The sequence below is a fragment of the Halichoeres trimaculatus genome, unplaced genomic scaffold (genome assembly GCF_033239565.1).
Source record: "Halichoeres trimaculatus isolate MK-OKI-2021-1 unplaced genomic scaffold, fHalTri1.1 fHalTri1_scaffold_2, whole genome shotgun sequence".
In the NCBI taxonomy this organism is placed as follows: domain Eukaryota; kingdom Metazoa; phylum Chordata; class Actinopteri; order Labriformes; family Labridae; genus Halichoeres; species Halichoeres trimaculatus.
The window spans coordinates 38,578,358-38,861,689 of NW_027437180.1; the positions used below are offsets into that span (position 1 = coordinate 38,578,358).

At 44.9% G+C, this 283,332-nt stretch overlaps 14 protein-coding genes and 1 pseudogene across 20 annotated transcripts in view; 5 read left to right on the forward strand and 10 right to left on the reverse strand.

The window, feature by feature from the left end:
* Window positions 1-306: 306 nt before the first annotated feature.
* Window positions 307-34,660, reverse strand: meis1a (Meis homeobox 1 a). 2 transcript variants are annotated; one of them, XM_074696331.1, is made up of 15 exons: window positions 34,584-34,660; window positions 30,686-30,746; window positions 29,312-29,693; window positions 25,519-25,775; window positions 24,127-24,268; window positions 23,899-23,949; window positions 23,704-23,754; window positions 23,475-23,621; window positions 23,286-23,397; window positions 15,746-15,891; window positions 8,417-8,493; window positions 4,299-4,357; window positions 1,955-2,047; window positions 1,772-1,885; window positions 307-905 (listed from the first exon to the last, which is right to left on the reverse strand). In XM_074696331.1, the coding sequence occupies exons 3-14, from the start codon at window positions 29,321-29,323 to the stop codon at window positions 1,827-1,829; spliced, it is 1,206 nt and encodes a 401-aa protein (XP_074552432.1). In that variant the 5' UTR covers window positions 29,324-29,693; window positions 30,686-30,746; window positions 34,584-34,660; the 3' UTR covers window positions 307-905; window positions 1,772-1,826. The 2 variants fall into 2 exon arrangements, with proteins under 2 accessions (XP_074552432.1, XP_074552439.1); XM_074696338.1 differs by having other exon boundaries at window positions 307-941; window positions 1,955-2,044; window positions 34,584-34,659.
* Window positions 34,119-50,823, forward strand: spred2a (sprouty related EVH1 domain containing 2a). Its single transcript, XM_074696311.1, has 6 exons — window positions 34,119-34,570; window positions 44,929-45,103; window positions 45,199-45,367; window positions 46,336-46,400; window positions 48,270-48,425; window positions 48,556-50,823. Exons 1-6 carry the CDS (start codon window positions 34,545-34,547, stop codon window positions 49,246-49,248), a joined length of 1,284 nt encoding a protein of 427 aa, XP_074552412.1. The 5' UTR covers window positions 34,119-34,544; the 3' UTR covers window positions 49,249-50,823.
* Window positions 50,824-57,577: 6,754 nt separating this feature from the next.
* actr2a (actin related protein 2a) lies at window positions 57,578-64,921 on the reverse strand. The gene is made up of 10 exons (XM_074696357.1): window positions 64,793-64,921; window positions 63,264-63,405; window positions 61,106-61,216; window positions 60,763-60,978; window positions 60,613-60,685; window positions 60,405-60,541; window positions 60,174-60,323; window positions 59,951-60,096; window positions 59,747-59,879; window positions 57,578-59,240 (listed from the first exon to the last, which is right to left on the reverse strand). The coding sequence occupies exons 2-10, from the start codon at window positions 63,309-63,311 to the stop codon at window positions 59,070-59,072; spliced, it is 1,185 nt and encodes a 394-aa protein (XP_074552458.1). The 5' UTR covers window positions 63,312-63,405; window positions 64,793-64,921; the 3' UTR covers window positions 57,578-59,069.
* rab1aa (RAB1A, member RAS oncogene family a) lies at window positions 64,871-74,035 on the forward strand. Its single transcript, XM_074696448.1, has 6 exons — window positions 64,871-65,010; window positions 67,858-67,930; window positions 68,080-68,175; window positions 68,290-68,385; window positions 70,619-70,750; window positions 72,605-74,035. Exons 1-6 carry the CDS (start codon window positions 64,997-64,999, stop codon window positions 72,800-72,802), a joined length of 609 nt encoding a protein of 202 aa, XP_074552549.1. The 5' UTR covers window positions 64,871-64,996; the 3' UTR covers window positions 72,803-74,035.
* A 5,061-nt stretch (window positions 74,036-79,096) lies between these two features.
* On the forward strand, window positions 79,097-85,214 carry LOC141809418 (SERTA domain-containing protein 2-like). Its single transcript, XM_074696423.1, has 2 exons — window positions 79,097-79,393; window positions 82,426-85,214. Exons 1-2 carry the CDS (start codon window positions 79,389-79,391, stop codon window positions 83,351-83,353), a joined length of 933 nt encoding a protein of 310 aa, XP_074552524.1. The 5' UTR covers window positions 79,097-79,388; the 3' UTR covers window positions 83,354-85,214.
* A 153-nt stretch (window positions 85,215-85,367) lies between these two features.
* Window positions 85,368-100,108, reverse strand: aftpha (aftiphilin a). 4 transcript variants are annotated; one of them, XM_074696078.1, is made up of 10 exons: window positions 99,934-100,108; window positions 92,867-94,645; window positions 90,808-90,983; window positions 90,576-90,705; window positions 90,315-90,371; window positions 89,296-89,418; window positions 89,134-89,194; window positions 87,990-88,073; window positions 86,908-87,031; window positions 85,368-86,712 (listed from the first exon to the last, which is right to left on the reverse strand). In XM_074696078.1, exons 2-10 carry the CDS (start codon window positions 94,607-94,609, stop codon window positions 86,571-86,573), a joined length of 2,640 nt encoding a protein of 879 aa, XP_074552179.1. In that variant the 5' UTR covers window positions 94,610-94,645; window positions 99,934-100,108; the 3' UTR covers window positions 85,368-86,570. The 4 variants fall into 4 exon arrangements, with proteins under 4 accessions (XP_074552179.1, XP_074552170.1, XP_074552196.1 ...); XM_074696069.1 differs by having other exon boundaries at window positions 89,134-89,197; XM_074696095.1 differs by lacking the exon at window positions 87,990-88,073.
* A 3,370-nt stretch (window positions 100,109-103,478) lies between these two features.
* Window positions 103,479-107,671, reverse strand: LOC141809440 (galectin-related protein-like). The gene is made up of 6 exons (XM_074696461.1): window positions 107,608-107,671; window positions 106,531-106,686; window positions 105,635-105,718; window positions 104,414-104,502; window positions 104,139-104,322; window positions 103,479-103,982 (listed from the first exon to the last, which is right to left on the reverse strand). Exons 2-6 carry the CDS (start codon window positions 106,573-106,575, stop codon window positions 103,839-103,841), a joined length of 546 nt encoding a protein of 181 aa, XP_074552562.1. The 5' UTR covers window positions 106,576-106,686; window positions 107,608-107,671; the 3' UTR covers window positions 103,479-103,838.
* Window positions 107,672-109,332: 1,661 nt separating this feature from the next.
* On the reverse strand, window positions 109,333-116,446 carry LOC141809299 (equilibrative nucleoside transporter 2-like). 2 transcript variants are annotated; one of them, XM_074696286.1, is made up of 13 exons: window positions 115,153-115,319; window positions 114,991-115,060; window positions 114,484-114,565; window positions 114,175-114,326; window positions 113,233-113,372; window positions 113,014-113,148; window positions 112,794-112,891; window positions 112,200-112,263; window positions 111,494-111,603; window positions 111,224-111,332; window positions 111,024-111,109; window positions 110,756-110,952; window positions 109,333-110,636 (listed from the first exon to the last, which is right to left on the reverse strand). In XM_074696286.1, the coding sequence occupies exons 2-13, from the start codon at window positions 115,026-115,028 to the stop codon at window positions 110,525-110,527; spliced, it is 1,323 nt and encodes a 440-aa protein (XP_074552387.1). In that variant the 5' UTR covers window positions 115,029-115,060; window positions 115,153-115,319; the 3' UTR covers window positions 109,333-110,524. The 2 variants fall into 2 exon arrangements, with proteins under 2 accessions (XP_074552387.1, XP_074552378.1); XM_074696277.1 differs by lacking the exon at window positions 115,153-115,319 and adding an exon at window positions 116,350-116,446 and having other exon boundaries at window positions 109,334-110,636.
* A 3,160-nt stretch (window positions 116,447-119,606) lies between these two features.
* Window positions 119,607-130,708, forward strand: LOC141809321 (E3 ubiquitin-protein ligase pellino homolog 1-like). Its single transcript, XM_074696303.1, has 7 exons — window positions 119,607-119,805; window positions 123,907-124,038; window positions 126,302-126,431; window positions 126,969-127,070; window positions 127,276-127,473; window positions 127,550-127,738; window positions 128,983-130,708. Exons 2-7 carry the CDS (start codon window positions 123,953-123,955, stop codon window positions 129,559-129,561), a joined length of 1,284 nt encoding a protein of 427 aa, XP_074552404.1. The 5' UTR covers window positions 119,607-119,805; window positions 123,907-123,952; the 3' UTR covers window positions 129,562-130,708.
* Window positions 130,709-131,270: 562 nt separating this feature from the next.
* Window positions 131,271-147,443, forward strand: vps54 (VPS54 subunit of GARP complex). The gene is made up of 23 exons (XM_074696056.1): window positions 131,271-131,425; window positions 135,574-135,757; window positions 135,832-136,073; window positions 136,901-136,985; window positions 137,104-137,138; window positions 137,260-137,391; window positions 137,548-137,933; window positions 139,265-139,391; window positions 140,714-140,821; window positions 140,939-140,994; window positions 141,678-141,774; window positions 142,255-142,583; window positions 142,662-142,791; window positions 143,120-143,301; window positions 143,445-143,557; window positions 143,639-143,702; window positions 143,780-143,885; window positions 143,989-144,076; window positions 144,682-144,803; window positions 144,947-145,027; window positions 145,110-145,217; window positions 145,298-145,392; window positions 146,224-147,443. Exons 2-23 carry the CDS (start codon window positions 135,604-135,606, stop codon window positions 146,327-146,329), a joined length of 2,946 nt encoding a protein of 981 aa, XP_074552157.1. The 5' UTR covers window positions 131,271-131,425; window positions 135,574-135,603; the 3' UTR covers window positions 146,330-147,443.
* Window positions 147,444-149,231: 1,788 nt separating this feature from the next.
* On the reverse strand, window positions 149,232-161,770 carry LOC141809262 (UTP--glucose-1-phosphate uridylyltransferase-like). The gene is made up of 10 exons (XM_074696205.1): window positions 161,567-161,770; window positions 156,910-157,028; window positions 156,319-156,426; window positions 153,851-154,036; window positions 153,626-153,759; window positions 151,403-151,700; window positions 151,121-151,318; window positions 150,707-150,949; window positions 149,596-149,700; window positions 149,232-149,516 (listed from the first exon to the last, which is right to left on the reverse strand). The coding sequence occupies exons 2-10, from the start codon at window positions 157,009-157,011 to the stop codon at window positions 149,409-149,411; spliced, it is 1,482 nt and encodes a 493-aa protein (XP_074552306.1). The 5' UTR covers window positions 157,012-157,028; window positions 161,567-161,770; the 3' UTR covers window positions 149,232-149,408.
* A 1,348-nt stretch (window positions 161,771-163,118) lies between these two features.
* On the reverse strand, window positions 163,119-177,545 carry LOC141809385 (malate dehydrogenase, cytoplasmic-like). Of its 2 annotated transcripts, none has more exons than XM_074696379.1 (9): window positions 177,049-177,545; window positions 170,164-170,262; window positions 168,800-168,896; window positions 165,830-166,005; window positions 165,463-165,585; window positions 165,171-165,347; window positions 164,975-165,088; window positions 163,896-163,985; window positions 163,119-163,583 (listed from the first exon to the last, which is right to left on the reverse strand). In XM_074696379.1, the coding sequence occupies exons 1-9, from the start codon at window positions 177,100-177,102 to the stop codon at window positions 163,461-163,463; spliced, it is 1,053 nt and encodes a 350-aa protein (XP_074552480.1). In that variant the 5' UTR covers window positions 177,103-177,545; the 3' UTR covers window positions 163,119-163,460. The 2 variants fall into 2 exon arrangements, with proteins under 2 accessions (XP_074552480.1, XP_074552488.1); XM_074696387.1 differs by lacking the exon at window positions 177,049-177,545 and adding an exon at window positions 171,348-171,504.
* A 27,885-nt stretch (window positions 177,546-205,430) lies between these two features.
* Window positions 205,431-212,340, reverse strand: LOC141800552 (homeobox protein OTX1 B-like; annotated as a pseudogene).
* Window positions 212,341-269,054: 56,714 nt separating this feature from the next.
* Window positions 269,055-276,931, reverse strand: LOC141808721 (uncharacterized). The gene is made up of 11 exons (XM_074695408.1): window positions 276,753-276,931; window positions 276,576-276,656; window positions 276,406-276,436; window positions 273,773-274,377; window positions 273,288-273,654; window positions 273,129-273,170; window positions 271,800-271,900; window positions 271,596-271,657; window positions 271,315-271,484; window positions 271,076-271,231; window positions 269,055-269,559 (listed from the first exon to the last, which is right to left on the reverse strand). The coding sequence occupies exons 2-11, from the start codon at window positions 276,642-276,644 to the stop codon at window positions 269,183-269,185; spliced, it is 1,980 nt and encodes a 659-aa protein (XP_074551509.1). The 5' UTR covers window positions 276,645-276,656; window positions 276,753-276,931; the 3' UTR covers window positions 269,055-269,182.
* A 4,981-nt stretch (window positions 276,932-281,912) lies between these two features.
* b3gnt2a (UDP-GlcNAc:betaGal beta-1,3-N-acetylglucosaminyltransferase 2a) overlaps window positions 281,913-283,332 on the reverse strand; it is an 8,409-nt gene continuing 6,989 nt past the window's right edge. Inside the window, exon 2 of the mRNA XM_074683763.1 lies at window positions 281,913-283,332. This exon is cut by the window's right edge and continues 1,265 nt beyond it. The gene's annotated coding sequence lies outside the window, so the exon portion shown is untranslated.

Genomic DNA, 283,332 nt, shown 5'->3' on the forward strand with positions numbered 1-283,332 from the left:
AAAGGCGCGATGACAAAATAAACTCGAGACACTGAGAAAGAAACGTGTTTGTTTCTGAAATCATGGAAGAGAAAATGTTATCAGGAAGAGCTGAAAGAGGAACGAGCTGTGTGAACACGATGATACAGGACCAAGAGTTAGAGCAAAAACCACCTCAGGTTCTCCTGGTGGACTCACCGAACGCTGGTGTTTTTCCACCTCTGCATTTGTTTAACACGGTTTTTAAGCATCGTCGCAGAAAACGTTTCATCCTTTCAACCTAACCTGACATTAAAGAACAACAAGATTTAATCCCTGATGGTTTAGAGAGAGCTGTGCTTTCACCAGGGCTCCACTTGGAAGACTCCTTCACCTCCTACACCTCTATCATCTCCTGCAGCTCCTGCAGAGTTTGTCTCTGCAGCTTTAATTGAAGGAGCCCAAACCCCGTGTGTGAAACATGAAGCAGTCGTGAATAAAGGAGGAAAGTTCTCCTGGTTTTTATTTGAGGACTCAGAGGTTTTAGGGTCTGGGGGGTGTCAGAGGTCAGAGGTCAGTGAAAAAGACAAACACACACAGTGTGAAGAGACAAAGTCCTGTTCTTTAGAAACAGTCTGTTATCGTCCAAAGGCTGCAGCGGAGCGTCTCTAAGACTCGCCTCTCGCCCTCTGAGAGTCGGCCGTCTCTGACGTCCCGTTAAAAAAGTCTCCAGAGATCAGAGCTTCACCTGCCAGAGGAGAGGAATGTCCCCTGGAGGCTTCCGTAGTCCAGAGAGACCAAATCCAGAGGAGCTGTTTCCACCTGATCCAGGTTTCCTCAGTTTCTGTCCCTCCATCGGTGTTCCTGTGCTTCAGACGGTGACTGAAGGTCACAGAGCGGAGACACCGACGGTCAGCTGAGTCCACAACCAGGAGACGTCTGCTGTCCTGAGACAGGAAACACAGGACGACACAGAGACAGGTCTGTGAGGAGAGACGAAGAGAAGGAAATCAGCATCCACCACGTCTGGACGGACATTAAAATACGGATCAAAACCTCTGAGGGGAAAAATCAGACTGACTCACACACCAGCAGAGTTAACAAGGCCCAAACTGAAAATGTGAAACCACACCTGGATGTGAAGGTCTTTCTACTCAGACCCCTACCCTCTGCAGAAAGGTACCAAGATCTGCTAATGTGCTCTAAAACTGAGAAAGCTTCACTCAGACCCAAACATGTTTCTGATTCTGAACACACCGTCACACCGACAGCTGACAGGTTTTTATTTTCTGGGATCAAATGTTGAATAAAGAGAGTAAATCATTTCTTCTTCAGACACATTTCAGTAACCCCCCCCCCAACTCCCCGTGCTGCGTTCACTGACCCTCCTGCCTGATAATGCAAACTGCTGACGGAGGAATTGGACGGGGTGTGATCGAATGAAGGGATGAGCGCTCTGTGTCTCTGTCTAATGATCGGTGGTTAGAGCAGCGAGCAGGGGATCTCAGGGGATTAATCCAGCTTTAAACCTGATCCTGGAAGTGCCTTTAATTAGAGAGGAGGAGCAGGAGGAGCAGGAGGAGCAGGAGGAGCAGGAGGAGCAGGAGGAGACATGTTTGTTCAGGAAACAAGTCTCAGAGCTCTCTGTGTGGTTTCCTCCTCCTGACAGTTTTCAGCTCAGTCTGCTCCTCCTCAGCATCATATTCACCTTCATCCACATGTTTCAGAAACCTGCCCCCTAGAGGAGCTGGAGGACTCTGATTCTGTAAGTTAGTGTGAACTGGCCCTTTAAGGCTGTCATTCTGGTACTCACTGAGGGGTCCTGGGACTCTGGCGGCTCCTCGGTCTGCAGGGCGGCGCTGGTGGGTCTACATGTAGTGCCACGGTCCCTCCACACCCATCCCCATCCCCACGCCACCTAGAGGCCCTGCAAGACCAGCACGGGTCAGAGACCAGTCCACATTCAGAGGGTGTGTGTGTGTGTGTGTGTGTTTACCAGGTGGTCTGATTCCCATGTGTGTCTGTCCGTCCATGACGAAGCCTCCCATTGGCTGACCGTCTGGGCCGTACGGTCCCGCCTGGCTCACTGCTGACATGAGGGGACATTACTCTCATTAATTACCCGCCGCCCGCTGTCCCACAGTGATGACATCACACTGTGAGCCGGCATTGGACCGGTCCGACAGCTGCCGTCTATCACACGAGTATTTCTGTTTGAGTTTAATCAGGATTCCGGAATTTTTACTCTGACCACATTCCAGATTTATGATTTCATCACAAATCCAGAACTCTGACTTTAATCCCAGTTTCCTGTTTGTCGTATTCCACCATGACTCTGGAATGATGAGCTCTGTAACAAATCTAAAAGTCAGACTTCCTTCATGATTTCTGGATTCTGACGTTCATCAGGATTCTAGAACTGAAACACTTATCCTGGTTTTGGAATTCTGCCTTTTGTTATAATCTGGAATTGGGAACTTTGACTGTCGTCATGATTCTGGAATTAAAGCTTCCATTGTATTTCCAAAATGTTGAAGTTCATGAAGATTCTAGATCTTAGATTTTCATCATGATTCTGGAATACTTGCTTTAATCACAAATCTAGAATTTTTCTTTTCGGCCCTGTCTGACTTTAAACACAACTCCAAAATTCTTACTTTTTAATCCAGACTTTCATCATGGCTCCAGAATCCTGACTTCAATTAAAATTCCCTATATTCCTGATTTTACCATGATTCAGGAGTTATGACTTCCTGAACAATTCTAAAAGTCTGACTTTCATCTTAATTCCAGAATTCTGACTTTGTTCGAGATTCTGGAATTGGAACATTAATTATGATTGTGGAATTAATGACTTTATACTCTGCTTCTGGAATTCTGCCTTCCTTTATAAATCTGGAAATCTGACTTTGCCCCTGATTCCAGAAAATCAAGACTCTTTTAATGATTATTGAATTGTGACTTAAATCACAAATCCAGAATCCTGACTTTAATCCAATCCAGTCCCCTGTAATTTTTTTTAGTTTCATAATGATTCTGGAATGATGACTTCTGGAACAACTCCAAAATTCTTCTAATCATGATTCCAGAACTTAGACGCTCATCATGACTCTGGTATCCTGACTGGTGTCTGGATTCTGGAATCTGACAGTCACCATTATTCTGGAATACTCGTTCTCATCACAAATCTGGAATTTGGACTTTCAGCTCAAACTTCTGACTTTAAACACTAATCAGGGGGGCTGCCTGGCCCCTGTTTTTCAGTGTACTGGCTGTGATCTGTTTCCCTGGTCCGTGGATAAAGCGAGCGTTGGTGATGGGAGAACTCCCATGATTCCTCTCTGCTTGTTTACCATCAGTTTATTTTTCCTCTCTCCTCTCAGAGCGTCTGATCTTTGGAGGGAGGAGAAGCGGAGGAGAAGCAGAGGAGGCGGCGGGTCATTAATCAGTGATGAGCCCACTTTAAATGAAACCTCCTCGTGGGGACTCCATCCTGATAAAGTTTCATCTCGGGGGGCGGGGGCAGTTTTTCAGTCCTCAGTTCCATTCCCAGGGTCCCGGTCTTTAACAGTTTCTCCTGCTGTCATTCAGCCTGGACCCGGCTTTGTGCTGAAGTCAGCACGGGGTTAATGCTAACAAAGCTCTGGGGCCAAAAGGCTAGCGCTGCTTTAGCCCGGCTTTAGCAGGGCTCCTATTTGTTTTAATCCCAGGTTAAAATGCTCAATGGAGTGGTCAGGCAAAGCGATTAGCGTCTTTGTCTGGAGCTAATCCTGCCGCGGTTCAGAGGCCATTCAATCCCCGCTTTAAGCCTCTGTGTTGGCTTTAACACGCCGAGGAGCCGAGAGAGCAAAGACGCTGCTGCTGCAGCTCCTTACTGCTCAGATTCAGCCTTTCATTCAGCCTCTTTACACACACACACACATTATTCACTCACACACTCTCACACACACCTTATCTATCTGGAGTATCTGAGTTTCACCCAGAAACACTTCACTTTCTTAAAGAAATAAAAAGTCAACTTTTACAGGAATAACTCTGCTCAGTCGTCTCCTGTGGACCTTAATACATGTGTGTCGGTGTCTGTGCCTGCCTCAACCCCCTCCTCTGCCTGGATGTTGATGTTTTGGTTGTACTGGGACATTTCTTGTCTTTAAAAAACTTGAAATCAGACTTTTTTCAGGTGAATGTGGCTCAGATCGAGTCTAAAAAGATGTTTTCGACTTTAAATCAGACAAAAAAACACGATAAGATTTCAGTTTTTGCAGTGTAACTTCTTGACTCTAAAGGATTAAAAACCGACCCGTGAGTAAGAGTAAAGTCTAGACCGGGTTCAGACTTGCCTGCTCTGTTGGACTGGTCGATCATGGGCTGAACGATCCGCCTCCTCGCGTTGATGAACCTGAAACAGAGAAGAAGAGCGAGGGATGAAGAGGAGGAGAAGGAGGAACACACAGACGGTGGAGTGGCCGTTTCCTCTGAGCTCAGGAAAGCAGAGCTCTGATTCCCTACAGGACCTGAACGCCTCGTCAAACCTCCTCTGTCTTGTTTTTCTGAGTGTGACGGAGGAAGACGCTGAGGGCTGTATCTGTGGTGACGCTTGGATCCTACAGGTGTCACCGCTTGTCCCTGGAGCGGGGTTAAACCACAGAAGAAGAAGGAGGAGAGCGCAGACCAGCGTAGACCACAGCCAGGCCTCAGACCCGGGTCTGTGCTGCCTTCAGGGGCCTCAGCAGCTCCTTGGTACACTCCGGAGCCATCATCCTGGTATGCATGACCTCTGACCCGGCACCTTCTGTGACCCCCACCCCCTCACTCCTCCTCTTCCTCCCTTTCCTCCCCCCTGTTCCCCTTAGCGGAGGGAGAGGAGCGATCTGGTCTTCCTCAGCCCAGAGCCCAGAGCCGCCTGTCGACCCCTCCTGACCCGCCCCAGAGTGAAAGCTCTGAGGTCCCCACTTGATTTATGTCCCCTACAACTACTCCCCCTCCTCACCCCACCTCCTCACCCCACCTCCTCCTCCCCCTGTGGGACGGGTCCATTTCAACTTGCTCAGGAAAGGAGGGGGCAACCCTGTTTCCTTTTCAGGAAAACAAAAGCTGCGGCCGTCTTTTCAAGAAGTTCAAAAAAGGAGGAGAAGGAGGAGAGGGGGGGGGGGGGGGGGGGGGGGGAGAGAGAGGGGGGGAGGACGGGTGAGATCCAGAGGACAGCAGGAGGAGGTCTGACTCTGATTCGTGTCACTGAAGCTCACATTCACACACTCACAGCTCTTCTTGGTGTTTATTCACTGTTTGTCCAAAGACACCTGTAAAACCATGCCAGGCCAGCAGGGGCGAGCGCAAACGACTGAAAGGGCTAATTTAAGAGCCGTGTGCTGAGTTACGGACAGTTATAGGCACAGGGTTTCCCTCCGAACAGTAAACATCTGATGCTGAGGGCGTCATTGTATCTTCAGATCCTCGTCAGCAAAGTACTCGCTGCTCTTCCTGTGGTCCACGCAACAAAACACAAATAACGGACAAAAAAAAAAAAAATCATAACAGTGAACTAAATTAACTAAATTAGTGATCAATAAGAAGCATCATTTTTAAACCAACTGATTTTTTTTTTTAATTATCAAAATGTGGTAATGGATGTAACTCCCCGACGTCACCGTCTGTTTCTGGAACAGGTTTTTAAAGCAGATCAGCTGTAGCGGCCATATTGGAAGTGAATATGTGGTGACGTATTGAAGTGTATATTGATGATATCCAGATATCGTTTTTTTTTGTAGTGCAGCCCTATGTGGTCTACACACAGAAAGTCACTTCCTGATTTTATTTTGAAAATCAGCCAAATTCCGAGTTTTATTTTGAAATTCTTTGAATGTTTTTCTTCCTAGTCATACCCTGGCTTAACTGTCAGAAGTGAACAAACTTCAAACTGTGTGGTTTCAGGGAGGTTAAAGTACTCTGGTCTCAGTCTGTTCAGGAAAACTTCTCAAAAAACTCAGTTTGTTGTTTTCAGCGCTGAATCCAAACACCTCAACGGCCTCTGACACCAACCACCTACACCACCACAATACTCACCACACACACACACACACACACACACTAACCCCACTGCTTGTAAAACGAAGCCCCGCCCACCCCGCGTGTCATTCTCAGGTCAGCCCCCCCCCTCCACAATGACTGTGTTTAAATAAACCAGTCCAGCTGTTTGCCATGAAAATGCCATTTACACCAACTGACACACACACACACACACACACACACACACACAGCTCATAAATCAGCTCACACAAAGTTTGACAAGAGGAGAAAAGTCTTGAAGTTGAATACAAAGAAAGTGGAGTCAAACAAGAAGGAGGAAGAGGAGGAGGTGGTGGAGGAGGAAGAGGAGCTGTACGGACGGGTCAGAACAGGGATAACGTAAATGCAGAAGAACCAGTCCACGTTGAGTCTCTAACGCGACTTCAAGAGTCTTGGATCCTAAATGGATCCTCAGATCAACACACAGTCGCTGTAGAGATGATTACGTGATGTGGGAACTTTTCTCAGTTGTTTCTTAAAAACAAACTAAACTCAGCGCAGTCAGTATCAAACCTGACACCAGAGCGAGCGCTAATAACCTATTTCTAAAAAATAAAAAAAGTGTCATTAGGCTTAACTTGTGAAGCACTTAGCAAGTGCTTGACAAGCAGAAAATCAATAAAATCAAAACAAAGTGACCCCACTTTATTTATTTTCCTTGTCTCCTCCTTTTCTCATTATCATTATTATAAAATTATTATCATTATTATTATTACAATTATGATTATTATCATCATTGTTATTATTATTATTATTATTATTATTATTATTATTATCGTTATATTATTATTATTATTTTCATTATTATTATTATAATTATTGTTATTATTTTCTATAAATATTCTTTAATTTATTTTGTTTTATATATATATATATATATATATATATATATATATATATATATATATATATATATATATATATATTTTTTTTTTTTTTTTTTTCTGCATATTTGTGTATTTTATTTCTTAACCTTCTCTATATTCTATTTTACAGAAGGTAATTCTGCATTATTTTCTTGTTAGCTGTTGCACCAACACACCAAGTCAAATTCCTTGTATGTGCAAATGTACTTGGCAATAAAACGGTTTCTGATTCTGATCTTGCTTAACGTGGTGTTGTGATTAGATTTCAGTTTTTTGCAGTGTGAAAGCTGAATTCCGCTTAAAAACCTAGGTTATATCACTGTATGCTAACTGCTAGCATATTAATGCAGTTCCCTATGTATGTAGGCTTTCATACTATTTTGGTCCATTAGAAGCTCCCAATGAACCAAAATGATATAAAACCTGAATCTGGAGGTACAACATGTTGAATGTATGGTGTTTGAATCTCTAGTGACAGATTAGCGTGTCAGTGTGCTCATGCGTAGCTCTGTTTTAACCTGATCCTCTAATAAAAGCACAAACACATAAAGCAGGAGGTTTAAACAGATGATTAAACTTATTTAAAAGAATGATCAACCTGAAGCAGAACAGAGTCAGAACTTTAAACTCCAAAGCAAGGCTTCTAGCTTAGGCTAGCTAATGTTAGCATATTCAAAAGTCAAAGATTTGAAGACACATAAAATTCACAGCCTTTATAAAAATGTTTACGTGGTGTTGTACCAGATTCCTGGACGGTTGTTGTATATCACTGACAGACTCAACCACAGCAAACACCTTATTTATTTAATCTCTGCCATCATAACATCGTCTGCTGTCATCGCTGATGTTTCTGTCAGTAACAGGAAGCACCCAGACATCCTCAGGCCAATCAGCGTAGAGCCCATTGTCTCCCTGCAGCTGGCTTTTATGTCAGCTCCTGTCTCTTTAAGGCACTTTGGACCGCAGCATTCCGGAACGTTCCTTTATACACAAAGTTAAAGACCTCAGAAACATTCCGGAACCCTCTCACCTCTCAAAGTCACCTTTTCCATTTAAAATGACGAATTATGAAACACAGCCGTAAGCTTTGGGCCAAGTGGAGAGATGAAGCTGATACAGAGATGTTTACAACTGCAGTTCCTCAAGTGTCCACTAGAGGCTGGCTGCAGAAGTACTAGAAAGCACATAGACAGCCATTCAAAAAGCCGATCTTTGCAGCAGAAATGTTTCCAGACCGGTTCAGAGCAGGATATCAGTCAGAGCAGGTGATTTCTCTGTAAGCACATCGAGCTCTGAGCGTGTGCTGAGTGTGTGTTTACCCCCCCCAGTCAAACCTGATGACGTCTGTAATTGTGTTTCAGTAAACACAACAAGGTCTCTACCTCACTCCACACCTCCACCCTCCAATTAACAGCCTCCTCCTGCCGCCACCTACGGGATTTCATCCTTACACATCATTAGCGTTAAGCGGCCTCCGGGGGGCGTACTTCCTGAACACAACAACAGCGCAGCGTTGCTGAACTCACCAGTTGTTGACCTGCAGGATGGTGAGGCCGGTGTCCTGAGCCAGCTGCTTCTTCTGCTCCTCTGACGGGTACGGGTGCTGCAGAGGGACACAAAACAGACGCTTTCACTACCACTAAGTGACATCACAGGGTTGTTTTTACTTCTTCGTGTCAGTGAAAGCTGCTAATTAGCTTCAAAGAAGGGGGTGGGGCCAGGATCATTAAGAGGAAATGAAATGGAGCGTAATTAATGGGAAGAAACGGCGAGCCAATTAGAGAGGGAAGCCAAGCGGAGAGACTCCTGTTAATTAGGCTAAGTGTGTTTCTGTGTGTGTGTGTGTTTCTGTGTGTGTGTGTGTGTGTGTGTGTGTGTGTGTGTGTGTGTGTGTGTGTGTGTGTGTGTGTGTGTGTGAGGGCCTCGTTCAGGCTTGTTTCTCAGTAGAGGATCAGAACACACCTGAGGCAGCACAACACACCCCTGGAGTTACACTGTGTGTGTATTTGTGTTTGTCTATCAGCAAACATGGGACGTACGCAGTGTGTGCTGACCCGGTTCTGTGTTTTTAAACTTGTGGGGACTTTGTACAGAATGTGGACACGGGCTGGGCCCCAGTTCTTCAAAGCCTTCAAGATACCTTGGTCTTAAGCCCCACTGACAGACCAAGGATGGACCACAGGAACCCTTTGGTTCTGGGGACTGTTTTAATAGGAACTAAAAGATTCTGGGCTCAAATGCTTAAATATCTTCCTGTCTTTAAACAGGAAAATGTGTAACAACAAACACGTGGACTGTTTCCTTTTATTATCTTCAATTTTTCCCCAACATTTAATTTTTGCACAAGCACCAGTAAAATTATTAGTTGCAAGTTGTTGTTTTCTAGAAAAATTCCTCGTCACATTTTTCTTTGTTTTTTTTTCTTTTTTCAAATGTTTTATTTTTTTATTATAAAAATATATATATATATATATATATATATATATATATATATATATATATATATATATATATATACACACACACACACACACACACACACACACACACACACACACACATATGTGTGTATGTCTGTGTGTGTTAGTATATATATATTAGTGCTGGGCAAGGTAACGCGATTATTTTTGCGTTAACTCGTCAATCTATTAACGCCGTTGAATATTTTATAACACATTAGTGCATGTTGCTCACATGCTTTTATTTTGTAAATGTCTGTTACTGACCGCGGTGGAACAGGAAGTGAAATTGGCGGAAAAACACGATGAGTAACCAAAACAAGCATGGAAAAGAGGGGCAACGCCACGGAACTTTAAGGCGCTCGCTGCTTAGTGTATCAGTCCACGTGCAGCGTTCCAAGTATAAAACAAACGCAGGTAGTCTGCCAGGACGAAGAGACACGATGAGAACTAGAGCCTTATTTAGCGGTGTTTTTGTGTGAAAGTAACGCGCTGAAAATTCTCTAAATAAAGCGAGAATGCAGACCGATATCAGAGTTTTTGGTGGGAGTCCGTTTATTTGTGTTTTTGGTCAAGTAAAATATGGCCCCGTCTGAGTGCAGAGGAAACCAGCAGAGGAGCAGGGAGGGGGTGTTTGGTGCGAGCGCTCTGGGCTTCTGCTGCACAAAATCACTGCTGTAGGGGTAATTTCTGCCCTAAACCTTGTGATAGGACCCAACTTGTTCCATCCCTGAGTATCACTTTAATGCCCTGACAGTGGCAATAAGCTTTAATTTTGTATTTACATTTTGTAAATTTAAATTGCACTAAATATGTGATTTAACTATTACTGTTTAACAAGTACTGATTTAGTGTTTGCATGACAGATGTTATGGCACTTTCACAATGCGATTAATTATGATTAATCAGGGGAATCATGCGATTAATTACAATTAAAAGTTTTAATCGTTGCCCAGCCCTAATATATATATATATATATATATATATATATATATATATATATATATATATATATATATATATATATATAGATAGATAGATATGCATTTGCATATGCAAATACATGTACAGTATGTTCACTGTACTAATCTGTATAAATGATCTGTACAATATACCTCTTTTTATAGCATTGAGTTATATTTATAGCAACCCAGTTACCCACCCAAACAGCCAGTAATTTGCATCTTTTTGCTGTTATCTGTAAATGACTGTAATTACTCTGTACCTTACAGAGATACTTGTTTTTCTGCTCGTTACTCTTCTGGTGAGAGGACAAACCTTGTTTCCTTACTCTGTACCTGTATCTGTGCAATCACCATTATGGTTGAAACTCGTCTCATCTGTAATACTGTACTGAAAACAGTTGTAGTTGAGTTTCCTGAATAAAAGCGTCTCCAGGAGATGATGTTTTATTTGGAGCACTGAGTGTTAAGACACAGACTGTTGGTCAGATATTCAAACTTTGACGTCACTTTTCTGAACTGTCATGCTCTGACATCAGGTTGTTTCTAATCAACCGGTGAAAACAAATCCTCTCTCTGAGCTGATTAGGTCAAGGCTGGAAATTCAAACAAACGTTGCGTCTAGCGTGTGAAGATGCTCCGCAGAGTTTAATGGGTCTGAACTTTAGCAGCGCCGCGTGTTACATCAGTGTGAAAATAGCTCCTGAAAGTGCTGCTATCTGGGTCAGGGACGGGCCGCGACGTGCCGCGGAGGATGGGCAGCAGCTGGTTCAGGTTGGCAGATGAAGAGGAAACCCTCTGCGGCTGTCAGCTGTCGCGGTCAGACCTTATTTATTGTGGGCAGCGCTGTGTAACATGGCTTAACTTTACATGAACTTTCTACTGCCGCCCACCCGACAGTTTATTCAGAGCTGATACCAGAGAAGGCCTGAAATCCATCAACATCTCTGACACGACAGCGTGAAGCTAGAGGGTACTCAAAGCAACCGTCCTCCTCTTTTAACATGAACATCACTGCGCTGCTTAATTCACTCATTTCCTCTAAATTTGGGTTTTTGGGTTTGGGTGTCCCCTCTGACCTGATAACAGGTCACTGGTCTGAACTGGGCCCAGTTCACCACATAGAGCGTCCTCCTCTGTCCTCCTGACACGGGACGAGACGGGCGAGGATGGAGCTGTGACAGCCTCGATGGAGACAAACGACTTCCTGCTTCAGCCAAGTTCTCATCATCACCGCCGTCCCAGCAGCGCCTCATCATCACCGCCGTCACAAACAGCGGGAGGAAAATTAAAAGTTTGAGTAAAGACACACGGCGCTGGGTTCAGGGCTGCTCGACCTCATGAGCTAATTTCAGAGTCTCTGATCCAGGCTTTAATCTGCCGGGAGGCTCCCAGTCCAGACCAACACAGACCTGATCTGGATCAGACATCAGTCCCATTACATCCAGATACACAGACACAAACTGAGACAGTATCACACACGCTTCGACTTTAAAGAGGGGGTACCCTGCACTCTCAGCTACAAGATCTTCACGCTGAAACGATGACATCATCACATCCTGACCACTTTACGACACATTAGAGGGACGGGCCTCAATCACCAAGGTCTGTCCATAGCTCTGGCCCCCAACAGGCTTTCAGAGGGCTGGCCAATCAGGGGGGGGGGGTTCTTAAAGAGACAGTAGCAAAAACAAAGTGTTGTGAAGTGAGAAAACAACTGGGATTTATCTGAGCTGTGAATTACGTGAGAGGCTACGGGGTCACCAGAGGGACAAAATGGTGACTAAAAACAGGAAATGACCCCCCCTTTAACCCTTTATCTCAGTATCATTCAGGACACGTGGTCTTTTTCTGTTATTTTGTCGTTAGAGTCAGAGATCATCATATCCAGAGAGCTCATCTTCTCTTCTCTCAGAAACATTTCTCTTTTTTCTCTTGCCCAAATAGTTGAAGAGTTACGGTAATGAGAACAGGCTGCATCAGTTATTTCCTGTGATTGGGAGGTTTTAGTGGCCGCTGTCTGACGTGGACTCTGTACCCGTCTCTGAGTGTTTGGCAGAAGGCGTCTGTGATCCATGGTCCAGGTCTGAGCCAGCAGAGCCCCCCACCCTGCAGTGAAAACATCATCCATTACCTCTGTGACAGGCCCCCCAAGGACCCCAGGGCCCGGCTCTCTGTGGGGGTCACCTTGTTTGACCTCTCACCCCGCATCACTCACACACACACACACACTCACACACATACTCACACACATACACACACACAGAAACGTCCAGCATGTGGTCTCATCCATCTTGGAGCGGCCTTTTGGTCCTGACAGCGTGAACGAGCGGCGCCCTGATGAAGCGAGGCGGCGACAGATGGAGGGAGAGAGCCCAGCTCCTGATGTTAGAAAGTTTCGGCCCAAATCTCAGAGCAGAGAAACGTTTCCTGCTGTTTTCAGTCCCAGTCCCAACATGGTCCCAAAACACCACGCCACACGTTGACCCTTTAAACCACCAGAGCTCAGAGCGCCCATTCTTCACGCCCTCTTCAGACGACCCCAGGTCCTCAAACTTTGGAGTCAGCAGGGCTCAAACCGGTCGAGCTTTTCCAGAAAATGTCTCCCAACATGACGCACTGGATCCTACCCGGCCTCAAACTGTGCTTCAGAAACAGATGAGTGACATCACAGAGGTACATCCACGTTGTCTGATGTGTCGTCAATCATTTTTTGTAACACACACCTGAGGATTCAGAACAGTCTGGTTCTGGTTGAATGATTTCAGTTCAGTCCAGGTTGGATCAGTCCAGTTAGGTCTGGTTTGGATCAGTCCAGTTAGGTACAAGTTGGATCAGTACAGTTTGGTACGGGTTGGATCAGTCCAGTTTGGTATGGTTTGGATCAGTACGGGTTGGTTCAGTACAGTTTGGTAAGGGTTGGATCAGTACTGTTCGGTACAGTTTGGATCAGTCCAGTTTGTCCAGTTTGGATCAGTACGGTTTGGTACTTGTTGGATCAGTATGGTTTGGTTAGGGTTGGATCAGCAGAGTTTGGTTCGGGTTGGATCAGCAGAGTTTGGTACTGGTTGGATCAGTAGAGTTTGGTACAGGTTGGATCAGTACAGTTTGGTACAGGTTGGATCAGTAAAGCCTGATCCTGTTTTTGTTTCCTCAGACCAACCGTGTCCTTGGTAGTCTGCGTGTTAGCTGGATGCAGATACCCTTGTCAGCTAATCGATAGCAGGTAGCAGTTCCTTCTGCTGCTGCTCTCCATGCAGACTGTTTCCAGACGCCTGATTGGTGGATTTACTCAGACCACAAACAGGAACCAGTAGAATCTGACATGATGGAGTTAAATTTACTCGGCTGAGTAAAAAAGTGCGGTGTGTGTCTCCTCCTCTGCTGGGAGGCGCCTCAACACGTGTTGGTGCCTGCGGGTCGCTGTGGCCTCGCCGTGGCCTCGCCGTCACCCACATCTGCAGCGCTGAGGCTGTAAACAGCTGCTGATGGATGGATGGAGGTGTCCCGCCGACCTCTGAACCCTGATGGATGGAGGGCAGGAAGGGGGGGCGGGGTCAGAGCAGCGGCTTCCTGCTAACTCATCTGTCCTGATCTGGATCAGGAGGCCCAGTCCTGTACAGAGCGGATCCTTAGTGTTGGCTTTGAAGTTCCCAGGTCTGTCCAGGGTTTACTGCAGATCCCGACACACACACACACACACACAGACACACACACACACACACACACACACACACACACACACACACACACACCCTCCACCTGATCATGTTCCAGGTTTGTTGGGGAGTCGAGAAGAAGCAAGGCTCCTTTAACTCCATAGCACCACAAATAAAAACTCTGTGTGTGTGTGTGTGTGTGTGTGTGTGTGTGTGTTTGTGTGTGTCTGTGTGTGTGTGTGTGTGTGTGTGTGTGTGTGTGTGTGTGTAAACAGCATGCCTGGGCTGTGGTTCTGAGGAAGCTGCAGGTTTTCAGGGTTCTCGTGTTTGACTTCAGTTGTTTCTCTGCATCATGTCAGGAGTTTTTTCTCTGCGTGTTCACGCTTTTTAAAGAGGAAGTGACATCACTGCGTTAAATTCCCTCCAAAGCAGGACCCCCCTCTTTCCTGTCCAAGTCCCACTCACCCTGTCCATCCTCTGGTCTTGAGACCACCTGCTCCCTTGGAGAGCTAGTCCTGGATTTAACTTTGAATCTGGATCCAGTTAAAAACAGACTCCAGGTCTAAACAGTTAATCCAGATCTTTGTAACACTGTTTCTGTATCAAACTCCTGTAGTTTGATTTCTCTGATCTCATTGATTGAGATATTGTTTTATTTCAGATGTTATTTCAGTGTGACTTTATTCAAATAATTTTTCTTTAATTATTTCTTTGTTTTGTTTTTTTAAACTTTATTTTTTATGAAGCATCCTTTTTTTTATTTAATCTGTCCTTGGCGTCCTTGTGTCGTGTTCAGGTCTTTGTTTCTTGTTTTGATCCGTTTCCTGCTCTGATGCATCATTTTTAGAGCTTCACAGTTTGTTGGTTTGTTTTAAATAAAGTTTTAATTTGAATAAAGTTTGATTGACGACTCGTTGTCAAACAGCCTCCATGTTGTTTTGTAGTTTTCTTACGCTGACTGCTCTGCTGCTCTTCACACGTCCTCAACCTTTGGCTGCTCGCCTCCTTCATGTGTCCTCCTCAGGTACCTGCCCCCCCCCCTCCTCCTCCCCTCCTCCCCCCCTCACTCCTCTCACCTCCCATCTGCTGCAGGACTCTCTGTCCTCCAGGTTCAGCTCAGAGTCCTGGCAGCGGCCTCCTCCCCTGCAGGGCAAGGATAGATTTAGCCTCTCCCAGTTTGGATGAGGCGGGGGAGGAGGGGGAGGAGCTGATGATGGAGGGGAGGGAGTCAGGTCTTAGCCAAACCCATGAGTCAGTCAGGACCGGGACTTTCAGGACTGGTTTCAGCTCTGAGCTCATAAAGATCTGGATCCTGTCCTCTGGTTCTGGTTCTTCCCCTCGTGGAGCGACCAGAGACGTCTCCTCTCTGTAATCCCTCAGAGCCTCCACGGTCACACACACGTGATCCTCTCCACAGATCACGCCGGGTTTAACCCGACCACGTGTGTGTGTCAGCAAACTAAGGAGCAGCTCCTGCCTCACTGCCTCATCCTCACAGAAAACACATCGACTAACGCGGGTTTAAAGAGGGGGTATGAGGGTTTTGTTGTGCTTAAAGAGGGGGTGTTGAACCTTTTCATATTTCACACACATGGAGTTAAAACATTAATAAAGGTACAGAGTGTCAGACTGTGGAGACACCATCACAGACGCCATCGGGGACGCCATCGGGGACGCCATCGGGGACGCCATCGGGGACGCCATCGGGGACGCCATCGGGGACGCCATCGGGGACGCCATCGGGGACGCCATCGGGGACGCCATCGGGGACTAACCGTGAGGTGCTGGAAGAGCCAGGCTCTCAGGATGTTCGTGGCCACTTTGGGGAAGATTCCTCTTTTCTTGTTGTGCAGTCGGTCTTTGTCGGGGTCGTCGTCGTCCCCCGTGCTGGGAGACGCCATGCCGTTATCCAGAAGGTCGCCTGGACAACAAACGAAGAAGAAACAGGTCAAACTTCCTGTGGCGGTCTGAGAGACACACTCACCAACATGTGGCCTGGATCGTAAGGAGGGGACTAAGGGTTTCTGCTGGATGTAGAAAGGTGAGTGTACGGTGGGCCTGAAGGGCCAAACACATCAAAAATAAAAACAACAGTGTTAATGAACCTGAACCAGGAAAAAAACCCTGAATGTTGAGGTTTTTTTCCTGTTGGTGAGTTTTCTTTTCTGATCTGTTTCCTGTTTTCTCTCTTAGTTTTCATGTTGTCTTGTTTTCTCCTTTAGTTGCTGAGTTTTCTCCTAAAGTTTTCCTGTTTTCTCCTCCTTGCATCATTTTTTGTTCATTTTGCGATTTCTCTTTTATTTTTTGCATTTCCGTCTGGTTTTGTTTCTGCTTAATTCATTTATTTTGTGGTAACTTTATTTGGTGTCATATTTTCTCTGGAAGTTATTTTCTTTACTCTTTTAAAGTTTGTTTTCCTCTTTGTGTCATGTTTTTTTTTTAAGCTGTGTTTTCTCTTTTCAATTCTTGTTTTCTTCTCTAATAGTTGTGTTTTCTCCTTAAATTGTCTTGTTTTCTCTTTTAACTGTTTATTTTCTCTTTTAACTGTTAATTTTCTCTTTTAATTGATGTGTTTTCTCTTTTAACTGTCGTGCTTTCTTTTTCAACTGTTTGTTTTCTATTTTAATTGTCGTGTTTTTTTTAACTGTCGTGTTTTCTCCTTTAATTGTCAAATTTCCTCTTTTAACTGTCGTGCTTTCTTTTTTAACTGTCGTGTTTTCTCTTTTATTTGTTGTGCTTTCTCCTTTAATTTTTGTGTGTTTTTTTGTTTTTTTAATTTTTGTGTTTTTTCTTTTAACTGTGTTTTTTAAAGTCGTGTTTTCCCCTTTAATTGTTGTGTTTTCTCTTTAACTGTCGTGTTTTCTCTTTAACTGTTGTGTTTTCTTTTTAACTGTTGTGTTTTTTCTTTTAACTGTTTTTTTTAAAGTCGGGTTTTCTCCTTTAATTGTCAAATTTCCTCTTTTAACTGTCGTGTTTTCTCTTTAACTGTTGTGTTTTCTCTTTTATTTGTTGTGCTTTCTCCTTTAATTTTTGTGTGTTTTTTTGTTTTTTTAAGTCGTGTTTTCTCCTGTAATTGTTGTGTTTTCTCTTTAACTGTTGTGTTTTCTTTTTATATTGTTGTGTTTTCTTTTTATATTGTTGTGTTTTCTCTGTTAAGTGTTGTGTTTTCTCTTTAACTGTTGTGTTTTCTTTTTATATTGTTGTGTTTTCTCTTGCTCTTGTATCATCTGTAGTTTTGCGATGTGGTGTGTTCTGATGTGTTGTTGTTGTTTGTCACCTCAGGGCTACCGTATATTTAGACCTGTATCTGTTGCTCAGACAGACACAGAGGTTAATGAGGGGGGGGGGGGGGGGGGGGTCAGATTTGAAGGGACCAGCTGATCGTTGTGGTCTGTCCTGGTTTTGGGGACCTCTCTCAGCTCCTGGCTCTCATGAGCAGGTTTCAGAAGTCCCCCTGAGTCCTCTCAGCTCCTTCCTGTCCCTCACAGACTCGGGTAGAGCCGGTCCCTCCCTCCAGCACACCTTTCTGCAGCTGATGAGTGGACTCAGACCTGTGACCCCTCAGTCAGGTCCAGCTGCCCCCCTTGTTGACCCCCTTGTTGACCCCGTCCCTGCAGACTGGGGCTCGTAGGGCGGCGTTGGAGCAGAAAGCTCCGACAGCTGCCGGCTCGGGGTTTTTACTGCTCCTCCTCTTTAACGAGCCTCATTTTCTCCTCAGTGTTTTTAACAGCGCCGGCCCAAGGTTAGGGCCGCGGCCCTCAGCCGCCTGCAGCAGGGGCTCCGGGCCCCACCGCCCCGCTCAGAATCTGAGGAGGACCGTGGCCTCACTGAGCCTGAGCAGTGTCAGGACTCTGCGGCGCAGCAGGGCCCGAAAAGGTGGAAACAATCATAAAAATGATGCGTAACTCCATAAACAAGCTCTCAGCCTCATTAGGCCGAACCACAAGCTCCCGAGGCCGCTCCAGACCCTCAGCCCGCTCCAGACCCTCAGCCCGCTACAGACCCTCAGCCCGCTACAGAGCCCCTTTCCTCCTCTTTCTCCTCTTTCTCCTCTTTCTCCTCTTTCTCCTCTTCCTCCTCAGACACCAGAGCAGGAGGTCCAGCACAACCTGCCAATGGTTTGTTATAACCCACCTTCAACTGGGAGGAGTAAGAGGAGTCATGGCTTCATTTGAAATTCCCAGCTCTAATATTATGTTTACACCAAGAAGGTGTTTTTGGGTTTTGTTATTCATTTATTTTTTTTTTACCCCTTTTAATCTTATTTTATTTATTTATTTATTTATTTATTTATTTATTTATTTATTTATTTATTTATTTATTTATTTATTTATTTTATTTTATTTTTTCATTAATTTATATCATCTCTTATTTATTATTATTATTTACTTATTTACTTATTATAATTTACATATTTATCATCAGTTGGCTTTTGTGTTTCCTTTTTAATTTTTTTTTTTGTCACATTTTTCTTTTTTTTTTTTTTTTAATTGTATATATGATAAATATATTTCATTTATTCTCTTTGTATTCATCATGTTCCCTTTTTTCTTTCTTTTTTTGGTCCTGTTTTGTGTTTTTGAGTTTTCTTTTTTATTGCTGTTTTTTATTTTAGATTTTGGTTTGTTTCTCTCTCTCTTTTTTTTTTAAATTCTTTTATTTCTTTGTTTTCTATTTTTAAAATGCCAAGCTTGTTTTTATGTTTTCTTTTTCACTTGTTGTGATTCTTTTTTATGTTTTGTTTCCTGTTATTGAGTTTTCTTTTTCCTTGTCATGTTTCATTCTGTGTTGTTTTGTTTCCATTTCATGTAAAACATAAACCCTCCAAAGTTAAACTGCTGGATGTAAATAAACCACGGTCAGAGCTGTGTTTGAGCGGTGAAACCAGGCGTCACGTCCTCTGTGATTTGAGGAATTCTTGTTTTTGAATATCAGGAGTCTGGATGAGGATCAGGGACAGAAAGTTTTTGAAAGTTTCTCCAGGATAAATTGCTCTAATGTGACTTTCTATAAGCCATTCTCACAGTTTTTTTTTTTCTGCCAATCAAAAGGAAACCTTAACAAGTCCACATCCTCAGGATAAATGTAGTGAAAGAAGATTAAAAATGTTTCAGCTTCTCATTAAATCACAGTTGATTCTCTGAGTTTTGTTCAGTTTAAACAAACATCAAAGTTTTTTTCACAGAATCACAGCTTCATTTGAAGCCTTCCTGCGTATGTTTCTGCTCCAACGACAGAGAAACAAACGAATGAAGAGTTTCAGGCGGCCTCCTGCCTCCTCCCGGCTCGGCTCTTTAAGAACGGTTTGTTCAGGTTTTTATTTTCCATGGTCTGTTGGACGAACGCTCGGCTCAGAGAGGGAGAGTCTTTATTTTCCACCACGGTCCATTTCCCCTCTCTGCCTCTCTGCTGGTCACGGTGGGCGGGGTTAGATAAATAAAAGCCAATGGGACGCCCTCGTAAAGATGACCTCACTGCTGAGCTCAGGCCTGGAATCAAACCATGAAAATGAACACCGCGTTTCCCGCTGAGAGATTTTAAAAACATATGAGTGTTTCTGAATTCACCGTGAGGCCCCGAGACATGGACAGGACGGGTCCACTCCTCTGCTGTTCCCTGTTTGAAGGGACTCCTCAGAGTCCGTTAGACCGCAGAGACCAGGCAACTCCATCCTCAGGGTCCCGACCGACCAACCAACCAACCACCGGACAGAAACAGGAAGAGACCAACCAAACTACAAACCCACTGACCAACAGACTTAACAGCAAAGAGACTGATGAAACAGAAACCAACCAACCCCCTGAGCAATTAGCCAAACAACAGACCGACTGACCAACCAACAGGTGGACCAACCGACAGACCCACCAACCAGCTGACCGGTCAGTGGACCATGGAATAATAAGAACTTAAAAAGAGAGCAAAAGAAGACAGCAAAGACTTAAAAAAATAGCTGGAAATCAAACGCTTCAGAGTTTTTGCTCATGATGGATCAAGGTTGGGTCTCTTTCCCTGTAAACAGAGGGCGAAACCTGTGAAACCAACCACAAAACTAATCAACCAAGAGACCAACCAAGAGACCAGAAAACCAAGAAACCACTCAACCAGACAATAAATAAACCAAGACCCTAAAAACAATCTTGAGACCAACCAAAAAAACATTCAACCAACTGTATGATCAACAAACCAAGAGACCACTTAACCCAACAAATGACCACAGAGGGACCAACTTCAACCTCGATCCATAGACCATTAAACCCAAGAACCAAGGAACCAAGGAACCAATCTGTCCAGAAACTGAAAAACTAAGAGTCCATTAAAACCAGCAACCAGCCAAGGAATCACTCTATCACAAATCTAACCAACCAAGGGTTTGATCAAGGGACCAACCAAAAGATCGACCAAAGGATTGTCCAAGGGACCAACCAAGGGACCAACCAAGGGACCAAACAAGGGACCAACCAAAAGATCGACCAAAGGATCGACCAAGGGACCAACCAAGAGACCAAACAAGGGACCAACCAAAAGATCGACCAAAGGATCGACCAAGGGACCAACAAATGACCACCCAAAAGATCGACCAAAGGATCGACCAAGGGACCAACAAATGACCACCCAAAAGATCGACCTAAGGATCGACCAAGGAACCAACCAAGTGACCTCTTAACCAGACAATAAACAAACCAAGACAACAAAAACAATCTTGAGACCAACCAAGTAACCATTTCACTAACTGAATGATCACCCAACCAAGAGACCACAAACCAATTCAACAAATGACCACCAGAGAGACCAACCAAAAAGCTGGTTAACCATCAAACCAACAATCTGGACCAACCAAGAGACCACTCAGGCTGATCAATGACCGTCTGACTTACAAAACTAACTTACTGACCAACAGATCAACTGAGAAACTGAGAGCCCTGATGTATTTCTCCAAATCACCCTGAGTCGAACAGGGCTCATTGACCAACCACAGCTCCCAGTAACACCATCCAAAGACCAGCAGCTCCACAAAGCTGCAGAAATGACTGAGTCATCTGGAGTTTTTATTCCACAGCGTCCTCATTAATCATCCAAACACAGAAACCTCCACTCGGCCAGGCTGATGTTTCTAAAACAGAAAACAGTCTTAAAGTGCCAACGTACCGAGAGCGCCAATGATCTGAGAGCGCCAACCTCCATCACATGATTAAGGCTGATGCATGTTTTAATTGGTCATGCCTGATTAACAGATCTCTGAGTAAATCTCCTTCAGTCACGGCGGGCGCTGAGTTTATAAAGGTCAGACTGTCAGGTGAAGCGGCGGCGGTCTCCCCACGGCGGTGTAAAACTGTAAATGTGGGCTGCAGATAGAGAAACCACAGGGACTGTTTCTGTTGGCGTGCTAACAGATGCAAGCTAACGGGACCAGCTGGACTGAGACCAGGACTGCACTGAGTGTTTGTGTGTGTATGTGTGTGTGTGTGTGTGTGTTATTAGAGCTCATAAAAGCAGTTTGTGTGTTTTACGTGTTTTGAATCAGATATTATTTTTCTTTAGCCAAAAACAGTCAGTGAAGAAGACAAACCTTTGTTTTGTGTCAGAAAAATATGAGGAGGTGCCAAAAATCTAAAAATATTTTATATTTCATCAACAAACCCCAAAATTTCATATAAATCCACATGTGTGGGATTTATGATTCCATAAACTTTTTACCCTAAGCTCTCATGTTATTTCAGAGGAGAAATAAAAGCCTTTAATTTAACCCAAAGCTTCGTTAGTGCTTGTGACAAACGTCTCGAGTTTCAGTTTGAGTTTCAGATCAGAGCAGCATCAGACAGATTTATTCACCTGTCAGAATAAATGAAATAAATGATTCATTGTTTTTTTAATTAATGCAGTAACATTTTTTTTAAATTCTAAAGCTGCTGAGATGATCACAGTGTTTAAAGAGGGGTATTGTGCTTTTTTCAAGTCTTTATGTTGTCCCTTTGGTGCCCCCGTATCACCTTGACATGACTCACAGCTCATACATAATCCTCTGTAGCCTTGGTGATTGAGGCCCTACCCCATGATGTGATGACATCATCATTCTTGCAGGTCTTATGAAGATCTGGTGCTGGGCCTCATATACCCCCTCTTTAAGTCTGAGGTTAGCTTTCTGCTTCAGTTGAAGGATGTGTATGCAGTTATAAATTACATCAATTGATGTTAACGAGTGCGTTAGTGTGAGTGCTGGTGTTATTCCTACTTCCCCTCAAGTGTGTGTGTGTGTGTGTGTGTGTGTGTGTGTGTGTGTGTTCAGAAACATAAAGCCTTCTTTCTTTCTTTCCAGCTGGACTCAAAGCTCAGGTCGTCTGTCAGCCTTCATCACGCTCTTTCACTGCCTCGGTTTTTTCCAACGTCTCCTTTTATTTTCAAACTCACTTCAGGTCAGACACATCGTGGAACCACTGCTGCTTTTCACAAACCGTCACATACACACACACACACACACACACACACACACACTCACACACACACACACACACACACACACACACACACACACACACACACACACACACACACACATCAGGCTCACCCACATTTAATCCAGTGTAGGGAAAAAAACACAAACCCTGAAACCAGCAGAAGAAATGAGCCCGGTGCGGTGTGCAGGGTGGCTAACACACTCTGTAAAACAGTCTGTTACACACCGTAACACACTTTGTAACACACACTGTAACACGCGGTAACACACACACTCTGTAACACACTCTATAACACCTGACGACTGGAGGAATGTTGCTTTGGTGATGCGAACGTGTGAAACTTGATTAATAATGTGTCAGGAGTTTGTAAAATAAATGTTGAGGCTTTTAATCTGTGTGAGCAGGAGTCAGAGAGACACTCAAAGTCCAACAATCAGGACCATGAAGTCCATCCTTCAGGAGGAAAACGTGATTACACAGGAGGAAAGGTGTTCCAGAATGTTTCTCAGAATGGCTTTGGTCATAAAGTAAAGATTCCGGAATGTTCCTCAGAATGGCTTTGGTCATAAAGAAAAGATTCCAGAATATTCCTCAGAATGGCTTTGGTCATAAAGAAAAGATTCCGGAATGTTCCTCAGAATGGCTTTGGTCAAAAAGAAAAGATTCCGGAACGTTCCTCAGAATGGCTTTGGTCATAAAGAAAAGATTCCGGAATGTTCCTCAGAGTGGCTATGGTCATTAAAAAAAAAGATTCCGGAACGATCCTGAGCCTGTTTTCGGAGTGATTATGACTTGTGTGGTTGTTGCTCCCGTTTTTCTGCGGGGATCAGGAAAAAGAGTTTTACGTGTTTAGGATCCTCACCTTGTTCGCTGCTGTTGTCTCCACTGTGAGACGTGTGTCCACCACTTGATGGTCCTGGCGTCCCCGCTGATCTTATCGATGCTGTGTCGTCGTGGTCTCTGCTCCATGAAATCTGCAGAGGAGACGCCAAAGACCTCGTCAGTGACGTGAACGATCCCTGCCCAGCTTTAGACCTGACCGTGGGCTGACCTGATCCATGTTGTTCCCCGACGACCTGATGAAGTCCTCACTGTCAGATTTATTTCCATCCCTGTCGTCGATGACCAGGTCGATGGGCATTTTCCCCTTTAGACAGCTGATGTAGCGATGGCAGAAGTTATCACAGAGCTCATGGACCTGGACACAAACACAGGACGTTAAAAAACCAACACATCCTGAGCGTCTGGAAGTCAGAGCGTGAAATCTGGACGGTCCTGACCTTCTCCAGCTCCAGGAGGTGAAAACGAAGCACTTGTATGGACTGAATCATCTACAGGACGACAAAAGGAGAGTCTCTCATTGGGACAGAAATCAGCATTTTATCGTCAACACGAACATTTTCATTTCTGTGATGATGATGATGATGATGATGATGATGATGATGATGATGATGATGATGATAATGCTAACTCACCAGATTGTCCAGCTCTGGGTTTGATGAGAACAAAGGTCGCTCTGATCGGATCTAGACACAAACACAAGAACACACAGGATCAAGATCACGTGGAAAAGCTCACCTGGGGATCTGACACTCTTTTTGGAGACCATGGACACTGTGGACGTGTTACCCACTGTAAACACCTGGAGTCACTGTTTTGGACAAAAGTCTCTGTTAAATTAAACCGAAGGAGTGCTCCCCTACCTGTTTGGAGAAGACAGCAATGTCTTCGTTGAAGGAGTCTGAGGAGCAGACGTCTCCTCCAGCCACGCCGCTCTCTCTCGGCGTGCAGGTCGCCAGTTCACATTTTTCAAAAATCAGTGCGAGCAGAGGGAACAAGGGATGTCTGCAGGAGAGGAGGAGAGGAGGAGGGGTTAGCTCAGACTTTTTAACGACCTTCTGCCTCAAAGTGGACTGAAACAGAAATGTTGATGTGGGGGTCAGATGGAAAACATGAATAACATATGTTAACATCTATCACTGGGATAAAGACTCAGTTTCCCATGAGCACTAGCACCTACTGTGGTAAAGACACGACTCTGACCAAGGCCTGACTTTGTTTTGGAAATGAGAGGAAATCAAATCTTTTTTTTTATTCTCCTATGCTTTGTTCAAGACAATTTTTCCCAGGATGCAAAGCGGTGAGCTGATGTATTAATGTATAGTTTGAAAAGTGTCGACGGTCAAACTTTAAAAAGTCAGTTTGTAGTTTAGGTTCAGAAGCTAAGCAGCCTTTAGCCTGTGTTTTAGCCTTTAGCCTGTGTTTTAGCCCTTAGCTTGTGTTTCAGCCTATAGCTCATGCTTTAGCTTTTATCTTTTAGCTTGTGTTTTAGCCTTTAGCTTGATTTCAGCCTTTAGCCTGTGTTTAAGCCTATAGCTTGTGTTTTAGCCTTTAGCTTTTGTCTTAGCCTTTAGCTTGATTTTAGCCTTTAGCCTGTGTTTTAGCCTATAGCTTGTGTTTTAGTTTTTAGCTTGTGTCTTAGCCTGTAGGGTTTGACGGATGGAGTCAGAAGCCAGAATTTAGCGGTGAGCTACATGTGTGAACGCGAGGTACCAATTTTTCATCCTGACTTCACCTGAACGTTTCCTGCTGGCTGTCTGGGGACATTCCAGGTCAAAGTCAGGTCAGCTGGTGTTTGAACGCGGCAGGTTTACCTGACGAGTCCAGGAAAATGTCTCATTTCAAGAAATTAGAAGACAAAAGATTAAAGCTAAACTTTTTTTAAGAGTTAAAATAACAATCAGAATAATGTTTTAATAAAAGGAACTAAACAAGTACGTTTGTCTCACCCCCCTGGAAGATTTCAGGTTTCTCAGAAAGTTACAAAGAGAGCAGAATGACACAGATGTTCCTACACCCCTTCAGGTGAAGTCCTGACCACTTCCTATTTTTTTATTTTCAGTGAATTCTGACTTTAAAGACTTTGATTTGAAAGTGAAGCTCTGTTTGTTTCGCTCTGTTTCCCCAAACTGAGCAGAGACTGATCCTCGCCAGCTGAAGCTGAGCGGTCTGTTTCTGTTTAACCTCCGTATGACATCATGGCGTTGGTTTGGGAACCCCTCCTCTGAGCTCTGACGGCGTCTAACTCCTCTCACCCATAAATATCATCTTTGTCCCTCTTCACGGCGTCCCCTGCGCCGGCGCCCATGCTGCTGCCCGTGTGGGTGGACTGGGCGTACTGGTGCGGTGGGTAAGGACCGCCTCCAGCAGCGGCGGCGGCAGCAGCCAGGTGTACGGCCTGTAGAGAGCGGGCAGCAGCAGCGTGGTGGTGGTGGTGGTGGTGGTGGTGGTGTGGGTCTCCGTACACGCCTCCACCAACGCCATCCAGCCCGTAGTGGGCCAGGTCTTCATACTGGAACAGAGACAAGAGACGTGACCTTTGACCTCCAGGGGGAGCTGAACTGTTTTCAGCCTCTTCAGGAGTTTAACGAGAGCGGGGAGGTCACAGTAAAAACACAACAGCCAATGAAAACACTTCACTGACGATACGCTGGGACAGAAACGAAGACGAGCTGACACGTTTCAGAAACAGAGACGGTTTGTTGGTTTCTGACAGATTCATAAACTTTTCATTTAAAAAAAAGTTTTAAAAAGTCAGAATAACTTTTTAAAAAGGTTTAAATCAAAAACTCAATGAGACCAGGACAGGAACTGAAACAACACAGGAGATCATAGAGATAAAAACGATAGAATGTACTGACATCAAGAACACTATGGAGTTTTTTCTTAAGCACTGTTATCTCATGAAAACGACTTGTTATTTCTTTATCTCGACATAACAAAGGTTGTTTTGTCATGGTAACAAAGTAATGTTTTTTTAAATCAACCGTTGTTAGCTCGGGATGAATTCTTTTTCTTTTTCTTTTTATCCCAACCATCAAAGATTCTTTTCTCATGACAACAAAGTCATTTTTCACTATCTCGATATAAAAAAGATATTTCTTCCAATAACTTATTATCTTGTTATCTCAACATAAGGAAGAGTGTTGTCCCCCAATAACAAATTATTTTTTTCTTCATCATGACTTCAGCCAAGCTAAGCTAACTGCTAACTTAACCTTTCAAATAAAAAGTGAAATGTCATTAAATGTTTATTAATTCACTGAACGATCTTTGTTATGTCGAGATAATGAACAAACATAATTTATTATCACATGAAAACATTTTTCGTTGCATCGAAATAACGAGATAAAACATTTTTGTCATCAAGTAAAAGTGCTTTTAAAAAAGAAACAAACATGGCCGTTATCGTCTTCTCTAAAAACAAGATCAGAGAAATGAAATAATTGAAAAGTGAGATTAAAATGTTAAAAGATAAAAGTTTTAAAATAAAGACGTGTCAGTTAACATTTCATGCCTTAAACAGAATAAATATGTAAGTATAGATATATAGTTTTATATTTATATAGCTTTTATCTTTTAATATTTCATCTTACTTTTAAGTATTTCAGTGTGTGTGTGTGTGTGTGTTGTTAATATAAATAGATATTTACAGCCTGAAAAAGAAAAACTCAAACCAGCGCAGAGTAAATCAGAAAGAAAAGTTCAGTTTTTTTTAAGGACATTTAAAGGAAAAACCTAAATAATCAAAAAGTCAAATGAATAAAAAGTTTCAGGTTAAAGGTGTCAGCAATCAAAAAGCTGCAGCTGTTTCTGTGGTCACGTCCACGTCAGTAATTATCACATCAGACGGAGAAACTCAGGGTGGATGTTTTTAGAAAACAGAGTTAGTGTTAAATGTTTGCTGAGCATCAGAGACAAGAGGAAAGTCAGAGCAAAGCAGAAACATTCAGGAAATAAAGGATTTACTCCTCTTCATTTTTAAAACCAAGTTATTTAAAACTTTTTCATTTACTTAGTTTGTATCACTTTTTTCCTGCTTTCATTTAGTAAAGAAATCCTGTAAAAGTCTCTGAGTTTTAATTTCCTCTGTGAAAATAAAAACATGTTCAGGTTTTTTCAGAGTTTAAAGGAATCCTGACCCCCTGTCAGAAAAACAACTGAGAGTTTCTCAAACTCCTGATTAAATCCTTACAGACAGCCGGACGTTGAGCTGCTTCAGGTTTTTCTCCACGTCTCAAACTAAACACTGAGAAACACTGAAATGTGTGACACACACACACACTTGAGGAGTGTGTGTCCTGTGTTGGTCAGCAGGACGAGGAGCCGTCCTCAGAGAGCAGCAGGGTAAAGAGTGTAAAGTTTGGACTAAACTCTGAATTCAGCTTCAGACGAAGGGAGTCAGGATTTTATTCCTCTTTCATTAAAATCAGGCAGCAGATGTTTTTACTAATTAGCTCCTCTCCATCCTTTCCTCCCCCACAGCTCTGAGCGAACACGGCACAACTCCTCAAACTTTTCACTGAGACATCAAACTTTTATCAGAGTCACAGAGTTTCTGATCAGAGCTTCACAATCTGACCCGGTGTGGTTTTAATCTGGATTACAGAGGATTTTAACTCCAGTCAAAACTTTTTTTTTTTTACTCAAACTTTACACCAGGAAGTTTTATTAATTATTTCTAAAACTTGAACATTTTAAAACTTTTTTTTAATTATTATTATTATAAAGGAGGGGATTAAATTCATTTTTTTATTTTATATGTTCAGGAATTAAATGTTATGTTGCTCTTTTTTTTTTTTTTTTAAATCAGGGAAATTTCACACAATTTATCAAAAACAGATAAACAAAAAAGAGCCACAGGGGCAAAACTTCTGAAGTCATTAAAATAAAAAAAAGAGTTTTTAACACTTTATTTTTATACATATTAAATGTTGTGTGTGTGTGTGTGTGTGTGTGTGTGTGTGTGTGTGGCTGCTCAGATTAAAACTTAAACATTTTTGCAGAGGAGAAAACGAATGCTTCACTTAAAAAAAATCATTTTTAAAAATTTATATATTTATATGTTTATTTATTAATGTTATCAGTGATAAACGGACTTGTTTGTATTAAAACGGTTTAAAGGAACATTTCGCTGTTTTTGTTCATTTGGTCATTTGTTCAAAAATAACGTTTAAAAGTAGAAAAGAAGTTTACACTGAAGTGTGTGTGAGTGTGTGTGGGTGTGTGTGTGTGTTCGACCTGCACACTCTCCCAACATGAGTTACAAACTGTTTCATTTATTAAACTCTTTTTTAAATTTTGTTTTTAAAAATCCTGTCTGAAGATTTTGATCAGAAACAAACTGAAGAAGAGTTTTTGTCCCCACACACACACACACATACACACACACTCTGAAGGTGTGTGACTAATGAAGTGTTTATGCGGGTTTATAAAGTGTGAAGTGTTTCTCACTGACTCAAACTTCTCTTAAATACTGAGGGAAATTTTCACGTTTTAAATAAATTGAAATATTTTTGTTTAAAAAAAAATATTTTTCATTTTTAAGTTTTTTTTTTTTTTCCTGAGGTGAAGTTTGTATTTTTCAGTCTGCTGCTGCTGGAAACACTCTGAGTTTAACTGGGACAGGATTCTTCACCTGTCGGACAGTTTCGGCCTCTTCGCTCTGATCGTGTTTGGCTCAGTGAAAAACAAAGTTTTCCGCGAACATTCTGGAGAAAAACAAAAACTCTCTCCCTGCTCTAAACGTTTCTCTGGAGGAAACGGGGTTTTTGAGCCGTGACGCGCGGGGAGATCATGGTCAGTTTGAAGATTAAAAAAAAAGCTTCTTGTGGTTTTGTCTGAGGGAACTTTGACTTTAATCCCGCTGAGATGATTCTGTAATTTCTGGTGTCAGTGGATTAAATCTGTCCGCTCCTGTCGCTGGAGGAAAAGTGTTTCTGCTGTTTTCTGTGTTAGACTAAGAGCTCGGTGCTCGGTGACTCCTGCTCTGATCAAACCTTTCTGTCTGAGCGCAGAGAGCTCATATCAAAGTTGATTTTTACGCACCCGTTGCGCCATCAGCCCCGCTTCTCCACCCGGACTCCAGGTGACTCCAGCCGGGCAGAAACACACATCCAACCCCCGGTACCGGGGCGCTAATCACTTAATCCCGTGTCCACCGCGTGTGTCCGAGTCCCGCTCCGCTGCGATCCGCCTCCAGCAGCTCCAGCCCGGGCAGACCCTGACCTGCTCCCGGCCTCCGAGATCCAAGCAGGGAACAAGCAGGCCCGATCCGATCCGGTTACATCCAGACCCGGGGTTACGGTGGACGCGGAGCCGCCCGCTGCGCTCTGAGCCGGGCCGTGCGGCGCTCCTTCTGCGCGGAGGTGCGTTCAAATCCCCATCGCAGCTCCGGCAGAGCGGCTTCCTCCTCCCTCAGCAGGCCGGCCTGGTGTGAGGGGAGAGGAGGAGGAGGAGGGGGGAGGAGGAGGAGGAGGAGGAGGAGGAGGAGAGGGGGTGAAGGAACAGTTTCTTCTCCCGCTTAAAGGAGCAGAGACGATGCGCGTCCCCGTGAGGCGCAGAGAGTGTGTGAGGAGGTGTTCTTTAATGTGTGTGTGTGTGTGTGTGTGTGTGTGTGTGTGTGTGTGTGTGTGTGTGTGTGTGTGTGTGTGTGTGTGTGTGTGTGTGTGTGTGTGTGTTATCCAGTCGTAAAGTGAGGAACAGGCTGACACACTCCTGACAGAGGAGCCGGTCCGGATCACCAGCTGAGTCCCTGACGCGTTCAGGGACCTGAGGGCTCCTGTTTACAACCCGCCAATTAGTCTGCGGTCACTTAATTAGCTGCAAATGTGTTAGTTAGTGCTGCGGAGGCCCGGGGAGGGGCGGGAGGAGGAGCAGGAGCAGCTGACAGAGAGGGAGGCCGGGCAGCTGTCAGCAACCTGTTTGTTTGTTTGTTTGTTTGTTTGTTTGTTTGTTTGTTTGTTTACTTCAGACACAGACATCTCCATTACTCCAGGTGAAGTCTCCCCCTGCTGGACATCAGAGGCAGCTCCTCTGGAGACACTGAGAGGAGCAACACCATAAACAAACAAACAAACAAACAAACAAACAAACAAACAAACAAATAAAGTATCTGAAACACCTTAAAGTCACACCTGACCAAATATGTTTTTTTTAACGACCCCTCTGACAGAGGAACAAGCATCAGGTGTTAGTTTCTGACCTCAGCTCAGAGTGATCCAGGCTGACGTGGTGAATTAAAAACATCTTTCATTTTTTAACTTTAATAACTTTAATAACTGTTTAACTCTGTTTCTCTGACTCTTGTTTGAGCTCTGAGTTTTCAGATGAAACTCAAACTGGTTCAGCAGTTGAACGGTTAGAGACATGAAATGTGTTTTTCTCTGAGTCAAAGTGATGAAGAAGTAAACTCAGTCTTACCGTCCACCTACAGCTGCTGGAGTCCTGGTAAATTGCGCCATCTAGTGTTTGTAGAGTGCAACTACAAACAGAGAAAGATAAACGTGTGATCAGAGGGTTTTAACAGAAACATAAAAAAATCACAGATTGAGTTTAACAGATTTCTCTGCACCGAATGAATGAATGAATGAATGAATGAATGAATGAATGAATGAATGAATGAAACTCCTGAAACACTTTCCAAGCTCAGAGTGAAATCTCAGGTTGAAGCTTAAGCTCGTTTAAGAGCTAAACCACCGAACAGACTGAAACAGAGGATCGCTGTATTTGACAACAGTTGGAAATCAGTGTTTAACAACATTAAACCTTTTAATTAATGTTTTCTTTAGTGCGTTTCAAAATAAAGTGCTGTCTCTGAGCCTTCCCAGTGTAACACATTTTTTCTCCTCCAGAGGAAATCTCTAAACCGACTCTAACTGCAGATAATGAGATTATTTGTTTGTTTATATCTTTGGTTTTTGAAAAAAGAGCGTTCCACTCAGACTGTACAGACTGTCTCTGTGACTGAATGGTTTGAGCTTTAAACCTCGTTTGTATTGTGTTTAATTTAACCAAGTCTGTTAACTTTACTTCATCTAATTGCAAAACTAGGGGATTGGTTGATTCAAAATTGTTCTTTTACCAAGAATTTGTTATTATCATTATTTTATTTTATTTTATTTTTTGTTTTAATTCAATTTTATTTTTTTATTTTATTTTTTTGTTTTAATTCAATTTTATTTTTTTATTTTATTTTTTTGTTTTAATTTAATTTTATTATTTAATTTAATTTTATTTTTTGTTTTAATTTTATTTTATTATTTTATTTTATTTTATTTTATTTTGTAATTTTATTTTAATTTTATTTCATTATTTTATATTTTTATTTTATTTTATTTTATTCCTTTTGTTTTATTTTTTATTTTATTTTATTTTATTTTGTATTATTTTTTATTTCATTATTTTGTGTTTTTATTTTTAATGTATGTATGTATGTATGTATGTATGTATGTATTATTATTATTATTATTATTTATAATAATAATAATAATAATAACAATAATAATAATAATAATAACAATAATAATAATAATAATAATAATAATAATAATAATAATAATAATAATAATAATAATAATTGTATTTATTTATTTTTGAAACAAAAAAACATATGTATCAGTGTACAGAGATTTCTGATTTTAGAAATCTTGAGCTAAAGATACAACTGAGATGGATCTGGACATTTTACCTGAGACATAATTTTTATGAGATTTCCATTTTAGTTTATTGTTGGTTATAACACTGTTTCAGTTTTAACTTTGTTTAATGTAATTTGACACCTGCCACTCGCTCAGTGATGTTTGCCCTTTGGTTTGTGACAACTGCCAGTTGCTTAATGACAACTTCTAATCACAAACAGGCACATGACAATCACACAGCCACATCCTCCAATGTTTTAATGACACCTGCCAATATTTTAGCAACACCTGTCAGTCGCTTGGTGACACCTTCCAATCTTTTGGCTACATCTTCAACTCACCCAGTGACACTCATAATCTCTCAGACACACCTGTCATTAGTTCAGGGACATTTGCCAATCGTTCAGCAACACCTGCCTGTTGCTGAGTGACACCTGCCAATCACTCAGTGACATGTATGACAAGAATCCTGCCTGAGCGTAAAGCAACAGAGGAGGAGGATTCTCAAACACAAACAGGTTTTTGATTGATCCTGTTCATGTCCAAAGCTTAAAAAAATCATAAAACCAGAATTTCCTGATTCCATCATTTGACATTTCCTTTGAACAGTTATAACTGAAATAAAGACTTAAAACTGTCACTGAACTTTAGTTTGTAAAAACAAAAAGTAAATTTAATGTAAAAACTGTTCTTTTCTGTTCATTTTAACTCTGCAGACTGAAGTGACCTGTCTCTAACCTCACAGACTGTTTTAAAAAACTCTGAAAACAACATGAAGCTGTGATGGTTTAATGACCGACACTTTTAAATCAGCAGACAGGAAGTTCATTTTCTGATCTGGACTATCAAAACAAAGTGAAAGGGGAAGAAATCACAGAACCAGATTTAAAAAAAGGTGCTACGCTAAATAAACACCAAACACTGCAGGCTATTGTAGCCTGACAGCTGCTGAGCAGATGTGAGCTGATGCTGTGCAGTTACTCTGCCACTAGGTGTCACCAAAACAAAGCATTTTATTACTGAGACACTGCTCAGCTGGTGCTGAACTCAACCAGAGCTCTGATCTGAACTGTCTCCAGCTGCAGCTGCTTTAAAGATTAAACTGATCACATTTAGGCTCGGTTTAGTCCTGGGACCAGGTTCAGGTCGGGTTTCTCACCTGAGGCTCTGAATGAAGCTACGTCCAAATTCTGCTTTCAGTTTCAGAGATTTACACTTCTCTTAAAACTCTCTGACCAGAGACATAAGTCCAGGATTCGTCCCTGAACCTGAAGGAAAAACTGAGAGAAGAGGTTGGACTTAACACAATGATTGACAGCCGTCTTGACCAATCAGGTTCCTGAAGTGCTCAAAGGAGGGTGCCCCCTTTCCTGGGGTCCAGTGGAGTCTCCAGTGTTTCTAGATAATGTATGTGTCTGGTTTTCCTTTTGCATGGTGCAGTCTGAGGCTGACTTCTGAGCTCATGCAGTGACTTCCACAACAGAGACTGTTTTTTTTTGTTTGTTTGTTTTGTTTTGTTTTGTTTTGTTTTGCTTTTGTCTTCGGCTTCTTTATTATTATTATTATTATCGTTATTATTATTATTATTATTATTATTATTATTATTATTATTATTATTATAGTTATTATAGTTATTATTATTATTATTATTATTATTATTATTATTATAATCGTTATTATTATTATTATTATTATTATTATTATTATTATAATCGTTATTATTATTATTATTATTATTATTATTATTATTATTATTATTATAATCGTTATTATTATAATTGTTATTATTATTATTATTATTATTATTATTATTATTATTATTATTATTATTATTATTATTATTATTATTATATCCGGCATTTAATTTATTTTTATCTGTTGAAACATTTTTCCCTTTTTTTTTTCTTTTTTCGTATTTTTTTTTTTAATTTGTAAAAAAACTAAAATAATTTAAAAAAAAGACCAAAAAAAAAGGAAATGTTGAGTGGAAACTTATAAAACGTCTTTCTGACTTTTTTAAAATCAGTCTTGATTATTTCCCAAACCACCACCTTCTGCTCTAACCTCACATTTTTTCACAGTGAACGGGTTCTTCGGGTTTTTGAACTATTGTTATGATACGGTATCAGCACGTGACTCTGCAGTCCTTCGGGTCTGACGTCACCCTCCTCCTCCTCCTCTTCCTCACTCCGCTCCGCTCTCTGCGCTCACTGAATCCAACATGGAGTAAGGAGGAGATGGGGCTCGTCCGGGGCCATCCTCACCGACACCAGCGCTCCCTTCTCGGTCACCGCGTTCCAGCCCGGTCCGGCCCGGGCGGAGGAGAAGGAGGCGGAGGAAGAGGAAGAAGAAGAGGAGGCGGAGGAGGTGGAAAAGGCGTGGGAGGAGGAGGTGGAGGAGGAGATCTGATGCTTCTTCTGATGCTTCTTGAGGAGTAAGGAGAGGGAGACGGTGAGGAAGAGGAGGAGGAGGTGAAGACATATAACGCACCGCTCGGAGAACCGAGCTGCGGAGCGGGAGAGAACCGGATCTGCCGCTCCTGCCGCTTCTGCCGCTGCCTCTGAAGGGCGCGGAAACATGAAGACACCGCGCCGTGCTGCCGCGGCGGGAGCTCGTTATAACCGGAGGTGAACGGGAGAAAGATGAGCGAGGACACGCGCCCAGACGAGTGAGTAGCTCACCTTTAATCACACCTGATCACAACAGCCCCTGGAGCTGCTCCGCTGATTGGCTGGGCGTTTGGCGCGCGGCTGCTCAGCGCTCCGCATTGATCACATGCGCGCAAACACACACACACACACGAACACACACACACACACACACTGGGGCTGCTATGTTGATATGTGAGGAGAGGGTGCAGGGCCCTCCTCTTCCTCCTCTTCCTCCTCTTCCTCCTCTTCCTCCTGGAGGAGAGGTTGGCTGAGGTCGGGCAGATTTCACAGGAAGGAGAAACGTGTGCAGCCTCCTGCAGATGTGATTCAGTCATAACAGAGGAGGAGGGGGGTGGGGGGGCAGACTGAGGGGTCTGCAGGACTACCATGACGCGTCCAGGCTCACCTCAGCATCTTCACACGCTCATCCCCCATAATAAAACCCACAGGACCCGGATCCTGCAGAGCAGCAGGTCCTGGTCCCTGTGATCTGGACTCTTCAGATGCAGGCCGGGGTGTGATGTGACTCATCATCAGGCAGCACACGTCTGCAGGCTCAGACCAGTTCAACCAAAGGGGGCTAGTTCTTCGTCTGTGGGCCCAGAGTCTCTGAATCAGCCTCTCGATGGGGCGGGACCGGATCGCTCTGATCCCTGAGGGTGAGGCCTGTTCACCGAAGCTGCGAGGTCTGACTCACGCCATCGTTAGCGTACCGTGCATCGAGGTGTTGGGGTCACTGAGCAATGCTCCACCTAGTGGGCAGAGTGGTTACTACACGCTGACTGGAGCTCTTCTTGCTTCTGTCGGTGTGTCGCTCTGCAGTACTCCTCCCAAACACACGGGGGCAGTGTGATCAGCTGGCTGCCTGTTCCTGAGCGCGTTTCGTCATTCTGAAGCTGACACATGTTGAAGCTTCTCGAACAGAAACAGGAGGAAGAACAGAGAGGAACAAACAGCCATGTGCAGAAACGTACAGACAGGAAACTCGACTTGGCTTAATGGACCAATCACAGGGCTTTAGGTCTGTCTGCTTTTGATTGGTTGTTACCTTTGGTAGGAGATGCATCAAGATCACACCAGCTGAGTGTTTAATCTGACAGGTATCAGGCAGCGCTGTTTTCATAGACGATGATGAAACGATTTTGGTGACGCCTTTTTTTCATGATGAGGCGTGACGAGCTGAACACGGCTCTGTGATGACCTAACATGACCAGACGTTTGTTTGTGTTGATGAGACTGGGTGGAAATGTTGGTGGGTGGTCTGTGAGACGTTCAGACCAGGTCTCCTTCTGTAAACTCTGAATCAAAGCGACCAGCTCTGAGCGTCACAGAGCTACAGGTGTTCAGGAGCAAAGTGTGACCATGCTAACTGGAGACTCTCAGCTGAACGATGGTGATGGTATCAACCAGTTTGATTAGTAATTCCAGGGATCAGGTATGGGGTTGACCAGCTTTTTATCGAGGTGTCAGTACCCGTGAAGGTTGATCCTCAGGCTGCTTCAGATTGACGCCACAACAAATGTGCGTCAGGTCAATATGAACGACCGAGGGAGAGTTAACAGTTAAACTGTTTTATTTGCTCTTCAGCTTAGTTAAAAAATACTGACACCCTGACAGCTGACGGTTTGATTTTGCACTTCTGTTATTTATTTATTTCTTTATGTAGCGGTAAACTCAGAGAGAGCTGTTTGTGTTTTGTTTTGGCCTTAAAGTGATCCTCCGAGATGGAACAAGTTGGGTCCTATCACAAGGTTTAGGGCAGAAATTACCCCTACAGCAGTGATTTTGTGCAGCAGAAGCCCAGAGCGCTCGCACCAAACACCCCCTCCCTGCTCCTCTGCAGGTTTCCTCTGCACTTAGACGGGGCCATATTTTACTTGACCAAAAACACAAACAAACGGACTCCCACCAAAAAAATCCGATACTGGTCTGCATTCACGCTTCATTTTCAGCACGTTACTTTCACTTGAAAAAACACCGCTAAATAAGGCTCTAGTTCTCATCGTGTCATGAAACGGCGCTACCTCCGCTGCAGAGCCACAGCTGGCTACGAGCAGTCCGGGTCGGTTCGTCTCGGTACGGTGCGCTTTTAGCGGCGTTTCCACAGACTCATCCCGGGATGGATCCCTAAAAACCGAGACGAGCCGTCCCACTTTTTTGGGACCCTTTCGTATGGGTGCCAGACTGAACCGATCCGCTCTCGGAAGGTGGAGCAACACACTGCAGACGGTTGATTAGTCAAAAAGAATCGTCACTTACCACGACAGTGGCTGCATTTCTCCTTGCGGCTCACAGACTTCTCTGAAACGAAGCTTGATTGCACTTTGTAACAGAGAGTTACATGAAAATCATAGAGAGGAAGAAATGCTGCATGTCTTCCATTCGTGCTCTTTGTTTACTGTGTCGCGTTTTCTTCTTTGTTGGATTTATTAGCGGGGTAAGCTGCTACGGCGTCGCGCTATTGTTTATCAGCTGCGGCTTCTGGCATCCGGCTTACACGCCGCCCACCACAAGAGGGCACAGTTTGCTGTGGAAACGCAAACGGGATCAGACTTAACTGTACCAAACCGTCCCAAACCGTACTGGACCAACCCGGACTACTTGGTGGAAACGCAGCTTTAGTGTATCAGTCTGTGCGCGGGGCGTTCCACATATAAACAAACACAGGTAGTCTGCCAGGACGAAGAGACACGATGAGAACTAGAGCCTTATTTAGCGGTGTTTTTGTGTGAAAGTAATGCGCTGAAAATTCTCTAAATAAAGCATGAATGCAGACCGATATCAGATTTTTTCAGTGGGAGTCCGTTTATTTGTGTTTTTGGTCAAGTAAAATATGTCCCCGTCTGAGTGCAGAGGAAACCGGCAGAGGAGCAGGGAGGGGGTGTTTGGTGCGAGCGCTCTGGGCTTCTGCTGCACAAAAACACTGCTGTAGGGGTAATTTCTGCCCTAAACCTTGTGATAGGACCCAACTTGTTCCATCCTGTAGTATCACTTTAATGTCAGCGTGAATGTCTTTGATCAAAATGATCTGTCACTGTGAATTTAAATTTTCAGTATCAGAAGTGCTCGTACTGGTATCAGTCTGAGAAAACTGGTCTCAAACATCCCTGGTCCATGCTGGGCTGTCAAACCTCAGACCTGTTGGCTCCTGGTCTGGCTCTGCTCGTTATGTCCGTTTGTTGTTGTAGCCATCTGCTTTGGACAGGCTTTGTTTTATTCTGAAAGGAACTGGATGTTGTTTTACTGCACGACTTCCTGTCCTGCTCGATCTGCTGTTAGTAAACTGGCTCGTGTAGTCTCCATGACAACAGCACGCCGGCTGATGAAGTTTAGTAGAGAGGAAAAATGAACAGAAAAACGAAAGAAAACTGAGCAGGAGAGAGATAGAGCAGGAGCTAAGGGCTAACACACAGGCTAACTGCTAACGCTGAGTTTTTAAGTCCCTTGATGTGTCTTAAAGCGACAGTAGCTGAAGTGTTGGGGGTGAATTTGTCTCATTTTGAGTTTTTTTGTCGTAACTTTCAGACAGAATCACTTCATCAGCTGCTGACGCTCAGATAACTGACCTGACCCCTCTGTACCCGCGTCCTGATGAGCGCTGACTCCTGATGAGCGCTGACACCTGAAGGAGCGCTCAGTGTGATTCCTTCCTTTAACAGGATGAATGAGTGAAAGCTGCAGTCTGAGGATGAGACCATGAGGACAGGGAGAGGTGTTGGAGGATGCAGCTTCACCTTAAAGCCAGGGTTCCTCTGAGGAAGACGAACACGTAAACACAAACTTACCTTCATCAGGAAGAGACCAGCTGAGTAATCCAACGAGAATCCACAGAGAAACACACACACACGCACACCAGGTAACCAGACACAGGTGAGACCAATAAGCTGCGAACAGAGAGGACAGGAAGTCAGTCGACAGCAGACACACAGGGAGCCAGAACTTCACAATAAAACAGGAAACACTCAAAGAAACTTAAAGAGGGGGGTCTCTGCTTTCCCACATTTTAAACATGGATCAAAAGTAGCACGACAACTTCCTGGAACGAGGGCTGGGCCTCAAACACCAAGGGCTGCCAATAGCTCCACCCCTGACAGGCTTCCAGAGGGCTGGCCAATCAGAGGGAAGGGGGTTTGTGGAGCAGGGAGCCTTAAAGAGACAGCAGCTAAAAGGGAATGTGAATAAGGCTTTACTGAAACACCAGTGGGAGAAAAATACAGATTTTAATAAGCTGTGAATTGAGGACAGATGCTACGGGTGCACCAGAGGGTCAAAATAAAGACTCAATAACAGAATACTCCTCTTTAAAGTCAGAATTTTACTTCTTTTCCTGGCTTGTCATTAATAGAGTGAAACAGTCCCCCAGCTGCACTCTGTACGCGCTGCACTTGAAGGGATCACAGGGCCCTCCGTCCCGGGTGGAGGAGAGCAGAGGCAGCAGGTAACCTGACAGAGGCCGGTGTTGTTCACACCCTGCAGGTGAACACATGAGTCAGAGGAGTGCGTAGATCCGGATCACAGGGAGAGGTTCAGCAGGAAGGGGGGCGCAGAGGTCTTCAGGACCCTGAGTCCCAGCCCTCAAGGTCACAGAGAAGAACCAGAGCTACTCCCAGCCTGACCTGCTGATGTGTGAAGCTTCTTCTCTTCTTTCAGGAACTGTTTGACTTTTTCTCATGCCTGAATACTCAAAGAGTTACGGTAATGAGCGCAGCGAGCACCAGTCATCACCTGTGGATCGACGCTGATTCCTGATTAGAACCGAAATCCTCTGGATGTCCCCGTACAGCTCATCTTCTTTTCTTTAGGTCACCTCTGTCTGGCCTCAGGATTTGAAGAGTTACGATAATCTGAAAAGCACCTGTCGAACAGAGCACTGCCCGTCTCTCTGAGGGGGGTTTAGAGCGTCAAGAAGGACACTAGAGCATCAGTCAGAGCATCAGTCAGTCGCTCAGAATGTCAGTCAGAGAGTCAGTCAGAGAGTCGGTCAGAGAGTCGGTCAGAGAGTCGGTCAGAAAGTCGGTAAGAGAGTCGGTCGGAGAGTCATCAGAGAGTCAGTCAGAGAGTCGGTCAGAGAGTCAGTCAGAGAGTCAGTCAGAGAGTCTGTCAGAGAGTCTGTCAGAAAGTCTGTCAGATAGTCGTCAGAGAGTTTGTCAGAGACTAGGTCATAGAGTTGGTAAGAGAGTTGGTCAGAGAGTTAGTCAGAGAGCCGGGCAGAAAGTTGGTTGGAGAGTCAGTCAGAGTGTCAGTGAGAGAGTCGTCAGAGAGTCTGTCAGAGAGTTTGTGAGAGAGTCGGTAAGTGAGTCTGTCAGAGAGTAGGTCAGAGAGTTGGTAAGAGAGTCATCAGAGAGTCATCAGAGAGTCATCAGAGAGTCGGGCAAGAGTCGGTCAGAGAGTTAGTCAGAGAGCCGGGCAGAAAGTTGGTTGGAGAGTCAGTCAGAGTGTCAGTGAGAGAGTCGTCAGAGAGTCTGTCAGAGAGTTTGTGAGAGAGTAGGTCAGAGAGACAATCCAGAGTGTCAGTCTGAGAGTCGGTTAGAGAGTCGGTCAGAGAATTGGTCAGAGAGTTGGTCAGAGAGACAGTCAGAAAGTTGGTCAGAGAGTCAGTTAGAGTGTCAGTGAGAGAGTCGTCAGAGAGTCAGTCAGATAGTTTGTGAGAGAGCAGGTCAGAGAGACAATCCAGAGTGTTGGTCTGAGAGTCGGTCAGAGAATCGGTCAGAGAGTCGGTCAGAGAGCCGGTCAGAGAGTCGGTAAGAGAGTCTGTCAGAGAGTTTGTCAGAGTGTCAGTCAGAGAGACTTTCAGAGAGTCGGTAAGAGAGTCAGTCAGAGAGTCGGTAAAAGAGTCGCTCAGAATGTCAGTCAGAGAGTAGGTCAGAGAGTTGGTAAGAGAGTCATCAGTGAGTCATCAGAGAGTCGGTCAAGAGTCGGTCAGAGAGTTAGTCAGAGAGCCGGGCAGAAAGTTGGTCAGAGAGTCAGTCAGAGTGTCAGTGAGAGAGTCGTCAGAGAGTCGTCAGAGAGACAGTCAGAGAGTCGGTAAGACAGTCGGTAAGAGAGTCGGTAAGTGAGTCTGTCAGAGAGTAGGTCAGAGAGTTGGTAAGAGAGTCATCAGAGAGTCATCAGAGAGTCATCAGAGAGTCGGGCAAGAGTCGGTCAGAGAGTTAGTCCGAGAGCCGGGCAGAAAGTTGGTTGGAGAGTCAGTCAGAGTGTCAGTGAGAGAGTCGTCAGAGAGTCTGTCAGAGAGTTTGTGAGAGAGTAGGTCAGAGAGACAATCCAGAGTGTCAGTCTGAGAGTCGGTTAGAGAGTCGGTCAGAGAATCGGTCAGAGAGTTGGTCAGAGAGACAGTCAGAAAGTTGGTCAGAGAGTCAGTTAGAGAGTCACTCAGAGAGACATTCAGAGAGTCAGTCAGAGAGTCAGTCAAAGAGTCAGTCAGAGAGTTAGTTAGAGTGTTGGTTAGAGAGTCGGTCAGAGAGTCAGTCAAAGAGTCAGTCAGAGAGACATTCAGAGAGTCAGTTAGAGAGTTAGTTAGAGTGTTGGTTAGAGAGTCGGTCAGAGAGTCAGTTAGAGAGTTAGTTAGAGTGTTGGTTAGAGAGTCGGTCAGAGAGTCGGTCAGAGAGTCGGTCAGAGAGTCGGTCAGAGAGTTGGTTGGAGAGTTGGTTAGAGTGTTGGTTAGAGAGTTGGTCAGAGAGTCAGTCAGGTCGTCCGGTGTCCTCTGTCCCATGGAGGAAGTGAATGGTTGAGCTTCAAACAGACCCAGGTTTAACCCCTGACTGGGGTCAAAGGTCAAAGCAGTGGAAGTGTAAGCCTGATTACTGTAAACTCTAAGTGCAGAGCCCCCTGTAGATACCGGACCTGGTCTCTGTGAGGCCCTGCAGAGTCTGGATCGGGGACTGGGCAGACTCACAAACAGAAGCTCAGACTGAACTCTGATAAACCACATCCACAGAGTCCAGACCTCTGCTGAGCCCTGCTCGCCGTGCTCTGTGGAGGACTCTGGGAGTCCGCCGTCCCGCGGCGCGGCGTGGCGGACTGATCAGCTCCTCTCTGGGAACGTTTCCTGTGGGGGAGTTTTCTATCGACCCGGTAAACCGATGCCCCCAAAACCAGCGACAGAGTCGATAACGCCAGAGGGAGGGGAGGGTGACATTGGGGTAAGGTCGCCGTGCTGTGGCCTCCCAGGGTACTTGGGCCCCCCCCCACACAGGAAGGCATTGATTGTTTTGTGAGCGCTTCCCTCCGTGCGGGTGAACGGGTGAATCCAAGCTCTAACCATCCTGACCGACCAATCACACGCTGAGGTCTGACATGTCTCTGTCGTGGCGGCTGACGGCGGCGTCTGACCCCCGGTGTGACTCCACTAATGGCCGATGGATTTCCATTCAGGTCGACTCGCCGCTTCTCGCGTTTCTCACACATCGAGCCAGGAAAAGAAAAAACTCCCAAACGTGAAAACAGCGTCCCCCGCTGGAGGTCGGCAGGTCAACTCTGCCGCTGCCGCTGCTGTGGCGAGAGAGAGAGAGAGAGGGAGAGAGACAAACACCATCTGTGCTGCTGATTCAGACCCAGCAACCACATCCTCTGCTGATGGTGATGTCATCAGAGTGTGTGAGATTGAAAACGTGTGTGTTCCTGTGGGAGAATTACATGCAGCTATCTGCTGTGTGTGTGTGTGTGTGTGTGTGTGTGTGTGTGTGTGTGTGTGTGCTCCCAGCAGCAGTTTCATTGGGTCTCTCTGAGGATGGGGCTGCCTGAGGTCAGGGGGTGGGACCGTGTGTTGAGCGTTTCCACAGCAGGAACCAAACAAACTCTTGGAGCTCGTCGTTCAGCTGCAGCCGTCCCTCCTCTGAGAAACGTTTGACCTCTGGAGCAGCTTTGCATCCTTCGGGACACACAGAGACACACAGACACACACAGAGACACACTGAGACATCAGATTCTGAAAAGTGTGGCAGGTCTTATGAGATAAATCACCAGACGTCATAAATATTTACCATTTCAGATCAGTCCTGGTTCCTGTTTGTGTTTCCTGTTGAAGAAGCGCCAGTGAACCTGAGACTGTTTCCAATAGGGTCAGAAACTTCTGGGTTACTCACCATGTAATACTGTACCGTACCATACTGTACCATACCGTACCATCAATACCATACTGTACGATATGAAACAATTAAAAAATATAGGATAGGATACAAAATGATAGAGTACAATGCAATACCGTACAATACAATACGGTACAATACTATACAGTACAATGCAAGACGATCCAATACGATACGGTACAATGCAATACGGTACAATATAATACGGTACACTATGATACGGTACAATACGATACGGTATAATGCAATATGGTGCAATATGATACAGTACGATACGATACGATACAATACGATACGGTACAATACGATACGGTACAATACGATACGGTACAATAAGATACAGTACAAAAAGATACGGTACAAAAAGATGCGGTACAATACGATACGGTACAATACGATACGGTACAATACGATGCGGTACAATAAGATACGGTACAATAAGATACGGTACAATAAGATACGGTACAATACGATATGGTACAATAAGATACGGTACAATGCAATACAGTACAATATGATATGGTACAATAAGATACGGTACAATGCAATACAGTTCAACACGATATGGTACAATACGATACGGTACAATACGATATGGTACCATAAGATACGGTACAATGCAATACAGTTCAACACGATATGGTACAATACGATACGGTACAATACGATACGGTACCATAAGATACGGTACAATGCAATACAGTACAATATGATACGGTACAATACGTTACAGTTCACCAGGGTACAGTACAGTATGATACGATATAGAACAATACAAAACACAACAAAAACATAAGAAAAGATACAATATGACATGTTACTAATTGATACTTAATGTAATCTCTAACCCCAACACAGTCGAGACAGATGTCTGTCTAACATGAATCTGGTTCTGTCCGAAGTTTCTGCCTGTTAAAGGGAAGTTTTTCCTCTCCATTGTAACTTGCTAAATGCTGCAAAGTCCTGTACTCATGGTGGATTAAGATAAGACAAGACTCCTTATCTTGTCTTGATGTTGGATTTCTGCTAATAAGATTTAGGTCTAGACCTGTAAATGTTTTTGTAAGGTGTCTTGAGATAATGTTTGTTATGATTTGGCGCTATATAAACAAAGATTGATTGATTGATTGATTGATTGATATCTGACTCACAGAGGAAGTACTAAGCTGGATGTTCAGACTGAGCATGTGCAGACTTTCGAACCTCTACAGGTTCATCTGTTGGAGAAATCCCTGAGTCTGTCTGTGAACTCATCAAACTCTCTGATCTGAAGACGGAACCAGATCTTCTCCAGATGGACACAAGATCAACACGAGATTTTGACGAGATCTTGATAAGATTATCACGTCTTCTTGATATCATCATGGGATCGTCACATCTTCACAATGTCTTGACATAGATCATCACATGTTCCTAACAAGATCTTCAAGAAATTTTAATGAGATGAGATTTCAAAAAGATCTCATTATTTTTTAAGGGTTAGTCAGGAGATTGTCATAACATCTTCATACAGTTTTCACAAGATCAACATGAAATCTCCTGAGACCTTCACCAGATCCTTCCTGAGGTTTTCCTGAGATCCTGACAAGATTGTCTTGAAATCAAAACAAAATCATCCTGAGCAATCATTTTTCTGAGCCCTCAATCATTTAAAGATACCACAGGGGCCCCAGAGGGACAAAATGAAGACTAAAAAAAGCACAGTACCCCCTCTTTAATTTAAAGGGACAGTGTCTGCTGAAGGATGGAGCCTCAGCAAGTCGTACTTTTCAAACAGGCCACAAATGTGTGATTGTGTGTGTCGCTGCACGCTGCTGGCAAACACAGTGATGACTCATTCCACACACACACACACACACACACACACACACACACACACACACACACACACACACACACACACACACACACACACACACCATCTGTTTGACAGGCAGGCTGAATCACTCGGTGGAGGGATGCAGTTTGCCTCTCAGGATGCGATGTGTGTGTGTGTGTGTGTGTGTGTGTGTGTTTTAAAAAAAACAGGAAGTAGCAGAGAAATTGGAAACAATGCAGAAAAGGTAAGATGGCGACAGTAAACAGGCATACGTCTGTGTTTAAATGAGACTGAGTTTTGTAGCGTCCACGTGTGAAGACGTCTTCTCTGATTCGGCGCTCTGGTTTACAGAGTGACCCTGTAAAGTGGAGTTAGCATCAGCTAACCGTAGCGTCACACGGTGATGTCAGCCCTCCATGGTGTCTCCTAAAGCCGTGTTTCCTGTGTTTCCTGTGTCCTCCTCCCGTTGCAGTGACAGCTACATTGTGCGCGTCAAAGCGGTGGTGATGACCAGAGACGACTCGAGCGGCGGCTGGTTGGCTCAAGACGGCTGCCTGAGCAGAGTGGGCGTGTGCCGGCTGCTGTCGGCCGAGCTGCTGGGGCGAAACACCTTCCTGATCCACGGGGAGCGCCTCAAAGACAGACAGGTGGGTCCAGCTCAGACCCAGACCGGGGTTCAGGAGGGTTTTCCTCCAGAAGTCACCTGAAACCCACCGTCTGGTTTCCTCTGGTTCTCTCTCAGGTCATTCTGGAGTGTTTCCTGAAAAAGGATCTAGTCTACACCAAGGCCACGCCCACTTTCCACCACTGGAAGGTGGATAACAGGAAGTGCGGTCTGACCTTCCAGAGTCCGGCTGATGCCAGAGCTTTCGATCGTGGGGTGAGGAAGGCTCTGGAGGACCTGACAGAAGGTACTAATACACCCAGGGAGGTACTGCAGCCAGCTGCCTGTGTCTGTTTGTTTGTTTGTTTGTTTAATCATTTAGCAAGAAATATGAAATCACAGGTCCCACATTTACAAACCCAACTTTTGGAATCATGGGGGAAATGTTGCTGAGTTTATGAGGAAATGTCGTGTTTTTTAAAAACGTCTAAGCCTGTTCAGACTAACAGGAACATTTGAAATGAGGAGTACCCACGCCCTCAGGGAGGAAACAGAAGACAGGAGAGTTAACCAATCAGAACACAGGATCCTTCTGACAGGAACCCACAGGAAAAGGAACTTCAGAGAACTGAACTCCTGAATAGATAGATTGTTTCTGTGTAGAATGTCAGTCTGAGCCTATAGAATGTTGCTATATAGAGTTTCCCTTTATAGGTTGTTACTTGATGAGTTTTTATCTATATAATGTTTCCCAATACAACGTCTGGTTTATAGAATGAAACTCTATGGAATGATTCTTTACAGAATATTGTTCATAAATTGTTGCTTTATGGAATTTTTTTATAGAATTTTATGGAATTATGTCGTAGAATGTTTCTTTATAGAATGTTTAGAATTTTACTTTATGGACTGTTTCTCTATAGAATGTTACGTCATATGTGTTACTTTATAGAATGTAACTTAATAGAAATACACCTTATAGATTAGTACTTTATAGAATTTAACTGAATGTTAGTTTTGTTTGTTTGTTGTTTACTCTGAGGACGGTTTGTTGTGTCTTTGTCCTGTGTAGTTTTTTATCCCCCCCTCTTTAAACCGTTTCTCTTGTTGCTCTGCGTGTTTCTTTGAGCCTATGTCATAGTTTAACATGTTCAGCATGTTGTATCATGTGACTCCATGTTCTCCGGTCATGGTGTTAGCGTGTCCTTTGGTCTGAGCTGTAGTCCTCGTTCTTCCTGCTCAGACTGAGTCAAACTGATGTTCTGTGCTCTCCAGGGTCGACCACGTCCTCGTCCACGCTGCAGAATGAGGCCGAGCTCGGCGATGACGACGTCTTCACGGTGAGAAACTTTTCCTTTGAGTAATGATCAGTGGGACCCTGTGGGACTCTGTGGTTCCTGTGTTGTGTCCTTTTCACAGCAGAGAAATCTTTGGAGTTTAAAGGAGAGACTCAGAGGTTTCAGAGGATCAGACTTTCATCCTGACTCTGATCTGTTCTCTTTAAAGTCCACATCACACTCTGCTCACTGAGAGGGCTCCAGCCATAGGTCAAGACAGGAGGTGTGTGTGTGTGTGTTGGGCCTTTGGGGGTGTTGGACAGGAAGTATGGACAGGGCCGGGGTTTTGGTATCCTGTGATGGTTTTTGACGCCCTGTTTAGGATTTGTAACCGACAATGGAGCCAAACACACACACACACACACACACACACACACACACACACACACACACACACACACACGCACACACACACACACAAAGTGACATCATCCAGGATCAGTGTTCGCTTGTCTTTGGCATCGCCCTCCAGGCGGGCACCAGCCCCCCCTGCTGGCCATAAGTAGAGAGCAGTATGGATTCTTTATGAGGAGGAGGTTAGCTTAGCTTGGCATAAAGACTGACATTAAGGGAAAGTATCCAGTCTGACTTTCCTAAGAGGATTCAAACCAGAAAAGCGGATCAGAGAAGTCTTCCAGACCCTGCTCTCCAGGTTTTCCGTCTTTTCATCTGCATCAAAGAAACAAAGGCCGGATCACTTCCTCAGGATGTCCCAAGCCGCGAAAAGAGTCCGGCCTGTCAGTGACCGGTCAGGGAGCCGCCTGTTTCCATGTTTCCATAGCTGGACTCTTTCAGAGGAAAGACCTGAGTGGACTGAAGAGATCAGGGCTGAACCACCCGGCCACATATCATTCCTGTCTGAGGTCTGGATCCTTTGGGGGGGGGGGGGGGGGGGGGGGGGGGGATATTCCGGAATGTTCCCCAGAACAGCTCTGAAGATGAGGAGAAGTATTCCGGAATGTTCCCCAAAACTGCTCTGAAGATGAGGAAAAGTATTCCGGAATGTTCCCCAGAGAAGCTCTGAAGATGAGGAGAAATATTCCAGAATGTTCCCCAGAACAGCTCTGAAGTTAAGGAGAAGTATTCCGGAATGATCCCAAGAACAGCTCTGGAGATGAGGAGAAGTATTCCGGAATGATCCCCAGAACAGCTCTGAAGATGAGGAGAAGTATTCCGGAATGATCCCCAGAACAGCTCTGAAGATGAGGAGAAGTATTCCGGATTGATCCCCAGAACAGGTCTGAAGATGAGGAGAAGTATTCTGGAATGATCCCCAGAACAGCTCTGAAGATGAGGAGAAGTATTCTGGAATGATCCCCAGAACAGCTCTGAAGATGAGGAGAAGTATTCTGGAATGATCCCCAGAACAGCTCTGAAGATGAGGAGAAGTATTCTGGAATGATCCCCAGAACAGCTCTGAAGATGAGGAGAAGTATTCCGGAATGATCCCCAGAACAGCTCTGAAGATGAGGAGAAGTATTCCGGAATGATCCCCAGAACAGCTCTGAAGATGAGGAGAAGTATTCTGGAATGATCCCCAGAACAGCTCTGAAGATGAGGAGAAGTATTCCGGAATGATCCCCAGAACAGCTCTGAAGATGGGTATCTGAAGTGTTGGAATATTGCACGGTACAAAAGTCCCATAGGGTAAGTTCCAGAGAACTTTTGTGCACTCATCCCTTCATGTTCATGTCTGTTTGTGATTTCTTGATGTGTCAGACGTTGTTTCTTTAGTTCCCTTCCTCTTTTTCTTTGCTGAAGTTTTTGAATTTGTCTGAAGAGGCTGTTGGAGTAAAGCTCGTTTGAACGCTGAGACGCTGATCACTGCTCAGATTGTTGGCTTCACTCAAACTGTCTCGTCTCCTCCTGCAGACGGCCACCGACAGCTCCTCCAACTCCTCCCAGAAGAGAGAGCCCACCACGCACTCGCTGGCTCCACCCCACTTCTGCGAGACACGACGGCACCACTGCATTCTGGGACACTTCTACGAGCACCACCGGCCCTCTGATCACTACTTCCTGGAACAGGTGAGTCAAAGATGGACCCAGGGGGGATCAGGACGGTCCAGAGTCAGACTGAACCAGGTTTACTGAGGGTCAGTGGACTCAGGACTCTGACGGACCCCCAAAGTCTCACGCCTCTCTGTCTCCTCTGCAGGCCGTGCACATGTTCCCTCGCCACGTCAGCTTCCAGCTGGAGGAGGAGGAGATCGTTCGGATCAACCCCCGGGAGAGGACCTGGCTCACCGGCTACGAGGACTACCGCCACGCCAACTCCACGCGGGACAAACTCAACCAGCCCGACAGCCTGGATGCCTATGTACACTTCACCAAGAGCGAGCCGCCCAAACACGACTACACGTACCCGTACCCGCTCAGCTGCGACGTGCAGCGAGTCTGCGACCGTAAAGCGGGCTGTCTGGAGCTGGGCGGTGGGCACCGGGCGGTGGTGACGGTGCAGCCTCGAGCTCTGCAGCCCAAGGGGAAGAGGCGGAAGGAGGACGGCGAGCGGTCGCGCTGCGTTTACTGTCAAGACATGTTCAATCATGAGGACAACGGGCGGGGCCGCTGCCAGGAAGCACCTGACCCCATCCAGACCTGCATCCGGCGCGTCAGCTTCATGTGGTGCGCCGACAGCCTGCTCTACCACTGCATGTCGGACCCTGAGGGCGACTACTCGGACCCGTGCTCCTGCGACACCAGCGACGAGCGCTTCTGCCTGCGCTGGACGGCGCTGGTGGGTCTGTCGCTGCTGGCGCCGTGCATGTGCTGCTATGCCCCCTTGAGGGCGTGCTACCGCTGCGGCGTGGCCTGCCACTGCTGTGGCGGGAAACACAAAGCTGTGGGGTGAGGAGCCACAGGCCCCGCCCACTTCATAGGAGACAACAGGGACTCATAGAAACGGAGCCGCTGTGATTTGTGTCGTTTCTTGTTGTTGTTTGTCTTGTTGACGATTTTTTAACAAGGTGACGTCTCGACGGACGGACGGACGGAGGTTCCTGTTGTTTTTTTATTTTTGGTGACGGGTTTGGATCCTCACGAAGATGAACGAAGGATATTCATTTCTATATAGAGCTCTATATAAATGAATATAAATCTATATATGAACAGGAACTTTATATTTTTACACTCATGTGTTTTGAAGTTGAATGTGTCTTTTTTGAACTTCCTGTCGGTCTGAATGTTTCATCATCGTCCTGCAGCCCAGGCTCGCCAACACTGTAAAATCAAACCCAGATGACTTCACCTTTCATTTCTAATGGGACTGACCAGAAGGCAGAGATCAACCTCATGTATGTGTGTGCTGGATGCAATTAGCCTAGCTTAGCACGATGACTGGAAGCAGAGGGAAACTGCTAGCCTGGTTTTGTTTTCACATTTAAAACTACTGAAGATGCTCATTGAGTCAGTTTAACATCAACAGAACGACAATAAACTTACAGTTTGTTGTTTTCAGGGTTGATGAGCTAGGCTAACATTAGCAAGGAAGCGCTAAGAGTTTCTTTAAAAAGCGTTATAAACTTTTTAATTCACAGATTTAAGTTTTTTCAGTGTGTGTGCACTTTAAAGGTCTCTACAGAACAACGCTCACAGTTTCCCTTTGTTTCCTGTGGTTATGCTAAGCTAGGCTAACTCACGCGCTACTTCTCAAACTGCAAAACTGAAAACTTATCAGTGTTTTTGTTTTATTTTCAGTTAAAAAAAAGTCTTTTTTAGGCTGAATCTGAGCCACATTCACCTGACGAGTCCAGAAAATGTCTGATTCCAGGTGATTAAAGACAAAACGAGCTCTAAATTTGTTTGTAACGTGCCAAAAAAATCTGCTAATGGGGAAGAGAAAAGTTACTAGCATGAAGATGAACTCAATTAGCAAATTTTTCTTGATCCATTGGCTGATTGACTCTTACTTGTTACAGCCTTTCAGAGCTCATTTAGTCTTTGAATAACTTTAAATCAGACGTGTTTCTGGACTGGTCCGGTGAACGTGGCTCATATCGAGTAGAATAAGACTCTTTGTACTAAAGATGAGACAAAAACACACAATAAGATTTCAGTTTCTTGCGGTGTATCAGCCCCCTCACAGCCGTTCCTGTGTCGTCTTGTGTTAGCGGTGAATATTTTGCAGTGCGTCGGTCGGTCGGTTGATCGCTCAGTTGATCGATGGCTCGGCTGATGGCTCTGTCGCTCAGTCGGTCGCTCAGTCAGTCAATCGCTCGGTCGCTCAGTCAGTCAATCGCTCAGTCGTTCAGTTGCTCAGTCGGTCAGTCGGTTGGTCGGTTGATCGCTCAGTTGGTCAGTCGGTCAATCGGTCAGTCGGTCGATTGCTCGGTCAGTCGCTCGGTCGGTCGCTCGGTTGGTCAATCGCTCAGTCGGTCAGTTGCTCAGTCGGTCAGTCGGTCGCTCGGTTGATGGCTCGGTCGGTCAGTCAGTCGGTCAGTCGGTCGATTGCTCGGTCGATTGCTCGGTCAGTCGCTCGGTCGGTCGCTCGGTTGGTCAATCGCTCAGTCGGTCAGTTGCTCAGTCGGTCAGTCGGTCGCTCGGTTGATGGCTCGCTCAGTCAGTCAATCGCTCAGTCGTTCAGTTGCTCAGTCGGTCAGTCGGTTGGTCGGTTGATCGCTCAGTTGGTCAGTCGGTCAATCGGTCAGTCGGTCGATTGCTCGGTCAGTCGCTCGGTCGGTCGCTCGGTTGGTCAATCGCTCAGTCGGTCAGTTGCTCAGTCGGTCAGTCGGTCGCTCGGTTGATGGCTCGGTCGGTCAGTCAGTCGGTCAGTCGGTCGATTGCTCGGTCGATTGCTTGGTCAGTCGCTCGGTCGGTCGCTTGGTTGGTCAATCGCTTAGTCGGTCAGTTGCTCGGTTGCTCGGTTCCAATAGAGGAACGTGATTGCTCTGAGAGCTGCTCTGAACTCCCCCCCCAACACAGAAAGCAGATAAACCAGTTTGAATAAACCAGTTTGGATGACCTGTCGGACTAGCCTGAGCCTGGTCTGGTTGGTCCAGGAACACGGGGGAGTTTGTGGGATGTAGCACGTGGAGCTGTGCAGATACCAAGGGAGGCTCCGGCAGGTTTGAACAGTTACTCTCCTACGTACTGGTCTGACTGGTTGATCTGCTCTGGTCCATGATTGGAGGTTTGGTTGACCTGAAGAAGACGAATCAGTACGAGGGGAATCAGAAAAAAAACTCAAGATACTAAAGATGTGTCCACGGTTTGAGTCCCTGATACCGGACTCTGTAAAGTTCTCAGTCAAAGGTCCGACTCCGCGCCTCTTTAGTCAAAGCGGAAACCACCAGACGTGATCGGTTTCTGTTTAAGTCAACACGTCAGCTCATACCCGCTCAGCTCCACACCAGATACACGAGCCCCCCCCCATCGACGCTTCAGTTTACAACAAATCAGGTCGAACGCGATGGACGACTGTCCATGGAAACCACCCAAAAACAGCCAGTGACTCTCAAAATAAAACAAACTGTGTCCAAACCAGACGGTTTTTACCTATAACAACAAACCTACGTAATGAGCAGAGCCAGAGTTGGAGCCAGACCAGAAACCAGACCAAGAGCCAGAGTTGGAGCCTGATCAGACTCAGACCAGACTCAGACTGGATTCAGACCAGATCAGGTGAAAGTCATCCGCCCCATCCCCCGTCCACTAAGACGCAGGAAGCTCTGTCACTAACGTCCCCTCGGTGTCGTCATGTTGCGACTGCAAGCTAGCTGTGGCTATTAGCTATTAGCCCACTCTGAAGTCTGCTCCAACAGCCTTTCTTCATGTAGCCCAACAGCTCCTACAGGAAGTGCAGCATTAGTTGTTAAACCTGGACGCAGAGTCTGTCTGTGGTTTGCTGAGCCATGTGAAAAGCCATAATACCACAACGTTAGCGCCACCTTGTTGAAACTGGGGACGTCTGGCTGTGAAAGAATCCAAGACTGATTTTATGTCGTTAGCGAGATCGGCGCCATCCGTGCTATTCGACATGAATTCTGTCAGAGGGTAAAATGTTTGAGCACGCAGTAACAGCAAACCACCAGCAGGGGCTGTTGGTGTTGCTGGGTCCTGTGTTTTCTGTCATAGCCCCGCTGCCATCCGCCGTACAGATTCCTGCGTTTACTTTTCCACCCGTGGCGAGGAACGAGAACATGAAGCAGCACGTCTGGCAGGCGTGGCGTCTGCGTCGTGGGCCAGTGCTGACTTCAGCTTTTTAGGAAAGTGCCTGAAGCCTCCTCTTCATCGTGTCCTGATGTAAATCTCTGAAAACGAGTGTGGAAACTGTAGAAAACGTACAGCGCGAAGGTTGAAGTCATTGGTTTGTCTTTTTTATATGATTCAGATTTTTACCTCTGTAAAAACAGAATATATATAAATATAAATATAATATAAATATAAATATTACTGTATATGTATCAGGTGTATGATGTACATTTTCAGTTCTATTTTTTTATTGTTTCTAATACGATGGATGTAAATCTCAAACTGAGATGAGAGACGACGTGTATAAAGACAAATACATCATCTGGAAACTGACGGGGAGACGTGTGTGTGTGTGTGTGTGTGTGTGTGTGTGTGTGTGTGTGTGTGTTTCTCAGATAATTTAACATGGAAGGCAGAAAACTTTGTTTTATGAATACAGCTTCAAATCTGTGGTGTTTTTAAGGCTCTTAAACAGAATTTCTTGTCTTTTGGACGGAGAATTATTCAAAGTGAGGCTGAATCTTTGGATTTCTCCAAGTTTAGAGATAAAAATACATGATATGTTTGAAAATACTAAAAAAACACAATCACTCAGAGTCTTTAACAGCATTTTGCTTAAACATTAAATTTAATTTAACCCTGGTTTACCATCACTACAGACACTGGCAGCTGCTAGTCAGTCAAGGAGGGGAAGCTCATTTTTTTCCGGCCTACATCATAAACTTGTTTATTCATTGTTATCAGCTGGAGCTGCTACGTGAGACTACGACAGGCTGTAAGTGTGAGTGACAGGGGGAGAAGCTCCACAGCTGTAGCTGTAGCTGCTTATTGGTGAAAAGAGAGAGAATCTTTAAACACAACGCTCGTCATTTTTAAGAAAAGTAAACTCACTGGGGATCGATGAATCCTCCAGATCAGTCCAGAACAACTCAGAAGATGCTCTGGTGGAGGGTTATACTTTAAGATCACTGACTGGCTCATTTCACTCATTTCAATCGAAAAGGGATTCAGCCTCAGACAGATCATCCAATCATCATGCAGAAGCCCAGCGTCCAGGCCAGCCCACTGCCTCATAGACCCCCAGAGACGCTGAGCGTCCGATGGGCGGGACAAAGCCCAGCGTTTATCCAATGACCATCCAGTTTCCACAGTGGAACAACCCACTCTACACTTCCCCGCTGAAGTCAGAAGACGCTCAGCGTCCGACTGAGTTAAAGCGCTGAGACGCTGCGGGGATGAATGAGAAGGAGGTGGAGCCAGTTACCTGTGATAGGAGCTGATTCTGAACAAAAGATGAAGGAATTCTAGCTCAGATTTTATCAATGAAATGTTCACACAGCAGAACATATCAACACTTTTTTAGGGACATTTTAGGGAAAGCTGAGCTTCCCTTGCAGACTTAGAGCAATCACCACTGATCTACAGATAGAAACACCATCACTGACGTCAGGTACATTTTACTCAATATAAAATACCTAATAAAAATACTTCATATCAAAATCTATAAATATAATATAAATATTATATATATATATATATATATATATATATATATATATATATATATATATATATATATATATATATGTATATATAATATAAAAAGTTACAGATTATTAAAAAAAGTTTTTTTTTCCAATAATAAATAATGATAAAAATATTTTACCCCTCAATCACTGACATCGGGTAACAATCACCTGAACACCTCGCTGATGAAAAACCATGGAAGCAGCAGGAGGACACGCCCACCTTTGATGACATCAGCGATCAGCCTGAAGCTGCTCAGAGACCAAGAACCACAAAATAACACAACAAAATGAAAATCAGGTTAAATCTTTTGTTCAGGTCAAAATCACCAGCAACCATGTTCTAAAAAAGTAAATTGGTGACAAATTTTGGGATGAAGAGGATTTTAAAATTTTGATTTTTTTTTTTTTCATGTAGGGACAGCGTTTTTGACTGAAAATTGATCGCTTGGTGCCACCCATAGACTGTGTATAGAGTGGACAGCGTGGCTCCATCATTTATCATTGTACGGTTTTGAAGCCAAAATACCTCCATCACAGGAGCAGCCATTGTAGCAGTTTGGAGCCAGAGTCTGTGCAGTAGAGACTGTGAGGGATTCTGGGAGAATCTGAGAGGAGCTGGGTGACAAAAATAATATTATTTTTTTCTTTCGAGAGTCTAATCACTCCCTGACTCTACCTCCCGACATATTTTACAATCCCTGAAAAAAAAAACATGAGAACGTCAGCTGTTAATCATCGTTTAACGTTACGTAAAGCCTCGTTTTTAACCTCGTATAACTAATGAAAACAAAACTTTCAGAATAAAGAGGACTAGGATACAAGACAGCCAAATGATATCTTCAAATCACCACAACAATCAGACGTGAGAAACATTTCTACCAGGTGTAATAATTTTTTAAAGTTTGACCACAGCCCATCTGGAATGACTGGGGAGATGGATTTTTTGTCTCATACTGCAGCCAGCCACCAGGGGGAGCAGTTTTCGTGGAGACCTCACTTTGAGCCAAGCAAGCGGACGTCCATTTTTTTTACAGTCTATGGCGCCACCTGCCTATCCCTCAGTGAGACCTGCCATTTCTCTGTGACACCTGCCAATCACTGTTACACCTACCCATCGTTGTGTGACACCTGCCAATGGCTCAGTGACGCACAATTAGCAGTGTCAGTAAAGAATGTGGCAGGTGTCACTGAGTGGTCAGTGGCACACCAAAAGCTGAAAAGCCGCTTTAGGATCACAGTGTCACTAACAAATATGCTGATCAAAAAACAAAGGCTTTTTCTTGTTTTAAATGTATTTTTGAATTTGACAAACTTGTGAAGTCAGGGCCTGTCCTTGTTCTTCCTTCGTTAGGAGATGGGGGATTAATGTGTTAATGTGGGGGCTGGTTCTGTGGATCAGGGGAATAACCCTTTAGAGCAGCGGTCTGCAACCTATAATTTCAAAAGAGCCATTTTTCCTCAGCTCACCTGGATTAAAGTCATTCAGGGGCCACAAAATCTACTTTATCTTCACATTAGGTCAAAAAAGTGTATAATCAGGTGAATAATTATCTAAATAAAAGAAGTTTTTGTGTTTATAAATTTGTACATGTGATTTATTAGGGGTTTTTTTTAAATAAATTTGCAAGTTTAAGAAAAAAAAGAAATTGGTAATGTCATAGATTTTATACATAAGCAAAATTCATGAAATTTCAATAAGTTGGAAATTAAAAAAAAAAAATGCAAAATGAAATTTAAAAAATGTGCAAAATTTCAATAAAAAAAATGCTGAAATGTCATAAATTTGAAAAATAAAAATCCCTAAATAATGCAATTTCAAAAATTTTCTTAATTTCCAAAAATTGTAAAAACTTTCTAAAATTAAAAAGAGGGATTAATGTAATAAATTCAAAAAGTTACTAAATCTTTTAAAAATGTGGAATTCTTTTTCTTAATTTGCAAAAATGTCAAAAATTGAAACAAAAAAAGTCCCAAAAAATAAAAATAAAAACTGCAAAAAAATTACAAAAAAATCAAAAGCTCCGTTACAAGAGGTAATGCATTTTTAGTCCAAATTCTATATTTTGATTTTACTTAGTGTCTGTGTGGTTATCATTAATACCCGAAGAAAAATATGAAAAGCCCTTTATTTTAATTATATCTTTAAAGCTACAAGGAGCTACTGCAAAGGAGTCAAAGAGCTGCATGAGGCTCCAGAGCCACAGGTTGAAGACCCTTTGCTCTTGAGGAAATGTTGGTCTGTGCTGCAGACGCTCAGTTAAAACCATCAGTTTGATAAAGTGAAAACAAACTGAGACTCTGAGACACTTCAACAACAAACAGAAACTCCTGAAGAGGGACGGGCGTCTGTAAATGAGCCTCTGATTTAAACAGGTTTATTCTCTCTGATACACATTTAAAGGCCATGACGCTGTGTGTGAGTGTGTGTGTGTGTGTGTGTGTGTGTCTGTGGCAGCCTACCCAGGTCGTTGGTCTGGGTCTGGTTCAGCGAGGCCCCAGAGAGTCTGCTGGCCGCGCTCTGTTGTGTTTTTAAGACTTTTCAGATTTCTCACGTTTCATCAGCTTTTCTGTTTTATCTTATTCACCTCGTCTGTTTTCTGATTGGTTGATGTTTATTTGTTTTCACTGTGTTTTGTTGTTACGTAGTTTTTTGGTTTTCATGAATTTCATGTTTTGTGTTTTCTGATTGTTTGTGTTTTGGCTCTGTTTGTCACGTCCTGTCGTTGTTTTACCCTTTGTTTCTTTTTATCGTTGTTTTAGCGATTCCTGGGCCTCCTCTCAGAGTTTTCATGTTTCGTTCTTCTGTTTTCAGATTTTAGATTTTGCCGTTTTCTGATTTTTCGGGTTGTCATGTTTCAGATTTTCACATTTTGCCATTTTTAAACTTTGTTCCTTTTCGTGTCGCGTTTTATTTTCCCATTTAGTAACCTTTTTTTTCTTTTTCACGTTTTGTTGACGTTTTTTTTTTAAAGTTGTGATTTGACGAGTTTTCAGGTTTGTCTGTTTTCTGATTGGTTGAGTTTTGTTGTTGCGTACCTGAGTTTTCTGGTTTTCATATAGTTTATGTGTGTTTTTTCTGATCAGTCGCTCTGTGAAAGCTGAGAGTCGTCGTGAATTCACTCTCGGCACAGACTCCGGCGGTTTGTTGTTTGTTTGCTCGGCGGCAAACTGTGGCCAACAGTTTTTAACATTATCTTACCGAGCAGCTCTGACTGGACTCTTTAAGGCGATCCAGATCATCAGGAGGACGGGTCATCTGGTTCTGGAGGTTCTGGTGGAGACGGGGATCAGTGAAACAAATCGTCACCATTTCCACTCATTTTGTTCCTGAACTCCTTTAAAACACGGACAGAGATGAACCGCTTCCCTCTAAATCTGGGCTCTGATCCGGTCTGGGTGAGGACCACGTTGGGTCTGTTTCAGACAGGAAGACACGGCGACAGCAGGCGTCTATAAATCACTTTGCTTTATTTAAACCAGCGCTCGCTCGCTCACTCGGCAGACACGTCGTAAACAAAACATCAGAAGAAGAAACAAAATAAAACCCCAAAAAGATCTGAGCTGGTACGTGATGCTGTTATCAGAAGAAATCATACACTCATGTTTATATTATACACCTATAATTATATTATTCACTGTTATTTATATCATACAGTCATATTAATGTTATATAAACCAGCCCAGTGCCTCCACAGACAGCCATGAACCGGGAGGAAAAGCCACAAATACCAGCTTCACGTGGTCTTCACCTCCTGACGTCTGCTTCTTCTTCATGGCACAAATCAAAGTCAACAAAAACCACCTCCTCATGATAAACCCAACAAAACAAAAACAGCACCTTCAGATCAGAGGAGACGCAGAGGAGGAGGCGAGGACACATCCAGGACTCCATCCACACCTCCTCTGCTCCTTCTGCAGACGTGGAATCGTTTCCTGCTAACACTTCAAACACATTTTTACATTTGGCCCCAAACACGTGACCCAGGATCAGCTGATTGGTTCGTCCAACACACTCAGACCGGACGTCACTGGAGGAATGATAGAGGGGAACGTTGGGACGTTCAGCCGTCACCAGAGGGCGAGCCGGAGCCTGGGCTGTGATATTAAAGCTCAGTCATGTTTCCAAAACAAAGACAGAAAACAGCAGGAAGTAAAGCAGGAAGTCAAACAGGAAGTAAAGCAGGAAATAAAACAGGAAGTAAAACAGAAAGTAAAACAGGAAGTAAAGCAGGAAATAAAACAGGAAGTAAAGCAGGAAGTCAAACAGGAAGTAAAGCAGGAAATAAAACAGGAAGTAAAACAGAAAGTCAAACAAGAAGAAAAGCAGGAAGGCGCGTCATGGTCACATGAGAGTAAAGAAAGCTCTGCCCAGGAGAACCGTGCTCACTGCTGCCCCCTGTGGCAATGATCAGCATTACAGCAGCTCTCTCCTCTCCTAAAATGAAATTGATGAAGCGCGGCTGTTTTTCTGGACACAAAACCCAGAATTTACCAACATGTGGATATGTAGAAAAAGAAACCAGCGGGGGGAACATAGGGGGGCGGAGCTATCATCATGGAGGCTAAGCTAAGCTAAATCGGCTCTTTCTTCATGTTTTAGCCCTAACAGGAAACTTCAGACCACGACCAGAGATACCAGAGATGAGGCCAGGCTAGCTGCTCCCCCTGCGTCCATGCTAAGCTAAGTGCTCTAAAATGAGAGTGGTGTGGTAAATCTGTGAACTGTTCCTTTAAACCTGGTTTCTGTGCTGATTATTAAGAAATCCAAATGTCCACAACTTCACATCCTTCATCCTTCTTTCCTTCCCTCCCTCCTTGCATCCTTGCATCCTTGCATCCTTTCCTCTTTGCTCCAGAACAGAAACAGAAAGCCCCCCCACCCACCCATGATCAGCTGACAGGTGGGCGGGGGGGCCGAGCTTTGGGAGGAAGAGTTTGTTTGTTTGTTTGTGTTTTATCTGACGGTGACTCCCAGCTTCTCCAGCATGCGCGTCCCCTTCTCCTGGTACTCGTCCCGCGTCATCCAGAAGTTGTCTTTGTCCTTCATGATGTCAGCCAGCACGGCGCCGCCCAGGAACACCATGTGTTTACGGCGAGGGGGGTCCTCTATCCTTATCTTGAATTTCTGCGGAGGAAAGGAGGAGCAGAGAGGAGCAGAGAGGAGGAGACGGGATCAGAAAGAAACCTCTCTGCTCCCTTAAAAACCAGACTGGAGTAGACCTGGAGCTGGGCTCCCTCTAGTGGTGAACACCCCTTCCTGTCACATTTTGATTTTTTTATTTTTCCTTTCTGGAAGAATAAAGTCACGTAACGACACATTTCATAAGACAAAGATTTAACCCATCCTCAGCTCCTGTTGTCTGTAAATATCTTGAAGTCAGACATTTTTTCAGGTGAACGCGGCTCAGATTAAGATTGTTTTTACCTGAATGAGACATAAACAGCTGCTAGATTTGATTTCTGCAGAGTGTGACCACCTTCACCTGACGAGAGGTGAGGAGGTGATCAAACTCCTCCTGGTTTGGGAACTAAAGCTCCCCCTGCTGTGAGTTTTCATACACACACACACACACACACACACACACACACACACACACACACACACACACACACACACACACACACACTCACCGACAGCTTGTCCACGTCTCCCTTCAGCACGCGCTCCAAGTACAGCTGCTTCAGCTCACGCTCCAGGCGTGACGGCAGGCCGGGGTACATGGTGGATCCTCCGGAGAGCACGATGTGTTTGTAGAACTCGGACCTGAAGGAGGAGCAGGAGGCGTCAGGGCCGTGCTTTAGTCTCTCAGAGACCGGCGCCTCCTGTGGACTCACCTGGTGTCGATGTCCGCCGCCTGGATGGTGTTGAAGAGCAGCTCGGCCACGCCCACGCCCTCCACGTTGATGAGGTGGGGCTGGAACAACGCCTCAGGGGCTTCGAACCGCTCGCCTCCGACCTTGATAACGCGTCCGTCCGGGAGCTGTGGACACACACTCTGAGGTTCAAACCCCTGAAACAGCTTTAGAGGAGCCACAGGTGACGGCGCTCGTGACCCACCGTGTACGACTCCACCAGCACCGTGGTCTCCAGCGCCAGCTTCTGCTCCTGCTCGATGTTGTAGCCCACGTAGCACAGCTTCTCCTTCATCATCCTCACCGTCTCGAAGTCGGCGGAGTGGTTGAAGGCGTAGCCTCGCAGTAGCAGCAGCTGTGGACAGACAGAGTCAGCGCTCGCCGCCGCCACCGTGGAGATAAAAAATTCATCAGCTCAAAAAGGAGGCGGGGTTACCTTGATGAGGTAACGAGTGATGTCTCTTCCTGCGATGTCCAGGCGTCGCGTCAGGTGAGGGAGGGAGAAACCTTCGTACACCGGACAGATGTGCGTGACGCCATCGCCTGAGTCCACCACCACGCCAGTCAGCAGGCCTGATGGGAAGGAGAGCCGTGATCAGAGTGGGGCGGCGCCGCATGACGCTGCATACCGTCAGGAAACAAACCTTGAGCGTAGAGCGTGAGGACGGCCTGGATGGCGATGTAGACTCCGCTGAACTGGTACGTCTCGAACATGACCTGGTGGAGGAACAGGAAGCGTCAGCCACCTTCAACGTGCACAGGAAGCAGAGCCTGACGCGGCCCGCGGCGCTCACCTCGATGATCTTCTCCCGGTTCTTGGTGGGGTTCATGGGCGGCTCGGTCAGGAGGATCTTACAGTCCTGGGATTTGATGCTGAGTTTCTCGGGGCCGAAGGTGTAGTCCCACAGGTGCTTCATGTCGTCCCAGTTCCTGACGATGCCGTTCTCCATGGGGTAGTTCACCTCCAGCATGGAGCGCAGCTCGCTGGCCTCATCGCCCACCATCAGGTCCTGCCAGAGGTCAAAGGTCGAGCGTTAGGCAGGCTGAGATACTGGATCAGTTTTCTCTTAAAGCATCGTCTCAGAGCTTGAAGCAGCGTCAGAGGAGCACGCTCAGACTCACAGCACAGAAACTCACCTTGATTTCGATGTTTCCCACTTTGGCCGTGGAGCGGATGATCGGCCGGCCGACCAGCGCCGGGAAAATGTGTTCTGGGAAGTTTGACCCTGCATAGCCGCACTTCACAAACTGAGGAGGAAACATGACAGAAGCAGCTTGAAATACAAAAAAAAACAAAAAAACAAAAAACGTTTTCTACACTAACAAACCAAAGATCCTCTGAGCCTCCGTTATCTGAATGTTCCTGGGTTAAAACAGAGCGACAGACGAATCTGTCGCCAGCTTTAGATCCAGCTCTGACAGAAGTTCATTTTATCCCAAGATAATCAGCATTCATTTTTTCTGAATCATCCATTCACAACAAAAAATATTTTTAGACATTTTACTGAAAACTTCTCATAATTCTGAGATAGTTCACTCTTCACTTTAGACAAAAAAAATATTTTCAAGAAAAAAATCTTCATTTTTTCCCCCAATAATAGTTTTGTCAATTCAGAAAAATATATTAATGAATTAATTTTGACACAATTTTATGGGCTGAGATATGTGCCACTAGAAATTATAAAATTGTAAAAATTTATCTCAAAAACCAAATAGTATTTTTTACATTCCTGAATTTGAGGAATATTAAGACAGAGGATTAGGTCCGTATTAAAGTAAAAAAGTATGAGATAAATCTTGTAAATGTACAAGAAAATGGTTGACTTTATGCTCATAAAAATTTACCAGCACAAAGTCATAAATTTACAACTTTAAGCTAGTAACAAACAAAGTCATCAGTGCACGGGCCTCATGTTTGTAAAGGCAGCTGTTGCCCCCTCCACAGCCTAGCTATAGAGTAAAACAACAAGTTTATTCTCATCAATTTATTACTTTTCATAAGTTTAATTTTTCTTTGATAGTTTTCTACTTTATTTTCTACTTTATTTTCCTAATATATATATATATATATATATATATATATATATATATATATATATATATATATATATATATATATATATATATATATATAAAAATATAATTATATATACATATATATATATATATATATATATATATATATATATATATATATATATATATATATATATATATATATATCAGCAAATTAATTTATTTTGTAAACAGTAAAGTCAATTTCAGAGCATGTTTTTAAATCCAGTTAATAATAAATAATAATGCATGTCATTTTGTTTACAGTGTTGCAAACCTCAGCACATAGCTTGTTAATCCTTTCCACAGTATTCTGAGAGAATTGTCTCATTAACAGAAATAACAACAGCTTCTAAAAGATAAAAAAAAAAATCCTGGTGAAGAAAAACAGAGCTAACTTAATTGGATGCTCAGTGCTCCTCACATGTTCCCATACATGCAGCATCTTACCGCAGTTTAATTCACAGAGATTCGTTTTTTAGATTAGTTTTCACGTTAACTTAGTTAATTTCTCTCCGTGTTGAATTAACTTCCTCTACTCTCTTATTTTAAACATCTGCAGCAGAAACTAGTTTCCATACATGGAAGAACTCAGCGGCTTCCGCATCAACGCTCCGCGCATGCTCACTTCACTTCCCTGCTTCAGATGGATTCATTAAACCATTTAAACCGGCTCTGATAATAAAAAGTGAAAACAAAATAAAAGATTTCTCACATTTCTGTGGATGACTGGTGACAAACGGCATTACTGTAAATATTAAAGAGGTTATTACCTCATAAAGAGGGCGGGGCATTGATGAAACGCATATTTAAAACACTGAATGGTGACTTCAAATCACCAAAAACTGCAGATTTTCATTTTATTTAACTTCTCTCCTTATTATCTTATTTTAAATACATAATACGAACAAACAGCTGACATAATGAAGCTATTATGACCAATGAGCTGTACCCACAGGTGCGGAAGTCAGTTTACCTGGACTGAAACGTTAAAACTGACTGACACGGAGTCGTGGAGCTGCTCACGGTCTGTGTATTCACCTCCACAGACAGCAGACTGATGAGGTTGTGTGTGTTTTAACAGTTTAGCATCTCCACAGCAGATGAATGAGCTGAATCCAGCTGACAGACACATTCCTAACTCAACCCACCCAGACGGGAAACCGTTAGCATGTTAGCTTTCAAACTGCACCACCGGAAACGGCTCAGAGACAGATTAAAGAGATCTTCTCCAACTTACCCCTGTTCCGTTATCACAAACCACCACTTTCCTCCCCTGACTATCCATGTTCGAGCCCTGAAGTCAGCAGAAACCTCCCTCTGCCTGCTCACCAGCTAGCGAACACACCGGAAGAAGGAGGGACGCACATCAGGAGCGAATCCTTCAAAATAAAATACCAACAAATGAGTGACTCTTTTAAAGGAGCACAGCAACAAAGAAACAACATAACAAACAGCAACTTTCCTGAGGCTGTGTATCAAAGTCCGTCATTTGGATGGCAACAGTGTATGAGGCTTCTAAAGTGCTTAAACAGACTGAAGCTGAAGTGAATCTGTACAATAACAGAAATCCAGCTCCTGGACAGTGGTCGCCCATTAAGCAGCAACAACTAGTATATCGTAAAATATGAGGTCTCTCCAAAACTGCAGTTCTGCGAGTGTCCACTTGAGGCTGGCTGCAGAAACCCTCGAGACCACCTTCGCTCCCACTCAAATACGTTGACCTTTGCAAAAGTATTGAGATCATACATGTTGTCCATTCATGGCTGACTTCACTGTCAGGCCAGCACAGTGTAGCTGGCAGCGAGGATGCTTAAGGCCAACCTTAACTCCGCCTCTTCACTCAAACTTGAAATTACGTTGAGTCATGTTTTTTCAAAGAGGTTTCCCTTACAAAACTCTCAGACTCTGACAAACAGATGGGGGACTACGTCTCTGTACCATGCAGACTATGAGGCTGAAGGAGAAATGAGTAATTCAGGCTAAAAAATTTTTTTGAAGCAGAATATATATATATATATATATATATACATATATATATATATATTATGTTTCAGCTTTATGAATAGGTGTGTATGTGGTTTCTGCAGCCATTCTCTGGTGGACGTTCGAGTTAGTGTATTGTATATTTTTAGATGGAACATAAAAGGGTTAAGTGCATGCATTTTATTTATTTGATCTCCATGATACATATTATTTGTAAATTGTGGTCATATCTCTATGTTGTTATTACTATTATTATTATTTATATTATTATTATTATTATTATTAATAATAATAATATTAATATTAATAATAATAATAATGATAATGATAATAATAATAATAATAATCATCATCATCATCTTCTTCATCATAATAATGCACTTTTAATAAATTTATTTTTCGTATTCTTTTTTTTATTTTCAAACTTGAATTGGCAACCGAAAGTCAGACCAACACTTCAAGAGACTCCAGAAGTGTGTCCATCCTCCTTAAATATGTTTAAAACAAACAGGTAGCAGATAAGATAAAGTAATCCTTCATTCGTCCCATAACAGTGACATTGACAGAATAACAGCAGTAAGGTAGATGCTGCAGACATCTTTATTTCTTACCATAAGAATATATAAAATAGAACAATATGTAGAGGACTATTTAACAACACGATCTTCAGGTTGATGAGTTAAAAACAGTTATTTGATGAATTTATCCCATCTTTTATAACATAAATTATGTTGTTTTTGTTCAAATGCAGCGTAAACGCCCATTCCCTAAAGACTACAGTACCCATGATTCCTGTGCTCTGGTATTTCCGGGTAGGTATTGCTGACAGCCATATTTGATTCGATTATGCTGTTCTGGTTTCCAGTTTAACCAGTTCTTGACAAATAAACGGAGTCTTTTCTCCACTACGAGGCCAGCGTCCAGCTCCATCTGCGACAGAATCCAGCTTCATTCACTGTAACGACGCTTCATCACCAGTAGTCAACGATGAATCCCGAATAGTAAGTGACAGCGGAGCCGTTTGTGACAGGTCCGGGTGAGCTGTCAGCGTTAGCCGGGGAGCTAGGCTAACGGTAGCTACCCAGGCGGACCGTCAGCTGCTTTGTCTTCAGTTAGCGAGCTCAGGGCTGTGTACGGACAATCGAGTGACAGCGTTGATCCTGAGCACAAAACTCATCTTTCTCGGGATTATCTTACTGATGTAACACCGATTACTTCGACGGATTATTTGTATTTCGTCTGCGATGTTTGGTAGCTCGTGTGGAGGAACTTAAATCGAAGTAGCTTAAGTCGCTAACGGCTAGCAGGCTAACCGGATAGCTACGTAGCGTTACCTGACACTGTGGAGGGTTGTGTTATTGAGATAGCTGCTCGGTTAGAGATAGGGTGACAGCGGGGAGCGTTTGTTTCCGTCAACAAGAGACCGGTAAATTCACTGACTTCCTCTCTAAAGGTACAATTTAAGCTCAATTTACCCATAAAGACCAAAGTAAACCATTAACTCTCCCTGTTTCTAGTTCGTTAGCTAACAATGCCCTCATATTAGGTAGTAAATACACATTTGTGTCTAAAGCAAAGTAACATTTTGCCAGTAGCACATCCAAAGTGGTGGCCAGGGGTGGCATTAGCCCCCCTTAGAAATCTTACAAACCACTAGAGATGCCACCCTAGAATCCTTAGCTGTGATTGGCCGTTTACCGTGAAATGGGCGGGGCTTCTGTTAGAATCAACAATGTTGACTGTGATGCAACAGGCTGCTGTGTAGCTTCCTAACATTTCTTTGTGCTCTGAACCATGGAGAAATATTCAGCACGTTTAATTAAACACATGAAGATTTAAGGAAAAAGACATATTAACAAAAACAACACACAAAGTACTTGGATGTTTATGAATCTTTGAATAAACAAAACAAAACACAGAGTTAAAATATCTTAACTTGAAAATATACCTCTCCATCATTTTTCACCAATGCCTAGTTGGGAAATGCTTCTCCTACCAGGTGCTGTCTCTGGGGCATGTAAAATTGTGTGCTAACCTATAAAAAACAAACCAACAAACAAGCAAATAAGAAGATCAAATGAGGGACAGGGGCTCTAAATATGTAATGTGTGACCTGCTGTGAGAGTCAGGAGCAGGAAGTTGCAGAAGCTGTGGCTGTTAATATAAACAGGGAATGATGCTCTCAGCTGCAGCTCCCCCTGTGGTGGTTAAAGTTACTACAACACAAACAGGCCGTGTTTGTTAGTGGCTGATTAACTTCCACTAAAGGAGCATGTCATTAAAATAATGTGCTCTGACTTTGGAAAACATGAACTGCCTTATAGAATAGGTTTCATTGTTAATGTTATATGCCGAGTAGAGACAAAAGAGATGGACTGATAACACACTCTGTTTGTGAGTTTGTGTGCACACACTCCATGTGACCCCCTACTCCAGTCAGTTGGGTAACCCCTGTCCTAAAAAGGTGTGGACACACCTCTGACAGACACCTGAGATGCAGTCCTTCCTGTAAACAAGAGGCTAATAATACTGAGCTACATCTGGAAACAGTGATGTTTTCAGCACAATCACCTCATTTCACAAGGTGGCAGCTCACTTTAACAAAAATAAGGATTAAAAGTATTTACCTGGAATTAGTTTTCCATGACTTTTGTCTGAAGCCACAGGAAGAAAATGCAAAACAGAAATCCCTGCAGTGTGTGTTGGAAAAAGTGACCTCTGCTCACATCAGCACGAGGGATGCAACAAACATTTGGCCATCAAAGATTATTTCTTTATTTATGATCTTATTTTCATGACAGGATGTCTTTTTTGTCCACATGGTGGTGCAGTCACATTGCTCCTCTGCTCTCTGATGTGTTCACAGACACACGTTCACGGGAGTGTACACACACAGTAGGGCTGAACAATTTATCGTTTTCAGATCGAAATCGCAATTTTAGACAATGCAATTTTGAGATTGCCAAAGCAGCAATTTTTTGCAGCGCTCCTGACTGACTCAGGATCTGTTGTGTCAAGTATTATACACATTCTGTTTTACAAATTTGTAGACAATCTATATGTTAAAAGTGCTGGTAAGCAGGTCAACGACGCAAAGCCTCTGTTTAGGGGTAGAAGTTGACGAAAACAGATTATTTATCATCACTATTGATGATTAAAAAATCGTGAATTGCAATATCTGCCAGAAAAATTAGATCTTTTCCTAAAATCATTCAGCCCTACATGTGAATATCCCAAAGCTTGGTTTGAAGAAAATCATGAATCGAATTGAAATCACGATATCTGCCAGAAAAATCGCAATTCAATCTTTTCCTAAAATCGTTCAGCCCTAACACACAGAGACGAGCACACTCTGTATAACTGACAGAGAGTTAGGAAAAATAATGTCCCAACCACCACAGGAAATGCATAAAAGCCTGTTTTAAAGTTTTCAAGGCCGCCTCTGTGCAGACTGGTTTAATTTGAAGTATTAATATTTGTTTATGGAATTGCAATGCCATGATTTTAGTGAGGTTAGTTCACAGCTACAGCCATAAATCCATGCTATTGATGATTATAATATTTTTCATCATTTTTCCCCTTTTTTGTTTTTCAGCCTTGATTTCCTCATTTTGAGTTTTTGGTTTTTGCCAGGAGTTTTTATTTTGGTGTATCCCTAATTAGCACATTTCAAATGTTTTTTTTTTTTATGTTTGTCAGAATAAATAACTTCTAAAATCCATCACATACCAAACAGTCCTGTCCTCTGAATGAAAGCCTGATAAAGACCCAGAAAGTGAGGTGTTGTGTGTTGGTGTGAGGAGATCGGCTCTGCCTAACGTCCTCCGTCCTCTCTCTGTCTCTCGCAGTGACTATTTATTCAAACTGCTCCTGATCGGTGACTCTGGCGTTGGAAAGTCTTGTCTCCTTCTCCGGTTTGCAGTAAGTGTCTGTGTTCTCCAGCTTCTCTTACGTAACGGGCTGTTTTCTCTTTCTGTGTGTGTGTGGGGGGGGGGGTTTACAGCCCTGCAGGTGAGGTATCTACAGCTCAGACTCACCTGTTTGTACCTGTTTGTGTGGCTTTCTCCCAGGATGACACGTACACAGAGAGCTACATCAGCACCATCGGCGTGGACTTCAAGATCAGGACCATCGAGCTGGACGGGAAGACCATAAAACTGCAGATTGTAAGCAGGACGAGGCGTCTCAGAGTGCGGAGTGATAAGAAAGGATAAGAGAGGATAACGCTCAGGTGACGTGGAGTGACGAGCTCTTCTTCTGTGGTTTTTCTCTCTCTGCAGTGGGACACAGCTGGTCAGGAACGGTTCCGCACCATCACCTCCAGTTACTACAGAGGAGCCCACGGCATCATCGTGGTTTACGATGTGACGGATCAGGTCAGGAGCTGTGGCTTCTTTTACTCCACTAACATCTGTTTTTATCACTGAACGCTGGCATCAACATATGCTTCAGAAGTTTAGTCTTTTCAGCAGCACGACGATCTCCACACGAGGCATCCAGAGCGTCTCCACAAACTTATAAGATAGGTTTAGAAGAAACCAAGCTGTGATGTATTAAAATGGTTAACGTCAGCTTTTCGTCACACATCAAAAGTGCTTTAGACACAGGAGCCGTTTACTCCACGACGGTTTTAGGATGAAACTCAAAGGTATTGTTGCGTTTCAGCTTCTGGTTTACATGGAAACCGGGTTTTAGCCAACCTATAAAAAAAACTTTTAAAAACAGCCTCCAGAGTTTTTCTGAAACGCTGCAACCACAGCACACTGCAGCTTTTAGTGGAAACACTGACACTAAGTTTTTGTGTTTTGGGGTAAAACGTCACATAAATGGGGTCACAAATTGTGTGTCCTGGGACATAAAGCAGCAGATGATGTTTGTTGTTGGACGTTTGTTTCCCCGTGAAGCAGAAACCTGGCCCTGGCCCACGCTCTCCTCCAGTCGGCGTCAGAGGGAGTGTCTCAGACAGAGGCCGGCGTGCCGTGTTCGCTCAGCTCTGTAAATTTGAAGAGTCTTATCACAGCGGAGGAGCTGCCAGCTGGCCTCACATCCAGCACTTTGTCAAAACAGCACCATCCTGTTTGCTTTGAGGCCACACCCAGCCACCGTACACTCAGTGCGTCGGCAGGTGGACGTGTTTCTGCAGCTGTCACCTTAAAGAGGCGTCAAAGCTTTTCCTCTCAGGGACCACGCTGCTCTCTCTGAGGCTGTTTCAGCGCTGTCCACCCTCCTCCCAGTCCAATCCAGACTTTAACTGACCCAACACGGTTTGAAGAGACACTGGTTCCTGTCCCAGAGGGTCCTGGTTCAGACCAGTTCCTAGACTCTGCTGAGGTGGAGGAGCCTCTGAGTCAGCGCATGTTAGCAGGATCCAGGTGGTGCAAGTGTGTGTGTGTGTCTATCAGCTGCAGATTAACAGTGTGTATCTTCCTCTTCCTCTTCCTAAAAGGATGACAAGCTGTCAAGAAGATCTTAAAGAGGGGGTATTGGGCTTTTTTTAATCTTTATTCTGTCCCTCTGGTGCCATGACTCTCAGCTCAGATAAATCTCTTTTTCCTCTTTCTGGTTTTTATTAGTTCTTATTTCAGCCTCTCTCTGAAACACTTTATTTGGCTGCTGTCTCTTTAAGACTCCCTGCTCCACAAACCCCTTTCCCTCTGATTGGCTAGCCCGCTGGAGGCCTGTTGGGGGGCTATGGGCAGACTTTGGTGTGTGAGGCCCTGAAGCTTCCATGTTTGATGGGAGGTTCTTGTGTGATGACCTCATCATTCAGGAAGTCTCGATGTTACGATCTCGTAACAATCTGGTAATGATCCCAGGCTGTTCTTGTAACAGTCTCGTAAAGATCTCGTGACATCTTCTTGAAAATCTCGAGATGATCTCGGGACTATCATGTGATGATTTCATGAAAATCTCACAAAGATCTTGTTATGGTCTTGTAAAAATCTCATGAAGATTCCATGAAAATCTTGTGGTGATCTCTGGGCAATTCTGTGAAGATCTCATGAAAATCTCGTTGAGGTTTTGTGATGATCTTATAACGATCTCGGGACGATTTTGTTATGACCTTGTGAAAATCTTGTGATGATATCATGACTGTCTCCTGATTATCTTGGGACTATCAGGATGATTTCATGAAAATCTCTGAAGATCTGGCGAAGATCTGGTCAGTTTTTGAACTTTTGACATTTTGAGCTCTCCACAGACAGATTGAAGGACGTCCTCTCAGGAGTTTATCTGGTGTACGGTTGTGTGTGATCTGACTGACGGGTGGTGTTGGTGGTGTTTCTAACATGGCCACTGCTGAACATCATCCTCACAAACTGCTGCAGAAACTTTATTTGGTGTATTAGCGTAGCATAGAGCGTCAGAAAATGCAAAAGTTGTGCTCTGGATTTGGAAATAGATATTATTCTGTTTGTTTAAGGCGTCGTCCATCACAGGACTGTTTCTGAAGAGGCCGATAAACTCTGCCCAGGCAGCAGAGAGCTGAGGTTTGAACTGAGGGTTAGAGCCGAGGTTTAGAGCCTGCGTACGAGTGGCGCTAGCTGAAACCTTTAGGATAACCAGGCAGTCTCTTCACGTCATGTTGCTCTTTGTGTCTGTCCTCAGGAGTCCTTCAATAACGTCAAACAGTGGCTACAGGAGATCGACCGCTACGCCAGCGAGAACGTCAATAAGCTGCTAGTAGGCAACAAGTGTGACCTCACAACGAAGAAGGTGGTGGACTACACCACGGCTAAGGTAAGGAGACACATTTCAGACGCCGTGCACATGCAGCCGGGTAGTTTCAAGCACAAATACTCCCTCTTTAGTTTTTAAAAATACTTTCCTCCACACATGAGACAGATTCGTTAAACTGTTAAACTGTGTTTAGAGTGAATGACAGGACTTTATCTATAAATATATATGTATAAATATAGTTTCCCAGAAACCCAGCTACGTGTGGACATGGCCTCACTTACAGCCCGGCGAAAATGCAGTGATCTCCACTACAGAGTCATGTCTGCGTCAGTGTTAATTCATATTTTATATGTTATATTTAAGTCACAGGTCTCAGTCTGGTCTAAGTCTTTAAGTCTTAGTCTGGTCTTAGTCTGATCTCAGTCTTTTAGTCTTAGTCTGATCTTAGTCTGAGCTAAGTCTGGTCTTAGTAATTTAGTCTTAGTCTGATCTCAGTCTTTTAGTCTTAGTCTGATCTTAGTCTGATCTAAGTCTGGTCTTAGTAATTTAGTCTTAGTCTGATCTTAGTCTTTTAGTCTTAGTCTGATCTTAGTCTGATCTTAGTCTTTTAGTCTTAGTCTGATCTAAGTCTGGTCTTAGTCCTTTAGTCTTAGTCTGATCTTAGTCTTTTAATCTTAGTCTGATCTCAGTCTGACCTAAGTCTGGCCTTAGTCTTTTAGTCTTGGTCTGATCTTAGTCTGATTTTAGTCTTAGTCTGATCTTAATCTTTTAGTCCTAGTCTGATTTTAGTCTGATCTTATTATTTTAGTCTTAGTCTGATCCTTTTCTTTTAGTCTTAGTCTGGTCTTAGTCTTTTAGTCCTATTCTGATCTTAGTCTGATCTTAGTCTTTTAGTCTTAGTCTGATCTTATTCTGATCTTATTCTTTTAGTCTTAGTCTGATCTTAGTCTGATTTTAGTCTTTTAGTCTTAGTCTTTAAGTCTTAGTCTGATCTTAGTCTGGTTTTAGTCTTTTAGTCTAGGTCTGATCTAAGTCTGGTCTTAGTGTTTTAGTCTTAGTGTAATCTTAGTCTGGTCTTAGTCTTTTAGTCTTAGTCTGATCTTTGTTTTTTAGTCTAGGTCTGATCTTAGTCTGATTTTATCTTTTTAGTCCCAGTCTGATCTTGGTCCAGTCTTAGTCATTTAGTCCCAGTCTGGTCTCAATCTTTTAGTCTTAGTCTGGTCTTAGTCTTTCAGTCTTAGTCTGGTCTCAATCTTTTAGTCTTAGTCTGGTCTCAATCTTTTAGTCTTAGTCTCGTCTTGGTCTTTTGGTCTGGTCTTAGTCTTTCAGTCTTAGTCTGGTCTTAGTTGATTAAATATGATCAGATTTCAGTCAGATCCAGTCTCAACAGCCTGACTGTTGTTGATCGTGGTGTAAACTGTGTGAAGTTCAGTGAACTGGTCTCAGGTCTCCTCCTGTATCAGCTGAGGAGCTGCAGATAGAGGTGAACATGCTCAGTAACGCGGCCTCACATCGTACCGTCGTTAAATAATGTAGCGTTATCCTGCAAAGTTACATAAACCTGGACGGTGTTTTGAGGCAGGGTTATATTTTCTCCTACATCTTGTCTGACCCGTTTCATCCTCTGGATCCAGAGTTTCTTTTCAGCCTCAGCTCGTCTTGATGAAAACTGGATCAGTTTGTCTCATGTGGCGTTTTTCTTCTGTTTGTCTCCAGCCTGGCTCTTCTTCCTGTCCATGTTCTGTGTTTGTACCACAGACTGTGTTTTTTGTCACTGTGTCTGAGTTTTTGTTCAGTCTTTATTTAGTTTTGGTCTGTAAAAAAAGTTTGGTTGATGATTACTCTTCATCACAGTCTTCCTCAGTGAAATAACCTTGGCATGTTGTGAACGTGTTGCTGACCTTCCCTCTCCAGGAGTTTGCTGACAACCTGGGGATCCCCTTCCTGGAGACCAGCGCCAAGAGCGCCACCAACGTGGAGCAAGCCTTCATGACCATGGCCGCCGAGATCAAGAAGAGGATGGGCCCCGGGGCCACGGCAGGCGCCTCGGAGAAGTCCAACGTCAAGATCCAGAGCAAGCCGGTCAACACCTCGTCCGGGGGCTGCTGCTGAGGCCCGGGACCAGCCACGACCTGAGTCCACGACCTGAGTCCTTCCCCGCCCCCCAAGAAGCCCACGACCAGTCTCAATGTTACCATGCTCCACAGGAAGAGAACCAGAGAGGACGGCTCTGAGCGGACCCCTTTGTGATTGTGTGTGCAGCTACACCACCAGACCCCCCCCCATCCCCAAACCTTTCAGAGTCAGCAATAGGATGGTAAGCCCCCCCCCCCACAGACCACACTGGGCGGTTCTTTCTGTTCGTCCCCAACGCTCATACTGGAAAAAGAAACGTTTTAACAGCCTGAAGTTAACCAATGAGAGAGAGGGAGGGAGGTCACATGGTTTTCTTCTGCTTCTATTGGTCGCCCTGCTCTTCGTCTTCTTCTTCTTCTGTTTCTGTTTTCTGAGTTTGTTAGACCAGTCACTTTTTCTAAACCTGCTGAAAACACAAACACAGAGTTGTCTTTATGTAGCTGTGGATTTACAGCGACCCCCCGACCCCTGTGCCCCCCCCCCCTTAAATCTCCTCCATGTGTCTGAATTCGTGAGCCCTTCAAATGAAGCACATGCTTAGCCCAGCACCACGCATGTTGGAGCTGATCACATGCCTGCAGCACGGCAGCAGCAGCTGCGGCTGCGGCGGCACGTGATCAGCTGCAGTCATGAAGCGCCCGACTCAAACTGCTCCCACGCTAAACGCCACTCCCCCCTCCCGCTCCGACTTCACGGTGTCGCCCCTCAAACAGAAACAGTGCCAGTGCCTTTGCGGCAGGAGATTTACGACATTTATGCCTTCGGTGCTCTCGTGTTGTCGGCATAGCCCCGCCCCCGACCCCGCCCCTGGCCCCGCCCCCGTGTGTATGATAGCAGATAACATTCCTGTAAATAAACCCTCCTCCATTCGGCTCCGTGTGCTCTGCTGCTCTCCATCGCTCATTAAGCATGTGCTACATTGGGAGACGTGACGTCGGCCGTGTGTTCTTTTCTCTGCTCATGTTTCTCCACCAACAGCACAACCACCACCGGAGAGATGACGCCACCACCCAGCTCCAGAATAATCTATAAACTGTATATATTTATACATAAATGTAAGAAGTGATTTGTGTAGAGAAGAAGCAAGTGAAGCGAATGACATGAGAAATAGCTGGAAGTAGTTATCTCGGCACGTGATTTGTGGCTGCGGACATGACATTTTTGTGGCACAATGTCTACTATTAAAACAATGAAGGAGATCTTTGATAACTGCTCGTCCTCACACTGTGTCTTTTCTTTGCTCCTCACACGAGCCGGCCCGGCCCGGCCCAGCCCGGCCCACTCTGACTCAAACCTTTGTTCCAGCCGTTACTTCGCTGCAGCTTAAGCTCAGAGGAATGATGATCTTTGGCCTACATTTCCCCCCCGCCCCAGCCGGCTGCAGCTCCTGGTTTTCACCTCAAACACCAGCTGAACCATGTTAGGTCAGACCGGTTCACTTTAAGACTCAAGACCAGGGTAAAAACCTCCACAGACAGGTTCACTTTAATGTGATACTCTGGGATGGAACAAGTTGGGTCCTATCACAAGGTTTAGGGCAGAAATTACCCCTACAGCAGTGTTTTTGTGCAGCAGAAGCCCAGTGCGCTCGCACCAAACACCCCCTCCCTGCTCCTCTGCAGGTTTCCTCTGCACTCAGACGGGGCCATATTTCACTTGACCAAAAACACAAATAAACGGACTCCCACCGAAAAAGTCTGATATCAGTCTGCATTCACGCTTTATTTAGAGAATTTTCAGCGCGTTACTTTCACACAAAAACACGGCTAAATTAGGCTCTAGTTCTCATCGTGTCGTAAAACGGTGCTACCTCCGCTGCAGAGCCACAGCTGGCTACGAGACGCTCGCTGCTTAGTGTATCAGTCCACACTCGGCGTGCCAGATATAAACAAACGCAGGTAGTCTGCCAGGACGAAGAGACACGATGAGAACTAGAGCCTTATTTAGCGGTGTTTTTGTGTGAAAGTAACGCGCTGTAAATTCTCTAAATAAAGCGTGAATGCAGAACAATATCAGATTTTTCGGTGAGAGTCCGTTTATTTGTGTTTTTGGTCAAGTAAAATATGGCCCCGTCTGAGTGCAGAGGAAACGGGCAGAGGAGCAGGGAGGGGGTGTTTAGTGCGAGCGCTCTGGGCTTCTGCTGCACAAAATCACTGCTGTAGGGGTAATTTCTGCCCTAAACCTTGTGATAGGACCCAACTTGTTCCATCCTGGAGTATCACTTTTAAGACTTTAGACCAGGGTAAAAACCTCCACAGAGACGGGTTCATGGGTAAAAACAGACAGTTTGAGGAGATGAGGCTTAAAGATGTGGTTTAAACTCCCCCACACTAAAAGGCCGACACAAGAAGATGAAGAGAAATAAAACGGATCATCTCCATCACTCGTGTGATTGGTTTCTGTCAGATTCTCTCTGGGTTCAGTTGATTTAGATCAGAAATGATCTGAAACACACAGGAAACATGGATTCCTTCAGTGTCTAACCCTGATGAAGCTGAGTCATTATTTATGTATGTTTTTACATAAACATCTGGGATCATAAATCCTGTCATACGATAATAATAAGATAACAAGTCTGAACCAGGGGGACGGTCAGTGTCAGCAGTACACTGTAAAAAATGTCACTGTAAAATGTACCATCAGCAGAAATGTGCGGTAGTTTCCTGTAGTTTACAGTGTAACTCTGTGTATCTGATTAGATAGATAGAAAGGTAGAAACTTACTGTCTGCCACAGAAGTGACAGAAATTCCTCTTTGACAGGCTCCTTCACACATTTAAAAGGGACATTACAAAAACAGTTGAGGAGAAACAGCATGTGAAAGTGAAATAAGAGTAAAACACTGTCAGGAGGGAGCTGGATCTGTGCTGACCTCAGTTTATCTCTCCTTTAAAAACCAACAGGATCACAGCCCATCCCCTCCTCACTCACGGTTTCTGAACACCGTCACCACAAAAGGTTTTCTGTAAAACGACAGTGAAACGTTGGCAGCAGGGTCGGCAGGGGGAATTTTTACAGTGCTGTATTCAAACAGTGATTTACAGTAGTTTGTCACAGAGGTCGACTTTCAGGATCCATGGTCTGAATTCAGACTCTGCGGTGGAGTCTAAGGTCAGGGCTTCAGTCCTGCTGTCCACACACTAAAGACTGGTTCTGTTAGACCCTGGACCCCAACCTGTCCCTGCTGGCTGGATGTGATAAAGAAATGAAAGTGGTGACCTGAAACATGAAAATATAGACGTTTAACATCGAGAATATAACCAAAAAGTTCCAAATTATGGGGGATTCAAGCAAAATTATTATGATAATTAGTCTGGAATGAGAGGTGTTAATACAAGGATAAAAAATTAAGCTAAAAAGTTTGAATAATGGTAGAAAAGGTTGAAAGTCAAAATCCAGAGATTATTAGTCCCAGCTTTGAGATCCAAAGTAATGATCAAGGGACAGTAAATCATAACTCTGAGAGAAGACGTCTGATATCTGCCAGGGGTCACACCAACATGGCTGGTCCAGAGAGATGAAATGCAAAAATCTCTGAGATTAAAAAAACAAACAAACTAATGACATAAAAAAACAAAAATGATAGCATTTAAAATCCAAAGTACCGCTCTTTATTAAGAAAAACAAGGGACGGTTAGGACTAGTCCTTCAGCTACACCTTGTAAAGCCAGTTAGGATAATAAAAGTCAAAAAACTGAGAGGAAAAGTCTAAATTATGGGATTAAAACGACCTAAACAGGATTAAAAAATCTGAATAATGGGACAAACTCTTGGCTGAGTCATAATTCTGAGATAAAAAGACAAAATTCTGAGACAGTATCTCTGAATCATGAGATTCAGTAGAATAAAATGTTTAGAGATATGAGAGACAAGATACAAAAAGACAGAAAAATAAAATTATCACATTTTTAATCCAGATTATGGGAAATAAAAGTGAAAGTTTGGAGGTAAGAAGTCAGACTCATGATACAGAGAGGCAGCTTTGATAATGGAAGTTTTAATTCTGAGATTAAAAATGTGAATTATGGAATAAAAAGGGAAAAAAAAGATGTCATACTCAAACTATGGGTTTAAAAAAAATCAGAGTGTAATCTGTGAATCCCTCTGTAGTCTGGTCGTGTTGGATTAAAATGATGATAAACCTTTGCTCCGCTCAGAGGAACCAGAGGAGCTGCTTGTAGTTTCATTCTTTAACATGTAAAGATTTTTATTAGTTGTGGGAAGTTAAACAGATCAAATCATGGAATAAGATTATTAATCTGGATTATTGATGTTTTTCTTGTTAAATCGTTCATGTAAACGTTCATGTGATCATCTGTTCGTCAGTGACGGTGTGAGACGGTCGTAGCAGCTCAGCAGAGCCAGCACCTCCGCTCTGGGCTCCGGAAACTCCTCCGTCTATAAAAAGATCTCACTTTGAGGCGGGTTTCCAACAATCTGCGCCTCATCTGGGGAAAGTCTCCACAACAACGGCCGGTACGGGATCCAGACGGCACAGGACCAGGAGTCGAGGAGGTCTGAGGAGGTGCTGTGAGCTCCGGGTCCTGCTGATAACAGACCTGAGTCTGAGGCCGTTTGGTTTGTTCAGACAGGAATCAAACTCTGAACCTTTCAGGGTCTGAGACAAACCATCCACAACAACCTCCACCTGCACTGTCAGCCTCCCACCAGCAGAGGGCGCCATTGTTAACCCAGAAACAGCTGACAGAGGAGTCCCACACAGGGAATAGGAGCTGTGAGGCTGACGGACAGAAAGTGAGTTCATCTCAACTTTTTCACACGTCACACAGAGAGTCAGCTGACCTCTGACATCACACAGAGAGTCAGCTGACCTCTGACATCACACAGAGCGCTGAAAGTGATGTTAAGGGGATGTTTGTCTGGAGGCCCCTCCCCCTCCAGCTCCCTTTGACTTTATGAGACGTCCTAAAATATAAAAGAGCCCCCCCCAACACACACACACACACACACACACACACACCCCATCCCCCAGCCCTGCCCCCTTCCTGCTTTCAGCTGCAAAAAAAAAACACAGAGGCTGATCCTGGAGCATAGAGATTTTGTTTGTAGCTTGTATCTGGTTGCTGGGTGACACAGTGTGTGTGTGTGTGTGTGTGTGTGTGTGTGTGTGTGTGTGTGTGTGTGTGTGTGTGTGTGTGTGTGTGTGTGTGTGTGTGTGTGAAGGCCTGACCTGCAGTCACACACCTCAACCCATACCTGTGCCTTCAGAGTAAAGCTCTGTCCTCCAGTGTCATGGAAACTCTCTGCTTGTTTTTCTGCCTCAGGGAAAAGGCAGATTGGCTGAAAATTTAGGTTTCTGATCCTGACAGCAGCTACACTCTGCAGCGTTCATTCAGCTGTTCTCACTGTCTGAAGTTCCTCGAAAGTTCCTCTAAAGTTCTTCTAGAGTTCCACAGTGTCCGTGGATGTCTCCTCTGTATTCCTTTCAGTCTCCATCTGTAGCAGCTCTTCTTCTGTGTGCTCCGGTTCATACAGGTATCCTTTTGGTTCCAAAGTGAATGAAACTTCATCGTCGCTGTCATAGTCACTCATTTTGAATTTCCTACGCTGCCTCACAATCCTTAGAGTACAAACAAAAGAATTACGATACTTGATCAAACTTACACGAGGCTACAACCGGCGCCCGAAGCATAGCTTGTTTACATTCCCTACAGCTGAAAGGAGGAGGAGGGACGGAGGGCACTAGCGCTGCGCGGAAGGATACATGACCAATTAGTTAGGTCCAGATAAATGTTTATATCTCTGAAGACTTAATGCACTTAAAAAATATTTTATGTAGCGTACTCTCAAACTGTGGTATTACTTTTTGATTTTAGTTCTTGTAGGCAGAGAAAATAGCCTTTGAATTTGGTACCGTCTGTCCCTGTTAGCGTCTATTTCCTCGTCACCATCGATTACAGTTTGTGTCTTACTGAGGGAGAGGAGACAACTTTCTACTGTATCTAATGTCCTTAGTGGTCACATAGAGCTCATACAACCCCACTTCAAAAAAACTGAACTGTCCTTTTAATGTATAGCCTACATTCGTCGTGTTTTTTAAATAGTGTTTTATTGACCTTTGTGAATTTGTGTAACAACAGCTGAAGATAAATGTATAAATGGCTGTGTGAGGCACTTTGAATAAAGTAGTAACCAAGTTTAAAGAAAGAAAGAAAGAAATCCCCAAACTGGTTTTATTTTGAAGTGGTCACCGGAAGTGATGTAAACGGCGGTTTCGTGGGACTTGACGCGCGTGCCTCTGTGACACATCTCCGCCTCCATTTCTTCAGTGAGTGAGTGTGCGTGTAAGAGTGTGCGTGTGTCAGTGTGTGTGTGTCAGTTTGTGTGTGTGTGTCAATGTGTGTGTGTCGCTGAGGCCGAAGCAGCAGCGGGACGAGCGGCGGAGGAAACAACAAACAAACGGACCAACAAACTAACGGACTAACGGACTAACGGATCCGTTCTTCGGTTCTCTGGTTTCGGACAGTCGGCAGCTCCGCTCCCGGCCCCTCAGACCCGACGACACCCATGCTGCAGAGGAGACCCTGGACGGGACTGACTACATGCGGTGAGTGACGGACCAGGTCCTTTAAAAACCCGAACTTCTCCGCGGGTACGGACCCGGAGCGGGTCTAACTTGAACCCAGGAGGAGGAGGAGGAGGAGGAGGAGGAGGAGGAGGAGGAGGAGGAGGAGGAGGAGGAGGAGGAGGAGGAGAGTTGCTGGTGTTAGTGCAGTTCACAGTTAAACAGTCAGGAAACTTGGGGTTTGGAGCGGGAGTGAAGGGGCTACACCGTGGGTTTGTGTCCGGGGGCGGGGCCCTGGTGGCGGGGCAGCTGGCGGGGAGCAGCCGGTGGCCTGGAGGTCCCGGAGGATCCGGAAACCAGCTGCTGCTCTGACAGCTGAGCCACGGGTCCCCCACCCACCCACCCACGGTGACAGATCCACAGAGGAGACAAACTGTCAGATCTGTCCGGACCGGGTCAGAACCAGAACATGGTCACCGGTTCGGATCGTTCCAATATTGTTGTCTGAGCCTGCTCCTGTGTGCTGTCAGGGAGTTTTAACTTTTTACACTTTACACCCTGGAAGTTCCCAAAGGCTCCAAATATTCCTCCTTTCTTCCCCTGCTCCCACTGAAAAAAGGACAAAATGTGTAACGAGCTGATTAAAACATAATTTAACCTTTTTTCAAACAGAAATACAGAATATCATACTTTTAAAATGAGCTGTTTTGGTTTAAAACAAGACAAAAAAGACAAAAAGTCAACTGTGAGATAAAACGTCAAAGTAAGAACACACAAAGCCTAATTTAAGAGAAAAGAAATTAACATTGGGATTGTAAAAGTCAAAATGAAGAGATAAAATTCAAAATAAAGAGATTAAAAAACAAAAAACAAAATAAGAGGTAAGTATAAAACCATGAAATAGAAAAGGCTAAATAAAGACAAAAAGTCAAAGTACATACAAAGTAGAAATCAAGATAAAGTTGGACATAAAGCGCTGAGATAAATAGATTTAAAATCAAAATAAAGCCAAAACCAAGAGGTAAGAAATAAACTTTAAGATAAAAAGTGGGAATAAAAAGAATAAAATAAAAGTAAATAAAAAAATCAACTATCAGGTGAAAGTCAGAGTTAGGAAACAGGAAGTTATTCCTGTGGGTCAGACGTAAAAACAACAGTTTTTGTGTGAAGATACAGTTTCTGTTTGCCTTAGAAGATCCTAACCTGGAAAAATGAAAATGAGATATAAACCAATCACTGCTCTGAAGCCTCTGAAAGCTTAAGGCAAACCTTCAATAACACGATAAACTATGTTAAACTGAATCACTTCCTGTGGATCAGCTCTGAGGGCTGAAGCTGAGTCAAACAGGACTCTCTGAGGTCCAGGGTGCTGGTCTGAAACGGTTCATCCCCAGTATTTAACTACGCTCTGAGCGTTTCTGGGTGTGTTTTGAACTACAGCAGCTCTATTCACCTGCACAGCTCCGACCTTCACAGACGGGTTCAACAGGAGCTGAGAGCAGGAGAGGGATGATGGGTAATGGAGGTGATGGGAGGAGAGGTGGACTGGCTCTGGTTTGAGCTGTGGTCAGAGATCAACCGCTATGCAGGGCTCAAAGGTTGGCATCCTGTGGCGTCCTGTGGCATCCTGTGGCATCCTGTGGCGTCCTGTGGCGTCCTGTGGCGTCCTGTGGCATCCTGTGGCGTCCTGTGGCGTCCTGTGGCATCCTGTGGCGTCCTGTGGCGTCCTGTGGCGTCCTGTGGCGTCCTGTGGCATCCTGTGGCATCCTGTGGCGTCCTGTGGCGTCCTGTGGCATCCTGTGGCATCCTGTGGCGTCCTGTGGCATCCTGTGGCGTCCTGTGGCGTCCTGTGGCATCCTGTGGCGTCCTGTGGCATCCTGTGGCATCCTGTGGCGTCCTGTGGCATCCTGTGGCGTCCTGTGGCATCCTGTGGCATCCTGTGGCGTCCTGTGGAGTCCTGTGGCATCCTGTGGCATCCTGTGGCATCCTGTGGCATCCTGTGGCGTCCTGTGGGCGGAGTCTTAAGGAAGACGAAGAAGAAGCAGCAGTTAAAAAGTGGAGCAGGCGGAGCAGCGAGGGTTATGGCAGACACACAGACGTTCACTCTGCCCTCCATACAATCAGCACTGTGTGTGTGTGTGTGTGTGTGTGTGTGTGTGTGGGTGTGTGTGTGTGTGTGTGTGTGTGTTACGTAAGGACTCCACACTGGACTCACACACTCTGCCTGACGCCAGATACACACCACGCCGATTCTGGAGCTGACCCAGGCCGTGTGAGACACCAGAGACCAGCTGCTGGACTGCTCTTTAAACCTTTAAACCTTTAAACCTTTAAACATAAAACTTAAACCTTTAAAACTTAAACCTTTAACCTTAAACTTTAAAACTTAAACCTTTAACCTTAAACTTTAAAACTTAAACCTTTAAACCTTAAACTTTAAAACTTAAACCTTTAAACCTTAAACCTTTAAACCTTAAACCTTTAAAGGAAGGGCTTGGAAGTCGTCTGTTTCCTAAGTTTTGTTGCTCAGAGAGTCAGAAGGTGTTGAACGCCCACCACATCAGCTGACTGAGACTCACATGAGCACAGGTCAGCTGACTGTCAACACACACACACACACACACACACACACACACACACACACACACACACACACACACACACACACTCACTCACACACTCACACACTCACACACACACTCCCCACCAGAGTTTCTGGGGAAGCCAAGTAAACCTGTGACTCCTCCAGCACAGGAACATGTCAGTCAGTCATTTCCTCTCTGGTCATGTGACCACTGTTTATACTGACCCTTACACTGGGACAGCTGGTTTGTGTGTCATTAACGCCCTCTGCTGGGTAGAGCTCAGAGCAGCGCCCCCTGCTGTCAGACATTTAATAACACAATCTGCTAAAATATATTTAAAGTGTTTGTTTGATCACTTCACAGTTTAGTCTCTGCTCCCTGTCTCTGACCCATCTTTGACCTGTCTTTGACTCATCTTTGACTCATCTTTGACTCATCTTTGACCTGTCTCTGACCCGTCTTTGACCTGTTTCTGTGTCTCCTCCTCAGATTTATGTTGGGTAGCTCGGTGAAGAGGAAGCTGAGTGAGGATGAGGACGGTTTGGAGGCAGACTTGCGTCCCCTGGCGGCGGGCGCGGTGTCCCAGGCGGCCTTCACGTTGCAGCGTCAGACCGTCCTCAACATGTCCGTCATGAAGCTGTACAGCCCACGCCTCGGCGCTGACCCCCGCCTGCAGCGCCGTGTTCTCATTAACAACATCATTCGCCGCATCCACGCTGAGCTCCAGCAGGAAGGAGGCCAGGGCGCCCTCTTCTCCTCCGCTGCACCTCCTCTATCAGCCGTCAGAGAGCCCAGACAAGCCCCGCCCCCTTTGCCATCCTTTATCTTCTCCTCGCCACTGTCGGGCCTGACGGCACTGGACTCCTGCCTGACGCCGGCCTCCCTGCTGGAGGAGGACATGCCCATGTTCTTCACCCTGCCCTCCTCCTCCTCCCAACACATCCACCTGCACCACTCCCCCCGACCGCCACCGCCACCGCCACCGCCACCAGAACTGCTAGCACCTCCCAAAGACAGCTTCACCTCCGCTCTGGAGGAGATTACGGAGCTCTGTCCCTTCTCTTTGACCTCCAGACCTCCTTCACTTCCTCCCCGGGTCATGTTTGATGTCATCATGAAGGAGGAGGTGGAGGAGGGGCGGGGCTTACAGGAGGTGGAGGAGAGGTCAGAGAAGCCTCCTCCTCCCTCGTCCTCCTTCCTCACAGACTTCGCCCTGGACGACTCCCTCTTCACAGACATTGACTCCTCCATGTACGACCTAGGGCCCTGCCCGCCCCCTTCAGGAGCTCCTCCCACAAAGATGGTGCCCGTGCTGATGTCTGGGTATGGGGCAGCAGGGGGCGGGGCTCAGAACCCGCCCTTCAAGATGGACCTTACAGAACTGGACCACATCGTGGAGGTTTCGGTCGGCAGCTGAGGGGAAACCAGGAAAACTTAAAAAACTTTACGTTCATGATGAGACCTCAGTAGATTTAGGATCCTGGTCCTGGATCCTGGTTGTGGTGACATCTTCCCAGGTTCAGAGTCAGCAGGAAGAAGCTTTTTTACTGTTTTTTATCAACCAGAGGAAACTCAGTGCCTTTCTGAACCTCTTCTCTCAATCAGAGTCCAGGGTGCAGTTCCTCCTCCTGACAGCAGGGGGAGCAGTGAGCCTGGCTCTGTCCAACCACAGACCTATAACCATGTAAAGCTCTGTGTTTGGTGAGCAGTGACAGCAGCAGGTGGTGATGATGATCAGAAAGATGACATCAGAGACTTCCTGGAATGTTCCCCCGTGCCCTGGTGTGTTCTGTCCTCCTTGATGTGTTCTGTCCTCCTGGTTCTCCTTGATGTGCTCTATCCTCCTTGATGTGTTCTGTCCTCCTGGTTCGCCTTGATGTGCTCTGTCCTTTTGGTTCTCCTTAATGTGCTCTGTACTTCTGGTTCTCCTTGATGTGCTCTGTCTTTCTTGATGTGTTCTGTCCTCCTGGTTCTCCTTGATGTGTTCTGTCCTCCTGGTTCTCCTTAATGTGCTCTGTCCTCCTTGTTGTGTTCTGTCTTCCCTGGTGTGTTCTGTCCTCCCTGGTGTGTTCTGTCCTCCCTGGTGTGTTCTGTCCTCCCTGGTGTGTTCTGTCCTCCTTGTTGTGTTCTGTCTTCCCTGGTGTGTTCTGTCCTCCCTGGTGTGTTCTGTCCTCCCTGGTGTGTTCTGCCCTCCTTGATGTGTTTTGACCTCCAGGTTCTCCCTGATGTGTTCTGTCCTCCTAGTTGTGTTCTGTCCTCCTTGATGTGCTCTGTCCTCCTTGTCCTCCTTGGTGCTGACTGATGAAATGACTTGTGCTCATAGTTTGACCAATCAGCAGCTGGAAGCCGTTCTTATCGGTTGAAATCAAGACGAATACATTATTAATTCATTAATTTATCATCAGGAGAAAAAAAAACTCTGTCATGTCTCGAAATCAAAAGTTATTAATTTCTATTTCAATTTTTATTTATTTAAAAGTCAGAAAAAATATTATGAATTTATTTCATAACCACAAGACAGAAAAATCTTTGTTACATCGAGATAACAGACCTGCATAAAGAGATAGAAAGCCGTCATTACGTGAGAATGGTGCAAAAAAAGGAGAAAAATCCCCTGCCGGTCTCATTTTTTTGACTTTTAAAATACTTTTATCAAAACACCCAAAATGACCTTTAGATGACAGAGAAGGTTGTTAAACTTTTTGTGGAAATATTTTTCAAAATAATCCGATTGTCTGTTTTGTTTGAATGAACGATGTCCTGATCAAGTCAGACTGGGTCCGGTGAAGAACCTGAAACCAGAGTCGGTCTTCTTCATGATCAGGTCTCTGCTGCCACCTGCTGACAGACCAGTTACACTGATCACTGAACACAGCAGGTTTTAACTTTTGCGACTGCTCTCCTTCATTTTTGACTTTGATACGTCATTTTTGACAGAGTAAAAACTTTTCTGCTGGTCCTTGAATCCCACTGAACCTTCTCTTTCTGTCTTTGTCGTTTGTTCAGGAGCTTTCTTCTCTTTTTCTTGTTAACTTTTAATGAACAGAAGAAACAGCTGATTTCTCTTTGTGTCTTCACTTTGCTGTAAACTGCTTTTCTTCCATGACCTGAGCTCCGACTTTGGGAGACTCATTTTCTACATTCAAAACAGATGATGTGATTTCTTTTATATCTGTGGTTTTTGTTTTTTCATCATTTACAGCTTCAGCTCCTGAAAAGTTTCAGAAAATGTGAAAGAAAAAGAAGTTGTGATGTTTTTGTAAATGAATGAATCTGAATCTTTAATTGACAAAAAGTGCAAAGACAACAAACCAGGAGTTTAGAGTGTTTTTGTTTGATGAGGAAAGTCTGCTCAGGACAAAATCTCCGTCAGTGAAAACAGAAAAATCAAAGGATGGAGTATGTGAAGGTGAGGAAAGAGACACGAGCAGAGAAGATAACTATTTTAATTTCTTGTGTACACTAAAAGTAAAATTTACACACTTATGGTCTGAAAAGAACCCGGGCATGCACGGTAGGTAACCTTTTGACAGGCTCTTCAAGTGATTCAGTTTTTCCATAGGAATTTCCCCGAACATTTTACAGTCCATAGTTTAACTGTCCACAGTCTAAAGCCACAGTGAACTATGATTACATCCATTTCATCTTTACAATGTGCAAAATCCTCCAGGACACGGCTGACAGTAGTATGAGCAAAACAACAGAAAGCACTTCATGTACTCAGAGACGAACTCAACAGGAAGCAGAAATTGGTCCCTTATTCCCTTCTGACGCCAGTCGTCCACCTGCGGCGCCGAGGAGCCTCCGTCCAGTTCGAGTGGTTGAACCGAAGCGTCCCGTTTTTAACCCCGAAAACACGGACACAACAAAGAGCGAGGGAGGAAAACCCACCGAGAGGAGCAGCTGGAGACGACGGGGAGTAAAAATCAAAGTGACGTCGGCGAAGAATTCCTAAACTAAAGATTAAAAACAAAAACAGCTAACGTACGATTTCTGACTGCAGCGACGGAGACGACGTCTAAACTCAGGTTAAAAAGAATAAATTACCAAAGAAGAAGAAGAAACTCAGGTTAAAATGGACGATAAAAACTCAGGAGGGACGAACATTCAGCTGGATTTTGCAGGCAGTGTGGTTTCAAGTCCATAAATATATATATATATGTATTTATAGAGATTTATAGATGTATATAAACGTTTTCATTTAAACTTACATACATATATATACCACTTCAGTTAGATTCAGCCAGTGTTTCCTTCACAGACACAAACACGAGGAGGTGAAACCCTACTCCTCCTCCTCCTCCTGCTCCTCCTCCTCAGCGTGGGCTATAGAAATAAAGGTTTATTCCCTGATTATATACACTGTGATTCTCCTACACGCCTCTAAAACCGTCCTGACTGCGTGGACGAGTCATTTCCTACGCCCGGCGTCCGGCGTCCAGCTGTGCCCGTCCTGATAAATGCTCAGCGTTAAACTAAAACTCGCTCTGAAAGGAACCGTGTGAATGAAGGAGGGGGAGGAGCTACACCGCAGCCAGAGAAGAAGACAGAAAAGAAGAAGAAGAAGACTTGGAGCCATCCAGTGGGCGGGGTTTGACAGTCAGGGGGAAGGATGAGGGGAAGGGGGCGGGGCCTCAGTCCGGCGTAGCTGCAGAGCTGAGCGGCGTCAGCGTGGCGGGGAACATGAGCACTTTGGCCTGCATGAAGGAGAGATCGGGCAGACCTGAGATCACTTTGGACGCCTCCTCGCTCAGGTTCTCCTCCCTCCTGGGCTTCCTGCGGAGCAGATTCAACACAAGTCAGACCTGGTCCACACAAAAACCACCAACAACCACAGATTCGTTCCTTTCTTTAAGTTAGTTTCAGAGTTTTTGGTTCAAACTCTAAAATATAGTTTTACAAAAACTAAACCAAGTCCTTTGGTTCAGAGCTGAACCTGGACACACCACGAGACCCTGGTTCTGCTCTGACCTGGTGGACGTGCTCGTCTTGTCCATGGTGGACATGAGGCGGGCGAAGGCGTCTGCCATGCGGCTCCCCGAGCTCCCAGGGTCCAGCTTGGCCGTGGTCAGCTCGTACAGCTCAGGGTCGACCCCTACAGGGGAGGAGGAGAAACGTCACATGACAGGAAGTGTGGAGTGGAGGGGGAACCATTTTTATAAAGTGATGATAAACTGATAAGCTAGCATTACAGTATCCAGAAGCTTTATTATGTAGCTCCTAAATACTGTAACGTTAGCTTAGCATAGCCTCTGTAGCTAATACAGCAAAATAAAAATCAGTTCATCTTAATGAAGTCTGTTTGCTGTGAATCTGTCTCTCTGCTCTGACATCGAGCTTTTATTAGCATTAGCTGTAGCTATAGCTGTAGCTATAGCTGTAGCTATAGCTGTAGCTATAGCTATAGCAGCGTTAGCTAGATCGCTATAACGAGTGATTTCAAAAATCAACCAACAAGTCAAACATGGCTAATACTGGATTGGATATCTGATAAAAACATCTGGATCATGGGGGATTGGTCAGACCGTGGTTTCAGTGAGCTCCTGGTTTGTCTTTGTTTCACGTCTATGCAGACCTTCACCTTAGCCTTACGGGGAACTGGGACACCCCTTCACTAGATGTTCACGCTCTAAACCAAGGGCTACCCTGCCTACATCATTGTGAAGTGTCTGTCTACAGGAAGTGCGATCTCAGAACCGTGCCTGAGTACGGTACTAAGTGGTCACAACCGCTAAAGGACCTGAACCACCGGACTGAAGGCGCGGTACGACTGTCCAGTGAGACCACGCTCTAACCATCACTTTACAGAAGAACAAATACCCTCCTGAAGGGAACCAGCAGGGGGCGCTGGGTGTCGCAAAAGTCTTGTTGTGTTTGAGAAACTTAAAAGAAAAGATTCAGATGCCAGCGCATATTCTCCCTCTGTGAGGGAGGGTCTAGAGAGTAACAGGTGGAGATGGAGGGGTTAATTAAAGAGGAGGTGGAGGAGGACGGGAGGAGGAGAAGAGAAGAAGGAGGAGGAGGAAAAGAGGAGGAGGTGAGCAGCTGCTGACCTGGGATGGAGGTTGAGCTGGTGGAGCCTGAGTCCTCCACAGGACCAAAGAAATCCAGGTTTAACAGAGAAGAGCCTCCACTGGCTGCACAGGCAGGGGGCGACCCAGGTTAACAGCCACAGAGAAACAGAGAGAGAGAAAGCGCAGACATGCAACAGTGTCAGTGTCAGTGTAAGTAATCAGCGTCAGAGTCAGTAATCAGCGTCAGAGTCAGTAATCAGCGTCAGAGTCAGTAATCAGCGTCAGAGTCAGTAATCACATCAGAGTCAGTAATCAGTGTCAGTAGTCTGTGTTGGTGTCAGTAATCAGTAGAGTCAGTAATCAGTGTCAGTAATTAGTGTCTGTGTCAGAAATCAGTGTCAGCAGTCAGTAGTCATATCGGTGTCAGTAATCAGCGTCAGAGTCAGTAATCAGTGTCAGTAATTAGTGTCTGTGTCAGTAATCAGTGTCAGTAATCAGCGTCAGAGTCAGTAATCAGTGTCAGTAGTCAGTGTCAGTGTCGGTAATCAGTGTCAGTAGTCAGTGTCGGTGTCAGTAATCAGCGTCAGAGTCAGTAATCAGTGTCCGTAATAAGTTTCTGTAATCAGTGTCAGTAATCAGTGATCAGTGTCAGTGATCAGTGTCAGTAATCAGTGATCAGTGTCACTGATCAGTGTCAGTAATCAGTGATCAGTGTCAGTAATCAGTGTCAGTAATCAGTGATTAGCGTCAGGAATCAGTGTCAGGAGTCAGTGTCACTGTCAGTAATCATCGTCAATAATCAGTGACAGTGTTTTTGATCAGTTATCTGTGTCAGTGTCAGTGATCGATGTTGGTGATCGGTGTCAGTGATCAGTATCAGTTGGCTTCATGAGCAGGGTTAGGTTCAGTCTGATAAAGCAGTCTTCATGCACAGCTCATGTTGTTTGGACCCTTTAAAGGAACAATCCACTGTTTCAGGACAGCCTCTGTGAGACCTGCTGGGCCTGCTGCTGCTCAGAACGGACTGCAGGTCTTTGATCGCAGCAGCTCAGAGTGGATTGTTCCTTCAGTGAAAGATGGTTCTGGATCAATCTAGATCACCTGACTCTACCAGGGTTATATCAGAGAGAAGAGGACAGCGGGCACAGAGGGGGGTCAGGGTGGAGGTGTCAGCGTTACGTACCGTCCAAAGGGTTGGTAAGGCCACTGCTGCTCCAGTCGAACTGGACGGGTGGGAGCGCCTCCTGCTGGAGAGGAGAGGAGCTGTTAGGCTCACTTTAGGGTGTGTGTGTGTGTGTGTTGGGGGGGGGGGTTCTCTGATGTGTGGTGACCCCTGAGGACCCACCTGCTGTGTGTCGGGGGTACAGGAAGTCTTCTCCGGAGCAGCTGGAGGCGCCTGGGCTATCGAAGCGATCATCTCTGCTGCAGAGACGGGCTTCACAGGCTCTTTGGTAGGTTCCAGCATCCCCTGATCACACACACACACACACACACACACACACACACACACACACACACACACACACACACACACACACACACACACACACACAGTATGTGAACATGAGGCTCTTTGTGGACTGACACGTTCTTGGGCTCTCAGGTAGTTTTAGCTTAAAGCTAAAGTTTTAGCCTTTAGCTACTGTTTTGGCTTTTAGTCAGTGTTTTAGCCTTAAGCTTGTGTTCAAGACTTTAGCTAGTGTTTTAGCCGTTAGCTCTTATTTTACCCTTTAGCCTTTGTTTTCATCTTTTAGCTCCTGTTTTAGCCTCAAGCTAGTGTTTAAGCTGCTATCCAGTGTTATAGCCTTTGGCTACTTTTTTAGCCTTTGGCTTGGGTTTTCACCTTTAGCCAGTCTTTTAGCCTTTAGCCTGCATTTTAGCCTTCAGCCCGTTCTTTAGCCCTAAGCCTATACTCTAGCCTTTAGCCTGTGTTTTAGCCTTCAGTGCCTTAAGTAGTCATCAGCTCATGCTTCAGCCTTAATTTTTTACTTTAACTTTAGCTTCAGTTTTAGCCTTTAGACTTGAAATTTCACTTTAGCCTATGTCTTAGCCTTTAGCTTATGTATTAGCCTTTTGCCTGTGTATTTAGCTTTAGCCTGTATTGTAGCCTTTAGCCTGTATTTTATCAAAAACCTTGATGAGACTCTTTGAAGATGACATCTGAACCCTGGACTGCCCCTAGTGGTGGACTGAGGAACTGCAGTCTTTGGGTCTGGAGCCGGCCTCCTGCCTTTACGCTACCATCAGTCTTAAGTGTTGAGTGACTTTATGACATCATGGTAAAGCCCTGAAGTTGGCGCCGTGGCCCCCAGAGGACCTGATGTTTGGAGTAAAGGTGTAAATGTCGCCGCAGAGGAACCTCACCAGGCTGGCGGCGTACATGGGCACGATGACGGGCTGCTTCTTCTGTCCCGTGAACAGCTGAGGAGATAAAAACATGACAGTGAGTCTCACACCCATCCTGCTGGACTGCTCTATGACTCTGATCCTCCAGATCTCCTCTGAAACAGCCCTGAAGGCAGCCAGCAGGGGTTAATAAAGGTCACAGACGAGGTATTAAAATGACCTGGAGCAGATTACAGGAGAACCCCAGCTGAATAAAGCTGTTTACAGTCGGACACTCACGATGTTCCTGGTGTCGATGCCCAGACAGCAGAGCAGTGCTTTGTTGCAGTGGGAGCCCCCCCACTGGTATCTGAGACCCAGAGCCTCATGGATGTCCTGAAGCTGCGACCAAACGCCGTCACGCGCGGAGCTGCAGCGACACGGGAGCATTAAAGACTGGGGCGTGAGAGTCCAGGTGTTCATGTACAAACCAGATCTCACAGGTCCAAATATCTGTGAGGCTCAGGCTCACCTGCTCCTCAGCGCCGTCTCCTCCTCCCCCTCCTCGGCTCCTGGCTGGAGTTTCTCCTCTGGAGGATCCAGCAGGTTCCTCAGGGAAGACACCACCACGTCCTCCATGGCGGGGGCGGCGGCACTCAGAGGGAAGCTGCTCAGAAACAGCCGCTCCAGACGACTGGAGAGCAGCGCCTGTAGAGGGGAGACCCAGCATTCAGTGGCAGACCACAAATCAATAAAACTTTAAAATTGTATCAAATGTTAAAAATAAGTCTGCTAAGCTAGGGTTTTAGCCTTTTTTAGCTATTGATTAAGCCTTTAGCCTTTGTTCTACCCTTAAGTATTTTATTAGCTGATGATTTAGCCTTTAGCTAGTATTAACCTTCAGCCTGTGATTTAAGCCATAGCCTTTGTTTAGCCATTAGTATATGTTTAGGAAGTAAGCCTTTAGCTTATGTTTTAGCTTTCAGTTTTTTTTAGCTACTGATAAAGTCGTAAACTTTTGTTTTAGCCTTTAGCTTGTGTTTTAGCCTTGAGCTTGTGTTTGAGCCTTTAGCTTGTGTTTTAGCCTTTAGCCTTTTTTGGCTACTTATTTAGTCTTTAGCTTGTGTTTCAGCTTTTTAGTTTTTTTTAGCTACTGATGAAGTCGTAAACTTTTGTTTTGGCCTTTAGCTTGTGTTTGAGCCTTTAGCTTGTGTTTGAGCCTTTAGCTTGTGTTTTTGCCTTCAGTATTTTAAGCTACTGATATAGTCTTCAACTTGTGTTTGAGCCTTTAGCTATTGATTTAGCCTTTAACTAGAGTTTAAGGCTTTCGCCTTTTTAAGCTATTGATTTAGCCTTAAGCTTGTTTTTTAAACTTGTGCTTTTTTTACTATTTATTTTTTCCTCAATCCTGTGTTTTAGTTATAGATTAGCCTGTAGCCAGTGTTTTAGCCTTTAGCCTCTTCAGCTATTGATTAAGCCTTAACCCTTTGTTCTACCCTTAAGTATTTTATTAGCTGATGATTTAGCCTTTAGCTAGTATTAACCTTCAGCCTGTGTTTTAAGCCATAGCCTTTGTTTAGCCATTTGTATATGTTAAAGTGGTTAGCCTTTAGCTTGTGTTTTAGCCTTTAGCTTCTGTTTAAGCCTTAAGCCTTTTTTTAGCTTGTGTTTTAGCCTTTAGCCAGTGTTTTAGCCTTGAGCCTGTGTTTTAGCTACTGATTTAGTCTTTACCATGTGTTTTAGTCTTCAGTTTTTTTGGCTATTAATTTAATCATTTCTGTGTTTTAGCTTTCAGCCTTTTTAGCTACTGATTTAGCCTTAAGTTTGTGTTAGACTTTAGCTCATGTTTTAGCCTTTAGCTCGTGCTCTATCTCTCTCCTGTTTCTCTTTCTTCTGCTCTCCTTTCCTTTTTCTGTCTGACAGTTAGGCTCCAGTGTCCACCATCACTACAAAATTAATCACAGAAATCGGTTTCAGCAGAGAAAAATACAGATCTCTCTTCTCTCTGCCAAACTTCTTCAGCCAGCGTGGTGTTGTCATGGAGACTCAGATGTGCTGTAAATAAATCTGGTTCAGCTCGACCCGATCAGGAAGCTGAGAAGCAGCTTTAAGGAATAACCTGTGTTGTTGTTGATAATCTCATGTTAAAGTGTGGATTAGGATCAGGCAGATATCTGGAAGAGAAACTTTTTCAGGATCACTCAGAAACTCCTCACAGGAACTTTAAAGATATATTTTTACCCAAACCACTCAGGGCGGACTCCAGATTTGATTTGAATAACTTCCTGTCAGTCGCTCTTTGAGCCCGTTACTTCTTCCTCACATGGAGGTTACACTCTGAGCCAGAAACAGGAAGTTTGGTGTAACCCAGCAGATCAGGTGACTCACTGACGGTGTGTGTGTGTTAATCTGACAGGAATGTTCTCACACACCTGCAGGAGTGTCTCTGCTACATCAGTGTGTGTGTGTGTGTGTGTGTGTGTGTGTGTGTGTTTCAGGATTGTGAACAGCTTCACTCCCCCTTCACCACATCAGTGATCTGACCTTTGACCTTGAGGGTTCAGGAGTGTCAAATGTCCCTCACTGCTCACCGTCTGTCTGTGCGTCCTGCTGCTGTCCTCGCTGACTGCAGGAGCTTCACTTTCGTGCCACTCCTCCTCCTCCTCCTGCTCCTTCTCCTTTTTGCCGTCAGCTGGAGCGCTGACGCTGGCCTCTGTGCTGAACGCCGCCCAGGACTCCCCCTCTGCCTGCTGCGGCTCCTCTCCGAAGGCGCTCCACCCGGCGTCCGCTCCATCGCCTGCTCCGTCTGCAGCCGTGCTGAAATTCCCAAAACTGTCACTGACGGGGAACTCAGCAAACTGACCCCCGTCCTCCGCCGCCTTTTCACCCGAGTGGAACTTTGGGGAGTTAAAGTCGCCAAAGTCGTCGTCGTCATCGCCGTCCTTGGCGGCTGCAGCTTCCTGCTCGGGGGTGGAGCTGTGTAACCTGCCCTGCTCCTGTTGGACGTCCAGCTGCTCAAAGTCTGTGAAACCCTGACCGCCAAACGAGGAAGCGTCTCCAAAGTCCCCGAAGTCCTCGTCCATGTCGTCCTCCACCAGCTGGCTGGTGTCTGCGGGCGTGGCGGTCTCCCCTAGAAGGAGCGGCGAGGGCACGGAGCCTGTAGTGCTCATGTCTCCAAACTCCTCCAGAGCGTCGGTGGACAGCGGCCGACCAAACGACGTCTCCGTCTCTGTCTCTGTTTCCGTCTCAGAGCCTTTCCAGTCTGGCTGCCCGGCCTCGCCGTCTGCGGCTGCGTCCGGTGAGAGGTCGTTTTCACTGCAGCCCGCCACATCTTTGGATTCTTCCCTGTCAGCTACGTCCACGCCGTTCAGATGAAGCGGCTGGTTAGTGCAAACTGCCTCTGAGGCTGCGTCCCTTTGAGGAGCGTCCCTGTCCAGGCCCTGCCCGGTGTACGGGCCCTGCTCAGTGTCCAGGCCCTGCTCCGTGTCTAGGCCCTGCTCCGTGTCCAGGCCCCGCTCCGTGTCCGGGCCCCGCTCCGTGTCCAGGCCCTGCCCAGTGTGCGGGCCCCGCTCCATGTCTGGGCCCTGCTCCGTGTCTGGGCCCCGCTCCGTGTCCGGGGCCTTGGTGGGGACAGGTGTGTCTCCAGTTCTGTTCGTGTCCCTGACATCGTCCTCTGATGGCGTCCCCTGCGCTGTGATACAGTGCTCCTCCTCTGCCGGCCAGCCGCCCCCTGTGGACACATCTAAGTCGGCGCTCGCCGTCTGGCTGATTTGTCCTTCAGCGTTTGAAAAAGCAGTAAAGTCTGCAAAGTCATCCTCTGAGCTCTCGGCGGGGACGCAGCCGTTGTCCCCGCTGGACGTTCCTTTTGTGTACGAGTGAACAGAAGTCTGAGAGGAGGGGCTTCCCTGAATGTCCGAGGAAGCGAACCCGTTAGTGAGCACCTCCGTGCCGCCGCCGTTACAGTCAGCGGCGAGGTCCACGGAGCTGGAGAGGACCTTTTTCATCTCAGTTCTTTCTGAGGGGCTGCCGCCCAGGTGGCCCGCCGGCACCACGCCGTTAGCCTTCGACAGCTCATTGGCCGGGCTGTGGGTGCCGTTGGAGGCGCTGTGGCTGAACGCCAACACCCCTCTGTTGTTGATGAGCTCTGGCGGGGACGTGGCGTTCAGAGCCTGCGTCTGGTTGAAAGTGGTCGGGGTGTCGAACTCCGTGAAGCTGATGCTGTTGGGGACGCCGGAGAAGGTGCCGAAGTCTCCAAAGTCGCTGTCCTCCTCCTCTGCGCCGTCCTCCATGGGGGGCGGAGACGACGAGTACATGCGGATGACATCGGGCTCCATGGTGTTCTGCCGATCGACGAATCCTCCTGCCTACACCTGGGACCAGAACAGACAAGCGTCAGTTAGGACAGAAAAAGGATGAGAGTTTAAAGTCTTCAGAGACGTTCACAGAGCAAACGGGAGATGCTGAGTCAACCACCTGGTCTAAAGGTTCGGTTCTGATCCACTCTCAGGTGCGCCCATTATTCTACGCGTCAGAAAACATCACAGGTAAGATCCTGAGAGACACTTTTTGACAGGAACAGCTGTATGGAGATGAACTGAACTGAACCACTTGGTGGAAACAGGACTCAACAGATGAAGCTGCTGTCGCTCTGTTTCCCTCACCGCTGAGCTCCACCGCTGTCCTCCAACTCATCTTAAACCCCCGCTCAGCTTCAGTCTGACTCCATAAACTCCAGAGGCTAATAAGGTCGGCTCTCATTGGTGCTGGTGGACCAATTAGCTTCATGTGGTTTGAGCCACAGCGGCAGAAATCAAATGACGGAGGCGGACTGGAGTCAGAGCGACAGTAATGGAGCGTTAATGAGAAACCAGGACTGGGATTGATAAAGTGAGACAAACAGAAGTTAAACTATGTCAACCCTCATCAGTCAGGATCTATTTACAGACACCCAGGTCACATGACCAGAGCAACGAGAGGGCAAAGGCACACAGCCTGCTGATTGAGATATAAAAACAAGGAGGGATGACTTCAATATTTGGACCTGACCTAGTTTAACATTTTTTAGCCTATGTGTGCTTCTTCTGACCATAAACAGGTTGTAAAAAGATAAAAAAGGATATTTTCCTGAAGAATTTGTTATTATGTAAAGACTTCCTGTTTCAAAATGTCTTTTTGTAACATTTTAAATTAAAGTATTCAATCAATCATTAGCTAACCTAGGGCTGTCAGATTCTGTCACTTACAGTTTAGCCTGGCGCTAGCTCATTAGCCTCTCTCATTGTGCTCACTCCATCCCTCTGCTTTACTAAAACAACAGCTCAGCGCTAGCAGACGGTGGTAGCTCCAGTTAATGTCGTCTGATATAGTGTTATAAAGCTCTACTACCTGGACGTAAACACACACAGCTCACAGGTTAGCCGTCCTTACATACCAAATGCACCAACGCTTAGGTTGTTGTTGCACCTGCGGCTAGTTAGACCCCCGTACTCAATCATTAGCTTGACGTCTTTCCCCCACTCTCTGCTCCACACGTTTCCTGTCTCTACTCAGCTGTTGGATTAGCAAATGCAAAACTTCAGCTGCTATTTAATGGATGAAGAAGTTAGCTAATTAAAAACCATCCCGACTCTTCACGCTCACGACCTTTGGCACATCAATCTAGGATCCTGAGGGTGACGTGTAAAACTTATCTCTTAGAAACGAGCTGCCACTCGATTTAGTCTGTCTCTGTCTGTCGTGGTCAGAGCGACTGTTTCTTCTCGTCCAAAGCGAACACATTTTCACAAACTGATGATAAAGTGACGTCAGATCAGGGCGAGACGTCCACAGCAAACAGACTTCACTACCATGGACTGCACTAGACGATTGATGAGACAGCTAAGCTAGGAGAAGCTAATGTTGAGCTAACATTACAGCATTCAGAAACTATATTTTGTAGCTCCTGAAAACTTTTCATAGCTTCTGTAGCTAATGCAGCTTATCTGTCAATGTGTCGCCCTGCTTTGACATCACTGTAGCTATTACTAGCTATGGCTTTAGCTTTAGCAGCGTTAGCTAGATCGCTATTATGAGTGATTTTAAAATCCAACCAACAATTCAAACATGGCTAATGTTTACATGAAGGAGGAAAGGATTGGATATCTGATAAAAATATCCAGATCATGGGAAATTTGTCAAACCTAGCGATGGGTATCGAATTAGGTACTTTTAGGCCTGCCACGATAGTCAATAAATCAATTAAGCGAACAATAAATAAAAACGTCCTCGGTAAATTTGCCAGCCTCGATAAACTGACACGTGCATGCATGTTTGTTTTCTTCCTCTCTTTCCACCAAAGAGGCTGAATGAGAAGATGGCTCACTACGTCTATCTTTCCTAACATCGGGGTGCATAGGTTCTATAGCGGATTTAGCGGATTTATAGCGGAGTGAGCATCTGTCAAAAATGCGATCTTTGGGGTGAAGATGGGGCTGCTCGCGCGTACACACGGAGAGAGCTGAAGCGAGCGTCCTGAGGGGTAAGGAGGAAACACGCTAATATGAGTGATGGCACCAAAGATACGGTTCTTAAGCCGCCTGCCACAGTCCCAGTGTGGGAATATTTAGTTTTTTATCAGAATGAACAAAGTGTGAGCTCATGAACACCAACGAGCTGATATGTCACATTTGTTTGAAAATAGTGGCGACGAAGAAGAAGAAGGGGAGGTGCAGCGGAGCCTTGTTCTTTGACAATCCACTCTTACTGAGGCTTTTGGTCTGCAAAGTAAATAGAAATAAAAGCGCCAGATGGTGGCGCTCAAAGACAGATACATTGCCAAAGAAATGCAGCCCTTCAATACGGTTGAAAGCCAGAAATGTTAAAAATGTTTGACAGACAGTACGGATTGACTGGGAAAAAGGACATGTTACAAACAATTCAGGAACTGTATAAACTCCCTTTTATTTAGACTAAAGTTTTTATTGTTGTTTTTTTTGGAGTTTCGTTTTTTCTTTAGAGACAGGGTCTATGTTTTATTGTTTTTGATTGGTATTAATTATTTTCATTGACATGTATTTTTTCTAAAAGAGAGTCCATTTCATTTTTGTTGTATTTTTTTCTCTTTCTTGTTAAATTTATTATATTTTTTGTTTAATTTATTTTATTTAAAAGATCCTGACCTTTTAATAACAGTTAAATACTCTTAAGAAATTAAAGTTTCTTGCTTTTGATGTGGTGTACTCACTTTATTATCCCATTTATCATAATGACATCAATGAAAAAAAAACAAAAAAAAACAAAAAACAAAATAATATTGACAATAATATCATTTATCGGCAATAATATTTTGGAAAATTATCATCCAGCAAAATCTGTTATCGTGACAGGCCTAGGTATTTTTATAGGTACCGACCGAATTCTGTCAAAAGTATCAGGTACGATTCACATAAAACCAAAAGATACCATGTTCAGGTACCTAAAAGCATCCTTGTAACTGTAAAGGAGTGGAAAAGTAGGTGATTTTCCATGCTAGACATGAACACAGCATTACAAGGTTGTATAGTTAAAAATAATGTGTTAAAGTGAAAAAATATAGATATTTTATTATTAAAAAAAGATATCTTTAACCACATAAACACAAAAAAGTACCAAAAACTGGTACCATTGAGGATTGATATTGATTGCCAGGTACCGGGTGTTGGTATCATATTGTTTCAAACGTAAAAGGTACCCATCCATAGTCAAACCCCTAGGATTTAGGTGAGGTCCTGGTTTGTCTTCATTTCACGGGCTGTGCAGACCTTCACCTTAGCGTTACGTAGAATTGGGACACCCCTTCACTAGACGTTCTGGCTTAAAACCAAGAGCTGTGGGGTAGAATTGGGACTGGCCCTTTATCTCATAGAGGTCTCTCTGTCTCCTCACCTCACCCTGCTCCATCTACTTTGTCTGTGCTGCTTTTGAACAGATGGAGGACCATTGTTGGGTTTTTGACCCATATTTCTGAGTTTTACTATTTGCTCCTTTTTGGCCAATAATAAAGTTTTCTGGGAGTTATTAGAAAACTTTAATCCTGCAGATAAAAAGTCTCACTCTAAACGCTCAGAGATGTAAACGATGTGTACGTGAGGCGTAGGAGCTGGAATCTATCTTTACCTGAAAGATTAGACTCTGTTTACATTCTCTACCACCGATCAGATCAGAGGGCGGCGTCTGAAACCACTGTTTGCTCTGCTGGCCTTATCTTCCTCAATACCTGAAGCAGGTAGTTCCCTTTCAGACACAGCTGGCGTGGACATGCAAGTCCAGAAAGACCAGTTAGCCACCATGAGAGTATGAACATGAGGATCTTTTCGGAGTGTTTGATTTTCCAGGAAACTGCTCTGAAAGCATTTCATGTGTCTGAATGAAACACTGTTAAAGTGAAAAACGCAGCACAGACGAGCTGTTTATCACCGTACCCACACAGGTTAATCAATCAGCCCACTCAGCTAATACGTTATCCATTAGCGCACGCCGTCTGTCACCTTCATGACAAGGTCAGCTGCTCCTGACAGATGTTCACCCAAAATCTGTCTGTTGAGATCATTTCAGAGTCTGTCTGGTTTGACACATTGAGGAAGCTAGGAGGCTAATGTAGCAGGTCAGGGGCCTGTCAGGGCTGGACTGCTAACATTAAAGCTAACCAGTAAAACAACTCTGAGGTGGAGGGGAAACCTGCTCCACTTTCAAATAATGATTAATAATGACTTATAATAACACTGTTCATGACTAACTCAGCAAAACCAATCCAACGTTGATTTTATTATTAATGAGGATTTTCATCCAAAATCACAGTTTACAGTTTGTTAAAATAACACAAAAAGTTAACTGGTAATTTATCTGAACCAAAACATTAGGAGTGAATGTAACCGCAACAGTGAGATGGTTGACATGTTAATATTTAGACAGATTTTCAATACACTGAGTCCTCTCTTACACTAACATTAGAAACGAGTATCATCCAAAGTCAAAGGAAGCTAACAGCCTGTTGCTACAGTCTAATGAGTTTATTTACACGCAGGTCCCGCCTCTGTAAAGGGAAGCAGCCAATCATATTGCAGAGTTTTGGAGTGAGATATGAGGTGGCCAATCAGAAACACAGGAGGCCCAGGCCACCCCTGGCGACCTGTGTGGACACGCACCTGCTAATGTCGCTGTCTCAGTATTAACTTGACAGTTAGCCCAGATATTACTGTTGAACATGTCACGGTTTGACCTACAGACAGTTAAAAGCTGAGTTAGCAGGAACTCAAAGACGTTAGATTAACGAGAAAGGCCGAAACAGGTCGCTGAGATGAGCTGAGATGAGCTGGAACAGAAGCTAACTTAGCTCGGCTTGTTTGCCTGTGTAGGAAGCTAAAGCGAAGCTAAACCCAAAGCGATGTGTCATTAGTTTGTTTCCTCTCTAACAGGACATTTATTCCCGTTTACAGCAGCATCATGAGCTCATCTTAGCAGCTTAAAGCGTCTTTAGAGAAACACCACCAGAGAGAAGTCAGAGAGAAGTCCACTACCTGAGCTAACTACGCAGCTAGCTAACGTCAACAACAAGCATCTTAGCATTAGCTCCAGCGTTAGCTTCCCCTCAGTCGGTGTGACAGCAGGTGTTTTAGGAGCCAAAGGAACCAGGTGAGCTCACCGTAAGAGGCTGTCCACCTGCTTCCATGACTCGGTTAAAGGCAGCGCTGTCCTCTGGTCGGTGAGAGCGGCCGAACCGCGCAGGAGGCTGGGAGAGAAGCTCCGACTGAAGGTTGAGTCAGCCGGCTGCTGCTGCTGCTGCCCTGCCTCAAGGAACCAGCATGCACCGCGGTGACAGGTCGGCCGTTTACTGGTCCACGGAAACTCTCCATTCTGAGCAGGTACACGCATCAGACGCAGTTATACACATCGAAACTCAGGTATACTAATCTACTTTACATTAAAACTCAGGTATTAACATCTTCTTAACATCATAACTCAGGCATACACATCTACTTTTCATCATAACTTAGGTATACACATCTACTTAACATCAAAACTCAGGTAAACACATCTACTTTACATTTAGACTCAGGTTTGAACATCAAAACTCAGGTATACACATATACTTTACATTTTAACTCAGGTGTTCACATCTACACTACCTCAAAACTCAGGAATACACATATACTTTACATTTTAACTCAGGTATACACATCTACACTACATAACAACTCAGGTATACACGTCTAATTTACATTAAACTCAGGTACACAAACCAACTTTGCATCAAAACTCAGATATACACATCTACTTTACATTAAAACACAGGTATACACATCGACACTACATCAAAACACAGGTATACACATCTACTTTACATTAAAACTCAGGTATACACATCAAAATTCAGGTATACACAACTTCACTAAATCAAAACTAAGGTATACACATCTTCTTCACATCTAAACTCAGGCATATACATCTTCTTAACATTAAATCACAGGTATACACATCTACTTTTCATCATAACTTAGGTATACACATCTACTTTACATTAAAACTCAGGTAAACACATCTACTTAACATCAAAACTCAGGTAAACACATCTACTTTACATTAAGACTCAGGTTCACACATCTAAACTCAGGTATTCACATCTACTTTACATTAAAACTCAGGTATACACATCTGCTTTATATCAAACTCAGGTTTACACATCTAATTTACATCAAAACTTAGTTATACACATCTACTTTACATTTAAACTCAGGTTCAAACATCAAAACTCAGGTATACATATCTACCTTACATCAAAACTCAGGTATACCCATCTACTTAACATCAAAACTCAGGTAAAAACATCTACTTTACATTTAAACTCAGGTTCAGACATCAAAACTCAGGTATACACATCTACTCTTTAATAAAACTCAGGTATACACATCAAAACTCAGGCATACACATCTACCTTACATCAAAACTCAGGTATACACATCTACTCTCCATTAAAATTCTGGTATACACATCTACTTTTCATCAAAACTCAGGTATACACATCTAATTTACATTAAAACTCAGGTTTGAACATCAAAACTCAGGTATACACATTGACACTTCATCAAAACTCAGGTATACACATTGACACTACATCAAAACTCAGGTATACACATATACTTTACATTTTAACTCAGGTGTACACATCTACACTACATAACAACTCAGGTATACACGTCTAATTTACATTAAACTCAGGTACACAAATCAACTTTGCATCAAAACTCAGATATACACATCTACTTTACATTAAAACACAGGTATACACATCTACTTTACATTAAAACTCAGGTATACACATCTACTTTACATTAAAACTCAGGTATACACATCTACTTTACATTAAAACTCAGGTATACACATCAAAATTCAGGTATACACAACTTCACTAAATCAAAACTAAGGTATACACATCTTCTTCACATCTAAACTCAGGCATATACATCTTCTTAACAGTAAATCACAGGTATACTCTAGGCATGCACTGACTGATTGGAGCTGACTTCCTTTATTTTGTGTGATCGGTGCTCAGCCCATCCTTTCATATTAAACTGAATTTATGTTCTCTCATGAAGGTCTGATAGTCAGTCATTGTTGCTTTTTGCACTGAGACTTAAATCTCAGACACTGTATTGGTTGTTAAAGTTAAAACATAGAGACTTTATTGTTTCGCAGGTGTAGTTCAATGGTTTTAAATAAAATAAGATTGGAACATTGAAGTTTTATGCTGTCAGTTATAAAAAACTAAAAACGGGTATCGGAAAAAAATTGAAAAATGTTATAGGCTGATTTTAGGTCAGAATTCCAAACATAACAGTCAGGAAACTGAGACTGAATTTATTGTTTTATATTTCTGTTTTTTTCAGCTGTCAGCAGCTAACTTTATCACCAAACTGCTCAATTCTACAAAATAAGTTTAAAGAGGCTGTGAGGAGGATCTGTTAAAGTAGACTGCAGCGCCACCTATTGGCCTGGAGTCCCACGCCCACTGTCATGAAGATGTGACTTTTATCAAGGCGTGTGTTTGTTTTGGAAATTTTCTTTGTTCAAGTCAACTTTTTCCCAGATCCAAACTCTGTCAGTTTGTCCCGTAGTTTAGTAGCCGGTGCTGTGAGAGGTGGAGTTTGAGGAATCACTCAGAAAATCAGAGAGTTTAAAGAGAAGGATTTATTCCTCAGGTTTGTTTGTGATAAATGAAAACAGCAGAGTGTAATGTTGTGAGGCGTGAGGTAGTCAGCACATGTTAGACATGACAGAAACAGAAACTCAAAGAAATCAAATAATCTTCTTCCTGTGTTCTCTGAAAGCTGCCATGTGTCCCACAGACGAGTCAGGAAAACTGCTGCTAGAGAGGTCAAAGAACACTCAGTGATTACATTCACAACCAGAGACAGAGAAACAGATTTATAACCAAACTGTGTCACAACAAAAAGAGAAAAAGTCTGAGCAGTGAAGTTTTAATACCCTGAAGGAAAGTTAAAAAAATAAACTGCGCTTTATAAAAGTGGCAGAGCGATGTCAGAGAAACATTTCAGCTTCATATAAAAATAGGAGTTACAGAGAAACCAAGAGGTTGGATTTCCTGTCAGACACTCCCACACCACATCCCTGATTGTCCAGAGATCATGAGGATAAGACAAGTTTGGCAGGTCAGACCTTTTAGAAACAAAACTCAAATCATACGGTGGCCCTGATGTGCCCCATGTACGGAGGCTTCAGCTCATCTTTCTGCTGCACGTCTCCCCAAACTCTCTGCTCTTTACTGTCTGATCAAATCAAGGCAAAAATAACCAAAAACAGAGCTTGGAAAAAAAAATTCAATGTACGGTGGCCCTGCAGGTCAATTATACAAACATGCCAGGATTACACTAAGCCCCAAAAACATTTCACAAAACAAGAATCAATTTATACAAAAAGTTTTCTTATTTTTTTATTCTATTACTTTATTTACTTTTTCATCAAAATTGATAAATGTTTCTTGACATGCCAATTATTTTTTTTACTTTACAAAAATTAAAATAAACTTCAGAGAGTTTTACGTAGCACAGCATATATATAACTTTTACAAATAAAAGTTTTTTAAAAAGTGCGATTTTTTTTATTTTTTGAGTTTTTTTTCAATCCAAGAGTTTTTGCTTTTTCCTTTTTGCATTTCATAAAACATTTTTTGTTTTTTCATTTTTGCATATAATTTAAGTGATTTAGGGAAATATTTTTTGCATATGTTGTGAAACATTCTTGTGTTTTGTGATTTGTTTTTGTGCATCCTCCTACCAGCCAGCAGGGGGCGACTTTGACTGCTTGTTTAGAAGTCTCAGAGAAAATGTCGTGCTCTAACTCATCCTTTACGCCACTCAAGCTCCACCCTCTTCTCCAAATATGGTCGCTTTTGAAGGTCGGGCTGACCCAGGGGAGTCCTCAGACGATGGGTGACACCACATTGGCTTCGTCCACTTCCTGTTAGCGCTCCATGAATGAGTCCGGTCAGTTTGAGCTCCACAGAGTCCAGGAAGTGTCACTCAGTGAGTTTCAGGCCAGCTTGGTGACGGTGAGGCTGCCTTTGATCCACAGCGTGTCGATTTTGTCCAGTGACGTCAGTCTGTGGGAAAAGTCAAACAGTTTCTGTCCGTCCACGAAGACACGAAACCGGCTGTGCTCACAGTGCAGCTCCATCTGAGAGGAGAGACAGTTAGATAGACACCAGTTACTGTGAAATGTAACAGGTTGACCTCACTGAGAAGCAAACAAACAAAATCACGTTACCCTGACTTAAATATGATGACTGAATACAAATAAATCAATAAATCAACTTTTCCAACTTCCAATCACCTTGAACGGCTGATCCTTGATGAAGGGAAAGAAAGGCACGGCTCTGTCCACGTCCCCCCAGGATCCAGACACGCAGGCTCGACGTAGGACCTGTTGATCCTTGAACCGCACGCAGAGCTCCAGAGCTACGTCAGTCGGAGGCTCCCCAGATATTCCTCGACCACAGGTTAAAGCTACGTAGAACCTGGAGGAGAAACAGACAGGAACCATAAGACCTGAGAACACTCAACGCGTGATCAGTTCACAGCGGAGGGAACAGGAAGTTGTTTGTTCACCTGTCAGGACGGGGGTCCACAACGCCAACTAGCACCACCTTCTTCCCAACACACATCCCATCGCTGATGTGACCTCTGAAGGGAACGGCCTGCACACACACACACACACACACACACACACACACACACACACACACACACACACACACACACACGTTTCTGAAAACATACAGGGACATCTCCAAAGTCTGATATTGTGAAAATGGGTGACGTAAGAAAGTGTTGTTTTAGTTCGTTCTACCCTCTCGACACATCGCAGAGGCGCCTGTTGCCTATGGCTGCCTTTTGCAGCAGCTCTCTCTTCTTTGTCCGTTTCTTGGAATGTTTTTGTCTCTTTTTCTTAATCTTTGTATTTGGAGTGGATCATTACTTTGTTTGGTTCATTTGTTGGTCGTGGACACCAAACTCTTTGTGTCTTCAGTGATATTTTTACTACTTTTTCTCCTGTGTTTGTCTGGAGATCCTACATGTAACCATGGCTGCATTGTTTACATGTGAACTCAGCTGTTAGCAGCCTGTAGCATGTCAATGCTAACTGGTGCAAGGCCAGATGTTTCCCACAAGGTGAGGAGAAGGAGGTGAGGACGACGTGCTGGTTCAAGAAGTGACGACATGGACCTGTCCTTCCATCCATCGTTATTGGGAACGTAAGATCTATCTCCAATAAGATGGACGAGCTAGCTGTGCTAACCCAGCAACAGAGGGAATACCAGAGAGCAGAGTAGCATCATGCTATTCACAGACATGGCTAACAGAGCTAACATCAGACACCAAGGCCACATGTGAAGAGCTTCACCTGCTGTGAGCAGACAGGATCCAGGAGACAGAGACTGAACAGACTGCTGAAGAAGCTCAGTCCTGGACCCTGTGGAGGTGGAGGCTGGCTGACTGGACAATGATGGACAAGCTGTCAGCATCTGTTTTCTTATGGAGCTTTTTACACTTTCTATACACTTTCTTGCTTTGGTTTTTTTGATTGCTGCTGTGACTTCAATTTCGTTGTACTTGTTACAATGACAATAAAGTTCTATTCTATTCTATCATCAAACAACTGTCTTGCAATCCGGGCACCTCACCACGAACTCCTGTAATCTCATGTTAAACGTAGAGAGGGCTGAATGGAAACTGTTCTGAGGTCGTTTTCTAATCATCATTTATAATTCTGGTGTCCTCAGGTCCCTTAAAGGTGTGTGTGACTCTGTGTGTTAGGGTTAGGGTTACCAGGCTCCTGTGAGTGTCTCTGTCTGAAGAACAAACGCTGAGTTTGTTTCCATCGGCCGCTCCTCTCTGAGGGAAAACCCATTTCTGAAAGGAGAAAAACACATTTAGAGAAACCACTGGAGCAGAATCAGGACCACGCTGAAAAAACAAGATACACAGATCGAGGATTAAAAACTGTAACGTGGCGAGATGATGATCAAACTGCTGTGGTCATAATAACCAAATGACATCATAAAGTTAAAGGAAAAAAAGACGTGACCTGATGACAGCAAAAATGTTTCCAGGAGCGAAGCTGGGACGTTTCTTTGTGATGGAGGAATTTGTCTAAAGAGAAGACTGAATTTAACTGAACTTCATGTTAGCAGCTAAAATGCTAACTGCTTAAAAAAAAAACAGAGCTGTGACCTGACGGGAAGAAACACGCCTGTCTTTAGACCAACTCCTGAATCTGTCACCTTTAACCACTGACAGCTGAGGTCACATGACCCGTGAGCAGCGCGTGCTGCCTGCTGCGTCTGAGGCAAGAAAATCAAAGAGCCAAAGTTCCCCTTCAAAATAAAAGCGTCTGGGATGAAGCAGATGAGGGATTACGGAGCAGACTCTGTGTCTGGCTTGATCCAGCTCTGACTCTTCACAGTGAACACGGCTCTAACACATGGAGACCATCAGACTTTTACTTTGTGAACAGTCAACAGGAAGTCTCAGTTCTCCCTCGGGCAGCTTCCCAAAGTAAACCCAGGTCCAGGTCTGTCACCGTCCAAAGACTCACCTGGACGGTGAGGACAGACGAGGGAGGACAGACCAAAGACCTCTACTCTCTGATTGGTTTATAACCTTTGACCTGTAGCTCACATAACTGTGTGTGTGTGTGTGTGTGTGTGTGTGTGAGAGCTCACCCTCCTGCCCGGCGCCGCCGTCACTCCGCCGTGTGTTTCAGCCATGTTGTTGTTCCTCTGAAGGAAACAGCTCTCAGGGAAATGAGCTGCAGGTCCAGTTTTTCTGCTTCAGCCGCCTCCTGTAGACCAAGCCCCCGCTGACGTAACAGCCTCAACCTGGTTCATTACACACACACACACACACACACACACACACACACACACACACACACACACACACACACACACAGCTCTGGTAATCAGCTGCCCCTGCATGCCTCTCTTGCTCTCAGGTCAATAACAAGAGAGCTTATTGTGCGGCTCTAACTGCAGGCAAAGCCCCAAATATTCAACCCTCTGCTCATTTTCTCCAACACACTTCAAAAAACTTAAAAAAAACCGTCTGAAATCTTTTAAAAACAAACCAAAAAGCTTCAGAGAAGTTTAAAGCTGCCTTGGACCCCAAAGCGGTCTGACCCAGAAAGTTTTTGGTGTTTGAAGCAGTCAGAGGATCCTCTGTCGACGTGTGTTTGTGCAGAGAGCAGAGTCCGCTCAGAGCGCTCCTCAGCTCTCATTAAAAAACTACGTTTCCCATCTTCTGTTTGAAATGCTCCATCCTGATTGGTCAGAGCCACCATCACAAACTACAACCATGACACCCCTCAGCCTGTTGACCCACAGGTTTCCTCTCCGTCCCCTGACTCTGGGACAGAAACAGGATCCTGTCAGAGGCCGGTCTGGAGTAGAGACAGGTACCTTTAACATCTGAACCGATACAGTACCAGTACCCGGTACCCGGAAACCAGAATCAGAACTCAACAGTACCAGTTTTTGGTTGACAGCCCCCTGATGATTGGGATCAAAGTATCATCAGAAGAAGAAGAAGTTTCTCAAAGTCCAACTGGAAGTTTGATCCAAACCAAAACCTGGACCCCCTGACCAGGTCTGACAGGATAGTCTTTGTGTTTTCTCAAAGGAGTTCCCACAGTGGCTCTGTTTACTGTCTGTTTACTGTCTGTTTGTTTGGGTAACCAAAGGCTTGGAGCTGACGTTTGTTGTTTGAGGTGGAGTCTGCTGAAGTCTGATCGGTGAACTCACCGTGTCTACGTCTGCGTCTGAGGCTCTGCTTCATTTTTACAGTGACTCGCTGACTGATGAACGGCCTCGTCCTGTGTTTTAACTTTCCTTTCTGTTTCCATGGAGGGAGGAGAAGAATGGGAGGAAGCAGGAGGACACGGGCTCAGAGGAAAAAGGAGGAGCTGGAGGAAGAGGAGGAAACACGGCAGCAGGAGAAAGACGCTTGACTTAAAGGGGACATATCATGCTGATCCCTGATTTAATACTTACATATAATATAATAAATTTGAAAACAAGACCTTACACCCCCTGAATTTTCAAAAAATGAGATATTGTATTTTTTCTGATATCCTAGAACAAGATTTGATGCCTCTGAAAATAGGTCATTGACACTTGGCTTCGAGATTCGACCTTCATGATGGCACGAGGATCTTTTCTTTTTATTGGAGTAATCTGATAAAGCAGCTCCTCCTCTGTGATGTCAGTTAGTCACACAACCGCCACCGAGGGATACACCCACCAAGAGCCGACTGACTGAGTGAGTGCTGGATGCAGGGACTCTGCTCTGCTGAGCAGCTCGGCTTTACATGGTGAATTAGCAGTTCAAACACTGTAGTTTTAGCAGACGTCCTAATACTTGTGAGACTGTGATATTTGCTTGCTTGTTCTGACATGCACTGTGAACCTGGACCACAATAATGCTGCGGTAATAACATAGTGAGGAACTGACGGTAGAGGCGATCTTTAGACGACACTTTCAGCATGATGGATAAAACAGACAGAGAAAAGTGAAGGAGCAGGATGGAGCCCTGTTATAGAAATAGTTTATTGGTGAAGTCTGCCTATATTTCCACGTATAAACTATACATGTTACAGTACCGCTTTGACTCACCACACTGAAGTGTCCTGAGATGATCTGTGTCCAGGTGGATTTTCTTCCTCCTGAGCTGCAGAACCGTCCGGGTCTGACTCGGGGTCCAATACAAAAGGACGTATCCTACACTCTGCCATTTTATTAGTGCTATCAATGCTTTACAGTGAAGTTTTGACAAACAGCAAACTCGCTCGGTCTGCTCCATCCAATATGGCGATTTTGTAAATACAGCCATGCTGCAAAAACCGCCCCCCTGGCTCTACCCCCTCCGCCCCTCTGATAGAACTGACCAATCAGAGCACAAAGGGCTGTGACGTTGCGAGGTTACTGGAGGTCATTCTCCAAACGGAGCGTTTCAACGAGATCTTCAGAATGGCCTAAAATGAGGATATTGAGAACACTATTGTGGGGCAATGAAGGAACTAAATGACTTGTACTGAGGGCAGAAATGCTTTACAGGCATCCTAGTCTAGCACAGTGAAAAGGAGAAACAAGCAGGGTATGTCCTCTTTAAAGTGATCGAGCATGTTGAGTCTGCTTCTTTAAACACCACGTCATCTTTTTCTGATCTGAATGAAGTCTTGTTCTGCCTCTGACTCAGTTTACTTCATGTGTTTAACTAAGGCCACCCCCAGGAGTCCCAAAAACTGCAGTTCCCTGAACGTCCACTAGAGGCTGAATGAATGAGACTAACAGATCCTCCTGTATTTTCTTTGGGACCAACGTCAGCACAAACCAGACCAATAAAAAGAGATTTCTGACTTCATTTGATGAATTTGTTTCTTTATTTCAGAAAAACCTGAGAAGAAGAGCATCTTAGGAGGACGTCAATAACAAAAAAAGACAAACAACAGGACTAAGGTTCAATCAAAGCTCAGCCTCAGTATAAAAACATAAATAACCTTAAAGTAAAAAAAACATTTCACTCTGGAAACATTTAATGTTTCTGACAGTAATAAAAAAAAAGTAAAAAACAGAATAAAAACAACTTTTTTACTCAAATATAAAAATGCCCTTATCTTATGTTCACCTTCTTTAAAAAATGTATTTAAAAAGCAACAGAAAATAAATAAATAAAAACAGGTAATTCATTCCAACTTTGGTGCGCTGTCCCTTTAAATCGCTCCTGAAGTCATCAGCCAATAGGAGAGCTCCGTCACATATTAAAGGAGAAGTTACATTAAAATCTGAGTCTGGTTAAGTTTTTAACGTCCCTGTGGGATCAGATCTTCACACAAACACGACAGAAATAAAAAAAATATCTAATTAAATAAAAAAAAAACAGTTGAATTAATGAAGTCATCAAAAAACCAACGAACAGGAACATGTTTGACTTCAGTGCACTGTCCCTTTAATCTGTGGTGGTTTGTGTAAACTTAAAACCCTGATTCAAATATAGGATTTAGTTTGGGTAGGAGGAAAAACTGATTCAAAAAACATTTCAGGATTTTTTTTTGTGATTTTTGGTTCAAGAGTCATTTTTTCTCTGAATGTAAATCCTTCATTTTAGTTTTTGTTTACAAACTGGGTGGAAAAAGAGTTACCACTTTTCTCCAGCAGAGGGCGAAATGTTTTTCTCTGACTCATGATGGGCGTTTTTTGGGGGGTAATCTGACTCCTGATACAGTCTGTACACATCATCATCATCATCATCATCATCATCATCATCATGTGTCACATAGTGTGGATTTAAAGAAGTGAATGAAAAATCTGAAAAAATCAGAAATATTGAAGAATAATAATTTTCATCAGCCAAAAGTTCTGTCAATGTATTTCAGGACGTTTAAAAGTGTTTTGCTGATTAACTGAAGTTTTTTATTATAAAATGTATTTCTTTTTAAGTTTGTTAAAGTGTTTGGTGATTTTGGCACTCCTCAGCCACCGTAGTTTACTGATAATCTCATGTTGTCCTCCTTAATGAGGCGCTAACTCCAACCCATGCTGACTCTGTTTTTATTGACACACATCTTTACGGGTTGTTTCCTTCCTGTCAGTAGTTTGCTCGTCAGTCTCTGGACTCGTTTGGTTCGGGCCTGACGTGGTAGACCGTTCTGTTCCGGCCAGTTAAACCAGTGTTCCCAGTAAGAAGGAGAAGGAGGCTCCCACTGCCAGACCCAGAACCAGGAAGAAGGTCATCAGAGAGCCCGCCGTCTCACAGTCTTTACACCGCACGAACCTGCCGGACGGAAATACACACCATCAACACGTTAACAACACATTCAACAGAACACAGAGAGCCTGCGAGCGCCCCCTGCTGGTCAGACTGGCTGAATGAAAGCTGTGTGCAGGACTCACTGTGGGGCATACGCCATGCAGAGGCTCGCCAAGTACCCGTTGGAGAAGGAGAAGAGCGCCATGATGACCACGAAGGCGCAGTCGTGACTGAAGAAGACGGGCAGCTTGGAGTTGTGGACGTTACAGAGCATGAGCAGAGGGATGAAGACCACACGGGACAGCACGGCGGCGGGGAACAGCACGCTGTCCTTCGACGGCTGAGCACAAACATCAGCTGTTAGTCCGGAAAGGTCTATGCCACGGGGAAAGAGGACGGGAGGAGACTCACCCATTGGACGAGAGACGGGGCGCTGCGGCCGGCCAGGTCCATGGCGTTGAAAACCACGAAGCAGCAGACGCAGGTGAAGACTTTCACTGAGAGAGGGAGGGGGGCAGAGGTGAGTGGAGTGGGGGGGTGGGGTCTTTAAAAGTCTGAGACCGCCCCGGGTCTGGAAAATGTTTGATAAAAAGGAAAGAGTGGCGTCTCACTCCAGGCGTCGCTCTGCGTGTAGACCGTCTGCACCCGCACCGTGATCACAGGAAACACCGACAGAGTGACGGCGAACACACACGTCACACACAGCGCCATCAGCCAGATCTGCAAACACAGAACAGACCTCCAGGATCAGGGCTCAGTCCGTCAGTGTGTGGGGGACATGTGGGTTTCATCCACAGGGGGCGCTAGAACGCCTTAACGTAGAGTGCTTTGACCCCGCAGTTAATGGAAGAATAAAAAAACACACAGGGGGAGTTTTTCACCTTCTTGAAGACGGCGAAGACGGACGAGCGCTCCTGGCTCTCCTCTGGTCTGAACTGGATCTGTGCGTTAGCCTCCAGGTCTTTGGGGCCGGCGTTTAACGGTTTCTTTTCTTAGAGAGGAAAAAGGAAAAAAGTGAGCAAGTCATCCACAGCATCAACAGGTTACACGTTTCTACACGGGTGGCCTTAACCGCCATCTAACCGCAGCGTAGCTCACTGAGAGGTGGCGTTAGCTTAGCTTAGAGACGTCCGACCTGTGAAGAGCTAAACCGGTTTGACACGTCTGAGCTGAAACTTCACAGTTCTTTAATAATAACCTCAAACTGAAAGACGTCACTAAACACAGCACAGCAAACTTCTGTTAGCGTCAGTTAGCATAAAGCGCTACGTCTCTCTTACTGTAGCGTGTCCAATCACAGTTAACGATGAAAAAATCTGATTGTAAAATTTATGAGTTCAATAAATGTTTGAAAAAGTCAAATTGTAATTTTTGATTCAAACAAAAAGAAAAAAAACTAGCATGAGAGTTACAGTATGCTAGCTTATTATGCTACAGTCTATAAACATGCTAAGATTTTTCACAATAAAAACAAAAACATCAAGAAAAAAAAAAGACAAACAGACTTCATTGGTAAAATTTGAATGCACTGTGTAACCAAGATCACAACTTAAGCATAGCATTAGCTTGTTGCTAACTAACAGCTACCTGTTTCTGTTGCTGTCTCTGCTCCATCAGTCAGACTTCCATTCAGGTAAAAACGAGCAAATTCCTGCAAAGACAAAAACGTGATGTTTAAGAATAAAATGTGGAACATATGAGCTCCTGATCTGTCAGCAGTTAAAAAAAAAAAAGTTAATTTCCCAAAGTTTCAGCACATTTTTTGAGCAAACATTTTTAAATCTGTTCATTCAAGTTTCTAAATATTGATTGTAAACATTTTGTGTTTCTTAACATTCAATTTTTAACAAACAGATGGCAGAAACAAAGGAAAACAGACGATAATCCTCGTTAATTATCTTCCTAACTTCATTTATGTAACTGTTTTTTTAAATAAAGTTGTTAATGAAACAAAACATGAAGAATAAAGAGTCGGGTAATACTGAAAGGAAACAGGTAAAGAAGGATCTCTGAGCTAACCTGGCTAACGATCACTGTGTGAGACACTGCGTGAGCAACAAGTTCAACTGTTCAAGGAAAATGTTCATCAGGACGAGAATGAGAGGGTTTCATCATCTACATCGTTAAAAACAGACGTGACTCTGCAGTGGAGATCACTGCATTAACAAACCGTCTCCTCACCAGTCTGGGCAGCAGCAGGTAACACATCAGAGTCAGCAGCGTGGCCACGCAGGGCGTGATGAAGTATCCCAGAGCAGCTGAGTCTTTATCGGCTTTACCTGCACAAAGAAAGTCACAGATCGTTTGAGCTGAAGTCCAGCAGTGAGAGATGGGAGTGTTTAGATCAGGGTCATCCATGAACCAGTCGCTCTGACGGAGCAAGGCAGGAGGAGGAACTCACTGAGGATGGAGAGGAGCATGGCTAGGGCGGCGAAGATCCCGGCCAGACCCTGACCGCTCATGAACAGAGTGCTGTACCGAGGAGGGAAGAGCCCGACCACGCCGAACAGACTGCCCTGCAGGACTGCACTACACACTGCGCACACACACACACACACACTCCACATCAGTCACAGCGGGATAAGGGAGTCCACATCCAGAGGAAAGTGTTTGAACTCACTGTTGATGAACCAGATGGTCGCCATGGTGACGGAGAAGAAGGTATCCGGCTCCATCTTGACCTGGACCAGCGCGGCGGTGAGGGAGAAGAGGACGAAGATGAGGACGAGGCTGAAGGCCACACGGAAACGCTCCTTCACCCTGCAGAGAGAGGGCGCTATGGTTACTCTGAGCCGTTAGCTTTATGCCGTTAGCTCTGGGTTGTTAGCTCTGAGTCGTTACCTCTAAGCCGTTACCTCTAAGCCGTCAAATCTAAGCCGTTAGCTCTGAGCTGTATGCTCAATCCGTTGGCTCTGAACCATAAGCTCTGAGCCATTAGCTCTGAGTCGTTTTCGCTGAGCTGTTAGCTCAGAGCCGTTAGCTCTAAGCCGTTAGCGCTGAGCTGTAAGCTTTGAACTGTTAGCTCTGAGAAGATATTTCTGAGTTGTTAGCTTTGTGTTGTTAGCTCTAAGCCGTTAGCTCTAAGCCATTAGCGCTGAGCTGTTAGCTCTGAACCATTAGCTCTGAGCCGTTAGCTCTGAACCTTAAGCTCTAAGCCGTTAGTGCTGAGCTGTTAGCTCTGAGACGTTAGCTCATATCCGTTAGCTCTGAGTTGTTAGCTCTGAACCATTAGCTTTTGAGTCGTTAGCTCCAAGCTGTTAGCTTTTGAGTCGTTACCTCTGAGCCGTTAGCTCTGAGCTGTTAGCTCTTGAGTCATTAGCTCTGAGCCGTTATCCCTGAGTCGTTAGCTCTGCGCTGTTAGCTCTGGGTTGTTTGCTCTGGGTTGTTAGCTTTGAGTTGTTAGCTCTGAGTGGTTAGCTCTTGGTTGTTAGCTCTGAGCCGTTAGCTCTGAGTTGTTAGCTCTGGGTTGTTAGCCCTGCGTGGTTAGCTCTGAGCCGTTAGCTCTGAGTGGTTAGCTCTGAGCCGTTAGCTCTGCGTGGTGGGCGGAGCATCAGGGACTCACCACTGGTAGAGGAAGGAGTTGAGCAGGGTGAAGAGCAGCAGGGGCAGCTGGGAAAGCAAGGCCATCCAGCTGTCGTAGTTGTAGTCTTTGCTGGTGCTGCCCCGCGTGGCGTTGGTGGAGTTGTGCTGGGCGTGGAGTCGCCCGTTGAAATACTTTGAGGATCAGAAACAAACAGGGGAAAGGTTTAAGAAAAGGAAGGGTCTAGATCCTGCTCACACCTCTGATCAAACCTGTGTCTGAGCTGAGTCTCTATCCGTCCGTCTGTTAATCTAAAGTTTTCATGATGAAGAAGAAGTTTGGGGGTTAAACCTGAGAGGCCGTCATGAAGAAGTTCCAGGGCAGCAGAGTTCCCACGCCCAGGATGAAGATGATGAGGGCGACGGCGTGTCCGCTGGGGGAACAAACACCATCAACTCACAGGTTTTCATCTTAACACTTCAAATCTGAAATCTCTGACTCTAAATCCAGATTTCAGCACAATAAGGTATTACTGAGAGGTTACTGCTCTGAAAATTAAGGCATACAGACAGAAAACTTTACATTTCAGTAGTTTCAGTTATAATGTCAACAGATTAAGATTAGTGCGGGAACTGTAAAGAAATGAGATTACACTGAAATAAAGTTTTACATTAAGAGATTAAAGTTGAAATAAACTTGAAAATATGATATCGTCAGTATCAATGTAGCCCCATATATAACGATAAACTGGATTTAACGTACAAAACGACTGTAACCTAATCTCCTTCCTGAAGATTTAATCCTCAGTGTTTTCATCTCTGACTGCTGAAGCTGTAACCCCGGGTCGATGGGACTCACCTGTCGACAGGTGGACTCTGTTTCTTCACGGTGGACATCCTGTGGTCTGTCACGCTCCTGTGCACGCAGCCTGGGAAGACACAGTGGTGTGTTGAGATGATAGACTCAGGTGAGCTGTGTGTTACATAACTTCATGAAGCCTCCAGGTGTTGTTACGTAGACCTGCTGGTTTCTACGTTTTCCCATCATGCAGCTGTGAAGTGTTGATCCTTTCCAAACACGGTCCCTGTCACTGAGACTCGGCTCTGTCTCCTCAGGATGAAACACTCTCACTGAGGCGGGTCACCATCACTCATTTCCACGTGTGGTGTAGTATTTCAGCAGTTTACGACAGTCTTTACAACCTCTCATGTTAACCCACACGCATGCGCAAACTTGACATTTCACACTCGCTCGTCTTCAAAGGAAAGTCAGCGGAAGTTTGACTCATTGGTTGAATTGACAGAAACTCTGAATCAAACTGGGTTGCCATGTTTGGCGGTTATTCCGCTGATGGCGGGTAAAATGGTTCAGGGATTGTTTTGAAAATGTGACCCACTTAACGAGCCGTCAGAGGACCAGTCCGGCTCTTCCACGGACCCCCCTCGTCTCCTCTCCTCTCCCACTGAAGTCAACTGACAACAACAACTTTTCCTCTGCTTCTGGGAACTTTTCATGCAACTTTCTAAAAGACCAGACTTTTATTTCTTACTGAATAATTTACCCACGTTTCATTTTCCTGCCGTCGACCCTTCAAAAGTCACAAAACACAACTCTGCTAATTTTCTATGAGTGATAACAAATATTAAAATAAAACTATCAGTAAAGATTTCAAACAGCAGGGAAAATTCAGCATCAAAGCGACTTCTACTTCTAAAAATGTGAATTTTATCATCGCTTTTGAATTATTTTGCAGCATTTTTCAAGGATCTGGCAACAAACGAGCTGACATTACTGACTCAGACTGTACATCCTGGTTTTAACAGAGTAAAAAATTAACGACTTTTACATTAAAATGAGATGTTTCTTCAAAGTCACATCCGCGGTCAGTCACCTGGACACAACTCTCTCTGAGAGAAAGTTTCCGGAAGTCCATAAAAGTCCGGATTGTGTCGACACGTGGTCACTCAGTGAGAGTTTAGATTCATGTGTCAGAGATGTTGATGTTGATGTTTTTCAGTTTTTGTGTTAATAAAAGCTGCAGCTGGGTCTTAGTCCAATCAGATGCTGGTTTAGCGCCTTCTGAGCCCAGTTTGCGCCATCCTGGCAGCGTGACGGTAACACGTGCAGTTAACCTCAGCGTGGGGTCCTCCACAGCTCCCACAGACCACCCACTCTCTCCTGGTACAAATATGTTCAAACAATGAAAACAGGACTCACCTGAGTGTCTGAGCCGGGTCAGGACGTGGACTGGTCCCGCTCTGAACGAGTGAACTGGATGAATGAGGCGCGCGCGCCTTCACCGCTTGGCGGTTGCAGGAAGTAATGACGCACGCGCAGTGACTGTTTCAGAAGTAGATGAGTGAAATCTTGTTTCAGATGAAGGGAAACGGTTTTACCTGAGGGTCTCGTTCAGGATCAGACACGGGGACTCGTCATTCCGAGCAGGTCTCAGGTGTGTCAGAGAGTTTCAGGTCATTTCATTAAACAAAGCTTCATGCAAAATATGGGAGACAGTGCTCACCTGTGCTGTTTGAAACCAGGTAACATCAGTTTGAGTTTGATCCATTTGTCAGGTTCGTTTTGTTCTGGGAACATACCGGGTGAGCGTATAGGGAAGACCCAGGGGCGTATTTAGTGGTTTGGGGGCCCAAGGCAAACCCAGTCAATGGGGCCCTCCATGTCCTTGTAACTCATCTTCCTCAGAGCTAGACTGGCCTTCCCTGGGTCCACTGTCTCTTTCCCAGAATCAAGGCATGAGACAGTGCTAATCTTGTACATGCTAACTTAACACAACTAAATGCATTTCCTCAAGTTCTGTACTTTAGTTTGATTTAGAAAAAAGTGAATCCATCATTTAGTCCACTTTGTCCTGGATTTGAAATCTTTTATGGTCCATTGAAGCTTATTTGTCCCACAGTGGGGAATTTACAGAGTAACAGGAACAAACAAGAAAGTATGAAGTGAAAAACATTACAATAGGTAAATATTGAAAAAAATAATTTAGTAAAGAAAAAATATGTAAATACCAAGCTCAACATAAAACTGGAAAAAAAATCTACTGAAAGAGGTGATATTTACAGTTACCATACTTTTTGGTACTATTATTTTAAAGTTAATGTATTTTTATTTGACCCCCTGTCCAGTGAGTTATGTTTCCAAAAAAGAGATTTATACAATAATGTTTATCACCAACTCAAAAAGTTTTAGTTAGAGAAAATGATCCTGTTTCCTGGGCTAGATAAAGTCCTTAAAATCCTAAAAGTCTGATATGTTTATCTCAGATCTCAGAGCAACATTGGTTTTATTTCCCACTTGGTTGAAAATAAGAAAAAAAATGGAAAAAAGTGTTTTTACCACTTTCTTCCTAAATCAAATGTTCAGATGTGTTGTAACATGGAATAGCCCATTGAATAAGAAGGGAGGGGGAGGACCCAAAACCATCATTAAAGATTAAGCCTTTTGATGGATTTTGAAGCATGTGAAGTAAGATTTAGAAAAAAGAAATGCTTTCAATTGAAGAGAACTTCATAAATCAGTTTTTAAGAGATGCTTTTGGGGCCCCAGGCAACTGCCAGTGTTTGCCTAATTGTAGCTACGCCCCTGCCCATAGGGGAGACCAGGGGTGGCTTTAACCACCTCAAAAACCCTCCACAGTGACTGGTTGTGGATGTTTTGAGGATAAGCAGCATCGTACAGTAGCGCAGCACTCAGCAGGAAGTTTACACTCATCCAGAGACGCATTGTGCTCACCTGTAACACCTCGTCTGTCCTGGATCTCCTTAATAGACGCTAAATGCTGATTGGTTTAGAGACAGAAACATCACCCCGGCTTATTTCAGCGCTGTGCTTGGGGAAACCCACTTTGAAAAGTGTCTGAAGGCGGCCATGCTTGAATTGTTAATCAAGCTTTTTTTTTTTGTATTTACATTCAAAGAATGAAAATGTTGATCATTTCTAAAGCATTCATTATTTTTTGAGAGGAAAAATCAGTGGATGTTGTCCTGTAGTTTCACAGCTCTGACACTAGATGGCCTCACAGACTCCAGAAGGAGCTGAGCGTGCAGGTTCAGACTTTAGATCAGCCTGTTTGTCCAGAGGAGGAAAGAAACTGATGACTGAAGGACTCAGAGTGGATCCAAACTCATTGACACTCTGAGGAAATATTACCCATGATGCTTTGCATGCCTGATGAAGATAAGGCCAAGCAGGTTGGTCCTGTTCTGTGTGTGTGTGTGTGTGTGTGTGTGTGTGTGTGTGTGTGTGTGTGAACCTCTCTGTTGTCTTTGGTTAAAGTCATTTGAAAACGTGTGTGTGCTCAGAGCTCCATGTTCCTTCACGTGACGTTTACTCTTGTGTTAGTTTTGCTCTTTGAAGCGTGTCATTTTACACACGGTACATAGTGTCACTCTGAGCCTCACACAACACTTTAATATCATTTTTTATGGACACTGTGAGCCATGATTGGTCCTCAGACCGGACTCTGGACTGAACAGTTTGTAACTGCAGGAGTCTGTACTCTTAACCGTAATAGGAAATCTTTAACGTGAGTTTATTTGGCACCAGGAGAATCTGAGAGGAAACATTAACATTAACACACAGCTGTTACAGTGGAGTTTCTGTCCTTATAGTTTTAATATTTTCATATTAATGCTTTCTGTTTCTGTTTTTAACTGTTTGCTCCGTCAAACAAAAAACAAAGAAACTTTCCTTGTAACGTAAAAACTCTGTGGTAATAAATCTGATTGATTATTACAGTAAAGATTCATGTATTATCTCTTTTTAAATACAGTAAATGAACATTTACTGTATTTCTGCAAATTCATAAAGTTTGAATTGAATTATACAAGAAAAAAACTGTAGAGAGCATTTGCTTAATAACACCACTGTTAAATCAAAATAAAAGAAATATTCAAAAACTTGTACAGTAAATCTTTATTTCTATTGCTCTCTTAAATAATTAAAATAAGATGGGATAATACTTCATTGGTCCCATGACATTTACCACATTAACAGAATTGAAAACAATATGATAAAAAAAATATAAAAATTATAGTATAAGATAATATAAGTGTTACAAAGAAAAATATGTACAGAACTGTTAAACTACAGGAAATATAAATAATATATGAGCCCAAACTACATAGTGTTCATTTGATACACAACACAGAAACTAAAACCCAGTAAGTTTTTATGTCAAACTCCAAGCAATGACTAACTGATAAGTTTCTCTATGAACCAGGTTTACCTTAAAGTCTATTAAAACATCTTATTTCAAATATTAAAAGACAGAAATAATTTCTGATTTCTTTAAAATTAAAATGCAAATCGCTTGAGAAATGGTGTCCTAATTTTTTTTTTAAAGATAAATGAGTGAAAATAAGACCTTTTTTCATGCTTTTGTACTTTAAACACCCTTCGTTTTATTTTGAAGTGGAGACCGGAAGTAGACGCTCTTACGCTGAAAGTGTCACTTCCGTGTGTGGTGAAGTTTATATGAGAGTGTAGCGCTGATGGAAGCGTCTTTTCTCAGCTTCTCTTTAGCTTTTCCGTTTGCTAATCGATGAAAACTCAACAAACGTATCTTTATTTCCGGTTTGAAGCTTTGAATGACGCGTTTTAACGGAGCGGGAACTTCCTGGAGATGAAAACACGACTTTAAGACCAGTAACTCTGGTAAGTTTACGGAACTCACTTTTTGATCTGACGATCTTTTTCAACTTCAAGCTTTTTTTTTCTTTTTTCTGCAGTCTTGGTTTTCGTCTTAAACACTGAAAAAAAAAACAGTCATCTCAATGAAAACATTGTGTTAATACTAAAGAGACATGTCAGTGTCTTTATGGACTGTAACGTTCATTTCCCCTCTCTACATATACAACAATGCTCATTTATACACACTAATGTTGTATTTAAATCCAGATTAAATCATTTATTCTCTTTGTCTTTAAAATGTTGTCTTAATGTCTTTGTGACATATATTTCATGTATCACCTCGGTAAAAATCACATAAATGCTCCCATGATCTGTGGGAGTGACACTAAAATTCTAATAAACTGTATCATATTTCCATATTTTCTTTAACTTCATCCTATATCTGTAAAATCAGCTGTTTCTGTGGTTTTCTTTCCATATTATGGATCTAATATTTTTATTTTAATGTAGTGTTATATCCCCCAAACTCTTTAACTTGTTCTTTAGTCTGTCTAAACCCCTAAAAGTGTCTTTGTGGCACCAAACATCAGATCCTGATCACCAGTTCCTCTTTTCTCCTGGTGTAGCCTTTAAAAACTCCTAAAACTGTTTGTTTCCTGTGAGCGCAGTGTGTGCTCCAGGCTCCAGCGCTGGTCGTCAGGCGGCTCTGTCCGGCTCCGTGAAGCCCAGCTGCTCTCCTTTGTTTGGACCACACTAACTGATTAACATGCACCATCCTCCAGGAGCATCTGCCCCCACAGACGCTGCTTTTGTTCCCCTGTTTCAAACTTGAAACTTTGCCCTTTTTGTCAAACTGTCTGCTCTTATTAAAATCCCAAAGGCACGTCAGCCCCTCTCCACACGCAAATGTTGACCTCTGAAATAGAGAGAAAGTTTATTTAGTCTGGATTAAAGCGGAGCTGGAGCAGTGGTGGGGGTCACAGTCAGAGTTTTCAGCCTCCTCTAAACGGGACATAACGATGAATAAAACACCATGAAATATAAACAATCCCTGCTGTAATGAACCCAACCTCTAAAAAACTAGAAAAATATTTCTACAGAAGAAAATCAAACCACTTCAGTAAGATGTTCAGGAGTTATTGTGTTTGTGATTTGGCTGAAGAGTGTGCAGAGCTGTTTCACAGTTCACCTGAAATATAAAAAACTTTGAGAGGAATCAGAGTTTAATCCAGTCCATCAATTTAAAGAAAAACCTCACCACAGGAGCTTTAAATGACACCCAGGATTGTTCGAAGTGTTTGTTCTCAGAAGAATCAGAAACAGGATTTCGGGTTCTTCTGAGAACGAAGGCTGTGGATTAAAAGAGAGGAAAGGTTCCAGAATGTTCCCTGGAAAGGCATCAGAAACAATGGGATGAATTCCAGAATGTTCTCCAAACATTACGCTGCAGATTAAGGACATGTTCTGGAATATTTATCAGCTGTCCTTCAGCAATTTAAAAAACATTTGTACTTTTTTTCATTAAGATGCAAAAACATGTCAGAAACAGTAAAAAACATGTTGAATGTATTTTTGATGACGTATAAAAAGTCTGAGTTTCCCTCTAAGACCTCCCAGAAAAAGCTCCAGCGGTGACGTAGAGGAGGTCTTTGGGCTTTGTTTGGCTCCGTGTCTGTTGGTTTTTCATTCACACTCGGAGCAGTGACCCAGTGTTATTAACCTGCTTCATGTGTCCTAATTTCATCTGAAATAATCCGTTTAAAATGTTTACATGCTGCAGCAACCAGACTGAGGAGCTCTAATCTGCTTTAATTGAGTTGTTAGCACTGATGGTATTGTTCCCTGACCAAACAACACACGTAAAGTGTGTGTGTGTGTGTGTGTGTGTGTGTGTGTGTGTGTGTGTGTGTGTGTGTGTGTGTGTGTTCGGTCGTCATCTCTGATCTGAGCTAAGAGGCTTAACAGTGTGAGGTGTGATTCAGGTCACGTTTCAACTTTTCAGGTTTCATTCTTTGGATTTTAGAAACTCAAACAGCGACGGAGCCCAGCTCTGAGGAGAGCTCACGGAAAACACAGTCAGCACATCCACAGGTCCTAGAAAAACCAGACAAAGATTTTACATTTTTCTGTGGGACCCTAATAACAATCCCCCGGGTTATGTTTACTTTATTTTATTTTTTTATTGCAAGGAGTGCAAAACTTCTTAAGATCACCATACACATCTGCTGAATCCAGTAAACCGTGCAAAATGCTGATGAACTTTTGTAAATCCTGAGGATTTCTTTGAGGAAACTTTAAACAAATACTGAAAAATGTTTCAGGAAGGTTTGTTCCACTCCAGAAAACTTTTGTCCAGGTTCAAGAGCTTTGACAAGAGGCCAAAACAGACATAAAGCCAGCTCCCATCCATCCATCAATTAATCCATCCATCCATCCATCCATCCATCCATCCATCCATCCATCCATCCATCCATCCATCCATCAATTAATCCATCCATCCATCCATCCATCCATCCATCCATCCATCCATCCATCCATCCATCCATCCATCCATCAATAAATCCATCCATTCATCCATCAATTAATTCATCCATTCATCCATCAATTAATTCATTCATCCATCAATTAGTTCATCCATTCATCCATCAATTAATTCATCCATCCTTCCAACAATTAATCCATCCATCCATCCATCAATTAATTCACCCATCATCCATCAATTACTTCGTCCATTCATCCATCCACTCACCCATCAATTAATTCATCCATCCATCCATTCATCCATCTACCATACAACCATCCACCCATCAGTGAATCCATCCATTCATCCATCAATTAATTCATCCATTCATTCATCCATCAATTAATTCATCCATCCATTCACTCATCAATTAATTCATCCATTCATCCATCCAACAATTAATCCATACATCCATAAACCAATTATTCCATCCACCCATCAAATAATCCATTCATGCATCAATTAATCCATCCATCCATCCATGAATTAATCCATTCATGCATCAATTAATCCATCCATCCATCCATCCATCAATTAATCCATTCATGCATCAATTAATCCATCCATCCATCCATCCATCAATTAATCCATTCATGCATCAATTAATCCATCCATCCATCCATCCATCAATTAATCCATTCATGCATCAATTAATCCATTCATGCATCAATTAATCCATTCATGCATCAATTAATCCATCCATCCATCCATCCATCCATCCATCCATCCATCCATCCATCCATCCATCCATCCATCCCTCCATCAGTGTGTCTTTCAGCTGTAGGTGTAGCTCTTGGTTGATGTGAGCAGTTAAATGAATTCAGTGTTTCCTCTTAATGTGAATCAGCTCAGAGAGAGTCGTCAGATCAGAGGGTTAAACTCAGATTCATTGAGCTGTCCACTCTCTGAGTGGAGAACCAGAGTCAGGTTTCAGAGGGTCTTGGTGCTTCTCCATTAAGGATGTGGGGGGCAGTCAGATCCTGGTCTGGTGGGCCCCCCTCCCCGTGTTGATAGGGATCAGTGAGTCACATGCTGAGGTTAAAACCAGCAGGACGTGTGACTCACCGCCGTCAGACTCCACGCTCCGTCTCTGTCACGAGACGCACAAAGAGCGTTTATCCCAGAGGAGTGATGTCACTGCAGAGGTCGACCCGTTACAGGCGGTGAACGCCCCCCCTGCAGACCTCTGAGTCTGGCTCTGGTCCTGAATGTCTTTGACCCACTGAACCCAGACCCACTGAACCCAGACCCACTGAACCCAGACCCACTGTCTCAAAGCGGGCTGCAGGTTTCCCCGGAGACCTGAGAGGGAGGATCTGGATCAGGGTCAAACCTGGCGTCCAGCGTGGTCTTAGCTCACAGCTGACTTCCTGTATGAATGCTCAGTTTGTCCTCTCCACGGCACAAAGAAGGAAAACATGGCTGCCAGTGAGTCACCCCCACGGCTCACACCTCACAGCCGCTCAGTGTGCCTCCTCAATGCTCACATTGTGTCCCACTGCTGCCCCACAACACAGAGAGTCCGGGTCTGATGGAGTCCTGCTGGAGCCCTCACTGACTGTATCTGTTCCACCAAAGACCTGACCTCTGACCTTTGACTGCAGGTGATGTGGTCCTGAGGGGACGGAGGCGCTCGGAGACGCTACAGAGATGTTTTCACCGGGTCAGGAAAACATCCCCACCTCGCCCACGCCCCCCAAAGGCCTGCTGAAGTACGGAGAGCTCATCGTGCTGGGGTAAGAAAAATGGACTTTGTTAACCTTTGTAATCCCTTCGCCTCCTTCTCCTCAGCTCACAGGGAACACCCGCCCCAGCACCAGTTAGCATCGACATGCTAACTTCAGGCTGCTAACAGCTGAAATCTGGTGTGTAAACGCGGGTATCTCAGGACACACTCTGTAAAAACAGCAGAGCAGACGCGACCAGTTTGTTTTCAAACCAACAACTGAGCCAAACGCTAACGACGGGCTCCGAAAACGAATTGGAGAAACAACATCAAGAACGCAGAGAGGTCTGCTGCAGCAGGACGCCACTCAGGCCGCACCTAGCAACAGCTTTTTTAGATGCTGTAGGGTATCATGGAGGGTTTTTGGTCTTTATTCTGTCCCTCTGAGGCCTCCGTAGTCGCTTTGAGACTTTCAGAGGGAGAGGGCTGAGAGGGTTGAAGAGCAGAGTGCTGCGGAGTTAACCGTGATATCAGCTGACCTACACTCCTTCACAAAGCATGAACGCCATCATCATCATCATCACCATCAGTCTGAACAGAAACTCTGGGCGTTTGACCTTTGCAGTGCGCTCAGACGTGGAGGTTATTTGTGGACGCAGCTCGCTGCCACACCGAGGTTAAACCAACAGCAGAGTTCAGTTTGACCAGGATCCATTCTTCCTCTGAGAAACACCAACTTCCTGTTTCAGATAACGCCGCCTCGGAGCCACGGCTCTCTAAATGAGACCGTCTGAGCGCCGTGGCTGTGGGCTCGTCTGTGAGGCCTCAGACGGTCTGACGTCACATGTGGACTTCACTAAAGAAAAGCAAACAAAGAGTCTGAAACCACAGCAGACCAGGTCCTGGACCTCAGACTGTCTGCTAGACCCTCAGAGAAAAACTCCAGACAGGAAGTCAGAGTCTGCTGGAGTCCAGATGGTCTGAGGCAGCGTGTTTCTGCTCCTGAAAGAAAACCAACAGAGTTCATTAAAAAACCTCAGAGACGCTCTGGAAAGATTCACGTCTGAAGCAGAGAGTGTTACAGAGTCAGAAAGTCACGTTTCCACCAAAGTCACAGGAACTTCTTATCCCAGGAACCTTTCTTTAAGGGAGACTAAGTTTATCTTGAAGTTTCTCAAAATCTGGAAAAAGTTTCTGATTCATTTAAATGTTTCTCAGGATGTCATAAAACTTTTTGAGGATCTTGAAAAACGTTGTCTGACTTTCAGGATTCTGCAAAAGTTTTTAGGGACCAAAAATATTTTTCAGGATAAGCAAAGTCTTAAAAAACTTTCCCAGATCGCCAGAAATATTAACTAGTTTTTGCTAAATTCAGCCCATGATTTTTTATGATCTTAATTCTTCTTTTTTTGTGTAAATCTTGTAAAAACGTTCTCTGGATTTTTTTCCTGAAGTTTTTCTGGATTCTTCGAAAGTTTTCCTGATCCCCTAAAATGCTCGGGACTTCATAAAAACTTTCTTAGCTTTAAAAACTTTTTCTGGAAATTGAACAAAGGTTAATCTGGATGGGGCAGCCATTCTGGATCTTTCAGGATTTTCTCAGGAAGTTCTTTGAAATGTTGCCAAAGATTTAGCAGCGTCTCTTAAGATTTTCCAAAAATTCTGTGTTTCGCAAACCTTTTTTATAATCCTTCAAAATTTTCTCAGGATCATCTAAACTCTTTCATGCTGAACCTTTCGAGATTCAGGAAGAAGTTTTTGTGATCCCCAAAGTTTTTGAATATTTGCAAAAAAAGTTTTTTGGGGGAATATCAGGGTTCTTTTAGGGTTCTGAAAAACCTTTTCAGGATTTTTCAAAGAGTGTTTCCTAAATCACTATTCACTTTAAGCTCTCAGAAACTTTGCTGACATCCTGAGAAATCTTTACCAAATCTGGAAAAAAAACTTTTGTGAGATCATGAAAAAACTTTTGGAAGAGCAAAATGAACAAACTTTTGTTTTGAGAGATCACTGAAGACGTTTGCTGAATCAGAGAAATCTTTGGCACATCCTGAGAACTGTGTGAAACTTTTGGAGGAACTTTTGAAAACCCATCAGACCACAGGAGGGTGTTTTTGTGCGAACTTGACAAACGTTGCTGATCCCTGAGAGAAGAAACCTCTGAGCTGATCCCAGGTCTGAGAAACTTTGGTCAAAGTTTGAGAAAGTTTAGTAAAACCTAAAAACGTGTTTGATCCTGGCGATGATGTTTCTTTCCTTCGCCGCTCTTCTTGGATCCTCTGAGTAACCCCTGATCTGTTTCCTGTTTCCTGTTTCCTGTCCGGTGCGTTCAGGTGTAACGGCTCTCTGCTCAGCGGGGACAAGGGGAGGAGGAAGAGCCGCTTCGCTCTGTGCCGCAGGAACAAAGCTAACGGGGTGAAGCCCAGCACTGTCCACGCATCCTGCACGCCTCAGGCTGCCAAGGTGAGAGGAGCAGATCTTTCAGTTAACTTCAGTTCTCATTGAAAAAAACAAATGTTTAATTATTTTGATTATTTTAACCCTTTAAATGCCCATTTTTGTTGTTTAAGTAGTTTTTACCTTTAGGAAATGTGAGTGTGTGTGTGTAGTTATTTAACAATAATAATAATTATAATCATTCACTATTTTTATTATTATTTATATCATTATTTTAAAAATAATAATATAAATTATAATAATAATAATAGCAATAATAACAATAATGATAATAAAAATAATAATAATGATAATAATAAAAATAATAATGATGATTATAATAATAATAATAATAATAATAATAATAATAATAATAGTAACAATAATATAATATAATAATAACAATAATAATATAATAATAATAATAATAATAATAATAATAATAATAATAATATAAAAACATTAATAAAAACATTAATAAAAATAATAATAACAGTAATAAGAACGATGGTTAAAGCAGTATCTAACGGAGCTGATGGTGTTGTGTCCGTGTTGCTCCTCCAGGCCATCAGCAACAAGGAGCAGCACAGCATCTCCTACACGCTGTCCCGGGCTCAGACCGTGGTGGTGGAGTACACGCATGACGCCAACACAGACATGTTCCAGGTGTGTACCAGCACGCCACGCTGCCTCTGCTGTGGTCAGTTATTCTAGCTCCTGAGCCTTAACGGCCCAGAGAGGTCAGGACCTGGACTCAGAGACCAGGACCAGCTGCTCTGACAGGGCGGTCCTCTTTAGCTCTGAGTCCAGATCAAAGTAGGACCCTGAATCTGGATCCAGGATCTTAAATCTTGTCTGTGTGTGGTCTCAGATCGGCCGGTCTACAGAGACTCCCATCGACTTTGTGGTGACGGACACGGTCCCCGGGGGTCAGAACCAGGCCGACGGTCAGGCGGTCCAAAGCACCATCTCTCGCTTCGCCTGCCGCATCATGTGCCAGAGGAACCCGCCGTACTCCGCTCGCATCTACGCCGCCGGCTTCGACAGCTCCAAGAACATCTTCCTCGGGGTACGAGCGCCGCTGCTGCCGCCTGGGGGTGAGGAAACAGGAAGTGCTCATCACTGACTGTAATCTCTCTTCACAGGAGAAGGCTGCCAAGTGGAGGATGCAGGACGGCCAGATGGACGGGCTGACTACGAACGGCGTGCTGGTGATGCACCCACGCCACGGCTTCAACCGGGACTCCAAACCGGGTCTGTGGAGGGAGATCTCTGTGTGTGGGAACGTGTTCACGCTGAGGGAGACCAGGTCGTCCCAGCAGAGAGGGAAGAAGGTGGGTGATGTTCAGCCACTGAGCCACAGCACCCCCTGCTGGCTGCTCTGTACAACAGCATCAGCACAGACTGCAGCCGACTCTTTCCTCCACTGTTTCCAGAAGGTTCTCACTGCTAAAGAGCCAGAGGTTTTCATGAACAAACTTTAAAAGTTTAAAAGTTTTACAGGAAAGAAAAAATTCTGCTTTTTTAAAAATTAATGAGATAAATCAGTTTTTCAAAATGATGAGCAAAGTGTTTCTGAAGAAAACAGAAAAATAATAAAAAATAAACTTTGGCTCCTCTCTGAGTCAATGAGCTGCGTTATTGTTTATGTTAGGAGCCGCTTTTTGAAAAAGAAAAAAGTTATTTATTTAAATATTTTATTTCTCAAGAACACAATTGTTATCTCTGAATTACAGGAAGTTTTTATTTCTGGAAAATAAACACTTTTATTTTTTGTGGTGAGAAAAAAACTTGGTTTTCTAAAATGCAAACACTTTTTGAATGAAGGAAAAAAAACTTGACTTACAATAAATAATAATAATAATAAATTTTATTTATAGAGCGCTTTTCAACAAAACTCAAAGTCGCTTTACATAAAAAGTTAAAAGTGCAGATAAAAGACAGGTGAACAACAGAAAACAGATAAAAACGGAAGGTTACAGTGCAAAGGTAAAAAGGTAAAAACATAGAGCGTTGAGGAGGGACTGTGGATTACTGGTTGAAAGCAGTGCGGAAGAGGTGTGTTTTTAAACTGGATTTGAAGATGGTGAGGTCAGTGGAGTTGCGGATGTTTTGAGGGAGTGAGTTCCAGAGAGAGGGGGCGGCAACTGAAAAGGCTCTGTCCCCCCAGGTTCGGTGCTTGGTCCTAGGGACGGTGAGGAGGTTAGAATCCGAGGAGCGGAGGGGACGGGAAGGGATGTAGGGGTGGAGCATGTTCGTGAGGTATGGGGGGGCCTGGTTATGGAGGGCTTTGGAGGGCTTTTACAAGAACAGGTCTGGTATATAAAACACTGCGAATGTGTATATATATATATATATTTTTTCAGTGTATGAAACTACGAGTTTCTGTTTCCTGAGGAAAAAAAGAAAAATCTGCAGTTTTTTCTGAATTGACTCTGAATTTTCTCTGAATTATGTTTAAAGTGTTTTCCTCCCAAAAAAAAAAAAAAGAAATTAAACGGTAAACGTTTGCAGGCGGCGCTCGCTCCTGCACCAGGATCCGTCTGTTCTGACCTGCAGTTCACCGTCTGTCCTCCAGGTGGAGTGTGAGTCCAATAAACTGGTGGACGGCTCGCTCATCGACCTGTGCGGCGCCACCTTGCTGTGGAGGACAGCCGAGGGCCTGTCGCGCACTCCCACCGTCAAACACCTGGAGGCGCTGCGCCAGGAGCTGAACGCGGGGCGTCCTCAGTGTCCCGTGGGCTTCAACACGCTCGCCTTCCCCAGCCTGCGCCGCAGAGACGTGCTGGACGAGAAGCAGCCCTGGGTCTACCTGCGCTGCGGACACGTGCACGGCTACCACGGCTGGGGGGGGCGCCGCAACCCCGAGGTGGAGGCGGAGTGTCAGGACAGGGAGTGCCCCATGTGCAGGTCCAGGGGCCCCTACGTGCCGCTGTGGCTGGGCTGCGAGGCCGGGTTCTATGTGGACGCGGAGCCGCCCACTCACGCTTTCGTCCCCTGTGGTCACGTGTGTTCGGAGAAGACGGCGGCCTACTGGAGTCAGATCCCGCTGCCCCATGGTACACACACGCTGCACGCCGCCTGCCCATTCTGTATCCAGCTGCTGAGCGGAGAGTCCGGGTTCATACGGCTCATCTTCCAGAGCCCACTGGACTAAGACCTGCACTGGGAGCAGGACTGGACTCTGGACTCTGGATCCAGATTATTTAAAGCTTTCTAACTTATTTTAACTTAATGTGACTCTGAGCGTGTATAGACGCCGTCAGCTGATTCCTGACGCTGTGTTCAGGGGAAACCTCTGCATGTTTTCAGCTTCCTCAGAATGTCACAAAGGCTTATGGGTAAATTCTTCTCTGCTCCACAAAGGGTTAATAAAAACAGCCTGTTTCTGTTTTTGTTGAACTGGAAAACTGTCTGTCTTCTCCTTCCTGTGTCTGCTCTCTGTAACCCTCTGTGCTGACTCACAGCTGTATCACCTGGTTTTCATATCCACTAACACAACAATAATATGTTCCGTGGAGTTTGGAGTCACTGGTCATCATTTATTAGGTCCCCCTCGCTGGCACCAGGTTGGACCCTTTCTTGCCTTGGACCTGCCTTAGTTCCTTAAGCTGCTGAAAGCCTTCCTCAGAGCTGATGCTGCATGTTGTCACAGTTACTGCCCCTCCTCCTGAACATCCACATGAACAGCACCATCCCAAGTTACTCGGTGGCTCAGAGCTGAGAGGAGCTGGGAACATGTCACCAGGGGCGTATCTAGTGGTTTGGGGGCCCAAGGCAAACCCAGTCAATGGGGCCCTCCATGTCCTTGTAACTCCTCTTCCTCAGAGCTAGACTGGCCTTCCCTGGGTCCACTGTCTCTTTCCCAGAATCAAGGCATGAGACAGTGCTAATCTTGTACATGCTAACTTAACGAAACTAAATGCATTTCCTCAAGTTCTGTACTTTAGTTTGATTTAGAAAAAAGTGAATCCATCATTTAGTCCACTTTGTCCTGGATTTGAAATCTTTTATGGTCAATTGACAGCTTATTTGTCCCACAGTGGGGGATTTACAGAGTAACAGGAACAAACAAGAAAGTATGAAGTGAAAAACATTACAAGAGGCAAATATTGAAAAAAATAATTTAGTAAAGAAAAAATATGTAAATATCAAGCACAACATAAAACTGGAAAAAAAATCTACTGAAAGAGGTGATATTTACAGTTACCATACTTTTTGGTACTATTATTTTAAAGTGAATGTATTTTTATTTGACCCCCTGTCCAGTGAGTTATGTATCCAAAAAAGAGATTTATACAATAATGTTTATCAGCAACTCCAAAAAGTTTGAGTTAGAGAAAATGATCCTGTTTCCTGGGCTAGATAAAGTCCTTAAAATCCTAAAAGTCTGATATGTTTATCTCAGATCTCAGAGCAACATTGGTTTTATTTCCCACTTGGTTGAAAATAAGAAAAAAATGGAAATAAAAGGTGTTTTTTACCATTTTCTTCCTGAATCAAATGTTCAGATGTGTTGTAACATGGAATAGCCCATTGAATAAGAAGGGAGGGGGAGGACCCAAAACCATCATTACAGATTAAGCCTTTTGATGGATTTCGAAGCATGTGAAGTAAGATTTAGAAAAAAGAAATGCTTTCAATTGAAGAGAACTTCATAAATCAGTTTTTAAGAGATGCTTTGGAGGCCCCTGGGAATCTTGGGGCCCCAGGCAACTGCCTGTGTTTGCCTAATTGTAGCTACGCCCCTGCGTGTTAATAAAACGAACAGACCAGTAAGAATAAACCTGTGTGGCTTCATGTTTGCAGTCCATTCACCTTCATCGCCGCCAGGGGGCAGCATGGCGGTTTGTGACAGTAGAAGAAGAAGCCGCCGCTGCCCCGCCTCCTGCGGTGCCTGATGGTCTGTAAACTGGGGCTACCTGCTGCTGTTGTCCCTCCAGGTGTGTCTGTGATGGTTCTTCAGGTGTGTCTGTGATGGTCCAGAGAAGACCGACCGCCCGCTGTGCATCAGACGACAGGTACGGAGCCTCCTGAAGGCCCGCGAAGCCCGGAGCCTCTGTTTGTTTCCGCCTCTCAGGGCTAGCCTGTTAGCTGTAGCATTAGCCGGTCTACGTGTAACCCTCGGTGACAACATTAGCTTTAGCATTAGCAGCGGGGTTTCACAGCCTTATCGGTCCTGACATCGAAAGTGGAATCAGATTTTAGTGTGTTTTATTAATATTTAGCGCTGACTTCACCGACAGCTCAGTGAATGTAAAGAAAGCTAACTCGGCGACCACAGCACAGGTGCTAAGCTAACAGGCTAGCCCTGTCACTACTGTTTGAGGGCAGGTTTATGATTTGACGCAGGGAGTTGAGAGGACAAAACTCGTTTATTTTATTATCTGACCCAGGGGTCTGCAACTTTTAGTTTCATTAGAGCCGTTTTTCCTCAACTCACCTGGTTTAAAGTCATTCAGGAGCCTCAAAATCTACTTTATCTTCACATTAAAGACAAAAAAAGTGTATAATCAGGTAAATAATTATCTAAACGAGAAGTTTTTGTGTTTATAAATTTGTACATGTGATTTCTTAGTTTTTTTTTAAATAAATTTGCAAATTTAATTTAAAAAAAGAAATTTGTAATGTCATAGATTTAATACATTTGCAAAATTCATGAAATTTCAATAAGTTGGAAATTAAAAAAAAAATGTGCAAAAATAAAAAAATGAAATTTAAAAAATGTGCAAAATTAAAAAAAAAAAATTGCTGAAATGTCATAACTTTGAAAAATAAAGATCCCCAAATAATGCAATTTCAAAATTTTGCTTAATTTCCAAAAAATGTTAAAACTTTTTAAAATTAATAAGAGGGATTTATGTAATAAATTCAAAAATTTACTTAATTTTTTAAAAATGTGGAATTCTTTTTCTTTATTTGCAAAAATGTAAAAAAAAAAATGAATCAAAAAGTCCCAAAAAATATAAAAAAAATGCAAAAAAAGGAAGCTCTCAAAGCTCTGTTACAAGAGGTGATGCATTTTAGTCCAAATTTTATATTATGATTTTACTTAGTGTCTGTGTCGTTATCATTAATACCCTGTGTAAGAAAAACATTGAAAGCCCTTTATTTTAATAATATTTATAGAGCTCCAAGGACCCACTGCAAAGGAGTCAAAGAGCTGAATGAGGCTCCAGAGCCGCAGGTTGAAGACCCCTGATCTAACCTCTAATTTTCACGTTAGAGTTAAAGAGAGATCTGTACCAGATGAGAAACATGAAATAAGTCGGATAAACCACTGAAACCAAAGCTAACAGTCAGTGCTAACACCAAGCTTTGACTGTCTCAGTCTGTGTTTAACATGAAGATGAATACTGCTCCTTTACTCATTAATCCAGGGTTTACTGGACTACAAAGTCCTGTCTGTATATGATAAAACTACAGAAATAAGAGGGAAGAAGGTGAAGATCTGCCCTGTAAGCCCTGACTGTCAGGGCTTAGGGATCAGGTTGTCGGTTCAGGGTCCAGCAGAGATGAGCTGAGGTGGACAAAGTACAAAAAGACTCCACAGCTGTGAGAAAAGATAGGTCAGGTCAAATTAACTGATATATACACGGAGAGTTACTCAGTCAAATGTAGAGGAGCCGTTTATGGCAAGAGGCTATAAATAGTGAGTAACTGAGGGTTATTCAGATAAATGCTCACCTGAAAGAGGAAGGACACCCAGATCTGCTAGCTAGGTAGACGTAAAAGATATAGGTTAACTAGTTTATCTGGAAAATAAAGTCCATGTAAAGCTGTTTGTCAGCAGCACAACAAAAGTTATCACGATCCTCGTCTTTCACACCACGTCTATTTTCTCCCTGAATCACATTTTTCACAGACGTGTACTGTATGTAACTCGAATTATAACGCAGCAACAGAAAACTGTTCAGGTCCCTTCCTACCTCCCCTTATATATATATATATATATATATATATATATATATATATATATATAAATATATAAATATATATATATTAGTGTGAGGAGGGAGTGTTGTGGGGCTGGAGTTCACATTCAGTGTTGTTTCTGGACCAGACGTTTCCTCTGTGGATCCCTGACCAGGTGAAATGAAAGCAAAACTGAAACGTTCACCAAACGCTCATGTTTTGAGCACAATCTGCTCAGTGGGAGTGTAAAAAACACCATCCTCAGAATGATTCAGAAAAGGGAAATTCTCGTTCTCCATCTCTGCTCAGATGTTGCTTCTGTGATATGCTCAGATAAAATGTTCCTGCTTTGTTTGAATTTTTCCCTTTTTGGTTGATCTTTAAATCAATCAGAGGAGGAGCTCCTTTCTCTGGGAGGCTGCAGGTTGTTTGTGTGGGCCATCTGGACTTTTTGTTTTATTCCTCTTGAAGAGTCAGAGATCAAAGCTCATTGTCTCTTCTTTTCAGGAACTCATTGAATATTTTTCTCTTGCCTGAATAGTTGAAGAGTTACGGTAGTGAGAACAGCTAGCCTCAGTTATTTCCTGTGATTGTAACGTCGTTACAAGTGGATTCCTCTGCTAATACTCTATAAAATCTTGTCTTCTTAAAGGAGCTGATGAATTTTCGTGCCAGCCCAAATGTTTGGGAAGTTACGGTGATTTAAGGAGCACTTCTGAAATGTGGAGGTGTCCCCCAAGGCTCTGTTCTGGGACCCCCTCTATTTTTTTTTTTATAACCCAGACGAAGACATTAAAGAAAAATTACATCTCTTTGCTGATGATATCATCATCTATACCCATGATTCCTCTGTAACAAAGGCAGTGCAGCTTCAGATGGCGTTTCAGCTCTGAAATGCTAAAATCTGTGTAATTTTCTCTGTGACTCTAAGGCTGCTAGCTTAGTCAGGTTTCTCCTGAGAAATAGAGTTTAACTTAAAATATGACTTTCTGGGTAGTTCATGGTTAAAAAAAGCCTCACAGGCTGATCAGAGACGATGTTTCTGAATTAGTTTGTCAAACTGCTTCCTGTAAAGTTGAATTAAAGTGGGATTAATCGCTTTCCGCTAAGAAAAGCTCACATGACTCTGAATTGAAAGTGAAATCCTCAAAGAGCCATCAGCTGACTCCTCTCAGACGTTAAAGACTCTTTACTCCCAGCTCTAGTCTGAAGTCAGTCTGGATCCATCTGTGGGCCCTGGTCTGACCACTAAGAGCAGGAAGTCTTTTTATTGAACTTCCACAGCTCACAGACTGACCCCAGCTGGAGACACGTAGAGCGTAGACCTGTCTTCATCCACGCTTCCAGCTGCTGCACCTGGAGCGCGCCCAGAGCAGGTGTCACTTCCTGTTTGACACAAACCGTTAGCGTGGAGGAGGAATCGAACGTCTTTCTGGTCGTTGAGTTAAAAAACAAACTCTGGTCTAGTTTTGGTTGGAAAACACACGTCCTGCTCCTTTAACCCTGAGTTTTTGTAACTGGATGTTTTTGTCCTCTCAGCTCCTAACCCTGGATGTATTTTTGTTGTTTCTCCACATGGAACGAGATTTTGTAAGAAGGGTTTTTTATTTTTGTAAAAAAAAAATCTTAAACTTTGCTTTTTTCTAAGGTCAAATTTATGACCCTCTGAGAGCATAATGGAACAAAAACAATTATTCCCATAAAACTGTTTTTTTTTTTTCTGCTCATTTCTTTCAGTCAAATTCCCAAGAAGCTCATTGGGTTACATGAAGTCACTGTTTTTATTGTGAGAAAAACATAAAATGGGTTAATTCATATTAAAAATGTTGGAGGTCTGTTTTTTTTTTTAATATCAGGGTTAAACAAAGATTAGTATAAAACTGATTTTGATGCTTTGTTTTGTTTTTGGCAGGGTCAGATTTTTAATTTCTGACCCTTTGAAGATGTCAGAGGACAGAAATGTCCCATCCAGTTTATTAAGTCACTGTACAGTTTGATCCAGCTTTTTCTAATCTCAGGGTTTCTTTTTGGAGTAAAATAGTTCAGTTTCTCATTTTCACTGTTTAGTGGAAAAAAAAGGGTTAAAAAAATCAAAGTAATTAAATATCTGGTGTTTTTGATTAGGAGTAAAGTTGATTGAAATATTTGAGGTCAGTGTTCCTGATTCAGTTTTTGGTAGAGGACAGTTTTCCTCAGAGGGGCGACCCCCTGAGGACTCACAGACTCTTCCTGACGGTCTTCCCTCCGTCCTCAGCTAGCCTCCCAGGAGGCCGGTCCCCATGCCATGGCCTCCAGCCACAGCTCCTCCCCAGTGCCTCGTCCCGGCGGCGGCGGCGGCAGAGGCCGAGATGGGATCTTCCACAAAGAGCGGGACGCCTCTCCACCTCGCCTCAGACCCATCCGCTCGCTGCCTGACGTCTGCCCCAAGGAGCCCACAGGTGAGGACGCCGCAGCTGTTGGAGGCCGTCACTGTGCGACCCGTACTAAGTCTGTTCACACCCCTGTCCTGCAGGTGAGGGGCATGGCCTGTGCGACGGCCCCTCCGTGGTGGCGGAGCACGACAGGTGGACGGTGTACAGCTCCAAGGTCAACCTCCCCGCCGCGCTGAACGACCCCCGGCTCGCCAAGCGGGAGTCGGACTTCTTCACTAAGACCTGGGGGCTGGACTTCGCAGAGACGGAGGTGATGCCCTCCTTCTGCCTCCCCAGCATCACCAGGGAACACTTCGGGCCGTACCTGCAGGAGACGGCTCAGGTAACACCCGCTAAATTATTGAGAGTCTCTACAGGATCCAGTCAGACCGCTGAGGGTGACGCTGAATGGAGGGGGCGGAGCTCTGGACCAGCTGAACACGTTTGATACCTGCTTTGTTCATGCTGAGCTCCACCTGCTGCAGGTGTGTCAGGAATCTGCTCAGAGCAGTTTCACCTCCAACAGGCTCCCTTTGTGAAACATTAGATCATCACTTCTCCATCAAAGATTAAAGAGGGGGTGTTCTGCTTTTAAAGCTGGGTGTGAAGAAGCTGGATGTTCAGACTGAGCGTGTGCAGATCCCCAGACCTCGACATGTTGGAGAAATCCCTGAATCTGTCTGTGACTGATCAATCACCAAGCTTTGCCCATAGCCACGCCCCCAACGAGCCCCCAGAGGGCCGTCCAATCAGAGTGAGGGGGGTTTGTCCAGCCTTAAAGAGACAGAGGCATTTCAGACAGGGGCTGAAAACAGAGTTTCTAAAACTGAACTAGAACAGAGTGTTTGATCAGTCCCAGGGTCAGGGATTTCTCTGACACATGAACTTGCAGAGTTTTGAAGATCTGCACACGCTCAGTCTGAGCACCCAGATCCATGTTCAGGATCCCTTCAGACCTCTTTCTGAGTAGTACTCCCTCCATCTCTCAGACCGTCAGAGGGTTTTATCAGCGTCTCCCTCCTCTGCTGCCTCCTCTCTGGCTGTCATGTGACCCTCAGCAGGACCCTCCCCCTCTGCAGCTCTCTGAGTCTGTGCTGTAGCTCCCCCTGCTGGTCAAACCTCAGGTTACAGCTCCTGACCCTCATGACTTCTTTCTGTCCACGCTTCCAGAGAGAGCGGATCCACGAGCGCTGTAAGACCATCTGCCCCAGCAAAGAGGACGTGGACGCCGTCTCCAGCATCACCTCCAACCACGGTACGAGTCCCAGAGCAGCTGCTGTAGGACGCAGCGGACGGCGCCCTCTTCAGTCCATGACCAGAGAAACACTCAGTCTTTCTTTACTTTGACCCTGTGACCCTCTCTGTTCTTCCAGAGAAATCCAGAGCTGAGCTGGACCAGGTCCCTAAGGTAGGCCGCTGATCCCTTAGAGTCAGCCAGATCCTGTTCCACCTGTTCTTAGCCCTGTGTCTGCTCCCTACTCCTCTCTGCTCCTCTCTGCTCCTCCCTACTCCTCTCTGCTCCTCTGCAGATCTTCATGAAGCCTGACTTCGCTCTGGAGGACCCAGCTACCTTCAACGCCGTCCTGCCGTGGTCGCACTTTAACAGCGCCGGGGGGCGGAGCAGCAGAGACGTGGCGTCCTCCAAACTGCTGCAAGAGAAGGTGATCAGGCTTTTCCTCGTCATGTAAAGTGTCATCAGGTGTTACTCTGTTAATCTGGTCTGTTAATCTGGTCTGTTAATCTGGTCTGTTAATCTGGTCTGTTAATCTGGTCCGTAAATCCGGTCTGTTAATCCGGTCTGTTAATCCGTCCTCCAGCTGAGTCACTACCTGGACGTGGTGGAGGTGAGCATCGCCCGTCAGATCTCTCTGCGCTCTGAAGCCTTCTTCCACGCCATGTCGTCCCAGCACGAGCTGCAGGACCGTCTGCAAGAGACGCAGCGAGCCGTGGCCGTCCTGCGAGGCCGCACCGCCGCAATCGACCGGGTCATGTGCGAGGGCCCTCTGCGGGCGCTCCGCACGGCGCTGACTCGCAACAACTGCGTGAAGCTGCACAATAAGCTGAAGCTGATGGCGGCCGTGCACCAGACGCAGCCCACCGTGCAGCTGCTGCTCTCCACCTCAGAGTTCGTGGGGGCGCTGGAGCTCATATCCACCACCAAGGAGGTGCTGCAGCAGGAGCTGCAGGGCATCCACAGCTTCAGGTCAGGACCCAGCTTCCACTTCCTGTTAGTCCAGGGTTAGTCCAGGGTTAACCCAGGGTTAGTTAAGGGTTAGCCCAGGGTTAGCCCAGGATAAATCCAGGGAAAATCACAGGTTAGTCCAGGGTTAGCCCAGACTTAGTCCGGGGCTAGCCCAGGGTTAGTAAAGGGTTAGTCCAGGGTATTTCAAGGTTTAGCTCAGGGTTAGTCCAGGTTTAGTCCAGAGTAAGTCCAGGTTCAGCCCAGGGTTAGTCCAGGTTTAGTCCAGGGTAAGCCCAGGGTAAGTCCAGGGTTAGTCCAGGGTAAGCCCAGGGTTAGTCCAGGTTTAGTCCAGAGTTAGTCCAGGTTCAGCCCAGGGTTAGTCCATGTTTAGTCCAGGGTAAGCCCAGGGTAAGTCCAGGGTTAGTCCAGGGTAAGCCCAGGGTTAGTCCAGGTTTAGCCCAGGTTTAGCCCAGGGTTAGTCCAGATTTAGTCCAGGGTTAGTCCAGATTTAGTCCAGGGTTAGTCCAGGGTTAGTCCAGGGTTAGTCCAGGTTTAGTCCAGGGTTAGTCCAGGTTAAGTCCAGGGTTAGTCCAGGTATAGTCCAGGTTTAGCCCAGGTTTAGCCCAGGTTTAGCCCAGGTTTAGTCCATGTTTAGTCCATGTTTAGTTCAGGTTTAGTCCAGGGTTAGTCCAGGTTAAGTCCAGGGTTAGTCCAGGTTAAGCCCAGGTTTAGCCCAGGTTTAGTCCAGATTTAGTCCAGATTTAGTCCAGGTTAAGTCCAGGGTTAGTCCAGGGTTAGTCCAGGTTTAGCCCAGGTTTAGCCCAGGTTTAGCCCAGGTTTAGTCCATGTTTAGTCCATGTTTAGTTCAGGTTTAGTCCAGGGTTAGTCCAGGTTAAGTCCAGGGTTAGTCCAGGTTTAGCCCAGGTTTAGCCCAGGTTTAGTCCAGATTTAGTCCAGATTTAGTCCAGGGTTAGTCGAGGGTGTACGTCCAGACTTCGTCCAGGGTTAGTCCAGGTTTAGTCCAGGTTTAGTCCAGGGATTGCCCATGCCTAGTCCAGATTTAGTCCAGGGTTAGTCCAGGGTGTTCGTCCAGACTTCGTCCAGGGTTAGTCCAGGTTTAGTCCAGGGTTAGCCCAGGGTTAGTCCAGGGTTAGTCCAGGTTTAGTCCAGGGTTAGCCCAGGGTTAGTCCAGGGTTAGTCCAGGGTGTTCGTCCTGACTTCGTCCAGGGTTAGTCCAGGTATAGTCCAGGGTTAGTCCAGGGTTAGTCCAGGTATAGTCCAGGGTTAGTCCAGGTTTAGTCCAGGTTTAGCCTAGCAGCTGCTGATTTCTCCTCCGTCTCTGTGTCCCTCAGACATTTAGGCTCCCAGCTGTGCGAGCTGGAGAAGCTGATCGATAAGATGATGGTGGAGGACTTCAGCATGTACGCCCGCAGCGACCTGAGCCGCAGCCTGAAGGAGGAGCCCCTGGTCCTGGAGAAGGTCTGATCCACCAACCTCTGAAGGACTTTAGCTCATAGAGTGCTTAAATGTGAAGTGGAGGTCTGAGGGTTTAGTCTTTCTCTGTGGGGTCTCAGTAAAACCTCCAGACTCTAGATTTTAGGTTTATTTAGGGATGATAGTTTTAGTGTTTGGAAGCTGAGGTCTTCAACAAGACCTTTTAATCCAGATCTTAGACTTGATTTGGCCCCAGCTGGGATTGGGGGCGTGGCCTGGTTCAAAACTTGTCTTAACCAACTGTTGGTCCAAATAATCCTCCAGTGTCCAGTCAGTACGACATTTACTTGCTCCTGAACTGGTGTTCTAGAAAAATGTGCTCCTGTCTCTTTAAGGCTCCAAAGCCCTCTTCATTCTGATTGGATAAAAGATCCTTTAAATGTCATAAAGGTCTCGTATGGATCCTGTAAAGATCATGAATATTTCCTGTAAATATACTGTCAGGATTTTGTACTAGATCTATTTGTTGTGGATCTATGTGGTGTAGATCTGGAGCTTGTTTTAGAGCGTGGTGATCTGGTGAGGTCACAGACAGACTCAGGGATTTTCTGACGTTGACATGTTGAGGTTTGACAAACTGTGAATCTTTAATCCATGTGTAAAATGTGGGAAGCAGATTATTAATCCTGCTCTGTAACGGATGCTGTGTCTGTCACAGGTTGACAAACCCAACACTGCCTCGGAGAAGGTGGGACACACACTCATCCACACACACACACACACACACACACACACACACACACACACACACACACACACACACACACTCTTTAAATGTCAACCTGTGGAATCAAACCTGAAGCTCAGTTTGTTGATTCAGTTCATGGTGCAGATGATTGATTGTAATCAGATTAATGATTTGAACCTGTCTATGGAGCTGCAACCGAGCCAGGTTCATCATCAGGATCACGTCTGGGGGTCTTAACCATCAGGGGAAAAACTGTCTCTAAGATAATCTGGTGTGAGTGGGTCAGCATCAATCAGTACCGTGCTGGAGGGTCTGTGATTCTGGAGAGGCCTCTCTGATTGAGGCTGGAGACTAACACTCAGAGTCCGTCACTGGCCGCTCTCATCCTAACCACACAGAGAGACTGAAGCTGAGCCCACCTCCATCATGGCTCAGTCTCCTGTGCTCATCACACTGGGATTACTGTGATCGTGGGGTTCTGGTTGATGGTTCATAGTCTGTGTTAATCTGAATCATTCTGACTGTGGCTCATTGAATCATTGCTTTACTCATCTGTGTGTGTGTGTGTGTGTGTGTGTGTGTGTGTGTGTGTGTGTGTGTGTGTGTGTGTGTGTTTCAGGAGCGTCTGGAGTCTCTGGTGTTCGGTCTGCTCCGGCAGAGGAAGTTAGACTTCCTGGATATTTACAGCGATGAGATGATTGTGGCTGCTAAGGCCATCGTCACTCAGGTCAGACTCTGACACAGTAACACACAACAACACACAACAACACACAACAACACACAGTGACACACAGAGACACACAGTAACACCAATACTAATTCATGTGTTGATGTTTGTTTGCAGTGCGTTGCTGAAAGTGTTTTGCACATAGAAGAAATCGACACTGAAGTCGTGACTAAGTGAGTAGAAGAGACATGATGATTAAAAAACGTCGGTTTCATTAAAAAACATCAGTTTGGTTAAAAAGGAACAAATCAGATGTTGAAACTGACATTTGAAGCTAGCCCCATGTTCCAAACAGGGAGACCAAAAAGCTGTGTCATGCTGATAAACAGCTGGATCAGCCTCTGTAGATCAGGTCACTGCATTAATGTTAACAGGCATGACTCTGTAGTGGAAGTCACCACATGGACTCAAAACCATTTCAAAAACCAGGACAGTCATGAACTTTTAGCTCAAAGGCTTTATGAGGGGCCTCCAGGAGGTTTCTACAACACATCACATCAACCACAGCTCATCCATGAGTCAGGAAATGACAGAAACCATGACCAACATGGTCTGACTTTCTGTAAAGAAACATCTTCAACCAGGACCCCATCAGTCCCCTGTAGTGGGATCTGATGAAAGGGGCTCAGTTTTTGTCTGCAAACTCTGTTTGAAACTGGAAAGATTTAAAAAAAAAAATAGATTAAACCATCAATACAAGAAGGATAATTACTGAACTGTGGACTGCCGTCAGGTTTCATTCAGTAAGTGAGTTAAAAACCAGCTTGCCTGACTTCAGAAGTCTTAAAACAGCATTGGCCTGACTTTACTGTCTGATTCTGACAGGCTAGCTGACTTTACTGTCTGATTCTGACAGGCTAGCTGATCAGATGCGTGTGATGACGTTCCCTCAGTGGTTCGAGCTGCTCAGAGACGTCTTCGACAGCTTCCTTCTCTTCCTGCAGAGGATCAAGGTGAGTCTGACACTCAGGTACAGAATTACAACATGAACCCTGACCCCTGGTGTCTGTTCATGGTCTGAGAAGTATCCACCAATCAGGAGTCAGCAGGAGAAACTGGTTGTAAGGAGGGCAACTGAAGGAGTTCTAGAACTGAGAGGTCAAAGACAGACCTGATGTCAGGATTCTAGAACTCTGAAGTTAAGAACAGACCTGATGTCAGGATTCTGGAACTCTGAAGTTAAGAACAGACCTGATGTCAGGATTCTGGAATTCTGAAGTTAAGAACAGACCTGATGTCAGGATTCTAGAACTCTGAGGTCAATGACAGACCTGATGTCAGGATTCTAGAACTCTTTCTGTGTCCCTCCGTTCTGATGAATACAGACCTGGAGCTGGTTTTAGTTGATTTTCTCACTCATAGATTTAAAAAAGATGGACCGGCTGACCCTGTCTTTGTCCTCCTTTTGGTCTGTGTCCCTCTTTGTCTGTCAGGTGACTCTGAACGTGATCAGAAACGTGGTTCTGGAGGTTCTGGCCTCAAACCAGAGGACCCGGCCCCTGGAAGAGGCCACAGTAGTTCCCACTAGTCAGGAACCTCCCCCCAGCCCGTCAGTCCTGCAGGGGGAGGCGGAGCTTGCCTACCTCACCCATGAGGGTCTGTTCATCAGCGACGCTCTGAACGAGGCCCAGCAGCAGCAGCAGCAGCAGGCGGTCCAGGACCAGAGCTCTGCGGTGGGACCCAGGACCCAGCAGGGCCAGGTGGAGGCTGCAAACAGCAGCTCTGCATCAGAGGCCTCCACCAGCAGAGAGCAGAGCTTAATGTGAGTGGACTGGGACTGGTCCCCCGTAACAGGGTTTACTGACGCCTCAGACCGTCTCTGTGTGTCCTCTGTCCTCAGGTCCGGGGACAACATGATGCCCTCTGAGCTGGAGCTGAACCGGGTCATCAACAACCTCCAGGAGCTGCTGCACACCGCCTCCGACGTCAGCCACGACCGCTGCGTCAAAGTCCTCACGGCCAGAGCCAAGGTACGACCAGGGACCGGGACACGGGACCAGGACTCAAGACCATGACATGAGACCACCACACCAGACCATGAGACCATAACACCAGACCATGACCATAGACCACGACCATAGACCATGAGACCACTACACCAGACTACCACACCAGACCATGACCTTAGACCACCACAACCAGAATAATGACAAAATCCGGTTTCTTAAGATCAAAGACCGAATTAAAAGATCAAAGGCAAAGTCTTACCCTGACCCTGGAGTTTTTGTGGGTACCTTCAGACCAGTTTCTGGTCTAGTCAACTTGTGATGTGGTCTGTGTCATCCCTGTCCCCCTCAGGACGGCTCTCTGGAGCGTCTCAGCTCGGCAGAGTTCGTGAATCTCTCTCAGGCCGTGGAGGGCTTCGTCAGGGACACAGAGGAGCTGTGTGGCCGACGCAGCGTCTCCCTGAGGGGGGCGCTACAGAGCCAAGCCAACCGCTTCGTCCATCGCTTCCACGAGGAACGAAAAACCAAACTCAGGTCAGGACGCTGTGGTCTGTGTCACTGAGCGACTTCCCAGAGTGAGACCTGTCCTCACCTGGTGGAGGGGCTCTGGGGGCTCTGGGGGGTCTGGGGGCTGGTCTCCTGAGGATGACCTGTGTTCTTGGTCCCTGTCTCTGCAGCCTTCTCCTGGATAACGAGCGGTGGAAGCAGGCCGAGGTCCCTGCTGAGTTTCAGGATCTGGTGAACTCCATCGCTGACGGCAGGATAACACTACCAGAGCGCAAGATCCAAGGTACGAGACTGACCCCCAAACCCTGCAGGACCTGAGCTCCACGAGGCCCGTTCTCGCTCTAACGTGTCTCTGTCTCTGCAGGTCCAGATGACAGGAAGCCCACGGAGTTCCTGCTGGTCAACGGGCAGAAATACGCCGTGGTCGGGTAAATGTCGCTGAGGTGATGTCCCACAGTCATGAGACGTAAAAACTGGTCCTGAACGGTTTCATTTCCTGTCACAGGACGGTTCTGCTGCTGATCCGGATCTTTCTGGAATACTGTCAGTGTGTCAACGACATCCCATCCATCGCCACTGACATGCTGACCCGCCTGTCGGACCTCCTCAAGGTCAGAACCACACGCTGTTCACACATCAGACTGAGACCCTGTTTCCAGCTGATCTGGGTTTGGGTCTAAACCTGCTCCTCTGGTCCCCCTTGTGTCTCTGCAGCACTTCAACTCCAGGAGCTGTCAGCTGGTTCTGGGAGCTGGAGCCCTGCAGGTCGTCGGCCTCAAGACCATCACTACCAAAAACCTGGGTACGACCAGCCTGACTCACTGGGTTCACATGGAGCCTGATGTTCTGACAGAACCGGGTCAGAAGCCCAAACCCCCCGATAAAAACGCTCCGTGTAAACACCTCCGTCAGAGGAACCAGGCTCGATGGATCAGTTCCCAAACCGACCAAAGTAGAGTTTAGTCCTGCTCCTGGTCTTTGGAGGGCTTCTGGGCAGATCCAGTTTTTGGTGACTTTTCGGACCCCCTACCCGTCTGTTTCTCAGAAAAACAACTGCGACAAATCTAGAGACTTCTGCAGGTTCTGCCGTGTGCCCCCTTTACCCAAAACACTGACCGGCAGACGAATCCCAGATACTCATGTTTACAGCGTTTTCACACGCTTTCTGTCCCCCTATGATGTCACTCCTCTGTCCTTGGCGTCCATGACAGTTACCTGCACATTTCTTATCACCGTGCAAATTTGGTGAAGACGCTCAGTGACGTCAGGGTCAGCCAATGGCTGCTCTCCGGGGGGGCACAATGAGCTGTGACCTCCATCTCTGACCATGATCCTGTGTGTGTGTGTGTGTGTGTGTGTGTGTGTGTGTGTGTGTGTGTGTGTGTGTGTGTGTGTGTGTGTTTGCAGCCTTGGCTTCCCGCTGCCTGCAGCTGGTGGTTCACTACATTCCCCTCATCAGAGCTCACTTTGAGACCAAACTGCAGCCCAAACAGTTCAGCGTCCTGAGACACTTTGACCACATCACTAAGGTAAAACACACACACACACACACACATACACACACACACACACACACACACACACACACACACACACACACACACACACACACACACACACACACGCACATGCTCAGAGCAGCTGTTGGAGATCAGTGTGTTCCTGTCTCCAGGACTACAACGACCACATCGCGGAGATCTCGGCCAAGCTGGTGGCCATCATGGACAGCCTGTTTGAGAAGCTGTTGTCGAAGGTGAGGTGGGCTCTGAGGGTCGTAGGGTCACGTTTCCACCGTCTGCTTCATGTGACCAGGTCTCTCTTGTTTGTCTCCTCAGTACGAGGTCAAAGCCCCCATGCCCTCGGCCTGCTTCAGGAACGTCTGTAAGCAGATGGCCAAGATGCACGAGGCCATTTCTGAGCTGTTACCTGAGGAGCAGACGCAGGTCAGGCTCCGCCCCCTTCCTCCCTCGTTCTGACCTTTGTTCAGAGACGGTCGCAGACTGACGTGTGCTTCCTCCCACAGATGCTGTTTCTGAGGATTAACGCCAGTTTTAAGATGCACCTGAAGAGGCAGCTGGCTCGTCTCGGGGTGGTCAACGATGGAGGACCTCAGCACGGGTAACTGGACTCCTCAGACCTCATATCAGACCCAGACTACGTTTGAGTCCGTTTGGGTCTGTTTGAGTCCGTTTGGGTCTGTTTGAGTCCGTTTGAGTCCGTTTGGCTCAGTTTAGCTCAGTTTGACACAGTTAGACTAAGTTTGACTTGGTTTGCCTCAGTTTGACCTGGTTTGACTCTGATTGACTCAGTTTGGCTCAATTTGGCTCAGTTTGATTAAGTTTGACTCAGTTGGACTCGGTTTGACTCATTTTGAATCAGTATGATCTGTTTGACTCGGTTGGACTTGGTTAGACTCGGTTAAACTCGGTTTTACTCAGTTTGGCTCGGTTTTACTCAGTTTGACACAGTTTGACTCAGTTTGGCCCAATTTTGGCTCAGTTCGGCTCAGTTTGACACAGTTTGACACAGTTTGACTCAGTTTGACACAGTTTGACTCAGTTTGACAGTTTGACTCAGTTTGACTTGGTTTGACTCATTTTGACTCAGTTTAACTCAGTTTGGCTTGGTTTGACTCAGTTTGACTCAGTTTGACTCAGTTTGACTCGGTTTGACTCAGTTTGACTCGGTTGGACTCAGTTTGACTTGGTTTGACTCAGTTTGACTCAGTTTGACTCGGTTTGACTTGGTTTGACTTGGTTTGACTCAGTTTGACTCAGTTTGACTCAGTTTGACTCAGTTTGACTCTGTTTCACTTGGTTTGACTCAGTTGGACTCAGTTTGACTTGGTTTGACTCAGTTGGACTCAGTTTGACTTGGTTTGACTCAGTATCATGTGACTCAGCAGTGTTCAGGTGTAGGTGAGACTGACGGAGCGCTTGGTGTCCACAGGCTGGTGGTGGTGGACGTGGCCTTCTACACCGAGAACACCCAGGCCCTGAAGAGTCTGGAGCGGCTGGACCTGAATATGGCCGAGATCTGGGAGCAGAAGAGGTGATGGCGGGCGGAGAGCAGGCGTCACAGACCCACTCACGGGCTGACCCCGTCACTAGGGGGCGACTTCAGGGGCCCACCATGGCCCGCTGAGGCTGGGGGAGGCCCCACAGGGACCAAACCTGATGAGGGGAGACGCTCCTCCTTTAAGACCTCACAAAGTAACACTCAGAGCCTCCTTAGACCTGCCGCTCCCTCGCCTCACTGCAGGACTCTGATTGGTTATTAGAGACGCTGTGGGCGGAGCCAAGGCGGGTAATTTATTGTTCTCTTCAGTCATTCTGTGCTGCGGCTGGTTCTGCTCAGACCCAGGACCAGCTGACTCTGAGGGGGGTCAGGTGACCACGCGGGTCCTCCTGGACAGGAACCGTTCTTCTTTTCCAACAGCTGATTAGCTTCAGCTGTGGTGACGGCTGGATTACCGACTCTAACCTTTTATACTCAGATTAAGATTATTTTACAGCTTCGAGCTCCACCCTGGATCAAAAGAGAAGTTTGAGGGTTTACTTCCTGGAAACATGCAGACTGGGAAGCTCCACCCACTGAAGCTCCACCCACTGAAGCTCCACCCACTGAAGACCCGTCCCCTTGTTACCAAAGTCAAACAGGAAGTAGCTCTATTACGCGCTGCTGAGGCGTTTCCTGTTTCTGTGATGAGGGTTTTATACCTGAAGTTAACGATGATGATGATGATGATGATGATGATGATGATGATGAGAGTGACTGCAGAACATGAAGCATGATAATCAACCTCCTCCTCCTCCTCCTGCTGTTTGATGAACCTCCTGAGTTCGGCCCGAGCGTTTTTTCCTCGGCGCTCAGAGGAACAGAGAATCTGACGAACTCATCTCGTTATGTCGACATTATCTCTACAGCAGCTCTAACAGTGAAAGTGGATGTTAAAGGGAGAAACAACTCAAATCAAATCTCTTTTTCCTTTCTTTGTTGTTTTCAGTGGGTTTTCTACGGAGGAGGATCAGGGCCACTGATAAAATAAAATAAGGACCAATAACTTTTTATTTTTATTCAGATGAAAATCAGTACTCTGACTTTTTCCCCCAAATTAAAAAAAAGAAAGACTCTGGCTTTAAACGCAGGACAATAAATTTTTTTTTTTTTTTAAAGTACAGGAATGACAACATAAAAACTGTTGAATTTATATTTATTTTTTTAATTTTTGTTTTGTGATAAAATATTTGACAACTTTTCCAGTTTTTTTCCGTAGATATAAAAAAAGTCATTTTTTTCCACTAAATTTTGAGATTAAAGTCAGAATTCTGACTCTAATGTCACAATAATAAAAAATATTTGGAAATGATTTTTTTTCACCAGATTTTTTTCAGAAAAAAAAAAATTTAAGGTATTTTTTTATTATTATTATTATGATATGAAAGTCAGGATTCAAAGTAAAAAAGTCTGAACTCTGTCGCTTTTTTTACCCCTGAATTTGATTTGAGGATAACGAAAAAATGTTTTTCCTTTAAGTTTCAAACCTGAGAAAAACAAAACATTTTCTGGAAATTTAACCGTATGCTTTTTTTTTCTTTTTAAAAAACTGGGAAAAAAGAGTATTGGGATTACAAGTGGAAATTGAGATTGGGGAATTAAAAAAATGAGATACAAAGTAAAAAAGTTCAAATGAGGTGATTAAAATTAAAGATTATGAGATACTTATTGAGATAAATTATAAAATTAAGAACAGTATTTGTAAACCTAAGATAAGAAAAACGAGACTAAGAGGAAAAAAATGTTAGATTAGGAGCCCAAGAGATTTTAAATTAAGCTTTAAAGATCAAAGTTTGATAAAAATATAAGCCAATGAGAGTTAAAGACAAGATTAGACATAAAGTTGAGCTCATGAGATTGAGATAAAGAAATCAAGGTGATGAGAAAAAACGATTGAATGAGGTTAAACAAGATTAGTAGATATAACATTAATCAGTCAGCTGATTAGTCAGTGTTTATGTCACCAATAAGAGATAAAAAATGAGATTACAAGATTAAAAAAATGTTGAGAAAAAAAGATAAAAAACAGACAGGGATTAGTTTAACTATTTTTTTCCACCTGGTTCACAGATTAAGTTTTTTTTTTGCGGCTGAAAACAGCGTCGTTTTTTACTGTGTTGTTTTTTCTAATTTCATTAATTTGTTGGAAAAAGAGCTGATTTAGCTCAGGGACAGACGTCTTAAAGTCCACGCTGCTTCTCTTTATTTTAAACAGCTGAAAGCAACGAACACACCATAAAGGAAAAGCACTTCCTGTTGATCGTTTTCACGTCATGTAGACGAAAACATGACGCACAGAGACCGAAGCTCCCGCCGCGCTCATCGTCTGACCTTCAGGCTCAGACTCGTCAAGATTCTCTGTTCCTGAGTGACGCTCGACTTCTCTGAGCTCAGTCTGGGCTCACCTGGGACTGTGCTCACCTGGAGTCTCTGGACCCTGCAGAGGATCAGACCAGGACCAGAATCTGGATCTGATTTTGTTTTCAGGAGCTCTCAGGGTGAGTGTCGCCCGTCGCCACTGTCGGCTCCAGAAGTGCCTCCTCTAGATCGACACGTCTGAGCGCCACACTGCAGTGTGCCTACCATACCACTGTGTGTGTGTGTGTGAGTGAGTGTGTGTGTGTGTGTGTGTGTGTGTGGGCTGAAAGTCTGAGAATCCAAACTGTCTTGAATCCTTCAAACCTGCTGAGAATAAACCAGGCTGCTGGAGCCACGCTGTGTGTTTCTCCTTCATGTTCAGCTCGTTTCTACCATCAGCTGATCGTAAAAACGACGACACACATACTCTGCTCATCCTCGTTACGCCTCTTTAAAATAATGTCACACACACTCTTCAAATGAACGTCACACACACTCTTTAAAATAATGTCACACACACTCTGCTCATCTTGTTTCACCTCTTTAATAGACAGCAGAGCGCCCACTGAGTGTTTTGTGTCACAGTTTCACAGCGTCCGCTCCGCAGAGCATCAGGACGAAGAGGAGGAAGAGGAGGAGCGGACGGACGGAGTCGATCAGAGAAGAAATAAATCTTTGAGTCTGTTCGACGTGGAAATGGCTTTTTTTCCCAGAAGGCCTCAGTGGTCGAGGATCCGCAGGTTTCCTGAGACGATCTTGTTCTCCAGCATGGCGCCGGCCGGGATGTCGATGCGGTCGCCGTGGTTGGCGATGATGATGACGGTGCCCTGAGGAAGAGACGGATCATCACCTTAAACCCTGAAAGAAGCTGAAACGTGAGGCGTGGAGCGATTTGTCTTTCTTTACCTTCAGAGAAACGTTCTTCCCAAAGGTGACGTCTCCGGACACGGTCAGGTGGTCCAGCTCCAACATGTCGGGGATGCTCTCAAACCTGTGCAGGAACTCCTGAACCTGCAGCGCAGACCGCAACGACATCATCAACAAGAAGACGTCAACAACAACAACAACAACCGTTCCTCTGAGAAAAGAGAAAACTACACCGATCCAAACAAACCAAACAGACAAAGTACGGAGGCACAAAGACGCCACCACTGAAATAATTCACTTCTAATGTCAGAAATAACAGAGGCTCAAAAATAAAATAAAAACTGGTAGAAAACAAAAAGTTGTTCCTTCAAGATGAATATTCTGCTCTCAACATGAAAATTTACTGAAATTAAAGCTTATTCACTGATTTTAGAAAAAATACGTCCATTTTTTTTTAAATAATAAGGAAAAAATGTGTCAATTCACCTAAAGTTATTCCACAAAACAAAAATGTTTATCATTTATTTAAAGAGTCAGATCAGAAAACATGACATCCAAAAAAACTGAGATTACAAAAATGAAAAATTAGAGAAATAGATTTAAAAACGAGATAAATGAGACAAGAAAGTTTGATTGATACAGAAGATGAAAAATTGAGATTGGAAAATGAGATACATGATTAAATACAGATTTAGAGATAAAATTTGACATCATGAGGTTCAAATTGAGATAAAATAAAGGTAAGACTGGGATATAAAAAAATCGATATTTAGAGAAAAGACAGAGCTCAAAAGAAAAAAAAAATTAAAATTAATAATTAAAAAGATTTAAGATCTTAGGTAAAAAAATGAGATCACAAGAAATAAAATGAAGCTAAGGAGAGATTAAATTGAGATTAAAGGGTAAAGATAAAGAAATCATGGTTATGAGATAAGAAAAAATTAATCCAACGATGAATTAATGTAAAGTGAAAATGAGATAAAATGTTTAAAACATGAGATAAAAAAATTGAGATAAAGAGATAAAGTTGAGATGACAAAATAAAAAATATTTAGATACAGATAAAAAGTGGAGAGTCAGTCAATAAACTGAAGGAGGACATTTGTCCTCTTTGGGCCTCCGTACACACAGACCAGGCGAGCGGGCTGACCTTGGTGAAGGAGCTGCCCAGCTTGACGTGTGGCGTGGTGGGGAACTCCCTCTTCTTGCTCATGGTGAGGGAGCCGGCGTCCATGCTGTAGAGGTTGGACATGACCAGCAGGAGGTCGGACGATGTCTTCACCGGCAGGAAGCGGCTGCGAGGCACGTTCACGCCCATGGCGTTGTTGAAGCTCTTGATGGCGGCGCCGACGGCTGTCTCCAGCTGGATGACGTTCAGACCACCGTCCAGCGTCTGAGGAGACAAACAGAGACCAGACACTGAGCCGGGTTCAGGGTCCAGAGACCCGGCCTTCATAGGAGACTCAAAGAGTTCAACTTTAAAACCAGTTTATCACAATGCCCCCGAACCAAGCCTGGTCTGGGCCCCAAACCCAGCCTGGAGTGGTCTGGTCCGGTCCGGTACCTTGGGGTTGACGATGATCTCCAGGTCCATGCTGTTCTTGTCCTGCAGCCTCTTCATGGCGGGCAGCGAGATCCACAGGTTGTTGGTGTTGAAGATCTTGAACTTGGTGACCGACTTGAACTCGTCCACGTGGGCCTTGGGGACCTGGGCGATCTCCAGGAGCCTAAGGTGGTCCTCGTACTGGATCAGGGTCCCACCCTGCAGAGGGGACACAGGAAGCGCTCAGAAACCTGAACCACAGCCGGGTGCAGAATCGGGGACCTTACCGTGACCTGGTCTGACCTTAACGTCGGCCCGGGTTTTGTCGGTGACCTCCATGATGAACTCGCAGCGGCGCTCGGCGGGCTGGCTCATCAGGTGGTGGAGGATGAAGAGGTCCACGGTGGCGCCCAGGTTGTCGATGTTGGACACGAAGATGTACTCCTTCCCCTCGGCGATGAGCCGGTCCAGCAGGCCGCTGTTCTGGAAGCTGGCGTAGATGTCGCCGTGGCCCGGCGGGTACCAGCTGTCCGAGTTCTCGCCGCTCGTCCCCATGCCCTTGGCGATCGGCAGCAGAGACTCTTTGTTGATCCTCGGGTACCTGAAGGGGGCCCCAGGAAAACCAGTTTACAGAGTCCAGAAACCAAAGATGAAGATTCACATGGAGCCACAGTTTCTCTGTTCACACCCAGAAATGTCCAGCAGGTGTCCCCGCTCAGCCACCGTACCTGACTGACCACGTTTAACCCTCACGCTGTGCTCTGCTCAAAATCTGACAGACTGACGGACGATTTCCTCTTCGGCTACAGTTTCATGTTCTCACACATTAACCTGGATCACCGAGCTCTCTAAACTTTTCATCACCAGCCGTGACAGAGCTCGTTTCTGACCGGGACACAAAGATGTCTGACAGAAACGAACACAACGTGAGGGTCAAACTAACCCCCCCGATCCTGTTTCACTGCTTAAAGTCAGTAAATACCCTTCACCAGCTGAGCCTGAAGCCCACATACTCACAGGTAGACTCCAACCCTGCACCAGTTCACAACACAGGAGGAGGGGTTAGGAGATTAAAGGTCAAACAAGACAGAAAATCTAAAAAAAACTGAGGGATTAGATTTATAACAGATTAAAAGATCATGCAATGAGATAAAAATTCAAAACTAAGAGAAAAAATGTCAAAACTAAAAGATAAATGTTTAAAATAAGAGATTAGAAGTCAAAACTAAAGGATAAATGTCAAAACTAAGAGATAAATGTCAAAACTAAGAGAAAATTGTTTAAACTAAGAGATAAAAGGTCAAAACTAAAAGATAAATGTTTAAAATAAGAGATTAGAAGTCAAAACTAAAAGATAAATGTTTAAAATAAGAGATTAGAAGTCAAAACTAAAGGATAAATGTCAAAACTATAAGGTAAATGTCAAAACTAAGAGAAAATTGTTTAAACTAAGAGATAAAAGGTCAAAACTAAAAGAAAAGAAGTCAAAACTAAGAGAAAAATGTCAAAACTAAGAGATAAATGTCCAAAATAACAGATAGGAGTCAAAACTAAGAGATAAAAAGTCAAAAATAAGAGATAAATATCAAAAATAAGAGATAATAAGTCAAAACATAAAGATAAGACGTCAAAACTAAGATTAATGTCAAAACTAAGAGATATGAGTCAAAACTAAAAGAAAAATGTCACACTATAAGAGATAAGAAGTCAAAACTTACAGATAAATGTCAAAAATAAGCGACAAATGTCAAAACTAAGAGAAAAGTGTTCAAACTAAGAGATAAGAAGTTGAAAACTTAAAGATAAGTCAAAACTAAGAGATATACATCAAAAATAAGAGATAAGAAGTCAAAACTAAAATAAAAATGTCAAAACTAAGAGATAAATGTCAAAACCAAGAGATAAATGTCAAAACTTAGAGATAAAAAGTCAAAAATAAGAAATAAAAGTTTAAACAAATGATGGTCGTCCTGAATGTTTAGATGAAAAAGTTAAAAAGTCAAACCTGAGAGATTAAAACTTAGACTTAAAATAATCTCATCAATCTATGCTCAGAGGACAATCCACAACAAAAGTCTAAATTAAGGGACTGAAAAGTAGAAATTATCAGATTATCAGAAAGAACAAAAATCAAATTGTGAGAGGTCAAAATCTTCAGGAGGTCAGTTATTTTGAAAGTCAAATTTAAGAGACTAACACTTGAAATACAGGATAAAAAGTTTCAGATTCTGAGAAAAAAAAGTTTAGATAAAGAAAAACAAAACAAGAAAAATCAAACAAGAGGATAAAAAACTTGAGGCCGTGAGATAAACACTGACATTCACTGAAGGAACAGTTCAAACTACTGAGATCAGGAAACATGGAGACGTTTGGATTATGCTGTGAAAATAAATGATGTTGGTCAAAGAGTGTGTGTGTGTGTGTGTGTGTGTGTGTGTGTGTGTGTGTGTGTGTGTGTGTGTGTGTGTGTGAGTGTGTGTGTGTGTGTGTGTGTGTGTGTGTGTGTGTGTGTGTGTGTGTGTGTACCTGCTCTGGTTGAAGGTGTGGATGACCAGCCGGTGGTGTTTGTACTTCTGGAGGATCTTCTTGGTGTCCTCGTCGGTGTTGAAGGAGTTCATGAGGACCAGCGGCACGTCGGCGTTGTACGTTTTGTTCAGATGCTTGGACAGAAGAAACGCCGTTAGCTGCGGCGGCTCTGATGGGAGCAGCCGAGAGGACAGAGGATCAACGACAGGGGGCGCTGTCTCCTACCTCGATCTGCTGCACCGTCAGGTCCAGGAAGGTGTTCTCGTTGCGGACGCTGATCAGACTCTTGGGGCCCTTACAGCCCATGCTGGTCCCCAGACCGCCGTTCAGTTTGACCACGGCCAGCTTGTTGAGGCTGGCACTGATGTCGGCAGGAAGTCCCTTCGCCTTGATGCGGTCATAGGGCTGAATCTGAACACACACACACACACACACACACACACACACACACACACACACACACACACACACACACACACACACACACACACAGAAGAAACTGTAGAGATGGATTCAGAGCTTAAACACAGACACAGAGCTCAGGATTGGGGCATGGGATCATTTTAAGTCTGAGTCTGACCTTTAGAGCTTTCAGCAGCACCTGACAGCACAGACACTGAACACACGTGTGTCTGTGGACATGTGATATGTTGTGATGTAATGCACCGCAGTGTATACAGAGCCTCGGCCAAATGTTTCAGGCTGTACTCGGCCTGGTCTCCAGAACTGGTCCTTTAAATGAGTGAACGGTCCCTTTAAATGAGTGAACTGTCCCTTTAAATGAGTGAACTGTCCCTTTAAATGAGTAGAACTGTCCCTTTAAATGACTTCAGAAACAAGCTAATGAAACCTGATCTGAGAACAGAGGACACACAGAGACTTCAGCCAGCTATTCACAGCAGCATGACATTTTACACATACACACACACACACACACACACACACACACACACACACACACACACACACACACACACACACACACACACACACACACACACACATACACACCCCTGTGTTCCCAGAATATCCAGGCACACTGAAGGTTAGCTCTAAGAATAGTCTGACCGCTGCAGCATCTGAGAGTCTGGATTGAGGGCCCACAGACCAGATCTTTGTCAGCTCAGGGACCAGATCTTCGTCAGCTCAGGGACCAGATCTTTGTCAGCACTGGGTCCAAATCAGCATTTGCAACTTTTTAACTTTTTACTGAGTGAATCAGAACATGGTTAATGAGCCCTCAGCTTCATTAAAAAATCCAGATTTATTGAGATTAAAAATCAATCTCTGTACGACATCAAACGTCTGGAAACAGACAACAGAACGTCACGGGTCAGCTGTGGGGTTCCACAGGGGTCAGTGCTCGGTCCTAAATGGTTTAAGAATTATTGACTGAAAATGACAGAAATGGGGTTTGAAATCATAGTGTGTCTGAGACTTTGGACGGACACAGGGTCTGAGTATGATACATGAGTATTTAGGTATGTTTACCTTATTGTTTTACATAAACCTACAGGAAGCTGAGCCGGGGAGGAGTTTGAAACAGGAGGGGAAACAAGTGAAGGCTTCAGCCCTCACTGTTTCAGTCCTGGTTTGTTTTTGTTATGTTGCTTTATTTTTCTTGTTTTGTTGTTGTTGTTCACTGTTTGGTGTTGATGCAGAACCAGCATTGACTCAACACGTGTTCATTTCCACTTCACTGTGAATGGAGTGTTTCTGTTCAAGGAAATCAAACTAAACTAAACATCATGAATGGCACAACAGCTCCCAGGAAGTGAAGCCAAAACTTTCAGAGCTACCTCTGGTAACTGGCTGCGGTGCACATTCTAAGCTTGAATTCTAGAATTCAGTCTTTGATCCAAGAGTTCTAGAATTTAGTGTCTGGATCACCAAAATCTGGAATCCTGTTATTGGTTCCAGGACTCCATCTTTGATCATCAAACTTTTTTAATCAAGAATTCAAGAATTCTGTCTTTGATCAATGGAAGTCTAGAAATTAATCATTAATCTGAAAATTCTATAATTTATCTGAAAGTTCTAGAATTATCTTTTTTGGTCACTGAATTCCTGTCTTCGATCACCAATTCTAGAATTAGTCTTTGATCGCAGAATTCTAGAACTCTGCCTCTGTTGACTGAATTCTAGAGCTCTGATTGGCTCTCCTGAAGTTTCCCTAGGTGCCGCCGTGCCAAAGAAGTTGTTTAACTTCCTGTTTGTCTCTGTTTCAAACAGCGAATGATGGAGTGTGGCTTTGTTTTTGAGCTCTCTTCAAAGATTCTCCATTCTGTGACATCACAGATCTGTGACATCACAGAACGGACCAGTCCTGGACTGTTCTCCTCATATCTCGAGTCACTCCTTGAACCAGCTGTTTAACCAGATGTTCAGAGCGAGTGTTTCTGTCACAGCTCTCTGACCACATCTATTCGGTCACTTTAGAGCCCGTTGCCAACACACAGCAGCTCATGTTAAATCCAGATCCTGGTCTCGCTAGTCCCTCTGGACCCTCCCTGAGGGGGGGGGTTCTCTGTCTGTGGACACAGCTCGCCGTCTGAGGCCTGAGCTGTGCCTCAGCCCCAACACCGACCTTGGCCAGCAGCTCAGAGGACTGCAACATGAGACTCTGACCCGTGGTAAACACTGGGAGCACAGTGTATGTGTGTGTGTGTGTGTGTGTGTGTATGGCTGCTTACCGAGTCCTCCGGGGGTCGGTTGATCTTGGCCCAGTCCACTGAGGGACCTTTGACCTGCAGGAATCTGTGGAAGAGCTTCTTGAAGCCATCGAAGTCTTTTCTGGAGATCTGGAACAGACGAGTCACACACACAACGTCAGTGAGACACACACACACACACACACACACACACACACACACACACACACACACACACACACACACACACACACACACACACACACACACACACAGAGTTTAATATGTTCTCACCAACAGACTCTGTGTGTGTGTCCTCAGGGTTGTTCACCCAAACCCTCTCACACACACACACACACAGAGTCTTTCTGATAAGATGACCTAATGGACTCAAACATTAGTCCAGTGTGTGACACAGACTTATGTCCACATGTGAACATGTTGGCGTCATGTGACCTTCCTGACACTCAGACTCTGCTTCAGTCCTGGTTTAGTCCTGGTTTAGTCCTGGTTTAGTCCTGATTTAGTTCTGGTTTAGTCCTGGTTTCTCCCCTGAACAGCTCTACGACCTGGATGTAAACAGTCACAGCTAACAGATATCACCTGATAGCGTGGTTAGCGCCGTCCCCTCACCTCTGCCTCCGTCTTGCTGGTTTCAGTGGCGAGCAGCGCCTCCAGCTCGCGGTGCATGGACTCCTCGTGCTGCTGACGGAGCTTCTCCTGGAACTCCGTCATGGCTCCTCTGGTCAGGTCTGCAGACACAAACCTCCGTTACACTCAACCCTCAGCTTTATAACCTCTCTGCAGACGATTTTACAGGCGTCACAGAAAAAATGTCCACAGAGTGAAAGAGGAAGAACTGCTTTGACCACAGGTGGCGCCAAACCCCCCAAACCATCAGTTCCTCACAGGAGCTTTTAAGTCTGTGTGGAGACTGTCTGTAGGCTTTGGTCACAGCGACACCTGTGGTCAGAAAGAGTATACAGACTCAATTTCCCATAAGCCCCATCACCCACTGTGGAGGAGTAAGGCGTGCGTTTCTTTCACAGCGCCATTTTTATAACTCTACTTTTCTTTGTTCCAGACTAATTTTCCCAGGATGCTCAGCGCTCCTGTGATAAACCAGCTCGTTGTAGAGTGAAACGTACAGATAAGGTTTTTTTTTACCAAACGTATTTTCAGAAGAATGCTCGACCAACGGCTGGACCAGCACAGTTTGACACTGGAAAACTCCCATGAGTTGAAAAAAGTAAAATCCAATGATAAAAACATGTCATTCACAACGTACGGAGAAAAATCAGCTGGATCATGAGAGAAATACAACGACAGACGATGTTACGACGTCGTGTTAAAGGGACGGTAAACTCTAGCTGTGAGCTAAAAAATCCCTAAAATGAGAAAGTCAAAAATATGAGGAAATAGCAAAATGATGAGAAAGTAAGTCATCAGATCGTAAATTAGAGTTACAAAGGTTGAAACATGAGAAAAAGACTTATGAGAAAAGTTTGAATCATATGGTTTGAAGTTCGAAGAAAGTTAAAATTACGGGAAAAACTTTGAATTTATGGGCATTTAAAAAAGTCTGAATAATGAGAAAAAGTTACAAAGATGAGAAAAAATGAGAGTATGAGAAAAAACTGTGAAACCAGGAGGATAAAATCATGCAGAGGCTGGACTCATGAGAAAACAGCTGAAATGATGAGACTGTTGAGAAACTGAGAAAAGGTTTGGATTTCAAAAAGTTAAAGTGTTGAGGAAAAAGTTGAAATGATGAGACAAATCTTGAGGATATGAGAGTTAGACTGATGATAGCCTGAAATGAAAACATGACGTTTCACTCTATGAAATTCAAGTTGATCAAGTCAAACGAGGCGTTTCCTGATCCATCATGACATTAATCTGCTCTCTCTCTAAAACACTTCTCTCCTGAACCAGACTCTCCCCTCGAGGAAAACCGTCTGAGACAAAACACAAAGTTACTGATTGACGCCAACACGCCTCTAATCTGTGTGAGTGAGCAGAAACTTACCAGCAACCGTCAGAGACATTTTCAGCAGAGTGACCTGAACACAACAGAGAGACCGAGGATCTGAAGAGGGGACGGCTTCAGGAGGACTCAGAGCGAGGTATGGTCCCAGAAAACCAGAGGCAGCCGCTGTCAGAGAACAACAGTCCTCCTCCTCATCCTCAGCTGAGATGAAGCTCACAGACCTGCAGCTCTGACCCTGAACTCCACACAAGGCCTGCCCACTGACACACACACCAATCACACACAGCCAGGGACGGAGTGTGTGTGGTGTGAGAGGGCCGCCCACTCCACACACACACAGCTCACACACACAGCTCCACGCCGTGTGTGTGAGCTGTTGGAGGGAAACACCAATGAAAGTATCCACAGAGTTCAGTCTGGAGCAGAGTCCGGTTCAGACTTTCTGTGGTCTGAGTTTGTTCTGGACTCTGAGGATCAGTGGACTGGTCCTGCAGGGGGTCCCTGGGGTCCCTGGGCTGTGGGACGGGGATTCTGGGACACTCAAACTTACAACGGGCTCTGATGATGTACGGTAATAACATGTTTGATTATTATCATACATGTTTAGAATATACACACAGTCATGTCACAAACTACATTCAAAGTGCTGTAAAGTGCTGTAAAGTGTAGTAAAACGTTTTCTGAGCTGGCAGGCGCGGGAGCTGCAGAAAGAGTCAGAGTCTGTTTGAGTTTCAGCACAGACACGTCTCAGAGGACAGAGAGCCGGTCCTGAGGTCAGAGGGTTTCAGACGGTCACAGCAGTCTGTGATAACTCTAACCAGGAGGAAAAAGTTTATTTACAGCAGTTATTAAACCATTCATTTGGAGGGTAACACTTTGAATTTCAGCCATCTTTGCCTCAACCAGCCCCCTTCAGGAAAGAAGCAGCAGTCAGTTGGAAAGACTGTGGAAAAAAATAACTCTGTCTTTATCGAGTTATGTTTTATTATTTATTCATTTATATTTGAATCATTTATTTAAAAAAAAGGCGTTTTGTATGTCACTGCTAAGAAGAAAAGGAAAGTTTTTTTCCTCAGGCGTGTTTGTTGCTCACAGCCTGATTGAGCACAGCAGATACCTGACGGGTGACCCGGCGTCACCTGTACAGGTTGGCCTGTAGGAGCCGTACCGATCAAACCTGTACAGGTGATCTGGTAATGAATCAAAGCTATTATCTGTTGGATCTTAATTATAGCTTTTATTATCCTCAGAGCCTCCTCGCTCAGGTTTTTCTTGTCCGTCAGGATTTCGTGTTTCGGTGGCACGCAGGTTAATCAGCAGTGACCACGCACACACAGTTTAACGAGGAAGTGCTTCCTCATTTTTCTTCGAAGGCTCTGAACCAAAGCTGGGATCACATGTAGGAGTCGGTGTGAAACAGCCTCCACGCTGAGGCCGTGACCTTCAGTCTGAACCCACGCCTCATGTCAGAGGGTCTTTTTTTATTCTGTAATTCTCTATTTTTAGCTGGACTCTGTCTCCTCTCTTCGCTCACACCTCGGTCCTCTTCTGAATCTTAGGTTGAAGCTATTTCCTGTCTACACGAGACAGCAGGAGTGCTTCGTTATGTTTCGGTTCAGCATTTTAATCTTCAACAGTCAGAGTTTTACCATGTCTGACGCTGTCTATAGGGAGGGACGTCTTATTAAGATGATTTCTGTGGTATGAGTTGGGCCTGGGACGATAGTCAATATATCAATTAATCTATGATTAATGAAAATAACCTGATATATGGCCAGGTGCATGCCTGTTTGTTTTCCTCGCCCCAAACGAGCTGGATATCACCAGGGTTCACCTGATGCATCACTCAGCACCTGGGCGCGTTCACGGCGTGGCGTAATGAACAGTGTGAACACTTGTCAGTCATCCAAAATTTTTGTCTCCAGGGGAAGGTGTGGCGTTAGCATCTGGCTAACGTAAACACACAGGGTGCAAGAAGTGAGCCTGGTGAGCTTGTCAGGGGCAATGCAGGCTAACAAAGCAGATAATTAGGAGTTGATTGTAAAGCCAAACGCCACAGCCCCTGCGTGGAAATATTTCAGCTTCAAACTGAGCTCGGTGAGCCCATCAACACAGACGAGACAGTGTGCAGCAACAAAAAAAAAAAACAAAGCCCAGCAAACTCACATGCCCGCCTAAAACACCAGATCTATTCGGATTCTGAACGCTTCAAACAGAGACAACTGGACTGTTTGTAGTCTGGAATGAAGCTGATGAAGATGATGGGGATGATGAAGCCTCAGGGATAAGAAATGTCTTTACAAACTCTGATCAGTCCAGTTTCCTCAGGTTGGAGCGTTCAGAATAACTCTGACCTGATGATGAGAATTTACACGAACACAGGAAGTGAAGTTTGCTACATCACAAAAAAACACTGCAAAAGTGCAACTTTTGACTGACCTTTTTTTTTTTTTTTTTTTTTTTTGCTTTGTTTGTTTTATTTAACTTTTTTAAGGATTTTTGAAAGTTATTAGTTTTCCAATTAGAAACATTAAAAAAACAGGATTTTTTTTAAAATCACATTTCAAATGGTCTATTCCCTTATTATAATATTTTATTTTATATTAGAGGTTAGTTTGTTCTAAAAAATTATACAGTCTAATCGACTATCTTCAAACAAACTTTGAACTTAGCTCTACATCTGGAACAACGTACATATATCTTAAAAAACAAGGGTATCCTTTTCTGAAAATATGGAAACCGCTTATGGACCTCTGACATCTATGTCCCTCGACAGCTCATGTACTGACTCTGAGTATAAAGGGGGGAAAAAATACTGTGACCATGGTTTATTAATGCATTACTAGCTTGTTTTGATTGTTTTGTTTTGTTTTTGTCTTTCTCTTTAAATCAATTTACTTTTTACTGTCAATAACACTGTTAATCGTCAATAGTTGTGGGACAATATATCATCCAGGAAAGTGTTATAGTGATACCTCCTGAGTTTGTTCTTTACAACATGTCTGTAGGAATGACTAGTTTCAGTGACTTCCTGTCATTAATTTTAATAACCATTATTAATGACGCAGTCTTTAAAGGGACTGTGTGTTTTGTCTCTTGCTGGCAGCTCAGGGACACACACCCCTTCATGCGGGCCTGTATTTATAGCCTGAGCAGCAGCTCCTGCCGGCGGTGCAGTCATGTCTCAGAGCTTTAAATTCTCCTTCAAAGCCTCAAAGCTGCAAAAAGCCCAAAAACGTGGAGTGACAAACTTTTCGTGCACGAGCAGCCACAGGTGTGTCAGGACACACTGTTACCCACCTGCCAAAACACCGAGAGGACCTCAGAAACACAGCCGAGAGCAACACCGACAACCTGAAAACAGGACAGAGGACGGCCCAGACCAGGGGGACCCGGTTTTAGAACAGAGGAGTGGGTTTAAAGGGCCCAAAGTCGGTTTAACGTCATCCTCCTCCCGCTGATGCTGCTAGCTCCACTAGCTGACAGCCAGACTAGCTAGTAGCTGCGAGCCTACGGGTGACAACGGGTGACGTAGAGAGAAGGAGAACGCTAATTGGAGGAGAAAACCCGCCAATCACATGAAGCCTCCAGCGCGTCCCGCCTTTCGACCAGGGTCTATTTTTAAAACATGAACACCATGGACTGTATAAAACACTAAACACCAAACAACACGAACAATTAATCGACTCGTTTTAAGAAGTTTGTTGTGAAGAAGCTTTTTATGTCAAGTCTATAAAAAGGTTTAAATGACTTTGACAAATTTTCAAATGAAAATTTCATTTTAACTGAAAAATACCAATATTTTTCTATTATATACATTCACAGCTAATTGGGATTAATTTTACCAATAAACTCAAGCTTTGAGACCTGATAATCCTTTTTTTAAAAAAAGTTTCATTATGTTTTAAATAGCAAATCTTCCAAATAAATAAATGGCATATCCTCCAAACTTTTAAGTCTTGCCTTTGATGTTTTATTTCCCTTTAAAAACGTAAGCAGAACCTTTACAATAAAAGATCAAAAACAGGCCTTACAAATAACTCCCTTTTAAATTATTCTGATTTAATTTGTATGTGTTTTCATTAATTATTGTAGACCATTTCTGCCAATTAAAAAAATAAATTTAAAAAAAGAAAAAGTCAAATTTGTGAGATTTTAATGTCATAATCAAAGCCGAAGCTTTACTCTAAAGTTTGCTCTAGCTGCTGTTCACATTATCTCATATTTATGACTTTATTATCTCATAATATTGGCTCATTTTAAATTAATTTGTTTTTTTAACTGATGGAAATGGACTTTCATGATGACCTCACAGTTTTGGAGACTTTAACCTATAATCTATTATAATTTACCAGAATGAAAGAAAAACCCAAATACTCAGACCATCAAACTGCTGAGACTGTAAATCATTCCCAAACACAAACAAAGAAGAAACTATCAACTCGACAGATACATTAAAGTTGCAGCTGGTTGGATACTGCCTCCATGTGGTCAGAATGCGTCACTGCAGGAAATACAAAGGAGACATGATGCAGTTACAGCCTGTTTCTCCTTGTTTGTTAAAAGTCCATCTCTGAAAGGATTATCCGGAGCGGGTGTAGCTGACCCCCTGTTGAGATTTGATTAAAGGAAAATATATGAAATAAGAAAATTTCAGCTGAGTCGTAAAAAAGCACAAGCTGAACAGATGCTGTGATGTTTTAGACGTGAACTAACAGAGAATCTGAAAATCAAACCTCTCAGCAAACAGTTCGTGGTTAATTGGCCCTGATGGTCTCCCCTGATCGATCGTCGACCCTCCCCCGGTGGTATACCTCAGACTCAGACTCACAAACGAGGCGGGATGCTGGTCTCTAAGTTTCGTGGTTGTTTTATTGGTGATAACTCGTTCTGTTACAGTTTCTGAACAGCTAGCTCATCTACCAACAGAGACACTCCCTCAGACAGACAAGGAGGACGAGGAGGAGGAGGAGGCCAGGTTGTGGTCATAAACAGGTAATCTGAACACCTGAAGAAGTGGCCTGATGACACACACTTACACACACACTCACTCACACACACACAGAGGTGACACACAGACGGCAGCTGGGACGGTTTGTCAGAATGGAAGGTTTCTTCTTCGTCAGAGCCGCGAGCAGCCAGCCTTCAGGGCGTCTGGGCGCTGCTGCTGCTGTCGGCCAGCGGGGAGAGACAGTCAATGGGACAGGAAGTCCATGGCGGTGTCTCGCTCCTCCACCAGCTCAGCCGCTGTGGCGTCCATCTTGGCGCGGGAGAAGTCGTTGATGGAGAGTCCTTCGACCATTTTCCAGGTCTTGTTCTGCAGGGGGCGACAGAGGACAAGGGTGAGGTCATCACAGGGTCCTTCATGGGAAAGTTTCACCTCCCTGAGCAACAGAGGCCAACAGCTACGTCACCAGATGATGACCAAAGACTGAAATTGCCACCTTAATCAGGTACTACCTTAATCTCTGAAAACTACACCTTCATTCTGACACATTTAGACGTTTCTCATAATGTCAGATTTCGTCTTCTCATCCTCACGTGTTTGGGGCAGAGAAGTGACTTCTGATGGTTGCTGTGACATCATCACCTGTGTTCTGTTAGCTGGCTCCTGATTGGATGGACTCACCTTGATCTGGACAGGGAAGGAGTAGATGAGGTCCTCTGGGATGCCATAGGGGTTTCCTTTGGCGTAGACTCCCATGGAGATGAACTCGCCCTGCGGGGGGAACAGAGCTTCAGTCAGCGTGAGCCAGAAACACCAGGTCTCACAGAGACCGGGGAAACGTCAGATCTTACAGAGACTGGAAGAAAATCAGGTTTCACACAGACCAGGGAAAGACAAGGTCTTACAGAGACCAGGGAACATCAGATCTTACAGAGTCCAGAGGAACATCGGGTCTTACAGAGACCAGGGAAATGTGAGGTCTTACAGAAACCAGGGGAACACCAGGTCTCACAGAGACCGGGGAACATCAGGTCTTCCAGGGACTTGGGGAACATCCGGTGTTACAGAGACCAGAGGAAATGTCAGGCCTTACAGAGACCAGAGGAACGTCAGGTCTTACAAAGACCGGCGGAATGTCAGGTCTTCCAGGGACTTGGGGAACATCAGGTCTTACAGAGACTGGAGGAATGTAAGGTTTTACAGAGACCAGGTAAATGTCAGGTCTTACAGAGACCAGAGGAACGTCAGGTCTTACAGAGACAAGGTAAATGTCAGGTCTTACAGAGACCAGAGGAACGTCAGGTCTTACAGCGACTAGGTAAATGTCAGGTCTTACAGAGACCAGAGGAAAGTCAGGTCTTACAGAGACCAGAGGAACGTCAGGTCTTACAGAGACCAGAGGTAAATGTCAGGTCTTACAGAGACCAGGTAAATGTCAGGTCTTACAGAGACCAGGTAAATGTCAGGTATTACAGAGACCAGGGAAATGTCAGGTCTTACAGAGACGTTGAGAACATCAGGTCTGACTTTGAAAAGTCTCCTGTGGGGTCTTTAAGTTGCTGAATATAAAGATTTAGTTTCTAGAGTACGTCACTGTCATTGAATGCACTGCGCGGGCACAGAATGGCGCCCTCTGTGTGTCTGAAAAGGTAGTGAAGTTAAAGGTTTCAGAGTAAGTTGGACATTTCTCGAGCTACTGTCGGGGAGTTTCAGTCGAACAGGGAAACAGGAAGTGACTAAGGCTTCAGTGACGCTCTGACCTCCTTGGTGCCGAACCAGATGTCCCTCATGTGATCGCAGATGGCCTTGGCGGCAGACATGGCGCTGGAGAGCTTCCTGGCCTTGATGACGGCGGCACCACGCAGCTGCACGGTCTGCGGGGGAAGGAGAGGAGGTTTGAGAAGCGGCGCTCTGCGTGACGCCAACAGGACAAACCAGTTGTAGGACAATGCTCACAGAGATGAAGTCTCCTCTCAGCCACGCCTCGTCCTTCACGGCGTCGTAGGCCGCCACCTCGGAGCCGTTGATGTTGACCTTGGCGTGGTGGACATCGGGGTACTGGGTGGAGGAGTGGTTTCCCCAGATGATGACGTTCTTCACGTGGTCAGAAGAAACGCTGCAACGCATCGCCACCTGCAGGAGAAACACGCCAACAGCAGCTGCGTCACAGACCAGGTAACCTGTGTGCTGGTTTGCTGGTGTGTGTTTGTGTGTGTGTGCTGTTGTGCGTGTGTGCGTGTGTGTGTACCTGAGAGCAGGCTCTGTTGTGGTCCAGGCGGGTCAGGCAGGAGAAGTTCTCTTTGGGGATGGATGGAGCAGATTTGGAGGCGATCAGGCAGTTGGTGTTGGCCGGGTTCCCCACAACCAGAACCTGAAACACACAAACCGCCCCCCGTCAGACTGAAACAGACCAAATCAGACCGAAACTGACCCCCGTCAAACTGAAACTGACCCCATCAGACTGAAACTAACCCCATCAAACTGAAACTGACCCCATCAGACTGAAACTGACCCAGCCCTCCCCCATTGACCCTGGAGGATCAAACTCTCAGAGCTGGTGACACCAGGAGCGTTCTCAGTCAAAGGATGTGGTTTGGTTTCACTGCAGGACTCACCCTGACGGTCTTCTTGGCGTGCATGTCCAGAGCCAGCCCCTGGGTCTTGAAGATGGCCACGTTGGCCTTCAGCAGGTCCTTCCTCTCCATGCCCTCCTTCCTGGGCATGGAGCCCACCAGGATGGCGGCGTCCACGTCCTTGAAGGCCACCTCCACCTTGTCAGTGGGGATCACCTCTGTGGGCGGAGCAGAGGGACAGAGGGGCGGGATCAGACCAGGTCTAACACCCAGGTGAAGGATGCACAATGAAGATCATTACATCATTACTGAGTCTGTTTGCTGCAGTCAGAGAGATTTCATACCACTCACAGAAAAACGACGGCTTCAAACATTAGAGCAGAGTTTGGTTTTTGTCTCATTTTGAAATATTAAAATAATATTTTACATTTTTTGAGTCCTGAAAAAAAACAAACAAAAAGATTTAAACCATGTTATTTAATATTGCCCACATAATTTAATATTAACCAGATTATTTAATATAAACTCGTTTTTTAGATTCTTAATGATTGAGTTATAAATGTAGAGTAAGAAACTGATAAACTTATATATAACTTAGTATTTTCCTTATGTGTTTATCATAGTTCTTCAGCTTTATAAACCTTTTTAATTATGATTAATTTTTAAAGGGATATTTCAAAATCTTTAATATTTGAATTAATTTTTTAAATATTTTTTATTTTTTTCAAATTTGTTTCACTTAAAAAAATTGTCTGAACATTTATTGCCTTTTATATTGAAGTTTTTTCAACACTGCTAAAAGCATTTGTTTTATTCTGTTTACTGATCTTGTTTTTGTAATCAGATCAATTCCAGATGAACTTTTTAAAAAAAAAATTATTTAAATTTTGAGAAAAGTAAAAATTTTAAAGAGAAGAAGGTTTGGTTTTTGGGATTTTCTTTTTTTTTTTTTTTTTTTTTACCTTAGTTTCATTTAAAAAAAATAGTCCTGCTTCAAGTATCTTCAGCTTCTAAAAAGTAGTTCATTTTTAAACCAATTTTTACAGTTTTTCAATCTTCTATTTTTTACTTCAGTGATCGTAAACTCTCTTAGATCCATAAATCTCAGCGTTTCCTCTGAGCTGGTGTTTCCAACAGAGAGAAGTGATTTTAAAGAGTTTCTCAGGTTTCACTGTCTTTGACAGACTGATTCTGATTGGCTCTCTGGGCACTTTGACCAGAGCTGTTTCTCTTATCTGCAGAGGGAGGATCAGAGCTTCACTCGTCTGTTCAGCAGCGTGTGGATGCGGATCAGACCACGTTCTGATCCTGTGAACCGGTTTGTGACGTCTCTGTGTGAGGCTTGCTCTTTCTGACCATGTTTCTGCTGCTGTCAAACACAAACTTCCTTCAACCCCGGACGATAACTGTGGATTCAGGGAGACTTGCTGCTGGTCTACAATCCCCCTCAGACCCTCTGCTGGTCTACAATCCCCCTCAGACCCTCTGCTGGTATATAGTTCCTCCTCAGACCCTCTGCTGGTATATAGTTCCTCCTCAGACCCTCTGCTGGTCTACAGTTCCCCCTCAGCCCCCCTGATGGACTCGTGCTGCCCTGGCTCATCCAGACAAACAGATCATCAGAAGGAGCCGCTCCGTTATCTGGTCTGGACTTCATTCAGAGTCCACTTCCCTCTGCTCATTGTTGTCCCACCACTTCTCTGATTGGCTGCTGGGATGCCTGAACCTCCAACCAATCAGAAGCCTCGTTCTAGACCCTCCTTCCTCCTCCTCCTCCTCTCAGCAGCAGAGGTTACGGAGGACACACACACACACAGATGAAGAGGAGGGAGACGGCTGATACATCTAAACACCAGAATAAAAAACCCTCTGCTCATAATGGAAAGTCACACCGACAAAAGAACAAAAAAAAAAACAACTCAGGACATTTTTCACAATGATCACACAGTCAGATTTTCAAAATAAAAGCCAGAATTTGGGGGAAAAAACACAATTTTAGGAGGGAAGAAGCAGAAGTTTGCAGTATGTTTTGAGTTTTGAATGTTGAAAGACAGAAAACTTTGAAAGAAAAGGAAAGAACAGGAAGTGAAGTCAGAATCTGAGGAGAGAAGGTCTAAACTCTGAGATCACAGTCTGGATCCTGAGAAAAAGAACAACAGGACTTAAGTCTGAAAAACAAAGATTTCTGGACTGAAGTCAAAATGTTTGAGAGAAATTCAAAATTTAAGGCGGAGAAAAGTTCAGGTTTGAAGACAAAAGGTTAAATTCTGTGATCCAGGAGAGGACTGAGTGATACGAGTCAAGAGATTGGAAACAAAGTCAGAAATAAAGGACAACAAGTCTGAATTTAACAGCAGTCTGTGGTTGAGAAGCCTCCTCCACTGTTTCCATTACACTGTCACACACAGAGTAAGAACAGGTGTCTGTGAGGGACAAAAAGCACCCTGAGTGTAAGGACAGGTGTCTGTGAGGGACAAAAAGCACCCTGAGTGTAAGGACAGGTGCCTGTGAGGGACAAAAAGAACCCTGAGTGTAAGGACAGGTGCCTGTGAGGGACAAAATGCACCCTGATGTAAGGAAAGGTGCCTGTGAGGGACAAAAAGCACCCTGAGTGTAAGGACAGGTGTCTGTGAGTGACAAAAAGCACCCTGAGTGTAAGGACAGGTGCCTGTGAGGGACAAAAAGCACCCTGAGTATAAGGACAGGTGCCTGTGAGGGACTAAAAGCACCCTGAGTATAAGGACAGGTGCCTGTGAGGGACTAAAAGCACCCTGAGTATAAGGACAGGTGCCTGTGAGGGACTAAAAGCACCCTGAGAGGACGTACAGCAGCATAGTTACAGGCTGTTACTGTCACTTTAAGACGTGTAGACCCTCCTTGTGTGTTTTCAGCCTGAAGGGAAGACTCAGCAGACGCTCGCTGGGCTCTCTTTCAGTCCACAGACCCTGAGACGTCAGGCGCTGACTGGATCCAGTCTGTGAATAAAGGTCAGAGGTCACGCGTTGGACTCACCCCTCAGCAGTGGAAGGGCGCAGTCCTGCAGCTCCATGACGACCCCCTCCAGCACGGGCAGCATGGGCGGGATGTCCAGCAGCATGAGGACGATTGGCTGAGAGAGGACAGGGACAGGTGAGGTCACACACCTGAAGCTGAAAGGCTTTCTCATACAGGTGGAGGTGTTTCTGAGAACCAGGGGACGGGTGGTCAGGTACCAGGAAACCTTTACCTGACCATCAGAGACTGACGTGGGTCAGGGTCAAACGTCTCAGACTGACGCAAAACCGACTCCAATTTCACAAAAACTTTTTTAAAATCTTCAAATAGATAAATAAAGTTCTTATTTCCACACACCTATGGAGAAAATGATCTTTACCTGTTCATCATTCAGTTTAGGATTGCTCTCTAATCTGAATATGAATTCATGAATAAATAAAAAATGTCAAGATTTGACTCCTAATGTGAGATTAGAGTAGATTATGAGGATTATAATCATGATTTTATAGGAAAATATCACAGTGTCAGGGGAAACAGGATGTTACGAGAATAAGTTATAATGAAGCAGGAACAACACGACAAAATGACTGGAATTAACACCATGATATTAATCTCATAATTTAACCACAATAATCTCAAAATCTTACGACATAAACCTCAAAACACTTGGACTAAAATCTTGTAAAATTCTGACTTTTAATCCCAAGACATTAAAATGAATCTCCTGATATTTGGACTTTAATTTTGTAACATTTGAACTCATCTTTTCACATTCTGACTTTATTCTTGAAATGATTATCATCTTTTTTCTGTGACCTCATCTCCATCATATAAGACCCAGTTTAACTTTCATACTAGTATGTATTAGCTTCATAAGCTAGGCTAAAGAGTCAGAGTTATAATCCTCTACCTCTGTGGTTTAGAGACAGGAAACAGACGATTCATCATTTTCATCATTTCCGACTGTTTTATTTATTGTGGACAGATTTAAAGTTCGCAGGACCACTTCCACCAAACCACATGAATAAAATGTGCCGTTAAGCTCAACCTCAGTGGTTATTCATATTGGTTACACTGTTTCTTTAAAAATGGGATGACACGGACACAGATGTGCAGCACAGTCACGCTAACCTAAAAATAATCCCAGGATATGCTGCTATTCTTCTTTCTGCTTGGAGTCCTCTGCTTTACAAGATCCCCTTAATCTGGCTCTAATGAAGCCTCAGATCTCTCTCAGGTCATCCCTGCTGTAAAACATGTATTCTTTATGATGGTGTGTTATGTAACGGGCCCCACGCCGGCGCGGCCCAGCTGTCCGTGCTGCGATGAGCTCCAGGGGGAAGGGGGCTCTGCGGGTTATGTAACCAAAGAGCTGTTCTTACCTGGTCCTTCCCAAACACGTCCCCCTTGGCGATGCTGTACAGCAGGGAGTAGGCAATCTGGCCAGCAGCGCCGGTCACCACAACACGGATTGGTTCAGCCTGCAGAGAGAAACAGGTTTGGTTGACATGTTGACCCACGTCAGAGGGAGGGCGTGTGCAGCTCTGAACTGGCTGAACCACTAACTGTTATTTTTTTCCAATTAATAAAACTTGTACAGTCACTGCTGAAACCAAGGAGGATGTTATGGTTGACAGGGCCTTTTCCTGCAGCTCCGCCCCCTTATGGTAGAGGACGCAGCACCAAACCCCATTATGGAAACGGCTCAATGAAGCATGACCTTGTACTCTCACAAGGATAGTCACGTCATTGGGTCCAAGTTTACTTTAAATTAAACATCTGACTTCTCTTCAAAACTCGGCGTGCACAGAAACAAACTTAGAGCTGATAAACTTTAAAAAACGATAATTTTAATGCGGTTTGCTGAACTCTGGGGTACGCTTCACTGTACAGGAAATCAATGAGAAGCTGCTGACAAACAGAGTGCTTCACGGCCTGGTACAGGCTCACAGCAAGTATTATGTAAGCCGAATTTAAGTTTGTTCCGAGGACATTTTAGAGGAATCTGTAAATCTGTTAAACTGCCGCAAACTTTTCTGGCCAGCACCGATTCGTTAAAGTGCTAATTTCTCCGCTGGGGTTCGGCCTGAGGAATCCCGCGCCTCGATTGGTCTCCTCGGCTGGATCAAAGAATGGGCCGATGATGTAACTTGACGCCGATGCCACGCCGCGGTGTTAAGATGGAGGCGGATCACATGAAAACTGTTCAGCAAGTGTTAAAACAGCGTCAACAAATCCGCTTTGCTGCGGATGCAAACGCTTCATCTGCGGGGGTTTTCACGCCACCTCCACCCGTGACCTGCGGGCTGTAAGTGCGCAGCAGAGTGCGTGAGGAGGCTCTGTTCTCCTTGTTACCGTGAACATGAACTCGGCTCAGGGAAAACCTCCAGCACAGCCCCAAATCTGTTAGAATGAGGTGAATATAAAGTCTAACTCCGCCGCCTTCCTGTCAATGTCAGCCCGCTACAAACGCATCAACGTCTTCAACGCAGATCGCAGTTAGAGGTCGATTAAAGTGCGTTTAAACCTCCACAATAAGACAGTGAGCAGCCCGGGTCCAGCTTACCATTTCAACTGTCGGATGGAGATGCTTCGGATCAGCGGTGCCTGCTCTCCTGCTCAGACGGACTAGACGGAAGGGTCACCTCTATGCTCTAATGTAAAGTCAGGCGGTGAGTCCCGGACTCCGCTCTTTCTGGGACTTGTAGTCCTTTTAAAAGTGCTAACACAGGCTTTCAACAAAGCCGAACAGACAAAGAGAACACACTCTCCCAGAATGCACCGCGCCGAGGACACCGCGCCCACCCGTGCTGTATACGGCAGAGGATTTTCTGAAATGAGTCGTTTTTCAATGAGATTCAGGCAGATGTGTTTTGGCGGCATCCTGTGGCCAGAGGCGAGACTGCAGCTATTGTCCAACAATAAAAGTACTGTGCACTTCTGACGGGTCTGTAACAGGCTTTTAGCTCTAAATGACCTATCACACTTATAAAATCAGACACATTTAAACAAAACAAACATATCAAATAATATATTTAAGGCAGGAAGAGGAACGATGTCGTTTTTTTCCAGCAAAATATCAACTTTCATCCCTGAACAAATAAATGTACAAAACTTTCTCACAAGAGATTCAGACTGTGAATCTATTCAGCATGTTATATCTCTCCTACAGCACACAGCAGGGGCGAGGAGGAGGCTGAAAGAGCCGTACAGTCGTTCTGTCTTTAAAGGGACATTATGTACAATCACACTTAATCTCCTTCAGCGCGTAAAAAAACAAGCCATACTTCAAAACTTCAACATAACTATTAAAATTAACCACACAGCAACAACAGAAATGTACCGTTTGGATGATTTGACGACAAACATTCAGCTGTGACTGAAAATCCCCGACAACAACAAGTGTGTCAGCATTTGTGCATCAGTTTTAGGCGTCCCCTGGAAACACTTCCATTGTGTTGTAGTGTTCACAGCGCATTTTTCTAAATGCACCCATTGTCAAATTGATGAAGATGTTATATTAATTTGCTTGTGTTTTGTCTTTTTGAGTGTTTTCATAAACCGCAGCGCAGTGAGCTCTCAGGGCCACCGTACAGAGGAGGCTGAGGCCAGTGTGTGGATAGGAGAGAATTATTCAGTTTAATCAGAATTCAGAAAAAAAACATTTATTATTCTGAGAACTAAGCAGCGATTCTGTCAAGTTTTTGTCAGAGATAAAACTTATCTCAGAAAAAAAAAAAATCAGAATCCTCTGTTTTATTTACATTTGCCAAAGAACCTCAATGTGTGTATCCACAAAGTCCCCCCCTTCAAACTTCAGGAAACCCATGAAAACCAGCTGGAATCCCCAAACCAAACAGTAAACTTCCACAAACCAAGAACAAAAAGGTGAGACTAACACAGCCCTGAAAACACAGGAGCTCTCAGAGCCCAAAGATCTACTGAAAGAAACTCCAGTAACCCTCATTTAATCCAACCAACAGCTGTCCAGAAATTCTCCAAGATCATCCTGATTACCTTAACAAACCAACTGGAAATCCCTAAAACTCCAGGCTGCAGCGCCTTTAGAAAACATGCATAATACTCTGGTAACTCCCTCAAGAACTCTTGGGGGTCCTCAAAGTCTAATCCAGATTAACATAACTCCAGAATCCATGAAGTACCACAAAGTTGACGTAATGTTGGAAGTTTCACAGCGGCTGTGATTTTGGCAGCACTGCAATGTTTGGTCAGTTTTCATGAGCTGGTACAAATACAGATAAAATGATCGAAAAGTTCAGACAGAAGGCTCCCTTCCTGACACAGAGCATAATTTAGTCACCCCTACAAGGCCTTAAGAAACCCTGAAAAACCACCAAACACATGAATATGCTGAGGAACCTGCCAGAAGACAAACCATGAAATCACCTGAACCCTGGAGCTTGGCAGGTATCCCTGGATCCACCTCATGATCTACCAGTAATCTCATGAAGCATCTTTGAATCCAATCAAGAGCGGACTAGAAATCCCCTTAAAGACTCCTGGAACTCCTTCAGACACCAATCAAGACCAGGATTACAACTCTTGTCACTACAAAAACAACTCTAGGAACATCTACAGGTAAAAACACTCCATGGAGGGACTTCTTGATACACTGATGACCCCCAAAGCTCCCACAAGTACTGACCTTAAAACCTATAGAATGCATCTCCTTAAACTGTTACCCAAAAACTTTTTGGACTCAAACAGACCCATTGGAGACTACTCATCAACCAAACATCCATCAGGAAGTCCCCTCAGAACTCACTGAATGCTGTGAGAAACCCAAAAAACTCAAGTGAACTACCAGAATATTTCAGGAACAAAACCATTGGCTGACTTTCAACCTTTGGCAGCACTGAAGCTGAAGCTGCTTCTGAAGATCCACCTTCACATAACTCACAAGAACCCTTAGAACCATATTTAGAACTAAAAGAACAATCTGGAAACTCTAGACCTTGTCAATTAAAAACAAAATCCTCAAGACCTTCCTTCATTCTAACTCGAAGTCGACAAAACCAACCCAAGCAACAAGTGAACCTGTGAAACTTTGGGGGACTCCAGAAAGAGGTTCCCTTGAAACCCCCTGACACACAGGAAACCCTGAGACATTCCTGGGAATCAAACACCCTAAATGAGAGCATAAGGCTCAGGATGCCTCTTGACAACCATTTGCAGTCCAACAAGAAACCCTAGAGCCTTGTTGAAAACGTCCATGCTGCACAAAACCCTCAAGAACTTCTGCATCAATCCTTCAATGACTCGCGTAAAGAACACTTAAACCTTAGAGCCACACGTTCTCTTCAGGTGGAAGGTCTCGCTTCTGGAAGACCTTGCCTGTGGAAGGGCTTCAGGAACCCAACAAGAACTGGTGGAACCCAATATCCAACCACTAAAACTACCCAATGACCATGCCAAGAACCAGAACTGCTTTTAACCACCACCAACCCATGGATCCACAAAACCCACTGATGATCTAACAAGGATCCCTATTGGATTACAAGAATCCAATCAAGAGCTACATGAAACCCTCTGGAGTATCATCTCAAAAACAGGTCTTAATACGTTTTTAGTGGCCTGTTGTGGAGCATGAAACAGATCCATCAACATCTTTGAGAACTCATCTACTGTATGACAACCTTGAGGAACGTGTACGTAAACTCTCCATCGCTGTTTTGGAAACCACAGCTGAACGTGAGAGGTCACCTGGAGTCAAGTTCACTCTCCAGACGACATGAAGTCACCGAGATCTGCAGCCAGCCTGTTAAGTTGTTGTTCAGCCAGTTATCTGCAGCTTCACTGGGGGTAAATCTGATCAGAGTCAACCGTCTGAAAGTTCAGACGTCACTTTGATCACACACTTAAATCAGGGGGGAAGAGCTGGCATACAGGGACAGGATTTTGACAGATCAGAGTGCAGGAGAGTCTGACATTTGCATTCTGTCCAGTGACCAGCAGGGGACCGATCTACAGGTGCAGACAGGTAGTTAAAGTCTATCAGAGTCTCTACTTTGGTTGATTTAATACCACAGTAAACATGCTTTTAATGATCCCATCGACAGCATAACGATGTCAGGTGGCGTCTTGGATAAAGTGGAGGTCATCCTTCCATGAACACGTTTGAATGACTGTTTCTAGATCTTTATTTGTAGCAAATCAACAAGTTTGGACTGACATGCTAAAGTAGAAGTTAGGAGGTAAAAGTCTCCTCTTGTTCTGGTAAAGGACCCCACCCCCCTTACAGAGAAAATAAAGTAGCTGAAGGAGAGAGATGTCCTTTCAGACAGGAAGTATCAGTTTCAGGCCTTCATTCATCCCTCAGCCTATCAAGGACACGGGCGGCCATGTTGGATCTGATGACTGGGTCCAGATTCTGAGAGGCTAAAACAGGCTGCAGTTCTGTGCTGCTGGCAGGAGCTGGCCATGGTGCTGATAATCTGCATCCAGGATGGCTGCAGCAAGGCAGCAACAACACAGGAAGCAGAACCTGAAGCGTCTCTAACCCCGCCTTCAGAATAAAAGCACAAAGGAAGACTTTCTGAACACAAAGAAAGTTTAGGGTTTGATTTTGTTATACAGTGGGGGTCCGACACAACTTTTTAAAAGGAAAAAGTAAAACTATAACATTATGTGAAACTGATAAAAATTCCTACATAATATGACAGAAAATATCACATATAATATAATAGAATATAAAACTGCCTATCCAAGTTTTTCTGAAATCACCAGTATTTAGTCACATTACCATTCCAAAATAAGGCTTGTTAGCATAGGATAACTATATGAAATAATGAAAAAAATAACACTTTGTTTTTACCAACATTAAATGAAAAATGAGTCTACGTCTCAGGATACATTAACCAAAATAAATTCACCATTTACAGGAAAATTCAGTAATTAAATGTGTTTCTGCATCTCTGCTTAGGCCTTCCATACAAAAATTACACATTTCAGATCTGATGAAGTTACTGAAAGCATTTTTAGATTATATGGGCATTAAATACAGCTGCGATTTTAAAGTGTTAGCTAAGATTAATTAACTATAGAACAAATGTTGGGTTAATAAAATTAAAGTTTATTATAGCATGTGCGACTTATGCAACTAAGAGTTCGCATATCACCAGCACAAAACTAGCTTCTGGCATCACCTCAGGGCTTAACATGTAGCGGCCATGGACTGTAAGTGGACACCAGAGCCAGTATGAATATGACTGCGCAATGTGGCCAACCCACATTCGGATTAACAGAAAGTTAAAAAAAATAATAATAATAATAAAGAAAACCAACTTGGCTCAATCAGTTCGACCTAACATTTGACATTTAAAAAGTATGTTTGACTAAATCAAACTTATTTAAGTTGTTTAAGCTTTTGTTCGTGCCTATTCACATCATTTCAGTTATCCATTTGAATTGAATAAATAAATAAATAAGTAAATAAATACATAATTAAATAGAAAAATGTTTAGTTCTACTTTGTAAGTTTTTTATATATATATTTTATTGTTATTATATAATTGGTGTATTTCTTTTCACTTGTGTTTTTTAAACATATTTTATGCTCTTTTTTATGTTTTTTTTTTCCTACAAGTGTTGAGCTCTCATTTTTTCTTATGTGTTTGATAAAAGGAATAACCCCAACAAACAGAAGTTTATAAAAAAAAAATCAAATTGAATTGAAAAATATTGCCTCTGTTCGTGATTGAAGAACGAAAACAAAACTAGGAATTAGTTCAAATTTCTTAATCCAGCCTACAAGTATTAATAGTTAGTAGTAAAGTTTTTTTTTTCTTCAGTCATATCTTAGTGCAACCATTAGCGTTGGTCTTTTACTTTGGAAGCTAAGACCGGAAGTTCCCTGTTCACCTTGAATAGCTTCACCGTGCCACTGATACTTTGCCAAGTAGGATCTACTCTTAATGAATTAAAGATGACGGGGTCAGAAAAGGGCTCAACATGCCGATATCTCACCTACACGAAGGTGGGAAAAGTTTACGGCCGCCATTTTCTCTCCTTCAGTCAAACGGTGACAGGCCCGCGAAAAGAAGAAAAAAGAGACACGGCGGATGTTTCTGTGAATAAACAGTGTGAGACACAACTACCGTCTGGTTTAATCTACGGCATGTCGGAGGGAAAACGGGCCCCACGATTAACTTTAGGGAGTAACGGTTATGCTGCGTTCAAGGACGCACGGTCAGCAGCGTCCCCGCGGTTTTTTTAGCGTCCCACCCGGCCGTGCTGCGTTCACTCACCCGTGAGGAAACCGCCCGCACCACCAGATACATGGTAGTCAGTAGAGTCAACATGGTCCCGTCGGTGTTTTCGTCCTCGGTCACTGACAGCTGTCGTCCTCGGGAGCAGAAATGGCGGCTGGACCCGAAACGGTACCGAGAGGGAGACGGGTAGTGAAAGGCGGGAAGACAGGTAGAGAGAGGCGGGAGACAGGTAGACACCCCCACACACGGAGGGACAGACAGGAAAGCACCGCGGCACCAGGGGCGACTTCAACCCGCGCTGCAGCTCGACTCCCCCGGCGTCAAGCTGTTCCTCTGCCCGCAGACACACGGTACCACTCCAACCCTGCTGCAGTCTAGTCCCTTAATACGATTTTAAGGACGTAAATAGCCGCTGACTGGGCTGCTAAAGCCTCCCAGGTGCGCTGATCACAGGTGTAATTTAATAATAAAGATGGAGGCTTTAGAGCTGAGGGAACCGAGAGGAGTTTGGTGTTGTTGGGGTGTATGGAGGAGTGTTTGACGTCACTGCAGGGGAGCAGGGCTACTCCAATACAAAATGTGTGTTTCAGGGTCACCTGAGGACAACCAGGACCTGCAGCAGTCACCTGGGCAGGGAAATACCAAGTTTTTGCCTCTAAAGTCCTAAAAATATGACAAATAATGCACTCAGAGTTATACTACAGGCTTAAATTCATCTTTAACATCTCCCTGCTGATTTAAAAGGTGGTTAGTTAAAGACTCCACTAACCCAACTCCTCGTTAGAGTATTAAAGTTATGAAACAAGGCTTTTTATAGCTTGTGTACGCCCAAAATAGTTATTTATTTATTAAAACATGCTCAAAAGCAGCATAGTGCTGCAATTCATAACCATCAGACCTGTCTTTAGATTTTTAAACAGTTTAAAGCCCAAAACTCTTCTTCTTTGTTTCAACAAGAGTCTTGTCTGTTTCTATTTTTCGGTCACTAAATGCTGGCGTCAGGTCATTATCATAACGCCATGTTATATGTTGTTTTCAATTCAGTAACACCAATATTCGTACTCAGTTTAAATACCCGAGTTATGACAGTGTGTACTACCAGAGTGTCTAATCCTGTTTGTGTCATACGTACAAGTCAGGTCATGTCTGAGTCCCTGGGGTTATTTCCAAGTCACTGTGATTGTATCTAAATTACTGTTTTGGAAGATGAGCCAATTTAGTGACACATTAATGACCAAAACCTTGTTTAAATTTACATTTAGCTCCTCTTAGTTTTAATAATAAGTAGTGAAACCACAGTTAACCTCACATCCAAGCAGACAAATATGATGTGGAGTCCCCCAAGGCTCCATCCTGGGGCCTCTTCCTGTTAGTTTAGTTTAGTTTAGGAAGCTTCAAAGAGATAATCTTTAGTACATCAGTGCAAAATTCAGTCACTAAAAGCACATCAGGCACTTTAAACAAACATAGATAATAACATAGCATAGCAGCTGTTATTGCCACATGACCACGAACACGCACATCAGCAGCTAAACAAAAACTACTGGTAGTTTAGACGTTGTGCAGTGACAGAGACAGTCATGACACAGACAGTGCTGTTTGAGCCGATGGTGCAGCGCCGTCTACCACAGATTTAACGTGTGCGTGCTTCAACTGGTGCAGAAACCATCCTCCAACCAAACAACCTAAGATCAGCTGACCATGGACGCATATAGGCCCTGATTGAGTGCAATAAAGTTGTGAGTTTATGAATTCATTATCACTGTAGATGCAATGAAATAAACCAGAATATTAAGTACAGATGAACTTTACTTTTGATATTTTTAAAGCTTTTAACACATGGACAGAGCGTCTGCTTTCTCATATCCCAGCTCTTTAACTTAGCGTGATAAAACGCCGCTGTCCTGTTGCAGCTTTGCTCCGTGTTTATGGTAGACCTATCCATGGCTTTGTGTTTATTGTGTCACCAGCACCTTTTTCAGTGACGTGCTGGAGGATGTAAAAATAGAGGCAGGATGCTGGATAAGGGGACCTGCTGGTCTCTGGACCGGTTCACGTGGTCTGCACTGATAAACAGGTCCAAACGTCTGATGGGTCCATGCGGGCTTCAGGGTCAGTTCAGGACAACAGCAGAGCAGAGTTTAGATCAGGTTATGAGTCAGAAAAATATCTCAGGGGACGTGTTTATGTGATATTGTTTTTTAGCAATCTCTTTATCAATCAATCTTTATTTGTATAGCGCCAAATCATAACAAACGTTATCTCAAGACACTTTACAAAATCATTTACAGGTATAGACCCATAAATGTTAATAAAATTTTATTGGCAGAAACCCAACATCAAGACAAGATAAGGAGTCTTATCTTATCTTAAGGTGTATAGTCAGTAACTATAACAGAACAGTAAGACTAGAAGTTGGACTGACAGGAAAAGAGGGAAACAGGAGCCCTGTGTGTCAGTTCCCCCCAGCAGTCTAAACCTATAGCAGCATGGCTAAGAGCTGGTTCAGACCTGATCCAGCTCTAACTGTAAGCTTTATCAAAAAGGAAAGTTTTAAGTCTACTCTTAAAGGTTGAGATCGTGTCTGCTCCCCGGACCTCAACCGGTAAGTTATTCCAAAGAAGAGGAGCCTGATAACTAAAGGCTCGACCTCCCATACTACTTTTAGAGACCCTAGGTACAACGAGCAGACCTGCATGCTGAGAACACAAAGACCTAGAGCAGGGGTCTGCAACCTTTACTTTCAAAAGTGCCGCTTTGCCTCAGCTCACCTGGATGAAAGTCATTCAGGAGCTGCAAAATCTACTTTATCTTCAAATTAAGACAAAAAAAGTGTATAATCAGTTGAATAATTATGTTTATAAATTTGTACATGTGATTTCTTAGTTTTTTATTTGTATTGATTGATTTATTAATTTATTTAATTTAATTTATGTTTTTAATAATTTTGCCAATTTGACAAAAAAAAAGGAATTTGTAGTTTCATAGATTTTATAAATTTTGCAAAATTTGGAAATTGAAAAAAAAAGATCAAAAATTTTCAAAATAAGAAATGAATTTAAAAAATGTGCAAAATTTCAAAGAAATTGTTGAAATGTCATAAATTTGCAACAAAAAAACCCTAAATAATGCAATTTCAAAATTTTGCTTCATTTCCAAAAATTGTAAAGACTTTCTAAAATTGCGAAAAAGAGGGATTTATAAAAAAAAAAATCAAAAAATTTGCAAAATCTTTAAAAATGTGGAATTATTTTTCTTAATTTCCAAAAATGTCAAAAAATTGAAAAAAATTAAATTATTATTATTTTTTTTAAATACAAAAAAATTACAAAAAAATTAAAACTTTGTTTTAAGAGGTGATGCATTTTACTCCAAATTTTATATCATGATTTTACTTTGTGTCTGTCTTGTTATCATTAAAATATTAAAAGCCCTTTACTTTAATAATAATTTTAAAGCTACAAGGAGCCACTGCAAAGGAGTCAAAGGGCCGCATGAGGCTCCAGAGCCAGAGCTTGAGGACCCCTGACCTAGACGGATAACACGGAACGATTAAGTCTTCAAGATGGCCGGATGCCATTGAGTGCTTTGTATGTCAGACAAAAAAATTTAAACTCTATCCTAGATTTTATAGGTAACCAGTGTAGAGACGCTAACACTGGAGAGATGTGCTCTCTCCTCCCAGTCCAAGTCAGTACCCGAGCGGCAGCGTTCTGAACCAGCTGAAGAGTCCTAATAGACTTATTAGGACAGCCGGATAAAAGAGTAAACCTACTCTAGTAAACTACTACACTGCAAACAGTGCAAAAACAATATTTTATATAATATATATAAAAGCTTAGTAACTCAAATGTGAATCCACATCGTAAATGTTTTTAAAAGAGAAAGAGAAATGACTCATCCAAACCCTGTGTGAATACCAGAGAGAATAAAAGATAAATAATCTCATCATGAGGACTTACAGACGGCCTTTTTCATGCTCAGTCTGATAACTTCACCTCCTGACTGATCAGAGAATCATTCATGACTGAAGAAATGAGGAAAAAGGGAATAATCCTGAAATCTTAAACGTTTTTAAAGCCCTGTCTGAGTAAACCTCTCTCTGGTGTTAAGTCTGTCACTCCTGCTCGCTGCCAGCAGAGGGCGCCACCTGCTTTCTGAATACAGCTGATCTCTGCAGTTCAAAGGTTTGCAGATTGAAGCTGAAGGTTCAAAAGGGGTGAAGGACTTAGTGCTGGATCTCAAAGGAACTGGTTTTAGACTCAGCACCCTGTCGCTGTGAGATTACAGACGGAAAGGTTCAGATTTTCCTTCAGTTCACGACTCGCTGAAACTTTCTGTAGCTCAATGCTTTTTAAAGTGAGCAATCAAAATAATTCAGCCCTTTTTTTTCCAATTAGGTCTCTGGTTGCTAAGTTTAAGTGTGAATAAAACGCAGGTAATGTTTCCAGCAAATTTCACCTAAAGAGTTCCTCTTTTGATGAATAATGTAAAATGTTTCAATCCCAGAAGCATTCATAAGAGGAAACACCTTCAAATCAAGCTCACCGTGTGCAGTTCGTCATCAGCTGCTGAAGGGTTTGTCCATGACGACATGTGACTGCACAAACTGTTCAAAGATACAAATGAGGGAATGAAAACTGAAGGATATCAGAGAGATAGAGCTGGAAGCGTAGTTTCAGGTTTAAAGTATGAAGAACAGTGGCAGAAAGAGGAAGCTGTGGTGGTCAAAAACCCTTGAGCGACTGAAAAAGACGTCCAGTGAGCAGACTCTGGTTTTCACAGAAAGGCTCAGACTAAACGCTGGAAGTCTCCATCGTCACACTCCACCGTAAACGACCCACAAGCATAAGAAAGAAAAGTTGTGTCCGGTTTAGTCAAAAACCAGGTCAATGGATGATTGCAGATTCTGCTCTGTGGAGCGATGAAACAAAACGGGAACTTTCTGGGTTTTTCCGGATCAGCAGGATGTCTGGACAGCGAAGCATGGCGGTGCCTCGGGGATGCTCTGAGGCTGCTTTGCTTCTTCTGGAAACCTGTTGAGTTCAAGATGGATCCAATCAAGACTTGGGAAGCTGAAGCTTAGGCCTCGTTGAGCCAAAACCAGTCCACCAAGACTCGGTTTAAGAAGAAGTCCTGGATTATTCAAGCGTGGCCGTCACTGTCGCCTCACTTGAACCCCAAAGAAAACTTGTGGTGAGTTTGAAGAAGGTGGTTGTAACACGAACCCCAGGAATACAGTTGAACTGTTGCCACGGGAACTGGACCTGCTCTTTAAAGGTGACATTTCATGATGACATCAGAGATTTAACCTGCACATGTTAGTTGTTTCAAGCTTGTATTTGATTTAACTGCAGATGGGATCATCAAATGTAGGAAGTCACAGTTTGGTGGATCCTGTTGGACTTTTCCAGCATGGGTGGTCTCTGAGGGATTTAAACTCCCAACCCTGTCCTGTTGATCTCTGCGCCACTTTAACTCCTCGTGCTTTGTCCAAACATCACGTAAGCAAACCTGTGAGTAAAAGCACAAAGCAAGCGACGACAGAGACGAGGTGAAGAGGAAGTGTGACGCTCTCAGTCCTGACCCAGACCAGACGACCTGTCCCTGCTTGAATCCACGAGACCCGACGAGGACTGCGCTGACCGGGAGGTGAAGTTTGGCATTCCTCCTCGCAGCCATCACCGGCAAACACAATGCTTGATTAGGCAGCCCTGAGTGATTCGCACAGCAGGTCCTAACCCGCCAAATAACAGCCACTCAGTCAGTCGGTCAATTAGGGTACGCATCATGAACACACACATGAACACACACTCACCCCACACATCGACCCTGCACACTGAACGTGTCACTAAAGCTCAAACTGGAGCCGGTCTACGAACCAGTTTTTCATGTTCCCGTCCGTCTGTCAAACTGTGAGGTCAAGTTTCTGAAGAGAGTCCTCAGCAGGGTTGGAAACACCTCCACACTTCCACATTCAGACATGGTTTCATTCAGACCGGATTTCAAACCTCAACGTTTCAACACGTGGAGAAAAATCCTGAATCTGTCTGTGAACGGATCAAAACACGGTTCATGACACGGTGGAGGGGCCTCAAACACCAAGGTCTGCCCATTCCCTTCATAGGACGTCCTTCCACAACACTTTTGGAGGTCTAATGTTCAACATTAGTTTTGAATAGTGCTGGGCAAGTTAACACGTTAATTTTGCGTTAACTCGTCAATCTATTAACGCCGTTAAATATTTTATCGCACATTAGTGCATGTTGCTCACATGCTTTTATTTTGTAAATGTCTGTCGCTGACTGGAAGTGAAATTGGCGGAAAAACATGATGAGTAACCAAAACAAGCATGAAGAAGAGGGGCTGTATTTTTTCATCCATCGCCAGTGTTATCATAAAGTCAGCTCGTCTACCGTCTTCAGACTACGACTTTGAGTTTGACGGTTGTCCTTACCGGTTTGAGCCTGAGTACACGGACGAGGAGCTCTATGAAAGAAGGATGCAGAGGGAGAGAGACGAAGAGCTGGCTCGAGAACAACAAACAGGAGCACGTCCACGACTCAATGTGAACTGGTGGTGTACTTGTGGACAGTGTTCGCCTATGGCAACAGAAGAGGAGTGTGTTTGTGATAACGATGGATAGCGATGGATGAAAAAATATAGCCGAAATGAGCGATTTTGCAGAGATTATGTCCCGCGCTGAAGCTCCCTTGCCGTGGCCCCCGCTAAGTGCGGCTAAAATCAGCTGGATCTAAATAACTTCTGAAGGACTCCAAGCAGCACGATGTTTGTCTGAGTGAGTATATGAGCATGCACACACCTATAAATAAGGTCCGGGTGTCAAAAAAACAGAGTTGCCCTTAAAAGGCGCTCGCCGCTTAGTGTATCAGTCCGCGCGCACGGCGTGCCAGATATAAACAAACGCAGGTAGTCTGCCAGGACGAAGAGACACGATGAGAACTAGAGCCTTATTTAGCGGTGTTTTTGTGTGAAAGTAACGCGCTGAAAATTCTCTAAATAAAGCGTGAATGCAGACCGATAGAGTTTTTGGGTGGGAGTCCGTTTATTTGTGTTTATGGTCAAGTAAAATATGGCCCCGTCTGAGTGCAGAGGAAACCTGCAGAGGAGCAGGGAGGGGGTGTTTAGTGCGAGCGCTCTGGGCTTCTGCTGCACAAAAACTCTGCTGTAGGGGTAATTTCTGCCCTAAACCTTGTGATAGGACCCAACTTGTTCCATCCCGGAGTATCACTTTAATGCCCTGACAGTGGCAATAAGCTTTAATTTTGTATTTACATTTTGTAAATTTGATTTGCACTAAATATGTGATTGAACTATTACTGTTTAACAAGTACTGATTTAGTGTTTGCATGACAGATGTTATGGCACTTTCACAATGGGATTAATTATGATTAATCAGGGAAATCATGCGATTAATTACGATTAATCAGGGAAATCATGCGATTAATTACGATTAAAAGTTTTAATCGTTGCCCAGCCCTAGTTTTGAGTCAAATTAATGTTTATTTTGTTTGTTTCCATTTCCTGTTTCCATGCCTAAATGCTGACGTGTTTTCCTGTAGCTTCGTTTGTCTCAGCAGCAGCTTTGAAGTGGATCAGGAACAGTCTGACACCTCCAGAAACTGGACTACAGTCAGACACAGGGACAGGAAGTAGGATCAGAACAAGAGGAATGACTGAAATGTCTGCAGAGGCCTCAGCAGGGACAGAGGCTCAGGTCACAGGGACCTGGTTTTAGAGCTGGAGGGTTGCTGGTTCAAGGCCCAGCACGGATAGAGATGTTGGACGTCAGTTTGCTCAGTGGGTAGCTTTGGGAGACCAAAGTGAAACGTCCAAAATGACGGTGAAGGGACGTCCTGTAACGCGTCGAGAAAAAGGGATTTTTTTTTTTGCTGTGAATGATGTAAAGATACTACGGGGTCACCAGAGGGACAGAATGAAGACTAAAGAGTTCATAGCACCTCCTCTTTAAAGCTAATTGCTGTTATTAATGAAGAGAAAACAGAGCTGAACTTTTTCAGAGTCAGTGATTGGTTCATCAGTCCCTGTGTGTTAATGTTATAAGTGTTGGTCGTTAGCTGGGGAGCATCAGCTAAGCTAACTTCCTGTATCCACACACTGAGTAGGCCGTGGAGGAACGCTGTAACTCAGCCCGGCCTTCGCAGGGTATTTTTAGAGAGGTTTCAAAGGAAACTGGAGAAGGCCGAGCCGTGTGTTTTTCTACATGAAGGCTCGTTACATGAATCACTCAGCTGCATGTTGGAAATATTAATCATCAGCTGGCATTAATCAGCCCCTCTTTCCACTTCAGGCCCCTCTCCAGCGCTGACAGCTGACGCGTAAACAAAGCGCTGCGGTGTGAAGCCGACATGTCACGTTAACCGCCGCTGCGCCGAGGAGGCATGGCCCAGCCTGTTTACGGCTTCTCTCATTACTCTGCTTTGTCTGTCCTCCCTGCCCTGCGCTTGAGCTGTCAGTCACCGGCAGACGCCTGGGGAAGGGGATGACTGCTGCGCTCACCTGCCTGCGCTGACGAGTAACTCACACACACACACACACACGAAAACACACGTGTGAAAGAGTTCAGCATGACTTCCTCCTCTGACAGCTCGCTCTGCAGAGCTGTGAGTGGATCACAAACATGTTTTACTCAGAAACACCACCATCAACACACTCAACCTGCACTGCTTCCTGTTCAGAGGAATTCTGGGAAAGAAATTTGAGTTATTTTGAAAAGTGATGAGACAAAAGAGCTGTGAAAACCTCCAGTTCAAGGTTCAAGGATTTATTTGTTATCTGTTCGTGGCCCAACAGTCCAACATTCAGGAGTTATGGTGGAGGGCTCTCAGAGTCAAAGACATATAAAGGATTAAAATAGAGAAAATAAACAATTTAACTAAAGGATATAAAACTCTAAAAAGCATTAACCCTGTACAGAGGGAGGTGATGTGTTTATGTTTAGTGGTTTTTGGTCTGAAACGGTCTGAGAACGCTGCTGGAGGCTGGGTGTTCAGGGTCCAAAAGTTCCAGTTTCGCTGTTAGCTCTACAGAAAAATCTCCTTAGGATTTTCTCCATCCTGTGAAATGAAAGTGGTAACTTCCTGTGTCATACTGCAGCCAGCCAGCAGGGGGAGCTCAAACAGTGTTGGCTTCAGTGTCGTGTCAGGATTCAAACCAATAAGAAGAACACAAAAGGAGGAGAAATCTCTCAGAGCTGTGTAAGGTTTGGTAGGAGGACCTTTTCTGAGGTTTGTCCGATCACGCGTTAAATCAAACTTAAATCATGCTGAAATCATGCTCAAATCACGCTAAAATCATGCTTAAAACACGTTAAAATCAAACTTAAATCACACTGAAATCACTTTAGTCACGTTTAAATCGAACTTCAATGACACTAAAATCACACTTTAGTCACACTGAAATCACACTTAAATTACGCTTAACTTAAGCTAAAATCAAACTTAAATCAAGCTTAAATCACAATAAAATCACGGTAGAATCACAATAAAATCACATTAAAATCACACTTTAGTCACACTGAAATCACGCTTAAATTACGCTTAAATCACGTTAGAATCACCTTTAAATCACATTAAAATCACACTTTAGTCACACTTAAATCACACTAAAATCACACTTTAGTCACACTGAAATCACACTTAAATTACGCTTAACTTAAGCTAAAAACACACTTAAATCAAGCTTAAATCACAATAAAATCACATTTTAGTCACAATGAAATCACACTAAAATTATGCTTAAATCACATTAGAATCACCTTTAAATCACATGAAATCACACTAAATCACACTTAAATCACACTTAAAATACGCTTAAATCACGGCAGAATCACCTTTAAACCACCTTTAAATCACATTAAAATCACACTTAAATCACACTAAAATTACACTTTAGTCACACTTTAGTCACAATGAAATCACACTTAAATCACGCGTAAATTGAGCTTAAATCACACATTTAAATCACACTTTAATTATGCTTAAATCATGTTAGAATCACCTTTTAATCACATTTAAATCACACTTTAATCACACTTTAGTCACACTTAAATCACACTAAAATCACACTTAAATCACACTTAAATCACACTAAAATCACACTTAAATTATGCTTCAATCACGTTAGAATCACCTTTAAATCACACTTTAATCACACTGAAATCACGCTAAAGTCACGCTTAAGTCTTACTTAAATCAAGCTGAAATTATGCTTAAATCATGCCTTATTGGTGTGTTTGGGCCTCATGCGTGTGTTTCTTCCTCATGCGTGTGTTTCTGCCTCATGCGTGTGTTTCTGCTCATGCGTGTGTTCCTGCATCATGCATGTGTTGGTGTTTCCATGAGCGTGTGGCTCTGAGGCGTCTGTCAGCGGCTCAGGTCGTCAGGACGGAGGAGGAATGCTGGGAATGCGGCGCTCTGACCGTTGATCTGGATGCGAGCAGCAGCTTTCATCGCTCCTCCTGAACTCATGAGGACAAACATTGGCCCGTCTGAAGCCACTGCGACCGCGTGGGGCGGGGCTGGTGTCGGCGCCGCGGCTGTCGCCCGTTGTTATGGCTGGAGGACGAGCTATGTGGGGATTAGGAATATTTTCGTTAGCTTGAAGCGCCACAACAACAACACAGACGGCGGGCGAGGGAACGCGATTGCATCGGAGCGACGGTTTTCTTGGTGGCGTTGCCGATGCTGGTGGAAACAAGGTGCATTGTGGGAGCATCTCCTGACCTCAGGTTGAACCAGGTGTAGGTGATCTCACCTGTGATGGCCGCTTATCTCCTCCTCCTTTGCGTGACTCAGATATCAGAGGCGGGGGGAGGGATGGCGGCTCGGCGCCTCATCACCGCTCCTCTTCGCCCCCATGAACCCAACGCCTGTCCGCCATCTTGGTTCTTCTAGGCGGTTACGCTGCACCTGGGGTATCTGGACTTGGAGGCGGCGGTCTTTGTTCGTCTGCACCTCGAGGACGCTCTGCAGGTCGCTCTGCAGGCCGCAGCAGTCGATGGGTATCTCGGTGAAGGGGCAGAGCGCCGGCACATTCCAGCGGGGATTTGCAGAGCGGAGCGGGAAACTCGACTAAACCAGGGATTAAAACGCAGAGTCTGTTCAGATCCCCCGATAGGACACGCTGCTGCTGCTGCTGCTGCTGCTGCTGCTGCTGCTGCTGCTGCTGCTGCTGCTGGTTGTTGTTGTTGTTGTTGTTGTTGTTGTTTGGTGTTTGCCTTCACGTCTGTATCTGCTGAAGAGTTTGTCAACAGTTGTGTCAGTCAGACTCGTCGTACGTGACGCCGTCTGATAAATACATAAATTATTTGTGTCTACTTTAATTTCCCCTTAGTGTGTTTGAATTCATTTTTCTGTATGAACCAAATGTAGTTTTGGAAAAGACTTTTTTTTGACGGATTGATTTATCAAGTATCTAAAATATTCAAATTTTTACCTTAATTATTTTATATTAAATGTTTGTTGTTTTTTTTTTCCTTTTTTTTCTGATATTCTAAGTTTTTTTTTTGTTATAATTTCACAATTCTTTTAAAAAAAAAATTACATAAATTTTTTTACATAACTTTAATAATTTAATAATATAATACAATAATTTTTAAATTTTTTTATTTGGATATTCAGGTAGAATAAAATATTTCTTTGTCATAGACATTGTTTAAATTTGTTCAATGTGTCCATTTTAGCTTTTAAAAACACTTTTCACAATTTTTTTAAAATTATTTCCTTTTCAGTATTATTTTTTTAAAAGTTTTTTCCTTTATATATATATATATATATATATATATATATATATATATATATATATATATATATATATATATATATACATTTATATATATATATATTTATATATATATATGTTGTCTCTGAAATTATTTTTGCATTGGTCACTTTTTTTTGCAATGAGTTTTGTCAAAGGTGTAATTTTTTAATTTCTTTTTTTTTTAATTTATCTTTTTTTTGTTTCTATTTAACTTCAATGGTTTCTTTTTTTCTGACTTATTTTGTTCATTTTTTTTAATTTCATGTTTTTTTTTTCATCGTTAATCCATCAGTTTATTTATTTTTAGTGATCCCCCTGTTGGAGATGAAGGTGTTTCTCAGTCTGACTTTTGTTTTTGTGAATATCGGTTTTATTGACTCAAGAATCAGAAATCTTGTTCGTTAAAAAATAAACGGATCTTCTTTAATCTCCTCTCTGGAGCCACCGTTCTGTCACTTGGCTCTGAAACTTGTCTGAGCGCCAACTCTTGGCACCCTTTGGGATAATTAAGACCGGTCACGCCCCACACACCCCCAAGTTCACGGTACGCTCTTACCCCGCCCTCCCCCTCTCTCCCTGGCAACTGTTTCCTCTCCGTCTCCGCTTCTTCCTCTTCTTCTGCCAATCACACGCTCTGCGCCATCTGCCTGAACGGCGCTGATAGAGAAACGCCCTGAAGAGCTGGTGCAGGGCCAGAGTGTGTGCGTGTATGTGTGTGTGTGTGTGTGTGTGTGTGCTGATTAATACTTGATGATGAAGACGAGTGAGGAGGCCTCGTCTGTTTTTCTGTCCAGAGGCCAACGAGCTGCTTCCTCTCCTCGCCGTGGTGAAGCCGTTTGGCCTCAAACGAAGAAAACAATGTGAGGAATTCAGAGTCTGTCACCTCGGATCACGTCCAGGTGTCAGTCTGGGTCAGAGCGCCCGAGTCAACGCCTTTACCCCAGCCTGACCCGTGCACCGAAACAAAGACTGATTCAAGGCACAGTCACCACTTCCTGTGACATCACGCTAACACTGGGCTACCCATCAATCAGACGCGTGTCGTGGTCCCAGGTTCCTGTGAAAAGACCTTCGTTCGTGAAGCTCCTGTGAGTCCACGGTACCAGAAAACAGAGCAGAGAGAGCGTCCCCTGAACGGACCGTCCCCCTGAGCTGCAGACCCAGTGTTTGGATCTGTTGCTCTGAGGGTGGAGGTTTATTAGCGTCTCTGTCCCTTTAAGAGCGTCACACTCAGCCCGTCTCAGATAACCCTGTAAACCTCACTTTGTACCACCTATTATCGTCCTCTGTCACCTTAGCCCGGGCTAATCCTGCCCCCGCCCTCCGTCCTGTCTTCATGTCAGATTTTTGCATGACTGCCTCGCCCACCTTTCTTCTCCCTGAGGATGAACTTTTCAACCCTTCAACCCTTCAACCCTGGCCTGGTCCTCGGGGACAGGAGGCCGAGTCCTGGAGGGCTCAGGTCCTCGCCGTCTGTGGTCTGAACACACACCCACGCCGTCGTGTCAGTCTCCTCTGCTCAGAGCCCCGAGGCCTCGTTGGACGTGCTGCTGCGAGGTGACGGACAGATGTGCAGAGGAGTTCGACCATCTGTCAATTGGAAACGTCTCCGAGACGTGCAGCGACACATCTGTCACCAAAACGCCGCCGTCGACCGAGCTGCTGTGAAATCTGAGTGAAAAAGATTCAAACTCAAACTGACGTCTGCAAGTCCCCGTCCATCAGTGCCCCCCATGACGCTCCTGTGAGGTCATAGTGAGGTGACAGTCACCTGACAGGTCACATGTCTCATCCCAGGAAGTGTCGTGCTGTACGTGCGTCTCAGCGGGTTATGGTGTGTGTGTCGATGGCGAGGCCTGGCGCCGCTCTGTCGCTTTCGTATTGCTTTTTTTTTTCTCCTCTGTGCAGGAACGAGCCAAAGCCTCAGGGGTTAAAACCAGAGAGAGGGAGGAAAGGAGGGAGGAAAGGAGGGAGGAAAGGAGGGAGGGATGAGGAGAAATCAATGACGTGAAATCTAAAACTGTGAATCAGGAAGAAGTAGGTTGGCGTCATTTGAGAAACGACGTGGTCGCTGACAGCCCCGTGTTCACAAAGATCCCCGTCAAGTGGCCCTAACAAACAGTTACATAAACACACACACACACACACACACACACACACACACACACGCTGAGTCAGGTGTGTACACGTGGAGGAAGGTGTGTCTGACAACAGCATGGTTCAGTTCACTTTCCTCATCATGAGGATTTGACTCTTTTCAGAGGCTGTGCTAAAGCTAATGCTAACATAAACGATGCTATCTTAGCATTAGCATGCCGTTTGTTTTTTAACAGCCAACCTTTCTGTACAAAGAGTGCTGAGGTGTGAACCGTGTGTGGCGAAGTAGTGGCTCACGAAGTGCTGGTTCAGGGGGCGCCCCATGTACAGAGGCTGGGTCGTTTTCAGCGTTTGGCTAATTTTTAAACGGAGAAGAAGATAAACTAAAACTTCACCGACACGCTGACCGTGACATTTTTAATAAACTGTGAGAAAACATCGTCTCCAAAGTTTTTGCTCTTCCACTGAAGAAGATAAAGTCCCTGGGGGTCCCTGGGGGTCCCTGAGGGTCCACAGAGACGGGGACAGACCTGTATCCGTGTTTTTAATCTCAGAGAACAGGTTACACTGAGAAATTAACCCGTCTGATGGAGGCCAGATGGATGTAATAAAAGCAGAGAAGAAGAAAGACGGGAGGGGAGGCGGCGTATGATCCGGCTGCTCATCCTGATGAATACATGAAGGCGTGTTTCAGAGCCCTTGTGTCCCTCCAGAGCGGGGGGGCATTATAGCGGCGGCGGAGCGTCTTTGTTCCTCCCCGCAGACCGGCGACAGTGAAAGCAATCCAGCATCCAGCAGCCGGGCCCTGATAAGGAGACCCCCTGGCCTCCCCGCTGGGGTCTGGTCCAGCGGGCTAAGCTTCGCCTCTAATCCCCTCGCAGGAGAAGAAAGCGCTTTGATTATTCGCTGACCAATAAGGCCCAGAGCGAGCGCTCGGAGCCGAGGCGGCGTTGGGTTTCAGAGAGGTGGATTGGCTGGATCATTGGACGCCGTTTATCAGTTTGTGATCACGCTCAATAACGTCCTCGGGATCAGGAGGGACCAGGTTTTTGTTCTGAGTCCCTTTCTCTTTCTTTATCAGCATAAAACAACGGCTCAGAGACAGGGGGCGCTCTGAAAGGAGCTAATCTGCAGCGTGGAGAGGCTCGGGTCAAAGGGCCACGAGGGGCCGCTCAGAGGACACCTCAGGTACACAGTCCGGTCCAAACCCAACCACAAAGAGCCCCTTCAGACCCCGTCACCTCCTGCTCCAACCCGCCACATGCTAATGAAGCACGTAGGTTTGGGAGCGATAGCAGCGGCGCGCTAAGCTATGCAAAAATATTCACAACTCAGAGAAAATAATAAGATATGAGAAGTGGAGAAGAAACGATGATACGTGGCTTTGCCGGCTGCGTGATTAGGCCGTCTGGAGTGTGCCGGGGATTTGTTTCCGTCTATCACCTTTCCCCCTCCCCCCCTCCTCTCCGCGGCATCATCTTCCTCTAATTAAAGTGTTTGTTGTCACCCTCAGATCCAGGGTGTGAAATCAAGTTAGCAGTTTATGTAAGAGCTGTGGTGGAAATCAAACACTTTGTTATTCAGAGAGACAGCCACTTCAATCACTGCGAGCGGGGATATATGTTCCCATTGTTGACTCTGCTATCTGCGTGCTAAGCCAATTTTCTACTTAAGTCCCCCAGCTTTTAAAAAATGTTATTTGCTTCCCTATGTGGTCTTAATTCTCCCCCCTCGCTGATAAGCAGCGCCGCGGCAGGCCGGGAAAGTATCGGCCCAATTACCGAGGACTTTAAATTAAAAATGGTTCAGAGGAGAACGGGAAAACCAGTCTGATGAAAAAGTCCAAGAGGAGATGGATCCTGAGGTCCCATGGTCTGCTCCAGGAGCCGACCCCCTCCCTACACCAAACCCCCATGGCCGTGAAGGAGGCGCCCGGGTTCATCGCTTCGACAGAGAGACAGAAACTGAAGAGGTTTGTCAAACAACCATCAGTGATTCTCAGATCCCTGAAGTAAACCAGCATGTGTTTCAATTTACAACGAAACCAAGACTAATCAGAGTCACATGCCTGAAGTCTCTGTGTAACTTACAGTTCACAGTGAAACCAAGACTCAACGGGTTCATTAGGTAATATTAGCTTAAGTAAATAACTCATTTACACATGGCTAAAGCAGATATGTTACTTCCCCTCTACAGCGAAACTGAGACTCACTGGGGTTTTTTGAGCGTGGACCCAGCCAAAGTAGGTCCCTGTTTAACTATTCATGGTGAAACTAGGACTCAGCAGATCCACCAGACATGAAGAGTCTGTGTAACCAAATGTTTACAGTGAATCTGAGACTCAAAGGTTAAAGTTTCCCTGACTGAAGCATTATTGAAACAGTGAAACTAAGACTAAGCTTAGACTTACAGGATTACCAACCATAGCTTCTCTGTAAGTTACCCTTTACAGTAAAACTAAGACTCACCAGGTTTATAGGCATAAAGAGTTCACAGTTTACTGTTTACAGTGAAGCTGAGACTCATTAGGTCTAAGGTCTGAAGCCTCTGTAACTAGCTCTTGACAGTGAAATTGAAATCTTTGGATGGCTGGGTTCATCGACTTGGAGGAAGCCAGAGTGATCCTTTTTACTGAGATACTAAGACTCACCTGGATCAGACTCCTGAAGTATTTCCTTATCTATCTGTTTACAGTGAATCTGAGACCCAAATGGTTCATTAGCCTGAAGTTTTCCCAAATTAAGCCTTTATAGAAACTGAGACTCGTGATTCATTTATTTAAGCTTCTGTGTATCTTATTATTAACAGTGAAACCAAGACTCAAGGGTTCATAAATCTGAAGTTAGCCAAACTGAAGCATTTGTAGCACTTATGGTTCAGAGTGAAACTGAGACTGACCAGGTTGATATACCTGAAGACTCTGTGTTTCTCTGTCTTTACAGTGAAACTGAGACTCCTGTTGTTTATGAGCCTGAAAGAAGACAGAGTGAATTCCCTGTGAAACTGACGGTTTGCAGTGAAGCTGAGACTCTGCTCCGGGGTAGGGGTTGTTGCAGACGTTGTAGAGGAACCAATCAAAGATGGCGTCCGTGGACAGAGTCGTACAGCGCGCGGCGTCATCAGATGGTGACGAACCATGACTGCAGCTCAGCGCTCAGAGTTTCACCTCCTGACCATAACACCGGTAATGCAGCACTATCTTTTACTCTTTTTACCCAGAATGCCCCTCTCCTCACTCATCATTGTTATTATTCCACACGGCGGTGGGGCCCGCTGGGGCTGCTGGGAGATCTGTGATGAAACTCTAAAGCCTCATTGATAGCAGCCAGCAGGGTGGAGGCCCGGACAGGTGTGGTTTCATGGGAGGAGGAATAATCCGGCATGGCGTGGAAGAGACCCGTGCCGGACAGAGACCTGGACCCCCACCTGGACCCTGCAGCTGCTGCACAGACCCCCAGCAGTTCCCGGCAGGTGAGGCCTGATGTGGATCCTCTGAGGTAGTTAGACCTGGCACAGAGCGAACCCCCGCCCCTCCCCGTCCCAACTCCGTCACCCCACCCCCACCCCCCAGGCCTCAGGGGGGACAGGATCTGGTCCAGAGGGATAACAGCAGAGGAAGAATCCAATTCCTTATCCAGCCTGGCAACAAACTTAATTCCTTTTTTGGCAGCGAGAAAGCAGACGACTGCTGCTGCTGCTGCTGCTGCTGCTGCTGCTGCTGCTGCTGCTGCTGCTGCACTGCCTGCTGCCTCACAGGGCTCAGAGACACTCAGCCCAGCGCGGAGGGAAGGACAGAGGAAGGAATGAGAGAAGCAGGGAGGAGGAAAGAATGGGGGAAGGACACAGGAAGGAAGGATGGAAGGATGGAGGAAGGAATGAAAGAAGGATGGAGGAAAGAATGAGGGAGGATGGAGGATGGAATGAGGAAAGGATGGAGGAAAGGATGGAGGAAAGAATGAGGGAAGGAAGGAGGAGGAAAGAATGAGGGAAGGACAGAGGAAGGAAGAGAAGGATGGAGAATGGAATAAGGGATCGAAGAAGGACGGATGAGGGAAGGATGGAGGAGGGAATGAGGGAGGATGTAGGAAGGAATGAGGGAAGGATGGATGATGGAATAAGGGAAGGATGAGGCAAAGAATAAGGGAGGATGGAGGATAGAATAAGGGAAGGAAGGAGGAGGAAATGAGGAAATGATGGAGGAAGGAATGAGGGAAGGATGGAGGATGGAATAAGGGAAGAATGGAGGAAAAAATGAGAGAAGGATGGAGGAAATAATAAGGGAAGGATGGAGGATGGAATAAGGGAAGGATGGAGGAGGGAATAAGGGAAGGATGGAGGAAAAAATGAGAGAAGGATGGAGGAGGGAATGAGGTAATGATGAAGGAAGGAATGAGGGAAGGATGGAGGAAATAATAAGGGAAGGATGGAGGAAGGAATAAGGGAAGGATGGAGGTAGGAATGAGGGAAGGATGAAGGAAATAATAAGGGAAGGATGGAGGAAGGAATGAGGGAAGGATGGAAGAAATAATAAGGGAAGGATGGAGGAAGGAATTAGGGAAGGATGGTGGAAATAATAAGGGAATGATGGAGGATGGAATTAGGGAAGGATGGAGGAAATAAAGCCTGGGATCAGGAGATGGAGAGGGTGGAGCTGCTTCCCAAAGAGTGACGTAGCCGTCAGAGCAGTTCAGCCTCTGACACACAGCTCCTCCTAACAGGAGGCTCAGGACAACGTCAGGAGGTGAGGAGGCTCTTTTTTTTTTAATTTCATAACCTGACGTCACTTCCTCCTGTTGGTGGAGGAGTGGAGCCTCCAGGAGAGTCCTCTGAGAGACCCGGTCTGCGGCTGGACCCTCTCTGATTCCTGGCGGACTCTCTGGGCGCTCGTGAAGGAAAGTATGAAGAAGCTCCCGAGGCCTCAGAGGAGAGAGACGCGCCTGACAGAGGAAATATAATGTGAGGAAGGAGAGAGGACAGAGGGAAGGAAAGAAGGACACATCCCCACCTCCTCCCACACACACATCAGAGGGAGCAGCAGCAGTTCAGGTCCACTCGCCCTGTGAGAGCCGAGCGCTGAGGCGAGCAGATTGAAAAGGAGGAGCCGAGGCCGCGAGGCCGCCGAGCGTGAAAGAGGATAGAAGGAGAAGAAGACAAGAGGAGGAGGAGAAGAAAGGAGGGGGAGACAAAAACAAGAGGGAGGGTCAGGCTTCAAACGACAGACGCCTCCCCGTCACTTAACACACATCTTAGGTCGGGGGGGGGGGTCGAATTATTAACACTCCTACGGCCACTTTAAAGGGGGGGGGCTGATGTTTCACCCCGACGCTCACCCTCCACTTTAATTAGTCTCTAAATTAACCCCCTCAGTCCTCACACACACACACACACACACACACACACACACACACACACACACACACACACACACACACACACACACACACACACACACGTAAAGGCTGTGTAAAAACTCAGAGATCAGAAGTTTAAAAACCATGAACGGATCGATAAGTGTGAATGTGGAGTTGCTTTTCAGACGTCGTCAGGTTTATCCTGATCCAAGAAACAAACCTCGTCCACATTCAAAAACATTTTTGAAAATTTGTCAGATTTCTTTCTTCTTTTTTTTTTTTTTAATTTATTTATTTTTTGCATTTCTGCATGTTTTTTTACATTTTATATATTTTTTTAATTATTGCACATTTTTTACTTTTTACCAAATTTTTGAAAGTTCCATTTCTTGGGGGGGAATTTTCAGTTCATTTAACTTCCTTTAAAATAAAATGCTATTTTTTTTTCAATTTTTTCTTTTTTTTGCAAACTTTGACTTTTTTTTCATTTTTGCACATGTCAAACATTTTCACATTTTTTCAATTTAAGACAGTTTTTGAAATTCTAAATTTTTTTGCAATTTTGGTTTTGCCATTTTTTATATGAAAACTTAGACTTCACGTGAACAACTTTAAAAATGCCAAAAAAACTTCTTGTTCAGATGATCATAGTTTTACACAGTTTGTGTTTATCGTGTAGATAAAGTCGATCTTGTGTCTCCTGACTGACTCTGACCCAGCTGAGGCTGAACGGCTCCTCTGGAAGTGAAGGTCGCTGACCCCTGATCTGGAACGTTCCTCTGAGTCCTCGATGAATCGGAAGTGTTCGGCTTTGATCTGGAACATTCTGTGCGTCCTTCATGCGGGGTCATGTGACACACACTTTGTGTTTTTCTCGTCGCTCCTCTCTGCATTGATTGGCTTAAAGGCAGATCTCACCTGGACCGGCTCTCTGAGCTTCATTCTTTGATAATTCACCTTTAATTGCCGTCGCTGGACGCTAACGATGAGAGCCCAGCTCCAAAGCCCGTCTGTGAAGTGCTCGATAACCCAGATTAGAGGAGATCCCGTTTTACGTTTGTAATCAGACTGGCTCTGTCAGATCTGCCACAGCTGGGTGTGGATTCCTGCTGCTGGGCTCAGGTCCTCCTGGGTCCACCTGAGCCTACCTGAGCGATGGGGATCAATCAGCCGAGCAGCTGCAGAGCGATCAGGTAACCATGGAAACATCTGGAACAGGAGGTCGTTGGATCGTCACGTGTCTGTGAAATCAGTGACGCCACCGTTTTTAATCTCTGCTCCAAAGTTTGAACGTTACCTTCCTCCAGCCGTCAGCGGCTCCAGCCCCAGACCCCCGTGTTCCCTTTGTTTGTACGGGGTCCCAGATCAAACGTGGACCGGGGTTTTTCCACTGGACCTGAAGCTGGATCACACATTCCTCTCTGGCACTCACAGAGTCCACTTAACGGGGATTCCCTGGAAGGCGGCGGCTCTTCTTTCTTCCTCTGCTGCTTCTTCAAGTGTTAATCCTCGGGAAACCTCCACCCGTGGCGGCTCGTTTGAAGCGAGCCACTGGCCTCCCCGCTAAGTACGGCCCCCAGTCATCTGAGTCATTAGATTAGGCTTAGGCCCCGCCGCCACAAAGACAGTCCACCCCCTCGCCGTTTGTTTCAGGGAGAGTCCTCAGCCGGGCCGCGCGGCCTCACAGGAGACAGGCCCTCAGAGCGTACGCACATCAAACACAGGACGCCGAGGACACTCAGGACAATGAGGACGCTGAGGACGCTGAGGAAGGGATGCTCTCCTGGTCTGCAGGGTCAGAGTTTTAGATCGAGGCTCAGAGGTTTCAGGGTCTTTTTGAAGGTTGTAAAGTGTAAAACCAGGATCAGCGTTCTGGCCGCTGCAGAGGAACTACACTCAGCTGATCATCCAGGTCCCGTCCGCTCATTTCTGCTGCCCAGGAAGAAGTTTACCGTGTTTTTCTGACCAGGACAAACTTTAGTGCCACCTGTGACTCAGGAGGGAACGTTAATGTGCATTTGGTCTCCCAGGACGGCACTCTGTACGTTTTGGCTCCCAAGAGGCCTGACTCACACCAGATCTGCACCAGATCTTGTTGGAAGGCCAGTACTTCACATGTCACGATCTGCCCTAAGCTCCGCCCCCAGCAGACCTTCAGAGGGCTGTCCAATCAGAGTGAAGGGGGTCTGTGTGGGGGGGAGTCTTAAAGAGACAGCAGTGAAAACAAAGTGTTTCAGACAGAGGCTGAAAAAAGGAGTTTATAAACCACCAGGGAGAATAAAAACAGATTTACTGAGCTTAAAATACTGAAAAGAGACTATGGGAGCTCCAGAGGGACAGAATTAAGACTAAAGGAAGCACCATACCCCTCTTTAAAGCCAGAGATTTACATATTGAGTTATTTTTTCACATTCCATACTAGACTTACCTACAATAAACATTTGATTCAGTGGCTCATTTCCTGTTTAATGAGATCAGTATTTGGGGTTAAAGTGGATTGTAGCAGTCCACCTCTGACCCTGCAGCCCCTCCTCGCTAACTCTCACGAAGATCCAACATTTGTTTTTTTGTTTTTATCATCATCTCATCATTGTCTCCTCCTCATAAAGGAGAGAACAGGTTGTCTAACCTTAAGCTCCACCAGGCCCCGTGACTCTTTGTCCCCTCAGTCTGCTTCAGTGCTCCTGTTTACTGATGGAGGTCACACCAGACTAAAACTGATTAACTTTCTGTCTGACTAACTTTTAATCTGATTAACTTACATCCGACTAACTCTTAGTCTGACTAACTCTCAGTCTGTCTAACTTTTAGTCTGACTAACCCTCAGTCTGACTAACTCTCAGTTTGACTAACCCTTAGTCTGACTAACCCTCAGTCTGACTAAGCCTCAGTCTGATTTACCCTTAATCTGACTAACCCTCAGTCTGACTAACTCTCGGTCTGACTAACTATCAGTCCGACTAACTCTTAGTCTGACTAACTCTTAGTCTGACTAACCCTCAGTCTGACTAACTCTTAGTCTGACTAACCCTCAGTCTGACTAACTCTCAGTCTGACTAACTATCAGTCCGACTAACTCTTAGTCTGACTAACTCTCAGTCTGACTAACCCTTAGTCTGACTAACCCTCAGTCTGACTAAGCCTCAGTCCGACTAACTCTTGGTCTGACTAACTCTCAGTCTGACTAACTCTCAGTCTGACTGACCCTCAGTCTGACTAAGCCTCAGTCTGACTAACTATCAGTCCGACTAACTCTTAGTCTGACTAACTCTCAGTCTGACTAACTCTCAGTCTGACTAACCCTCAGTCTGACTAACTCTCAGTCTGACTAAACCTTAGTCTGACTAACCCTCAGTCTGACTAACTATCAGTCCGACTAACTCTTAGTCTGACTAACTCTCAGTCTGACTAACTCTCAGTCTGACTAACTCTCAGTCTGACTAACCTTAAGTCTGACTCACTTTTAGTCTGACTAACTTTTAGTCTGACTGACTTTTAGTCTGACTGACCTTTAGTCTGACTTTCTTAAAGTCTGACTAACCTTTTTTCTAACTTTTAGTCCGACTAACATTTAGTCTGACTGACTTTTAGTCTGACTTACCTTTTGTCTAACTTTCAGTCCGACTAAGTTTTAGTCTGACTGATTTTCAGTCTGACTTTCTTTAAGTCTGACTAAATTTTAGTCAGACTTACTTTCAGTCTCACTAACTTTTAGTCTCACTAACTTTGAGTCTGACTAACCTTTTGTCTAACATTTAGTCTGAATAACTTTTAGTCTGACAAACTTTGAGTCTGACTTACCTACAGTCTGACTAACTTGAAGTCTGACTTTCTTTCAGTTTGACTAACTCTCAGTCTGATCAACTTTCTTCACGCTGGGATGGAGAGCTTCAGGAATGTGAAGCCAAATCTCTTCAAAGCGTTTGGTTTTGTCTCGTGCAGCATCTAATCTTCCTCCTTTGAAGACGAGCGTCATTGTCTTTGGCCGGCTGACAGCCTGACGGGAATATTCATGGAGGAGGAAGAGGTGGAGGAGCTGTGTGTGTGTGTGTGTGTGTGTGTGTGTGTGTCTTTAGATGCCGTCTTAAACAACCGAGAAGCCATTTTGTGCAGGAGTCCCGGACATGTCAGGGCTGTTGACGGTCTGTGTCTGGGATTAGCGGGCCAGCGGCGAGGCGCTCCCTAATCCCCCTCCGTATGCTAATCTATTTACCGCCGCGCTAAAAGGGATTTCCACAGCGGAGCGTCCTCACAGAGACGCTGGAAATCTTCAAAACCACAAATCATCGCCTGGCTTTTTACCCAACCAAACCTCCGAGACGCTCAGGAGCTAGTCCTTCAGAGTCCAACCATGAAACCAAGATCCATCGCCTGAAACCAAAAACCAGCCAGACCAGATCACGGCCATGTTCCCACTGCTTCCTGTTTCCTGTCTGCTTTAAAGAGAGGAGGTCAGCTCTTCATCTTTTTTCTCCTCAGCCAGAAAAACTGTCTAAAGATCTCTGAGAGTTAACCCCTGACCAGCAGGTGGCAGTAAAGCCCCTCTGAGCTGCACGGATGACTAAATAATGAAAGTGCTGATGGGTAATCATGGTTCAGACACTCGACAGAAACTTTTAAAGTTTAAAAACAGACGATTGTATCATCGTCACATCATAAGATGAGTTTTCCTGAACGCGTCGAGCTCACGGTTTGTGACCCTCAGATGGTGGCGCCAACGTGCCCCCTTCCCCTTTCAGGTTCAGCATTTAGCTAAGTGGTCTCGGTTTCCTGGAGTCCTCAGGGATCAGGATCAGACGTCACAGTGTTCCTGGATAGACTCTAACAGGAAGTGAGACGCCAAGACGCCGGGTCAGTGTTCGGGCTCCGAGCGAGCGTCCAAACAGCTGTTCACCGCCGCGTCCTGAATCCCCAGCAGAGATTACCTGAACACGGCGCTCAGATTAGTTTGTCCTGATGGAGGCACACGGCGGTGACGCTCAGCAGGAAGCAGAGCGGGCAAACACGCGGCGTGTTGACGGGGACGTGTTTGTCCAGCTGCTGAGGGACGTCTCAGAGAAACGCCGCGGCGGTTAATTAAAATCGTGATTCGTCCCTTTTCTCCTCGGATCAAACGAGTGGAACACGGCGGCGGACACGGACAAACAAACAGCGGGGACGCCAGAGCACATGTTTGCTAACCCGTAGGGACTCAGCGGAGGTGGGGGGGGGTGTTTACTCTGTGGGTCTGAGATTTCTCAGGGGGCCGGCTGCGAGGCGCGGCGCCCCTCACGTGTTTGCTCTCTGCTGGTTTGGAGACGAAGCTGAAAGTTTGAGACGCTTCCTCCGTTTGTTTCTTCAAGTGTTGGTCGGCAGCTAAAGTTCATCCTCACCTGGATTGGACAGGTGTGTCCAATCAGAGCTCCCGCTGCGCTCAGACTCTCAGAGGAGCGTTTGTGGTGTGAGTGTGTGTGAGTGTGTGTGTGTGTGTGTGTGTGTGGGTGTGTGTGTGTGTGTGTGTGTCGGAGGAAGTGAAACACCAACAGCTGTTTGTCAGGTAGACGTTAGGTCAGTGTTTGTTTCTCGGTCACGTTAACAAACGTTTCACTTCTGGACTGTATCTGAGAGGAACAGCGCCCTCTAGTGAAGGATGTTTGATTCAGGTGCGTTCACACTGAGTCTCCTCTGACTGTGTCAGACAGAAACTGGCTTTAACCTGCTGATCATTGAACACTGACCGACGTGATTTGGGGCAGACTGATTCTCCATCATGAGTCTGAAAACAGAGACAGAGGAAGATCTTTCTTTACCTCAGCAGGAGCTGGACTCTCTCTGGACTCTCTCTGGACTCACTCTGGACTCTCGCTGGACCCTCTCTAGACGCACTCTGGACTCTCTCTAGACACACTCTGGACTCTCCCTGGACCCTCTCTTGACTCTCTCTGGACTCTTGCTGGACTCTCTCAGGACTCTCTATGGACCTTCTCTGGACTCTCCCTAGAGTCTCTCTTGACTCTCTCTGGACTCTCTCTAGACGCACTCTGGACTCTCTCTGGACTCTCTCTGGACTCTCTCTGGACGCACTCTGGACTCTCTCTGGACTCTCTCTAGAGTGTCTCTGGACTCTCTCTAAACGCACTCTGGACTCTCTTTGGACTCTCTCTGGACTCTCTCTAGAGTGTCTCTGGACTCTCTCTAAACGCACTCTGGACTCTCTTTGGACTCTCTCTGGACACACTCTGGACTCTCCCTGGACTCTCTCTAGACGCACTCTGGACTCTCGCTGGACTCTCTCAGGACTCTCTTTGGACCTTCTCTGGACTCTCTCTAGACTCTCTCTAGATTCTCTTTTGACTCTCTCTGGACTCTCTTTGGACTCTCTGGACTCTCTCTGGACTCTCTTTGGACCTTCTCTGGACTCTCTCTGGACTCTCTCTGGACTCTCTCTGGACTCTCTTTGGACTCTCTCTGGACTCTCTCTGGACTCTCTGGACTCTCTCTGGACTCTCTCAGGACTCTCTCTGCACTCTCTCTGGACTCTCTCTGCACTCACTCTGGACTCTCTCTGCACTCACTCTGGACTCTCTCTGGACTCTCTCTGGACTCTCTCTGGACTCTCTCTGGTGATGAAACTTTGGGAATGTGGGCTGAACAGTTTGTGAACTTGCTCTTCAGTGTTTTTGGAAATGAAGCTTTCAGATCTGTCGACTGATCCCTTGCCTCCCGTGTTTCTGTAGAGAGTTGTTTTACAAGCGACGTGACAGACTCTCCTGGGGGTCAGATGAGGACGATCGTCGTCTCTTCTTTCAGGAACTCTTTCAATTTTTTCTCTTGCCCGAGTAGTTGAAGAGTTACGGTAATGAGAGCAGCTTGCATCAGTTATTATCTGTGATTGTGACGTGGTCAGACGTTCATTCATACACAGGACAGTAACACCACCCATATCAGTATGATATTGATATTTACTTTGCTGATCCAAACCTAGCCAGACTGTACTGATCCAACCCGGACCACTTGGTGGGAACGGGTCTTTAGATCGTACTTTAACACCAGAGTCTGAAACAGGAAGAGCTTTGTGAGCAGGTTTGTTTTTGTGTTGGGTCGTCTTTAAGTCGATCTCTGGCTGCTTTTCTCACTCTGATGCTTTTTGTTTATTGTTAATGAATTGTGGAACTGAGAGAGGACTCTGTTCGTTAGTGGATTAGTTTTGTTGCATTCAGGGACTGTTGGACTCTTTATTTCAGGTTTGGAAACGGTGGATTTCCTGTTTATCATTGTGTTGCAGCTCGAGGGTGTGTTGTGCTGGTCGGGCGCTGGTTTCTGTTTCTGTGTGTGTGAAAATATATTTTCCTTTATTTCCTAACTGAAGTGGTGTTTTTGGTTTCCCATGATTCATTTCATGATGTTTAACTCGTCTGAAGGTCGACTGCAGGCCACAGGGGGCGCTACGTACCGTCTGTCTGACGGTCAGCCAACACTGGTTACAACCTGTTACCTGGTGTAGATCTGATCAGGATCTGGAGAAGATCTGGTTTTGGATCTAAAGTAGATCTGTAGCTATTCTTGTACCTTCATGTTTCAGTTACAGATTTCTCCAACATTTGAATGTGTAGATGTTTGTAAAACCTGCACATGCTCAGTCTGAACACCTACGGTTGGTGCTTTGTGATGTGGCTCCTGCGCCTGAGTGCGTCGCTCATAGTCAGTACGCCGTGACGTTTTTATTAATTACTGATCAACTCTTTAACAGCGGTGTGTTCAGACATTTAACCTTCACGAGGGGAGTGTGGGGACTGACATACAGGACTCTGGGTACAGGTTGGTCCTGAGGTTCAACCCAGGCTGAGTTTTTCAGACTTTTCTCCGACTGTTGCTGGTTTTGTGTTTGTTCTGGAAACTTCCAGCTGTGAGTGAGAGAAAATCTGAATAATTAAATTCAGTTTGGTTTGTGATCAGAGCGCCACCTACTGCCTCGGTTTTGCTGCTTTTCACGCTTCAGGAACACGCTCAGGTCAGAGCTCCTGATCCAGACTGGGTAAACCCTGTGGCTCTGTGTGTCTCTAAAACCAGTCAGACCAGTTCAGTGTTTGTTGAACAGGGAAGAGGACTCAGAGGACTCAGAGGACTCGGAGGACTTAGAGGGCCAGAGGACTCGGAGGATCACAGGACTCAAAGGACTCAGAGAGGACTCAGAGGACCCGAGGGACTCTGAAGACTCAGAGGACACAGAGGACCCACAGACTCAGTGGGCCCAGAGAGATCGGAGGACTCAGAGGACTCAGAGGACTCAAAAAACTTTAAGGGACACAGAGGACTTAGAAGGACTCAGAGGACTTAAAAGGACTCAAAGGACTCAGAGGATTTAAAAGGACTCAGATGACTCAGAGGACTTAAAAGGACTCAAGGACTCAGAGGACTTAAAATGACTCAAAGGACACAGAGGACTAAGAAGGACTCAATGGACTTAAAAGGACTCAGAGGACTCGGATGACTCAGAGGACTTAAGAGGACTCAAAGGACTCAGAGGACTTAAAATGACTCAGAGGACTCAGAGGACTTAAAAGGACTCAAAGGACTCAGAGGACTTAAAATGACTCAGAGGACTCAGAGGACTTAAAAGGACTCAGAGGACTCCAGGGCTCAGAGGACTCAGAAGACTCAGGGGACTCAGATGACTTAAAAGGACTCAGAGGACTTAGAAGACTCTGGGACTCAGAGGACTTAAAAGGACTTAGGGGACTCAGAGGAATCAGAGGACGTAGAGGACTTAGAAGATTCAAATGGCCAGAGGACTCAGAGGACTCAGGGGACTCAGGGGGACTCAGAGGACTTAAAAGGACTCAGAGGACTCATTGGACTCAGGGGGAGTCATAGGACTCAGAGGACTCAAGGGACATAAAGGGACTCAGAGGACTCATAGGACTCAGAGGACTTAAAGGACTCAGAGGACTCAGGGGACTCAAAAGGACTCAGAGGACTCAGGGGACTCATAGGACTCAGAGGACTCAGGGGACTTAAAAGGACTTAAAAGGACTCAGAGGACTCAGGGGACTCATAGGACTCAGGGGACTTAAAGGGACTCAGAGACAGGCGTAGACCGGGCGTGTGTTGAAGAAGACTTTATTATAAAGACAGGGACGTTACATCTCTCAGGACCCTCACAGGACCCCTCGGCTCGCGTCAGATTCACATTTCGTCGTCTCCTCTGCCGAGAGGAGCAACGTCCACGTTTTCAACAAGTGCTGCGCTTCCACAGGCGCCCGCCGCACAGACCAGCAGTCCCTGGGTCAGCCGGCGCCGCAGCAGCATCATGTCCAGAAAAGAGTTTCTAGAAAAGCCCGGTGAGGTCAGACCCCAGACCGCTGCGTCCTGTGACCCGCCCATGTGACAGTCTTTAGGGGGGCGGGTCAGCAGAAAAGTAATCCTGGGTTCTGGGTCCGGTTCTGGTCCTCCAAACTCCAGCTCCAGCAGCAGAGCGTCTCTGAGAGCAGAGAAGAAGAAACAGGAAGTCCACAGCACCTGAAGCGCCATGAGGCCTGGTCTTTGTAGTCCAAACAGTCGGAGGCGTTAAAGTGAGTTTCCACGCGGACGCCGCTGCCGCGCCGCCGTCTGCTCTTTGTAATCCAGACACTCGGAGGAGTTGAAGGCGAGGCCGGGCGTGCTGTACGCCTGGTGGTGGTGTGTGGGGTGGTGGTGGTGGTGGTGGTGTCCTGTGGCGGGGGGGATGTGGTGGTGCGGGTGTCCCGACATGGAGCCGCCCGTCATGGGGCTCAGCTGGTGCGGGTGGTGCGGGTGGTGGTGGGGAGTGCATGGGCGCCAGGTACGAGCCGCACTCCACCCCGCCAAAATACGAGCCTGACGCCGAGGTGGGGTAGCCCTGGCTGTACGCCGCCGCCGTCTGGCTGTAGGACACCGGGTAGGACGGCGTCCCCCCGCCGGCCGAGGACGACACGGAGCGCTGCATGCAGGAGGCGCTGGTCGGAGCGCGGCGGGGTCGGGCAGTGCGGGCGGAGCTGGAGCCGGGGAGAATCGGCGCCGGGCTCCAGATGGACGACACCGGGGCGGTGACGGAGGTAGAGGTGCTGATGAGACCGGGTCCAGCGAGGCCGGCGGAGGAAGAAGAGGAGGAAGAGGAGGTGGAGGAGGTGGGAGGAGGAGGAGCTGGACACGGCGGGCGGCGTGAACTGACCGCTGCTCTCGGAGCCCGTGCTCTCTCTGGTCGGAGACGACTTCTTCTTCATGGGTTTGACCTTGGCGCTGCTGCTGCTCTGCTGCTGCTGCCGACACTTTGCTCGCCGGTTCTTAAACCAGACCTGAGGAGGAGAAGGAGGAGGAGGAGGAGGAGGAGGAGGAGAGAGAGGAGAGAGAGGAGGTCAGTGCCACGTGTCGCCACCAAACAGGAGACAGGAAACAAACACTGTTCGACTGACAGTGAATAAACGAGGTTGTTTAGTCGCCTTCAGTCGAACGGCGCAGGAGCACCCTCCTGCTGCTGGGAGCTGTGACCCTTTGACCTTTGGAGCTGACTGCAGTTCATCCACCAACCCTGAGAGACGACTCAGAGGAACCCTCCAACCAGCTCCAACCAGCTCCAATCAGCTCCAATCAGCTCCAATCAGCTCCAATCAGCTGGCTCGTTACAGCACAGACTCTCGTTTAAAACGGCCAGGTCACCAAATTCAGGAGGAGGAGCTCAGCACGTTTTGATTTTTGAGTCTGTTTTTTTTCTCTTCTCCTCAAAAACAGAATCTACAGGTTAATCACCCAGAATGATCAAAGTCTACAGGTGGAGTAACAGCGACCCCACCCCCCACATTAGGACGTCTCTGTGCATGGGCGCACCCTGAAACCAGAACTTTGATTTAAAGGTTTCAGTTGTAATTTTTAGGACTACCTCAAGGATTAACGAGTAACCAGGAAAGGAGCAGAGCGTTGACGACTTTATCCTGAAAACTCCTCAGCGATTAAAAAGAGCTAAAAACAAAACGCTCCGAGCAGGGAGTCGTCAGTCAGAGATCGACTCCTCTGACTCCTCTTCCTTCAGCTCCACTTTAAAATGTTTGCGATGTTTCATATCTGCACGGAAAAAAACTGAAATCGCAGTGAGTCTTTTTTTATTATTGGTAAAAGTGTTTTCTTGGACTCAGTCTGAGCCGCTCTCAGCAGACAGGGCCAGTAAAACATCTTGTTTAAAAGACAAAAATCTGAAATCTTATCAGGTTGTTTTTTTTAATTTTCAGTACAAATTGTCTGATTACACTTGATCTGAGCAACATTCACCAAACCAGTCCAGAAAAATGTCTGATTTTAGTTATTTAAAGACAAAATGAGGAGGGAATCGCTGTAACAGGGTAAAAAATCAATCAGCTAACGTAAAGGGAGAAATTTGCCGGAAACTAGAAAATAACTTGGTACAGAAACTTTTCTCTTGTTCAGCTAGCTGTTTTTTTTTTTTTTTAACTTCTTACAGTAAATTCAAACCTCATTTTGTCTTTAATCACTTTGAATCAGACATTTTTCTGGACTGCTCAAGTGGATGTGTCTCAGAATGAGTCTAAAAGACATTTTCTACTGGAAATAAGAGAAAAACACTTGATCAGATTTCAGTTTTTGCAGTCTATCAGAGAAAAACTGAGGCCTGAGTTTCTCACACAGAGGACGAAACAAGTCCTTAAGTTTTCTGAAATAAAGTCAGATTTCTGTAAACTGTTCAGGATGACTGAGTCGTTAAAATCTGGATCATCTGTAGAAACTCTGACTTGATCCAAACAGCTTCATTTCTCCCTGAGGAGCAGCTGGTGGAGGAGGCGAGGAGGAGAAAACAGACAGAGCCCTGACTGTTTCAGACGACTCCTGGTTGCTGCTGCTGCGTGGATCATCAAACATCTTTCTCTGGAGCTGATCTCAGTCATGACAGATTTTTAATATCAGGGTTTTCTGCTGCGATTTATCCAGATTATTCAAAATAATTTTTTTTTAACAAATCAGAACGTGTGATTTTATCACAACCACTCACTCTGATGGTGTTTTTTTTCTTTTTTAGAAATCCCCGAAGTTTCAAAAACTAAAAATTCATCAGGTGTTTTTGTCTTATTTTTAATTTAAAAAAAAAAGTCTTTCTAGATTTAATCTGCGCCACATTCACCTGACAGCTCCAGGAAAAATGTCTGATTTTTAAGATATTTGAAGACAAACACCAGCTCGGCATTTCTGCAAAAACTAAAAATAATTCGCCAGTGGGGAAAAAAAAATATTTTGTTTGTTAAACATTTTTTATAATTTCAGGAAACTTGTCGAGCACATTTTTCTGATCCCTGCAGATTTTTCTACAAGCGTTCAGAGCTTGACGTGTTTCCTGACCTGTCAGACTCATATCAGGTTAGTCAAACTTTTTTTTACTAAAAATAAAACCAAAAACACTTGGTCAGATTTCAGTTTTTGCAGTGTAATATTAAATTGATCAAACTTTGATAAATTTAAAATAAAGTCCTATTCCAAATGTTTAAATTTTTTTTTGCCTGTGTTGAATCAATTTTTGTAAAGTAGATCATCTTTGTTGTGTTTGATTTTTACAGAAATACACTCCAAAAACTGAAAGAGAAATCTCTGTTTGTGTCTTTTCCTGATATAAAAAAAAGTCTCATCAGACTAAACATGAGCCAAACTCACCTGACCACTCCAGAAACATCTTTTATTTTCAGGTAATAAGGGAAAAAATAAGGCCTGGGGTTTTTTTTTTATAAGGAGTCAACAAATCTTCCAGGGGAATAAGTTTTCTGAGGAGGATATTTTCATAGTTGAAGAAAAATTAAAAAGTGAGTTTTTCTCACCGACACAGATTTTTAAACTCTTCACTTTTTCTGGTCTAAAGTTTCTGGACTTGTGTGAAACAAAGCCTGAGTCAGTTTGTCCCGTCTCTCTAAGCAGCCTGTGTAACGGAGGCCGAGCTGGGCTGGGGGGGGGGGGGGGGGGGGGGCTGTCAGCTGATCCCTGAGTCCTCCACAGACCACATCAAACGCTGCTCCGCTCCCAGCCAGAGCCCAGAACCGAGGACGAGTCTCTACCTGATCGGGCTGCAGGAGGCCCCAGGTGAGAAACTGAAGGTCCAGGAGAGAAACTCGGAGCAATTAGAGTCTGTCAGGATCAACCCTCAGCTCCCATTTCTACAAGCTCAGCCTCTTTTTTTTTTTTTCCTTCTGCAGAAAAAGTTTGAACTCGCTCAGAGGCTGATTCATCCAGCTCCTTTGAGTTTTACACCGTGCCCCCTTTCTGTAAAAACCAGATCCTGACACCTTCAGTTTGATGGCTCCTTTTTTTTTTTTAGCTTTAATAAAGTTTGAAGACACACACACACACACACACACACACACACACACACACACACACACACACACACACAACACGTGAAAAACCTGAAGGAATCATTTCAGGTAAATTTGGCGCTACTTAAAAAAAAAAAATTCTGTCCTGTTCTGACGTCATAAGTCTGAACCCAAACGAAGCGGATCGGGTCTGACCTGCACTCGGGACTCCGGCAGGTTGATCTTCAGCGCCACCTCCTCCCTCATGAAGATGTCCGGGTAGCGCGTCTTGGCGAACAGGGACTCCAGGATGTCCAGCTGCGTGCGCGTAAAGGTGGTGCGCTCCCGACGCTGCTTCCGAGGGTTCCCTGGAACCAGAACCACCAGATTAGACCCCACAGCCCTCCGAGTGTGTTTGTGTGTGTGTGTGTTTTTTAAAGATGAAAGTTTTACTCAAACTTTTCTTCCTCTGAAGCTTTAACATCCAATCAGAGTGGCGCTAATCTGTGCCGTCAGCGCGGGATTAATCTGAGATTAACGGAGCAGCTCAGTAATTTCACACCCTGGGATCTGAGATTAACATTTCTCTGGATCCTTCCTGCAGATTAAATCAGCTGATTAAGTGTGGATCGTGTCCGTACCCGGGTACCCCACAGACGGGTGCAGCAGGTCCATGGCGGCCCCGCTCAGACCCAGTCCGTTCATCCCGTACGGGCCCTGCTTCAGATACGACATCATGCTGAGCTCCGGGAGGGAGACCGGAGTCTGGACGGGCAGAAACCAGCAGGTCTCCGGGGTCTGGATCCGCTCCTGTGGGAGAGAGGTTTGGTCAGAGTGGGGCGCACAGTTTCCACGGACCGACCCGGGTCCCCGCGCCGTGTGCCGCGCTCACAGCCGGGTTGATGAGTCTTTATTAACACATTAATTAAGCAGACATGACGTGGGAGCAAACACAGCAGTCCACGCGTAAAGGCCAATCTGTACGTGACTGCTCCACGTGGGAAGTGTCACCCTGTCATCACTCCCTGTAAACGGCACAGCCTGTTTGGAGACGTTACTGCAGCGTTCACTGCTGGCTCTGAGGGGAGACAGGCACAGGGGGATTCTGGATCCGTTTCCAGGATGGCTCCAGAAAAATAAAGGTTTCAAATTAAACTCCTCACTCCATGTGAATCCACCGTGTAAAACCTGCCCCACATAAACCAACACCCCAACACTCAAACTACCCAACAACCCCCGCATGAAAGAAATAACCTGGTGGAGATTACGGCTGCTCACGGAGCTGGAGATAATCCACAGAAAACAGGCCGAGCCCTGAGCCGAGCCGCACACAGGCCTCTGACCGCCCCACGAAAACATGAACACCTGCGCAGATTGATCAATGTGTTTCTATTTTATTATGATTGAAAATATTATAATTATAAGATTTATTATAGGCTAATTCTATTAAATTAGCCTATCTTATTTTTATTATTATGAGCCTATTTATTAATTTTCATTATTTTTATTTTTTCAGAGACTCTCCAGGAGCGGCCCGATTTAAAACACACTCATCATTTCCTCACACACTCTGAGCTTCAACGGGAGCTGAAGTTACACACTCACACACTTCCACGACCATCTTCACGGTGATTTCCCATCACTGTGTGAGAGTCAGGGTTCCTGGTTTGACTAATTAATCTTTATTTCCTGTGTTTCACTGACAGCTTCGGCCTGGAGTTTTAATCTGGGCCCAACTCCACAGCTCACACACCACTGATCAGAAATCTTTGATACACTCAGCCCTGATGGTCCCTGTTAGTGCGGCACGGCGTGTTTTCTGTAAAACAATGTATTTAGATAAGAATTCCCATAATCCAGCGGGGCTCCTTTCAGCGGCTAAACGCTCACATTAGGGACGAGCAGCAGCTCGGTGCAGGAAAAAGCCGGATCAGGCCGCGTTAGTGCACCGGCCCCTGGGCAGATCACCTCCATCAGGATTCAGATGAGACCAGCAGAGGGACTGGGACCAGCGGCCTGAGGGCCGGGGGCCGCCGGCCGAGCGGACTCAAACCCTCACACAGACTGGCTCAGGAGTTACACAGCAGATTAGAAAAAAAAGGTTGATTAAAATTAAAAATAATATTTAGGCTATTTATTTTTCTTTATTTGTCATAACACCAGAGAAAAATAACTCTCGCTTCTCTAGTTTAGATCTATCCATGAATTTAATTTATGCTCTCAGTGGAGCATATTTATTTTTTTCGTTGTAGAAAAAAAATAATTCGAGTGTAAAAAAATATAGCGGATTGTCTTCCGGTTGCCGATTTATTTTATTTTTATTCTTAATGTATCCCTACATAGCCTACTTTTATTTTACTTTTTAATTTTTTTAATTATTATTATTTTCTTCAAAATTTTTTGGAGGCATGTGTAAGAAGTCAGACAGACAGAGAGGAGCTGACCTGATGGATTTTTATAAAAACTATAAAAACTGAGAAACAAACAGGAAGCTCTTCTTCTTTCTTCTTCTTCGTCTCTCACCTTGTTTTTGCTCCTTTTCCCGGAAAGTTCCAGCTAACAGTCAGACCGCGCTCCGCTCCTCACAGGTATCCACATGGAGAGAAGAGCAGGAGTTAAGGTCGGATCCGTCCCCCTTCAGAACCAGAACCCGAACATGTTTCTCTTCGCTGAGGTGGTTTTAGTTTAGTTTAGCTCCGTGCTCCGTCCGCGCCGCTCCGCCTCTCCCGCCGGTGTTGACGGATGGAGATTGATGCTCGTCTCCGAGGCCCGCGCAGCTAAGAGTCAGGAAAGCTCTCGAGACTGCTTCGTGTCAGCCAATCACAGCGCAGGAAGGCCTTATCAGCTGCGAGAACAGCCAATCACGGTCGAACACCCGCCCCTTGGAACGGAACGAGCACCACGTGACGGGACTGGAACCTCCGCGTCAGAAAAGTTGTGGAGAATGTTCCGCTCGGTCCAAAATATCCGAGTCCGGCCGGAAGCGTCAACGACGAAGCAGATTTAACAATTTAACGATAATTCTTCTTCGTGTGTTTTTTATTTTTTCTGCTTAAAACAAACAGAAACAGAGTGAGGAGAGGAGAGAGGGACGGAGGAAAAGAGGAGTCCACAAGGAAAAGGAAAATGTGTTTCAACGGCGAGGACAAAAAATAATTAGCTAAAAAAATATTCGCATAAAACCCCGGACATGGTCAACAAAACAGAGCTCATTTATTTATCTGTTAATTTATAAATTCTGATCCACTTACCACAAGGCCTGAATCATTAAATAAATGAAGACAGTTTTTTCTTTTTTTTTTTAAATATTAATTTTATTGTTTTTTAGGGAAATACAAGGCAATAAGATACACAGCAAACCGACACAAATAAAACTGAGAAATGAGGAAATTAAAATTAGGCTGATGAAGTTTATTAAACCATGTTTGAAAGAGAAAAAGACACATTTTCTCCATACCTGCTGACATGAAACAAAGTGCAGATTAGTCCCTGAATGACACAAAAACAAAACCAGCTGTTTCACTCCTGACAAATATATATATATATTTATTTAAAAACCTTAATAAATAGGTTATCATTAAAATAATATTAATAAAATAATAATAATAATAATAATAATAATAATAAAAATAATAATGATAATAATAATAATAAAATATATAAATAAATAAATAACCTTAAATAAAGGTTGTATTGATGATCCCAGTAGGAAAAAGCTGACACACACACACAGACTGAAACATGAGCTGCTGTCAGAACATTTAACCAGCTCTCTGTGACACCAACAGAAAAAATCAGCAGGAAACAAAGAGGAAATATTGAAATTAATTTTAAACAAACATGATTCATCATAAGTTTAAATGTTTGCAACGTGCAGAGTAAAAAACATTCCTGTTTTTACCGTCACACTTTAGGCCTCACTGTCTACAGGTTAGTGTGTACGGCCTCCTGAGGACAAAACAAGATTTAAATCAGAATAAAAAATGTGGGAGTGCTCATGTAAATGTTTTTATACCTGTTGGAATGTGTGTGTGTGTGTGTGTGTGTAGTCAGAAATATGTGGAGGCTGCGGGCGTTAAACCAGCGACTGATCACAAGTATCAAGATATCAAATGGACGCTGCAGCCATTGTTGTTGTGAGGGTTTCTGCCTCTAATCCCAAATTGCAGCAGTATTTTCTTAATGCTAAACCCGTAAATCCAGGGATCAGGCCGCCTAAAGAGCCGAGCGCGTGTGTGTGTGTGTGTGTGTGTGTGTGTGAGGTAGTAGGGGGTTAAGTTTGGAGAGGCTCCTCTCCTCTCCTCTCCTTTCCTCTCCTCTCCTCTCCTCTCCTCTCCTCTCCTCTCCTCTCCTCTCCTCTCCGATGCATAAAACCTCAGGTTGTCAGAGGAGCATGCAGGAGGCTGCGGACAGCCTGCTGCAGGCTTTGTAAAACACACACACACACACACACACACACACACACACTCAGATGATCTCCTGCAGACGGAGCAGGGCTGAAACAGCTGGAGGGTTTGGTGCAGCGTGGAGGAGCTGCTGATCTGACTCTGCAGGTAGGAGAACGTCGTCCTCTTCATTAGTCACCTGTAGAAACACTGAAGGTGTGTCTGTGCGTCTCCTCCAGAGAGCTGCTTTAAATACCTGTCACTGCCGTAAAGGGCTGAGAGGAAACACAGGTGATAATCTGGGGTTAAAGTGTGTTAAAGTGTGTTAAAGTGTGTGTGTGGATTAATAATCCCTGTGTGTGTAGAGACTGTTCCTCCTGGTCCACATTGGCCTAAAGAAAGACTCCTCCAGCTGTTTGGGTCCAGTGTGACCTGAGCGGGGACAGGAGGGTGACGTAGAGATGGAAATGACCACACCTGGTCATGTGACTCTCTCTGAGTGACCTCTGCGTGCAGAGGAAACATGACGCAGTGTCGCACTGCACGCCTGAAGCGGTCCGCTGTGATGTTTGGACGAGAGGCCCAGAGTCCCTCAGAGGCCGGACTGCGTACCTGAGCCAGGTACTTGAGGATACCTGAGTGTAGATGTGAAATGTTTAGTTCATGACCAGTTTAGTGAAAGGTCACAGGTCTTTAAATGACAGAGATCAGCTGTTTTATCTTCCACATTTAAAGACGCCTCTGTTTGAGTAAAGAATACAAAATTAAAAGTTCATCAAATAAAAACAAAACATGTGACTTTACATAATAAAACATTTCCTAAATGTGAAGTTATATCAGTGGTAATGTTTATATAAAAATATATAAAATATGAGATGATAGTTCATGACTTTTTATGTCATTATTTCTATTTTTGTCTCCTAAACTTTGACATTTTCTCCATAATTTAAAATTTTTTCCTCACAGTTTCACTTTTTATTTCATATCTCAATTTTCTATCTTCAATCTGTGATCCCTCATCTCACGGTAATAATTACATTTTATTTCGAAATGTAATTTTTTTAATCTCATAATTGGACTTTTATTTATTTTTACATCATAATTCTTTTTTTTTGACATTTTGTCTTTTACTTTCAACTTTTAATCTCATGAAATCAACATTCTATCTCTGAAATCTGAAATGTCAGTTTATCAATCTCCAAATGTTCACTTTCATCCCCTAATCTAGGTTTTTGTTTTAATTCAAAATTTTAACACTTTAATATTATTAAGTTTGATTCTTATTACATCTCATGAATTGTTTGTCTTTCTCTTATTTTTCACTTTTTCTAAATATTTCTACATTTTATCTCGACATGTCCGCTCAGCTTTAATCATAACGACTGATCCTATGGATCACATTTTAGAGGAGTCGGTCTACGGAGGCCTGTGGGTGCCACGTCAGTAAATGAACGTCTGAAGTTATAACCATGAAACAATGAGTCAGTGTGACGATGTTTTTTTTTTTTTTTTTTTCTTTTTTTCTTTTTTTTCTTCAGTGTGAGGGGTTTAAAAAATGATTAATTAGTTAAAGATTTCCCTCAGTTGTATTATTATTTTTTTTAATCAATTAATTTATTTCACTGTCATTGTTTCACTTAACCCTTCTAATTCTTATAACGGTATTTTATTATTAATTTATTTTTTAAGTTTTCATTGTTATTATTATTACTTTGTATATGTATGTATGTGTATATAGCTTATTATTTTCTTTTCCTTTTTTCTAAATATTTTGTATATCTTATTGAATTATTTCTTTTCATTTTTTTATTACTATTATTATTATTATTATTATTATTATTATTATTATTATTATTATTATTATATTTATTATTTATCCTACCTTATTTTATTTATTTATTTTTCTTTTTTCTCTGTTATCCTGAAAAACTTAATGCAGATTTGGTCCTTTTTTTTTTAGAGGGGGGGGGGGGGGTTATATGGATATGTTCATTGTAACAAATGGTAAATTTCTGCTCACCTTGTGCCAAAAATTCAATAAAAAAGAATGTTGAAAAAAAAAAAAAAGATTTCCCTCAGTTGAACGTATGTGGTTCCTGCTGGTTTCTCCTGGTTTCTCCTGGTTCCTCCTGGTTCCTGCTGGTTCCTCCTGGTTCCTGATGGACTGGGCTTTCAGTTGGTGTGAGCTGATTGGCTCTGCTCTGCTCTGTGTTGTTGTTTCTCATGGCGAGCCTCTCTGAGTTTTGGCGGTGTCGCTCCGAGGAGCCGTCAGCTCTAACAGGCGCTCTGACTGACACGCTGTCAACACCCGAGACGCCGCGGCAGAGACAGGAAATGAGAAAAACGACTCATCATTCAGAGTCAAGTACAGTACAGGCCGCCGAGTCCTGACACGAAGCAGTATGTAGCTGTCAATCACAGGGCCAAGCCCCGCCCCCCTCGTTAAGAAGGCAAACAATGAAGAAGAGGAGAAATCAGACACCAAACCAGCCGGGCCGTGCACTACCCATCAGCCCTGCACGCCCCGCACAGAGGTGTGTGTGTTTCTCACTCGGTGTGTGTGTGTGTGTGTGTGTGTGTGGGGGGGGGTACTTCCAATCCTTTTAGGATTAGCCCCCCCCCACCCCCCCCTCTCTGGCTCTGCTCCTCGCTCTTTCACTCGGCTGCCCCTCGGGCAATCACGTTAAAACCTGCACGGCCGGCGCTCATTCAGATTTCTCCAACAATGCGAGCAGCGGTAACCATGTGAGCGCTGGCAGGCCACGCAGGAATGCACACACTCTGCCCCCCCACACACACTCTGCCCCCCCTCCCCTCACACACACACACACACACCCCTACCCCCCCACCCCCCCCCCCCCCCCACCCCCCCCACCCCCTGGCTCTGACAGAGAGGAGGAAATATGGAGGCGATAAAGCTTTTCACAGACGTCTCTTCTGCTGGAAAAAAGACGATCGGGGAGAAAACTTTACAGCTCGACTGATCCATGAAAACACCGTCCAATCACAGCTCAGAGCCACGCTCAACGCTGGATTCTGATTGGTCCAAACCCAAACACTGTATCAAATCAACACGAAGGATGACTGTTACAGGTCAGAGCAGAACGTTCCGGACACCAGAGACGGCCTGATCACAGCTCAGATCCATCCTCAGAAAGTAGTCCCTCTGATTGGCTCTGCCTGCCTGTTGACCCTGTGGCAAAACGGTTAGTCTCAGTCTGGGCTCAGAGTGGGGGAATGATGGCGGTTAGCGGTTAGCGGTTAGCATGGATGTGGGGGCGACAGTAAATCAGTCTCAAGTCTTGGGTCAAGTCCTGGGAATTGCGCTAGCCAGCTAATTAGCATGCTAGCATCCAGTGAACAGGTTTCTCTGTAGAGCAGACTCATCGTTTTTCTGCCAGAAGTCGTTTTCAAACCAGTTTTTGGAGTTTCCTGTTGGTCCAGCAGTTTCAGCGTGTGCCCCCTTACAGAGGTCGTGGACCTCGGAGTGGTTGATGGTTTGATTCCAGACCGCAGTGTCCACGCCATGTGTCCACGCCATGTGTCCACGCCATGTGTCCACGCCATGTGTCCACGCCATGTGTCCTTTCATTTCCTGCCTGATCAGGAAAACGTCCCAGACTTCACCTTAAAGGAGGAGGAGCTGCTCTGGGTTTGGTTGGGTTCAGGTGAAAGTCTGCGAACACCAAGGGGGCCAAGCGTAGACCCAAACCAGTCCCTCTGAGAGCAGGACAGAGAGGGTTTCCATGGCTCTTATCTCCAGGCGCAGTCCGGTGGAGGCTGTGAGGGTTGGCGCCATCATGGCGGCCGTGTGTTTGATGGGATTCAGGCTGTGCGGCTAATCAATCTGCAGCGCGGAGCTGCAAAGACCGGACCGGAGCTCAAAGAGCCCGGCAGACGGCCGGCGCTGGGGATAAGCCCTGCGCAGGATTACATATTGATTTTAACCTCTGAAAAAAGCTTATCATATAAACCGCCGCGTGCTGCAGAAGTGGTCCGTCCACGCGTGAGCCGCTTTTTCAGAGCATCAGCTTTCACATTCGCAGACTGGGGACCCACACGGGAACAAACCCAGGAGGAACGGATGGGGAGGTGAGGTCAGGGCTGGTTGTTAACTCTGGAAAGTCCAGCTTGTGTCTCTGGGTCTCTGAGGACGGGGGATGGGCTCAGGACGCGTGTTTGCTTCCTGTGTTGTGTCGCTCTGTTTAGTTTTAGCCTTAAAATTCTTCCCACGTCATTTGATTCTGATGGAAATGAGCTTTTTAATCCCTTCACGCCGCTTGTTTCCCCTCGCCGTCATCGTTCTACCTCCAGTTTGTTCATGATTTTAAGATTTATTCTTCTCTCTTTAGTTTTCTCTCTGCTCTCGCTCGTCACATGGACGTGAACAAACAGACTGAAGGAGATTTTTCAGACTCTGTATAAACCGGTCAGGATCAGCTAGCAGCAGGTTGAACATAGCTTTATGCTAGCAGCTGCTGATGAGGTGATCATCACCTCCAAATGTCGTGATCTCTACATTTAAAGGTCACACTCACATGTTTCACTGAAGATCGGCCTCTCTAATTAAAGAAAAGTGGAGTCCCTCAGGGTTCTGCTCCAGGTCCTCTGGTTTTCTCTGTAACGCTCTGTTCCTAAGCAGACTGACCAGAGGAAACAAAAGTCAACCTGTTGTCCTCTACATGCTGAGTGATTAAGTCTTAACGACCCTCTGTGAGCTCCACTGTGAGCAGGTTCCTGTTCAGGCTTTAGTTTCTCGTTATCTTCGTTTTTCTCTTTCAACGTCGCAGATTACGACACTTATCTGGACTTTGAGGTGACTCTGGCTCATTTCAGCCTCAGTCCCCTCCCTGTGAGCTGGTCTGTGTTTGTTGTCCAGGTGTTTTTCACCTTTATTGTCTGAGGTTGACTGATGTGGTAGAAGTTGTGGCGTTGTGGGTAGGGGTCGCTGTAGTCCTGATGATGTACTTCCTGCTCTGATCCAGCTCAGTCCCTCCAATGTGCTCTATCCTTGAAGAACAGAGTTCTTCCCGTTTACGTGGTATCCCGAACAAACAGTGACAGTCTCGACACTCTGAAAACGTAACGACGCATTGTGCACCATCGCCGCTTCTTCCTGCTGTATCCATAGCAACAACAACACCAGCAGGTGCACGCGGACTTCCTGAACTCAAAAGACCAAGGCTGTGTCTGAAATGTCATACTAACGTACTACTCATACTAAGTGTGACGTCAAAAATAGTTTGTAGTGCGTTCACATTAAATAGTATGAAAAGATTGTGTGCGCGAGAAATACCCGGATGTATACTATATCGGTAAAAATTTAAGTATGGGAGGTGGGCATACTAGTCGCACTAACACGCCCCATAATGCATTGCGAGCCCCGAGAAGCGACTAAAATGGACTTAGCTCTACAGGGAAACCTAAACGTAAGTACAAAGAAATAAAGTGCCTGAGGCGACGGACGGATCGTCTTCGGTGTCTGCGAGCAGTAAACATTTTTTAATTTTTTGAAGAGAGATGAATTTGTCTTGAGACCGGTGTTAGCTAAAAATCAGAAAAATCAGCCATTAGCAAACTTCCTGTTTTCAAAATAAAAGCACCCTTTATTATCTCCTTTAAGTTCTTTTGTAAACTGGGCTCTTGTTTTGGAGCGGACCAGAAGTTTCTTTGATAGCATATTGGCGCTCTTAACAGAATGTCCGAAATGTAAAATTAAATTTGTATCCGTGCGTTTTGTGGCCCCAAATGACCACATTTTGGTTTTCTACGTGATGACTTTCTCGTCTAAAATGTTCTTAAAACTTTCAAATGTGGCGAATCAACAGAGATATTTGATAGCCTGGTGTGCTTCCATAGACTTATGTGTGCTTCCAATTTTTGTCGTCGGAGGTTTTGAAATGCATCATGGGAAACTGAGTAGTATACTACAGTGTAAACGGTTGGCACTCTAATCATACTTATAGTATGTAGTATACAGTATATACACAACGACCATGTAGTATGTAGTATGTTAGTATGCCATTTCGGACACAGACCATGATTCCCTGTGATCAGAGCATGAGCAGACACAGATTAAAGTTCCTGTGATGGAGAAATCCATTCATTACCTAAACATTCACTGAGGGGGGACCATTCCTTTATAAATTCATCTAATGTTCCTTGTAGTACATGTGATGTTCTCTCATACGGAAGAAAAGACAGTAATTAATCATACCAAATTGACAATCCTGCATAAAGCATTACATTGATCATTTTTGCTTTCTGACCAGATTTGGAGTTAGCACCAAGAACGCAGAGTTTTGGGTCCATATCAATTTTTATTCCAGGAAATTTTTCAACCTCATTTTGAACAGAGGACCAGAAGTTCATAATAACCAGACATGCCCATATTAAGTGGTAGTATATTCCTACTTGTTCTTTACATTTACGACATGTTGGGGAACATTTGTTTTGTCATATTTGCTTCTTATTTCAGGAGTTACATGTAGTTTATTAATTATCTTATATTGTGTTTCCTGTGATTTATCTGATCTGGTGATTTTTTTGGCACTATATAATGTCATCAAGCTGAACACCAAAATTTTTCTCCCAGCTTTATTTAATTTTTATTGTAATCTTCTCATTCATTAACAGTTGGTCAAAAAAAATAAGTCATTATTTTACTATTAAGTGTTTTTGCTTTCATTATAATTTGATCGAAAATGAATTCAGGTAGCTTCTAATCCAGGGGTCTGCAACCTTTACTTTCGTAAGAGCCGTTTTACCTCAGCTCACCTGGATTAAAGTCATTCAGGAGCCACAAAATCTACTTTATCTTCACAACAAAGACGAAAAGGTGAAAAATTGTAAACGTAGTAAAACTCCTGAAAAATTATCAAAACTAGAAGTTTTTTGTGTTCATAAAATTGTACATGATGTCTTGTTTTTTTATATTCAATAAATTTGCAGATATAAATAAAAAATCAAGATAAATGTCTTATATCATGCATTTCTTAAATTCACAAAATTTATGAAGTTTCGTCAAATTTTGCTAAATTAAAAAAAAGATATTTAAAACGTGAAAAAAATTTAAAAAATTCCCCAAATTATGAAATTTAAAAATTTGCCAATTTGTCTGAATTTGCAAAAAAGAAAAAATTGCAAATAAAGGAATTCAAAGAATTAGCAAAAATTTGAAGAATTCAAAACATTTTGAATTTCTTTTTATAAATTTAAAATTTTTTGATTAAAAAAAAGTTTTAAAAAATTGTAAAAAAAGAAAATTTAAATGTAAAAGAAAATTTAAGCTTTATTGACAGATGTGATGCTTATTTAGTTTAACAAAATGTTAATTCATGATTTTATTTAGTGTCAATGTCTTCAATCATCAATGCCCTTTGTAAGAAAAACAAAAATTATTTATTTTAATTAGTGCTGTCAGGCGATTAAAAAAAATAATCTAATTAATTACAGGATTTGTAATTAATCAAATTAATCTCATTTTAATCTCATATCTGCTTAAGGTCCCAAAATAAAGAATTTGAATTCCAGGACATTAAAATTACATTAAAAGACATTAAAAAAACATTTAAAAATAAGGTGGGAATATATACAACACGTTTTTAGGTACCCTGAGGCATAAGGAACAAATGAAAAAAGTTTTATGGTTCTATCTTTACAAAATCTACACAGTCCTGCACCTAAGATAAGCTGATTTGATTTTTAGGACGGTTTTTGCTTCTGTCACATTTTAACTCGATGTGGACTCAATGTTCACTGCAATATGAACTTCTATACTTCTATGAGGTCAGGAGAACCAGGGCTAAAGGCTAAAAACTGTGAGGAACTATGTACAAAACACTTAATTCAAGTCTTGGATCAAAGAAAAGTGAAGTATTCTCAGTTTAACATGCTCTGAACACACAAACTGTTGCTGATTGGTGCAGAGCAGCCCCAAGCTGAAACATGACACCAGGAAGATGGAAGCAAATTTTCAAAGAATTCTTTAGATTTAAATACAGGACAAATATCGATCATTCAGGGCTTGTTTGATGCAGCAAAGAGTGTAGAATTATCTGTTTTTTACAGAATTGAGCAAACGGTTGATTTTCTGCAGATTTTCAAAAAGGACGTGTGAATAAACGAGATGTGGACAGCAGTCCCCCAGAAATCACTTGCTCCCCCCCCTGGTTTAAAGCATGTTGCTGACATCAGGTGTGATACATTCAGGGACCGTCGGAAATGTGAAAATCTGACAAGAACACCACTTTTTCCAAGTAGGACACACGGTTTGTAAATGCCAGACATTTGAAAATAAGTGCGTCTTTGAACGCCTCGCGGGTTTTGGATCCAGATTAATCTGCTTTAATTTTTATAACACGTTAATTTGCGGTGTAGTTAATTAATCTAATTAACGCGTTAAAAATGACAGCCCTAATTTTAATAATATTTTTTTAAAGCTACAAGGAGACACTGCAAAGGAGTCAAAGACCCGCATGAGGCCCCAGAGCCACAGGTTGAAGACCCTTGTTCTAATCTGTAGGTAACGATAAAAGTGTGTGCGAGAAAGATGAAACTCCTCTTGTAATTGCTGAAAGGACTTAAATGTGTTCCCTTTATATAAATCATTCAAAGTTTTAATGCCAGCAGCTTTCCATTCTCTAAATGCCTCATCTGTATAGGAGTAGTCAAAGTCAGGGTTATCAGCAATGGGAGCTAACAAGGAGTATTTGCCTATCCCGAAATATTTGTTCAATATGTTTCTAACTATAAAATTATGTTTTATTGTACTCTGCAGTTTTCTGAAGCACACAAAACGAAGAGACCCCGTCAGTCTGAACCTCCATCAGAGGAGGCTGAGGAGGTGTCTGAGCCTCCTCTCCCTGGATCCTCCCTAAAAACAAAGCAGGAGGAAAGAAAAGCTGCGTGTCCTTGGTTCAGCTCCTCCGTCAGTAATCGGCTCTGAGTCGTCAGGAGATCAGCTGATAGCCCCCCTCTAAACATAAAGCTAATTAGAATTGATTTATTATGGATCAGGAACCTTATCAGGTGAGTCAGGGAATTACCATGCGGAGCCAAAGGGCCGCCGCAGGTCGCCGCAGGTCGCTGCTGAATGGCAAAATCAATCTGAGAGCAGCACGCCGCATCCCAACGAGACGCCGCCACAAAGCGTTTCCTTCAGAGCGTCTGAAACACAAAACACAGATCAAACTGCTGAGGAAGACGCAGGCTCCACGCTCAGCTGAGGGGGCGCCACTGAGCCACTTCACCCTTTGTTTACTTTACAGGTCAGACATCAGTGCGACGCGTCAGGCATCAAACGCCCGTCTGTGGAGGTTCAACCGCTCATGATGCTCCTCTCACACAAAAAACGTCAACTTCACATTTTCAAAACTTTCTCTTCTATTTCCAGTGATTTGTACGCTGCCGTGTCACATCCACTGTGATATAAAATAATCCTCTGTTTACAAAATCACGAGCTATTAAAAAAGGTTTTTTATTCATTTTATTTTTGTTTAGGAGACTCGATCTCCTGAAAACATGAATGTGAAATGTAGAGGTGACATGAGGATGTGAACTTCCAAAAACGACATTTTACCTGAATCACACTTTGACCCATGATCACAGACTCTCTGTAACAACAACACACGGCCAAGCTGCCTGTGTTTCAGCATAAAGTGTGACCCTGTTAACTGGTGACCTCAGACCGGGTCCCCAGTTAGTCCAGACTCTGAAAAAGGATCAGCTGAGGGTCCCAAGTAAAACCAGACTCTGAAACAGGATCCGCTGAGGGTCCCCAGTTAGTCCGGACTCTGACACAGGATCCGCTGAGGGTCCCCAGTTAGTCCAGACTCTGAAACAGGATCCGCTGAGGGTCCCCAGTTAGTCCGGACTCTGACACAGGATCCAAACTCCCAGTTTTAACAGTTGGAGTCCCTGATGGAGGATTTCCGGCTGGCTCCAGGTCAAGGACTAGATTTAATTTTTAGAGTCTGAGGAGCCTGAATCCTCCTCTACTCCTCCTCATCTCCTCTACCTCTCCTCCTTCATCTCTTCCTTCCTGTTTCCTCACTCCTCCTCCTCCTTCCTGTTCTCTGGCTGCTCCTCTCTTCTTTCCTGTTTCCTTTCTCTCCTTTCTCCTCCTCCTCCTCCTCCTCCTCCTCCTCCTCTCTCCTCCTCCTCCTCCTTTCTCCTCCTCCTTCTCCTTTCTCCTCCTCCTCCTCCTGCTCCTCCTCCTCCTCCTTTCTCCTCCTCCTCCTCCTCCTCCTCCTCCTCCTGCTCCTCCTCCTCCTCTCTCCTCCTCCTCCTCCTTTCTCCTCCTCCTCCTCCTCCTCCTCCTCCTCCTCCTCCTCCTCCTCCTCCTCTCTCCTCCTCCTCCTCCTTTCTCCTCCTCCTTCTCCTTTCTCCTCCTCCTCCTCCTGCTCCTCCTCCTCCTCCTTTCTCCTCCTCCCTCCTCCTTTCTCCTCCTCCTCCTCCTCCTCCTCCTCCTCTCTCCTCCTCCTCCTCCTCCTCTCTTCTCCTCCTCCTCCTCTCTCCTCCTCCCTCCTCCTGCTCCTCCTCCTGGGCGCCCAGAGGAACTCCATCAGTATGTTAATGGTGTAATCTCTGAGCACTCAGAGGATCATTAATAAACATTGATTGAACACTTCCACGGTGGCTCGCAGTAATCCAGTCCAAACAGCTGACTCACAAACGGCAGCATGGGGCGGCGTGGGGCGGCGTGGGGCGGCGTGGGGCGGCGTGGGGCGGCGTGGGGTGGCGTGGGGAGGCGTGGGGCGGTTTGAGGAGGATTAGCGAGGGGAATGGACGAGGGGAACATCGATCAGGCTTTCAGGGACGGGATGAAACGAGGCCGCTGAACCAGGAGCCAACCTCCGGCCTGTTCCTCAGGTCAACGCGCTCTGGAGGAGGAACGGCCTCAGACTGGATTTCAGGACCCAGCCTCAGGTCCTCAGGTCCTCGGGTCCTCAGAGACCACACACAGACTACGCTCCGTGCTAGTCCTGCAGGGTGTGGCTGGTCCTGGTCCCTCTGAAACCAGTCAGGTCTTCCTTAAACAGTCTGGATAGCAGCCTGTGATGGTCCTGAACCTGTAGATGCCGTCACAGGTGGGTAAGCCCCCACACCATGGACTCCTCTGGTCCCCAGACCATCAGGGCGCTATGAGCTGTGAGACGACACGGCGTACATGATTTCCAAAAAAAAAGGTCAGATCTGGATCCATCAGACCACAGGACAGTTTCCTCTGGTCTAGGGAAGTCCTGTTTCTGGATCAGGTCTATGTCAGTGTTCAGTTATATTTAGAAGAAGCTGTGTCCAACACTCATGTCACTCCTCATGTAGTTCCTTATGTTGCTCCCCATGTTGCTCCTCGTGCTCTTCTTGGTGGGCACTGTCTCTTTAAATCACTGTTATTTTTAACTTTTTGTTTGACAGTTAAACTGAAGCTTTTGTAAAAGTCGAGGAGGTTCCTGAGAGTGACCTCTGACCCTTAAAGGACTAAAACCTGCTGCTCACCTTCTTTGGACATGAATGTTTATAATCGTCTATCTTACTACACACACACACACACACACACACGCACACACACACACACACACACACACACACACACACACACACACACACACACACACACACACACACACACACACACACACACACACACACACGTCGCTGTTGCGTTGTGTAGCAGGAAGTCAAACGTCAGCTCTGTATGGCGGCTGTGTGTTTGTTTTAAAACGAGTCTCTAATGATGAAAAATGACCCTACGGTGTCTAAGAGTAACCAAGTAGGAATCAGAGTCTGGATCCTGGGCTGGAGCAGGAACAGGTGATGTGGGTCTATGGAACCTGATCCTTGAACCTGGACCCAGAGGAACGAACCAAAGACCTTTTCGGAAAACAGGGCGCTCTTAATTTCCCCCAGAGGCCGAGAAATAAAGCCTCAATAACGAAGCCTCCAAAACGAAGCCTCCAAAACGAAGCCTCCAAAACGAAGCCTCCAAAATGAAGCCTCCAAAACGAAGCCTCCATAACAAAGCCTCCAAAACGAAGCCTCCAAAACGAAGCCTCCATAACAAAGCCTCCAAAACGAAGCCTCCAAAATGAAGCCTCCAAAACAAAGCCTCCAAAATGAAGCCTCCAAAACAAAGCCTCCAAAACGAAGCCTCCATAACAAAGCCTCCAAAACGAAGCCTCCAAAACGAAGCCTCCATAACAAAGCCTCCAAAACGAAGCCTCCAAAATGAAGCCTCCAAAACAAAGCCTCCAAAATGAAGCCTCCAAAACAAAGCCTCCAAAACGAAGCCTCCAAAACGAAGCCTCCAAAATGAGGCCTCCAAAACGAAGCCTCAAAAACGAAGCCTCCAAAACGAAGCCTCCAAAATGAGGCCTCCTAAACGAAGCCTCCAAAACGAAGCCTCCAAAACGAAGCCTCCAAAATGAGGCCTCCTAAACGAAGCCTCCAAAACGAAGCCTCCAAAATCAAGCCTCCAAAATGAGGCCTCCTAAACAAAGCCTCCAAAACGAAGCCTCGAAAAAAAGGAGCCTCCAAAACAAAACCTCCAAAACAAAGCCTCCAAAAAGAAGCTTCGAAAACAAAAATTCCAAAACGAAGCCTCTAAAACTGACCCTCAAAATTAAGCCTCCTTACAAAGCCTCTAAAACGAAGTCTCAAAAAAAAGAAGCCTCCAAAACAAAATCTCTAAAAAGAAGCCTCGAAAACGGAGCCTCAAAAAAAAGCCTTCAAAACGGAGCCTCCAAGACGAAGCCTCCAAAAAGAAGCCTCCAAAACGAAGCCTCTAAAACGGAGCCTCAAGAAAAAAGCCTTCAAAACGAAACCTTCAAAAAGAAGCCTCCAAAACAAAAACCTCCAAAACGAAGCCTCAAAAAAAAGCCTTTAAAACGAAACCTTCATAAGGAAGCCTCCAAAACCAAATCAGATTGAGATCACAATCTGAGGCTCCACGCCGCGCTACAGATAAGGCTAATGAGAGCATCACCCGCTCCGCACGGACACGGCGTGTGCTGACATCATCAGAGACCGTCCTCCTCATGATCCATTTTTCTGATCAGGATCACAGACCACGGCACGTCTCATCCTGCTCCTCCTCATCCTGCTCCTCCTCAGCCTGCTCCTCCTCAGCCTGCTCCTCCTCGGCCTGCTCCTCCTCAGCCTACTCCTCCTCATCCTGCTCCTCCTCAGCCTGCTCCTGTCCCCGCTCAGGAACAATCTCAGTAATCGTGCAGATTTAGAGCAGTTATCAAAGCTGTGGACGTCCTCTCGGGGTTTTATTCTCCTCCTCAAATAAAAAGCGGAGGGATCACTGCGCCTCCACAAAGCGCTGATCTCCAAACGCCGACGGACACGGCTTTGGAGCCGCTGCTGTTGTTCTGCTGCATTTTTTCCTGTTTGCTTTAGATAACAAATCTGGGGTTGACCCCGGGGTTAGGGAGCATTACAAATTAATCCCAGTTTTAATAAGTCTGTCTTAAGCCTGGGATCTTTCCCCCAGAAGAAAGGGAGAGGAGGAGGAGGAGGAGGAGGTGGGGGGAGATATTAAAGCCTGTGATCACAGGCAGCTTTTCTTGTTTGTTATCCTCCGTTTTACCTTTAATCCAATACTTGCTAATCCAATTTGTCTTTGGGGCTCCCGCCCTGACTTCTCCAGGTCTCAGAGCGTCTCAGACACCGCTCAGGACCAGGAATCTGGGACCAGGACTCTGGGAGCAGGTTTTCAGCCCAGAGGAAGAAATGGGAGCTGCTCGGAAATATCGAAATGAGAGGTTGTTAAGAGGAGTCGTAGCCGCGGCTGAATATGCATGAAGAGCCGTAATCAGATCCCGGGCCGTCGCCCACTGGAGGGGAAGAGCGGCCCGCACAAAGGGATTGATTTAATTACTTGGAGTGGGCCTGTGCTCCTGAGCCGCCTTGTTAGCAGCGAGTGAAAAGGCTGCCAGGATCCTGTGCTGTTTCTGTGAGGGGGGGTGGAGGTAGCCTGGCTTCTTAAGTCACCAAAACTAATCCCGAGAAGAAAGCTCTCCTGATTGAAAGGACCTGCATTGATTGCAAAAAAAGGACATTCTGTTGAGCGTCAGCGTGGACCACATTCATCCGGCCTCGCTCCTCTCTTCACTCTCTCCGATTCATCGGGGAAAATGTGAGTTTGTCTCTTTGATGTTTCTGTCCTGACGTCAACTCTGCAGACCAGGGAGCTGGAAACCAGGTCCAGAGAACTCCCAGCTGTTTCTGGACCGTGTTTATATCTGGGACCTGACTCTGTGGGCGCGGTCATGAACTGGTTTTTAGAAGCGGTTCTGAGGTCATGTGGTGACTTCCACTACAGAGTCACGTCTGTTTTAAAAAGTTACTTCAAAATGTTTTTATGACGTTATTTAGTGAAGACAGGGCAGTGGGTGATGGAGGGAGCTTCCCAGGGTCGCTCTTTGAGCCGTAACACCGCTCCATGCTAACAGGCTAGCAGGCTAGCTGTCTGGTGACTCACTGCCCTCTGCTTCGCTCTGAGGAACCTGGTTTTGAAGCTGCTCAGCTGTTTGCTCAGAACGGTGAACACAGTTTCTCGACGTGTTTCAGATTAAAAACGTCACCAACATCTGACTTTTTCTGTTTCTCCTCAGTTAAACATCAGCTTTAAACGATTCACAGAAAACTAAAAAGAGTTTGTTTTCAACATTTTGGGGAGCGTTCCAATTCTATCTGGGGGTGGGGGTGCATCCCAAACGTAAAAAATGAGGAACTTGATGCTTTTACTTGACAAACGTTCCACTGAAGGATGACTCTTGAATTTCTCTGAGTCTCTGAGGATGGTCCAGGTTGATCTGGTCTGAGTACACAGGGGAGGCTCAGGAATTGGCGTTGTGTTTGCTGAAGGTGTGTCCTTACCTGTGCAGCGTCCCTCTGAATCCCTCGCCATGTGGAGGAGACACAGAGGTGGATTGATTTCCCTCTTTGAGCGCCGTTATCAGCAGGTTTTATCAATGCACTGACACTTTGGAGAGTCGTTAGAGAGACGCGGACGCTCTGAACACGCTGGAGGAGGCGTGGACTCAAGGCTGCGGCTCACCTGATGGATTCCTGAGAGGTGTCCTCATCAGAAGAGCCTGGCCTCTCCGCCGCGCCGGCTCAGACAATGAGCCCAGCGGAGTGGACTCTAGTGCCGTGTGCTCAACAGGCCGCGGTGACAACCGAGCCCTTAATCATCTCCCCACAAAAGCCAAAAGGCATCATCCTATTAAGCAGTGTGCTTCTCCGCCGCCGCCGCCAGGGAACCTTTCACAGGGCGCCGTGCTATTAAAGTGCTTGTGAACCAGCCAGCAGGACCCGGCCGTCCCCCTTTCATCTGGAGGCCTGTTGTTCTGCGGCGGCAGCGGAGGCCGGCTCAGGATGTTAGTGATCTCATTACGGCGGTCTGAGGAACGGCCTCCAGGTCTGAGCATCTCCTTCTCTCTCCTCCTCTTTGGATTCTTCCCGCGTCAAAGGCTTCGCCCTGCGCCGCCGTGAACTGATTATTACTCTGACTCACAAACACGCCACTTCCCCGAGCGTTAGCTCACCCACACCCCCTGTCGGACTCTCTTTCTGGTCTTTTCTTCTCCGGGGGCGGCGCGCTGAATGGGCGGTCAGGTTGAAAAGCGAGGAGGCCCCCGGGCACCAGGAGAACAACCGCTCAGATTTCTCATTTAGCCGTCTTTATGCTGCGAGCGCCATGTGGTCCTTGAAGGTGTTGAAAACATGGGAAGCAGCGGCGGGATCAGAGCGCTCTCATTAGCATTCGCTCAGACTTGGAGTGGCCCGGCTGTATGGCGAGGCCGAGTCCTCTGTCGGGTCCACGACGGCCGCTGCGAGCCCCCGCCTCTTTGAGCCTTTGTGCTCTTTCAAGATTTTTATCACGTCGACAGTTTTCCTTCGCGGGGCGTTACCAAGAGGATCATGGGAAAAGACGATGTCATCGCTGTCCGTTCTTTGACGGTAGCAGGAAACTGGCAGAGACCGTGTCGAGTCGGCTCGCAGATTTTCAGAAGTTTCAAAGACGCCAACTTTGGTTCAGTAAAACCTGTTACGCCAATTAACACCCAATTAACAGTATCCACCAATCAGAACACAGCGCTAATCACCGTGAGGCGATTCAGACCAAATTAACTCCAGTTAGTCCGCATTACTTTGTTTCTGAAGCTGTTTAACGACAATAACAAGGTGCTTTGGTTTTAGCATCAACTCATTTGTTAGCATCCTAGCACAGTTAGCTCTGTGTTCAGAGTGAACACGGTCAAAGTTTGTCCCGTCACCATCACGTCGGCTTCACTTCTGCTGAAAATATCAGTGACAGTAAAGAAAAAAGAAAAATTCAGGTGCTCTGCTGTTGGTGCCTGGATTGCAGGACAGGCTAAACCTGCTGTCTCAAAAGTTTAAGCTAACAGTTGTCTCCAGAGTTTAAGCTAACAGCTGTCTCAAGAGTTTAAGCTAGCCTAGCTGTCTCCAGAGTTTAAGCTAGCCTAGCTGTCTCAGGAGTTTAGGCTAACAGCTGTCTTCAGAGTTTAAGCTAACAGCTGTCTCCAGAGTTTAAGCTAACAGCTGTCTTCAGTGTTAAAGCTAGCCTAGCTGTCTCCAGAGTTTAAGCTAACAGCTGTCTCCAGCGTTTAAGCTAACCTAGCTGTCTCCAGAGTTAAAGCTAACAGATGTCTCCAGAGTTTAAGCTAACAGCTGTCTCCAGAGTTTAAGCTAACCCTGCTGTCTCCAGAGTTTAAGCTATCCTAGCTGTCTCCAGAGTTTAAGCTATCCTAGCTGTCTTCAGAGTTTAAGCTAACCTAGCTGGCTCCAGAGTTAAAGCTAACAGTTGTCTCCAGAGTTTAAGCTAACAGCTGTCTCCAGAGTTTAAGCTAACAGCTGTCAACTCTTCTTTATCTCGTGTTTCTTATATTTGACCAAACAAATCCTCACGCTGAATGTCTGCATGGCGTCATCAGTTGTTTTCAGTAGTTTTTTTGCACTAACTTAGCGCTAATGGAGCTAGCTTACTCACACAGCGCATTAGCTTTAGTTTATAGCATTTATTAGCTTCTCAAACAGGTTGAAAGTCAAATTAAATTCTGTTTCTTTGTTTGAAGCTGAAGCCTGATGATAAATATCTCTGCTCCGTCAGAGGGTTTCAGCTCCGTGAGTTACACCACCTGCTGACACACCTCCACCTGCCCAGAACAACCCCCACCTTCAGCACCACCTCCACAGGAGCTTCATCCTCCTTCCTCCTCCTCCTCAGTGGGTTTTTGGAAAGTGTCGCGAAGTGTGCGACGACTCGTTCCCTGATGGAGGGAGACGTGCCGTGGACGTGGGTGGAGGGATTTAAATCCCAGCAGCTGGCGCTGCCATCATGGACACTGACTCTAACGTCAACAGCTCATTTCCAGCCCAGCGTACGCTTTCTGTGTGTACAGGAGTGTGTGTACAGGAGTGTGTGTACAGGAGTGTGTGTAAAGGAGTGTGTGTAAAGGAGTGTGTGTAAAGGAGTGTGTGTAAAGGAGTGGTGTGTGTTGCTGCTGGAGAAGCTCGGAGCCTGTAGCTGTGATGGTCTGGAGGCCGTGTGGATGCTCATGTCATCATTTGGTGATGATAAACACGTCTCTGTGTCCAGAGATAAACTATCAGACTCTGTTGGTTTGTTGTCAGCTGATCTTTGGACTCTTGTGGTTAAATCACAGAGGTTTTAATTTTGTATCTCACAGAGAAAAGTGAAACACCTCACAGCTTTAACTTTACTCCAGTTAAAAAGTGAACGTCTGAATTTAAACCATAGAAATCCAACGTTACATCATTACATCCCGTATGACAGATGTTCAGACACCGAGCAGCTGGAGGGAAGCTGTGAGCGCTAAGGGGTTCATCACTAAATAAATACAAATAGATTTTAAAATTCAAGTAAATTTGAGATAATATATTCAAGAGTAGAATAGAATAGAAAAGAATAGAGTAGAATGCCTTTATGTCAATATGTTATGGTGTAACCAAATTGTTCACATCGTTAATCTGTGGTTCTTCATTTTAAAAGATTTTTCTTTCTCAACAGCTCTTTATAGGTTTGTGTTTTCATGACAGAACATCTTATTTTTTCACGGGTTATTCATATTTCATTTCTTTTTTGTCTGTTTTTTAACTGATCTCTATCTATCTATCTATCTATCTATCTATCTATCTATCTATCTATCTATCTATCTATCTATCTATCTATCTATCTATCTATCTATCTATCTTTCTATCTATCTATCTATCTATCTATCTATCTATCTATCTATCTAATTCAAATTTAAAAAACTCCTCATTTGCATAAAGTTTTTTTTAAAACAATTATTTTTAAAAAAAGCCAGTGTAAAAATAAAAAGATGAAAAAACACATGAACAGTCAAACACATCAAAAACAAAAAGTCATAACATTAATAAAAAAATAATTAGGGTTAGAGCTCGACCAAACCCTGGACAAATACTAAAAAAATAAGATCATAAATAAACTATCAATGATCTATATTTATATGGACAGATGATCCTAGTGACCCAATAACCCTCATTAATTATAAATTATCATTATTGACCCTCCTCCGCCTAAAAATAAATAAATAAATAGATAAAATACAACAAACAAACAAACAAATAAATAAATAAATAGATAAAATAAATAAATAAAATAAAATTCAACAAACAAACAAATAAATAAATACATACATAAAATAAATAAATAAATAAATACATTAAATAAAATAAGATAAAACAAATAAATAAATTAATACATAAAATAGAATAAAATAAATAAATACATAATATAAAATGAATAAACTAATACATTTATAATAATAGATAAGTAAATAAAAAGATTTAATAGAAATTAAAGAAATTAAAAGAAATAAAAGTCTTAATATGAGGAGTTTAGCTCAGAGCTGTGACAGAAAAGAAATCTTGTGTGTGTGTGTGTTTTTCAGATAAATGATGTGCTTTCAGTTTTAACATAAGTGAGCGTGGGTTGCAGATGTTGATAAAAAACAGGAAGTTCAACTGTGGTTTCAAGAAACACAGACACAGAATAAAGGAACTTAAAGGTTTATCTTTACAAAGGTCACGAGTGCATGCTCTGCAAGTGTCTGTCAAAAAACATGTCCTTTGCAGGAGACATATCGATGTTGCCGTGTCCTGTAAGAAGAATAACGACGAGCTCAGAGGCGGATATGTGATGCATACCAGGAGACGTCTCAGACTAGGAAATGATATGTCTAAACTAGACGGGGCCATCATATTTTTATTGGTTCAAGGGAAAGATTAGATTGTTTGTACCGAGGGACCTGAGGGAGAGGTACTGAGAACCACAGATCTGTTGCACATTTTTCGACTTGTAATCAATAAATCTCAGTATCAATTTGGAAACTGAGTTGTCTTTTGTCCACTCCCATCATCATAACACCAGGAAACAAGGTGAGCGTAAAACACCCAAAATTTTTCTGACATGTGGCGTTTGTTTACGGCGCCGCGTCGTTTTGTCCTTATTTTCCTCCAAACAATGAAACAACCTCCGTCAGCCTTTCCTCCAATCAGAGCTGTCCTCTCCAACACTCCATTGTGGCTCCTCAGCAGCTCGCAGATTAAAGTCAGAGGCATCAGCGTGAGTCGAGGACGGAGAGCCAGCAAATCCAAAACACTTCAAAATTCGTCATTAGCGCGGCGCTGCGCTCTTTCATTAGCCCGTTTATCAGAGCACCCAGCCATAAGGCCAAGGTTCATGCACCCCTGAGCACAAAGACTCGACTTGTTCTACATTTACAGAATCATTTAACTTCTTTAATTATTCTTTAAATTACAATTGCAAATAAAGGCGGCGGTGGCGGTGGCGGCGGCGTTCTGCATGGCCTGCAGAAAGAGCAACATTTTTAATGATTACTTTTCACATGGAACCAAACTAATCTCCCACGGACACGCCGCCAATGAAAGAGGGCAGATTTTCTCTGCTTTCATGGAGGGAGCGTCCGCGGCCGGGCGCGGGCCGTTCTGGACCAGATGTTGCAGAACTCGCCAACAATCGGCTGCGAATAGAAAAGGAGCGGGGGCGGGGAGGCTGAATACATTAATTACTAATTTCTGCGTCTTTGATGGAATTAGGCTCACTCCTTCCCCCTGTGCTGTGTGAATGTCCGTGCCTTAAACGTTTTCTCCCCCGCCTCCCCCTCAGCCCCGCTGACGGTTCAGGGCCACCCAGAGGAGAGCGACTGATGCAAAACCGAGCAGTAATCCCTCTGTTTATCTGGGCTGGGAGGCTCGGCCCCAACCTCTGCCTCTATTATCCTGGGATTTAAGGCAAACTCTCATTGATTGGCCGTCCTGCGCGCTCTATCCCGCCGCTCGGCCCAGGACGCCCCCTCCCCGAGCCGGCCTCTGTCCCCGCCTGAGACCATTAGCATAGAGCAACAAAGCGTGTTGCCGGGGCAGTGGCCAGTCAGGCCGCTCAGGAGCGCCGTTTGCTCGGGCAGCACATGGCTTCAGAAGAATGCGGCCTTCAGGGGGGAAGGAGCAGCACCTGCGTGGCGGCGGAGGCCGGGCCTCGCCGCGCTGACGCTGAGGAGCAGCAGATGTACGGCAATCTGGACACTGACTCCTATTCTCTGTCTCACACAAATGAGCAAGTGGGGCAGGAAACACTGGGCCAAAGACACCGCAGCTAAAGCTCCAGGTCTCAGAGGTCACAGCCCACCTGCTGGACCGCCTCAGGACCCCTGAGGACCCCCAGAACCCCTCTACCTGCTGCCCTCCACGGGCTCGCCGCTCCAGTTCACAACGAGAAACAATAAAAGGTGAAACTGCGTCCTGAAGCGAGGACGGTAATCCCTGAACAAAGAGTCGACAGATGAGATTTTCTAAAACATGATCCACGATCCATCCGCTGAGCACGGGAAAACCATCCAGATCTGTTTCAGGTTCACACCAGAGGGTTTGAAAACACTTAAAACCAGATCTGATTCCTGATCCTGATCCGTCTCCTCATCAAATTCAAAAGACATCCACAAGACCTCGGTACAGAGCCCCCATCAAAGAACTGAGTCCTTTTTGGTTCTGGGGGCCCTGCCCTTCAACATGTATGTGAATACTAGACCTCCATGCAGGGAGAGCACACCTCCTTTTCTGAGAGCTTATTTACAAGCAAAGGCAGGGGAAGCACACCTCATTTACAAATATATGTATGAAGCGGAGGCAGGGAGAGCACACCTCATTTACAAATATATGTATGAAGCAGAGGCAGGGAGAGCACACCTCATTTACAAATATATGTATGAAGCAGAGGCAGGGAGAGCACACCTCATTTACAAATATATGTATAAAGCAGAGGCAGGTAGAGCACACCTTATTTACAAATATATGTATGAAGCAGAGGCAGGTAGAGCACACCTCATTTACAAATATATGTATAAAGCAGAGGCGGGTAGAGCACACCTCATTTACAAATATACGTATAAAGCAGAGGCAGGTAAAGCACACCTCATTTACAAATATATGTATGAAGCAGAGGCGGGGAGAGCACACCTCATTTACAAATATATGTATAAAGCAGAGGCAGGTAGAGCACACCTCATTTACAAATATATGTATAAAGCAAAGGCAGGTAGAGCACACCTCATTTACAAATATACGTATAAAGCAGAGGCAGGTAGAGCACACCTCATTTACAAATATATGTATGAAGCAGAGGCGGGGAGAGCACACCTCATTTACAAATATATGTATAAAGCAGAGGCAGGTAGAGCACACCTCATTTACAAATATATGTATGAAGCAGAGGCGGGGAGAGCACACCTCATTTACAAATATATGTATAAAGCAGAGGCAGGTAGAGCACACCTCATTTACAAATATATGTATAAAGCAAAGGCAGGTAGAGCACACCTCATTTACAAATATACGTATAAAGCAGAGGCAGGTAGAGCACACCTCATTTACAAATATATGTATAAAGCAGAGGCGGGTAGAGCACACCTCATTTACAAATATATGTATAAAGCAGAGGCGGGGAGAGCACACCTCATTTACAAATTTACGTATAAAGCAGAGGCAGGGAGAGCACACCTCATTTACAAATATATGTATAAAGCAGAGGCAGGGAGAGCACACAAGCTCACACTTCTCTTTACAGCTGAAAATATAAAAAGTCAAGTCAGCAGAGGTGTATTTGTGGTTTTTTAGAAACTTCCTTCCTTCCTTTTATCTCTGATTGGCGGGAAACGGCTGGAGGCCTTTAGCTGACGGTTTGTGTCTCCACCCTGAGGCTGCTGGGAACTCAAACCCTGTTTCCCAAACGAAGCTGGTAATTGTTGTGAATGTGGAGCAGAAGTGCGTGTGTTGACGCTCAGACATTTAAGATGAAGCGTCAGCTCCTTTCTGCTGGAGTCTGATCAGAGATTAACTGTTGTTTAATTAATGGAGGTTATTAACGGACTCCGAGAGCCTGAGAGGCTGCTCCACCCCCACACACACACTCACACACTCCGCCTGTGTTTTCTGTGTGTGTGTGTGTGTGTGTGTGTGTGTGTGAGGAGGAGCAGCGCTGCAGTGTTTGAGGAGCTGATAGCACACACAGCTCATATTGTCCCTAATATCTGTTGACAGTGGGCTCCTCTCTGCATAATTGGCTCCTCCCCCCCATTAGCGCCGGCTCTGTTCGGCTCCCCGGGGCACGTGTTAGAACAAATTTGAGGAGTGTCATATTGCACGCATTTCAACAGGGCCAACAGGGTTACACTCACATTAGCGTAATGATTCAATCTGCTGGTTAATGGCTGGGCTAACTGCAGCGGGGCGCGGCCACCAGATTCCTGAAGGGAGGGATCATGGGAGCTCGCTCAAACCCAGAAAACGTCAACAAAATAAAATAAAAATAAAGAAAATTAAAAATAAAATGAAATAAAAAGGGGCCATGATGATGAGGAAAGAAATAAAAAATTCAATGACACTAAGAAATAAAAACAAGAAAGAGAAGCAACAGTTTCCTCTGAGCGATGACCCCAGCATCATACACGTGATCAGCATCATACAGATACATAATTTACAGAATAAAGTTAAGATATAAATAAAAATAGCTTAAACCTTAAGAGATAAAACTTGAAATAAAGTTGAAATGTTTTGAGATAAAAGTCAAATAAATTTGAAGTGTTTGAGCATAAATGTTGAAATAATATAAGCTGTTACAGGATTATTGTGGTTTAGATTAAAGTGGAGACATTATGAAAACTGAAGGTTGTAATGTTTCATGACCAAAGCTGAAAAACTCATTTTGCCTGAGATTTTACTGAGTCTGGTCTTTAACCAAAGATTCAAAGATTTTTATATTCATGTTTTACTCTAACGAGGACAAACAGAAACATGAAATAGTTTTTTCTGTCCTCTGAAGCAGAAGCTCAGTCTGCCTGATCAATCAGCACTTCACTGTAGTTCCTCTAATCACGTTAACGGGTTCATCAATACCAGAGCACTACTTCATTAACAGATCGATACACACACACACACACACACACACACACACACACACACACACACACACACACACACACACACACACACACACACACACACACACACACACACACACACACACACACACTCTCACAGTATCACTATCACTCAGCTGTCTGACAACAACTGTACTCTAAGACCTTGCATAAAAGTCAAAAGTTCAAATAATCCAAAAAGTCTACAGGGCCTACAGGGAGCACCAAGACAGGAAGTCCTCTAGGCCAAGACTCCATGGTCGGTCTTTGCTGATGCTCTACTTAATATCTGATTACCATAAATACTGACCACCAGAAATACTGACCCATAGAAAAACTGACCTCCAGAGATACTGACCACCAAAGATACTGACCACCAAAAATACTGACTGCCAGAAAAACTGTCCACCAAAATACTGACCTTCAAAGATAATGACCGCCAAAGATTCTCACAACCAAAGATACTGACCACCATAGATACCGACCACCAGAAATACTGACCACCAGAAAAACTGACCTCCAAAGAAACTGATCACCAGAAATATCGACCTCTAAAGATAATGACCACCAAAGAACTGACCACCAGATATACTGACCACCAGAAATACTCACCTCCAAGGATACTGACTGCCAAAGATACTGACCACCAGAGATACTGACCACCAGATATATCGACCCTTTTAATATACTGACCATGAAAGATACTGACCACGAAAGATACTGACTACTAAAGATACTGACCTCCAGAGATACTGACTGCCAGAAATACTGACCACCAGAGTTACTGACTACTAAAGATACTGACCACCAAAGACACTGACCACCAAAGATACTGACCACCAGAAATACTGACCACCAGAGTTACTGACTACTAAAGATACTGACCACCGAAGATACTGACCTTCAAAGGTAATGACCACCAAAGATACTGTCCCCCAAATTTACTGACCACCAAAACTACTGACCACCAAAACTACTGACCACCAAAGATACTGACCACCTTAAGTACTTACTGCCAAAGATACTGACAACCAGAAATATCGACCTCCAAAGATACTGACCACGAAAGATACTGACCACTTAAGATACTGACCACGAAAGATACTGACCACCAGATATACTGACCTCCAAAGATACTGACCACCAAAGATACTGACCACAAAAGATACTGACCACCAAAGATACTGACCACCAAAAATACTGACCACCAAAGATACTGACCACCAAAAATACTGACCACCAAAGATACTGACCACTAGAACTACTGATATCAGAAATACTGACCACCAAAGACACTGACCACCAATGATACTGACCTCCACTGTTACTGGTATGCCATGGTCCAGTTCTAGAGGAGCCAGATGTGGTCTTTCCAGACCTTAATGTCCGACTCCTGAGGAGGAAATGAAGCAGTGCTCTGTTTCCATTTCCCATATTTATTAATTGATTTGTCTGTTTCCTCTTCTCACACCACCCAGATTCTTTTATTTCCTAACCTAAACACCACCCAGCAAACCAATAACACCACCTGCCCCAAAATCCCCCCCCTTCATCTCCCTGCTCCCAGCCCCCACTCGGCTGAATCAGAACCACAGCTCTGCTTTTTTTATCTGCAGATTCTCAGACAATGCCTGGAGGATCCCGTAGCCTAATCTCTCCAATCCCCCGTCCCCCTCCTCTTTATCCCACTGTTAAAGAATGTTTGAAAGGGCCACACCAAAACTCAAAAAGGAAAAAAAACTGTGGTGGGGGGGTGACGAGGGGTTCGGTAACATCTGGGATGGTATACAGAGTGGGGGGGGAGGGCAGAGACCAAAACAGAATGAAATCCATCAAAGACTCTTTTTATTCTTTAAAATTCATTTAGAAGGTTTCGATTTTATACTTTGTTCGGGTTTGACATCAGTGTTGTCATTTTTAACAGTTAATTAATGATAGTTATGACCATGCAGTTAAATAATATATTACATCCCATTATATCTGCCGTATGTTAACACTCAGAGTCTGTGCTCAAACATTTACATTGTGTCTGTATTTTGTCTTAAACCTTGTGATGTCACTTCTTTATCTCTGCTTTAATCTCATTAAATTAAGAATTAATTCCATCCCTCATAACATCCTGACTCTCATTGGTTTATAATTTTGTGACATTACATCTTTATCGATTTTGACTTTAATTTCATAAATGTTTGGAGTTTGTTTTGACTCTGTTCTCTGAGAAAAAAAAGTTTTGCTTTTTTGTCACATTTAATAAATAATGAGCTAAACAAATAATAGCATTTTTACAGAATTCTGTGGCTGTTTCTATAGCATAAAATGTTTTAGTGAAATGACAAAAAAAAAAGTGAAAGAAAGAAATAATGTCTATAATTGTACGGTACATTAAGGAATTCTTTTTGATTTTTTTTTTTACCTTAACTTGACTCAAAAAATATTTTTTAAGTCTGATGAGTTTAATTTCAATCAATTGATTGATTCAGTTATTCATAGTTTAATGTAATTATTCAGTTTATGTAAGAATGTCATCTTTTTTTATCTGAAGTATTTACTCAATTATGGCTTCTCTGACCTCTTCTTCTTCTTCTTCTTCTTCTTCTTTTTTTCCTGCCTATGAAAATATTTTTATTTGACCTTTATGATTAAAAGTTTGTCCATAAATTTATATATATATATATATATATATCAATTTCTGATTATGACTTTTTCAGCTTGATAATCTCTTCGTTTAAAGCTCATTTTATGCTTTCAAACAAACCTTCAGATAAAACGTAAACCTTTAAATTTTCATAATTTGCTGAAACATTTTATTGAAAGAAGAAACCCCCTGTGTGTGTGTGTGTGTGTGTGTGTGTGTGTGTGTGTGTGTGTGTGTGTGTTAGTGTGTGTGTGTTTGTGTGTGTGTGTGTGTTTGTGTGTGTTTGTGTGCGTGTGTGTGTGTGATCATCCTGCTCTCTGAGACTCAGTGCTGATGATTTATAATAAAATAAAAAGGTAAACGTTGAAGTCAGGGCTGGTGACGTGGCTGTGTTGAGCTGCGCTCAGCGACACACACGGCGCTCAGCGACACACGGCCCACTCACGGTTTGGAGGGTATTATGTTAAAAACACTTTCTCCCTGCGTGCCCTGTGAAAGATTATACCAGTTATCCCATCAAAGTTGAGTAAAAACGCCATTCTTGTGTCTTTAAGCTCTAGCATGGAGGTCAATGAGAGCCTGCCTCTGCTTACACGGCTGGGCCCGCTGTAATCTCGCTGAAGTTACATTAATTAAATGGTAAGCTCCTTTAGCAATGCCTTCCTAAAAGAACTTGGCTGATAATATACTTAAGGCGTTGGCGGGCTGTTTGTTTCAGAGCCAGCAGGCGTTTAGCCATGCTGCTCACGTACCCCGGCTTAAACCCTCCGTCTGCAGCCTGAATGAGCTCGCTGCGGCTGGCAGGGAGAGAAATCCAACTATCAAAGGGAAACATATTTCTCTCAGCGCGCCTGATTTACACTCTAAGAACCAGCGTTTGACCAAGAGTTTCATCCTCAACCAATCAGACATCCTGTTTAGCTCCTCACACCAACCAGGGAGCTCCTCACACATTAACCAGGGAGCTCCTCACACATCAACCAGGGAGCTCCACATCAACCAGGGAGCTCCTCATACATCAACCAGGGAGCTCCACATCAACCAGGGAGCTCCTCATACATCAACCAGGGAGCTCCTCACACATCAAGCAGGGAGCTCCTCATACATCAACCAGGGAGCTCCACATCAACCAGGCAGCTCCACATCAACCAGGGAGCTCCTCATACATCAACCAGGGAGCTCCTCACACATCAAGCAGGGAGCTCCTCATACATCAAGCAGGGAGCTCCTCATACATCAACCAGGGAGCTCCTCACACATCAAGCAGGGAGCTCCTCATACATCAACCAGGGAGCTCCACACACCAACCAAGGAGCTCCACATCAACCAGGGAGCTCCTCACACGTCAACCAGGGAGCTCCTCACACCAACCAGGGAGCTCCACATCAACCAGGGAGCTCCACACACCAACCAGGGAGCTCCACATTAACCAGGGAGCTCCACACAACAACCAGAGAGCTCCACATCAACCAGGGAGCTCGACATCAACTAGGGAGCTCCACATCAACCAGGGAGCTCATTTCCTCACTCATCTGACGTGGATTGGAAAAAATGAAGACTTTGTTTTACTGTTTCTCCATCCAAGCAGCAGTGACGACCACTGTTAAATGTCAATGTCAAACTGCAGTACCTCAAGTGTCCACTTGAGGCTGGCTCCAAACGTGAGTCAATGCCCATAGAGCCCCATGAAAAGAAGACCTGTAGCTGGAGACTGAGCCCAAACCGTCATGGCGTTTACTGAGGGGAGGAACTAGGAAGAAGAGGAAACCACAGTCCCCTCTGTGCTGAGAGTAGAGGCGCCCCCTGCTGGATGAAAGAGATCACAGAGGAGAATGAGATCAAAGCAGAGTTTTAGATCAAAGTAATAGATTAAGATCAAAGGAACAGAGTAGTTTGACAGCGTGCGAGAGCGCCCCCTGCTGGTGATTAGAAGACTGCAGGTTAGAGGCAGATCTGTGGACGGTGACTAACAGAGACTAATAGCAGCCTGTAACGTAAACACGGCGTGTGTTTAGTCCCGGTCTGCTCTGTTTCCTACAGAACAAACATCTGAGCTCAGAGAGGAAAGGCCTCTGTGGATCCAGACCCCCGCCTGCAGCTCACCCCCCACTGGCCGTCAAGTATCAACCCTCACTAATCAATTTTACACATGATCGCCACCCCACGCCCTGCTGCCCGCCAGCCCCTCCCCTCCAATTAAGCGCCCTCATTAGCATATATATGATATCAGTGGTAAACATCAGCGGCTGGTGATTCACAAGCGCTCCAAGAGAAAAGGAGGGTTGGACACCTATTGACCCCGAGCTGGCAGCACAGAGGCATGCTGGGAAATTCCCCCAACCTGGTTCCTAAGGGGGCTCCAGTCCTGAGGGGAGGGAGAAGGGGGGGTTGGCGACAAAGAGGAAGTGAAGTGATGTCACTGAGAGCTGTCTGTTTGAGGCCATGCTGCCGAGCTGGATACAGTCACTGAGGGGAGGGGAGGGGAGGGGAGGGGAGGGGAGGGGAGGGGAGGGGAGGGGAGGGGAGGGGAGGGGAGGGGAGGGCTGTGATTGGCTGGGAGACCTGTCAATCACCCATCATCTACATCAGTCCCACATGTTGAGGCACACAGAACCTTTTACAGACTTCAACAACAGGTCACTTGTCAAAATGGGCGGGACTAAACCAGGAAGTGACCATATTTGGCTTCACAGGTGGCAAACTTACCTGTCAGACATGAGTGACAGGGTGGATGAAGTTAAAACAGGAAGCTGTTCATCACTAACAACGCAGCAGATTTAGCTCTGAGACTACCAGGCCACATGGAGCTGCAGTTCCCTGAGTGTCCACTAGAGTCTGTGCAGAAACAAAAAAACCACACAGACACCCATTCAGAGAGCCAATCTGTATGTACATTGTGCTTATTAGGCTACTAATTTAACATGCTAACTGTGCTCATTAGGCTGCTAATTCAACAAGCTAACTGTGCTATCTAGGCTGCTATTTATACATGCTAACTGTGCTAATTAAGCTGCTAATTCAACATGCTAACTGTGCTAATTAGGCTGCTAATTCAACATGCTAACTGAGCTAACTAAGCTGCTAATTCAAAATGCTAACTGTGCTAATTAGGCTGCTAACTCAACATGCTAACTGAGCTAATAAGGCTGCCAATCTCAGCTGGTTCCGCTCCCTCACAGCGCCAGAGCTGTTCTGTATGTACACTGTGCTAATCAGGCTGCTAATTCAACATGCTTACTGTGCTAATTAGGCTGCTAATTCAACATGCTAACTGTGCTGGTTAGGCTGCTAATTCAAAATGCTTACTGGGCTTATTGAGCTGCTAATTCAACATGCTTACTGTGCTAATTAGGCAGCTAATTTAACATGCTAACTGTACTAACTAAGCTGCTAATTCAACATGCTAACTGTGCTTACTATGCTGCTTATTCAACATGATAACTGTGCTTTTTATGCTGCTAATTCAACATGCTAACTGAGCTAAGTAAGCTGATTATTTAACATGCTTACTGTGCTTATAAGGCTGCTAATTTAACATGCTAACTGTGCTAATAAGGCTGCTAATTCAACATGCTAACTGTGCTAATAAGGCTGCTCATTTAACATGCTAACTGTGCTTATTAGGCTGCTAAACACAGCCAGTTCAGTCTCCCCACAGTGACCTCTGACAGGGACATGGCGTCCTGTCCCCTCTGTAACAGGGTTTCAGCTCCTGAAGCGAAGGAGAGGACCCTTAGTGGCTTCTTTTACCTGCAGACAAACAGGCCTATGTTCTAGTTTTGGATCAAAAACGCCTTAAGTCGTTAAAAGCATCTGTAAAACTTTATTCAGTGTTACCAGCTCTAACATCACCTGCCTCAGAAAACAACAACACACAAATAATAACAATACAAAATGATTTTAAAAACCGTTTACAAAAACATCCTGAGCCAATGTAGCGGCTCAGTTCGCAGCCCTTTACTCCTGGTGTCCAGATTATCTCTTAGGAAGCATTCAGTGTGATCCTGAAGGAAAGAAAGAAACATGAAGTAAAGAAAAGGAGAACACCTGGTAAAAGGAAAGGGGGAAGAGTTCTCAGAAAGAAAGAAAAAAACGAACCACCTGCAGTGGTAACTCAGCTCACAGCTCCTGGGTCTGAAAATATGACAGACGTATTTTTTTGGCTTTAACCCTTCATTTCCCTGATGGCTGAATCGAGCTAACACAAAGCTGGAGCTGCAGAGGAGGAGGAGGAGGAGGAGGAGGAGGAACCCACCATGTGACGGAGGCCGTGGCTGTGAGAAAGGGTGGGCCCCTCTTCAGGGTCAGCAGATTAATCTGAGGGGTCGTGAGATGATTGGTTCAGGAGGAAAGAGGAGAAACCCGGCTCAACCAGGAGCCGTTGGTATTAACTCTGAACTTTAAGTAAACCTCACTTTGTGCTCCAGGAAACACGTCTGTGGTTCCAGTTCGGGCCTCAGCTCAATGTGGAGACGGGAACATGTTCAAAAGTCAACCACTGACAACATTGAGTCCAGCTAACAGAAACCAGAGGCCAAGACTACATCCTGGTCTGAGGTCACAGGCTGGACCGGGTCAGCTCTGGATCAATATCAGTATTCATCTCAGAAAAACACAACAAACACAAACAAGTTAATTAAATGAGATAAGACAAAGTTAATAACATTTCTATACAGTCGGACATTCCTACAGTTTAACAGTCCAACAGTCGAACATTCCTACAGTTAAACAGTCCAACAGTCGAACATTCCTACAATTTACCAGTCCAACAATCAAACATTCCTACAGTTTACCAGTCCAACAGTCGAACATTCCTACAGTTTAACAGTCCAACAATCAAACATTCCTACAGTTAAACAGTCCAACAGTCGAACATTCCTACAATTTACCAGTCCAACAATCAAACATTCCTACAGTTTACCAGTCCAACAGTCGAACATTCCTACAGTTTAACAGTCCAACAATCAAACATTCCTACAGTTTAACAGTCCAACAGTCGAACTATCCTACAGTTTAACAGTCCAACAGTGTAACATTCCTACAGTTTAACAGTCCAACAGTCGAACATTCCTACAGTTTAACAGTCCAACAATCAAACATTCCTACAGTTTAACAGTCCAACAGTCGAACTATCCTACAGTTTAACAGTCCAACAGTGTAACATTCCTACAGTTTAACAGTCCAACAGTCAAACATTCCTACAGTTTAACAGTCCAACAGTGTAACATACCTACAGATTAATAGTCCAACAGTCCAACAGTCAAACAATCCAACAGTCCAAGAATCCTACAGTTTGACAGTCCAACAGTCGGACCTTCCTACAGTTTAACAGTCCAACAGTCCAACAATCCAACAGTCCAACAGTGTAACATACCTACAGTTTAACAGTCCAACAATCCAACAGTTTGACAGTCCAACAGTCGAACATTTCTACAGTTTAACAGTCCAACAGTCAAACAATCCAACAGTCCAAGAATCCTACAGATTAACAGTCCAACAGTCGAACATTCCTACAGTTAAACAGTTGAATTTTCCTACAGTTCAACAGTCCAACAATCCAACAGTCCAACAGTCCAACAGTTTACCAGTCCAACAGTCGAACATTTCTACAGTTTAACAGTCCAACAGTCAAACAGTGTAACATTCCTACAGTTTGACAGTCTAACAGTTGAACATTCCCACAGTTAAACAGTGGAATTTCCCTACAATTTAACAGTTTAACAATCCAACAGTCCATCAGTTGAACATTCCCACAGTTTAACAGTTCAACCGTCCAACAATCGAACATTCCTACAGTCCCGTTGTTGGGATGGTGGTGATTTACTGTATTGTGTGTTGCTCAATTTGCTGAATCTGTGACTGTCTTTAACAAAATGAGCATCTGTTGCTCCACTTCTGCTCTTAGCATTCACCAACACACCAGATGATCGGCTCAACTCTACTTCAGAGGAGATCTACCAAAAGCTCCTTCTGGATTAGACAGTTATAGCACCAACTACAGGCCTAGCATGCTTACTGCAGTGTTTTCAGTCCCTCAGTGTTTCCGTGTAAACAGTTTTTTTTTCTCTGTGTTTCGGTGTTTTTGGGTAAAACGTTGATGTGTTAACAGGGCGTTGGATTGAGGAGCTCTCACTCTGATGTGTGTCCTCTGTACCGTTAGATAGTCTCTGTGGGTCTGAAGTCCACTGACAGCTAAGAGCACTGGTCCATCACCTCTCCTCTCTCCTCCTCTCACCATTGACTTCTTAATGAAGCCGTCCACACATACATGACAATAACCTGTTTATTTCCTACAGGATTCCCAGAATGCAGTGCAGAGCTGCTGCTGTGGCGGTTTATCTCCACCTTTATGGTGCTGAGCACTCCCAGCAGAGAAACTAATGAGCTCCAGCTCAGCCATCTCCATCTTAATGTGTGTTTGTTGCTGCTGGGGCTCAGACAATGGGCTGACATGCTAATGCAGGACGACCAATGACACAGTGCTAATGGGAGTCCATTCACCGCCAGGAGCCCAGGGGCTGCTGGGAGCCACCCCCGTCCTCCCCCAACACACACACAATCATCGTACTCCTCTGCCTCAGGGACTCTGGGACTCAGGAACAGAGGTGAGCTCTGCAGGTCTGCAGGTCTGGAGGGGGGACAGGTTCCCAGAGTCACAGCCTGTCCTGATTCTGACTGCACGGACTGCAGGTCTCTCTGTGCAGACTGTAGAGTCAAGCTGTAAACACCTGTCGGGGCTGATCATGTGACGTGGTGTGAGTGTTTGTGTCTCAGCTGGACCTCCATCACACACTCCTGATGCAGAACCTGAGCAGTGGGTCTGGGATCCTGTTGGGGTCTTCCAGCTGACTCTGTTATCTAACAGTGAGGGTATTTCCATACGCACATACTGTACACAAACAGGTGTCGCCGTGCAGTCTGGCTGTGTGTGTACACGCTCTGTTTGCTCCAGGCATTAGATGAAGCCAGAGCTGGAGCTGCAGGTCATCAGCAGGTTCTCGTGGGAAGGTGCAGCTCCTGGAGCACGTGTGACGTCCCGTGTGTTTCATCAATGCAGAGAGACGCTGAGAGTTCAGGTCAGCTCTCTGTGTGCGATAACTACTGAGGCTAAACTCTCACTTTATCACTTTAAGGATTTCCAGCATCATCTTTGTCTGTGAGTAACATCATCTGAACCGGCTGCTTCTTTCGCTCTGCCTTCGAACCCTCTGTGAAAACTCTGATCCCTGTGCAAAGTGAAAAACAATGCCAAAGGTTTGAAATCTGATTTTCTTCAAGAAACATGAAACAAAGAGCAGGAAAGGTGCCGTTAGCTTAGCTGTTCAAGCATGCAACTGTGGCTCCAGCCACTGGGCCTTCAGTGGGACCATGGGACCACACGTGGCAATAAACAATCAAAGAAAGAAATAAAAACAATAGCCAGAATCATGTGACATGGAAGTTCAGTATATTGATAGTTTTGCGGGATTAAAAATTTATCATGTGCCTGAACGCTGCAACACCTAACACAACTTCAAACTATTAAAAAATTAAGATATAAAATTGAAAAAAATCAACTTAAAATCAATCACTATGCTCACAATGGGCCTCATTCATGAACAGTGCGTACGCACAAATTTGTGCTTAAATCGTCCGAACCTTTGGTGATATACTGTATACTCTCCCAGTGTCTCCTCCTCATCCTCCTCACAATAATGTACTCCATCTTTTTAGATCACGTTAAAAATAAAGACTAAAACAGAGAAATATGGGAAATCCCGGGTAAATCCTGAGTGACATACTTTTTTTTTTCTCTTTTTTCTTCATCTTTCCTTTGAATTAAATGAAATGAGAGAAGCCAGATATATACTCATTTTCAGATGTTAAGGCTGTTTATTGTTTAATTGTAAGATGTGCATCAAACTTCCAGCTGCCGTCAGGTTAACTTTCCATTATGCCAAACAGCTTTAATCTGACATCAGATGTGACGGGACAGTTAATATAGATATAAATGTATATGCTGGTTCAGACAGTTACATTAAATAGTGATTGCTGTGATTGTTTATTGCATTAAAATGCGCCTGACACTCTGAAAACCTGCCTCTGAGGCGTGCACACATGTATGCTTGTCACCAAATTACAGCTGCGGAGCTTTCAGCACAATTTCAAGCCAAACGGAGTTTGAAGTAATCCAGCAACCACACAGTCTGCTCCGTTACTTTCCACCATTTCTCTTCACGCTCTGGCAACTAGATCTTCTCTTTTCTCCTCACTCACTCACAGCTATAGTTAGGTGCTTATCCATTAAGTGTTCGCGAATCCCCGGAAGATGACAGGAAATGATCCCGCCCACAACTTAACAAAATATGATTGGCTAAGACAGCTGTCATTGTCAAATTGTGTCCACATTCACTTGAGTTACACAGGCATTCGTTGCAGTTACTGAAGGCCCTGCCTGCCAGAAGGTGTCGCTGATTTACCCAGATACCATCAAAAGGAAAATTGTGATTAGTCCATTTTCCATTTGGTTATATTAACCCACTGTTTGCCAGGACAAGTTTATAAAATAAAATAAAACTCATTGCTATGATTTCAGAAAGTAAAATAAATAAATAAAAACAAACAAACAAAAAAAAAAATTTATTTAGGAGTACAAAAATTCTTTATTTATATAAATGTATATATATATATATATATATATATATATATATATATATATATATATATATATATATATATATATATATATATATACATATATATATATATATATATATATATATATATATATATATATATATATATATATATATATATATATAAATATAAATATATATATATATATATATATATATATATATATATATATATATATATATATATATATAAGTTTTTTCTTAGCTTATTTATTCATTTATTTTTATTTTAGTCATGTATGCCTTTTGGGCCAAACGTAAATTAAAACAGTATTGGGGGGGGGGCATCCCAGAGGTGAGTTTTAAAACACTTTAGGAGCTATAAATATGCATTTCTCTGCTCTTTGGAGACTGACTCACTTTACGGGACAGCCTCTAGTGGACATTTGGGGAACTGCAGTTTGTTGTCAGCTGACCCAATCAGGTTGTCCGAGCTCTTTGTCACTTTTGGAGGGAGGTTTGAGATTTTATCAAAGTGGCACGTCAGAGAAAAAACAAAAAAACAAACTAAACAGTTAAATCTTCGTCCACGGTGTCCGAATGTTTAGCACAGCATCTCTCCTCCTGTCCAAACATCCTCAGAGTGTTTCCTGCTTTTCTTCCTCAGTCAGAAAGAACCAGAGACTGCAGAGCTGACAAGGAGCTAATCCCAAGCTGCACACACACACAAACACACACACAAACACACACACACACACACACACACACACACACACACACACACACACACTCAGAGCTTATCGCTGCTCTCCAGACAGCCGCCCAGATCAGTCGACGCGCTGCGATCGATGCATCTGATAAAGAATTAAGACAGAAAATAAACTGTACACGTTATCGGGAGCTTGCTACACGGCCTCATTATGATGCGGCGTGTGTGTGAGGCCATGATACGCTGGGACTGGAGTGGTAGGAAGGCAGCAGGAGGGCCAGAGAGAGGAGGAGGAGGAGGAGGGGATGCATCCTGGTAGCCCTGAAGCTGCAGGGAAACAGCTTGAAACTACAATACCCAGAATTCCCGGTCCCTGGTCTCTCTGACGAGGGAGGATGGATTTTCTCAGGGTCTACACAGCTGGGACCAGGGTCTTTATTTAGTTCAGGGTGGTACTTTCCATGTGTCCAGGAACTTTGGGGGGCATGGCCTGAACCACTGAAGGTTCCTGATTAGTGTTTGAAACATGGACTCAATGTGTCACAGGAACCATAGAGTTCCTTGAAGAAAGTTCTGGGTACTCCAGGTGGAACTTTAGGAGGAGCTCTGTTAGAGAGTTGGTATCCTAACCTTCATGAGGAGACGCGTTAAAGAGCTCCGCCCTCGCTCTCCTGCCTGCTCTGATCCTCCACATGTTGCTGGAGGAGTCCACGCAGGAATAATCCCATGTCTGCTCAGAGGCATGTTGAAAATAACACGCTCCATCCAGGGTTTGTCCCTCCAACACCATCATTAGTCTCCGTGTGTCGTGTCCAGCAGCGCCCTCACGCCGTGAGGAAAAGGTCGCTCAGAGGAGAGAGTTTCCCCCGCAGAGCAGCGGACAGACGGGACACTGGGCCCCACCCACCGCTTCCATCCCCCACATCGGTCTGAACCCTCAGACCTCCTCCTCCTGCTGCGGTCAGCCTCCAACACCGGCTGGACTCCAGTCTGTACGGGTCCAGGTCTCCAGCAGACTCTGGGAAACTGAACGTTTAGAGACAGGTCGTGTTTGTCATCATCACAGATCACAGTTGGTCAGATATGTTAGAGTGATCTTTAATGAATAAATCTGTCAGCTTCCTCCCTTAGTTCATAATCACTGCGATCTGACTTCATCTCAACCCTGAAAAAACAACAACTAGGCTAAAACCTGAGCTAAAGGCTTAAACCTGAACTAAAGGCTAAAACATGAGCTAAAGGCTAAAACATGAGCCAAAGGTTAAAACATGAGCTAAAGGCTAAAACATGAGCTAAAGGCTAAAACGTGGGCCAAAGGTTAAAAACATGAGCTTAAGGCTAAAACATGAGCTTACGGCTTAAACATGAGCCAAAGGTAAAAACATTAGCAAAGGCTAAAACATGAGCTGAAGGCTAAAACATAAGCTTAAGGCTAAAACTAAGCTTAAGGCTAAAACATGAGCCAAAGGTTAAAAACATGAGCTTAAGGCTAAAACATGAGCTAAAGGCTAAAACGTGAGCCAAAGGTTAAAAACATTAGCTTAAGGCTAAACATTAGCCAAAGGCTAAAACATAAGCTTAAGGCTAAAACATTAGCTGAAGGCTTAAACATGACCTAAAGGCTGTAACATGAGCTAAAAGGTTAAAACATGAGCTAAAGGCTAAAACATGAGCTAAAGGCTAAAACATTAGCCAAAGGCTCAAACATAAGCTTAAGGCTAAAACATGAGCTGAAGGCTTAAACATGACCTAAAGGCTAAAACATGAGCTAAAGGCTAAAACACGAGCTAAAGGCTAAAACATAAGCCAAAGGCTCAAACATAAGCTTAAGGCTAAAACATGAGCTGAAGGCTTAAGCATGACCTAAAGGCTGAAACATGAGCTAAAGGCTAAAACATGAGCTAAAGGCTAAAACATGAGCCAAAGGCTAAAACATGAGCTAAAGGCTAAAACATGAGCTAAAGGCTAAAACATGAGCCAAAGGCTAAAACATGAGCTAAAGGCCAAAACATGAGCTTAAGGCTAAAACATAAGCTTAGGGCTAATACATGACCTAAAGGCTAAAACATGAGCTAAAGGCTTAAACATGAGCTAAAGGCTAAAACATGAGCCAAAGGATAAAACATGAGCTAAAGGCTAAAACATGAGCTAAAGGCTAAAACATGAGCTAAAGGCTAAAACATGAGCCAAAGGATAAAACATAAGCTAAAGGCTTAAAAATGAGCTAAAAGCTTAGAAATGAGCTAGGAGCTACAGCTAACAGGCTGGCTCTCCTACTGTCATTGTTAGCATTAGCATGATGTTCAGCTAGTTTGAAGGAACTCTAACATCAGGGTCAGGATCTGGCAGACGCAGCGTTGGTGTTCCTCCACGTTCAGCTCTCTGATCAGCTGTTCGGTTCTGCTTTATTAAAAAAAAGGCAAAAATAAAACCAAACTAAAGTCTGTGATCCTGAGAGCCGCAGCGTGTCACTCTGAAGTTTACGGAGGCAGAGGAGGCACAGAGCCTCTGAGGGAGAGGAGGAAGAGGAGGAAGAGGAGGAGAAATGCTCCAGCTGACTGCAGAGTCAGACCCTCAGAGTGGAGTCTGAGCCCTGAACCATCAAGAGGAGGAGAACCACACGTCTGTGGGGTACACTCCAAGTCCAGGGGGTCTGAGAGGGTCCAGCTGGAGTGTCCCCGTGAGTACACACACTGGTTGGCTGCTCCTGAAGACAGGACAGGGTCCAGTGTGTGTGTGTGAGTGTGTGTGTGTGTGTGTGGGGCGCTCTGAGGCCTAATTGGCTTCTTTAAATGGAAAAAATGTCGACGCACCAACGAGCCGACGCAGCCTGACAGCCCTCGCCCTCTGTGGTTATATCACCGCAGCACGCCGCGAGGGGCGGGTCACGTCCCCAGGCTTTCCTTCGATGCTCTGACTCATGTTTACCACTGAGGACTTCATAAAGACGTCCCCGAGATGGATCCTGTCTGGACCTACTGATGACGGAGGACTGAGGGGGGGGCTGGGTCTCAGGGGGTCTCAGCTCTGAAACAGGAAGTAGTGATCCCAGGGGGGGGCCTGAGAGGAGCCCGTTGGTCTGAAGTGTTTTGAAGCCGCTCGTCCAGAAAGAAAAACTGGAAGAATCAAAGATGGGGTCACGACACTTCAAAGGAGTCGACGCGGCGCTCTGCCCCCCCCCACAGCGAGGTCACTGTCCGCTCTGACGAGTCGCCGCTGTGGGGGGAGGAGGAGGGGCGCCGAGGCTGTGGGTGGAAATCAAACAGAGCCCAATTAAAGTGATTGTAACATGTCAGTGACCACGAGGAGGAGCAGGAGGAGGAGGAGGAGGAGGAAGAGGAGGAAGAGGAGGATGGTCGTCATGGTAAAGTTTGAACCCCCCGGTCGTACACGCCCACACCATGAGTTTACCCCACTGTGACACACGGGCTAAAGCTAGCTAAGCTAACCCAGGTGTGTCTCAGCTCAGCTCCAGGTAAGGAGATTTCCCATCATGCTCCTGGTGGATGACCTGCCATACTGACAGACGTGTTTGAGGCGCTGCTGATGGAGGCTGTTTGCTCACGTCAGTAAATCTGTTGCGTCTCCTTCAGGGAGGAGCTCGGAGGAGCCCGACCGTGGCGTCCTGGTCCACGGTGTCTGACGGTCCTGACCCGTCTCTGCTCAGGCCCCTAATTATCAATTTGGTCCCAGCAGGCGGCCCTGACATCCCAGAGGTCCCTCTCTGGTGTCGCTGTAGATTATAAAGCCCACCTACGGGGACGGGCCGCCACACGGTACAAAACAATTAACGCCACAGCGCCGCCATCAAAGGCGGGCAGCGAGAGCAGAGCGCCACGCTTGGCTGGAGAGCAGGCTCCACCGAGACAGGAACCAGTGTAGGCACATCAAAACGCAGCGGAGCAGGAGTCGGACTCGCTACAAAGGGTCGCAATTAGCAGGACACATCAGGGGCCCCGGCAGACCGGCTCCTCACTGAGACTGTTTGGGACACACAAGACCCAAGTCCACCTGGGAGCCGGATCCTCCCTGTGAGGGAGGTTTGTTTACAGAGACACAGAGCAGCAGCCGTCAGCTGTTCGCCCGCGACCACGACATCACGTGACGCCTGCATCACCGACCGCAGACCGGACTGTGGACTATCGCCAGACTCACCATGGAGACACCCACAGCGCTCCCACAGACCACAGTCAGTCACGCTGTTCCCTCTGAGTAAAAATAAAAATAAAAAGCTTAAACTAAGAGGAATTTTTTTCTGATTTTTTTTCTGATTTTTACTTTTGTAAATAAAAACTTCTGTTCTTGTTCCTTACATTATTTTACTCATGCTTCTTATTCTATTATTCTTTATCGTTTCAGTTTTTACACCAACAGACCAAGACAAAACTACTCGGCATCAAATCTGATTCTGAAAACTGCCAAAAACTGCAGTTCCTCAAACGGCCACTTGAGGCTTGCTCCAAAAATGACTCAATCCCCATAGAGCCCTGTGGTTAAACGTCTGATTTTACGACAGAGAAAAATGATGTTGCTCCTGTTTTTACAGCTGGATCAAACTCTGACAGATCATCAGCAACTTCGACCAATCAGCACGCGTTTACAGTTTGGCTCCTCCCTCAGAGCTTTCTGTTTGGGCTTCAGACATATGGCGTTTTTTTTTGTGTGTGTGTGTGTGTGTGTGTTTGAGAAAATCTATTTTCTTCTCACATGTGAAACTTTCTCTTATGACCAGATGTTTTCACAGTAAATCAGAAATAACTTCAGAAACTGTTTCTGACTCCGTGAGGATCAGGACTTCACCTGTTCCAGGTCAGACCGCCCCAGGAAAACTTTCATCCATGTGGGTCACTTCTTCTTTTCCACACACATCAGAGCAGGTCTGGGTCTGAGGAGCAGGTCTGGGTCTGCTTCAGAGAGTCTGGTCTGAGGAGCAGGTCTGGGTCTGTTTCAGAGAGTCCAGTCTGAGGAGCAGGTCTGGGTCTGTTTCAGAGAGTCCTGTATGAGGAGTAGGTCTTGGTCTTTTTCAGAGAGTCTGGACTGAGAATCAGGTCGGGGTCTGTTTCAGAGCAGGTCTGGGTCTGAGGAGCAGGTCTGGGTGTGTTTCAGAGAGTCCGGTCTGGAGAGCAGGTCTGGGTGTGTTTCAGAGAGTCCGGTCTGAGGAGCAGGTCTGGGTCTGTTTCAGAGAGTCCGGTCTGAGGAGCAGGTCTGGGTCTGTTTCAGATTTCTGGTCTGAGGAGCAGGTCTGGGTCTGTTTAAGAGAGTCCGGTCCGAGGAGCAGGTGTGGGTCTGTTTCAGATTTCTGGTCTGAGGAGCAGGTCTAGGGTCTGTTTCAAAGAGTCTGGTCTGAGGAGCAGGTCTTGGTCCCTGTCAGAGAGTCTGGTCTGAGGAGCAGGTCTGGGTCTGTTTCAGAAAGTCCGGTCTGAGGAGCAGGTCTGGGTCCCTGTCAGAGAGTCCAGTCTGAGGAGCAGGTCTGGGTCTGTTTCAGAGAGTACGGTCTTAGGAGCAGGTCTCGGTCTGTTTCAGAGAGTCTGGTCTGAGGAGCAGGTCTGGGTCTGTTTCAGAGAGTCTGGTCTCAGGAGCAGGTCTGGGTCTGTTTCAGAGAGTCTGGTCTGAGGAGCAGGTCTGGGTTTGATTCAGAGAGTCTGGTCCGAGGAGCAGGTCTGGGTCTGTTTCAGAGAGTCTGGTCTCAGGAGCAGGTCTGGGTCTGTTTCAGAGAGTCCAGTCTGAGGAGCAGGTCTGGGTCTGTTTCAGAGAGTCTGGTCTGAGGAGCAGGTCTGGGTTTGTGTCAGAGAGTCTGGTCTGAGGAGCAGGTCTGGGTCTGTTTCAGAGAGTCTGGTCCGAGGAGCAGGTCTGGGTCTGTTTCAGAGAGTCTGGTCTCAGGAGCAGGTCTGGGTCTGTTTCAGAGAGTCCAGTCTGAGGAGCAGGTCTGGGTCTGTTTCAGAGAGTCCAGTCTGAGGAGCAGGTCTGGGTCCCTGTCTGAGAGTCTGGTCTGAGGAGCAGGTGTGGGTCTGTTTCAGAGAGTCCAGTCTGAGGAGCAGGTCTGGGTCCCTGTCTGAGAGTCTGGTCTGAGGAGCAGGTGTGGGTTTGTGTCAGAGAGTCTGGTCCGAGGAGCAGGTCTGGGTCTGTTTCAGAGAGTCTGGTCTCAGGAGCAGGTCTGGGTCTGTGTCAGAGAGTCTGGTCTGAGGAGCAGGTCTGGGTCCCTGTCAGAGAGTCTGGTCTGAGGAGCAGGTCTGGGTCTGTGTCAGAGAGTCCGGTCTGGTCTGTCTTGGTGGATGAAGGGTTAAAGCAGCAGCTCTGTGGCTGGAGGACCGTCACACACGCTCAGAGCTGCACTCTGACGCCCCCTGTTGGCTGCCCTAACACCAGCTCCACACTCAGACCCTGATCCTGTTTTGCCCTTAAAAGGTGCAGAGCGGCTCTGAGTCCTGGACCTGGGAAAGGCCACTCTGAGACAGACTGAGACCTCAAACAGAGAAACCCTGACCATGTGACCACGCTGACCACACTGACCACGCTGACCACGCTGACCATGCTGACCACGCTGACCACGCTGACCACGCTGACCACGCTGACCACGCTGACCACACTGACCACGCTGACCACGCTGAGGGGTTTCCAGAACCTTCCTGCTCCAGGAAAATGATGGTTTTTGTGTCTCCACGGGGGCCTGACCTGCGGGGCTGTGGGGGGCCCCCGTGAAGCTGCGGGGCCCCCTGTAGGGCCGCGGGGGCAGGGGGAATAGAGCAGGAAGCCTGTCATTGAGGATGCTGGAGGTGGCGAGGACACGCAGGCTGAGGACGCGTCATGAGGGTTTGGTGTGAAATGATAAAACCAGTCAGAGGAGCCGGAGGAGCCTGACAGATCTGTGTGTCTCCTCACTCCACAGGATCCACGCCATGTGCCGGCGTGCGAGGGATGACCTCATCACCGTAGTGTTTATGGATCACTGGGCCGCTGGCCTCGGTGCCTCTGATTGAATTATGGGAAATTCATTCTTTTTATTGAAGGAGCGGCTCCCTGATCCAATAAGACGCTCAGCAGAGCCCGGGTCGGGGGAGCTCCAACGCTGCGAGGCTGCAGCAAGGTCACTCTGCGCCGAGACGCAGGTCAGAACCAAGAACCAGGCCCAGAGAGAGTCTCTGTTTCCAAACACTGACGCTACAAACCCAGACAGGTCCACAGATCCACGAGAGGGGACCCCAGGGATCTGAGTCTCTCATCCTGCTGTTTCTTGCTGTTTCCTGCTGTTTGCTGCTGTTTGCTGCTGTTTTGCTGCTGTTTTGCTGCTGTTTTGCTGCTGTTTTGCTGCTGTTTGCTGCTGTATGCAGCTGTTTGCTGCTGTTTGCTGCTGTTTTGCTGCTGTTTGCTGCTGTATGCAGCTGTTTCCTGCTGTTTCCTGCTGTTTGCTGCTGTTTGCTGCTGTTTGCTGCTGTTTTGCTGCTGTTTTGCTGCTGTTTGCTGATGTTTCCTGTTGTTTGATGATGATTGCTGCTGTTTCCTGCTGTTTCCTGAAGTTTGATGATGATTGCTGCTGTTTCCTGCTGTTTCCTGTTGTTTGATGATGATTGCTGCTGTTTCCTGCTGTTTCCTGAAGTTTGATGATGATTGCTGCTGTTTCCTGCTGTTTCCTGTTGTTTCCTGTTGTTTGATGATGATTGCTGCTGTTTGCTGCTGTTTTGCTGCTGTTTTGCTGCTGTTTTGCTGCTGTTTGCTGCTGTTTTGCTGCTGTTTCCTGCTGTTTCCTGTTGTTTGATGATGATTGCTGCTGTTTCCTGCTGTTTCCTGTTGTTTCCCGTTGTTTGATGATGATTGCTGCTGTTTCCTGCTGTTTCCTGTTGTTTGATGATGATTGCTGCTGTTTGTTGATTATTCCTGTTGTTTCCTGCTGTTTTCTGCTGTTTGCTGCTGTTTCCTGTTGTTTGATGATGATTGCTGCTGTTTGTTGATTTTTCCTGTTGTTTCCTGCTGTTTCCTGGATCAAGTCTGTGTAGATATCTGGTCCAAACTCCTCAGAGTCGGTCCTTCAGGCTGTTTGGTCTGCTCACAGACGAGAGTTTTTTCAAACTCTGATTGTTACTGACGGCGTAACAAACTGTTGACCTGACCCCTCAGGATCCAGGGACAGGATCCAGGAACAGGATTCAGGGACAGGGTCCAGGACCACAGAGCAGAGGGCTTTGTCAGACAAACAGAGGCTGAAACTAAAACCTGAGTGGGCACCTGAAGCGGTCTGCCTCTGCTCCTGAGCTGGAACCTGAGGCAGCAGGTAAAGGTCTGACTCTACCTGGGCAGGTGGGCGGATCAGACTCTTTAATTAAAACCTGATAAAAGGCGGAGCAGGTCATGGTGGGGCTAAAGCCTCGGGGCTAAAGGTGTGTGTTCCCCTGGACGTCCTGGGCCCCGGCAGCAGCACTGACCCCCCCCCCGGGCTTGGGGGCCACACACCTGTGCGTGCATCGGGGCCGGATAAGCCCAGATTAAGCTTAAGTTACCAGCTCTCTCCCTCACTGTCATTCAAAACCTCAACGGCAGCCGCGCGGCGGACAAAGCGCCTTTTGGGCTGTCCTAATAAACGCCATTAGCTCTGAGACATCAAACATGGAGGATTATGGGATTTTCTGGCCCGCAAAAAGATGGAGGGTCCAGGGGATCGCCGGCTCAGCCCTCCTTTCTCTGCAGAGATTACTCCACAATTTGTTTCCTTTTTCCGCAATTTTGTCCGTCCCTCCTCCTCCCTCCTCCTCCTGCAGCGCCGCAGAGAGAGTGTACAGTAATCCCCGCAGAGCGAGCACACACACACGCACACACACACACACACACACACACGCACACACGCAAACTCCAGTTGTTTCCTCCACCCCTGGTGTCTAAACGTGTGGAGCTGTTTTGCAGCCACAGGAGTGAAAGAGTTAAAAACTGGAGCAGAGCTCAAAGAGTCAGAGACGTTGTTTTATCATCCTGTCCTTTGATTTTCATGAAGAAAGCAGTAAAAACTGAGGATCAGCAGCTCAGCTCTCAGCTCCTCCTAAAGTAGCGTACTGACCAAAGAGTGGAGGAAAACAAAGGTTTTCAACATGAAAGTGCTGAATCAGTCTTTTATCTGAGGAGCTTTGGTGATTTTCAGGAGAGGAAATCTAAAAATGGAGGAAACCTTAACCTGAGTGAACAAACAAGCAGCTCAGCTCACAGCCTTCATCAGACTTTTATTTTGAAAGGGACTGTGTTCCTGGCTGTTGAGTCTGATTCAGAGCAGACGTGTGTGAACAGTTTGATGTGAAGCACCTGATGGACTCCTCAGACCCTCCTTTTAGAGGAGTTTTACGTTGGACCAGTTTGGTCCCTGCTAGTCGCAGACTCTTCTCCAGGATTCATCCTCCATAATGAAGGAGTACCTGCCATGGGACCCATACAGTCCCCCATTGGGGGCCCCTATGGTCCATGTTCCTGCTGTGTCTGAGGCTGAGTCACATGGCGTCCTCTCATAATGAGCGGGCCCCTCCTTGGGGCCCCTCCGTCCCCAGGCAGGGACAGAGTCAAGTCGTCCCTGACAGGGGTCAAAGGTCGGGCTGCTGCTAATCCCTGAAACTCGAGAGGAATAATCCCAAACTTCTCTCCCGGCTTTGTTTCCCAGGTAAAACATCTTTAGAGTCTCCAGCCACGGCCTGGTCTGCAGGGAAAGAGGGATCCCAGAGGATCCGGTCTGCAGAGAGAGAAGGATCCCAGAGGATCTGGTCTGCAGAGAGAGGAGGATCCAAGAGGATCCGTTCTGCAGGGAGAGGAGGATCCCAGAGGATCCGGTCTGCAGGGAGAGGAGGATCCCAGAGCATCTGGTGTGCAGGGAGATGAGGCTTCCAGAGGATCTGGTCTGCAGGGAAGGGAGGATCTCAGAGGATCCGGTCTTCAGGGAGAGGAGGATCCCAGAGGATCTGGTCTGCAGGGAGAGGAGGATCCCAGAGGATCTGGTGTGCAGGGAGAGGAGGCTTCCAGAGGATCCGGTCTGCAGGGAGAGGAGGATTTTAGAGGATCCAGTCTGCAGGGAGAGGAGGATCCCAGAGGATCCGGTCTGCAGGGAGAGGAGGATCCCAGAGGATCCAGTCTGCAGGGAGAGGAGGATCCCAGAGGATCTGGTCTGCAGGGAGAGGAGGATCTTAGAGGATCTGGTCTTCAGGAAGAGGAGGCCCATAGAGGATCTGGTCTGCAGGGAAAGGAGGCTCCCAGAGGATCTGGTCTGCAGAGAGGGGAGGATCCCAGAGGATCCTAGAGGCTCCCACAGAGTCCTGGAGAATCCTGGGGGTTTCTTGCTTATTTATGAGTTTTGTTGTGGGTCCTCGGGCGGGGTAGAGGGTTTCAGAGTCTGACCCTGGGGGATCAGGTGGAGCATGGGAAGAAGGAGTGACAGTCCTGTTTCAGGTCATTCAGACAGTTTTGAGGTTTTTGGAGTCTGGACTGGAGGATTTTCATCAGACTGGGTTTTGGTGGGTTTGACTGAGCGCTGTGTGCTGCTCACTGAGGACACACCAACAGTTCCTGATCCGCCCCAGTATGTCCAAGTCCACCCCCCCCACCCCCCCACCCATTGCTCCCTGTGCAAGTCCAACGCTAGTTCACCTTTTCATTTATTTGTTTGTTTGTTTATTTGTTTATTAATTAATTAATTTATTAATTTTCTTCTTGAGCGGCGTCTCCGAGGAGCAGACGCTCAGCTCCAGGCGTCTCTGACGGAGAGAGACCAGGTAATAACAACAAGCCAGATTGTGTTAATGCTGATGGAGCTGAGCGCAGCCTGATGCTAATCTTAATCTGAATAATCCCACCGTGATGGACGGATTCAGACTGAAACAGATTCAGTGTTTACACCGTGTCAGGTTTGGATTACGCTGGAGTGGGATTAGATCAGATTATGAGGCAGAGCTTTGATTGGCCTCAGTGAAACACACACACACACACACACACACACACACACACACACACACACACACACACACACACACACACACACACACACTCAGCCCACGTTCAAAGGAGGACCCCCCCCAGCCGACCCTGAAGGTCTCTGCGCCGTAATCCTCTCTGACTTTATTCATGGGAAAGGTCATCTCTGATTCTGCAGGAGAAGGAGGAGGAGGGAGAGGAGGAGGGAGAGGAGGAGGAGGAGGAGGTGATGGTTTTAAAGGGTCTGCTACCAGCTGGGGGCATATGTGTGTGTGTGTGTGTGTGTGTGTGTGTGTGTGTGTGTGCGTGTTTTCATCTCAGCTGTATCAGTCACCTGTGTGATGTCATCCCTCAGCAATGAGGCTGAAGTCATGTGACCATTCTGACCTCAGCGTGTTTCCACCAACCACTGATTCCCAAACTGTGGCCCGCAGCCCCCTGGTGGGCCACAGAGGTGTTGCAAGTGGGCCCTCAAATCATTCCCAAATAAGTTTGATGTGTGTGTGTGTGTGTGTGTGTGTGTGTGTGTGTGTGTGTGTGTGTGTGTGTGTGTGTGTGTGTGTGTGTGTGTGTGTGTATTATGAAAAAATAAAAAAACACTTTAATGTCTTCTTAAATGTTAAAGCTCAGAAACTTTAGAATGGACATTAGATATATAAATGTTTTTCTTTTTCCTTTTTGAGTTTTCCTGAGGTTTCAAAAATGTGTGTGGTGTAGACGGGAACTTCTGATGTATGACCACACTGCGTGTTTGGGCCCTGGATCTTTACAGACCCAAAGTGGGCCCTGGACTTAAAGGGGGCCCTGGATCTTTAGACTTAAAGTGGGCCCTGGACTTAAAGGGGGCCCTGGATCTTTAGACTTAAAGTGGGCCCTGGACTTAAAGGGGGCCCTGGATCTTTAGACTTAAAGTGGGCCCTGGACTTAAAGGGGGCCCTGGATCTTTAGACTTAAAGTGGGCCCTGGACTTAAAGGGGGCCCTTGATCTTTACAGACCAAAAAGGGGCCCTGGAACTTTCCAGACCTAAAGGGGGCCTTTAGGGAAGCCTTAATTTACAGAAAAAAAAAACAATAAAATTAAAGCTGCAGTACCTCAAGGCTCCACTGAGGCAAAGGGCAGTGATGGGGTCCTACATGTCCTCCTGTGTTCTTGGATGTGGATCTGCAGGTTTTATCTCTGGGGTCTGAAACCTTTCAGGACCTGGAGAGAATTCTCCCCATGACGTGAAAAGTCCAGACAGGTCTCTGATCTGGTTTCAGAGACCTGGGGCGTCACTGCTCCAGCAGCCAGCACTCCATGTGGACCTGATCCAGGAGGACTCTGACCTGCCAGACAGGACAAAGTGGGTCCAGAGAGTCTATATGTTGAGCAGGTCCATGACCTCCACACAGAGGCCAGTCCAGAGACCCTGGTCATCACCCAGACCACTTTGATCCAGCTCCATGTGTGAGTCCTAAAGAGATGGGGGCCTGCTGTGTCACACCAAGGACCTGGACTTAAAGAAACCAGACAGGAACTCAGAAACAGCACCAGGTCTAAACCAGGTCTGCACAAAATTTGCTCAGAATCTAAACCAGGTCTGCTCCAGGTCTGCAGGTTTCTGGAATGAGGATGTTGTCATCCAAGGATCTCCTGATTTGGCCTCAGATGCTGTAGCTCCGCCCCCCACAGGCCTCCACAGAGCTGGCCAATCAGAGGGGGTGTTTGGGACCAAGATATGAGAGTTAATGAATGAAGACTACGGGGGCCCCAGAGGGACAGACTCAAACAGCTCCGTGCCCCCCCCCCCCCTCTAAAGGAAGTGCTTTTAAAGTGAAGAAGTTTTATTTTGAAGGAACTTCTGGTGAGAAGATCCTAAGTTTTTATTTTGTTAAATTTCTGGACCCAGACTTTCACGGACCAGTTGGACTGGATCAGGATGAGCTGACGGTGAAGACACAGGAACATGAACTCTGGACCAGCTTAATCTGGATCACTCCCAGTCTCATTTCCCTGCTCCTGCTGGTTTCACACCAGATTCAACACTAGGACCACATGTTTGGATCGAGGCCATCAGGGGTCTGGGGCCTGGGTCCAGACCGTCCTGAGTGTACGTGTGTACGTGTGTGTGTGTGTGTGTGTGTACGTGTGTACGTGTGTGTGTGTGTGTGTGTGTGTGTGTGTGTGTGTTTCCTTATCTCTGATTGTCTTCGGCTTTAATCGCAGCTTCGCTCTCTTCCTCGTGTTGTTGTTCCCTCCTCCGTCTTCTCCTCCTCCTCCTCCTCCTCCTCCTCCTCGTCTCGGAGGGCTTGTTTTCTCTCCGTGCCGTGGCGTCTTTCACGTGTCCCTCGCCGCCTGAACACACACGGAGGGGAGGCGAGGAGAGCAAACAGGAGCAGAGGACAGATGCAGAGCGGCTCAGCGTGACTTTGGAGGAGGTGAAGGAGCAACACACTGAAACCTCCGAGGAAGGAGGCGCAGAGGAGCCAGGAGTCTGAACGAACCCCTCAGGGAACTCAGAGGAGAGCTGGTGTCTCTCTGCAGCTCCTAATCTGCTGGATTATTCCAGATTAGGCCTTAGAGCGAGGTCCTCAGAGTGAGACCAGGACCAGCAGACGCCTTCATCTTCCTCCAGCTTCAGTCAGGGACCGGTCTGACCCCAGACCTCATCCAGGTCTACAGGACTTCAGCTGACCCTGGTTCAGATCCACACCCATCCAAACACTGATCTGAGACTCTGACCCCGTCCAGCCAGACCAGTTCGGTTCACTGCGCGATGAACCACCACAGGCAGTGACCACACTGACAGAGAATCAGGAGAAAAAAAAACAGAAATCAGCAACAAGAAAAATCACACTCCAAGATCAGAGTCTGAAAACATTTGATTTCTCTAACAGCAGCTTTAAAAAAAAAATCAACTTCCTGAAGAAATGTTTGATTTCTCTAACAGCAGCTTTAAAAAAACTTCAACTTCCTAATAAACAATGGATTTCTCTAACAGCACCTTTAAAAAAAACAGCAAAGTCCCAAAGATGCGTTTGATTTCTCTAACAGCAGCTTTAAAAACTAGAAAAGTCCCAAAGATGCGTTTGATTTCTCTAACAGCAGCTTTAAAAACCAGCAAAGTCCTAAAGAAACGTTTGATTTCTCTAACAGCAACTTTTCAAAACATCAACTTCCCGAATAATAATTTGATTTCCCTTACAGCAGCTTAAAAAAAGGCAATGTCCTGGAGAAACGATTGATTCCTCTAACAGCAGCTTTAAAAAACATCAACTTCCTAAAGTTACATTTGATTTCTCTAACAGCAGCTTAAAAAAAAACAGCAAGTTCCTGAAGAAACGTTAGATTTCTCCAACAGCAGCTTTTAAAAACATCAACTTCCTGAAGAAACATTTGATTTCTTCAACAGCAGCCTTAAAAAACATCAATGTCCTGGAGAAACGATTGATTTCGCTAACAGCTGCTTTAAAAAACATCAACTTCCTGAAGAAACATTTGATTTCTCTAACATCAGATTTGAAAAACAGTAACCTCCTGAAGAGACGTTTGATTTCTCTAACAGCAGCTTTATAAAACAGCAGTCCTAAAGAAACGTTTGATTTCTCTAACAGCAACTTTTAAAAACATCAACTTCCAAAAGTATCGTATTATTTCTCTAGCAAGAGCTTCAAAAAAACATTAAAGTTCAAAAGAAACATTGATTTCTCTAACATCAACTTTGAAAAACAGCAAAGTCCTGAAGAAACATTTGATTTCTCTAACAGCAGCTTTGAAAAGCATCAATCTCCTGAAGAATTAATTGATTTCCCCAACTCCAGCTTTAAAAAACATCAACTTCCTGAAGACACGTTTGATTTCTCTAACAGCACCTTTAAAAAAACTGCATAGTCCAAAAGATGCGTTCGATTTCTCTAATAGCAGCTTAAAAAAAACATCAACTTCCTGAAGAAACGTTTCATTTTTCTAATAGCAGCTTTAAAAAAACATCAACTTCCTTAAGTAACAATTGATTTCTCTAACAGCAGCTTTATGAGAAAAAGATTTCCAAGACAAATGCTCCAAATCTTTCAGCAGAAAAAGTCACCCTTGTTCACGCCAAGAAGCAGCATGGCTCTGAGAAAAAAAAAAAAGTTTTAACTTAGTGAGAAAAAAAGTCACAAAAGCATGAAGATGAAAAAAAAAATTCACAAGATTTTGAGGAGCTGACATTTCACAGATAAAGTAGTAACTAGTCGGAGAAAAGAGCTCAAAATCTATTAAAAAAAAAAACTCTGTCCTGGAGACCCCCTCTTTAAATTCAGACAGGACTCTGTGGTGGGAGTCAACACATGGCCTCAGAGCCTCTTCCAGCCTGATGAATCCAAACCTGACCCACAGCTCTGATGTCACTTCCTGTCGGCAGGCGTTTGAGGAAAAGTGACGCTTCCTGCAGTTTGAACAGGAAGCACGGTCACACCTGGATCCTCCTGCCGCCGTCTCAGCTCAGCAGCCTTATCTGAGCACGTGCAGAAAGGAGCCCAGAGAGCGGCGTGGAAACGGCCTGCAGAGGAGCGCGGCGAGCCAACCGGTGAGTGCGCCGGCTCAGATAGAGACGGGTTTATCAGGGCGGAGGAGAACGCCATCAGAAGACGAGGGCGCAGGAAACCAGAGGGGACGAAAGAAGGAACATGAGAGGAAGAGGTGAGGGTCTTCCTCAGAACACCAGACCCATTACATCCCCCACCCCGAGCCCAGACCGCCCTTCGGCTGAGGGCTGGATGAGAGGAATCAGACGCTGATAAAACGATAGCGTGAGCATGGCGGCGGCGGCGGTATCCTCTCTCTGCAGAGGCTCTTGACATTTGTGATGACATTTGAGCTGGTTTGGATCTGCCTGAACGTTTCATGGGTTTTTAAAGGCCCGCTTTAAAGAGCGCCTCCTTATCTCCCAGATTATGCAGCTGGATTATTGGGGGTTATTGGGGGTATTATTGGGGCGTTATTGGGGGGTTATTGGGGGTATTATTGGGGCGTTATTGGGGGGTTATTGGGGAATTATTGGGAGTATTATGTGGCGCTAATAGTGCATGTAGATACTCCACAAATGACAGGACAAACGGCTGACATCACACACAAGGAGGATTTGGCCGTTCAGTCTAAGACGACTTCCGAGTATGCAAATACCCAGAGGAGAATCAGGGCTTAACAGATTTGATTCTCTGGAACAATGGCGGCGGCTCTTTTCCCAGGATGCAACTGTCCGTCAGTCTGCAGGATTAAGCCTGTGGGTTGTGACAATGCGCTGAATGAAAAGGGACAAAAAGACGGCTCCTTATTACAGCGATCTGAGGATAAACGCTCCTCTCACCGAGCCTGAGGCGTGATTACAGCCTGAAGAGAGGAGCAGGCTCCACACTGCCCCCAACAGGACGCTCCTGCTCCCTGCAGGCCTGTTTTTAGTCTGTTTTTAGCCTGCTGGTTGGCCTGTTGGTTGGCCTGTTTTCAGCCAGTTTAAGGGCTGTTTTTAGCCTGTTTTGGCCTGTTTTTGGCCTTTTTAAGCCTGCTTTTAGCCTCTTTTTGGCATGATTTGAGTCTGCTTTTGGCCTGTTTTAAGCCTGTTTTTTGGCCTGTTTTTGGCCTGTTTTTAGCCTGTTTTTAGCCTGTTTTTGGCCTGTTTTGAGCATGATTTTAGCCTGCTTTTGGCCTGTTTTGGGCCTGTTTTTAGCCTGTTCTTTGGCCTGTTTTTGGCCTTTTTAAGCCTGTTTTTAGCCTCTTTTTGGCCTGTTTTCAGCATGATTTTAGCCTGCTTTTGGCCTGTTTTGGGCCTGTTTTTAGCCTGCTTTTGGCCTGTTTCGGGCCTGTTTTTTGGCCTGTTTTCAGCATGATTTTAGCCTGCTTTTAGCCTGTTTTTAGCCTGTTTTTTGGCCCTTTTTTGGCCTTTTTTTGAGCCTGTTTCAAGCCTGTTTTTGGCATGATTTGAGTCTGCTTTTGGCCTGTTTAAAGCCTGTTTTTTGGCCTGTTTTTGGCCTGTTTTTAAGCCTGTTTTTGGCCTGTTTTGGCCTGTTTCTTGGCCTGTTTTTGGCCTGTTTTAGCCTTTTTTTAAGCCTGTTTTTTGGCCTTTTTTTGGCCTTTTTTGAGCCTGTTTTGTGCCTGTTTTTGGCATGATTTTTGTCTGTTTTGGCCTGTTTTTAGCCTGTTCTTTGGCCTTTTTTAGCCTGTTTTTGGCCTGTTTTGAGCATGATGTTAGCCTGCTATTGGCCTGTTTTGGGCCTGTTTTAGCCTGTTCCTTGGCCTGTTTTTGGCCTTTTTTAGCCTGTTTTTAGCCTGTTTTGGGCCTGTTTTTAGCATGATTTTAGCCTGTTTTTAGCATGATTTTAGCCTGCTTTTGGCCTGTTTCGGGCCTGTTTTTTGGCCTGTTTTTGGCCTGTTTTTAGCCTGATTTGGCCTGTTTTTGGCCTTTTTTAGCCTGTTTTTAGCCTGTTTTTAGCCTTTTTCAGCCTGTTTTTGGCCTATTTTTTTAGCTTGTTTTTGGCTTTTTTTTGGCCTTCTCCGTGCCCTGAATGTGACGAACAAGCTTTTCTTCAGCTGTGGATGAACTCTGAGCCCAAACTCACAGAGAAGCTGCCGAAGACACGAGGAGAGAGACTGAGGCTAAAAAATTATGATGTCGAGAGGAGGCCTCTGCAGGAGCAGCTCCAACCCGCTGAAGGAGAGGAGGCCTCTGCAGGAGCAGCTCCAACCCCCTGAAGGAGAGGAGGCCTCTGCAGGAGCAGCTCCAACCCCCTGAAGGAGAGGAGGCCTCTGCAGGAGCAGCTCCAACCCACTGAAGGAGAGGAGGCCTCTGCAGGAGCAGCTCCAACCCCCTGAAGGAGAGGAGGCCTCTGCAGGAGCAGCTCCAACCCCTTGAAGGAGAGGAGGCCTCTGCAGGAGCAGCTCCAACCCCCTGAAGGAGAGGAGGCCTCTGCAGGAGCAGCTCCAACCCCCTGAAGGAGAGGAGGCCTCTGCAGGAGCAGCTCCAACCCGCTGAAGGAGAGGAGATCTCAGCAGGCAGAGGAGAATGAGCAGAGGTCACTGCAGGAAAACCACATTTATTCCCATGTTAGAGATCAGTATGTGAGGTCAGGAGGTGAGGTCTGTAGGTGAGGTCTGTAGGTGAGGTCAGGAGGAGGTGCAGTGGACTGAGGGGGTCCTGTTGGGGATTTTGGATAAAGCAGTTTATGATCAGATCTTTGTAGAGGAGACTGAAAATCCTCTTTGTTGTTCAGTCAGTGAACTGGATCCACAGAGTCCTTCAGGGACAGAGAAGGAGGACAGAGGAGGAGGATAGAGGAGGAGGATAGAGGAGGAGGACGGTAAGACACACAGAGCCTCAGCTCCTCAACTTTCCAAACATCAGAGTCCCTGTCTGCCCTGCATGGGCCTGGTCCTGGTCCTGGTTCCAGGGGGGGACAGATGTGGTCTGACTGATCAGCATCTGTTCAGAGCTCACAGGAGGTCATGAGGTGAAGGAAGGAACAGGTGGGAGGGTGGAGATCATGGGACACTGGTCCTCCAGGAACATGGCTCTGTAGTAGGAGGGTCCAGGTCCTGGTCTTTGAAGGGGGACCCGACACTGACTCACACAGAAATAAATTAGGGAGGAGGCGTCAGGAGAAGGAGGTGTCAGTCCCCGGCAGAGGTCTTGGGGTCCAGGATTTTGATCATGGCTAAGTTTCCCCCCAGTGGTCCAGTCTGGAACAGCAGCTGATCGTTAGCTTTGCCATGATACCGAGCTTGTTGTTGTGGTTTCTGTGTGTCTGGTACCAGGAGCCCTGATCCAGATCTCTGTGGGTCCACCTCAGGCGTTGGGGTCGGTCTGTCAGGGAGCAGGGCTGGTGAAGAGGATGAAGAGCCTCCTCAGGGAGCAGCTGAGCAGAGAGGACCAGATAGACCAGGATCCTCCTGCAGATCTCGCTGCGCTGATGTTTTTTCTCCTCTTTGTTTTGGAGCCTGTCGTTGCTGCTGGGCTCATCTGTCGGTCTCTGACGCCAAACAGGAGCAGGAGGATCTTACTTTGTTTGCACACAGGACTTCAGCTGTTAGCAGCCTGTAGCATGTCGATGCTAACTGGTGCTGGGGCGGGTGTTTCCTGTGAGCTGAGGAAAAGGAGGCGAGGACGACTAACATCTCACCAAAGGCCCACTAACATCAGCAGAGCGAACAGTCTGAGGATACAGGCCCGGTTTAAACTCACACCAAGAAATAACCCAGAACCAGCTGCGTGCTGACCGCGTTTGGTGTCGCTCTGGTTTATATGTGGCTTCAATATGGTGTAGGTCTGGTTTAGATGTCGTGTTGTTTTGTTTAGTTTAGTTTGTAGAGGTCTGAGAACCTGCACATGCTCAGTCTGAACAACAACGTTTCTGAGCTCACAGTAAAAAACCTCAGTCATAAAATCAGTGATATGAAGCAGCGAGCCTCGACGGTTTGAGACTTTGTCACTTTTTTCAGATCTGTGAATTGAAAAGTGTCATGTCTCCTGAATTTCCTGTATGGTCACACATCCCCGCCTACCGAAGGATTGTTCAGTCTAAACATATTTCGTCTCAAACGGTAACGTATCTTATGATAACGTCTGCATTTAAACAACAGGTGATGTAATCCTGTCAGTACAAACTGTTGGATCTCCCCCTCAAACGGCTCGTCACATGTACTGGACCTGATAAGAAAGGAGCTCTGTGTGGTTCTGGTTCTGGTTTTCAGAGAAAGGCTCACACGGTGTTTTCAGACTTTAATCGAAGCTCAAACAGAAACTTTAGGAAAAAGAAAAACTCAGAGATCGTCTGCTGTGTGTGGAGCGAGGACGCTCGGAGCCACGCTGCTCCTCTCTGCTCCTCGCCGCTCCTCCCCTCACATCTTCACGGCCTCCTGCGGCTCGGCGAACGTGTCCGGCGGCAGCAGCGGGCTGAAGCGCAGCAGCGGCAGGTCGACGGGGGGAAGGCGCTCCTTCACCTGAGGCCAGCCCTCCCTGAAGCTCCGGGCAGGAGGAGGAGGAGGGGGAGGCGTCAGGTCGGGGTCACCTTCACCGTGACGGTGATGATGGGGGGTGTTGTTGTTGGGGTCGTGGTGAGAGCCGTTGCCGTGGCAGCGGACCAGGAACGCCCCCCGGTGGTGGCGGTGGTAGAGCGTGGCGGCCAGCGCCAGCAGCAAAAGGATGAGGAGGCTGAGCAGGAAGAAGAGCACGTAGACGCCTTTGGCCTCGGCGGGGAGGCCGGAGCTGCAGGCCGCTGGAAGAACAGGACACAGGAGGTTAGTCTACCGCCCAGGGGTTGATGGTTCAATTCCTCAGGTCCTCATGGATCCTGCCTCTACTGTCCCAGGAGGCCAGCTGCTCTGAGACCTGGATTTGGAAATCCTTTTTTCTGCTCTCCAGGATCAGGGGACTGGGCCATCCTGATCCAGATCTACAGTTTTCAGGATTACCAAATCCAGATTACCAGGTCCCTAAACGGGACAGCGTCCTAGCTCTGTGAAGACCAGGCAGAGGAGCCGACACGGGGTCGCTTCAGGAGGTTCTGGTTTTTAGACAAAACACAGCGACAGAAAGGCCAGGTGATCATTTCTTTAACGAGGCAGCAATTAAAAAACAATTTACATCAAAAATAAAAGTTAACAAATTCATGGTGGATAGTTTCAAAACATCCTTAACGTCTCTGAGCTGAAGTTTCTGATGAACCTGGGCCCGCTGAAGAACCAGAACCTGCATCTCTAACTTCCATAAAACTGTTCGTTTAAAGCCTGAGGTTTTTCTTTTTTTAATTTTTTTTGCAAAATTTCAAAACTTTTTGAAAATTAAAAAAAAAAAAATTGAAAAAAAAACACTTGGAAAAAGTTATGCAACATTCAAACAATAAGAAATTAAAAATTGAATTTTTAAAATCCCGATTAAATGCATTTTCAAAAATTTCAAATTTAATTTATTTTAAAAATTGTAAAGTTTTGAAACAGGACTTTCATTGATAATATATTTTGATTATGATGCTAAACTTATTTTTTGTTGTTAGCTAACGTCCTCCCACAGATTAATTGTGTATATTGATTTACACAGAATTAAAAACTGTTTTTTCTTCCAGATTATTCTTTTCATAGATTTAGTTATCTTACTAATCAGCCGTGCCCTCTGTAAGAAAAATAAATTCTTTATTTCAATAATATTTTTTAAAGGTACGAGGAGTCGCTGCAGAGGAGTCAAAGGGCTGCATGAGGCCCCAGAGCCACAGGTTGAAGACCCTTGATCCAGACCAACCCCGGCCCTCTGTCAGAGTGAGGACTGACTGGATGTGGAGTAAGAGATTAAATTTTTAGAAATGATTTCTGACGTGTTGGTTCCTCCTGATTAATTTAACTAAAGATGAACGGCAGATTCATCAGATCCACAGGTTTCGTTGTTGATAGAAATCTGTTTGGAGGATTATTTCAGTGGGACCAAATCATTTTTATTTTAACCTTAGCTAACTGAAAAGCTTCATGGTCAGCCGGTGTCTGTTTATCTACTCTGTCCCTGGAACCGTTAAACAGGTCAAATAAAAAATGAATAAATGTGAAATAAAAAATCTAAGTTTAAAAACTGAACGATACGAACATTTTATCATTTGAGCAGTTTTAGAGTTTTACTACAACTCTTTGTGGACCAACGTTGGTCAGGACCAGATTGCAGCTGGAGATGAAGTCTTGGTACCTCTTAGTCTGAAACCAACACCTGTCCAGGTAACAGGGTCAGATAATGAGTCCCCGTAGCCGTACCTGGGACCTTGGTGTCAGCACAGACCATTCCTCCGGGCCCGATGCGTGACGTGTCTCTGAATCCCGGCCTGCAGCGGCAGGCGTATGAGCCAAACTCGTTGATGCAGTCTGCGTTGACGTCACAAGTCACCATCTGGGTCCCACACTCGTTCACGTCTGAAACCAGCAGAGACAGTCTGTGACAGACCCCCCAGGGCCCAGGGTCCGGTCTGAGCCCCACCTCCAGGTCCTCGCCCTACCTGCTATGGACATGGACATGATGACCCCCCTGTCGGGTTTTCCTGCCACGCTGATGACGGGCGTGGTGGCCAGGCCCTGCAGCGTGGAGTGGACGGCCCTGTGGACGTGTAGCGCACCTGGTCCACGTCTCACCTGCAGCCAGAGGATGTACAGCGCCCCCACGCTGATCCTGCAGCAACAACACACGGGTCACATCAGACCTGAGCGTCCACGCCAGACGAAAGGAGGGAGGGGTGGAGGGTTGAGGGGTGGAGGAGTGGAGGGAGGGTCGTGCACCAACCTTTTGATCCTCTTTGTGGACAGAGACAGCGGTGAGCGCAGAGACTCCAGCTTCTGGCTGATCTGCAGGAAACACATCATCATCATCATCATCATCATCTTCTTCTTCTTCCTTCAACCCGCCATCCTTCCCTCAGATCAAACTTCAGCATCAGCCCATCAGAGCCAGCTGCTCCACCCTCTCTGCTCTGCTCCCTCCACCTACCAGGGCCTTCACCGGCAGCTTCAGGGAGCTGGACATGTGGTCCCAGGACGCCTCAGGGTACTGCGGGAAATTCAGCTCCACCGCCACTTCGAAGAGGTGATCTAAAAGGCCAGAGAGCAAACAGGAAGTCAATGTCTGCAGAGCGTTTCTGTGACTGAAGACACCTCAGAGAGACATCATAACATTTCTGTCCTCAGATCAAACCCCTTCCTCTGTGACAGATTATTCTGGAATACTTCTCTCTGTATTAAAGCCAGTCTGAGGAAATTTCTGGAATACGTCTCTCTGTATTAAAGCCAGTCTGTGAAACATTCTGGAATATGTCTCTCTGTATTGAAGCCAGTCTGAGGAACATTCTAGAAAATTTCTCTCTGTATTAAAACTGGTTGGTGGAACACTCTGGAATACTTCTCTCTGTATTAAAGCCAGTCTGAGGAACATTCTGGAATATGTCTCTCTGTATTAAAGCCAGTCTGTGGAACATTCTGGAATATGTCTCTCTGTATTGAAGCCAGTCTGAGGAACATTCTGGAATACGTCTCTCTGTATTAAAGCCAGTCTGAGGAACATTCTGGAATACGTCTCTCTGTATTGAAGCCAGTCTGAGGAACATTCTAGAATACTTCTCTCTGTATTAAAGCCAGAAGAGGAACATTCTGGAATACTTCTCTCTGTATTAAAGCCAATCTGAGGAACATTGTGGAATACTTCTCTCTGTATTAAAGCCAGTCTGTGGAACATTCTGGAATACTTCTCTCTCTGTATTAAAGCCAGTCTGAGGAACATTCTGGAATTCTTCTCCCTGTATTAAGCTGGTCGGTGGAACATTCTGGAATACTTCTCTGTATTAAAGCCAGTCTGAGGAACATTCTGGAATACTTCTCTCTGTATTAAGCTGGTCGGTGGAACATTCTGGAATACTTCTCTGTATTAAAGCCAGTCTGAGGAACATTTTGGAATACTTCTCTCTGTATTAAGCTGGTCGGTGGAACATTCTGGAATACTTCTCTCTGTATTAAAGCCAGTCTGAGGAACATTCAGGAATACTTCTCTCTGTATTTAACCAGTTTGTGGAACATTCTTGAATACTTCTCTCTGTATTAAAGCCAGAAGAGTAACATTCTGGAATAATACCATTTATCTTCAAACTCGTTTTGTTCAGCATTCTGGACCCCCTTGTTTGAAAACTATTTTCGGCAACGTTTTGGTTTTCTTTCCTTTAGCCTTAGAGCCACACTGAGGAACATTCTTGAATACTTCTCTCTAACTCCACCACCAACCACAGGAAGTTCTGGTGCCGTTCTGGATGTACTGATCAGCAGGACTCACCCCCGGGCAGATGTGGACTCTCAGAGTGGTTTCTGATGACGTCTGGAGGAGGAAACATGTTTCAGTCGTTCAGAAATCAAACAGTGAAATTAGAACAAAGCTCAACGTTTGAGATTTGACGCCAAGGTGAAGGTCTGATGATGTCGCTGATTGACTCACAGTTCTCTCTGTAGTCCGTCAGCTGCTCCACCATGTTGGGCTGAGGGTGGGTGGGCTCCTCTGGAGGGGCAGGGGTCTGGTCTGAGGCCCCCTCTTGAGGTTCAGAGTCTTCCTCCACGTTCCTCCGCATGGCAGTCACAGTGCGGTTGGCGGCCTGGACCTCATGATCCCGTCTGATGTGGATGTGCTGTGGGGACTCAGTTGGGTCAGGTGGACCTGGAAGTGTCTGCTCAGCGTCCCGTTCTGATCTGGAGGTGTCCTGTGTGGCCGTGGGCACCGTGGGCGCCGTGGGCTGGAGCAGGAACGGGTGGACGTGGCTGAAGTTGGCCAAGGCTGGACGCTGGTTTTCCTCCACCTGAGGGAAAAACTGAGGACAGAAGACTTTCAGACATGACCTGTGACGTCGCACGAAACACTCTGTCCACAGGGGGGCACCACAGCAAGCAGAACAAAGCCACTACTAGACCCAAGGGTTTGATTCCCACCTCAGTGTCGGCGTCCACTTCCTCCCAGGGAAGCTCAGCCGTCATGGCTGCATGGTGGTCCAAGTAGTCATACATGGGATCCGGATCAGCTCTGGTAGGGTAGTCCTGTGAGTCTGGCTCCAGGTATTCCCCTCTGGTATTGAAGTCATCTGGTCCCAGAGACAGTCCTGGTTCCCTCCTCTGTTCCAGTCCCTTAAGAGGGTTATAAACCACAGGAGGTCCAAACGCCTGGTAGCGTCCCAAGAAGCCCCTGTAGGGCGGACTGGGCCGGCCCCCGATCAGCAGCACCACGTACAGGGTGCTGGAGGATGACGTGATCTTGGACTCCCTCCAGCACTTCTGCAGGACTTTGTGACCTGAGAAGAATCCAGCTGGCTCGTCCACGTGGATCTGGTCCTGCTTGAGGTGGCAGGTGTCGTCCGGGGTCAGGTCCTCCAGGTTCAGATGGATCCTCTTCCCTGGATCCACCGTGATAGTCCAGTTGCACCACAGAGGCGGGTTGGAGCAGAGGTAGTCCGGGGAGAAGAACTCGCCGCTGTCGCCCTGCAGCAGCTGGTGGCAGCTCCGCAGCGCGAAGAACGCACTGCCGTCCCCACCGGGTCCGTCTGGGGGGGCACAGGAAACTCAGAGACGCACTGAGACCACTACAGGAAGGGAGGGGTTCACAGATCCAACACAGGACTCACAGATCCAACACAGGACTCACAGATCCAACACAGGACTCTCAGATCCAACACAGGACTCACAGATCTAACATAGGACTCACAGATCCAACACAGGACTCACAGATCCAACACAGGACTCTCAGATCCAACACAGGACTCACAGATCCAACACAGGACTCACAGATCTAACACAGGACTCTCAGATCCAACACAGGACTCACAGATTAAAGGTTAAATTAAAGATCAAAGGTTAAAATTTTTAGACCAGAGGCAGAATCTGTTAATCCCTGATCTCTGGTTTTAAACGACGTCAGTTTGGTTTAAAGTGAAAGTTATAAACTAACCCCCACCCTCACCTCCACCCACCCAAAAAGTGAGACTTGGATCAGAGTGATCCATCAATGATAACGGATATTTTTATGTTGTGACCCGGTCGTCCTCTCTGTGCTCCAACCCTCCTCACCGCGGTGAGAGCAGAGGGTTTTCAGCCCAGTTTGAAAATCAGCTTCAGACACAGGAAGAGTCCAGGTCTGTAGACCAAACCTCCTCCTCCTAAACTCAGTCTGCTGTGAGCAGTTTGTGGAGAGGTTATCAATCTGCAGTACGCCACAGACCAGTCTACCTGGCTGACTGTTTCCCACAATGCACGGCGTTGTTTGTATATGTTGGTATGTTCCTGCCATCTACTGGACTGAGTCGGCATTACGACCACAACACAACACCACCAACATGAGACCGAGGAGGAGAAAAGAAACCTCTGTACATCCTGTCTCTTCAGTCTCAGAGGTTTTAGCTCCTACAGGGTCCAGTTACAGTCCAGATAAACCTCAGACTCTGCTTTAAACCAGACGTGGATGAAATGGAAGAGGTCAGCTGTTAAAATAAATACTCAGTCCCTTCCAGATTTATTTTCAACAAACGATGTAGCTTTTAGTGTAAGATAAAAATCAAAATGAGGATTCTGCTGTGATTTTATTCTGACACCTATTCAGATTTCTTTTTTTTTTTAACCATTTATTTTCATTGTCATTTTAATTTACAAAAAAGGATAATAATAATAAGAATAACAATAATAATAAAAATAATAATAATAATAATAAAAATAATAATAATAATAAACAATAAATAAATGAGTAAATAAATGAAAAAAAATAAAAATAAAATAAAAAATAAAATAAATAAAAAATAAAATAAATAAATAAATAAATAAATGAATTAAAAAAGAAAAAAAGAAAAAGAAAAAATAATAAAAAAGAAAAAAAGAAAAAATAATAAATTAAAATAAAAAGAAAATAAAAAGAAGAAGAAGAAATAAATATTCTGATTTCTGATAGAAACCGGATCCTGGATCCTCCTCTTGATCTTTTCTTTTCCTAAATGCACATAACACGAGCCTTAAACCTTTGAAAACAACGAAGGTAAAAATTTAAAAAACTATAAAATTACTTCAAAGATCTCCTCTCTGAACCCTAACGTCCTTTTCCTTCCTTTGCTTCATTTTATCCAGGTTGTATATACCTGTAGTCTAACTCACCTATTGTTCCTGTGTCTCTAACACGGATCAGTGTGCACATTAATCCCTGAAACGTCCAGATGGACCCAGCGTTTGTTTTTTACTTTAATAATAAACAAACAACCTTCAGCTCAGGAAACAGACAGAGCATCAGGACTACACACGCCACGCTGAACCAGCAGGCGGCCTGTGGCGGCCTGCGACATGCTACAGTCACATGTCAGAGAGTGGAAAAACAGCCCAGGCCAAGACTGAGGAAACCATTCAACTCCAACCCTCCTCTGAAATCTGTCCCTGGTGTCAGTCCACAGGGAGACAGGACCAGGACAGACCAGGACAGACCAAGACAGACCAGGACAGACCAGGACAGACCAGGACAGACCAAGACAGACCAAGACTGAGCTGCTGGGACCTGCAGTCTGAGGTTTAAGGAAGACTGAAGAGTTGTCTCTCACCTGGAGGGCTGCTGACGTCCTCACTGCTCACCTGAAAACACACACACACACACACACACACACACACACACACACACACACACACACACACACACACACACACACACACACATTTTTAAATGCTGGCTTCCCCTGGTGATACCTGTCTGATGAGAGCATGTGGAGGTTACCTGTGCATCACATGGTTTGAGGAACAGCAGCAGGAAAAGGAGCTGCACGCTCTTCGTCTTCTGGGTCATGTTTGGTCAAACCTTGGGTCAAACCTTGGGTCAAACTTTGGGTCAAACCTTGGGTCAAACCTTGGGTCAAACTCTGGGTCAAACTTTGGGTCAAACCTTGGGTCAAACTTTGGGTCAAACCTTGGGTCAGTTTCCGTCTGTAGATCCTTCACAAAGCAGAGTCCTGCGGCCGGCTGGGCTTCACTTAAACTGCCGCTCCCCTCGCTGCTGCCAACACCTGGACCTCATCAAGAAGCTGATTGAGGCCCTCTGCTGGGGAGCACAGGCTGTGTCCACCAGAGGGCGCTGTGGTCTGTCAGATCCTGGAGGAGAGGCTGGGTGGCTCTCATATCTCACACTCTGCATCCTCTCAGACGGTGAATGAAACAGAGACCGCCACGCTGCCCCCTGAGTCCAAAGACCTGAACCTGATGATCCTTCACATTCATCCAGTCCCTATTCACCATGACACATTAAAGAGCAGAGAGCAGCATGACACTCTGTAGATCATTAAATATCACAGAAAAAGATGAAAATTAAAAACCTGAAAAAATGATCAGAAAGCCAAACTCTGCTCCCAGACGTGTCACTAACTTCCTGACAGGTACGCCAACAGGTAAACATCATCAGTTAAAGTTCATTATCTCTCTTACTGGCAGATTTTTACTCTTTTTTTATTATTTAACCCTTTATTTAACCAAGAAGATCCCATTGAGATTAAGAACTTCTTTTTCAAGAGGCAGCAGAGTTACACAGTAAAATTATAGCAATTTACAATCAAAGTCAATATTATGAAAAACAGCTACAATTAGAGGAGGCTGTCTCAAGAGCTCTCAGTCTGGATTTAAATGCATTTATAGAAACAAGTTCAGTTAATTTCCAGTCTTTTTGCAACATGTTCCATGCAGAAGGAGCAGAGTACACAAATGACCTTTGACCCTGTTCTGTGTGGGCAAATGGAACTGAAAGCAACAAGTGGTCGTTTGAGCGCAAACCATAGGAATCAACTAGTGCTGTCAGGTGATTAAAAAATTAATCTAATTAATTACAGGATTTGTAATTAAATAATCTAATTAATCGCATTTTAATCTCATATCTGCTTAAGGTCCCAAAATAAAGAATTTGAATTCCAGGACATTAAAATTACATTAAAAGACATTAAAAAAAAAAAATAATAAGGTGGGAATATATACAACACATTTTTAGGTACCCTGATGCATAAGGAACACATGAAAAAACTTTTATGGTTCTATCTTTACAAAATCTACACAGTCCTGCACCTAAGATAAGCTGATTTGATTTTTAGGACGTTTTTTGCTTCTGTCACATTTTTACTCGATGTGGACTCAACTGTCACTGCAATATGAACTTCTATACTTCTATGAGGTCAGGAGAACCAGGGCTAAAGGCTAAAAACTGTGAGGAACTATGTACAAAACACTTTTTTCAAGTCTTGGATCAAAGAAAAGTGAAGTATTTTCAGTTTAACATGCTCTGAACACACAAACTGTTGCTGATTGGTGCAGAGCAGCCCCAAGCTGAAACATGACACCAGGAAGATGGAAGAAAATTTTCAAAGAATTCTTAAGATTTAAATACAGGACAAATATCGATCATTCAGGGCTTGTTCAATGCAGTAAAGAGTGTAGAATTATCTGTCTTTTACAGAATTGAGCTAGAGCAAACGGTTGATTTTCTGCAGATTTTCAAAGAAGACATGTGTATAAACGAGATGTGGACCCACTCTCTTTTCCCCCCCTGGTCTAAAGCATGTTGCTGACGTCAGGTGTGATACATTCAGGGACCGTCGGAAATTTGAAAATCTGACGAGAACACCATTTTTCCAAATAGGACAAACGGTTTGTAAATGCCAGACATATGAAAATAAGTGTGTCTTTGAACGCCCTGCGGGTTTTGGATCCAGATTAATCTGCGTTATTTTTTATAACGCGTTAATTTGCGGTACAATTAATTAATCTAATTAACGCGTTAAAATGACAGCCCTAAAATCAACACATCTCTGAGTGATCAGGTTGTAAATGTAGGAAGGCAGTAGCCCAAGGATGGCCTTATAAATGAAAGTGTACCAATGTCCCAGCCCCCTGGTGGACAAAGAAGGCCATCCCACTCGGGAATACAGTTCACAATGATGGGTCAAAGGTCTACAGTTATGAACCTCAGAAAGGCATGATACACAGCGTCGATCTGTCGAAGACATTGATCTGAAGCAGTCATATACAACAAATCTCCGTAATCTAACATCGATCAGAATGTTGCAGTGACAAGGCGCTTTTTTGACTCAAAGGAAAAACAAAAATTGTTTCGAAAGAAAAATCCTGATTTCAGTCTGAGTTTCTTAACTAGATTGTTAATATGGGGCTTGAAGCTGAGGGAGTCATCAAGAAACACACCGAGGTGTTTGTACAGATGAACCTCCTCTATGACTTTACCCTCAAGAGTTAACACTGTGGCGAGAGTTTGAGATATTTTCTTTGAGCTTTTATTTGAGTTTTTAAACAACATTAGCTTGGTCTGATCAGCATTAAGAGCTAGTTTTAGCTCTTGAAGAGAGTGCTGGACAACATCTAAAGCTTTCTGCAAAGATTCAATAGCCTTAGCCGGGGTTATAGTTGGGTCATTTTGGAGCGAAACGTGACCACGGTGAGCGAAGGTCCATTTCTCAATGGATTTGTCATCTAGGAGGGCTAAAAAACAAATTTGAATGATAAACCTCCATTCATTTAAATGGGACGAAATAAAGGAATCTATTCGTTTTTATTGGTGTGAAACTGCAAAAGAATTTAATAAAGCCAAAAATATTGTGATATATACCTGAAAAGTCATTTCTGCATCGTCCTTTTTAATGGGAAATGGTCAATCAACAAGTGTTGTTTACACATAAACATCTACTTTATTGACTTCAGATGTTATTTCTGTGAACTTTAACTGCATATTACTCAACTCATAATGAGCAGAGCTTCCATTATACCGTATTTTCCACACCACAAGGCGCACCTAAAAGCCTTCAGCTTTCTCAAAAGCCGACAGTTCGCCTTATAATCCGATGTGCCTCATATATGGATCGATAACGATTAATCATGGCTGCTGTAGTCATGGGGCGTCGTCGGGGTAACAGCAGTACGCAGTAAGAACCTGTAAAGAGGAATTCTGCTAAGTGCTAACATTAGCTCACAGGCTGGCCCGAGCTTCTTCTCTTGTTTATTGTTAGAGCAATACAGCACCCCCCAAAGGTCTGGCATTTGAACTGATCTCTGGAAATGGCTTTTGTGGACGGCAGAAACTGCTTCGTCTTTACAGCGCACTTTGTTTGAAAACGGCACAGAAAATAGTTGGATAGGAAAATGTGCGGCTCCGTGTGGATGTAGTCTAAGTTTGACTGACTTATTGACTGTTTTGTTGACATTCCCTTTAGCGCAGCTCCATCTAGTGGATGCATAACGCAACACCAGCCACTACTATAGCTTATTCTATGTGCCTTATAATGCGGTGCGCCCTATTTATGAAAACAGTTTTCAAATAGGCCAGTCATTGAAGGTGCGCCCTATACTTCGAAGCGCATTGTAGTGCGGAAAATACAGTAACCCTATAGAGACTCTGTAACAAAACGGAAAAAAATGCCCCAAAAACGGCAAAAACTCCCCCATAAAACTCCTTAAAAAAAACACCTAAAGTGGCAGCCATCTTGAATTTGAAGGTTAAAATAAGGTCAAATCATCATATAACCCTGAAATATGTATTTCTCAACAAACATAAGGTCTGGAAACATGTATTGTCCATTATTGTAGGTCGAGCTTTTAAAAAGATCATTTCCATGACAGCCATTTTGGATTTTGGACTCTAAAAATGTTCCCCGCCTTTTTAAAAAATACACCCCGGCTAAATTTGTGTTTTAGCCCTCCTAGATGACAAATCCATTGAGAAACGGACCTTCACTCACCGCGGTCACGTTTCGCTCCAAAATGACCCAACTATTATGCCAAAACAATATATGATAGTGTCATCGGCATAAAGATGGTTACTGGCGTCTGACACGTTTTGTCCCAAGTCGTTAATGTACATAATGAATAGGAGAGGGCCTAATACTGCACCTTGTGGGATCCCCTTATGGACACTCACACATTCAGAACACAGACCATCACGTTTAACACACTGTGTCTGTCACTCAGATAATTTGTGAACCTAGAAACTGCATGATCTGACAGACCCATACGAAGGAGCCTATGCTGTAAAACTGAATGGTCCACAGGATCAAAAGCTTTTGACAGACCAAGAAAGAGTGAAGCACAGTATTGCTTTTTATCAAGAGGGACAAGTTTATCATTAATCACTTTGTAGCTGCAGTGATGGTACTATGCTGTTTTCCGAAGCCTGACTGCAGGTTTGAAAGAAGCTTATTTGAGTATAGGAAGTCTGTTAGTTGATCACCCACAAGGGACTCGAGAATTTTTGACAATACACATAGGTTTGATACTGGTCTATAATTTGTTTTAACCCTAACTCTAACCCTAATTTTGATTTCTTTAAAAGCAACTCCCATTTAACCTCTCAGACCTAAAATCAGGGACTTTCTGGAGCGGTCAGGAGAGAGTGGCTCAGATTACGCCTGACAGACGATTTTTACTGGACGTGACGCAAACACTCAGAGTTCAGATTCATGGAGAGTAAAATCATACGGACAAGGATTAAACCAGCAGCGTTTTAGTTTAGAGCTCAAGAGTGTGTGTGTGTGTGTGTGTGTGTGTGTGTGTGTGTGTGTGTGTAAACCCTGAGGCCTGGTGCAGTTTGTTCCCACAGTTATCTGATCGACCTTTGGAGGTCTTCCTGATGTGTTTGTGTTTCCTGGCTGCCTCTCGTCTCTGATCCTGTACCTGGAGTCCAAAGCTCAGACCTGCCCCTCTTGGCCAGGGTCTCAGGTGGACTGCAGCAGCAGAACTTGGACCCAAAGTGCGGGAACAATCCACTGAGACGGGCTCAGAGCCTGTAACGTTTCAGGAAGGATCCTCCTGGAAGCGAGCTTTGTGTCAAAGAGGAAGTTGATCTTCTGCATCAGGAAAACCTCGATCTGTCTGCGCCTTGGACAGTCTGGGTGGAGCTGGGTGACTGACGTATTTTATCAAGTCTGAAAAAACTGCACAACAGCGGCTTAAACGTGGTTAAACATGACGTACAGCTGCGTTTTTAACCTCTGATAACTGACGAAAATAAAAGTTTCGGAACAAAAACAGTACGACATGTAGAGACAGAGCTGAGACTTTAATCCTCATCATCCCTAACCTCAGATTACAGAGCCTCATTCATCAAACGCTGTTTATAAAAACACACAGAGAGTGGAGGTGGAAACACAGTTAGTCTGTTGCTGTCCAAAATGACCACAAATACTGATCGGCCAAACACCAAGACCTGAAACCTTCACAAACTCAGTTTAGTCCTAACAGTCCCAGAATCCTCGAAAAACAGACGAAAACTCTGATTATGGAAGTTTAACGATAAAAAGGCCTCACCCACAGCTTCTTATTTATTAATTTAAAGGGACAGTTCATTTTTTTAGCTACTGAAAATCAGCTCCACAATAGGCCTCAGCTCCACCACCTGATGGCGCTCCTCAAAGAAACTACAACTCTGTAAAAACTGGAGTCCAATCCACATTCACCTGCCAGGTCCAGACACCTGTCGGAGACCCCGATAAGATCTGACCCTCCTGACCCCTCAGGCCACAAGTCTCAGGGCCACTAAGGCCACTCAGGTCAAAGACAGCCCCACAGCGCCCCTGGTGGACAGTTGGTCTGCCTGTAAATCACTGCTAACAATACCTTGGGCTAACCTCAGGTGCGGCACAGGAAGGTGGAAGTATGGCACAGGTAGGTGGCAGTGTGGCACAGGTAGGTGGAAGTGTGGCACAGGACAGTGGCAGTGTGGCACAGGAAGTTGCAGTGTGGCACAGGAAGTTGCAGTGTGACACAGGACAGTGGCAGTGTGGCACAGGAAGGTGGCAGTGTGGCACAGGACAGTGGCAGTGTGGCACAGGAAGGTGGCAGTGTGGCACAGGTAGGTGGAAGTGTGGCACAGGACAGTGGCAGTGTGGCACAGGAAGGTGGAAGTGTGGCACAGGTAGGTGGCAGTGTGGCACAGGTAGGTGGCAGTGTGGCACAGGTAGGTGGCAGTGTGGCACAGAAATGTGGCAGTGGCATGTAATTTTAAATTTATAATCCTATTGAAATTATTTTTATTGTAACTCTTTTTATTTTGTAGATTTTCACCTCATTTTATGAACTTGTTTTGTTTTCCTTCATTTTTATGAACTTGTTCAACTTGTGTCAGACATCATATCTGTCCTCTGTCAGGTGAATGTGGATGTTCCGTTTGACAGACTTTTACCAAAAATGAGAAAAACCTTAGCTGTGATTTCAGTTTTTGCAGTGAAACACTGACCCTTTGACGTGCTGGTCGTCTGTTTGTGTCTTCAGGTTTTTAAAGAGACAAACATCGAACCAAAGGTGAAACCTGTGATCTGAGCTTCATGAAGCAGAGTTCACAGAGGCAGAGGTGACTCAAAGCTCCACAGGAGGGAAAATGCCAGAAGCGGAGAAACCTCTGAGCTTAAAATGACTCAAACCCTCGATCCTGTCAGCAGGTCCAGGTTCTAGGATTTTCATGACAGACTACCTGGACTTTGGAAACCCTGAGAGTC

Excerpts from the sequence above, each read along its gene's own strand:
- rab1aa (XM_074696448.1), top strand. Across the intron at positions 67,931-68,079 it reads GTCTCCTTCTCCGGTTTGCA|GATGACACGTACACAGAGAG; the intron begins GTAAGTGTCTGT and ends GCTTTCTCCCAG. Across the intron at positions 70,751-72,604 it reads TGGACTACACCACGGCTAAG|GAGTTTGCTGACAACCTGGG; the intron begins GTAAGGAGACAC and ends TTCCCTCTCCAG.
- meis1a (XM_074696331.1), bottom strand. Across the intron at positions 15,892-23,285 it reads AGACAACAGCAGCGAACAAG|GCGACCTTCTGGATAACGGC; the intron begins GTGAGGATCCTA and ends TTTGTTGTCCAG. Across the intron at positions 4,358-8,416 it reads ATCCTGCAGGTCAACAACTG|GTTCATCAACGCGAGGAGGC; the intron begins GTGAGTTCAGCA and ends TCTCTGTTTCAG.
- LOC141808721 (XM_074695408.1), bottom strand. The coding sequence starts at position 276,644 with ATGACCCAGAAGACGAAGAGCGTGCAGCTCCTTTTCCTGCTGCTGTTC. Across the intron at positions 271,901-273,128 it reads GAGTCCACATCTGCCCGGGG|ATCACCTCTTCGAAGTGGCG; the intron begins GTGAGTCCTGCT and ends CTGGCCTTTTAG. Across the intron at positions 271,658-271,799 it reads AGCTGCCGGTGAAGGCCCTG|ATCAGCCAGAAGCTGGAGTC; the intron begins GTAGGTGGAGGG and ends TGTTTCCTGCAG.
- actr2a (XM_074696357.1), bottom strand. The coding sequence starts at position 63,311 with ATGGATAGTCAGGGGAGGAAAGTGGTGGTTTGTGATAACGGAACAGGG. Across the intron at positions 60,686-60,762 it reads ACCGGGAGAAGATCATCGAG|GTCATGTTCGAGACGTACCA; the intron begins GTGAGCGCCGCG and ends TTCCTCCACCAG. Across the intron at positions 60,097-60,173 it reads TGCTGGTGGAGTCGTACACG|CTCCCGGACGGACGCGTTAT; the intron begins GTGGGTCACGAG and ends GTGTGTCCACAG.
- spred2a (XM_074696311.1), top strand. The coding sequence starts at position 34,545 with ATGAGCGAGGACACGCGCCCAGACGA. Across the intron at positions 45,104-45,198 it reads AGCGCCTCAAAGACAGACAG|GTCATTCTGGAGTGTTTCCT; the intron begins GTGGGTCCAGCT and ends GTTCTCTCTCAG. Across the intron at positions 46,401-48,269 it reads GCGATGACGACGTCTTCACG|ACGGCCACCGACAGCTCCTC; the intron begins GTGAGAAACTTT and ends CTCCTCCTGCAG.
- vps54 (XM_074696056.1), top strand. The coding sequence starts at position 135,604 with ATGGCCTCCAGCCACAGCTCCTCCCCAGTGCCTCGTCCCGGCGGCGGC. Across the intron at positions 136,074-136,900 it reads ACCTGCAGGAGACGGCTCAG|AGAGAGCGGATCCACGAGCG; the intron begins GTAACACCCGCT and ends CCACGCTTCCAG. Across the intron at positions 143,302-143,444 it reads GAACGAAAAACCAAACTCAG|CCTTCTCCTGGATAACGAGC; the intron begins GTCAGGACGCTG and ends CTGTCTCTGCAG.
- LOC141809385 (XM_074696379.1), bottom strand. The coding sequence starts at position 177,102 with ATGTTGACTCTACTGACTACCATGTATCTGGTGGTGCGGGCGGTTTCC. Across the intron at positions 166,006-168,799 it reads CGCCCTTCCACTGCTGAGGG|AGGTGATCCCCACTGACAAG; the intron begins GTGAGTCCAACG and ends CTCCGCCCACAG. Across the intron at positions 163,986-164,974 it reads TCTGGTTCGGCACCAAGGAG|GGCGAGTTCATCTCCATGGG; the intron begins GTCAGAGCGTCA and ends TTCCCCCCGCAG.
- LOC141809262 (XM_074696205.1), bottom strand. The coding sequence starts at position 157,011 with ATGACGGAGTTCCAGGAGAAGCTCCGTCAGCAGCACGAGGAGTCCATG. Across the intron at positions 153,760-153,850 it reads TGACGGTGCAGCAGATCGAG|CATCTGAACAAAACGTACAA; the intron begins GTAGGAGACAGC and ends CTTCTGTCCAAG. Across the intron at positions 151,701-153,625 it reads CACACCTTCAACCAGAGCAG|GTACCCGAGGATCAACAAAG; the intron begins GTACACACACAC and ends GGCCCCCTTCAG.
- LOC141809440 (XM_074696461.1), bottom strand. The coding sequence starts at position 106,575 with ATGGCTGAAACACACGGCGGAGTGACGGCGGCGCCGGGCAGGAGG. Across the intron at positions 104,503-105,634 it reads GAGACACTCACAGGAGCCTG|GCCGTTCCCTTCAGAGGTCA; the intron begins GTAACCCTAACC and ends GTGTGTGTGCAG. Across the intron at positions 103,983-104,138 it reads TCAAGGATCAGCCGTTCAAG|ATGGAGCTGCACTGTGAGCA; the intron begins GTGATTGGAAGT and ends CTCTCCTCTCAG.
- LOC141809299 (XM_074696286.1), bottom strand. The coding sequence starts at position 115,028 with ATGTCCACCGTGAAGAAACAGAGTCCACCTGTCGACAG. Across the intron at positions 113,373-114,174 it reads AACTCCTTCCTCTACCAGTG|GGTGAAGGAGCGTTTCCGTG; the intron begins GTGAGTCCCTGA and ends CTCTCTCTGCAG. Across the intron at positions 113,149-113,232 it reads GACCATCTGGTTCATCAACA|TGTGTAGTGCAGTCCTGCAG; the intron begins GTGAGTTCAAAC and ends GTGTGTGCGCAG.
- aftpha (XM_074696069.1), bottom strand. The coding sequence starts at position 94,609 with ATGGAGCCCGATGTCATCCGCATGTACTCGTCGTCTCCGCCCCCCATG. Across the intron at positions 87,032-87,989 it reads CAGCTCAACCTCCATCCCAG|GGGTCGACCCTGAGCTGTAC; the intron begins GTCAGCAGCTGC and ends CCTCCCCTGTAG. Across the intron at positions 86,713-86,907 it reads AAGACGAGCACGTCCACCAG|GAAGCCCAGGAGGGAGGAGA; the intron begins GTCAGAGCAGAA and ends TCTGCTCCGCAG.
- LOC141809321 (XM_074696303.1), top strand. The coding sequence starts at position 123,953 with ATGTTTTCACCGGGTCAGGAAAACATCCCCACCTCGCCCACGCCCCCC. Across the intron at positions 126,432-126,968 it reads GCACGCCTCAGGCTGCCAAG|GCCATCAGCAACAAGGAGCA; the intron begins GTGAGAGGAGCA and ends TTGCTCCTCCAG. Across the intron at positions 127,071-127,275 it reads CCAACACAGACATGTTCCAG|ATCGGCCGGTCTACAGAGAC; the intron begins GTGTGTACCAGC and ends GTGTGGTCTCAG.